General features: G+C 41.8%; 4 protein-coding genes and 1 non-coding gene across 47 annotated transcripts; 4 read left to right on the forward strand and 1 right to left on the reverse strand.

The window, feature by feature from the left end:
- The first annotated feature begins 13,331 nt into the window (after nucleotides 1-13,331).
- On the forward strand, nucleotides 13,332-159,819 carry HUWE1 (HECT, UBA and WWE domain containing E3 ubiquitin protein ligase 1). Of its 32 annotated transcripts, none has more exons than XM_070257014.1 (85): nucleotides 13,402-13,558; nucleotides 13,758-13,826; nucleotides 19,630-19,766; nucleotides 44,185-44,253; nucleotides 50,056-50,154; nucleotides 50,748-50,954; nucleotides 52,323-52,475; nucleotides 68,315-68,377; nucleotides 70,438-70,515; nucleotides 71,403-71,450; nucleotides 71,532-71,600; nucleotides 72,205-72,304; nucleotides 73,633-73,733; nucleotides 74,042-74,192; nucleotides 74,327-74,454; nucleotides 75,062-75,202; nucleotides 75,413-75,518; nucleotides 77,473-77,598; nucleotides 78,116-78,217; nucleotides 78,697-78,777; nucleotides 86,268-86,374; nucleotides 86,629-86,806; nucleotides 87,670-87,761; nucleotides 88,572-88,783; nucleotides 94,445-94,502; nucleotides 95,454-95,630; nucleotides 98,687-98,932; nucleotides 100,394-100,527; nucleotides 101,302-101,396; nucleotides 104,300-104,491; nucleotides 107,273-107,489; nucleotides 107,897-108,019; nucleotides 108,664-108,901; nucleotides 109,298-109,528; nucleotides 110,306-110,428; nucleotides 110,929-111,024; nucleotides 111,617-111,886; nucleotides 113,323-113,475; nucleotides 114,879-115,006; nucleotides 115,227-115,308; nucleotides 115,966-116,142; nucleotides 116,611-116,770; nucleotides 117,064-117,422; nucleotides 119,798-119,993; nucleotides 121,200-121,367; nucleotides 122,494-122,639; nucleotides 123,276-123,342; nucleotides 124,588-124,802; nucleotides 127,855-128,066; nucleotides 128,501-128,683; nucleotides 131,874-132,046; nucleotides 132,394-132,542; nucleotides 133,287-133,362; nucleotides 134,183-134,281; nucleotides 134,869-135,002; nucleotides 135,190-135,358; nucleotides 136,678-136,906; nucleotides 137,524-137,702; nucleotides 137,986-138,075; nucleotides 138,237-138,391; nucleotides 139,580-139,625; nucleotides 141,112-141,399; nucleotides 142,582-142,837; nucleotides 143,036-143,166; nucleotides 143,697-143,911; nucleotides 143,988-144,276; nucleotides 144,414-144,516; nucleotides 145,354-145,900; nucleotides 146,606-147,209; nucleotides 147,952-148,073; nucleotides 148,186-148,342; nucleotides 149,945-150,077; nucleotides 150,365-150,567; nucleotides 151,160-151,287; nucleotides 152,580-152,676; nucleotides 153,578-153,733; nucleotides 154,176-154,421; nucleotides 154,645-154,762; nucleotides 155,239-155,379; nucleotides 156,355-156,642; nucleotides 156,751-156,856; nucleotides 157,508-157,625; nucleotides 157,940-158,121; nucleotides 158,407-158,597; nucleotides 159,184-159,819. In XM_070257014.1, the coding sequence occupies exons 4-85, from the start codon at nucleotides 44,209-44,211 to the stop codon at nucleotides 159,284-159,286; spliced, it is 13,254 nt and encodes a 4,417-aa protein (XP_070113115.1). In that variant the 5' UTR covers nucleotides 13,402-13,558; nucleotides 13,758-13,826; nucleotides 19,630-19,766; nucleotides 44,185-44,208; the 3' UTR covers nucleotides 159,287-159,819. The 32 variants fall into 32 exon arrangements, with proteins under 32 accessions (XP_023490270.1, XP_070113127.1, XP_070113115.1 ...); XM_023634501.2 differs by having other exon boundaries at nucleotides 13,429-13,558; nucleotides 13,758-13,857; nucleotides 142,546-142,837; XM_070257018.1 differs by having other exon boundaries at nucleotides 13,429-13,558; nucleotides 13,758-13,857; nucleotides 151,160-151,242.
- MIR98 (microRNA mir-98) lies at nucleotides 140,584-140,702 on the forward strand. The gene has a single exon (NR_033116.1). It is a non-coding gene; the product is annotated as a microRNA mir-98 (primary transcript).
- A 45,774-nt stretch (nucleotides 159,820-205,593) lies between the features above and the next one.
- Nucleotides 205,594-208,117, forward strand: HSD17B10 (hydroxysteroid 17-beta dehydrogenase 10). 2 transcript variants are annotated; one of them, XM_001495307.6, is made up of 6 exons: nucleotides 205,594-205,821; nucleotides 206,171-206,335; nucleotides 206,974-207,138; nucleotides 207,267-207,395; nucleotides 207,477-207,585; nucleotides 207,784-208,117. In XM_001495307.6, the coding sequence occupies exons 1-6, from the start codon at nucleotides 205,795-205,797 to the stop codon at nucleotides 207,972-207,974; spliced, it is 786 nt and encodes a 261-aa protein (XP_001495357.1). In that variant the 5' UTR covers nucleotides 205,594-205,794; the 3' UTR covers nucleotides 207,975-208,117. The 2 variants fall into 2 exon arrangements, with proteins under 2 accessions (XP_001495357.1, XP_014584403.1); XM_014728917.3 differs by having other exon boundaries at nucleotides 205,778-206,034.
- A 151-nt stretch (nucleotides 208,118-208,268) lies between these two features.
- Nucleotides 208,269-222,747, reverse strand: RIBC1 (RIB43A domain with coiled-coils 1). 10 transcript variants are annotated; one of them, XM_070257753.1, is made up of 9 exons: nucleotides 222,564-222,747; nucleotides 221,777-221,939; nucleotides 221,338-221,452; nucleotides 216,530-216,646; nucleotides 215,206-215,287; nucleotides 214,668-215,012; nucleotides 209,447-209,565; nucleotides 208,622-209,016; nucleotides 208,269-208,513 (listed from the first exon to the last, which is right to left on the reverse strand). In XM_070257753.1, the coding sequence occupies exons 4-9, from the start codon at nucleotides 216,599-216,601 to the stop codon at nucleotides 208,432-208,434; spliced, it is 1,095 nt and encodes a 364-aa protein (XP_070113854.1). In that variant the 5' UTR covers nucleotides 216,602-216,646; nucleotides 221,338-221,452; nucleotides 221,777-221,939; nucleotides 222,564-222,747; the 3' UTR covers nucleotides 208,269-208,431. The 10 variants fall into 10 exon arrangements, with proteins under 10 accessions (XP_070113854.1, XP_070113853.1, XP_014584402.1 ...); XM_070257752.1 differs by lacking the exon at nucleotides 222,564-222,747 and adding an exon at nucleotides 222,379-222,518; XM_014728916.3 differs by lacking the exon at nucleotides 222,564-222,747 and adding an exon at nucleotides 219,582-219,690 and having other exon boundaries at nucleotides 221,777-222,207.
- On the forward strand, nucleotides 222,037-258,679 carry SMC1A (structural maintenance of chromosomes 1A). Of its 2 annotated transcripts, none has more exons than XM_023633795.2 (25): nucleotides 222,037-222,301; nucleotides 226,626-226,814; nucleotides 226,925-227,037; nucleotides 228,026-228,229; nucleotides 228,323-228,561; nucleotides 229,216-229,474; nucleotides 229,569-229,709; nucleotides 230,524-230,606; nucleotides 230,760-230,967; nucleotides 232,192-232,377; nucleotides 232,466-232,645; nucleotides 232,742-232,888; nucleotides 232,977-233,114; nucleotides 233,954-234,070; nucleotides 234,177-234,283; nucleotides 237,472-237,613; nucleotides 239,573-239,718; nucleotides 239,810-239,963; nucleotides 240,991-241,101; nucleotides 253,086-253,242; nucleotides 253,713-253,867; nucleotides 253,991-254,142; nucleotides 255,271-255,340; nucleotides 255,626-255,736; nucleotides 256,174-258,679. In XM_023633795.2, the coding sequence occupies exons 1-25, from the start codon at nucleotides 222,193-222,195 to the stop codon at nucleotides 256,255-256,257; spliced, it is 3,702 nt and encodes a 1,233-aa protein (XP_023489563.1). In that variant the 5' UTR covers nucleotides 222,037-222,192; the 3' UTR covers nucleotides 256,258-258,679. The 2 variants fall into 2 exon arrangements, with proteins under 2 accessions (XP_023489563.1, XP_023489564.1); XM_023633796.2 differs by lacking the exon at nucleotides 222,037-222,301 and adding an exon at nucleotides 222,735-222,908.
- Nucleotides 258,680-288,358: the final 29,679 nt, after the last annotated feature.

The raw sequence follows: 288,358 nt of genomic DNA on the forward strand, positions 1-288,358 counted from the left end.
ATCTGTCCAATCTTTTTTACCCACTTAATATTATGGTATATAGTAGTTTTCTATTGCTGTTGTAACAAATGATCACAAACTTCAGGGCTTAACAATACAAATTTGTTATCTCACTGTTCTGTAGGTCAGCAGTCACATTAGCTCAACTGGTTTCTCTGCTCCAAGTTTCACAAGGCCATAATCAAGGTATCAACCAGCTGGTCTCTTATCAGGAAGCTCTGGAAAGAATTTGCTACCAAGCTCATTCAAGTCTTTGTCAAAATCTAGTTCTTTTAAAAAAAAATTATTTCATTGAGGTCATATTGGTTTACAACATTCTGTAAATTTCAGGTGTACATTATTATACTTCAGCTTCTGGAAAGACTGCATCGTTTTCACCAGCAATAGTCTAGTTTCCGTCCATCACCATACATATGTGCCTTGTTACCCTTTCGTCCTGCCCCCACCCCCTTTCCCTCTGGTAACCACCCATCTGTTCTCCTTATCTATGTTTTTGTTTATTTTTTTATCTTCCACATATGAGTGAAATCATATGGTATCTGTCTGACTTATTTCTCTTTACGCAGATAGACCTGAGGACCGTGTTTCCTTGTTGGCTGTCAGCTGGGGGTGGCCCTTAGCTCCTAAAGACCTCTTTGCAGTCCTTGCATGTGGGTCCTTACATCTTACTGCTTGGATTCCCTCTAACTTCTCCTTCTGCCAAATCTCTCTTGCTGCCAGCTGGGGTGGGGTCTCTGCTTTTAAGGGCTCATGCTATTAGACTGGGCCCACCTGGAAAATCCAGGATAGTCTCCCTATCTTAAAGTCTGTACCCTTAAATACATCTGCAAGGTTTCTTTTGTCATGTAATATATCACATACACAGGTTCTAGGGATTAGAGTGTAAACACCTTTCGGGGGGAGCACTTTGTCTACCATGTGGGTTTTTTTCCAGTTGCTCTAAATATAGACTCCCTAAGGTCAGCTTTTGGTGAACACCTTTATATGTGAATACCTGCTCATAGCATTGTAGATCTAGGCTCTTACTGCCTGTATTTCCTTTGTTTCTTTGGGACCCAGACTATCCCTCTGATCTAGTAACAAGTAAAATATCTCCCTGTTTTCCAGTTACATCTTTAAGAACCTCTAGATCTGAGTGTATCTTCTTTTTCCCTTTCATCTCTATTTAGCTTTTTCTCCAAGATCACATTCTCCTAAGAACATCTCTCTCTTTCTCCCTCTTAAATAGCATATCTTCTTGAATCTTTTTCTTTCACTCTTTCACTGCTCTTGTTCTGACAGTAAGACCAAAGCTTATTTTTATCTTTCTAATATTTTATCACGGGAAATTTCAAACACATACAAAATTAAAAAAATAACAAACCCCTATGAATAGTAAAAGGAATCACTCAGATTCAATAATTATCAACATCTTGCCAATTTTAATTCATCTATTCATACATTTTTTTCTGGAATATTTTTAAGCAAATCCCAGACATCATGTCACTCACAAGTAAATTAGTATGAAGCGTTATTTTGAAAGAAATCCAGTACGTCCTTGATTTTGTGAGCAATCCATATTCCTAGAGAAGGTAGTCTTTAAAGATTTTTTGTTTAGCCTTTGGAATTTTCATAATTTTAAGACTTGTTGCTCCACCTCAGTACAAGAAGATGCTATATCCTGTATACGGCAAGGGCTCCCATTTCTCTATCTGTACCTTGATAAAAATCACCTGCCTTCCTAGGTAAAACCCATAGTCTGAGTTTCTAAAATCCAAAGTCATGGTCATGGCTTATGTAATTAATAAATCCAGAGCCAACCTGAGACCATGTGGAGGTGGTGGGAGTTGGAAGAGAGTAAGTCTAGGAGTCTGTGGACGTGTCACAAAAACTGAAGAAGGCAGCTCCTCCATAGTTTTTTCCTTGCCTCTGGAACAGGATGCAATTCAAATCAAGATAGAGGAACAGCACTGATAGAATGTCACCTACCAAAGTAAGATATAATCTCACTCTTCAGTACTTTTTGGTTCACATGGAATTTAGATACTTTGGCAATTAAAAGCCCCAGCCTATAGTCTTGGCTGAGAGATAGGAAAAAAGGAGCAAAACTTTTTCATCCCTTTGATTCTGAAAAATCTGACTATTGAAGCTGTTTTGAAGTGAACCCTAACCAGGACCAAAATATTCTTTTCCTCATACTCTAGTCCCTGTCCCAGCCACAAAAGCATGCACAGTCTGTACTTAAGAGAGTCCACTTGGGTCCACCTGCTTTTGGACACCAGCCACAGTTGTAAGGTCAAAAATCTATGAGGCCTGTGTTCTCTAAAACTGCTGTCTATTAAAAGCAGTTATGTGCCTGCAGACACCAATCATAACACAAACTGCTGCAAGCTCCCAAAGTCAATGATGTGCATGGCCAGTACTTTCTAAGGCCTGCCCTTATAAAACAAAACAGCTGCAACACCTGTGCATACCAGCCACCACACTCCCACAAAGAGACCTGCCTCCCTCAAATGTTATTCTAGATCTCAAATGCCAGTCATTGTATCCATTTCTCTAGGTTTCTCTATCCATACACCATGGGGGGTCTCTCTAAAGGTTCTATAATCACACCACTCTCTCCTCTGAATTCTGGACTAATTGAGAAATAGGCACAGGAGTCAAAGAGGGATCAGAATATTGAGACTTATTGTTGACTAGACTTGTTTGGAGAATGGGTCTGTGGCCTTCAGCCTGAATCAGGTTTTCAACTTTCTCATCCCAAGCCTAAATTTTGCACCTTCCTGAGGGAATAGATGGGTCTGTACAGCAGACCCTCACCCCACTGAGCTTGCCCTAGTGGGGCTGACCACATGGAGGGGCAGAGAGGCGGACACAAGCATGCTATAGGCAAGTGAGCTCTGAAAAACGGAAAGCAGGGAGCTCAGCAAGGGATGAGCAATAAACCTTCAATTACATTTTGGAATCTCCCCAGTCACTGTGGGGAGGAGGCAGTGAGTGAAAGGCGAGGGGGGTCACAGCGGGTGCTGGGAAGCTCTCTTCCCAAAACTTCTGAAAGGGCAGAAGTTTCTAGTTCATGTACAGACGGGAATAATAGAAAGGAAAACATCACATAACTAATAAATATGGTAAGGGGAAGAACCAAGAAAAGGGCTCCCTCCTCAAGATGCCAGGGCTTTCTCCAGTGGCTGACTTTACATTCTCACTGCATGACAGGAACAAACTGGAACACGGTAATATGTAGAAATGGGTGCTTCAGTGCCCAGTAGAACAGTGGAACCTACTGGCTTCACCCCGTGAACATCTGTTAAGAGTCTTGCCTGATTACTGTGGCCATCTGGGAGGGACAGATCTTTAGAGCTAATTTAAGCCCAGATATTGGCGGGTCGTTTTTTTTGGGGGGGGGGGTGGGGCCGGATGACAGAAGATATCAAGTCCAAATGCAAGACAGGATAAAAGAGAGCTCAAAACAGAGCTTGAAAACTGGAAGCCTGCTGAACAGATCCAGTCCACAGATGTGTTTGATTTGGACCATGAGAATTTTAAAAAATATTTAAAAAATTACTTGTCAGCATATAAAAATCATATAAAAATCCAGATTTTGTGGCTTCTCTAGATAAGCTGGAAGATTCTGGCCATGTGGATGTGCATTTCTGTATGGCAAAATCAGTTGGATGGAGCAGCCACTGCTTCTTTTAGGAAGGAGCACAGTCCCCACCTAGGATTTTGTGCAACCTGCCTACATTTGGGTTTGTGATCTCTGATTTAAATCGACTAAAATTAGAGATTGTTTGCGATCTGAAAGAAATGCAAATCATCCATCTCTGTGAGTGTTTAATCATGTCAGAGCAAGTATTTGGTAATGTAGAGAGTTCCAGGGAGGTATGTGCCAAGAATCTGACCATCCATCAGGAGGGGGAGGGATGAGAAGACATCTGTCTATGTAATGAGGATAGAGAAATTGTTATGAAAGGCAGGAGAAAAGGGAGCCACAGCCCACAGTGTGGAGAAGCAGACTAAGCTGGAGCAGGTGACAGCGGGAGTCAATTACAGCCAAGTGTTGCTAGGGCAACTCAGGCTCCCTGAACAGCCTAGAGGGCCTCTGGCCCTCTCACTGCTAAAGCAGCTGATTTAGGAGGCCAGAGCTCTAAGGCCAGGGAAGCTTATGACGAAAAACATAAGGTTGTAGAAGCACTGTCCTGGGTTAGGGCTCGAGTTCTTGGTGAGAGACACAGAAGGAGCCACAACATCCCACACGGAGCTACTGGTAGCTACTCTAAAGGTCTCTGGAATTGAAAAGCATTACATCTCCCCACTTAAGGGCACTCCTTTTCAAATTGCAGGTCATAACTCACTGGTGGGCTGTGAAATTAATTTAGTGGGATGAGATAAGCATCCAATTTCTTTTTTGCTGAGGAAGATTCACCCTGAGTTAACATCCATGCCAATCTTCCACTATGTAGGCTGCCAGCATAGCATGGCCCCTAACAGAGCTGTGTAGGTCCGCACCTGGGAACTGAACCTGGGTCACTGAAGCTGAGTGCACTGAACTTAACCACTAGGCCACCGGGGCTGGCCCAGCATTTATTACAATGACAAAAATGAATACATTTTTTTAAAAAACAGAGTGCACTACACACAGTTAATACTGTTTTGTGAAACACTGGTTTCAGACGTGTGCGGGCATGTGTGTGCAGGCGCACATGTACTGATTTGTGATGTCAAATATGTTTCTTACTCTGTGAATTGAGCTCAGAAAAGTTTGGAAGCCCCTGTCACAGCTACAGAGTCAGTCACCGTGGCCAGCTGACTGGATATGCCTAATTTGGCATGTCTAGTGGATTTTTTTTTTTGCTCTTTTATTTTTGTTGTTGCTGTTGTGAGCAAGAATGGCAGATGTAAGCCAATTACAGCCTTCTAAGGAAAACCCTCTGATATCAGAAAAAAACACAGGTAATGTTAGGCCAGCTGGGAAACAGGTTTTGGGGTGTGGCTTTTCAGGAGAGGCACAACTTCACCTGACAGCTTGAGACTCTACCTGCTGGGAGTGGTAGCACTGCAGGTGGGTGTGCAAGTGAAGCCAAAAGGAGAGCCTGCTCCACCGTGCTGGACCCAAATTCTGTTCTTGTTGGGGATTTTCCAGGGTTTCTAGAAGCCACATCATTCCCGTTTTTCGCATGGCTCACACTGTTAAGTACCCTACCCGATGGCCATCCTTCACTTTCTTCCTCCCTAATAGAGCCCCCATTTTTGTTGATATTTAGGATGATCTTGTGTATCACAGGACCAGGGATTCTCAAATAAAGATATACAAAATACCAGCCCCCAATTTTTATTATATTCAAAAGACATAAAAATTACTCAGACAACTTGTTATAAAAGTTCCTAAATGCGTAATCTCAAATTCTGCATTAATTTGTCATGGACTGGTAACCAACAGTTTGTAGGCTAGCACCAGTCCAGGGACCACACGGAGTGGTTATTTGATTTCCCTTGCCAAATGACTGGTTTAGGCATGGGCATGAGACATGATTTCTGGCCATTAAGATAAGAGGGTACGTCTACTGGGGGTGCCTGGGAAAAGTTTCTCTTGGTCTTAACAAGAGACACATGACAGTTATGTTCTTTCTGCCAGCCTCTTGATGTTAGTGTATGACCATGTGGTGCCTGAGTAGCTACGGCCATCTTGGGATCATAAGGTGAAGGACCAACAGGCTGAGGATAGTCGAACGGAGGGAAACTGGGTTCTTAATGGTGTTGCTGAGCTGCTGAATTACCTACTCTTGAATCCCTCTATGTCTGAGAAACAATAAAATGGCCTTATTGGTTGATCTACTTTGTGTTTGGCTTTGCTGTTACTATTTGCAACTGAAAGAATTGTAATTGATGAACCGTGCAGAACATGACAGGGTTAACTAGTTTGGATACAGGGGCCTATCTGTACTCAGGATATTTTATAGTGAGCTTAGAATTCACAGAAGAAATTGTAAGGGTAAAAAATAGTTAAACAAAACTGCAGTTGTGTACTGACCCAGCAGACATAGCAGCTGTCATTCTAATTCTAGCATCATTTCTTGTATTTTATTTTTTAATTAACATACAGTAAATCTGATTTTTCGTGTGTATAGTTCCATGAATTTTAACCACGCATAGATTCGTGTAACCATCACCACAATCAGGATACAGAACAGTTCCATCATCCCCATAAAACTCCACCATGTTATTGCCTTGAAGTCACACTCTCCCCCTACTCCTAACCACTGATCTTTTCTCCATCACTATATTTTTGTCTTTTCAAAAATGTCATATAAATGGAAGCACACAGTATGCAATGTTTTGAGATCATCTTCTTTCACTCAGCATAACGCCTTTGAGATTCATCCAGGTTGTTGCATGTTCATTCCTTTCTACTGTTGAGAGTATTCCATTGGATGGATGTACCATAGTTTATTTATCCACTCATCCCTTAAAGGATATTTGGGCTGTCTCCAATGGTGATTATGGTGATTATGAATAGAATACTTTAAGCTTTTATGTACAGGTTTTGTGTGAACATGAGTTTTTATTTTTCTATGGTAAATACATAGGATTGGGGTTGCCGGGTCATATGATAAGTGTATATTTAACTTTATAAGAAGCTGCCTTGTTTTTCAGTGTGGCTCTACCATTTTGCATTCTCACCAACAATGTAAGAGAGTTCCAGATGTTTCCCTATATTTTCTCCTATAAATCTTATAGTTTTAAGACTTACGCTCAGATCTATGATCCATTTTAAGTTAATTTTTGTATAAGCTGTGAGGTTTTGGTCAAGGTTAATTTCTTGTATATGGATGCCCAATTGTTCCAGTATCATTTGTTGAAAAGACTGTCATTTCTCCAGTGAATTCTTTGCATTTTTGTCAAAAATCAATTTTTGTGTGGTTCTATTTCTGCATTCTCTATTCTGTTTCATTGATCTATATGTCTATCCTTTTGCCAATATCATATTGTCTTGATTACTGTAGCTATATAATAAGTTTTAAAATCAGGTGGTGTGCTTCCTCCAACTTAATTAATCTTTTCAAAATCATTTTGGCTATTCTACTTCCTTTGCCTTTCCATATAAATTTTATGGTCAACACATCTGTATCTACAAAAAATCTTGCTGGGATTTTGACAGGAACTGCATTAACTCTATAGACCAATTTAGGGAGAACTAATGTCTAACATGTTGAGTGTTCCAGTCCATAAACATGGTATGTTTCTCCAGTTATTTAGGCCTTTGGAGATTTCTTTCATCTTGTAGTTTTCTGCATATAAATCCTATACATATATATATAGGAGCGGCAGCATGAACATTAGAAATATTAGTATTCAAGGCAAAAAGTTTTAAAGAGATTTTATTTTTTTCCTTTTTCTCCCCAAAGCCCCCTGGTACATAGTTGCATATTCTTAGTTGTGGGTCCTTCCAGCTATGCCATGTGGGACACTGCCTCAGCATGGCCCAACGAGCGGCGCCACGCCCGAGGCCAGGATCCCAACCAGCAAAACCCCAGGCCCTGGCAGCGGATTGCGCGAACTCAACCACTCAGCCACCGGGCCGCCCCACAAGGCAAAAAGTTTTAAATAGGGTAAAGAGAGATACTGATAAAAGATACTATCTACCAAGAATATTGTCTGTCATAAACATACATACCAAACAATATTCCATTAAAATATATAAAGAAAACAGAAAAGCAGGTAAGTTGTACCTTATAAAATAAGTTTTTAAAATATGCCTATGCAACCCTTGCAAAAATTGATCATGCACTGAGTCAGAAAAGAAAGTACGATACATTTCCAATAAGAAGAAACCATAAAAGTCACATTATTGGACTACAGTGAAATACAACTAACTTCTAACCACAAAAACAGCCAAAAAAAAAAAGTTGAATCACTTCAAAAATCAAATAACCCTTTTAAATAACTTACGGTCAAAGAAGAAATCAAAACCAAAATTACAGACTAGAAATTAATGAGATTGAAAGTACTACATATTAAGCTGAAACACAGAAAAAAATTTGTAACCTTAAATGCTTTTAGAAATAAACAAGAAAGATTGAAAATGAATAAACCACACATTTAACGTAAACCATTACAAAGAAAACAGCAAAACAAACTTAGAGAGAACTATAGGAAGACATGAATAAATATAAAAGCTGAAAATAATTTATTAAGTAGAGAATAGGGGAAAAATGGTAGACTAGGAAAATAAATCTGAGAAATAATTCTTTGAAAATATCAACAAAACAGAGAAAACCTCTATAGTCTAGTTAAAAGAGAAAGAGAGAAATGCATCAATAAAACAAGATGGTTTGATTGATGGATAGACAGATGATAGCTATGTGATAAAGCAAGCATAGCAAAACATTAATGGTAAAATCTATGTTGTGGGTATGCAGGTGTTCACTGTAAAATTCCTTCAACTTTGCTGTATCTTTGAAAATGTTCATAATAATGTGGATAAAAATCTATTATCATCCAGAGCATCAGTTTGGGAAACATTGCACTAGAAGTTTCATTAAAACCAGGAGAAAGACAAAGATGCCCACTGTTGTCTCTACTATTTAACATTTTTCTAGAAATTCAAAAAAACATAATACGTCAAGTAAATGCATATAGGAATTATAAATATGATAAGGAGGGGAAATTATTATTTGCACATGACATCATTATCCACCTGGAAAACCAAAGAGAATGAACAGAAAAACTATTAGAACTGATAAGGTAAGTAGGGCGGCCAGTTACAAAAAGAGGTCCCATCATGCACAAAAAATATAAAGGGCTACTTCTAAATAGGGGTGGTAGTGAGGGGAAGGGTGGTAAAAGGTGTCTTTCATGTTTTGCTCCATATACAGCACTTCTGTGATGTTTGAATCTTTTACAACCAGAATGATTCATGTAGCTGTTTGAAAAAGGGAAAATAAATCAGAGGTAGGCAGAACCCTAAAATGCTCTCTTCCCCAGATTTCCCACCCTAATTTCCAGACTGTGAATGTGATGAGATATTGTGCCTGCGATTACGTTACATTATCTGGCAAAAGGGATTTTTCAGATGAAATTAAGGTTCCCCTTAAAATAGGGAGATTATTCTGGCTTATCCCAATGGCCTTAATGTAATCACATAAGCCTTTCAAAACCAGAGAGTTTTCTCAGGCTAGTGGCAGAAGGAGAAGTCAGAGATATTCCAAGCAAAAGAAGGATACAGCACGTCACAATGGCTTGAAGATGGAAGGGGACAAGTGAGGAAAAATGTGGGTGGCCTCTAAAAGCTGATAGCATGGGGCTCTCTGTCCTACAACAGCAAGGAACTAAATTCTGATAATAACCTGAATGAACTTGGAAGCGGATTCTTCCCCAGAGCCTCCAGATAAAAGCCAAGTCCAGGACACCTTGATTTTTGCATGGTATGATTCTAAGAAGAGAACTCGGCCAAGCCCACCAGGACTTCTGACATACAGAACTGTGAGACAATAAGGCGTTATTTTAAACTGCTAAATTTGTGGTAATTTGTTACGCAACAATAGAAAACAAATATGAAATACACTACATTACATCAGCAAAACAATGAGATACATAGCCTATCAAATTTTCAAAGGTTCAAAACCTCTTAACGACCCAGTCACGCAGTAGGACAGGGAAATGACACATCCATACACCCCATGGGAATGTAAACTGGTAAAATCTTTGTCAAAGTATATTGGGGAATACCTATCAACCTCCCCCAAAATGCTTTGCCTTATTGAAATTTTTTGTAGTTAAATAATCACAGTGGTGAGCAAAGATATTTCTAAAGGTCCTTTACAAAACTGTATATAACAATGGACAGTTAGAAACAACATGAATGTATGCCAATAGAAGATTGGTATGTCAAATATAATATCCTACACCCATTTGATGAAATAAATTTACACAATCAAAAGCCCGACAGAAATTCTTACAGAACTTTACAAGCTAATTTTACAATTCATCAGGAAAAGAAAATGCACTAGAATAATCAAGAAATTTGTGGGGGAAAAAAGACAGAGGAGCCCCAGTAGATTTGAAATAATAATTTAAAGCTCAAATGCTTAAAAAAAGTGTGGTCTTGGTGCTGGTATGAATTTTAGGACTACTGAACCAATTGTTTACATTCAAACTTATGTATATACTTAGGAATTTGGTTTTTGATAAAGGGAATGATCTGTTCAACAAATGTTTAGGGTCTTATGAAAAATAATAATAAGTAATTAGTAATACAATGGAATAATATTCATCTATTAAAGATAATATTGTTAGAATATTTAATGACTTAGAAAATTGTTTACCAAAAAATAATTCCAGAAAATTAAAGGGCTAAACATAAAAAATTCTAAAATATTGCAAGGAAATACAGAACAATGTTTCTAATCTTGGAATAGAAAGGCCTTCTTATGCAAGATTCAAAATGCGAAAGCCATAAAATAAATGATTGATAAACTTGAATACATCAACATTTAAAATATCTATACCCCAGAAGACCCCATAAGCAAAAGTTTAAAAATAAGCAAAAGTCTGCAAAAAAATTTCCTACACATGTAACAAAGATTTATATCTAGACTACATAATTCAATAACAAGAAGCCAAAAGGGGCCGGCCCCATGGCCGAGTGGTTAAGTTCACGCCCTCTGCTTCAGTGGCCCAGGGTTTCGCCAGTTTGGATCCTGAGTGTGGACCTAGCACCGATCATCAAGTCATGCTGAGGCAGAGTCCCACATAGCACAACTAAAAGGGCCCACAACTAGATATACAACTATGTACTGGGGGGCTTTGGGGAGAAGAAGAGAAAAAAAATAATAAGATTGGCAACAGATGTTAGCTCAGGTGCCAATCTTACCAAAAAAAAAAGAAGCCAAACAATCCAATTGGAAAACGGATACAAGATATGCACGGGCAAGTCATGAAACAACACAAGCAAATGGCCAAGAAACATACGAAAATATTCCTTAACCTCGCTAATAATCAGGGAAATGCAAATAATGAGACAACATTTTTCACCCATCACACTGGCAAAATATTCAAATGATTGGTTAACACTCAATGTGGATAAAAATTTAGGGAAATGGTTATTCTTATTCACTGCTGGTGGAGGTGTAAACTGAGTCTTTCTACATGGTAATTTGGCATTACGTATTAAAATTTCAAAATGTGCTGTCTTTGAGCCACCTATGTTACTTCTCCATATTTATCTTACAGAAATATTTTAGTGTATGCACAAAAAAGCATGTACAAGGAATTTCATTGCAGCACTGTTAATAATAAAAACAATAGCACTGTAATAGTAAAGGATTGGAAACAATATATATTTATTAACCGGTGACTATACTAACTATAGTACACTCATTCAACGGAATACTATGCAGTACATAAAATGAATGAAGTGGATTTGTATCTACTACCGACATGGAAAGATCTTCAAGCCATAGTAAGTGAATAAAGCAATTAACAGGACAATCCATAAAATAGGATGCCATTTATATTTTTAAAAAGTAAAAAACACAAAACAAAGCATTTCTATATGTGTGTATGAATGTAAAAGGAACTTTAAATTTATCTGTGTTCAGTGTTTTGCAATAATGTATTCATTCATGTGTAATTAGGAAAAGTTTTAAAATGAAAAAAGAACAAAACCAAAGCTAATTACACATTAAAGAAAGGAATGCTTCATGTTGCCATTAAAATGATGTTATAGAAAATTTTAATGACACAACAAATATTCACTAGGCTGTTAAATAACATGCTATGATAATATTTTTGTTTAGAACTATAAATACATATACAATGCATAGAAAAGGGCTGGGAGGATATAAATCCAAAACATTAACAGTGGTCTTCTCTAGGTGGTGGGATTAGAAGTTTTTTATCTTTTTCTCTAGCTATTTTCTTTACGCTTTGATACATTTTCAGAATATTCTACAATAAGAAAGATAGAAACAATAGGGGCGTGTGTGTGAGTAGGGGGATGTTGGTTGGAATTAGGACTGTAGAAGAAGTGGAGTTGGCAAGAGAACAAAAGGCTGCTGCAGATTGAAATTAAAACTACGGTTGTGGGTTATGCCGGGTTTTAGAATTAGGAGTTGGGGAACTAGACTTTATGGAGCCTAGGAATTAATAGTAGAAATGTAGGGGTTAGAATTAGGAGTAGAGACCATGAATCATTAGAATTAATGCAGGTGCTGTGAGAGATTAGAAGCAGAATCAAAGGCCTTATTAAATTAAAAGGTTTTTCCAAAACAATAATAGCAACAAGGGTGAGAGTATGGGAATATCTGAATAAATTGGAATTCTCATATATTTCTGGTGGGACTGTATATTGTTAGAACTGTTCCAAGAGGCTGTTTTGTATTTTTGGGATGAGTGACCTTTTGAGCCTAGCTACTCCATTTCTACAAATTTCTCCTTGAGAAAAATCTTAGAAATATACACATATTTGGTTACATCAAAGTTCATGTCTGTATTTCTTGTAATAAAAAAAAGACCTAAATATAGAGTCTTGTTTAAATAAGTAATTAGCATTACAATGGAATAACATCCACCCATTAAAAACATTGTAAGAATATTTAATGGGTCAATCTGTCTGAAAGGAGTCTCCGTAAAGCTGAGATTGTACACAAAATTTTACGTGTAAATAGATATTTGGCAGGCAGTAGATCCATTCATCAGATTCTCAACTTGGGGCTTGAACCACTGCTCTGGAGGGTGGGAATTAGAACTGGAGGATATAATTACAGTTTTTGTTTCCTCTGTGTCTCAAGAGTACTTTGGATAGTATTTCTGTCTTTATATTTTAAAATACTGTGTAAAAAACATGCTTTTTGTTAAAAATTCAAACCTTACCGAAGTATCTAGAGTTACAAGTCAAAGCTCCCCTCTCCTATCACCCTCCAATCTCATTCTTCACCCCAGACGAAGCACGGTTAATAGTTAGGGATATCTCTTACCAGATCCTTCTTATCCCTATGCATTCACAGATGCAGATCCTCTCTAAGTTCTTTGCCAATCGCACTGCCACCCCAGATAATACCAAAGAGAAAAAGAAAACGTTTATTGAGGGTTTACTATGTGCCTGAAGCAAGTCTAAGGGTTTGCCCGTCTAAACTCACTGTGGTCGCGCCCTGGTCGTCTGCTGCCCTCCACACCGTGTCCCCGCTTGCCCTCTTGACCCTCATTCTTTGCAAGGTAGCTAAAGAGATTGTTAATTTTAAACGTAAAACAAATCAAATCACGTCACCCTTCAGCGGCTTCCAAAATGCCTCGAATCAAATCCCAATTCCTTAGCGACCCTACTATCTTCTGTGCTTAGGTTTGCTGGGCCAGGAGTAGCTCAAGCGCAGTCCCCTAAAGGGGACCCCGCTTCACCGCTGAGGGAGCGTCCTCCCAAGGGGCAGGGGCGGGGCTTCTCGAGCGGAGGGTGGAGCCTCAGATCGAGTGTGAGAGCCAGAGGGGGAGGTTTTCGGCGGAGGGCGAGCGAGGGGAGCAGGGCTGAAGCAGGCCCGCGGACCCGGCACGCTCCTGCGGGTCCCGCGGAGCTATTGCCCCCGAGGTGAGCATTTTCTCCTAGGCTGGGGGGCGAGCTCTGCTCGCGCGGCCGTCCTCAGCTCCTCGCAGGGGGTTGTTCCCACGGGACCCTGCGCGGAGGCGCGGAGGTGGTGGCCTTGGGGAGCCTGCTGGAGAGGCTGTTGAAGGGGCCCGGCGGCCTGCTCCAGCCCTCCCTCAATCCCGCCTTCTCTCCCCTCCCCCAGGCCTCGGCCGGCGCCCGCGGAGAGCTAGCCGCATCTTTCGGGGGCAACGGGGCAGTGGCCAGCAGCGCGGTGAGAGAGCGGCCGACAGTGGGGATGCGAGGTACCGGCATTAGCCGTGGCCAAGTGGCCCTAGAAAGGGAGTAGAGGCCAGGCCTTAGGCGTTTCTCTCACCGATCCGGGAAGGCGGCCTCAGAGGAGGGGGAAGGTGAGGGGCGGGCAGGCAGGCTTCGCAGGTAACTACTAGACGTTGTATATGTATGTTTTGGTGTCTAAATGATACTACACACACACACACACACACACACATATTCATTTCGGCTAATTGCTTTTTAAAAACTTAACAGTTTGTCTTGTAGATCTCCCTATACAGGGGATCTAAATTTATCTCGTTTATAAACAGCTGCATTGTATGATTGTACTACAGTTTATTTAACCCAATTCCCGATTGATGTACATTAGCTTGTTTCCCTTTGCGGGGGCGAGGGGGCTATTACAAGCAATGCTATAATGAATGGGTTTGCATATGTATGTTTCATGCCCATGTATATTTCTGTAGGAGAAATTCTTAGAAGAGTAGTCGCTGGGTCAAAGTGCATATGCATTTTGAATTTTGATGGATTTGTCCAAATTGCCTTCCCAAAAAGCTATACTAATTTACACTCTGCAATGTTGTATGAGTGCCCTTTTTTCCACAGTTGTGCCAACGCGAATTAATATCAATCTGTAATTTTGGCCAATTTAAAGGGCAAAAATGGTATGTCGTTTTCATTTGCATTTCCCTGATTACTAGAGAAATTGAACATATTTTTTATTTGTCCGATTACAAAAGTAAATAGGCAAATGTCAATAGTCTTCTTATCTATAAGGAATAAGCATTCGAAAATTTATTACTAAAAAAAACCCATTCGCAACAGCAAGAAAAACGAATCAAAATACCTAGAAGTAAACTACAAAACTTTATTTGAGGAATATAATAAAAGAACATTTGCGTACATGGAGAAGAGATACCATGCTTCTGCATAAGAAGGCTCAATTTTGTAATGATGTCCATTTTTCCTATGTTGATTTATACAATTGATGCAATTTCAATAAATTTACCAAGTTTTTGGAACTTAATATGATTCTAAAGTTCATCCGGAAAAAAGATGGTTAAGAATAACCAAGAAAATATTTTAAAAGATAAGATGGGAGTATTTGTACCACCGGCTATTATAATGTACTTTAAAGAAACAATATTTAAATTAGAACAGACAGAACAATGTATTAGAATACAGAAGTCCACAAATCCCGAGCCAGATTGGATCCGAGGATTTACTGGGGAAACATTGTTGGCTAGACGTGGAAAAACTGCCATATTAAAAGCTTCAAGCACGCACAACAACCCCCTCTTGGAAGCTTGAATTTTCCTTTGAGGGCAGACTCCTTTGTTTGGAGAAAACCACTTTATTGGATCTTTTGGTTATGCCAAGGTAAAGCCTCAGGAGTTAAAATTAGTGGCTTTGGAGCTAGAACTAACGATATGAGCCTGTAGTTAGATAAGATGGATTCAGTTAGCCTGCAGTGCGGCGAGGGAAGGAGTCTGGATATCATCGGTCTTTTAAATTTCTTTACCTATCTAATGGGCAAAAAATGTTATGTCATTGTTTTTATTTGCATTTGCGTGCTTATTGTGAAATTGAGCTTCTTTTATGTGTTAGTCCGGGATAATATGTGATTCCTGGAGGCAGGTAACAATGGGGGACCCATTGCTCCTCTTCCAGAAAGGAGTTTGGCTAATTGGTACAGCCCTGCCCGGAAGCGTGAGAATAAACAGGTTGACTTTTTAAATTTTCTTCAAGCGCTAGGCTCTAGACACCTTAGATCGGGGGCGGAGGCAGTTTTCAGGACATGGCCGAGATTTGGCGCTGAGCTGTGTCATCGCGAGGTTTGGCAGTCAGCTCCGCAGTGGGTAGGAAACCTCGTGGTAGGCGAGATCCCTGCAGGACGAGAGGTTCCTCCCTTCCCCCTAAAAACTCCCAGTCATTTTCATGAGGCCCCGCCTCTCTCCTTTTTAGGAGCGTGCACCAGCTCTCGCGAGATCTCGTGTTTCCTAAAGGCGAGGTGCGGGTGGCATCCTGCGGCGAATTCGAAGGTCTCACAGAGACTAAAACGTATTATCGCGATAGTTCTCACGGCGCATGCGGGACCCGGCGGCGGCAGATTGGCTCCGCCCCTCGCTGCTTCGTGAGGTTGTGCGTCATTTGCTTTTCGCTTCGCGTAGGGTGAGAGCCGAGCCCTAGCGACTTCGGCTTTGGTGGGAGGAGGGGTCTGGGAAGGGCTGGGCTCAGACTTTTCCCGTCCGGTAGAGGTTCTCGCGGGATCGCGCGGAGGCCCCCGCGGTTCGGTTACGGACTGCAGCTGCCGCGGAGGTGGCGGCAGCGGCAACGTTTTCGGCTCGTTGTGTTCTTACCCGGTGAGTTCTCGCGGGAGCAGGGTCACGTCCTCGTGGGATCCGTTGGCAGTGGCGGAGGTAGCTCGAGGGTGGGGGGGGCAGTGACTAGGGTCGGTCCGCTTGATGTTAAGATGGCGGCGGAAGCTGATGTCTGTCTGGCCAGCACCCGGGACTGAGGTGTTGGCTGTTCGCGTTTGTGACGCCTCTCAGGTACCCGACGTTAAGGAGGTGACGATTGGCGAAATGCTGAGGTGCTGATAAACCGAACCTGAGGCGAAAACCACTCCGTCTCTAGTCGGTTGAGGCGACACCATTTCCCGGGCCTCAGCCGCGTGTGGGCCCGCCTTTGCCCCGCCAATCCGTCAACGCCTTCGTTGTCGCCGCCGCAGTGGGCACGTTGGGACGGGTAGGAGCGGGGACTCTGGACTTCGTTGGGGAGTGGGGTTGGGGGTTAGATTGGGCGGTGGGGGAGAGGACTAATCTAAGACGGCTGGTTCTCTCCCTCCTGTCTTTTTGCGGGCCCGCCTCTGTTGTCCATCCCTGCGGCGACCCGAATGAATCCCCTATTTTTTCTTGAGTTGAGGTGGACTCTACTTCCCCAACTCCCATGGTCTTTGAACTACGGTTTGGGGGGGGGGTCAAGCTTTTCTGTCTCTGACGTACTCCTCCGCTTTCTCTCGTAATTTTATCGTCCCATTGAGTCTTCCTTATTTACATGGACATTTGAGGTTCATGTTTAAGAGGACGAGTCAAAGCTTTTTCCCGTCACCCCCTCCCCAGTCCTACTGAGGAACAGCTTAGCTCGGGTCCCCTAGCCCGTCTGGTCTCCCTCTTCTATTGGTCCCCTTTGACGCAGGCGTTGAATAGAGCCTTTCCCGTTCCCTGCATTTACTCCATCTTTGTGGATGGAGCCATAGTAGCCTTCCGTTTCCTTGGATCTTCACGCTTGTATGACCCTGATCCGAGCACAGGGTACTGATTTCTCCAACTCTGCCTACTACTCGACTACTCTTAGGCGGAACAATGAATGGGTTGGTGGTTGGATGATTGCGGTCTGCGTGACCTCTTCATTCTGGGTCCTTTAGCCTTCGCTTCCTCATAACACCCTGCCCTCCCCCCCCCCCCCAAAAAAAAACCCCTGAAAAAGGCTGTGGAGGATAACCCTTGGGTAAACCAACTTTTTGTCTTCAGTCCCCCCATCATCCCCGGTGCAAGCTCGGGAACCGCCCCTTTTCTCTGCCTTGCTCCGAGTTCTTGTGGCCTCTTGGTCTATGGACATCTGTCTTTGCTGCTAACCACCTCTTACATGCTTCTCACTTCTTAATCCTTCTATTCTCCCCTCCCCATGCTGTTTTTCCAGGAGCTGAATCCCCTAGAGAGAAGATACCCTCCTGTTAAGCTCCACTACATCCCCCTGCAATGTGCTAGAAAATAAAGTAGCTTTGATAGATTATCTTCTGTCCCTCAATTATTGCCGTTTTCTGCTTTTTTCTCCCTCTGCCATTCCGCCATTGTTATAGACAGTTAATTCCCTATCATCTGTTTCTTTTTTAGATTAGATGTTCAGCATTGTTTTATCTTAGGCCCAATGTTTTGTAGATTGAGCAGGCACCAACATTCTCCAATCAAGGGAGGCAGCCTGGTATGGTGGAAATTCTGTGTGGTTTGGGTTCACATTGAAGTTGCTGACCTTGGGCAAATTACTTTTCGGATTCTCATTTTTTTCATCTATAATGGGGATAGTAGCGCTTAGAGTTGTTACAGTTAGATAATTTGTAGAGTGCCTCGCTTATGGTAGACACACAATAAGTTGTGGTTACTTTTTCTTGGTGTTAGAATAAGTTGGCAGATACATCTGTGTCATATGGTAGTTTAAATGCTCTGGGAAAGAATAAGATTTTTGTTCCTTTAACTGTAAATTTTTAGTATATTTCTAGGTCAGTTCTATCATTTTTGTATTTTTTTCCTCCTCATCTGCCAAACTCTTTTATCTCCAATGGTTCGTGATGTTTGAATGTAATTCTCACTTGTATTAACCTTCTACCAGTGTAGGTATTTTAGTGCAAAAATCATTATCCTGGAATGACCACCAGCCATAATGTTCCTGTCAAGAACCACTCCCAGGTGTTCGCCTTTTGGAAGGGGTGCCTCATCCCTTGCCTACTCCCTCCTTCCACTCCTTCAAAGGCAGTCTGTCCTGTCATTCACCCTAGGAAAGTAATGATATTTGGTGTCATGCTTTTCACAGTAATAAAGGGAACTTCTGCTAGCTAGTTTTCAAGTGTTCATACTGATTTTCCCCTATCTTCTTTTTTTGATCTCTCAGATCACTGTGGGGATCTGCTATTTGGCCTCACCTGAGCAGGATAATTCCTATCTGAGAAAGTTTAGAAAAGGTGTTTGGGATACCAAGCTTCTCTTCCAAAGGAAATTACTACCAATTCTTTAATACACTATTTCATATTGTGTTTTTATCATTTTATATTTTCCAACATTCTTTAAGTAAAAATGACTATTCAATTTGGAGGTAGTTTTCTTTATTGTTAGTATTTCCATTTAGACCAATATTAAAGTGAATGTTTTTTTCTGATTACCTTGGCTGGATGATGGGGTTTGAAGTAGGAATATGATGCTGAAACGTTTACATAGGATTAAAAATTTACCATGGGTAACCATCTGGTAATTAACTTATGTGGATACTAGTTTGAGCTTTAGGGTTTGCTTTATTTAGTTTGAAGTGCTTTGAAGGTAATAGAATTTTCCTCCTTTTTCATTGGAGGACAGGCCATCACTTTCTGTTTTGAGATTCTGCCTTGGTTCTCTTTACAATAGGTAAGGCAGTGATCAGAAATTAACTAAACCTCAATTTGACTCTTCTCATTCAGAACTAGAATAAATCTGGAAATGATAATCTAGGTATGACCTAAAAGGTTTGGTTTATTTTAGGTAGATCTCTGACAGTAAGGAGTGGCAACACCAGTTGAAAACTTTGAGGTTCAGTGGCAAAGTTCAACCTGAGTTTCCAGGGTGTTTGTTTATCTCCCGGTATGGCCAAAAAGCATGTATGAAGGTGAAAAATAATTTTTTATGTGTGCAGTTTTTTTCACAAAAAATAATGAATTTAACATTGCCTTAGTATCAATTTACAGCGAAGATATAAAATTGTCTGTAAAATAATCACTATCCTCTGTAATTTGAGTTTAGAACTGAGTTGAATTTTCATTGTTGGTGTCTTAAATGTATGATTAGAAGAATTGTTTTAGCTGTTGGTTCTGAATTCTTGTTACTGCTCAAAACAGGTCCTAGAAAATTCAAATTGACATGTGAGGGCTATTGCTTAAGAAATAATAACTATGATTATGTTTGAACATCAATGTAATGGTTAACTTCCCTATACCCTAATAAATGTGTATCTCTCCCCCCCACACTTTTTTTTTGTAGGTCCTCCAGTAGTCTGACCTGAGTGTGTTAGTGCTCCAGAAGAACCAGCAGACCAACTTGGTCAGGAAGGTTCAGGAAGCTATTGGAGCAGTGTTGGGATTTCCCACCAGGATGAGTATGATTGGCTGTGATTTTAGGTTAGTTTTTGTAGATCTTTGTGAGTAACTGTATTTTACTTCTTGGAATGGAGATGGTTGGGAGTGTATGTGTTTCCATTCTGTAAGTGAGGTACTTTGGTTTCTTCCATTGTCTGGATCTGATGTGGCACTGGCTGCTGCTTGTGTTTAAGTGGAGCTCATTACTAAAGTAAACAGTTTAAATGAATTCTGTCTGTACATGATTTTTTAAATCACCTTAAGCATCCTTCAAACAATAAAATTGTAAGATATTATGTCTAACTGATTCTTTTTTAAAGAAATTTAAAAGAAGAATTTCAGGCACACAAAAATTGGATAGTATAATCATCCCCGTGTGCCCACCACCAGCTTTAACAGTTACCAACTTGAGGCCATTCAGTTTCATCTGTATTTCTACCCACTGCCCCCACCCCAGATTATTTTGAAGTAAACCCCTGCTGTCATATTATTTTTATTTGCAAAAAAATTTGCACTCTAGAAGATAAGGGCGCCTTTTTTTTTTAAGATTTTCTTTTTCTTTTTTCTCCCCAAAGCCCCCCAGTACGTAGTTGTGGGTCCTTCTAGTTGTGGCATGTGGGATGCCGCCTCAGCATGGCTTGATGAGAGCGGTGCCCTGTCCGCACCCAGGATTCGATCTGGCGAAATCCTGGGCCGCCCAAGCGGAGCGCACCAACTTAACCACTTGGCCATGTGGCCTGCCTCAAGATAAGGGCTCTTTAAACATAAAACCTCATGGGTCGGCCTGGTGGCGCAGCGGTTAAGTGTGCACATTCCACTTTGGCGGCCCAGGGTTCACTGGCTCGGATCCCGGGTGCGGACATGGCACCGCTTGGCAAGCCATGCTGTGGCAGGCGTCCCACATACAAAGTAGAGGAAGATGGGCACGGATGTTAGCTCAGGGCCAGGCTTCCTCAGCAAAAAGAGGAGGATTGGCGGCAGATGTTAGCTCAGAGCTGGTCTTCCTCAAAAAAATAAATAAATAAAACCTCAGAACCATTATCACAACTCAAAAGAATTAACAGTGATATTTTTAAAATATCAAATATGAAGCTAGTGTTCAAATTTTACTCTTTGTTTGAATCAAGATCCAAAGAAAGTCCATTTATCACAAAGGAGGATTGATGCAGCTCTTAAATCTATCTTAATCTGCAGGTTCCCTCCCTTTTGCTTTTTTCTTCCAATTTATTTGTTGAAGAAATTCTTCTGTAGTTTTCCCCACGTTTGGTGATTAGATCCCAGTAGTGGTATCTAACCCATTCTTGCTAAGTTAAAGACCCTGGAGGACCCCATTGTAATGGAACAATGGCGGTAATCTCCTGTATCCCAGTTGGAGTTGATACTGCTGGCCTAGGCACTATCCCAAAATAACTAGTCCTGGCTTCCTTTTTCTGTGGCAGAGTCTGATTTAATTGATACCTGACTTCACTTCCATGTCTTGGCCCTACTTACTGCTCCACGTGAAGAAATAGGCCTCTTTATCGAGGAAGCTAATGTTTCCTAGATAATAATCTGATTGTGCCTTTGGGGTTTCTCATCATGGTTTCAATTTCCTCAGGTGATTTAGTTATTTTTGTGCTATTTTATAATGTTGCTTTTTATTCTTTTGTTATATCTCAGCTGCTCTGACCCATAACTTCTAAGCTGTTAAGACTTAGTGACGAGTTCCTCTGGCTATAATACAGTTTTTGAAATGACAGTACTAAACAATTTTTTTTTTTTTAGTACTAAACAATTTTTGAGAGCTTCCACTTACATCTTTTCAGCTATTATACACAACTGTAGTTTTCCTGTTGGTTTTTTTAAAAATTTCTTCTGGAAGTGATGTTTCCTCAGCATAAAGTCCTTCAAACTGTTTATTTCTTTCCTTGTGCAACACTGGCTATCCTGGGATCTGCTATATGTCCCTTCCACAGTCAAAACCTGAGAATGGAAGTTGGATACATAGGCTCCAGCCAGGCTGTGACTTCACAAATGGAGGCAGAACACAGCCACTTGTGCCTGCCTTTAAAATGACAGTGATTTCAAGTTGGAGGATCAGAGAGGGTAGCAGTCATAAATGACGTTTTGAGATATTTAGATGAAATATGATAGTGAATCTCCAGAGCTATGGATCATGAGTTCAAGCTTTTCAGTTCTTTGTTCATTAATGGAGAAATCAGATTGCCAGTTGAAAATGGACTAAGTATTAAAGAAGTGATTTCTTGAGAATTACAGTGAAGTCCATTTGTTAAAAAAAAAAAAATTGAGCATATTGCTTATAGTGATTAGACATTTGCCCCTGTCCTGAGTTTTCTGTAGTTTGGAAGTTTGAACAAGGTGGCTTAAACCTTCTAATCCTGAGTTTGTGAAACTAGGGTAACTGTAGATTTTTGGGACAGAGCTTTGCACATAGTAGGCATTTCAATATTTGAATTGTTTTCAGAGTTGTTTTTTCTTTTTTTAAAACACGTTTATTTTATTATTTTTTTTTTAAGATTTTATTTTTTCCTTTTTCTCCCCAAAGCCCCCCGGTACATAGTTGTATATTCTTTGTTGTGGGTCCTTCTAGTTGTGGCACATGGGATGCTGCCTCAGTGTGGTTTGATGAGCAGTGCCATGTCCATGCCCAGGATTTGAACCAACGAAACACTGGGCCGCCTGCAGCAGAGCGCGCGAACTTAACCACTCGGCCATGGGGCCAGCCCTGTCCAGAGTTCTTAACAGCTACAAGTTTACATTGGAAATGCTCTTGGGTTTTTTTTTTTTTCTTTCTTTCTTTTGTTGTATGTTTTCAACCATGGGTTCAAAGTATTATTAAAATGCCAAACTTGGTTTCTTTGAAAATATTTGCCCTTTGCATTCTATGTGACCTCTCCTGCAGTTAGATTAAGTTGTAAACTCTGATGTGTGGCAGTAACCGTATTAGGCTGCTTTACAGTGATCTCACTATCCATAAGATGGATAGTCATAAGCACTTGGGCTCTGGGTGTTTTGCTGTATTGTTCTCTGACTCGTTTCCTCAATGACTGGTTACCAGATGTTTATATGTTAATGTCAGGGATAATTCAGCTCAGAAGATTCTTTGGAAGCCCTTTCATTTGATGTGTCATACGGGTTGAGTTGCTAAAACTTGATGTACTTGTTGACCAGCTTGGTCTTCTGATTATAGAAATGCTTTCAAATAGTGAGGGAGTGGCTCTCTATGAGTAAAACAACTGTAAGTTTTGTTTGGGCTGTTAACCTGTGCATTTTCAACTTTTAGTTCCCTTAAAAAAGTTTTTAATCATTCAGCTTTGAAAATTACAAGGATGACATGGATTGATTCTAGGATGTGATTTTACGGAAGGTTGGAGTTTGTTTTAACTTCTTATGAATGTGTCATTAAATGGCGATTGGTATTGCAGATTGATTCAGTCTGGATTGCTGATTGGGGTAGATGAACGTGAAAATTCTTTTTCAACCCTGAGATTCTGATTGTATAATCTTAGATGTTGAAAGAAAACAGTTTTTCCTTTTTAGTAATCTTTAAGTAGTAACTACAAGAGATTAGGAGTAGGGAGATGGAAATTATTCTGGAATGACCTTTTAGTATAGTCATTTAGATTTTAAAGATTGGTAAGGGTGAACATATTGCCTTGAACTTAGGTACCATCTTTTGCATAACTCAGGTTTTATTTAAGTCCTTATAATTAGATACCAGAGATAATTGCCCTGGGAATACTTGGGTATATTGTATTTGGTGACTGCTTATGTCTTGGAACACGTTTGGAAGATTGCTTTAATGATTATATTATTTGCTGTAATTATTTTCTTATTTGCTTGTCTTTGTAGTGAGGCATATTTCTCCTGGTCTTTGCTTTTTCTTTTTTTTTTTTAACTTCCACTGCTAATTCTTTATTATTGCATTCTGCCATTTGAGTTCTTATAGGTGGAAAGACCTTTCAGCACAGTGATTAAGAACACAGACTCGAGCCAGACTCTGGGTTCAAGTTCTCACTGTTTCTTACAAGCTTTGTCATCTTGTGCGAATTATTTAACTGCTGTGCCACAGTTCTTAATCTGTAAAATGGTAGTAATAGTGTTACGTACCTCATAGTGTTTGGGAGAAGTTTAATTTAGCTGAGTTAGTGCTTATGAAGTGCTTAGAACAGTGGTTCTGAAACTTCAGCTTACATCAGAATTACCTAGAGGGCTTGCTAAAACACTGAGTGCTGGGCTCCACCCCCAGAGTTTCTGATTCTGTAGGTCTGGGAGGGGCCCGATAATTTGCATTTCCGAGGACTTCCCAGGAGATGCTGATGGTGATGGTCAGGGAACCACTGGAATAGAACAGTGCTTGGCACAGAATGTTAATTGGTTTTTTCTGGACCAATTTCTCAGTCCCTGAGTAAAGCACTTCATTCTTCAGTGCTGTTTAGTATTGCCTTCAGCTAGAAGCAGTTTTGAAATCCTTTGTTGCAGTGGTTTTCAAAATGTGGTCCCCAGATCAGCATCAACAGCATCACCTGGGAACGTGTCAGAAATGCAGATTCTCAGGCTCCACCCTAGTCTTTGTTTTAAGTGTGTCTTGATTTGACTGGGGTGTCTTAGACTTTTTTTAACAGCTTTATTGAAATATAATTCACATGCCATACAATTCACCCATTTAAAGTGTAAAATGGTTTTTAGTATGTTCACAGTTGTACAAACGTTCTCACATCAGTTTTAGAACATTTTCATCACCCTTAAAGGAAACCCAGTACCCGTAAGTAGTCATTCCCCTTCTTCTCTCTCCCAACCACTCCAGTACTTGGCAACGACTCCAGTGCTTGGCAACCACTAATGTACTTTATGTCTCTATAGATTTGCCTATTCTGGCTGGGCATTTCATATGAATGGAATCATGCTATATGTAAGCAGCTTTAATGGGATTAAAATGTTTTCCTTTTATTATAAAAAATAGAATATAGATAAAGAAAACCACCCAAAACCAAATTTATAGTTTAATAAATTATTTTAAGGCAAACACTTTTGTAACCACCACCCAAGTCAAGGAATAGAACTTTGCCTGTCACCCTAGAAGTCCTTCTACGTGCCCATCCCAAGCACAGTATCCTCCCTCCCTCCAGAAAGTACCTACTATTCTGACTTTATAATCATCACTTCTTTTCATTCTGTTAAGGTTTTATCATCCAGGTGTGCGTCTCTGGACAGTATAATTTACTTTGTCCTTTTTTAAAACTTGAGTTGTTGTTTCAATATCTATAGCATCCCTTCCTTTTCTTTTCCTTATACTGTATCTCTCGAAGAGCTCAGGACGTTTGACCTGTAGAGTTTCCCACGGACTGAATTTTGCTGATTGCGTACTCAGTACACTTCAACATGTTCTTCTATCCTCTGTATTTCCTGTAAATTGACAGCTGAATCCAGAGGCTTTATAAATTCAGGTTAATTTCCTTTGGCAAGAACATTGGTGGTGGTGTGTTCATTTACAACATTCGTTAGGTAGTAATGATGTCTTAGATTTTTTTTTTAATATTAACAGCCATTGCTGCCCAAAGCTTAGGTCCATTAATTCATTGGGAGTTGCAAAATGGTAATGTTCTAACTCATTTGTTTCATATATTAGCTGGAATAATTTTATAAGGTTATTCTGTGATATAGTTTATATAAGAAGGGCAGGATAAATGCTCAATTTTTAGATTTTTTTCTGGTCATTTAATAGTTCTGTCACTTTGGGCAAGTTAACCTATCGGTTGCCTCATCTGAGAATACCTTACTTGTGGAGTTACTGGGATTAAATGAGAAAATGTAAGGTGTAGAATGCTGTGGGTGGTCAGTAGATGGTGATTTCTTTTAACATACTATTTCATTTAACCCTTCCAACAGCTCGGAGATGGGCACTCAGAGTGGTGAAGTGGTGGCCAGTTAGCAAAACCTGTCTGGAACTCTTTATGTTGAAGTCATCAGTGCTGGAGAGGAACAGAGTTTGTTCTTTGGCCATTTTAGGGCTAAGACTCTGGCTGGTGATAACTGAAGGTTCCACCAGAGTAGTTTTTCACTTTACCAAGCCTTAGGAGTCACACGCATACCCTCTGAAGGGTCTGACCCAGTTCTGTGGTGATGTGCAGTACATTGGTTGCCTTGATCTCCCTTCACCTACACAGCCCCCTGCTGTTCAGGGTTCTGCTGTAACCTTAGTAACCCATAATGAGTCTTCCTAATAGTCATCAGTATCACCACTATTAACATAGTTGAGTAGCACCATATATAGCAGGTTAGAAAAGAGGTAAGTCATTATCCTTGTTACTGTTTTGTATATTATCTAAAGTACAGTGCATGGAACATAGTAAGTGCTCAATAAATCGGAAGCTATTTTTTAAAATCTTTTTCCCTCTCACTTCTTACCTGCCTTCATTCAGTTCAACAGGCATTTACTGAGTGTTTCTAAGTACAAGGAGCTAGGGACATAAAATGAGAGTTGATCTCTGCCTTTGAGAAATTCACAGTCCAGTTAAGGACTGTAACTGAGATCATGTTTAAAGTTCCTTAGCCTTTTCTTTTGTGTTATCATTTCTTCCCCTCCTTTGTCCATGCATGATATAACCTGCCTGTTGTTTCTCAAAGCTCTCTTTAGTTCTATATCCCTCCCCAGTCTTTGAGACTGCTGATGTGTAAGAAAGCCTGCAGTTGTCTTCTATGAATATAGGGTAATATCAAGAAAAACCTTTGGGCCAAGATTGAATTTCAAAGTGGCACATGCAGTTGACACAATATCAGTTTATGGTCTTAAGATGCACCTACACCTGGTCTCCAGCCTCCACCCTGTTGCTTTAACTGTCTACCTGCTGCCTTCTCCCTTCCTTCTCCCTCCCCTCCACCATCCCCCAAGATGTTTGCCACATAAAGTTAGTGATCTATTAAGTAAGTAGAGACACCTGTACTTCCTATAAACTAGGATTTGAGTGGGCTTAGGGTTTTATCACTAAATTTTCATTCTAATCTATAAAATGGTCATCAAAAAGCCTATTTCATAGGTTGCTCTGAGCATTAAAGTGAGATAATGTATTTTTAAATGTTTAAATTACAGAGTACCCTGCAAAGATAAGGCCATTATAATTTGTGTAAAATAAATACTTAATAGCTTTGTTACTTGGGCCAGATTACTTCATCACTGAACCAGTTTCCTCATCCTTTAAATGGAGGTGGTAATATCTCATTCACTCAACAAATATTTGAGGACATATTGAATACTGCCAGATACCATGAATACAAAGATGACAATCACCTGGAGAATGGAGGGCAGCATGGTCTATTGGGGGAAGGAGACTTGTAAATCACACTCAAAGGGGTCAGTATAATAACATGAGGAGTGAACAAAATGTGCTGTAGCAGTTTACAGGAGGAATCAGAGAATTGTCACACAGAATTTTGTTAGGGTGAAACAAGAGACATGAAAAGTACCTCATGTACTCAAAAATACCATACAAATGAAGTTAGTTAAATGTATCCTAAATGAATCAGTAGCTTCAACCATTATTTCATTTTCTCACACTACTTGTACTTTAGATGTGCTTATTTCTTTGAGCTAGATTTTATGAGCTGCTTAAGGGTATTATATGCTCCTATAGTGGAGTATCCTGAAAGTAATACTTTAATCTAAAAGAATTTTTTTCACCCACTTTGTCATCATTTTCTAGTCTGTTACTGAATTAATTTAGGAAAAACTAGAATATGTATTCTTATTTTGGGAAAAGATTCCTACTCCCACAACAATGTTCAGTCATCATTAACATTTTCATTGGTGTGTTCCCATCTTAATGATGAGTTACATTTTAAAAATAAAATTAAAGACAGGCTTTTCCTAGAATAGGAACTAAAAATGTCCGGTAACAAGAGAAGACACTAAACTAAACATCAGAAATGCAAATTAAAATGAGGTCTTTTTTAACTTATCAGATTGGCAAAAAATAATTTGGTAATATCAAGTCGTGGCAAAAATATAGAAAAGAGTCTGGTATTATAATACTGCCCACAAGTGATATAAATTAATACACGCGGTTTGGAGATAATTTTGCAAAGTTGCAAGATAGTATGTACGGTATGGTGCTATTTATATTTTTTTTGAAAACTAGGGTAAACCGATAAGTTTATTTGGGAGGAGTGGTTGAGAGGAACTTTAGCTTCTTCTGTAATGTTCGCATTTCTATTTCTGAGAAAACTTAAAATATACTGAAGAGGACAGAGAATAATACAACAAAAACTCTTTCCCTACTGCCTCCCTCCCAAATTGATCTTTTTAAATTTATTTTGCCTCAAGTCTTTTAGGGTAATATAGGTAAATGGGAAATACTTTTTAGTAACACTTTAACCCAGCATTCCTTTCCCTTCTATGATCATTACCGTGAATTGCTTGAATTTTTATACTGTGAGAATGGTATAAATTACATAAGTAGAAATTCAAAAACTGATGTCCACACAACAATCTGTTCTTACCTGTATAGTATTAAATTTGCATACTACTTTAGAGTTTATACAATCATTTAATAAGAATGCTTTGGGAATGGAGCTAGTCATTTGCTCATTTTATTGTAACTCTTGTTTGAAAATGCTTTCCTGACTTTATTTTTAAGTAATATTCTTCATGATTATAGAAGTATGCATGGCTTATTGTTATTATTATTGTAAGCACAGAAATATCTTGAAATACTATCATTCAGAGATAAATACTATTAACATATTGGTTCACAGTATATTCTTCTAAGGCTTTTCTTTTTTTTTTTTCTTTTTTTTGTTTTTTTTGCTGAGGAAGATTTGCCCTGAGCTAACATCCGTGCCAATCTTCCTCTAGTTTTTCAGTATGTGGGCTGCCAGCACAGCATGGCTGCTAACAGAGCGATGTAGGTCCATGCACAGGAACCAAATGTGGGCCACCAAAGCAGAGCATGCTGAACTTAACCAGTAGGTCACCAGGGCTGGCCCCCAAGGTTTTTCCTTATGCCTGTGTAGTGTAAACATATTTTTTTCAAAAATACTCTTTTTTAAAATGGAATTCATTACCTTCCTTCCAACTTTTTATTATGAAAATTTTCAAACAAAATGCTGAAAGAATAGCACGATGAGCATCTATATATCACTAGCTATATCTAACAATTAAGAATTTCCATATTTGATTTATATGTACATATGTCTGTTTAATTTTTCTGAAGCATATGAAATAAGGATGACACTTCATCCTTAAATCCTTCAGCATGCATGTCTTGAGAATAACGACCTACAAAACCACAATACCATTACCACACCTAGAGAATTTATTCTTTTTTCTTAATATTATCCAGTATTCAGTCCATTTTCAAATTTCCTCAGTTGTTCCAAAATTGTCTTGTCTTAGCTGTTTCTCCAAACCAATACAGAAGTGGTATTTTTAAATTTGCTGTTCCCGCTTAATATATTGACCCCTGTTCTCTGTCATAGTGTATACTTCTATAATGTTTTTAATGGCTGTGTTATATTCTGTTCTGTGCATGATTAATAATTTGTTAACCAATTCCCTTATGTTCAAACCTTTAAGTCCTAGTTTTTCATGATCTTAAACAATGTTTCCTAGCACACAGTAGGCATTCGGTAAATTTAAGTGTTGAGTGAAGGAAAAAAGCATAGGGTCGTCCTAAGAGAGAAATCTTTGTGACATCCATGTTTATTTCCTTAAGAAATTTCTAGAACTGGAATGCAAAAATGTGAGGCCTTTGATACTTTTTGCCAAATTGTCCTTTAGAAAGACTATCCTGTATTATTCATTGTGGTATGTTTTGTATATAATCCATGTTGATTTATGTGTATGACAGGGTAAGCCTTGATACATTAGTATTAGAGAAGAGCATAAACCTAGATAGATCCAGTGTCATTGCTATATATGGCTCTCTCCTTAGACCTATTATCTGCTGCCATGTTTTACAGGGGCTAACTTGACTCCTCCAGCCTAGGGTGCCTTGCAGTCTGTTGACCTAATCTCGGACTCCAGTTCCCATCTCCTCATATTTCCTTAACTGTATTGGGGAGGCCAGCCTTTAAAGGAAGTATAGTCTGGAGAGATGCAGATATCACTTGACGACAACCTTTTACATAAAGCGTTTTAGAATTTTGCTTTTTAAAAGTAAAGGCAGACTGCCTTCATGGGTGAATTCAAATCTCTTAACTCCATCAAAACAAATGACCAGTGGCTTTAAAATGGTAGTCTTCTCCATGTCCAACAGAAGAGCTGGATGAGACCCTATATTTGATATTATCCATATCCATATATTTGATATTATCCATTCCCCAAATTAGGAAAAATGACTTGTCCAAGGTAACATGGCTGGTTAGTGGTGGACTTGGGCATTGAGCCCAGGTCATGTAGTCCACTGTGCTATATCTTCTTAAATGAACTTCTGTCTCTTTCTAAATGTGCCAGCAGGTGTCATCCATAGAAGTGCAGGATAAGTGGCCCTCTTCCTCTAAGAAAGTTACCTCAAAAATGGGGAAATTTTAAGGGAGTAGAAAGGTAAATGAGAAAGTCAAAAGTCCAAAGAAAGCTCAGTTTCTTTGCACTTTTGGCTATGGCTATTACTTTTCAACATGAGGTTAATTTGGAGCTCTTTCATGGGGCAGTTTGATTTGGCTCTGTTTTTTCATGCATTTTTATGGGTACCATAAAGCTGTAGATGGGACTGAATTTCCTGCTTGTAAAACCTTCAAATTGAAGTGATGTTTTCTAAGCCCATCTTTGTTTTTCTTCCTTTTCAACTGTTTTAAATTATAAAAGTAACATATTTGCTGTAACCAAAAAAAAAAAGATTCAGACAAGATAGAACATTTCAGTTAAAAATTAGTGTCGCCTCCCAAATAACAAGCTCCTTTTATTCAGACACCACTTCAGAAATCTGTTAACAATTTGTAGATATTCTTTTACACCTTTTAGCATTTACATGCTATGCTTATCCATTTGTGTACTATGCATATTTCTTTGTTAGACTATATGGCTCGACTCCATTCTTTTTAATGGTTGCATTGCGTCCCAAAGCATGGATTTACTATAATTCAATCATTCCTTGTTGTTGAGCCTTAGATGTAAAATTCGTTCTGAGTCAAAGGGTAGTACCCATTTAAATTTTTGATAGGTACTGCCAAATGATCTCCAGAAAGGCTGTATTGAATTGCCATTCCCACCAGCAGTGTCGGTGAGTGTCCTTTCCTCCACCTGTATCTGCCAAAAACAAGATATTGTTGATCTTTTTAATTTTAACCAGTCTGATGAGTGAGAAATAACACCTCCTTGCTTTGATTAGCATTTCTGTAATTACTAGTGAGGATGAACAAATGTGTGTATATCGTCTGAAAATTGCAAATTCATGCCCTTTTACTTGATTTTCAAACAGATCATTTGTCTTAGTTTTGGGAGTTCTTTATATACTAGAAATACTAATCCTTTCTTTATCCTATTGGAGATATTTTCTGTGTTTATGGTTTGGAATTTTTATGTAGTCACATCTGCCCTTTTTTGTCTTTTATGGTTTCTAGGTTGCATATCTTGGAAGATCTTTTGTTTGCCAAGATTACAAGAGTATTTTCCTGCATTATCTTCTAATACGTTTATAATTTACCTTTTAATGTTTAAGTAATGGTGTGAAGTTAGGTGTGTGCTTTTTTTTCATCCAAATGGTTAACCAAAAGCTCCTATATTCCATCTTGAGAAAGACTGTTTGATCTTAAAAAATATACTCAGCTTAAAAGTGAATTATTTGGAAAAGTGTAGTTTATTTTTTTCAACGGTTGGAATTTGTGCTGTGTAGAATACTGGCTTGGTTATTTTTGCTCTTTAGTTTTTGAGAATAATTCAGATTGTTCATGTTTAATGCTTAACATTTATCTTGAACTGAAGGCAAAGTGATATAGACAGTGCTTCAAGAGATCTTAGTTACTGTATTTCCATTTTACATATGTTTGAGGCCCAGATCGTCCTCAGGGCTCAAAAGTCAGTTGGTGGCAAGGAACTAGAATACCTTTGCATACTATTCTTTCATTTTCAGCAAATACCTTTCATGTTATGAATGTTTTTTGGGTTTTTTTGTTTGTTTTTGGTGAGGAAGATTGGCCATGAACTAACATCTGGTGCCAGTCTTCCTCTATTTTGTATGTGGGATGGAGCCACAGCATGGCTTGATGAGTGGTGTGTAGGTCTGCGCCCAGGATCCAAACCTATGAACCCCAGGCCACTGAATCGGAGCACGTGAACTTAACCACTATGCCACCGGTCCAGCCCCTAGATATAAATGTTTTAAAATAGCAGATTGTTTACATTGTTTGGTTTATTTAAAGAACATTGGAAATGACTTGTGTGCCAAGCTGTGTGTGGTGGTTAAATTTACTCCAACAGAGCCAATATTGTCTATATGATGGGACATAATCTTTATTCTAAGGGCTTTGTTTTAAAGCTTTCTCATCAGTGAACTAATTTGATCCTCATAACAAACCTATGAAGTTGGAATTATTTTCATCATACTGAAAGGAGTTTGCTGCCACGTTGGTAATTGCTGTAAATAGCTTGTTCTTTTAAACCATATAAAAGAGTTGTAAGTGGCATGGCCTAAACGTTATTTGATAGACTGTTTAACCTTTGGAGAACTGTAACTAATTTGAGAATGAGACCCAGAGCTTCTCAATCTCACTTTTCAGTTCATGTCAGTACTTGAGACTAACAGTCTGGAAATTAATACATACTTTATGTTCTCCTTCAAACGCAGATAACATGTAGAAAGGTTGAAAAGACCAGCTCTTTTTGCTCTCAATCATGTGCATGTGTCTGTGTTTGTAAAAGTGTAATATCCAGCAAAAGATTGCTGCCCTTAGATTAATCTGGAGCTAAAAGAAATAGAACAAATAGTAATATGGCCTGCTCTTTGCTGGGCATATTCCTATGTGATAGACTGTGTTGTTTGTTTATTTTGCAGAGGTTATTGGCTCAGAGAGATACAGTAACTTCTCAGAGATCATACAGCTGGTAAATGGAATTTAAGCCCAGTTGTGTCTGACTCCCAGGCCTTTCCATTATGCTGTTGTCCTCTACTTCATTTTGACTTTCTTCCAATAGTATTCTTTAGTCTCTAACTTTAAATTTTAAAAAGTCCACCTCTATGGTAGCAAATACATACATTACTGAGGTCTCTCCTTCCCCTCCCCCCCCATATAGATACAGCTTTTGTCAGAATATTTTAAGGCATTAAAACCTAGCTTTTATTTAGATATATACTTAATATAGCCTTTTTATAGAAGGTTAGTGCCTTTTCTATCTTTCTTCAGGATACAGGACTAGAGGATTTTGTCTAGGAATACAGAATTCCCCATTAAATAGAGGAGGTTTAATCTTTGGAGATGCTACATATATCTTTGTAAACCCAGGGATATGAGAGAATTGGAGCTGAATAATGCAGAAAGGTTGGAATTGTGTTTCTTTGGTTTCCTGTACTGTCTTTATTGTATTTGGCAATAGCCTATCATGTGGCTTTAGGGGAAATACCATATGCCTGTGTTTCATAAATGAAAATGAAAACATTGTAGTGGCTAAGCAGACAATGTCTTAGAGATCTTTCTGTGAGGTGATGGTTCCTAATGTTTTTCAGGTCACGGATCTCTTTAAGTAGCCAATGAAAGCTATTGACTATCTTCCCAGAAAAATACCCACATAATGCAGAAAGTTTCCATAGAATTTCAGGATTTTTTGTGGTGATCTCTCAATATAGGACAAGAAGAAATCTAAAGATTTCTCTACGTGTCGTTAAGAGGATGTCCAAATTGCTGTATTGTTTGTTCTTATATTTCCTAGTATGTGTTTTTTTTAGACTAAAGCACTTTACCCAAAGGTGAAAGCTGGGCTAATTGTTTCACTTTTGCTGAAGGTTTACTTTGCTTCATGCAACTTTAAATTCTAAAAATCCAAATTTTTTATTTTTATTTTTTTTTAAGATTTTATTTTTTTCCTTTTTCTCCCCAAAACCCCCCGGTACATAGTTGTATATTCTTCGTTGTGGGTCCTTCTAGTTGTGGCATGTGGGGCCCTGCCTCAGTGTGGTTTGATGAGCAGTGCCATGTCCGCGGCCAGGATTCAAACCGACGAAACACTGGGCCGCCTGCAGTGGACTGCGCGAACTCAACCGCTCGGCCACGGGGCCAGCCCTTAAAAATCCACATTTTTAGCAAAGCAAGAGGATTATGGTTGGTGTTATATAAGGATTTATCTTATGTACTGTGTTGATCTTGTAACCAGTTGTGTTTCCAGCTTTGCTTTGGCCACTAGGAAGTTGTAATTTAATTGTGCATTTTTGTGTACTGACTTTTGTTCCCCTTTTTTTTTTCATTGCTTCTAATCTTCCTTTTTCTCTGATTTTTTACCTTTCTGTACACCTGGCTATCTCATAGCTCACCTGTCACAATGCCCTGCATATAGTATATTCATAACTATTTGTTGAATGGAAAGATGCAGATTGAATGAATCATATAAATTGGTTTTCTAAGTTGAAAATTTCACCAGAAGAGTTTAATGTGACTTGGATTTTTTTAGCTTTGTTAAACATTCACTGGATAGTCATTCATTCATTTATTAATCTACTAAGTGACAGTTCCTATGCTGGTGACAGGAATGCAAAGAAAAATAGATGCAGTCCCACTCATGCAGAACTCACTCCAGTGGGGAAACTGACATGTAAATAAAGAGAGCTGTGTGGATTGAGGGTATATGCAGGATACGGTGGGGGTACAAAGGAGGCTGTGACCACTTTTTACTCTGGGGGAGAGGGTATCTAAAAAGGCTTCACAGAGGAGGTGACATTTAAGCTGAGCTCTAGGCGATATGCAGGGAGCAGCCATTTTAGCAGAGAAAGCAGTCTGAGTTAAGATACCAAAAGGCTTGAATGTTAGGGAAACTGTGAAAAGCTTGACATGGTTAAAGCATGTGAGGAGTGGAGGGAAATATTATGTAATGTCATGGCCCTAGTAAGAGAGGTAAGTGGGTACTAGGTCCTAGGTGTCTTGGATGCTGGGTTAGGTAAGGAGTTTGCATTTGATGTAGGTAGATTTTGAGTTTGAGGGAGATTGCTTTGGCAGTAATGTGGAAGATGGAATGGAGGGAGCTGGCAGGATAAAGTCTTAATTTAAAATATTTTTAATTTATGAGATTTTCAAACACACGAAAGTTAGAAAATAATATAATGAACCCTCTTGTACATGTTACCCAGCTTCAACAGTTACCAACACGTGGCTATTTTTGTTTTATTTATGCCCCATCCTTGCCCCATTATTTTAAAGTAAATTCCTAAGTGAGTCACAAATTGGCAAAGCAAAGTTAATAACATCTAAAGTGGCTCTGAAGTCTGGCTCTGCAGCTGAATCACCTATACAGCTTGAAAAAGAGAAAGTTCCTACCTCGTATCCACTGAGTCAGTTATTTGTATGACCAGACGTTTTTAGTTTTCACCGTAAGTCTCAGGTGATACTGCACAGCCCGGGGGTTGAGAACTCCAGATTTAATTTTTAAGTAAATTATTTTTAAGGTAATTTTTAAGTAGCTTGACTTCTGATGGATGTGTTTTCCTGAATTCACTGAATGCTGCCTGTGGCCCTTCTGGGTGAAGTTCACCTATTAGATAGTGGCAGGCTTTTCCATAGTTCAGTTCTTGACATTTGAATAAAGAGTATCAGTTTAAAGGCTGATGTCTTAATTTTCTGTTAAAAATGAGCAAGACTGAAAAAGCGCTTGCATCTTTGAAACTGCATGTGTTGAGAGAGGAAATAACCAGTCATTGTTATAATTGAGCTTTTGTGCCACATCCAGCCACAAGTAAGGAAGGGGATGGGAGACAGATCATTCTTAAAGGGTAGACTAGGATTATTCCAGAGCACCAATTTAGAATGTATAGACAAGGAGTCTCCTCTTCCTTAATTTGCATAACTTTCACACAGGCATTGCTGTTTTTATTTTTTGTTGGGAATGCTAAGAAGGGCTCATTGGCATGTTGCCATTTCCTCACTACTGGCAAGACTGATACACAACTTTCATGAGCCCTGTTTTATTGCCTAGTTCTTTTGATGCCAGTTATCTCTCTAAGTAGTTGGGAGTAATGACCAGAGGATAACTCAATGATCTGCAGCTTCCCAGGACTGTTGGATATAGGATGTGTAGGGGATGTGTTCTCAGACACCATTCTCACCTCCAACATCAGTGTTGGAGGTGTCAGATTTCTCTTTCTTGGTATCCCTGCCCTTATTTTCTTTTATTATACTGTAATGTAGAAAAGTACCATGAGCAAGTCTGTATACTTACCTGAGGTATAGTGTTTTCAGATTTTCAAGGAGAGACTGTCAAGGTACTACTGCAGATAATTTCCATATTTGTCTTGGGTGAGTAAAGGCTATTCCTCAGTTGCTTTATTGTTAGATCTTACTGTCAGTGTCCAATAAAATCTAGGTCAGCAATCTTCAGGGTTATGTTATGTGGCCCAAGATAGGGATATTGGTGTCTGTAGGAGGGGGATAGCAGGGTAGACTGTGCATATAGACATTTTGTGTACTGTAGAGTTGTGGAGCAAATTTAGTTTGAATCCACGTTCTACCACTTACTGGGTATGTGGCTACTCTTGGCCTCAGTAAACTGGTAACAGTCTTCACGTCCGAGTTGTTATAAGGATTAGAGATAATGCATAATAAGTGATCAGTAAATGTTAGCTGTTGTTATGATGATGATAAATGGGTTCTTAGAATATTTGTTGGGTGGATATTAATGTAAATAAGCAGAAATTAAACTAGATGGAAAGGCCTGACAGTCAGGTGGTGTCCCTTTTAACAAATCAGTTAATGTGGGTGATGCCTGTGTCTTATTGGATTTGAATAGCAGGCTGGGTTTGAAGATTCAGCTTGTTTCCTGACATGACGCATGGTCTGGGCAGTTCTCACCTGAGTGTCCTTTCAGATACTGCAGAGAGGCAAAGGGGGAATCACTGCAAGGCAAAAAAAAATTGAGTATTTTGCTTTGTGGCACACTGGAGTTTAGTATTCTCTAAGCATTTTTGTTTCAACACTGCCCATAATGGTTTTCCGTGATTTCAGTGGGAATTTTAGGCTGACTTTGATTCATCTACACTTCCATACATGTTTGCAGCATTTCTTAACCTACCAATAATAAACCAAATCAGTAAATATTGAGTGCTTGCTGTATGTCAAACTCCAAGATTAAATAGTGTATATAGGAAAGAAGCTCCAAGAGCAGCCAGCAGCTAGTCTGGAGTATTTGTTCAGATGATATTGTTCTTAATTTGATGCATGCCCTTTGGCTCAAGGGCCACTGTTTTCTACCTTAAGAATAATTTTACAAAAGAAAAATTCTCATAAATGGATGCATGATTATAGAAAATTTGGAAGGATCTGAAAAGCATGAAGCAGTGTGTTAACCTGCCACCTAGAGGCAACCACTGATAATGTATATTTCTTCTTTCCTTCCCAGATAGTTGGGTTTTTTTGTACTTCCCCACTCTGTGGCAGACATGTTCTCATTAATAGTCAAGGAAGTGATAGCTACAGGGTGCAATGTAAGCACATAGAAAGGGATGCTCAGTCAAGTTTTAAGATTAGGGAGAGGATTGCCCTAATTCTGGTTAGTATTTGTGCTGTTCATTATCTTAAAGTGAAACAATGAGAGGCTAAACGCTCCCCTACCCTCAACCTTTTTAGGGATTTTCTTTCTGTTACCTCCTCCTCCTCTCCCTTCCCCTCTACCTTTCAATGACTCCATATTCTGCTTGCATTTACAGCCAGCCTTTTCAAAGTTATCTGCACATGCCAACTATATTGCCTCACTTCCCATTGATTCCATGACTCACTCCAGTCTGGCTTCCTTTCCCATCACCCTTCTGAAATATTGCTCGTCGAGTTATCTTTATTCCCAATTTCCATGGACATTTTTCTGGACATATCTCATTTTGACATTTGACACAGTTTACCTGTTTTGCCATCTTTTTGTCTTTCATGAGACCGTGCTTCTACCTCACCAGCCTCTCCTTTGCTGAGTTCTCCTCCTTTGCCTTACCTTTAAATGTTAGATCAAATAAGAACTCAGTTCTGGGCCTTCTTCCTTCCTCCTCTGTAAGTGATCATCTCCAGACCCACGGCTTCAAGTACTGTCTATGTGCTGACAATCACAGATTTTATTCTCAATGCATACTTCTTTCCTGAACTCCATTCTACAGATATTTGCATACCTATCATGTAGAAGATGCTGTGTTAGATGCTGAGAGCTTAACACTATGGAAAATCAAACCAGTTATACTAATTGATAATTGCTGTAAGAGAAACAGGCAGGGTACTGTAATAGAAAAATAACAATTAGACCAGCTTTAGGTGGGTTGCCATGGGAAGCCACTTTGGGTCTTAGTTTAAAGTCACTTCCTCAAATGGGCCCAGCTGTGGGAAGAATGGGACTGTGGGGCAGAAGCATTCCAGAGGGAATAGCACTTGTAAAGCTCTAGAGGCCAGAAAGAACTTAGAGTGTTCCAGAAACTAAACGGAAAGACTAAGGTGGTTGTGCAGGGAGGAGATTGGAGAGAGTTCCAGGAGCCAAATCATGCCAGGGTTAGAGCTTGGATGTAATTCTAGGGAAGCTGTTGAAAGGTTTTAAGCAAAGAAGTAACATGAGCTGATTTATGTTTTAAGAAGATTACTTTTGCTGCTCTCTGGAGAGTAGATTGGATGAAAGTGAGTGTGGCAGTGGGGAGATCAGTTATCCCTATTTCACAGTTGAGGAAACAGAAGCATACAGAGGCTGATTTGTCCATGCTCATACAATGAGAGAGAGAGCAGGGATTCTAACCTGGGTTTCCCGATTCTGAGCCTGTATTCTGATCTGGTGCTTCTTAAACTTTAGTATATGAATCACCTGAAGATCTTATTAAACTACAGATTGATTCCTCAGGTCTGGGTGGGGCCTGAGATTCTGCATTTTTAGTAACTCCCAGGTGATATCAGCACTGCTGATCCTTTGACCATACTTTGAGTAGTAAGGCTAGTCTACCACTACACTGAACTGCTCTTGAGCCAGCTTTGGGAACTACAGGTGTCCTCTGCCCTTAAACTGATTCAATATTGAAAGTTATTCTAAATTTGATCAACTGGGGGCGATTGCTACAGAGTGAGTCATCCTTTAAAGAGTGATTTCCTTCAGTATATTTTAATTGTACACACTTGTCTTGATGTAAACGCTACAAAACCAAGATTGAAAGCTCAAAGGTAAATGAAATTTGAGGAAATGAGGAAATGAAAAAAGAAATCGTTAATTAAATAGATGTATTTAAGTAGTGGTAATAGCTACAGATGGTGGTTCATAATAATTCATTTCCTTAAAGTTGATCTTCTTAAAAAGACTAAAAACCTAAGTTTAAGAAGAAATATTTGTTACATGTAGAGCTTGCTTGGTGCTCAGTTCTGTTCTGACCCAACAAAGGCAGTAGGCCATTTCCAGGGATTTTTTTCGTACTAACTTCTTTTTGTTAGAGACTTTTTTTATGTAATAGGATTTTCACCTATTTAACTTGAAAACGTTAGGTAGAACTCATTCCCTAGTTACGTTCCCGTCACTAGTGAGATTGTCAGTATTTTCAGCTTCTTACCTCGTGCCCCAACTTTCTCTCTTGCAGTAATTTTTTTGAATAATAAGGTCCAACAGTGTAGAAGAATCTGTCACAAATTTATATTTTCATCTACAAGCATTTATTGCAGTAACAAAACTAGTAAATAAAGTGAACAGCATGTAATTAAAGCATGGACTTGGGAGTTACAAAGGCCTGGATTTAGATCTTGGTGCCAACATTTGCTAGCCAGGCAAGGTACTTGATTTCTCTGAACTTCAGTTTTCTGTCTGTAAATGGGGGCAAAACTTGGCTTGAATGGTGAGGATTGTATGAAAGATTATTATATGAAGCTCCTGGGCAGCATGTCTCAAACTGTATTCTTTGGGATACTCGGATTGGTGGACTTTCAGTAGATGCCACTTGAAAAAATGGTTCTATGCCCTAATAAGTTACCTTTAGCCAAGATTTCTTGGAGCCGATAGTAATGTCAGTCAGCCATGTGACTGTCCTAAAGGAAGTGAAATTCCATTTGTAACATTTCCCAGATTACTGGAATTTTGTCTTCCTTCGTGGAGCAAGATGCTGTAAAATGTTTTGGGAAACACCAGCCTAAGTATAGTCTGGCTTGTAGTGGGCACTCAAAAGATGTTCTCCCTTCCTGCTGTGAAACCAGCTTAGAAATAGAATAACTAGGAGCAAAAAAAACTTTTGAATTTTCTTAATTGATACCTCATGGACAGTGTTATCTTTCTTTTTCAAGCTATAGATGTTTCTTGGCAAAAAAATTATAGAAACCAGGTTAACATTGCACCATTGCACTTGTTATTGAGACGTGTGTGTGTGCATTCATTTGTTTTGGCTTGGTTTTTTAATTGGGTGCTGTCATCTGAATCTGTTATGAAAAGTTTGGAACCCGACCACTGGAAGCTGAAAAAGCCAAATGTATTTGCTCCCAGAACTTTCACAGCTAGGACATGGGCATGGGCCCTAAGCTTGACCAATCAGATGCTCAGACTTGGGACTTTGCATCTTAGAGCCACTGATGCAAATAACCTGAGACCAGTTAGAAATCATTCTGCCACCAGCAGTAGCTTCTAGGCATCCAGATTCTGGTGTTGGCAGCAGAGGCACCTCCAACTAAGTTGTATCTGTGGGAGGTCCTTGGCTGTAGTTCAGGCTGCCTAGCTTCCTTGGTTCCTCCTGTTTTTTGAATGTAGATCTCTAAGCTTTCCTGTTGATTCTGTGAACTATCAGTTATGGTTCCAGTAAATCACTTTTCTCCTTTAGTTAGCCAGAGTCTATTCTCAACCCAGACGCTTGACTAGTACAGAATCCTAAGTCAGAACAGCTTTAAAGTGAGATACTTACTTGTATGAAGATTTGTCAGTGACCTCATCTACATTTTTTTAAAGTAGTAAAATAGTCATGAGTTGTTTATTTGTGCAAATTACTCAGTGCTTTTGTTTGGTAGGATTGTTTGGTTTTTTATTAATGTGCTTTGAGAGTTCTTTATATATGGTTTGCCAATATTTTCTTCCAGTAAGTTTTATAGTTTTACATTTAAGTCCATGATCTTTTTTTTTTTAACAGAGAATTGACACATACCAGTATGTTAGTTTCAGGTGTACAACTTATGATTTGATACTTATATATATTGTAAAGGATCACACTAAGTCTGGTTAACATCCATCACCACGCATAGTTACAAATTTTTTTTCTTGTGATGAGAACTTTTAGGATCTTTCTTAGCAACTTTCAAATATACAATACAGTATTAACTTTAGTCACCATGCTGCACATTACATCCCCATGACCTATTTTATAACTAGAAGTTTGTACCTTTTGACCACCTTCACCCATTTCACCCACCCCCACCTCTGGGAATCACCAGTCTGTTCTCTGTTATCTATGAGTTTGTTTTTTTGTTTGTGTTTTGTTTTTGAGAGTCCACCTATAAGTGAGATCATACGGTATTTGTCTTTCTCTGACTTATTTCACTTAGCATAATGCCCTCAAGGTCCATCCATGTTGTCACAAATGGCAAGATGGCCTTCCTTTTTTTGGCTGACTAGGTTGTTTATATACACCATGTTTTCTTTATCGATTCATCTATTAGTAGACACTTAGGCTGCTTCCATGTCTTGGCTATTGTACATAATGCTGCAGTAAACATGGGGGTGTGCATATCTTTTCGAGTTAGTGTTTTTGTTTCCTTTGGATAAATACCCACAGGTGGAATTTCTGGATCATATTTTTAATGTTTTGAGGAACCTCCATGCTGTTTTCCATAGTGGCTTCACTAATTTACATTCCCACTAAGAGTGAACAAGTGTTCCCTTTTCTCCACATCCTCACCATGTGATCCATTTTGAGTTAATTTCTATATAAAGTATGAGACTTAGGCCAAAGTTTATCTTTTTGCCTATAGATGTCTATTTGCTCTGGCACCATTTGTTGATAAAACTATCCTTTGATTGAATTGCTTTTTCGCCTTTGTCAAAAATCAGTTGGGCATATTTGTATGGGTCTGTTTCTTGGTTCTGTATTCACATACATGGTCTTGATTATTGTAGACATATATATGTCTTAAAATTGGATAGGGTGATTCCTCTTTTCCAAAATTATTTTAGCTATTGCAGCTCCATTGCCTTTCTATATACATTTTTAAATAATCTCAGTTTATTTATGGAATATCTTGTTGGGATTTGGATAGGAACTACATTGAACCAGTATATCAATTTGAGGAGAATCGACATCTTTACTATGTTGAGTCTTCTTAATCCATGAACATGATCTATCTCTTCATATATTTAGATCTTGTTTGATTTTTTAAATCAGCATTTTGTAGTTTTCAGCATACAAGTCCTGTACATGCTTTGTTAGATTTACACATAAGTGTTTCAGGTTTTTTTGAACAGTTGTGAGTGGTGGTGTACTCTTAAGTTTGCAGTCCACCTGTCCATTGCCAGTATATAGAAATATGATTGATTTGTATGTTTATCTTATATCCTGCAACTTTGCTGATATCACTTGCTAGTTCTGGGAGGTTTTTTGGTAGATTCCTTGGGATTTTCTGCTTAGATAATCCTTTGTCATCTGCAAATAGGGACAATTTTATTTCTTGCTTTCTGATTTATATACCTGTTATTTCCTTTTCTTACTTTATTGCAGTAGCTAGAACTTCCAGCACTGTGTTGAATAAAAGTCGTGAGAACAGACATCCTTACCTTGTTCCTCATTTTGGAGGGAAAGCGTTTAGTGATTTGGGTTGTATGGTATTGGGGCTAATTGCTACTTCTGCAGCAGAGGCAGTCTAACAGCCTTCGAGCAAATGACCGGAGCCATGATAGTGTGGCAGCCATTTGCACTAAGTAATGAGTATGAGAAGTTTATTGAGAAAAAGGAAGCCTGAAAGTAAGTGTACAAATAGCTCGCTTATAGTTTCCACTACATGGGTTGGATTGTTGACAGCAGGCATTTTGTCATTTTCTATTAGATACTAAGGTAATTTTTTAAAAAAGTAATCTGGAATCACATACCCTAAATGTGAAGCGTAGAGGGGAAATGGCTTTTTTTCTTCAGAAATGATGTCTACAAAAATATTTTAGAACATATTCTGGATTTTTCACCAACTCTTTCTGAATGCCCATTGGTTGAATGGATTCTGGCCATATAGGCAAATACATGTTATTTCCACAGTACTGAGTATGTTAGACTAAATCTAGGCCAAATGCTGCCTAAAATTTATACTTGTCAGCTTTTTTATATACTTCATTCAGCTTTATATTGTGACAGCCTTTTTGGGGGAGGGACCTTGACCTCCAGTGACTACCATGTAACAAATACATTATTAGAAGCAGAATCTTTGGTCTGTAAAGAGCCTGCAGGTCACCTCTACCTCTGTGCATGTGCCCTAGTTGCTAATGGGAAAAACCTTTTTTTCTTCCTGTGCCTTGGCCAGGGCATCTTGAAGAACCTGTCTGCTATCAGAGATCACCTAGGTTTTATACTATGGGTCTAATCAGACTGTTGCCTGCTCTTGAGCCTTCCAAGTTACATGCCCTTAGTACAGTGATTGGTATTCTGTGCTCAAGACATTTCTAGTGGGAGTCTAATAACTCATTTTCTAATTAAATAAAAGTATTGTGCTGCCTTTGTTCTTATGACAAAACTAATATATTTTCATTGGTTAGAACCATTAAAAGATACAGAAAGGCACAGATAAAACAATCATATGTAATCCTTTTGATTAGCAATGAGTTAACATTTTGGTACATACCCCTTATAAACTGTTTTCTTTAGACATAGGTTTATACTATTCATTCTGTTTTGTAACCTTTTTATTTCACCATGAACATCTTTGGGTGCTGTTATATAATTGTGTGTGATATTTTTAACAGTTGTGTAATATTCTGTTTTAAAGTAGTCCTGTTTTGGACGTTTGATCCTTTCCAATTTTTCACTATTATACACAGTCATGCAGTATGGATTCTTGTGGTTAAATATTTGTGTGTATGTTCTTATAATTTTCTTTGAATAAGTTCTCAGAAGTGGAATTGCTAAGTTTTCTGGAAAACTGCAGGGATATGGTGAATTTTTCCATCCTGAGGTGTGTTAAGAAACATTGTACTCTTGTGTTTTCAATTATGAGTTTGAGAAATTTGTAAAAGAAAAAGAAAAAGCATTTTAATTTTGGCTTAAATTGGTTACAGGCTTAAGCATTTTGCACGCTCTTCATTCTATATTGTCTATGTGCAAGCATGTAGAGCTCAAGATTGCAACTTTAAGTTCTTCTTTGGGGATTTTCTTTTCAGATCATAAAACAGAAAATCGAAAACATGAAAGTAGACAGGACTAAACTGAAAAAGACACCTACTGAAGCTGTAAGTATCCAAAAGTTTGCCCTGCCTGTTTTTTCATTTAAAAAAAAATCCTTGCTATCAGTTCATCCGTACTGATCTTTCAAATGTATCACTACTTATATATGCAAAGTGCAGTAAAACAGCAACTTGTCTTGAAACAAATTTCCTTTTGAACTTCCCTTGATTAAAAAAGTGGATAAGCTAGTGACCAATGGAAAGTAAACACTAAATTGTAGCTGTATGCACTTCAAGTAGGCTGCCTGGCTGCTGTTCCTATGCATTGAAAAGCAGTACAGTGTAAAGGAAAGAGCAGATGTGGATTCAGTTTCCGTCTGTATTTATGGGATCTTTCTGAATTTTGTTTTCTGAAAAATAAAGTGGTAACACCTTTCTTACTAGATTTCTTGTGAGGGCAGTGTTTAGCTTTCTTTCTTTTCTTTTCCTTTTTTTTTTTTTTTTGTGAGGAAGATTGGCCCTGAGCTAACATCTGTTGCCAGTCTTCCTATTTTTTTTTCTTATCAGAGCCCCAGTATAATAGTTGTATATCCTAGTTTTAGGTCACTCTAATTCCTCTATGTGGGATGCCACCACAGCATGGCTTGGTGAGCAGTACAGAGGTCCGCGCCCAGGAGCCGAACCAGCAAACTCCCGGGCCGCCAAAGCAGAGTGCGCAAACTTAACCACTTGGCCACAGGGCTGGCCCCCTGTTTAGCTTTCTTTATTACTCATTCTTAACCATACAATTCAGCTTAACCTGTATTAACCTGTGTATTGAGTAGCCATGTCAGTTGATCCTATGTCAGCAGTAGAAATCCCTGCTTCAGTCCAATATTGTATCAGCTAGCTTAAACTGCTTTTCAGGTTAAGAAAGTATTACATTGTTATGGTGCTCCTATAGACACCATGTGCTGTAGTTCAAGGAGCACAAGCTTTGGAATTAGATATGAGTTTGAATCTTACTAGGTTTTTGTGGCTGAGAGTTTATTAACTTGCCTGGTTTCTACAGCTATAAAACAGGGTGGATAATTCCTCCCTCCTTGATGTAAGGCAGTTGCTTAGCAAAGTATCTGGCATGTAATCAATTCATTTTATAAATACAGCCGCTTGGTTTTTTAAAAACTGTAACTACCTGGCAAGTATCACCTATGGATATCTCTATTAACATTTTGCTATATTTCTTCCAGTTTTTAAAAGATTATTTGCATGAGTGGCTCTCTTGCTTTTTTCACTCAGCCTTACACTAATGAGTATGAGAAGTGCTGTTTCCTATACCCTCTCTAGCATTGCTGATTACCTTTTAAATTTTGTTAATAGGTGGGGAAAAAAATCTTTCACTGTTCTAGTTTGCATGGTTTAATACATACATCTTCAAATTTATTGGCCTTATGTCAGTTGTCTCCTCATGCTGTTCCTTTTGTATTTGACATTGGAATGTCAGTTTGTTTCTTATTGAATGCCATACTGATTGAGTATATGCATTTTTCATATCTGTTGCAGATACTTTCATTTCCTTTTGATTCTGTTTTTGGTGTGCTTTGGCATCTAGAATTTTTGACAGTTATGTCCTCAAATTTTTTTGGAAACCAAAGAACAAAAAAAAAAACTTGCCTTATGAAAATATATAAATTAAAATAGTGTCATCAGGGTAAGAGAATAAAGGACCTAGAAAAGGATCCTAGTATACATATGCATAAGAACTTAACATAATGATGATTATAGGGATTATAAATTGATAGAAAGGACAACATTAATCCAGAAACCGTGCCAGGTCAGTTGTTTGACTTTTGAGGGGCGAGGGACTGTTAGATATTGAAATAAATTCTAGATAAATTAAAAGTCAAATATTTTTAAAAGAAATAAATTTTAGAAATAAAACACATAGGTGAATATTTACATGGTGTTAAGTCGGGATGGATCTTCCAAGCATTAAAGCGCAAAGGAAAAAAATAATGGAAATGTGAAGTACTATATCCAAAATAAAAAGGAACATGACAAGCTGGGGAAAATATTTGTAACCTGATGGCAGTTAATATCTTTAGTGCTAAGTTAGTAGGAGAGATGAATATCCTAATGACAGAATGGACATGGCCATTTCAGAAAAGAAGAAAGTCTTACAGAACAACTCAACATTGTAGATAATCAGAGAAATGCAAATTAAAAATTTTTTTTCTTTCACCTAATGATTGTTAGGGATTTGTTCTTAGAGTCACCTTTACACAGATTCCTGGCTCACAGCATTTGCCAGCTATTAGCAAATTACTTAGGATAAACTCCTAGCAGAGGAATTTTTAGATCACTGACTATGTACATTTTTAAGGCTTACAAATGCCTATTTTCCTCAGCAGCATACCCAATTTCCCATACTGTGGTCAATACTAGGTATTATTTTTAAGAAAGACGTTAATTTTTTATGTATTTTCTTTTTACCTTTTGATCCCCACCCATTTCACTCACACTCACACACACACACACGCACACACACACACACACACACCACCCCCACCTCTGGCAACCACCAATCTGTTCTCTGTTTCTATGATCTTGGTGTTTTGTTTTGTTTTTTTAAATTCTGTGTATAAGTGAGATCATACGGTATTTGTTTTTCTCTATCTGACTTATTTCACTTAGCCTAATGCCCTCAGGGGCCATCCATGTTGTCACAAATGGCAAGAGTTCAATTTTTTTCATGGCCGAATAGTATTCCATTGTATATGTATACCACTCTTCCTTATTCATTCATCCATCAATGGACACTTAGGTTGTTTCCATATCTTGGCTATTGTGAATAATGCTGCTGTGAACATGAGGGTGAGGATATCCTTTTGAATTAGTGTTTTCATTTTCTTCAGATAAAGGCTCAGAAGTGGAATTGCTGGATCATATGGTAGTTCTATTTTTAATTTTTTGAAGAACTTCCATATTGTTTTCTATAGTGGCTGCACAAGAAAGACGTTTATTGATCATTTTGTGTATCAGTAGCTGTGCAAAGGATTTTCCCCTAGATTTGATATCTTTATTGGATCAAATCAGTATAAACCATGGCAGTTGATATGCAGCCATTGAACTGGCAAGTGCTTTCTTTTGCTTTATCATGAGTAAGGAAAATCACACTCGGTTTGCACTTATGTAGCAGAGACAAGACTATAAAGATATACTTTTGTCCCTGGTGCATTCTGCAAACTGCAGGGTCCAGGGGCACCTTGATATTCCTGATAAAAAGAGTATCATGCTGGTAGGTTAAATTGATGTCATTATGCCAGCTGGATTCTCTGAGCAGAAAACACAAGTACCTCGGATGCCTTAGACATAATGTGTGCCAGAGAGTCAGAGGTAAACCCTTTGCAGTTTGAGGGCCTGCCACATCAGGAAAAGTTTCTAGGGGTCCAGAGGTCAGGGAAATAGTGAGATTTCTCTTCTAAAGTGAGAGACAAGTTGCTACGCCTTGTTGCCACATACCGTGAAGAAAGAGGAACAGTGTATTGGGTGCCTCTTTGGATTTGGGAGCCAACATATATCACATTTGGACATGCTGCTTTGATCCATTTACTAGATAACCTCTAAAAAGTGATAGTGAAGTCTAGGTCTAGACAATACTGTGCGAAAGTTCATGCTATGATGCAAGCTGTCCTACCACGTGAACATTATGACCTAGTAGATCCAGGTGTCTGACTTAGGTGTAAGCCCAAGATGCCATGTATTGCCTCTGGCAAGACCCAATAGGAGAATCGCAGCTAAGACGCTTGGAGTTTTGGTTATGCTGTCCTCTGCCAACAGCTATTCTAACATTCAGAAAAGCAGCTTCTGGCTTGCTACTGGACCTTGATAAAGACTGAATGCCCAATTATGAGATACCAAGTGATTACAGGACCCAAATGTCCTTCGTGAACTGGGTGTTAGCTAACCCACAGAATCATAAAATTGGATCTTCATAGCTGCGTTCCATTGCAAATTGAAGTAGTATATTTGATACTGGGCCCAAGTAGGTCCAGAATGCACAAGTGAACTGCATGAGCAGGTCATTCAGACTCCCATGTTATCTGTTCCTACTGCTTTACTACCTCTCCCTCAACCTATATAACTTCAAGGAGAGGAGGAAAAAGCACAGACTTGGTTTACAGAAGGACTTTATGCCAAGGATTTTACATGCGTTTAATTACCACAAAAATTTGAGATAGCTCTTAATATTTACTTTAGGGCCGGACCTGTGGCGCAGCGGTTAAGTGCGCACGTTCCACTTCGGCGACCCGGGATTCCCCGGTTCGGATCCCGGGTGCGGACACGGCACCGCTTGGCACGCCATGCTGTGGTAGGCGTCCCACATATTAAAGTGGAGGAAGATGGGCATGGATGTTAGTTCAGGTCCTGTCTTCCTCAGCGAAGAGGAAGATTAGCAGCAGTTAGCTCAGGGTTAATCTTTCTCAAAAAAAAAAATTTTACTTTAGGGGCCGGCCCCGTGGCCGAGTGGTTAAGTTCGCGCACTCCGCTGTGGTGGCCCAGGGTTTTGCCGTTTTGGATCCTGGGCACGGACATGGGAACTGCTTGTCAGGCCACACTGAGGCGGCGTCCCACATGCCACAACTAGGACCTGCAGCTAAGATATACAACTGTGTACGGGGGGGTTGGGGAGATAAAGCAGAAAAAAAAATTACTTTAGAGGGAGAGAAGGTTTGGGACTTAGCTTAAGAAGAACCATTTACCTTTAAGCCCTTATTGTTCCATGTTCTGTTTTGGGTGCTAAAAATACTCCTAGTTTAAATGTCACAACAACATTGCTGGATAAATAGGTGGCATTAGGTCGTTTTGCAGAAGAGAATACTGAGATTCAAAGAGGTAGCTTACCAACTACCTAATTCCAGAGCCCATGCTCTTTGTAATAGTGTACTGTCTCTCAATATGTAAGCTCCTGTTATGTGAGATAAGTGCTTTATGTATGTCACAAACATTTGAGCCTTACATTTCCAAGGTAGTTATTAGGTCTCTTTTCCTGGGAAGAAAACTTGTGACTGAGAGGTTGGACTTGGTCATGATCAAACAGCTTAGTAAACATTAAGCCGTAACTTAAACCCAGATTTGTTTGTTTCGAAATCTAGGCCCATTCCCAGGATACCATACTGCTTTACAGAGTTAAAGAGCAAGTGTAGTTCACATCTAGATGCCATGTGTTAGAGGCAGGCTTCTCTGTCCCTATCCCTTCCCCCCCCCCCCCCCACTTTGAGAAACTTTACTATAAACTCTCAGTCCACACCTTGTTACCTGACAGATAGGCCCTCACATCAGTAAACGAGAGCAGGAATGTATGGAAATGGGAATCACAAGTAAGAATGGAGCCCTGGTTTCACAAACTTTTAGTCCTCTTTGCCATCCTACAAGTGGAGAGTTTAACGTTGCAGAAAAATATAGCCAATGCTAATCTTCGCCTTTAACTGAATTTACTAGGGCTTTTCAGTGTTCGTCTGATTTAACATTCCGTATCAGGCATTCTAGTTAACTTTTAGACCATGGTACACATTGCTTCATTTTGTTTTTATTGATGTTTAGTTTGTTTGCTTCATTTCTATTGTCTGTACCCTTCCAAGTGGTTTGGCTACATCTGCAAGTTTATCTGCATTAAAAGAAAAAGCACAGATGGATTGTTTCATGTAAGATTTCTGTTTTAATCCCAAGTGATCATCTGGCAAATTTCCATTTTTCTTAAGTAGTATATTCTATCAAAAGTTAAATTGATGAGTGTATTGGCTTAAGGACTCCTTTTCCCATTCTTCCTCTTTTGTCTCCCCTCATATTCCAAAACACCCTTTGTGAATACTTGTTTGTTTTTCTCAGCCTGCGGACTGCAGAGCCTTAATAGACAAACTCAAAGTTTGTAATGATGAGCAACTCCTCTTGGAACTGCAGCAGATCAAAACATGGAACATTGGAAAGGTATGTGAACCCAGCTACAGCTCTAGACCAGTAGCTTTTAGCCTGTGGCTGGTTGCCAAGGAAATTTTGAAAGAAAATAAATGTGAAAGGAAAATTTTGCTACCTGAGGATGAGAAACATTTACACGGGTGATGATAAAGAATCTCAACCATAAAATTCCTTTGGTTTGACAGTACGAGGTTGAGACAGTCTCAGGATTTTTACTTTTAATTTAAAAGCATCTTCTTTAGATAACTCTAAAAATGAACACTTCTGATAAAATAGGTTCTCTCAGGGAAAGTCCTTGTGTTTGTAGACCTCAGAATGTTAGCCAGATTTCTTCCTCTGGAGACCTAGCTAGGGATTTTGTGGTGGCTACTGGTGTTAGTACATATGAACCTTGATGGATGTAACAGTGGACTCAGGTCCATGTGGCTCAGAGTAAGAGTACAATCTTTCTCATGTAGGTTTTTGTACGGGTGGGGGATTGAAGAGAAGCAAATGTGAAAAGTGAACTTGTCCAGGTATCATGCTCAGCAATTCATTGTAGCAAAGCACCCACATAGTACTTTTGCCTCATTCGTATATCTTTCTCTGTCTCTTCCACTCTCCAGTGTGAGTTATATCACTGGGTGGATCTGTTGGACCGCTTCGATGGAATTCTGGCAGACGCTGGACAAACAGTGGAGAATATGTCATGGATGCTCGTGTGTGATAGGCCGGAAAGAGAACAACTGAAAATGCTTCTCTTGGCAGTGTTGAACTTCACAGCCTTGCTCATCGAGTACAGCTTTTCCCGGCATCTGTACAGTTCCATAGAGGTAGGAGAGGTTCAAACCTATGTGATGTGTTCTTAGCTAGAATTGTTCATGTCCAGAAATAAGGAAATTGCTGTTTCTCTCTGATGATTGCTTTCTTTACTTTTCATTATGGAGCTCTGGGGTTTTCAGTGTTAAAGACAATGGTAGGATGTTTCTTGGTTATAGATACCCTTCTCAGGGTTGATGGGAAGGTTCTTTACTATCACCCTCCCCCTGCCTGTCATGATTCAAGAAGTTAATGAGAATGTAATACATGTATTGAGGTGTTCTTGGGAATTTGCAGGAATTGGTCTTTGTCCCAGCTTATTAGAGCAGCCTCAGATTGCTTTTTGTTTGTTTGTTTTTTTACTGCTCTTCAGTCTCTTCTCCCCCTCCCCAAAATATATATTAATAGCATGTTACATATTCTTAGAGAGTAAAGTGGGAACAGGAATCAGTGAGCTTTTGGATTGGTCAAGAATCACTATAAGCAATAAACTGTTTTCTTTTAGCCCAACTTTAGCCTTTTTATCACAGTTGGTTAAGTGCCCTCTTGTTATGGGTTAATTTTCCTAAGTCTTTAGTAAAGAAACAAAATCAGAATCAGAACAAACAAGTAGAAAGAAAGTGACTTGGGAAAGAAGTGGAATAACTGAAGTAAAGACGTAGCACTCAGAGTTTTAAGTGGGGGGTGCATAAGTAGTCTGCTGAAGATGAAATTGATTAGCTGCAAAAGGAATTCCATGGCCTCTGGGATAATCAGCAACTGGAAATACCTGGGTTTATTTCCAGCTACGTTACATACTGATTTTATGCTTTACTAATCAAATGCTTCAATATATTAATGAATTTTGATTGTATTAAAAAAACAAAATAGTCATTCTTGGGTTACTGTTACAGACACTGTACCATAAGAGTCATAAATGCCACCAACTGTTGTTCATATCTTTCGCTTCTATATGAAGAACCTTGTTTTAATTCCAGTTTTATTTTGTTATGAAGGATACAGAAGGAGTGTGAACTTATCTTTCTTTCACAATACTTTTAGTCTAGTTGGAGACTTAATGTTCTTGAGTTCCACTATGTATTGTAATACAGATTTGTCTCTTTTGTAGTCTGTTTCTTCCTTCACAGGGGACCCCTGGGCAATTTTGAACTGCTCTTCACATTTCTTTTACTTTTATTGTACTGTTGGCTTGCTGCCAGATTGTAAGCTTCTTAGGGACAAGGTTGCATGTTGTAGGTGTTCAAATATTTATAAATTTTTTTATTGTTAAACTTCTTGATAGCTTTGTAAATATTGACAAATCTATCACTACATTGGCATTTTAAGTTTTCAAGGCCTAGTGTGCCTGATACCATGAACTTGCCCTTTTTTGTCTCCTATAGCATTTGACAACTTTATTGGCTTCCTCTGATATGCAAGTGGTGCTGGCAGTCCTTAACCTTCTGTATGTATTTAGCAAAAGATCGAACTACATCACGCGCCTTGGATCTGACAAGAGAACCCCACTGCTAACTCGTCTGCAACATTTGGCAGAGGTGAGTCACCGGTGAAGAGCTAGAAGGGCACAAAAATTGGACTGTATAGTTTGTTTTCACTATTGTGTCTTGCAGTGTCAAAATGGATAGGAATCCCTAAGTTAACTTTACTGGCCTAATTGAGTAGAACTATTGGGGCCCACATAGCTAAGTTACAAAAAAAAAAAAAGTAAGAAATATTCCCAATTATTATGAGGTAGTTTTGAAGGATTTCATGAATCTCTGCTCACAAAGCAGAATCTCTTTGTTCAGAAATGGCAACTCTCTTTTGGAAAGAAAGTTCAGAATCAGATTCTACTTGAGAGGGAAGCATGGTACGGTAGAAGACGTGGATTTGAGTCCTGACTCTGCTTATTAGCTCTGATACCAGTTTTATCATCCGGGAATTTAGTATATCTACCTTAAGAGTAGTTTCATAATAAAATAAAATCTAGGGTACTTAGTGCTGTGTTCAGTAATTGGTTTGTGATGGTAGTAATTGTAATTGAAGGCAAAAACTCCCATATAAAATTTCAACTCAACCAAACTATAGTCCAGTGTTCCTAGAGGCAAATTGATAATACATACTCAGGTTTGAGAGAGGTAGTCATTGCTAGAAAGCTTTCTTGAAGAAAAATGGTAAGGCTTACTTTTTAAAAGTTGGTTAATGGTTACCTCACAAATAATACAAGCTTCAGGCCATTTTTAGGTGCATGATTACATAAAAAGTTTTTCTGTGATTATAAATGTAACATGTATTATGAAAATTCTAGGACATATAGGAAACTATAGAGAGAATATTAATCACCTAAGATTCATCCAGATGGGGCCTCCTTTAAAATTTGAGCTTATTTTCTTCTTGCGTTTGCGAGTATGTATGTACAGGCATTCAACCTGTTTTCTTAACATATTGTAAACATTTTCTCATGTTACTAAAATAATGCAAGACAGTTCAACATTGGAACCCCAAGTAACGGAAGGAAAAAGAAGCCATGTCTCAATAGATGCTTCAAAAGCATTTGATAAAATTCAGCACATTAATAAAAACTAATATAAACTCTTAGGAAGCTAGGAAAAGAAACTTTATAAATTACCTACCAGAAGTCATAATGGGGAAACTGAAGCATTGCCATTGAATTCAAAAGTCACACAAAATGCCACCTATTACTTTTGCCACTTAAATTTGTAGTAGAGGTCCTAACCAATACAACAAGAGAGAAGAAAGAAATGAAGGATCCATAGTAAAAGAGAAAACTTACTATTTGTAGGTGATAGGATTGAGTCTCTTGGCTTTCTTGGGAGACAATATGAAATTGTTATAAGTAAGAAAAGTACAGTGAAGTAGCCAGGTAAATGATCAATATACAGAAACAGCTCCTCCATACATTAGTAATAACCAATTGGAAAAAAGACCCCATTCACAGTATCAACAAGTATAGTGTCTTTAAGCCATATTGGGTAAAACTATAAATTTAGGAGAAGATCATGTAGGTTATATTGTGATCTACTGGTGGAGAAGGAATTCTTGAAAACCCCAAAGCAGAAACCATATGGTAAAAATTTGAATTTTAAAATACAAAATTAAGACTTCCTTTTCAATGAAAAACGTTATAGCTCATTACTACTCCTAAGGCGCTTATACTGGAATGTAAAGCAGTACACTGCTGCCTTAAAAGAAAATGCCAGTTGAGGGGCCGGCCCCATGGCCGAGTGGTTAAGTTCACGTGCTCCGCTTTGGCAGCCCGGGATTTCGCCAGTTCGGATCCTGGGCACGGACATGGCACCACCACTCATCAGGCAATGCTGAGGCGGTGTCCTGTATAGCACAACCAGTAGGACCACAACTACAGTATACAACTATGTGCTGAGGGGCTTTGGGGAGAAAAAGAAGGAAAAAAAAGATTGGCAACAGGTGTTAGCTCAGGTGCCAGTCTTTAAAAAAAAAAAAGAAAGCAAGCCAGTTGAACTGAACAGTGTGCTTACTGATGTGGTTGAATAACATTCTGGTGCAAACTCATTTTGTCATGGACCAATAACACATTCACAAAATATCCACAAATGGGCCGGCCCCGTGGCCAAGTGATTAAGTTTGTGCTCTCTGCTTCGGAGGCCCAGGGTTTTGCCAGTTCGAATCCTGGGCGTGGACATGGCACTGCTCATCAAGCCATGCTGAGGCAGCATCCCACATGCGACAACTAGAAGGACCCACAACTAAAAATACACAACTATGTACCGGGGGCTTTGGGAAGAAAAAGGAAAAAATAAAATCTTTAAAAAAAAAAAAAAAATCCACAAACAGTTGGTGGAATAGCAGTTGATCTGTAGACGTGAAGCAGCTCTGCCAAAGACAAGTTAACAAACCAGTGATAGATTGAGAGGTGTTTAGCAATATTTTAAAACTGACGAACTCTTAGTGTAGAATATCCAAGAAACTCCTCTAAATCAACAAGGATAAAGAGCAAAGGATATGGATAGATAATTCCCAGACTCGGGGAATTCAGCATATGAATAGATGCTTAAAATCATTAGTAATTAGAGAAATAGCAAATAAAATGAGAGAACAGCTTTATAAAGCTGTATCAGATTAGCAGAAATTAGAAAACTGTGTGATGGTAAGTGCTAGCAGGCCTGTGAAGCTATAGGAACGCCTAAGCATTGCTGATAGGAGTGTAGACTGGTACTCCTGGGTATATAGTTATTCCTCAGTATCCACAGGGGATTGGTTCCAGGACTCCTTGTGGATACCAAAATCCTTGGATGCTCGAGGGCCAACTGTATATCCCAAAGATGATGTCACATTATTCCATAAGGTGACATCTGTGAGAATATTGCATCATTGTGATAAAGAAGTTAGAGGCAACCCAGATGTCCATTATTAGTAGATTGGATGAATAAAATGTGGTGCATGCATACTATGGAATATATAGCAGTTAGAAGCAGTGGACCAGATAATACACAACATTAATAGCTTTTAAAAACAGTGTTGAGTGGGGGAGGAGTTAAAAAATATTTATTGCTCAGTACTATTTCTGAAACTTAAAAATGTGCACACAAAGCAACATATAGTTTTGAGAAAACAAAAAGGATAGATAATCAGAAGTCAAAACTATTGCCTTTGGCAAGGAGAAAGGAATGTGAAATGGGCAACAAAGGGACAGATGGTTTATATAAATATGTAAAAGAAAATAAACCTAACCAACAATATTTAAGATCTGTTCTAACAGAAGTAAATCTTTACTTATATATTTAAAAGATGGTCTAAATTTGTTAACAGAGACAGATAGGAGTTTTTGCTTGAGAAGGCTCTGTATAGTAGAAGCCTTCTTTGAAATTAGGGCCAATAGTCGGTAGGTTAGTTATTTTTAAAAATCTTGTTAAAGCAGAAACTTTTTTTACAAGTGATTAATACATACCATTTTCTAAAACTAAAACATAAATGTCAGTTCCTTAGCCGTCTTTATAATGTAGGGCCAAATACTTTACTTTGAGTAAGAAACAGAGTGTTATCTTACTTACATACACTAGAAATGTAATTTGATTTCTTTGAAGTGGAGCAACAGTGTGAAGATTTTAGTTGGTAACGGAACCTGAACGCAGAATTATAAATTTTTATAATTTAACTCTGAATCTCTTTTTCTCTAATTTGAAACATTTTATTTTAGCATCTTTTTAGTCTTTGCAAAATATTCAACTTAGTTTTTATAAAATAATTCCCTTTTCTGCTTAAATCATTGTTTGATATAGTATTTAAAATAACATGATTATTATACATACAGCTGACATAAATGAGTTTGGGGACAAACACACCTGACTTGGTACACATACAGATAACTGGTGGAAGCAAAACAGTGCCTACAGCATCAGTCAATATGTTTTACAGAAGGCTTGGAGAATGCACTTAATCTGTCAAATTGATTAAGTGGAGATCTCTTAATAGCATCAACTGGAAAACGAAAATGCACGAAAATATCTAAGAAAACACTGATAAAGAATCAGAGTCATTTGCTGTACCAGATAACAAATATCATAAAAGCCATAGTAATTTCAAGCTTTTAAATTGGCACAGGAATAGACAAATATGTCTGCCGAACGAAATAGTAAGGCTCATGTTGCTTATGATCCAAACAGTAGGACACTTGGCTCTTTGAGGGAAAAATGTGTATAGATCATTTCTTCACGGTAGTCACACAAATCCTAGAAACATTTAGAGTTAAGTACAGGCAACCTAGAAGCCATTTAAAAAATTGACAAATTTCGTTATGTGAAAATATGAAAACTTCTCTATGATAATATAGTTATAAATAAAAGATGACATCTTAAACAGGGAAAAAATATTTGCAGTGTATACAACAAAGGAGTGACACTCAATATGTTAAAGAACTCCTACAAATAAATAAAAATCTGAGAATCCCAGTAGAAAAATGTACAAAAGCATATGAACAGAGAGTTCACAGAGGAATATGAAATATTTCTTTAAAATTGGCCAATAAACATGGAAAGATTACACTAGAATAATCAGGGGAAATGTACATTAAAGTGAGATCATTTTTAACCATTAGATTGGCAATAATATCTAGTATTGGCTAAGTTGTGGGGAAACAGTTGCTTACAGACTCTTGGTTTATGAATGCCCTTTTGTAGGGTCATTTGGCAGCACCTGTTATTTAAAAATGTGTACATATTATTTCACCCAGTAGTTCTGTTTTAAGTAAATCATGTTATATTCAAATGTGCACAAAAATGTATGCATACATATTCTCATTGCACCATTGTTTGGAAAAAGTCCAAAAGTAAAACTTTCTTAGTAAAGTCCAGAAAGTTATGTATCTAATAGTAACTTAGAGAAAGGAAATTGAATTTGGGGAGATGATGGTGGGTGAGTTTCATTTTTTTATTCTCTACTTTGAATATTTTATGGCTACAATGTATTATATATTACTTTTATGATTAAATGTGAGAATTGGTAATGACTCTTTACACATTTTTTTTAGTGACTATAATATTGTATGTTTGTAGGAACTATAGTTTAGTTGTTACCTGGTTCAATACCTGTTATATGTAGTCCTCTTAATACTCTGAGGGTAGGAACTCTTATCCCCATTTTACAGATGAAGAGTATGAGGTTAAGCAAGGTGATGTGATTTGCTCATAATTCCCACAATTAGGAAATGATGGAACTGGGGTCGAAACCTCACTTATTTGCTTAGACGTGCCATCCCCTTTCCGATGGTTATACCATATTGGGTGGTTTTGAGATTTCCGAACAAGCTTTACATTTAGGAATGGAAGAGGAGCACTCTAGAGTTAATTTGGTACTTTGTATAGAGCCACAACAGCACCTATCAGAATTAATATCTTGTCAAATCATGGCATCCTACTTTTAGGCTGATTATCACATACTGATATTTTATAGTTTTATTAAATTAAATGTTATGACCATTTAGAAAGAAGTTAAGATGCAGACTGTACTTTTACATGGCACATATATGCAAAGTGTGGATTCTTTTTGCTGCTGTTGTTTTTGCGTGGTTCAGTATTACTGCGTTCTTTTCTTCCCTTGGATCATTCTCGGACCAGGAAGGATTGCTTAAATGATTGCTGTTATGTTCCTTTGTGTTTTGGGTTCCTTTTAACTTTGACAGGTATGTTTCTTTTTGTTCTAAGTTGGGCTAACATCGAGACTGTAGATTAAAGGTTGATTTCTAGTCCTGGACAATTTGGGATCTTGACAGCTGCAGTACATTGATGCCTTTGCTAATATGAATGTGCTTGATGCTTTGCTATAACAAATAAGAGAATTTTACAGGTTTTTGAAGTTTAGGCATATGCTACGTGTTTACTAATAGTAGATACCATTACTAGTACCCCTTATTAAATTTTAAAACTTCGCTTTTCTCTGAAATGTAACATTTCTCTAAAAATGTGACTTGTTGATACTTTCCCGTACATCTTCCTTTTGATATGTAACTTCAGTTCTTATAACAATGGTCTTCATAGACATTTTGGTTCATGTCTCTTCATTTTTTAGGCAGCTTCCTGAATCTGAATTCCTTTTGTCATCCCTGCCCTGTGCAACAAACACATACGTTCACTTGTATGTGTTTAAGAATTTGGGTTTAGAAATGGGACCTAGTTCTGTCAACAGATCAAATTAATTGCAGTTTATATATCTATGACTTGGGGATCATGATATCTACCTCATCGTTTCTAGGATTAAACTAAAGTCATAAATAAAATTCCTAGATTTAATGTTGATCATGTTTAAAGTACAAGTTCTCAATGAATGTTAGACCTTGTACTTTACACATCCTTGTGTCATTTAATCGGAAAAGATGGTATAAGCATCATTTTCTCAATTTTATACATAGGCTCAATTTTGAGGGTAAAATCAAGTAACTTGTTGCACGGCTATCATTGAAGATGAACGTAATAGATAGGTCTCTTAAATCTTTCCCTTTTCACTGGTTTCTCCTATCTATATGTATATTTAAAAAGAGCAGAGAAAGCGAGAACTTTTTTTCTTGGTCAGTCTAGCTAAAGGTTTGTCTATTTTTGTAGATCTTTTCAAAGAACCAAATTTGGTTTAGTTGATTCTCTCTGTTTTTCTATTTTCTGTTCCATTTCTCTCCTCTCTAGTTTTTTTACTATTTCCTTCTTTCTATTTGCTTTGGGTTTAGTTTGCTATTCTTTTTCTAGTTCCCTAAGGTAGAAGGTTAGGTTACTGATTTGAGAGCTTTCTTTTTAAATATAGGCAGTTACAGCTGTAAATTTTCCTCTAAGCACTGCTTCCAATGTATCCCATAAATTTTGGTTGTCATATTTTCATTTTCCTTCATCTCAAAAGAATTTTCTAGTTTCCCTTGTGATTTCTTTCACCCGTTGGTTGTTAGGAGTGTGTTATTTAATTTCCGCATATTTGTGAATTTTCCAGATTTCCTTCTGTTAACAGATTTCCAGTTTCTTTCCATTGTTGTTGAAGATACTTCGTATGATTTTATTCTTTTTAAATTTCTTGAAGTTTGTTTCGTGGCCTAACATATGATCTATTCAGGAGAATGTTTTATATATGCTTAAGAAGAATGTGTATTCTGCTGTTGTTGTGTGGATTGTTTTGTATATACTTGTTAGGTCTGGTTAATGTTCAAGTCTTCTTGTCTTTTGTCTGCCCTGTGGATTACAACTAACATCTTAATTAATGAAAAGTTAGTTCAAATTAATATCAACTTAGTTTTAACAGTAGACCATAACTTTGCTCATATTTGTTGCCACAAGTTACATCTTTGTACATTGTGTGCCCGTCAGCATAGATGTATAATTACTGTTTTATGTACTTGTCTTTTAAAACACAGAACAAAAGAGGAGTTCCAAACCCAAAATAAATTAATACTGACTTTTATATTTATCTATGTAGTTACCTTACTGGTGTTCTTTATTTCTTCATATGGAGTCAAGTTACTGTCTCATGCCCTTCCATTTCAGCCTGAAGGACTCCCTTTAGCTTTTCTTGTAAGCCCGGTCTACTAGCAGCAAGCTCCCTCAGCTTTTATCTGGGAATGTCTTAATTTCTCCTACATTTCTGAAGGATAATTGTGCCAGATGTAGAATTGTTGATTGGCAGTTCTTTTCTTTTAACACTTTGAATATGTCTTCCCACTGCAGTCTCGCCTCCGTGGTTTCTGATGAGAAATCTGCTGTTGATCTCCTTGAAGATCTCTTGTATATGACAAGTCACTTTTCTCTTGCTGCTTTCAAGATTCTCTCTTTGTCTTGGCCTTTGACAATTTGATTATACTGTGTCTTTCTGTGGATCTCTGTTGTTTTGGCCTATTGGAGTTCATTGAGCTTTTTGGATTTGTAGATTCATATCCTTTGTCAAATTTGAGATGGTTTTGGCCATTATTTCTTTTTTTAAAAAAAAGATTGGCATCTGAGCTAGCAACTGTTGCCAGTCTTCTTTTTTTTTTCCCCTGCTTTTTCTCCCCAAATCCCCCCAGTACATAGTTGTCTATTCTAGTTGTGAGTGCTACTGGCTGTGCTATGTGGAATGCCACCGCTGCATGGCCCGATAAGTGGTGCCATGTCTGCGCCCAGGATCCAAACCAGTGAAACCCTGGGCCGCCGAAGCAAAACGCGCAAACCTAACCACTGGGCCACACGGCCAGCCCCTTGGCCATTATTTCTTTAAATAATCTCTCTGCTCCTTTTTCTCCTCTCCTTCTGGGACTTCCATTGTGCATATGTTGGTACACTTGATGGAGTCCCACAGATCTTTTAGACTCTGTTTACTTTTCATTTTTTTTCTTCTGCTCTTTAGACTGGGTAATCCCAGTTGAGCTATCTTCAGGTTCATTGATGCTTTTTTTTTTCTCTTCACCTTCCAATATTTATTTTCAAATATGCTTGTCTCAGAAGTTTTGCAAAAGTAATACATATTCAGTGTTGAAAATTAAGAAAATACAGAAAATTGTAAAGAAAATAATAATAATCCTCAACCACCATCATGTAGAAAAAATAACTGTTAATGTTATGTTTGATATTATGTTTTTTCTGCCACATGACCTATAGTTGGTATTTTCTCACAGCATCAAATATTCTTTGAAAATGATGTTTTTAAAGACTAGACAGTAGTCTTGGCTTCCAAACCACCCTCCTGGTCCACCTGGAACTCTATGACTGGCCTTCTGTGTCTCTTTGGTGCCTTCTCTGCTCAGCCTCTGAGGGTTAGAGTGGCTCAGGGCTCCACTCCAGGCTCCTTCTCTCATCCACCTACATTCTGCCTAGGTAATCTCATGCAGTTTCGTGGTTTTAAGGACCACTGACTCCCAAAATTGTACCTGTTTTCCTTGAACCTCAAACTCATAAATTTACTGCCTTCTCAAAATGTCTACTGGATATGTAATTAACACCTCAATTGTAATGTATACAAAATCAAACTTCTAACCTCACCTCCCGTTTCTCGCCCCCTTCCCCCCCAGTTCAGTCTATTCCAGGTACCTGGCTCCCTTGCTTAACTGGACAGTGCCAGACATTCTTGCTGCAGGGCCTCTGCACAGCTACATCCCCAGTTATCTCTATGGCTTGCTCCCTCATCTCAGTGAGGTCTTCCCTACCATCCTCTTTTAAAATTAGAACACCCTCCATACTCTCTATCACCCCTTTATACTTTATTTTTCTCTGTAGCAAATAGTACCCTCTGATGGTCTATGTATTTAATTAGGTTCATTGATTCATTCTTCTCCCTGCTTAAATCTGCTATTTGGACCACTCTAGTGAATTTTTCATTTCTGTTATTGTGCTTTTCAGCTCCAGAATTTCTGTTTGCTCCTTTTTTTTTATGATCTCTAACTCTTTAGTGATACTCTTTATTTGATGAGACATCATTCTCATGGTTTCCTTTAGTTCTTTGTATATGATTTCCTTTAGCTCTTTGAGCATATTTAAAATAGTTGATTTAAAATCTGCCTAATACGCTCAATGTTGACTTTCTCAGGAGCACTTTCTATTAATCTATTTTTTCTGGCTTTATTGAGATAGAATTAACATATAATATTTTGTAAGTTTAAGGTGTACAACATGATGATTTGGTACACTTATATATTGCAAAATGATTACTACAGTAGGATTAATTAATACCTCCATCACCTCACATAATTACCATTTCCTTTTTGTGGTGAAAACAGTTAAGATTTATTCTCAGCAACTTTGAAGTATATAATACAGTATTGTTAACTATAGTTACCATGCTGTAGTTAGATCTCCAGGTTTGATTTCATCATATAACTGGAAGTTTGTACCCTTTGACCAGCATCTCCCCATTTCCTCCAACCCTCCGCCCCTAGCAACTACCATTCTACCCTCTGTTTCTATGAGTTCAGCTTTTTTAGATTCCACATATCAGTGATACCATACAGTAATTATCTTTCTCTGTCTGTCTGACTTCACATACTAGAATGCCCTCAAGGTCCATCCATGTCACAGAAAGCAGGATTTTCTTCTTTCTCATGGCTGACTAATATTCCATTGTTTATATATATACCACATCTTCTTTATCCACTCATCCATAGATGGACAGTTAGGTTGTTTCCATAGCTTGAGTAGTATGAATAATGTTGCAATGAATATGGGAGTGCAGCTATATCTCTTTGATATCCTGATTTCATTTCCTTTAGATATCTACTCAGAACTAGGATTGCTGGATCTCATGGTAGTTCCATTTTTTAATTTTTTCTGGAACCTCCATACTGTTTTCCATAGTGGCTGTACCAGTTTACATCCCCACCAACAATGCACAAGGGTCCCCTTTTTCTCTTTCTGACGATAGCTATTCTACCATGTGTGAGGTAATAGCTCATTGTGGTTATGATTTGCATTTCCCTGATGATTAGTAATATTGAGCACCGTTTCATGCACCTATTGTCCGTTTGTATGTCTTCTTTGGAAAAATGTCTATTCAGTTCCTCTGCCCATTTTTAAATCAGATTGTTTGTTCTTTTTGTTCCTGAGTTGTATGAGTTCTTTATATATTTTGGATGGTAATTCCCTATCAGATGTATGGTTTGCAAATATTTTCTTCTATTCCATAGTAGGTTGCCTTTTCATTTTATTTCTCTTGCTATGCAGAAGCTTTTTAGTTTTATATAGTCCCATTTATTTTTGCCTTTGTTGCTTGGGCTTTTGATGTCATATCCAAAAAATCATTACCAAGACCAGTGTGAAGATTTTTATCGTATGTTTTCTTTTAGGAATTTTATGGTTTCAGGTCTTATGTTGAAATCTTTAATCCATTTCAAGTTCATTTTTTTGAGTGGTGTAAGATAAGGGTTTAATTTCATTTTTTTGCATGTGATTATCCAGTTTTCCCAGCACCATTTTTCGAAAAGCCTGTGGTTTCCCCACTGATTATTCTTGGCTCCCTTTCAAATGTTAGTTCACCATACAAATGAGGGTTTATTTCTGGGCTTCTTAATTCTGTTCCATTGATCTCTGTGTATGTTTTTGTGCCAATATCATACTGATTTGATTGCTATAGCTTTGTAATAGTGTTTGAAATCAGGAAATGTGATACCTCTAGCTTTGTTCTTCTGAAGGATTGCTTTACCTATTCAGAGTCTTTTGTGTTTCCATACAAATTTGAGGATTGTTTTTTCTATTCCTATGAAAAATGTCACTGAAATTTTGATACTGATTACATTGAACCTGTAGATGGCTGTGGGTAGTATGAACATTTTAACAATGTTTCTGATCCTTGAGCACAGGATATCTTTTCATTTGTGTCTTTAATTTCCTTCATCAGCATTTTATCATTTTCAGAGTACAAATCTTTCACTTCCTTGGTTAAATTTATTTCTAAGTATTTTATTGGTTTTGTTTGTTTGTTTCATCGGTGAGGAAGATTGGCCCTGAGCTAACATCTGTTGCCAGTCCGCCTCTTTTTGCTTGAGGAAGATTGTTGCTGAGCTAACACCTGTGCCAGTCTTCCTCTATTTTGTATGTGGGACACCGCCATAGCATGGCTTGATGAGCAGTGTGTAGGTCTGTGCCTGGGATCTGAACCTGCAAACCCCAGACCACCAAAGCGGGGCATGCGAACTTAACCACTTAACCATGACCGGGCTGGCCCCACTGTTTTATTCTTTTTGATGGTATTGGAAATGAAATTGTTTTCTTTTTCAGATAGTTTGTTGTTAGTGTATAGAAGTGTGACTGATTTCTGTATGTTGATTTTGTATCCTATGATTTTACTGAATTTATTAGTTCTAACTAATAGAATCTTTTGGGTTTTCAACACAGAAGATTGTGTCACCTGCAAACAGAGACACTTCTTCGTTTCCAAATTGGATGCTTTTTATTTCTTTTTCTTGCCTAATTACTCTATCTAGGAACTACAGTACTATATTGAATAGGAGTGGTAAGAGTGGCCCACCCTTGTCTTGTTCTTGATCTTAGAGGTAAAGCTTTCAACATTTTACCAATGAGTAGGGTGTTAACTGTGGTCTTGTCATATATGGCCTTTATTATGTTGAGGTATTTTCCTTGTGTACCCAATTTGAGTTTTTATTATGAAAGGATGTTGAATTTTGTCAGATGCTTTTTCTGCATCTGTTGAGATGATCATATGGATTTTTACCTTTCATTCTGTTAATGTGATGTATCACATTTATTCATTTGCGTACTTTTAACCATCTTTGTATCCCAGGGATAAATCCCACTTGATAATGGTGTATGATCCTTTTCATGTGATGTTCAATTCAGTTTGCTGGTATTTTGATGACGGTTTTTGCATCTCTGTTCATTGTGGATGTTGGTCTGTGGTTTTCTTTTCTTGTAGTGTCCTTATTTGGGTTTATCAGGGTAATTCTGGCCTCAAAATGAGTTTGGAAGTGTCCCCTTCTCTTCAATTTTTTGGAAAGAATTTGAGAAGGGTTGATGTTAGTTTTTCTTTAAATATTTGGTGGAATTCATCAGGGAAACCATCTGGTCCTCGGCTTTTTTTTGTTGAGTGCTGGTGAGGAAGATTGTCCCTGAGCTGACATCTGTGCCAATCCTCTATTTTTAGTATGTGGGATGCTGCCACAGCATGGCTTGATGAGCAGCGTATAGGTCTGTGACTGGGATCTGAGTTTGCAAACCCCAGGCTGCCGAAGCAGAGCATGCAAACTTAACCACTACACCACCAGGCCAGCTCCTGTTGAGTGCTTTTGATCATTGATTCAATCTCCTTATTCATTATTGATCTGTTCATATTTCTCTTTCTTCATGATTCAGTCTTAGGAGGTTATATGTTTATAGGAGTTTATCCAATTCTTGGCAAGTTACTCACTTTGTTGGCATTTTATCATCTAATCTGTTGACTATTTGTTCATAGTAGTCTGTTATAATCCTTTGTATCTCTATGGTATCAGTTTTAATGTCTCCTCTTTCATTTCTAATTTTATTTGAGTCTTCACTCTTTGTCTAGCTAAAGTTTTGTCTGTTTTGTTTTATCTTTTCAAAGAAACCAGCTTATTTTCGTTGATCTTTTCTCTTTTTCTGGTCTCTGTTTAATTTATTTCTGCTCTGATCTTTGTTATTTCCTTCCTTCTTCTAACTTTGGGCTTAGTTTTTTATTTTTCTAGTTCCTTGAGGTAGAAAGTTAGGTTGTTTATTTGAGATCTTTCTTGTTTTTAATGTAGGCATTTACTCCTATAAACTTCCCTCTTAGAACTGCTTTTGGTGCATCCCATAACTTTTGATATGTTGTGTTTCCATTTTCATTTGTCTCAAAATGTTTTTTAATTTCCCTTTTATTCTTTTGACTCATTGGTTGTTCAGGAGTGTATTGTTTAATTTCCACCTATTTATGAATTTTCCAATTTTCTTCCTGTTACTGATTTCTAGTTTTATATCATTGTGGTCAGGAAACGTACTTGGTGTAATTTCTTAATTCTTCTTAATTTTCTTCTTAATTTGCTAAGACTTGTTTTGTGACTTATATAATCTCTCTGGGAGAATGTTCCATGTGCATTTGAGAAGAGTATGTATTCTGCTGCTATTGGAGGAAATGTTCTGTATATGCCTGGTAGATCCATTGGTCTGAAGTATAGTTTGAGTTCAGCATTTCCTTATTGATTTTCTGTTAGGGCAATCTATCCGTTATTTAAAATGAGATATTAACATCCCCTACTATTGTTATAATGTTGTCTTTTTCTCCCTTCAGATTTGTTAGTGTTTGCTTAATATATTGAGGTGCTCTGATGATGTGTGCATATAATTTACAATTGTCATATCCTCTTTAAATTGACCCCTTTATCATTAAATATAACAACCTTCTTTGTCTCTTGTTATAGATTTTGAATTAAAGTCTATTTTGTTTGATATAAGTATAGCTACCCCTGCTCTCATTTGGTTTTCACTTGCATGGAATGTCTTTTTCCATCCCTTCACTTTAAGCCTGTGTGTGTCCTTAAAGCTAAAATGAGTCTCTTGGAGGCAGCATATACTTGGGTCTCTTTTTTAAATCCATTCAGTTACTCTATGCCTTTTGTTTGGAAAATCAGTCCATCTACATTTAGGGTAATTATTGATAGGCAAGGTCTTAGAAATGTCTTCTTATTTTCTGACTATTTTGTATTTCCCTTGTCTTTTCTTCTGCTCTTCTTGCCTTTGTGAATTGATGGTTTTTCATAGTAGTATGCTTTGATTCCCTTCTGTTCATCTTTTGTGTATCTATTTTAGGTTTTTGCTATGTGGCTACCTCGGGCCTTACATAAAACATTTTATAGATACAGCAATCTATTTTAAACTGATAACTTTGTTTGCATACAAAAACTCTACCCTTTCACTTCCCCCACCTCCCTTTTATGTTTTGAGGTCACACTTTACCTCTTTTTATATTGTGTATTCATTAACAAATTACTTTAGCTCTTATTATTTTTAAGATTTTTGTCCTTTAACCTTTATCATCCATCGGTAATTAAGACAACACCAAATTGTTGTTGGGGTTGGAGGGTAGTGAGAGATGTCTTATTCGGCCATCTTGCTGACATCACTCCTCATGTTGCTGTAATTTATTTTTTTCCTGTGTGTGTTTTAATAGTGTCTCGTTTCTTTGCATGCCTCAGTTTTTTGTTGAATAATGGACATTTTGAATATTACAATGTGGCAACTCTGGAAATCAGATTCTCACCACTCCCCAGGGTTTGTGGTTTGTTTAGACTTTTTTAAACTGATTTTGTAATGCTTTGTTTTGTGTGGTCATTGATGGCTCTGTTCTGTTAGCTTAGTGGTCAGCTAGTGTTTTGCCTTAAACTCCTAGAACCAACAACAAAAACAAAAATCTCCTAGTCTTTGCAAGTGGATTCTGTGTGTGTGTTGGTATCTTGAATATCAATGCTCAGTATCTTAACCAGGAAGTTTACAACTCTGCCTTAGACTTCACTTCTAGCTTCTACAGAGCCTGATGATCAGCCCAGAGGCATGGAGCTTAGGGCCTTCTCAGGTCTTTTCTGAGAATGTGCCCAGCCTTGGGCATAGATGTGGTTTTCTAGACTTGCAGGGATATGTGGAGCTTTTCAAAGCCCTTATTCCCCAAAGCATCTTGTTTACCAGCCTTTCTTCCCAAGCTTTTCACTTTGTCTGTTGTTTACCCCAACTGTATGCCTTGTCCCAGGAAGCAGGGAATAATGCCTTTACTCTTGAATGTCTTCAACAAATGCCTACCCCACCCCTGAGAGAGTTCCCAGTTAGGCAAAAATGATTGATACTGTAAATGCTGTTGAAAATACAGGGTAGTTATTAAGCAAGATTATATGGCTGGAGTTTTGGATTTGGGGCCAATAGTATCGTACAAGTTGAGCCATTCTCCCCCATTACCTTAGAGGCAAGTACTTGTTGAAAAGTTTTTAGACTTTGGTCTGGCACAATAGAGTAAGAGTAAGCAATGTAGAATCTTCTGCTTTGCAACTTGGCTCATGTCAAAAAGTGAGGAACTAGAGAGCATGTGATTCCACCTAGTGAGGCAAGTGGGCAGGCTAAGCATGGAAAGCATAGTACAGTACTGAAGGCCTGATGGGACAAGACGGACCTGTCAGCAAGCATGACTGCAGGCATATAGAATGCAATTGCTTGCAATAGCTGCTTATGTTCTTCCCGGTAACATCCTCATAGAACAGTGAAATTGATCTCATTGGAGGAATCACCTGTAGGCAGACTTTCTTGCCTTGAGTCTTAGGTCCTTGCTTCTGTTTTCTCCCTCTTTTTGTTTGACTTTGACATTGGGTGTCTTCTCAACACTTTGTTCCAAGCAACCACATACTCTTAAATATTTTATAAACATGGCTACCTTAAGCACAGTTTTAACACTGTCTTTTTCCTTTTCCAAGAGCTGGGGTGGAAAGGAGAATGGCTTTGGACTGGCAGAATGTTGCAGAGACTTGCATATGATGGTAAGTAACTCTTGATATGGATGTCTTTTGGCAGGGCTGTGTGTGATCTCTTTATGAGCCCAAGTTTACAATGAATACATGGTATATAAAGTCCCACTTCACATCAGGACCTCTGAGGAACCTGAGATCAATTGAGACATAGCACACCTTGTCTAGAAATACATGGGCTTTCAGTTTGCTGGCAGTAGAGGAAGAATCTCAGAAACTGTGTATGTTCATATTTTGCTCTTGAGTAGGAAACTGCATTTGGTGAATCAGTTTGAAAGTCATGAATAATTCCCGAAAGTGCATTTGCTTGCATTCTCTCACTGTAACTATTGGAACTCTGGACAGTCTGGCATGATTTAAGAATGGCTGCCTGGAGAGTGGTTCTGCCATTAGGATTATTGAGAACTTATAATTTTTTGTGTTTGTGCTTTTCATGTTTGCCCCTCATGCCCTGTCCTGTTCCTACCTTTCATCCATGCTTAGGTAGGAGTTCAGGCTGTCCTTCCCTCTGCTTTGATATGTTGCTGTGGAACCACAAGGCACAATTGGATTTGTTATGACAATTCTGTGCCAAGATGCAACTGTATTTTCCAGCAGATGTACTCTTTCATCAGTTTGTCATGTATAGGACAAATGGCTGCGATGAAGTTTAGTGACTTTTATCTTAGCAGGCCTTTTTCCCCTGGAGAATGGCTCTTTTTCACAAAAAAGTACAAATTAGAACAAATTACTTTCTCATCTTAGCTGGTATACTTTCTTTAGTGTACTGTATATGAATGGATATTGGATAATATGGGAGGTGAGTGTTTGTTTAATAAAGCTACATAAATCTTCAAGGGTGTTCAGTTTAGAATTCTAGTTCTGAGAAAATAATTTTTCATCTTAAAGTTCGGTTGGGGGTCTGGCCCCATGGCCGAGTGGTTAAGTTTGCACCCTCTGCTTCGGCGGCCCAGGGTTTTGCCAGTTCGGGTTTTGGGTGCAGACCTAGGACCACTCATCAAGCCATGCTGAGGCAGCGTCCCATACAACAGAGCCAGAAAGACCTACAACTACAATATACAACTATGTACTGAGGGGCTTTGGGGAGAAGAAGGAAAAAAAAAAGATTGGCAACAGATGTTAGCTCAGGTGCTCACCTTTAAAATAAATAAAGTTTAGTTGGTTAATTCTGAGCCTCCTTATGTATATCAAGCTTGTTCTTTACCCCTTGGACAAAACAGTATGATACACTCTACTAGGCTTGCATGATACCTGTTACCTGTTTTGGTTGCAGCCTGTGTTAAGAAATCACACATCCTTTTATTTATTGATACTTGGCATGTCATCAGACTTGAAGAATATGACGTGTACTGTAAAAGGAAGTAATACATATACATGTTAAAAAATTCTCAGAGTATCAAGGAGTATACAATAATTCTCCATCTCCATACGCAACCACTGCTACTGGTTTCTTTCAAGGATACATTTTAATAGGCATGCTGTTGTGGTCTTACTCTGTTTTTCATGTTGCTTTTCTTGAGTTAAAGAGGATTTGTTGTCAGGGTCTGGTTTATAATGACTTGATATCTACCTGTGCAGAAACGCAATTGGATATCATGAGAAGTGCTGTAGGGAGCATTTGAAGAATTATGAAGGTATGCCCATGAGGCATATTTTGAATAAAATGTTCCAAAGGGTGATGATATACACTAAGGTTTCCATCAGAATGTTCTTTTCCATTCTCGAGCTGGTACCTAATCCTTGTATTTCTCCTTCATTGTTTCTTGGATTCTTACTTGCAGCCTTGCCCCTCTTTTCCCTCTGGAGAATAGCTACAGTCAAAATTGACCTCTTGAAAGAAAGGGCAACTGGTAACTCATGAGTAGAAATATGAAAGCTTTCTGGTGCTCTGGGCTCCATCCTCCTGATTCTGTCTTGTTAGAAGACATCTGAGCTTTGCTCAAGACAAGGAGTGAAGGCACTGTAGCTGCTGACTACACTACTCATTCTACTTCACAATGAGTTGGACAAGGAGTTTGTAGGAAAATTTGAGAGAAGATGGTATCTGATTCTTTCATGTGCTTTATACACAGAAATACCCACCCAGTGCAACTACACTACACTTTGAATTCTATGCAGACCCTGGGGCCGAGGTCAAAATCGAGAAAAGGGTGAGTCTCATTCAGACTTGTTCTGATAGTCTACAATCTGCTATAACTGGGGTTGACTCTTGTAGGACTCCTCAGGTAAGTGAGGGAATGGTTTTGAGCTACGTTGCTGCCCTCCCAAGGTAAATATACCTAGCAGCTTCTCAGGAATAAGTGTTCATTGTATGCCCAGCTCTGATAGGTTTGGATCTTACTTGTGTTGGAGCTGCCAAAAGACAGGACTCCCTTTATGAGGCACTGCTGTGACTTGTATGTTTTTCTTAGTCTCAGTTGAGAATTCCAACATGCAGTATAATTGTCTGGATAGTGATGGCTCAACTTTCTCTACTTAAGCCAGCCTTTAAGAAGTCTATATATTGCTTACACAGTCCTACTTCAATTATCTGGTCATTCCATATTCTATGAGGAGATATTAAAATTCAGTTTCATTTAGAAGTGGCCTAGTGAATAAGGTCTTTTTTTCCTTCTGCCTACAATACATAATAAATACATAAATACATACATAATCTTTCTAGATTAATGGTGCCTTGAAAACAGCTCCAATGCATATTTAGAGAGATGACATTTTCATGGATTCAGTCTTCACTATGAATACAGAGGCTCTTGAGTTAAGTCGGTGAAGGTTAAAAAGGGACAAGGAAGAATATGAAATGTGTCTCACTCTGTGCATTATATTTTGATACTACTGGCTTCAAAGAAGCTTTCCTGAGAATATTCTGTGTATAAAATCGGTGTTTTGAGGGACTCTAAAGTTACCTTGATTTTAAGAGCATTCAATTAGGTTTCAGCCTAGGGTGACATCTTGGCTTTCTCAGACAATTCTTGCAGTCCTGTGGCAGGAGAAGCTAAGGTATACAGTGACTCCTAACAACTCTCCTTTTTAATTTCAGACAACTAGTAACACACTACATTATATTCACATAGAGCAACTTGACAAGGTAAGAAGAATCTTTGACTGTTGGCTAGTTTCTTAACATTTGGTTCTCATTTTGTTCCTAACTGGTTTTTTTCTAATGTAGATTTCAGAAAGCCCATCTGAAATCATGGAATCTCTTACCAAAATGTACAGCATTCCTAAGGATAAGCAGGTATATGTCCTAAAAATATTAAAGGATGTAGTTGTTATCCATATAGGTTAATGTGCTGGGCTGGGAGACTGTACCAGAAAGAATCGAGTCAGGCCATGGGCAAATTAATTATCCTCTATGAGCCTTAGTTTCCTCATCTTTTATGAGCCCAATACTTAACTAACTTCCTAGGTCTTTATGAGAGCTTGAGGAAAGCACTGCCTTACTCACCATGAGTATCTAATAAGTGGTGGTAGCTCAACACTTTGGATACCAAAGGAGAAACCGTTTACTTGTGTTGTTTTTTTCCTGCTCATTGTGATAGTGATAAAATATTTAATTTAGTTAATAACAGTCAGAACTCTTGCCAAATCTCTCCAGTTTGTTGCCTGTCAGTATAGTGAGAGTTCTTAGCTTATAGTTGGGATATTGGGGTTCTGTGAGCCTCTGATCTTTTGCTTCCATTTTGTCAGCTAACCTCAGAGTAGAACTGTTCTGTTTGATACCTTAACAAATAGCAAAAATAAACCGTTTTCCTAGGTAGCCCAATAGATAAGATTTAGCCCTCAGAAAATATAGTCACCTTTTCTATTGATTTCCTAATTTAGGTCTTATGTCCCTACAGATGCTGTTATTTACACACATACGCCTGGCCCATGGCTTTTCTAATCACAGGAAGCGATTGCAAGCTGTTCAGGCGAGGCTGCATGCAATATCTATATTAGGTAAGAAAACAACAAGCTATAACTAACAGGCCCTGATTAGGCAGTTTAGACTTGATTTCCTTTGAACTTAATCTGTCTTGGTTGCTATGAGGCTTATTGTAGTTACCTAGGTGATAAGTTAAATTGTTAAATCAGCATTCCTGGTGTTCACTGTATTCATCGTTCTTAAGCTCCTTTAATGTTGGATCAGAAAGAGGGTATGATCCTTATTGACATAACACATGTATTTAGTTTTGATTTTGGTCTCATTTTTTCCTTTTTATGGGTGTTCAGGTAGTCATCTCCCACTGGCCCCCGTTCTTCATCTTGCCATTTCATCTTCCTCTTCTGTCCCTTTAGGAGTATAATTTTGAAATAAGTCAGAAAGTTTTTGTTAAGTAGTCAATACTGTGCATTTGACTTTTACTGTAGGGTGGTAGGGTAGAAAGCACACTGATTTTGGAATCAGTCCTGGGCTCTTACCCTTACTCTGCAGATTATTAGCCACATGTTTATCCTTTTGGCTTCAGTTTCCTCACTTAATGTTGGGACAATACTTTTATAGACTGATCTGAGAATTAAATGAAAACCTGTAAAGCACCTAGCACAGGCCAGGCACACAGAAGGTATAAAATGGTAGCTGCTTTTAATATTACTAGCCTTCATTATGTTATTACTTATTTGTCTATTCTTTTAAACTATGAGTTCCTTGAAGGGAAATTCCTATTCTCCTATTTGCACTCATACCTGGTATAGCTTCTGGCATGTTAGTGGGTGCTCAGGAAATGTTTGTTGAAAACTAAATGAATGTTCTCAAATCCCATTAGTTTGCACTTCAGAAGACTGTGTTCAGTATTACCTCCATGTGGGATTCATTGAAAGTGGATTACATGCATTCTTAACTTTTACTCCAGTGTCATACAGGTTTCTGACTTAGTCTGCAATAGTCCATAAATTGTGTTCTTTACAGCTTGTGTAAGTATTTCCAGTGAAAACCAGAAGCATATCAAGAAACTAAAGTGGAAGTCTATGTCCAAGGCATAATAGAGTTATCATATCAAGTAGTAATGTTATAAAAAGTTAACTCTTCATTCTCTTTTCATACTTCCATTCCCCAAAATCCTTGCTTACGAAAACCAATACCTTTAATAGGAGAATCTGTTAGTTTGGTGGGTATTTAGAGCTTATCACCATATATCATCTGATCCTCTACAATTCAAAGATTCTGCCCTCCAGTGCTGCCTAGAAGGAAATTCTTCCCCAGAACCAGTAGGTGCCAAAAGGTTTGTCTTTGAGCAGTGGCTTGACCACTGCCTTCTTGCCTAAAGTGTTTATTTCTCCTTTTGCAGTGTATTCCAATGCCTTGCAGGAGTCAGCAAACAGTATCTTGTATAATGGGTTGATAGAGGAGTTGGTAGATGTCCTTCAGATAACAGATAAGCAGCTTATGGTAAGTATTTATTAATATTGTCCTGCGAATATCATGCTCATATGTATTTATTTGCCTTTTGGTATTTCCCAGGGGTTTACAGTGAACCCCAAGAGGGAAGCTTGGCCCTTTTGCTTCTCCCTTTGGCTATTTAGCTGAAAAATTAACAAATACTGGATTTTCAATGTTATTATCAACAGACCTCCATGATCTCCCCCAAGCAATTACCAGTAGAAGGACTTAAATTTTAGAGTTTGGGGTATTAGCAACTTGATTCAGTCATCCATTTCTTATTTAACACATCCCATGTTTACCTTCTGTTTTCATAGGAGATTAAAGCTGCTTCTTTACGAACATTAACATCAATTGTCCACTTGGAAAGAACTCCGAAACTCAGCAGTATTATTGACTGTACTGGAACTGCCTCCTACCATGGATTTTTGCCTGTACTTGTGCGAAACTGTATCCAGGCCATGATTGGTAAGTTTTGATGGTTCTTATCCTAGGCAACAAGAACCCCACCCTTTCCTTATCTGCCTTTGTTTAACATCCTGCCAGCTTAACACCAAATTCTGAGCTTGCTCTTTCTCTCCCTCTCCCAACCTTCCTTGTAGATCCTTCCATGGACCCATACCCTCACCAGTTTGCCACTGCCCTCTTCTCTTTTTTGTACCATCTGGCCAGCTATGATGCTGGTGGCGAAGCCCTGGTCTCTTGTGGAATGATGGAAGCCTTATTGAAGGTGCTCTACTTTTTTTTCTTTTAATACATTTGTGGGGAAATCAACTAAGACAAGGTTAGAGTTGCAAGTTTGGAATGGTTCATAGAGCAGGTAGCATAAGAAAGCTTGCCCAGAAGGGGTTATACATAATTTTTCTAGTTTAACCTTCTGGTTATCTCATTAACAACTTTTAAGAGCAGCTGTCTCCATTATTAAGAGTTGATCATAGTCCAGCATGGTGTGATAGGAGGCCTCAGGTACTAGTCAAGACATTGCCATGTCTTAGGTGTGACTCTGAAGAAAATATGTGTTAAAGTTACTTTGTAAATTACACTGTTATGGTAATAGGCTTTACTATGTGCTAGTCACTGGGCACCAGCTTTTTTCTCCCTGAATTTTTTATTTAATCCTAAAAAGTAATTTATGTTCCCCTTACCTCAAGAGGTTGAATCCCAGAAGTGATAGAGCACTATCATTTGACAAGTATTAAAAGTCAAACACATGTTCTTTTCTCCTATATTGTGCTACCTCCCTGAGACCCTAGACTGCATGTTTCTAAAAGAGTACATTATTTACAGCTTTGTGTCTTTTCATTTGATTGGTTTTACCTCTTTTCTCTACTTGATAGGTCATAAAGTTTCTTGGCGATGAACAGGACCAGATAACATTTGTCACCAGAGCCGTCAGAGTGGTTGACCTCATCACCAACCTGGACATGGCAGCTTTTCAATCCCATAGTGGACTTTCTATTTTCATTTATAGACTTGAGGTATTATTATACAAGGAGCACTTTGTATAGACTTATACCCAGTGAGAGCTTAGCCTAGGAACTATCCTAATAACCCTAAAGAGCCGTCTTATCCCTCTTCTGTTTTTAGAAACCAATTCTGTAATCTGCCTGTGACATTCTTTCATTATGATTATTTTTAATCCCTGGTATATATGTAGGCTTTTCTTACTACTTTTCCCTTGATCGTAGCATGAAGTAGATTTGTGCCGAAAAGAATGTCCATTTGTGATCAAGCCAAAGATCCAGAGACCCAGTACTACACAAGAAGGAGAAGAAATGGAAACTGATATGGATGGTAATTAACAGTTACTAAGTGAATATTTTTGTGCTTGGTGTTTTCCTGTCATCAAACTCCAATTTTCATTCTTCTTCATAAATTCTAACTTGCACAACTGACTTTAGTATATATTTTCAGCAACACAACAGGTATTTTATGCATGAATGATTTGTGCATTGTTTTTCATGAGGATAATTAGAAAAGGGGGCTCACAAGTTGTTGGGAATAGAGATGGAAGGTGAAGCAGATGGTAGAGCTACAGTAGAGTCCTCTATGATGTTAATTTGTTTTATGTGAAGACTTAATAGTTATTTTCTTAAGTGTTGTGTTCATTTCTTATTCCCACTAAAATTAAAGCTCCACGAGATCAGGATACTTTTTTGTTGATTGCTGTTATTTCCAGCAGTGCCTGATAAATCGTAGGTGTTTAAATATGTGTTTGGGTAAGGTAAAGAGAATGTGGACTCTAAAATGGGACCTTCTGAAACTGTCTGGCTGTTTTGAAAAGGGAGAGGAGAGATGAAAAAGTTGGATAGGGAGCAACTTTTAAATTATAAAATCAGAGAGACAGAAGACCAGATAATCTTTGGGTGCATCATGTGTGTCCTTTTTTTAAACCTCCCTGATCCCCACCCATGCGCAGTTCATAGTACTAGTACCAAAAGTAAAAAAAATGTTCCCAAAACAGCTTTCTTAGAATTTCAGTTACTCTCGATGACCCAGGATGTCTGTTACCATGCTTATAATAAAGGTATTAGACTTTATAATGCTTTCATTCTTGACATTAAATATCCATAGGTTGCCGTTCCTTTTGTTCTCTTTTTTTCCGAACACAATTATCTATGTACATTGCTGTACTTAAAAGCTTCTTTACCCAATTTCTAGCTCTAGTCTGTTGTGGGCGAGCTGGAATTTGAGTTAATGGGTGAGATCCCAGAGTGTTGATTAAAATGTGACATATACTAAGTGGTCTGATGTAGAAGACTATTTAATGACTCACTGTTCATTATAAATCAATGGATGTCAAACTTCAGTAAGCATAAGCATAAAATAAAGTGCTTGCAAAAAATTTAGACCCTGTCTGCAATGCTTGATTCAGAAAGTTTGCAAGGAAAGACCAATAAATCTGCATTTTTAACAACCAATCCAGGTGATCCTGATGTATTCAGAGGAAATTTTATATTCACTGAAAAGCAAGGTTACAAAACCATGAGTTTGTGCTTCACATATATAAGTAGGCACATGTATGTATGTTTGTACATGTATAAAAAAGATTGGTAGAAAGTATTTCAAAATGGAAACTGATTTATCACTAATGGAGCTTTATTTTATAAATTATAAGAAGTAATTGTGTATCTTGTACTCAGTTAATTAAAATTATTCAAGTGTATAAAGTAAAAATGAATGCTCACTCCCCACCCACCATAGCTACTATTTTGGTGTAGTTCTTTCCAGTCTTTTTTATGCATGTTCAAAGACATGTTGACTTAAGTGTATAGTTTTTTAAAACAGGAAGATGAGATCATTAACATATTGATCAACTTAACATTGTTCTTTAGCTGTATCATAGACATCCTTCCGTACAATATATTGAGTATTAATGCTTTTTTTTATTTATTGTTACCCTCCCAAAAAGCTCTATCTACTATTTGCTACCCATCAGTAATATATGAAATTGCATGTCTTAGTTACTATCTTTTTTTCCTCCCAAATTTGGTGGGTGAGAAATAGTGAAGGACTCCTTTTGTAGGATTGTTTTTAATTTGCATGTTTTGACTAACTAGTGATGTTAAATACCTTTCTGTTTGTTTGTGGAAAGCTTACATTTTCATTTTGGATTTCAATATCGTACCCCTTCTCCATTTCGGTATCATTCATCTCATCTAAATGGAAAATTTTTTCTTAAACAGTCTTTCTTTTGGTGGTACCTTTTACTCTAACTAGTTTCTTTATTGTAACTTTTTTACTTTAGTTGCAGATGTGACTATGGAAAGTAGTTCGGGCTTATCCATCTCTATGGAACACCGGCTGGATGTTGAATTAAGAGCAGGTCCCAGCAGCAGCACTAGCATCTCCTCTGGCCCTGGCCCCCGTCCTGGTGCGTAGAATCATATATACACAGTCTTTCACACTGATTGACTTAATAAACTAATGAAGGAGTGTGCTTTGGGGGAGCTTAAGTGGTACATTTGGAGGTTTTCTTCTTATGACTGTGCATGTTACTTTGCCATTCCAGTGTCTGTTTTCTTATATTAACATTTATTTCATAGCATTTTATAGTTTTCTAACTACTCTCACATTAATTATTTTATAAAAACGGCTATATTGGAAGGCAGGTAATATCTAAAACAGGAACTGAGGATCAGAGTTGATCTTTTTCACTTTGTAATTTTACCTTAGGCTTTTTAGTATTAGTTTTGTGCAGCCCTTAGTGATTTTATTTTTCCAATTTCAAAGCTTAGGTAAGTATTCTTTCCAACATCTGGAGAGCTCACTTCGAATGTCTGCTGGTGGTGTTATAGTGTATATGAATCTCTTAAAAATTTGTTTCATGTGCCCGTTCATTGTGGTCTCATGATGAACCCAGTATAATCCCCTGTCTTTCTCCCTTGCAGGAGTCCAGTGTATTCCACAACGAGCAGCACTTCTCAAATCCATGTTGAATTTCCTCAAAAAGGCCATTCAAGATCCTGCTTTCTCAGATGGCATACGGCATGGTACTTGATTCCAGATACTTTCTTGAAGGATGTTTGACTCTCTCAAAAATTAGTCCTTTTCATGCTTTCTGACACTACTCCATTTTTACAAGGCAGACTTAGGAAAAGGCCATGCCATTTTGAATAGCTTTTAGTCATTTAATGTCACTTTTCATAGACCTAAGGATCATTTAGCTATTTTCATAATGATTCACCTGTCTTTTTCCTTTTCCTCCTTTTGACTCTGCTCACTTGCATTCTGCTACCCTATTCTGTCTCCCTCTGTCTGTATTCTTTTATCCTTTGACCCACTGTTAAAAGGTTATTGCATGGACAAGGGATAAATGATAGAATATGAGGAGGAGACAAGTAGAGGCCATTAGATTGGAATCAACACAGAGTTTGTTTACCACAGTGTGGTATATGTAATATATTGTTCTGTTGGCTCCACCCATCTCCCAGACTGATCATATTCTCCTTAATGTTCACTTTTCTCTTAGTGATGGATGGTTCTCTGCCTACCTCCCTGAAACACATCATCAGCAATGCAGAATACTATGGCCCATCACTCTTCCTCCTAGGTAAGTGGAGTTGATATTTGGTTATAGCAAGTGGAAATAACTTTGCAGAGTTCTCTGTGTGTTTTATATCCTTGCAGGATTTTACTATCCACATTTGTCCACTGTGTGGTTAATATCTTTCTAGTTGGTGATGAAGTAGAGAATGGTCAGAATTCAGTTTCAAATAAGTATCCATTTCTTGAATGCCAAATAACTTTCTATAAGCAGTGTTTTGTAAATCATTTGTAATAAGTATTCTACATTTGGCTTTTTGTGCTATACTTAGGCTGCAAGTGTGATAAGAAACATGTCCTTATTCAATGGGTGATTCCTAATCTTAGTCTGGAAAATCCAGTCAGTATGGTTTCCATTCTCAGAATTAAATGTCAGATTCACGAGCTGTAGTACAGAAAATTATTTCTCACTGTGGAAAATGCAGTTTTGGAAGATATGAGTACTTAGTTATTTGTAGAGAATGTCTTTGCACTTTGACATTGGCACTATTTTGGGTATTGCTGTTGTTATAACCTGTTATTAACTGGCATTTATTGAGTGCCATACATATTCAGGACAGTACAAGCAATACATAGACTTCTAGAATTCTCCTTAAAACTATAAAGAAATTTAGTGGGAGATGTGTAAATAGAGAAAACGTCCTTGTACCAGAAGCAGGCTTTTTTAATACTTTGGGGTGTCTAGAGGGAGTTGTTTTGGCTACTACAACTTAGATAGTTCCTTGCTGAAGCAATTTAGGATTTCTGTATAACAACTTTGTATCCTGTGACCTTGCTAATTTCGCTTAGTACTTCATAATTGTTTTGTTGATTTCTTAAGCTATTCTACATAGTCTTGTCATCTGCAAATAGACAGTTTTGCTTCTTTCTTTGTAATAACCCTTATGCTTTTTATTTCTTTTTTTGTCCTACTGCATTGGTAAAGATTTCCAATGCATTGGTAAATAGAAGTGGTGAGAATGGGCTTCTTTGCTTTGTTTCTGAACTCAGAGGGAAGAGCATTAAGTATTTCACCATTAAGTTTGAGGTTGGCAGAAGGTTTTGTGTTAAAGGTTTTATTCCTCTTTATCAGGTTGAGGAAGTGTTCCCTTGTGTTATAGCAACTCCATCTTGACATGGAGAGACTCCCTCCTGAGGTTAGGTTTAGATGGCAAAACTCATGACAGTAGTCCTTCAGTATGATCAAAGAAAGATTTGTTATACAGGTGGAGAAGTCCCAAGTCAAGGGATAGGAAAGGTTGGCTCTCTCTGAGAGAAAGCTCCATTATCAGAGAGAGAAAAGCAAGTGCAGAGGCCTTTTTTTTGTAAAGGGGAAATTTAAAAGGGGCAGCAAGAGGACACACGTGCTTGTGGGTAGGGGTGGGGAGCAGGTGAGCCTTCTCAGGATGATGCAGGGAACAGGAGATGAGACTTAGTAGTGAAGCAAACATCGGTGGAGGTCAAAATTCCTTTTCTAGAATCTTAATTCATCCCTGATGTTTGAATTAGCATAGCAACCTCCCAGGTTTCCTGTAAATAAACTTGTACTTGAGAGAGACCAAATTTGCCAAGCCAACCCAAAATAATTGGACCAGCAATTATTATTTTAGCTTTATAAATGATAGTGTAGAGCCTTTCACCCCAGGCAGAAGGAGACAGCCAGGAAAAGAAATTAACAGGGGTCTGAGACTCTCTTGGAGTATTTTAGTAATATAATATGCTGTTTTGGTTTGTTGTTTTATTTGTTGAACTATTCTGGATACCTTTCCTGTATTATTGACCCACATGCAGCAGGAGGTCCCCTTTAAGGCATACGCTTTACCTTGAAATAGGAGTAGGTAATTTAACACCAATCTATTATCAGCTATCATAGCAATTAGACTGCGTTGTTCCTCATTAAAGGCTTCTAAGGCCTTAACTGTTTGGTTTATGTGGTTGGCCAGGAGTTGTACCATTGTCTGGGTAGCCTCTGTGAGATGAGTCTGTTACAGAATTGAAAATACCTAAACTTGTGCCTATTATTACACCAAAGATGGTGCTGAGGCCCAATATAATAGGTGAAAGGATGGCCCAGTGCTCCCTTTTGTGGCAAGACTTGATGAAAGAGCTAGACTGTCTAGCTGGATCTAGGGTGTCCTGGGTACTAAATATCCATAGGACACAGGTCAAGATGTATGGGTTAGAAGGGAGTGGTTGGAGGAGTAGAATATATGATCTTGCTGAGCAGGACTTGTGTCACAAGAGAACCAGTAGCCCAAGGGGGTTGGAGGGTAGAGTTTCTGGTGGCCAAATTCTATCAGGGCAGAAATGCTAGGGAAAATTGTCTCAATGGGGTCGGGGCGGGGAGGGGCCATCATTGTATAGACTCAATTGGTGAGTGAGGCTAGGAAGAGCATGAAGGGGAAGTCACTGAGGAAGAGCCTCGTGAGATTGTGATGTCCTACTGCAACAATTCCATGCTGAAACCTGCCAAATAAAGATTCTGACTCTTCCCAAATCCTACCTCTGGCTCTTCTACCCCACTTTTCTACCCAGCTGTATCTCTTTTAACTTCCCCAATTGCCTTTTCTTCTCTCTCACCTCCTCTCTTAGCCCTGCCACATTTTTATCTGTTCAAGTCTGCTTGTGCTCTGTTCCAGACCCAGGCCAGGAGCCAAACAAGGCATTGCCAGGCCAACCAGAGCCGCAGTGTTCCAGAGTAGTTTCAGACCTGTGGCCAATAGGCCTTGGCATGCTAGAGGTACCTGTTTATTATGGGAGTCACAGGCATTGTTATCACAGATCTTGTAGTGGTTTCCCATTCAATATGTCTCTAATAGGATGGGTCCAGAGCTAGTATCCTATTTAAGAATGTTAGTATTGGGAACTAATTTCAGATCTTCCTTTTCCTCTTTGGAAGGACCAGGCAGGTACCAAGACCTCCATTTCCTATAAAGAGGTACCTCCATTAGTGAACCTTTCAAGCTGTCATATTGGAAAAGGATTTTGGCAGAGACCTTTCTTGTGGCATACAGAATAGTCTGTTTGAGAGGGCAAGGGCCCTAGGTTTTCAGTGGATCCCATTCTATTACCCACTCTCAATACAGGTGCCAATCTAGCATAGATTGCACCAGGATCAAAAAGGGGAGGTATCGAGGCCGGCCTGGTGGCGTAGCGGTTAAGTTCACACACTCTGCTTCGGCAGCCTGGGGTTTGCCAGTTCGGATCCTAGGCATGGACCTACACACAGCTCATCAAGCTATGCTGTGGCAGGCGTCCCACATATGAAGTAGGGGAAGATGGGCACGGATCTTAGCCCCGGGCCAGTCTTCCTCAGCAAAAAGAGAAGAATTGGTGGCAGATGTTAGCTCAGGGCTAATCTTCCTCAGAAAGAGAGGGAGTGTCTTTAAGTGAACAGGGATTTTATTTGGGTATCATCAGTTCATATATGGGAAATGTCCCCTTTTGTGGCTAGAAAAGGGAATAGAGAGATCCTAGTTGCATTTTGTTAGGCTATTTAAAGTGAGCAAAAGAGAGACCCATTTAGGAGACCATTGTCCATTTTGTAAGTTTAAGAGAATGCCCTTGAGTAGGTCATTATATCTCTTAGGCCTGCTGTCTGGAGACAGTAAGACAAATTGGAAGCTCCAAATGATACCTGTTTTTGCAGCCCATGCCCAGACTGAATGAGCAATAAAATGTGTACCCTGATAGAGTTAGTGTTATCTGGAAGCCCAAAGGGAACTGACATTTAGTGAGGCCTATAGTAATGGTGTTGACAATAGCATGGCAAGAAGGATAAACCAAGAGCAGGCCTGTGTAACAATCAGCCTTTGTGAGGGCATAGCAGTTTGCACCAGCAGATTAGGGTAGTGGCTCAATAAAATGAATTTGCCAGTCAGAGAAGGGGTGTTTATCTTACCTCTTTGTATGGATTCCCATTGGCCATAATGCCAATGGCAGGACAAGGCGGAAAGATTGCATTGGGAGGCCAGAGTTTTGGCTAGGACCAGTGGCCTGAGGATGCCAGGGAATTTAGCCCAAATTTTAAGGGTCTGGGAACTGCGACAGCTGGAGGTCTCATGGTCCCATTCAGCCAGGGGCAGGAGGTAATATCTGAGCTTATTTGAAAAGTGTAAGTGAGCCATCATGGCATGAAAATGAACTTCCTCTGTGGCAGCCTTAACATGAATTGAGACATGAGACTTTAATTGTAATATGTAAAGTCTGAGCAGCAATATATTCCCAATGTGGAATGCCCCATAAAGCACAGTCCTGAATGTGATGACTATTTTGAGCCCATCAACCAGAAAAAAACAATGAGGCCATTAGCTACCACCCAGGAGTCTATAAAAATATGAACAATGGATATACCTCTATTGAGGTGTTGCCAAGGGCCAAAATGACTGCAATCAGATGTCCGGTTGGGCTGACTCTTAAGTCCAGTCCTTTATCGGGAGTGACCTGTTCATGGAGTGGAAAGCAGCAACTCTCCAACAGGCTCCATCACATGTAATAGGTGGTACTGCTATCTGTAATATAAACAGACTTCCTTTTTACTGGATTTCCTACTCAATAAAGGTATATCCCTGTGCTTTTATGTCCTATTCCTGATACCTTAAACAGTCTTGAAAGCCAGGGTCACTTTTTTAGGTAAATTACTCAAGGCAACAGCCTGAGGCTCTGAAATCCCACTTTGGCTTAGTTTGGACCTTTAACTATAGTTTACTTTGCTCTTTATGTTTTAAAAGGTGTATCAAGTATTTAATCCAACTTTTAGTTGTTTTCAGCAGAATGATTTATTAAAGTAGTATGCATTATTATCTTAAAGGAGGAATTTTATAGTGTTGACATCTTTTGTGATCTCCAGTATGTTTGTTTTTCTTTTTCCTAAAGTCTTGGATTTTATGTTAATTTTTTTTCATATTCTGAATCTTACATTAATTTTCTTACTCCTTTTTTTGTAATGGTTATCCTTATATTCTTTTATTGACATCTAAACTTGCTAAATTTCTTTTTCTGTCTCTTGCCAAACTGGACAAAATAAGACCTTCTGCCTGCCTTTACTTCATTCCTTTCTCACTATTTTCTTTCTTTCTTTCTTTTTTAGTAACCCTTGACGTTCCCTCTCTTTGATTAATTTTTAAATTTTGTTAGAGTACATCTTTGAGTAATTTTTAAGGTGTTACACTTCCTTTTCTTTCAGAATTTTGTGGATATTTTTCCATTGTCTTCTGATGTTACATATTGTAGGTAACCATGATGTTAAACCGGTTCTTCTTCCTTTGTAGGTAACTTCAATTTTTCCTTACCCTTGGAGTTCACAGGTTTCACCATGATGTGTATTTAGTTCTATTTCTCTTCAGTGTTTCCTCCTGGCACTTGGTTAGGCCTTTTTTAAAATCTGAATGGTTTTTTCTGCTTCAGGAAAATTTCTTTGGTTCCTTTTGACTTATATGTTCTCTCCCAGAACCCTATTTTATAGCTAATAAGCCTCATATAACTTACTTTCTGAAAGAATATCTCTGTATAATCTTTCAAGGTACCTCTTGCATTATGGAATTCTTTACTTTTTACAAACATTTTTAATTTCCAACTATTTCCTTATTCTTAAGAGACCCTTTGTTTTAACAGATTCTTGCTATATGGGCTTTGTCGATTCTAGAATTTGATTTCAATCATAAATTTTTTAAGAGTTATCTTTCATTACTTAACTCTTTCAGGAGTCAGTTCCTTGGTTCCATCTGGAGCTAATTAGTTTGTGTGTGTCCTTTTTAATATTAAAATTCTTGGTTATCTGTTAATTTTAAAAGAGGATTTAAACTCTCCTGTTGCACAGTAGCATTATGACATAGCATTATAGTTAGACCTCTGTAAAATAACAGATTTGATGTCTAAGTAACCTCTAGTAGAAAGTAATTTTAGTTTATCAATTTTAGTATAGCCCCTTAGAATTCAGACATTTGTACAAATGAGAGTCTATGAAGGGATCTGTCATATACCAGTAGGAACCCAAAAAAGGACTTGAATTTTCCATAAGTTTATAGCCCATGAGAAATCCCAAATGCCATTGACAACTGTTGGTCCCCAGTAATTGCCGTTTATCTACCATTTCCGTGGCATTTGGAATAGATGAGAGATGCTCTATTCACCATCTTGAACTGAAAATCCTTTGGTTTCTCTTAGATCTCAGGCATCAGCATTATTAGTTTGTTTTATACATGGTTTATGGATATTGTATGTGTGTGCACCCTATTTTGTCAGATTTTAAAACCAGAGTTTTAAAAATCTCAAAAATGAGTTGGGAAGCTTGTCTTAATTGCTCCTAGAAGGTTTAATAATACATATGAAACTGTTGGTTTGACACCTTGCTGTTACTTGACATTTTTTACTTTTAAAAGTTCTCATGGTTGTGGGTGTGGTCTGCTTTGCTCTCATTTCTTGAGAGTTGATTTTTTTTTATGACTTTTTTACAAAAGCATTGCATTTCGCCTGTTAGCATACAGTTTGTAAAAAGATCTTATTTGTTCTGAATCCAGTTTTATTTTCTTTTTTCACTGATAATACATATTGCTCTCTTTTTTCTTCGTTAGATTTCCCATAAGTTTGTCAGATTTTTCTGTCTTTTCAGAGGACTAGTTTTTAATTATTCGTGCCTTTTGCTTTCAGTTTCACCTAATTCTACTTTTTTCTTTTCTTTCTAGCTTCTCTTTTACTTTTTAATGAATGAGTTATGCTGTACTATTTGCTCTTGAGTAGAGTTTTTGTCACATTCTAGAAGCAAAGTCTTTACAGCACATTTCTAAATATTACTTTGTCAAAAATTATCGTCAAAAACATGGTCAGATTAATACCCAAGGACTCTTAACACTACTTAGGGTATTTTTAAGTTACTGAAAAGGTGTTTTAGGGTCTGGCCCAGTGGCCGAGTGGTTAAGTTCGCGCGCTCCGCTTCGGCGGCTCAGGGTTTCTCTGGTTTGGATCCTGGGCACAGGCATGGCACCACTCGTCAGGCCACACTGAGGCAGCATCTCACATGCCACAACTAGAAGGACCCACAACCAAAATATGTAACTATGTACTGGGGGGATTTGGGGAAAAAAAGCAGAAAGAAAGAAGAAAAAAGATTGGCAACAGTTGTTAGCTCAGGTGCCAATCTTTTTTTAAAAAAATTGTTTTAGAAGGCATTTTGTCTATGTATTTCATCAGTTAAGTTTACATTCACTTTAACCCAGCAAACCTGCCCTCCATCTTAGATTTTTTTTCTGCTTAAGCAGACAAAAAGGGATGTATTTTTAGGTTCATCTATTATTAACTATAGTTGTCATACCTGTACATTGTCCATAAAAATCTTGAAAGGTAGTCACTAAATTCTTAATAGTGATTAATCTCTGATGAGCAATATTAGGAACTTTCATTTCATAGTAAGCACAAACATTTAAATTGTACGTTTTGAGTATTTTTTTTAAGCCATTGGAGTTTTGCTTTTAATACCTGGGAAGAATCTCTCAGTTTCTCATATTTCTCATCTTTTTTTAGCTACTGAAGTGGTGACTGTGTTTGTATTTCAAGAACCATCACTGCTCTCCTCACTCCAGGACAATGGATTGACAGATGTCATGCTGCATGCGCTGCTTATTAAAGATGTGAGTTCTTTCTGATGCTCTGTAAAGAATACTTCATGCATACCCCTCCCTGCAAAAACATACAGACACATATCCTTAAAGCAGTCTTATAGCATGAAATTCCTATCTTGTCTTTTGTATGTAGTATTGAAACTAATTGGGACCTGGTCATTAAGATCCCTTTTATCTCTCTGTGCAGTACCCCTGGCCAGAGTTTCCTAGCATCTACACTTGGACTCTTAGATGTCTTTAAGCTCACTTTATCTTTTCTCTAGGTTCCTGCTACCCGTGAAGTACTTGGCTCCCTCCCAAATGTATTCAGTGCACTCTGCTTGAATGCCAGAGGTCTTCAGTCATTTGTACAGTGTCAGCCTTTTGAACGTCTCTTCAAAGTTCTTCTATCTCCAGATTACCTCCCAGCCATGCGGAGGAGGAGGAGTTCTGATCCCCTTGGTAAGTCACCAGGATTTATCTTACAATAAATAATTGGTTTGCTGTGTTATACCAAGATTTTAGATGATTTTCAAGCCACCAATTGGCAAGGAAACCCTTCCTTGACCTCACATCATTTTTCTGGCTAGGTGTGCTAAGCTTAATGGGAATTATCACCATACGTTGTATTGCAGGTAGAAAAGAATACTTCATACTTAGCCTCTGCTCATAATATTTCCATGCTTCTCAACAGTTCACTGTTAAATGTACTGTCATGGTGCTGGTGAGAAACGGGTATTAGAGAGCAGCAGTAGATTTCCAGGTCCACCATCTAGTCTGCAGCAACAGGAGATGTGACGTCCCGAGGTGTTGATCCTGGTAATCTTCTGTTCTAATATCCACGTCCCTAAGATAGTCACAAATGAGTAGATTTCCTTCTCAGTATATTAGAGAAACAGATCATTGAGGAATAGCAATAAGGTAGTGCTCCGGAAAGAATCCAATTTTCAAAAATGTGCTTTCGGCCACCACTGTAGCATTCTAGCCACTATCATTCTTTACTGGGGCAGCCAGAGGGTTAATGATTTATGCTTCTTTCTTTTCTCTCTCTCCACTCCACAATACTAGTTCAGACCTTGACAGTAGAGATTGCTAGGATAGAATGTAGCACATATAGTCACTTTAAAATATGTTTAGTAGAGATAAAGTTTCCTTATTCCTCCCCAGTGATTTGGTTGCGGAGGTTGGTGTGAATTCATTCAAGAAAGCATGGCATTAGAAAATCACAACCATCTCAATTTCTTCTTTCCTCCTTATATTGGCACAGAAAATAGCTTAAGCTCTATTTTCTTTAGTCTTTCTAACAGTTCATTTTTTGCTTTAAGGGGATACTGCATCTAACCTGGGGAGTGCTGTTGATGAGCTCATGAGACATCAGCCCACTCTCAAAACGGATGCAACAACTGCAATCATCAAGGTGGGAATTGATAAGGCTGTGATCATAGGTATGGGAGGGCTGTGAAGGCGGAGTTTTTAGAAGAAGGCTTGGCCTGTTAGAGGTCATTTGGATTCTTGGACTATGCCTATAAGAGGATTATGTCTGCCTCATTTTCTCTGTGTCCTTAGGTTGATCATTTGCCCAAAAAAAAGTCACTTAAGTATTGCTTTCCTATATAGGATATTAACAAGTTGCCAAGGCTTAGCTTCTGTTTGTAAAAGCATATTACCCTTTCTAATCTTTGTTTCTTGAATTTTTCTTTTCACATTTACTAGCCCTGCCAGTTGCCTGTTAGGATTATTGAAACTAGTATATGAGTTCCTGGTGCTTGGTAAATTAGGACATGGAGTCAGATCAATCAGTGAGTCAGTCACTTAATAGCCATGTGATCCTGAACAAGTTATTTAACTTAACAGAACTTCAGTTCCCCTGTTTGTAAAATGGGGTTGATGACTACAATCCAGGTATGGTGTATATAACATGTATATAAAGTGTTTTGGCACTTCTGTGTATAGCACATAGAAAACGCTCCAAAAACGCTAGTCATCTCCCCATTCCTTAATTACAGTTCTGTGCCGCATAATGACGTTTTGGTCAGTGTCAAACCACATGTAAGACAGATGTCCCATAAGATTAGTACCATATACCCTAGATGTGTAGTATGCTTTACCATTTAGGTTTGTGTAAGTACACTTTGTAATACAATAATGAAATCACCTAACAGTGCATTATTCAGAATGTATCCCTGTCGTTAAACTAATAAATATTCTTATTTCCTATGCCTTTCAGTTACTTGAAGAAATCTGTAATCTTGGAAGAGACCCTAAATACATCTGTCAGAAGCCATCAATCCAGAAGGCAGATGGCACTGCCACTGCTCCTCCCCCAAGATCTAATCATGCTGCAGAAGAGGCCTCTAGTGAGGATGAGGAGGAAGAGGAAGTACAGGCCATGCAGAGCTTTAATTCTGCCCAGCAGAATGAAACAGAGCCTAATCAACAGTAAGTTTTCGCATGACAGGTTCTCTAGCCTTGTGATCTTGAGCATTCCATTTTCATCTGTAAAAGTGAGGGAGGAAGTTGAATTAGATCATTATGAAGTTCTTCCGGCCCTAAGAGTCCATAGTTCTCTTTCTTGACCCTTGTGTATCATTTGTGCTTGTATTGGTTGCCCTAGCAAGCTATTTTTTGTAAAAGCTGTTCATGAAATTGAATCACAATTCAGTATATCAAGTTGATGGGCTTTCCTCTGAGGGCTTATTTTCCCTTTGTTGATTTGGTATTCCACATCATTGACTGCTTAATTGTTTCCGTAAGTGAGCACATATGAAACACATTGTACTTCTGAAGCCTGTCTCCTAAGAAGTCCTTAGGAGTTATGGAGATTCATTACTGGCTTGTCTTTCTTTGTGTTCATTTGATTATTATCTCTTCATTCTAGATAAATCAGAAGGCTTTAGAATGTACTGTATGATTATAACCAGGCACAGTAGATTTTCCTTCTTATTTCTATTTATTTGAGGTTTGTTCTACATAAAAATTGAGTACTGGATGGTGAGATGGGGGTGGGTTTTATTAAAGACTACTGGCTGGTAGTGGGTAGTCCACTAGGCTCTTTGAGCTTAGAGTGTTCGCATGCAAGGAGTGAAATGTAACTGTTGTAGCTGTAACTCTTAATCACCTTCAGTTAGAAGTGGGTGTGATCCCTCTGGGCAGTCATGCGTTCACTCATTTAATAAGTGCTCTTTTGATATATAGATAAGTAGTTCTGACAAAAGCATGAGCATTGTAGGCGTGGATATGAATGGGTTTGAGCTGGTCTTGGAGAGTGGCTTGGGACTTCAAGAGAAGATTTTGGTAGAGTAGACAGTAGGAGCAAAGGCCTAAACTCCAAAATTGGTATGCCCTCTTGAAACTCTAGAAAGTTATGAACCTGTTGATATGGGTGTTTTTGGAAGAGAATCATTAACTACTAAGTCCATTACTTTGTTGAGCAGATATCTTACCCTCGTCTGAGAAGGCAGTCCTACCTTCATTCTAGCAGCATCTTCTGTTTTGATTAAAATGTTCTCTTTCTGGAAGAGGAGGACACCCTGAAAGAAGGCAAGACTTTATTGTAAAGGAGTCAGAATCTTAGTGCTTCCTTGCCACACCCTGCGATTGTCTGCCACCCTGCTGGGATAGGGTTTCCTTTCCTGGCTACAAACAAGAGAAGGATTTCATAAACATGAGTGGTGGTTGTAGTGGTGGTTTTGAGTCAAACTGTGTACATTTCATCGGCATATAACTTCTTTTATACCTGGACATCTTACAGACACCTTAGACCTAACATGCCCAGATTTCAAGCTATCATAGTAAATTGACATTTTCTCAAGCCCTCATATCTCTTCATTCTACATGCTTTTCTTGGAATATCACATGTCACTGTGTTTTATCCATATTTATGCCCCATCCCCAAATTATCTTCTTTTCCATCTACCAGTTCCTGCCAGGCCAGCTCAAATGTCTCATTTTTAAAGGCGCTTTTCCTTTTACCTCCAAATGGGAAGTTGATCTTTTGTGTTCTCCTAACAGTTTTGTTAAAATTATTTGTATATTCTAATGGTTTCCCCCACTAACCTATATGTTCCTCCAGGGCAGAGACAATGTCTCATTTAACAGTGTATCCCAGTCACTTTGTACGTAGTGGGTAATCAGTCAATAAATGTTTATTTAGTGAGTTGATGGAATGAATCAAGAGCATTAGATTAAGGACTTCCTGAGTCTTAAATGCCAAGAGAACTGGGCCTGATGAAACATGAATGAGAATGAAGAAATAGTAAAAATCTAGGCCCAAAGTATTAATATTCTACCATAGTGTTAGTCATATATGGCTTCTGAGCTGCAAAGGACTCTTAGCAGTTGCTGTTCAATGGTATCAATATTTTTCTATACTCTGCATGGTCTGGGTGTTCGTCACTACCTCATTCATATACTATATGTAAGAGTCTCACAAATGTTGACACGTATATATACTTTCCCACTTCTGCCACTTTTAGAAGCCTCGATTGGGTCACTATGTGGATTATTAGGGCTGGAAGGAAAAGCAAGAGACTATAAACTTGGCCTCCTTTTTTTTTGAGGAAGATTAGCCCTGAGCTAACATCTGTCCCCATCTTTCTCTACTTTATATGTGGGATACCTGCCACAGCATGGCTTGACAAGCCGTGCCATGTCCGCACCTGGGATCCAAACCGGCGAACTCCGGGCCGCCAAAGCAGAATGTGCGAACTTTAACCGCTGCACTGCTGGGCTGGCCCCTTGGCCTCCATTTTGAAAGCCACAATATATTAAAGGGAAAGTTCTTTGATGTCTTTATCCCAGGCAGTTGCTATGGTGGGAATTGCTATGTACTTTCCGCCAGTATGGCAAGAGGCTTAGAAAAATTTGCAGTGTGTGCCACCCCTCTCCCCAAACGTCTTATTCGTACCTCACCCACAAATGCAAAATTCTTCAGTGGGACTCCCAAACAGATTCCTGTCTCCCATGCCTTCGTCTGTTTTCCAGTGCCATAAAAACACACATGAGTAAATCTTTTCCAATATTTTTGTTGAGGTATAATTTCTATACAGTAAAAACAGATTTTGTTTCCTGTTTCCCCACCCGAAAATGAGGCAGCTACTTACCTTATTTCTGTCATCATAGAGTAAGTTTGCCTATTTTAGAGCATCATATAAATAGGATAAATGGAGTCTTATATGTGTATCATATCTGATGTATGTACTTTCTTGTATCTGGCTTCTGTTAACTCAACATGTTTTTGAGATTCATGTTGTTGCATCTGTCAGTAGGTTGAGTCCTTTCCATTGCTGAGTAGTATTCCATTTAATGAATATACTACAGTGTTTATCCATTCTCCTGTTGATGAATTTTTGAGTTTCCAGGTTTCTTCCAGGCTGAGACAATGTTCTTTTCCCTTAGATTTTCTCCAAAATCAGCAGCTAGTATTTGAAAATGGTGTTTGTATTTGGTCTTGAGACACATGGTTTTGTGCTAGAGATCTGGAATAAGGAAACTTCGCCACTACATTTCTACCACAAATACATGGGAGTTCTGTTTTACATTCAGAGGTGTTTAGTACAGGTTGTTCAAAATACTTGTCTTTTGGCCTCTTTCTTCTGCCTTCTAAATTGTTTGATCTGAACAAAACTGATATTGCTGGGGATGAATATACTTGCCAGTAAGTAACCAGGGTTTTTAGTTGGTGAACCATGGTTTATTTTGTGGTTGATTCCATTTACTTTGCCTAACTTAACTGCCTATGCTGAACAACTTGAAAGAAATGGATTATATAGGTAGTGTTTGAAATTTGAATAACAACTTTCTGGGCTTTAAAGGCAGCAAATACAGAGAAGCAGTTGTTCCCTGAATCATGGCGCAGTGGGAGGGGTCCTTTGCCAAAGTCAGCTGTGTTTCCCCAAGAGCTGGAAGAAAGATCTGATTCCTCCCATCCACCCACTCGCCCCAAAACACCCATGAGATCTGTTGTGCTATACACTGTACTATAACACTCAATTGGAATTGTTCTCCTTTACTTCTGATTAAGGGCTCCAGCACCATAAATACACATGTAAAATTGGCCAGAGTGAAATTGAATTTGGTAATGTGTGTATGTTTTGAAGAAGGGAGAGAGACAGGAAGTTTTTAATTTGACAGTTAAGGTAAATTAGTTCATTTGTCATGGGAGTGCAGTCTTTTATTGTTTCAAAGATGCTATGGGTCAAAGTTTCATGTGAGGTTAAGATTAGAATGACTTTTCTTAAAACCAATTGGTAGGGGGATTTCTACTGGAGAGAGTTGATCATTTTTACTATTAGTGTATGACGTCCTGAGCCTGGAAGCCAAAAGATGAGGGTAGGGAGAAAAGTAGTTACTGAATAATTTTGTTCCTGGAGTTGGATTAAGAACCGCTGTTGGTTTATTTTCTCTCTTGTTCTCCCCTACAACTTCCATCTAGCAAATGAAGGACGTACCTGGGTTCCATTTCATGATACTGCTTTGACTCTTTGCTATTATACTTGGCTTCTGCAAAAGGGCAGATGTCTCATTGGGCTAGAGCCACACCTGCACTCCTTAGCTGTAGAGATAGATCTCTGGGTTCTTTCCAAGGAGGTGCAACCAAGCAAGGATGGATAATTGTTGTAAGTAAGTAGCAAGGAATGCTGCAGTGGTTCTGAGGAGAAACTTTACCATCAAGGAAAGGTTTGTGATATTCCTGTGGAGTCATTTCATTCCTGGCTTATAGGTCCTCCCTTTGTACATAGTTCTTTCCCAAATTCTTCATTGAGCATGTTCACAACATCCTACTCAAACCCTAGCTTTGGATATTTTGTCTCTGAAGCCATTCGTGCTGCCTCTCCACTCTGCCTAGTCTACATTTTGCTGCCAAATGTCCTCCTGCCTGCTAAATCTTTATTCACATTTTATCTTGCTCAGAGGTGAGAAGAAGTGTTAGCTTCCTGCCAACTTCCTTCCCCTCTCTCTTTCCCTAGCTCTCCCTTCTTCCAACTCTGCCCTTTCTCCCCAAGTCTGCTCCAAAGGTCTATATCCAAAGTGCTCCTTATTCAACTCAAATTTTGTCCCTTCCTGGGGTTTATCTTTGGGGTAGATTTTGTGTCACTTCAATATACTTTGGGTTTTTTCCCTCTATTTATTTCTTGCAAAAGCCAAGATGTAGCCATTGGGCTAAAGGCTGCATTTTCTGCAGCTGTGGCATCATTGCAGCCTTCTGCTCTGCAGTGTAGCATTGAAACATCTGAAGCAAAAGACCTCATCACGGTTTTTGAGAATAGTTCAGGAACTGTTGTGACACAAGCACAGATTGTTAGGGAAGGAGGCCTTGGGTGTTAGCTTCATTTTTGACCAACTTTGTTCTGAATAGTTTGTCAATCTAAGCATGGAATTTTGAAGAAAATTAAATTCCGTTTCCTGCTCTCTATAACTTTAAACTTGATGCAAGAACATGGTAAGATGTTTATGTATTTGTTTCTTTGTCCTGGCACATTTCTTCAAACAAATGTTTAACTAGTCTCTTAATTGAACTTGCTTGGTTTTTTTGTTTGTTTTTGAGGAAGATTAGCCCTCAACGAACATCTGCTGCCAATCCTCCTCTTTTTGCTGAGGAAGACTGGCCCTGAGCTAACATCCCTGCCCATTTTACTCTACTTTATATGTGAGACGCCTTCCACAGCATGGTTTGACAAGTGGTGCATAGGTCTGCACCCGGGATCCAAACCAGCAAACCCCGGGCTGCCAAAGCGAAACGTGTGATCTTAACTGCTGCGCCACTGGGCCAGCCCCTGAACTTGCTTATTTTTAATATTTTCCTATTGATGAATTCCTCTTACAGTAGTTTGCCCAAGATAGGATAATGTCTTTTGAGATGTGTACGAATGCTGGGTTTGTAAAGGCTTGGTTTTTCCCTGTGTGCTCTCAACCTAGTCAGACTAGGAAAGCTAGCTTCAGAACTGATTTCAACTTTTTTTTTCTGTGCTTATATATTAAAGGCTATAAGTCTGACTTAGAGAAAGGCCTAGCATTTCATGCTGTTTCCCTTTCCTGACTTTGTTCTCTTGCACTAGTATTGTGAATTTCTGTGTAACTCACTCTTTTCTCCCTTAACAGGGTTGTTGGTACAGAGGAACGTATTCCTATTCCCCTCATGGATTACATCCTTAATGTGGTAAGATTCATGGTAGGGCAAACTGAGTAAAGGTGTGTGCTTTTCTGGAAAATGTGTGGGGATACCAAATAGTCAGTGATTTCCATGTTTATTTTTACTGGGACCCTTAAAGTGCAGAGCAATGGGGGAAAATGTGCAAACCTTTTCTATGAGACTGGTTTGCCAAAAATTAGCCAACATTCCCTTTTTTGGATATGCTCAATTTTCTGTCGTTTTACTATTCCCCTTTGGAAGCCAAGCAGGATTAGAGTGGGCTTTGTTAGGCCAATCTAGTAGTATGTTGTTTGAATGTGTCCAATATATATACTTTTTCTCCTTACTTCTCATTTAACTTCCCGTGTGTTTCACAGGAAAAAGTGAAGAGTTTGAATTTTCCCAGAATTGTTTACCTATAAGGGGAAGCCCATTTAGCATTTGTTCTAGCCCATTAAGCACTTCTAAGACTGCCAGAGATGGTTTCTCTTGTAGCCTGTGTGTTTGTTGCCCCGCATTTTACTTTCTTACCCTTACAAAAATGCTTTGTTTGGTCCAATCACTCTTCCAGAGTCCTAGACTTCATTTGCATTATGAGCTCATTCGTGGGAAAGTATCCATGATGTTTGCTTCCAGGGGAGAGAGAATTCTTGATCATGCATGGAGCACTAAATGAGCAAATTATGAGATTAGACCTGATTCTGCCACTAATTCATGTGTGGCCCTGAGCAAGTCATTTAACCTCTGCGCTTTGAAATTATATGACTTTAGGTGTGGCTGAAAAGGTAGATTGGGAAGAAGTTGTAATTGTTCCTTATTTTCTGGATGTTTAAGGTCCTATCCCTGTTTATCTGAGGTTTTGGTAGTCTAGAAAATAATGATTACATGACTGTAAGGCTACCCCTGTTCTTACTCCAAGCTGGCCTTTTAGTTCCAAGTGTCAGGTTCTAACTATTTCTTAAAATTTTCATTACCTAGATGAAATTTGTGGAATCTATTCTGAGCAACAATACAACAGATGACCACTGCCAGGAATTTGTGAATCAGAAAGGACTCTTGCCTTTGGTTACCATTTTGGGTCTTCCCAATCTGCCCATTGACTTTCCCACATCTGCGGCCTGTCAGGCTGTTGCAGGTGTCTGCAAATCCATATTGGTAAGAAGCATCTGGCCAAATATTTTTGTTTCCTTTTAGAAATCAATTTCGCAGTACTTCTGTATACATGTTTTTACTGTGGTCTCCCCTTCAGCTAAAAAATAATGAAGAAATTTGTGGTTGTATACTACAAGTGAATTTTGTGACTAATAAATAGTGTGCTAACATTTGAGTTTATTGGAAGGGAAACTATATCTCCAAGAATGCTTCGGTACTGGGTTTTATTAGTGTGTCATCCTTTGTCGTGGATGCTTTCTAACACAATCTGATATTGTTTAGCCATGTTTTGTTTTTTTTCCTTTTTCAAGCTTGGTAGTCATGTATTTTTAAGCATAATTGACATATAGTTTATTGCTCAAATTTTGCCAAAATATGAACTTCCTTTATTTATTTTAAATAGTGGTAAAACACACATAACATGATATTTACCACTTTACCCATTTTTAAGTGTACAGTTCAGTAGTGTTAAGTATATTCACATTGTTGTGCAACCCACCTCCAGAACTCTCTTCATCTTGCAGAACTGAAATTCTATACCCATTAAGCAACAGTTCCTCATTCCCCTCTCCTCCCAGCCCCTGATAAGCACCATCCTACTTTCTGTTTCTGTGAATTTGACTGTTATAAGTACCTCATGTAAGTGCAACTCGTAAGGTATTTATCTTTCTGTGACTGGCTTATTTTACTTAGCATAATGTCCTCAAGATTCATCCCTGTTGTAGCATATGTCAAAATTTCCTTCCTTTCTAAAGGCTGAATGATACTACAGTGTATGTGTAAACTGCATTTTGTTTATCCATTCATTCATCGATGGACATTTAGGTTGCTTCCACCTCTTGGCTGTTACGAACGTGGGTGTGCACATATTTCTTCAAGACTCTGCTTTGCGTGTGTATGTATGTGTGTGTGTGTGGTAAGAACACTTAAGATCTACTCTCATAGCAATTTCAAGTATATAATGTGGTATTATTAACTACAGTTACCATGCTTTACATTAGATCCCCAGAACTTATTCATCTTATAACTGAAACTTTTGTACCCTTTGATCAACGTCTCCACATCCCATTCTCCCTCGCTGCCCCCGCACCCCCCAAGCCCTTGGCAACCATCATTCTACTCTAGTTCTATGAATTTGACTTCTTTAGATTCCACATGTAAGTGAGATCATACTCAAGATCCTGCTTTCAGTTCTTTTGGTTATATACCCAGAAGTAGGATTGCTGGATCATATGGTAGGTCTGATTTTAATTTTTTGAGGAACCACCATACTGTTTTCCATAGCAGCTCCACCATTTCACATTCCGACCAGCAATACACGAGGGTTCCAGTTTTTCCAAATCCTCACCAACACTCGTTAGTTTTTGGTTTTTTGATAGTAGCCAATCTAATGGGTATGAAGTGAGATCTTGTGGTTGTGATTTGTAACTCCCTCATGATTGGTGGTGATGCACATCTTTTCATGTGCTTATAGTCTACTTGTATATCTTCTTTGGAGAAATGTTTTTTCAAGTCCTTTGCTCATTTTTTAATGATATTTGTTTTTTCTTGCATTCTTTATATATTCTGGATATTAATTTCTTATCAGATAAATAAATTGCAAATATTTTCTCCCATTCCATGAGTTGCCTTTTCCCTCTGTTGATAGTGTCCTTTGATATACAAAAGGTTTTAATTTTTATGAAGTCCATTTTATCTTTTCTTTTACTTTTGTTGCCTGTGCTTTTGGTATCATATCTAAGAAATCGTTACCAAATCCACTGTCATTCAGCTTTTACCCTATGGCTTCTTCTAGGTGTTTTGTTATAGTTTTACCTCTTAAATTTAGGTCTTTGATCTCTTTTGAGTTAATTTTTTTATATGGTGTAAGGTATGGTCCAACTTCATTCTTTTGCATCTGGATATCCAGCTTTCCCAACGTTGTTGAAAAGACTGACCTTTCCCTATTGCAGCCTTGGCACCCTTGTCAAAAATCTCTGGACCATATATGTGACGGTTTATTTTGGGGCTCTATTCTATCTCATTGGTCTTGATGTCTGTCTTTATGCCAGTACCACACTTTTGATTACTGTAGCATTGTGGTAAGTTTAGAAATCAGGAAGTGTGAGACCTCCAACTTTGTTCTTTTTCAAAATAGTTGTATCTACTCAGGGTCCCTTGAGATACTTCTATATGAATTTTTAAGAGTTTTTTCTATTTCTGCAAAAAAAATGCCATTGGGATTTTTATAGGAATTACATTACGTCCATGAAGCTCCTTTATTAACCAGGTTGTGCAGTGATAAGTAATTTCTGCTCAATCAGAAATTCACTTGCTTATGGACTTGGAAAGATCCATAATTGTGACATATCTGCATTTAATGTTTTATTTTGCTTTACTCTCTGAATGTTTAATTAAGTCCTGTTCATAAGAGAGGGGGAAGGGGACTGTTCCATCTTTATCCTACCTCTAAGATACTGTGTGAGGATGGATAGATTTATTTAAAGCCATAGGAAAAACACGTAAGTTCTCCTATCTTTGAATGGCAAGTGATTGTGTTTTACTGTCAGATTTTTCTGCAGACTAAAAAGAAATTACAAAAGCCATATAATCATTGAGTTGTCTCATTAAAAAAATTCCCAAGCTGATGCCTATTCTAGAATCGTCTCTCTTATTGTGGGAAGAAAAGAACATTTGTAACAGTGGTTTGCTTCCATGCTTTGGAACATTGCCTCTGTTAACATTGCTCCCTGTTGAGCAAAATGTGGAATTAATCTTATAACATGGAGTCCTTTCTATAACTGTATTCCAGTTTGGCCATCACAAGCTTTTAAATATGATTGGCTCACATGTTTGAAAGCCTCTCATTTGAGAAAAGTAATGTGTCACTCTAGAAGGAGGTGTTGAGGTATGTCGTACCTCTGTTCATATCTTGGCTCTACCAGTTACCAGGTGAGAGACCTTGGCCAGGTCTGAAATTTGTGAGACTTGTCTTCTACTTCTTCCATTGTGACTATTAAAGACATGATGCATATGAACTTCCCTCTACATTAATGCTTTAATTATTGCTCTTGTTTCAGACACTGTCACATGAACCCAAGGTCCTTCAGGAGGGTCTCCTTCAGTTGGACTCCATCCTCTCCTCCTTGGAGCCCTTACACCGCCCAATTGAATCCCCTGGGGGCTCAGTGTTGTTGCGAGAACTGGCTTGTGCCGGCAATGTTGCTGATGCTACCCTCTCAGCTCAGGCCACACCTCTACTGCATGCACTTACTGCTGCGCATGCCTACATCATGATGTTTGTTCATACTTGTAGAGTCGGACAGGTAAGAAGTATCTTAGGGGTGAACGTGTTGGTTTAAAGCCAGTGAAATACCTGGGGCGTATGTATCTGCATCTTACTGTGCTTAGAAGCAGCTCTACCTGGGCTTGCTGCTGAAAGAACAGTTTTAGGGTGAGATTTTTTTTTTCCCCCAATAGGCGACTTAGGTTTATTCGTTAAGTTGCTATCTAGTTTCACTTTCCCTTAGTATTTTTTTTCGTTAGAAGTTGGATGACCATATAATTTGTTTTGTGAACTGGACCTTCTTGCGAGTGAAAGAGGTGATATAAATAAGAGCCATTAATAGATCTGTAGCATCCATATAGGCCAACTGGGATGTATAGTCACTCTTTTTAGTGGACAATTCTCATTTGGGGGCTCCTCTGGCCTTACTACTTCCTAATCTTTCTACATATGCATGTAGGCCTGATAGTGGGATGGCAAGAAGGAAATTTGACCACAGAACATTTAAGTCGATGGTAATTAGCATAGATTACTAAAGATTTCCTAAATGTCAAACCCTATGCCTACAATCCATGTGAGCTTTCTCTTGTGGTCCCAGAAAGGCAGGTTTTTTGTGTGCTCACAGTTTTACCACCTTTAGTTCTCAAGTAGTCAATTCTAAAGATTAATGTGGGGGCCGGACCCGTGGCTGAGTGGTTAAATTCGTGCACTCTGCTTCCGCAGCCCAGGGTTTCGCTGGTTCGGATCCTGGGCGTGGACATAGCACCACTCATCAGGTCATGTTGAGGTGGCGTCCCATATAGTACAACCAGAGGCACTCACAACTACAGTATACAACTATAGTACCGGGGGGGTTTGGGGAGAAGAAAAAAAGAGATTGGCAACAGATGTTAGCGCAGGTGCCAATCTTTAAAGATATTAATCTTTAACATTTTAGCATTGACATTTTAGCAGCCTGTTTTATGTTGTTGAGCAGGAGTGTATTCTTTGGATCAAATCAAATGAAAAGCACAGTTATAAACTATTTAGGAAGTAATTAAATTACATAACAAAGCTCAGATTTATGACTTTTTCTTTGTTAAATGAAATAAAATTAATGGTAAATGTTCAATTCAGAGAATTAAATCTTACATATTTATTCAAGTAAAGAAATAAGAGGGAAATAACAAGCCCCCCAACCACTTAAAAAAATAAGAAAGCTGTCATTGAATCTACAAAACTTTCTTTGATTTAGAAAACAAAGTTGCCTGTCACTCCTGTCTTTCACTTTACAAAAAACAATGAGAAGGGGAGTTTGGAGATGAATTGTAAATATTGTAAGAGAATACCTTGCGGAACTGTGATGTTAAATATAGAAATTTGAATAAAGTAGGCAACTCTGTGAGAATAACAAGGAAAGAAAAATAGTATCCTTTATCCTTCTTAAACATAGTTGAAAATTGATTTTGAGTATGATTCCAAGGGCATCCTAAAGAGCAACTTCATTTTACTTTGGTTGCAGAGTGAAATTCGTTCCATCTCTGTAAACCAGTGGGGCTCTCAGTTGGGTCTAAGTGTTCTGAGCAAGCTGAGCCAGTTATACTGTTCGCTGGTGTGGGAAAGCACTGTCCTCCTCTCCCTGTGTACCCCAAACAGGTAAGGGAATGGTCATCTCTTTTATTATCGCTGTTTTTCGTAACAGAAATTAAGCTCCTTGAGCCAGGAGGATTGCTTTGGTCAAGGATAGAAGGGTCTGTTAAAGAGTTCAGAGGCTTCCTTGTCTGTCTGTTCAAGCTGCTATAACAAAATATCACAGACTGGATCCTTATAAACAGCAGAAATTTATTGGTCACGGTTCTAGAGGCTGGAGGTCTGCGATCATGGTGCCACCATGCTTGGTTGAGGGCCCTCTTCTGGGTTGTTATTGTATCTTCATGTGATGGAAGGGACTAGGAATCTCTCTGGAGCCTGTTTTATAAGGCACTACTCCTGTCCCATTCATGAGGGTTCCACCCTTATGACGTAAGCACCTCCCAGAGGCCTTACCTACTAATACTACAGCTTTGGGCATTAGGATTTCAACATGTGAATTTTGAGGGGACACAAACATTCAGTCTATAGCATTGTCCCTCCCACTTACCAGCCTAGGGACTTGGTTACAAATGTGTCATCTTGTGCATCTTTGATCTAATATCCTGATTATGCTGTGTCGGTATGGTAGGTACTTAAATTTTGATCCTGTTGTTAGGCAGATCTAGAAGTGAGTTGGAAACCTTGTTGGATGCTACCTCAGGACTTCAATCATTGACGATGTTTTATTAGGTTAACCTGCTTTAGGAGGGATAATGTCAGCCAAGCAGGTTAGAGAACAAGCACAACATAAGAGGTGAGCTATCTGGGTTTTTTTGCTTACTGTTTCTCTTGTTGCAGCCTACCATCTGGGTGTGAATTTGGCCAGGCGGACATGCAGAAATTGGTTCCAAAGGATGAGAAGGCAGGTACGACCCAGGGCGGAAAAAGATCAGGTAACTCCAAGAAAGTAAAATCTTAGTCATTAAATCTTTTATGTTCTGTTTCTGTGTCTTTATAGGTCTACAGTGAAAGTTTAGTTAGCTCTATCATCTGTAGTCCTCAATTATTTTCCTTTCATTGATTTTTAATTAATAATTTTAAAAATTAAACTTTTTTAGTCATTTTCTCTATAAAAACGTATACACAATGGTAAAAATTACATGTTGTAGAAAGAAGAATCACCTATATTTGTACCACAAAATCTGTTTTGTGTCTGCATAATAATCTTTTTCCCTAGGTGTATATTTTATTAACGTTGTTGTGATTATCTTAGATATAATATTTCATAGATCTATTTTCATTTAACATTAAATACCATGTAAAAGTACTATGAATTAACCATTTCCTGTTAAGTTTCTAATGTATTATTTTGAAAAATGAACATCTTTGTACATAGTTTTATGCAAATAGAAGGTTGGTTTCCTAGAAATTATTGTATCAAAGGGTATGGTGAGACTTTAACTTTTTTTATGCTTATTTTTCAGAAGCTTAATTTTATAGGTTAAAAATGGTGAATGATTCTTTTAAGTGGCTGTGGAACACTTTGGAACTACACTGTCCAATATGGTAGCCACTAGCCATGTGTGACTGTTGAACACTTACCATGTGGCTGTTACAACTAAAAAACTGAATTTGTTTTTCTTCCTCCCTTACTCTCCCTCCCTCCTTCCCCTTCTATCTGTCTGTCTCTCTTTTCTCTTGTTAAAGGGAGGGTGTTATGGGTTGAATTGTGTCCCCGCAAAAAATTAGATGTTGAAGTACTAATTTCCCAGCACCTCAGAATGTGATTTTTTTATTTGGAAATAGAGTTGTTGCAGATGTAGTTAAGATGAGGTTATAGGTTGGATGGAGAAAACTGAATTTTTAATTTTTATTTAAATACAACTATTACTCTATTCAGTTGTTAGAAGACTTTTAAGTATGTTTGGAACAACTTGAGTCTGTGAGTCTATATTTTCAACTAAATTGTATGAAATATAAATATAGATCAATTATTTTAATGAAAATTTAATGTCTGAATTGAGATGTCCTGTAAGTATAAATTAGATACTTGGATTTTTTTTTTTTTTTAAAGATTTTTTTTTTTTTTCCTTTTTCTCCCCAAAGCCCCCGGTACATAGTTGTGTATTCTTCGTTGTGGGTTCCTCTAGTTGTGGCATGTGGGACGCTGCCTCAGCGTGGTCTGACGAGCAGTGCCATGTCCGCGCCCAGGATTCGAACCGACGAAACACTGGGCCGCCTGCAGCGGAGCACGCGAACTTAACCACTCGGCCACGGGGCCAGCCCCTAGATACTTGGATTTTTAAAAAATATTTAGTAGAAAAATGTAAAATCTCAATAATTTTCATATTTGATTACATGTTGAAGTAATACTTTTGATTATATTGGGTTAAACAGTATATCAAAAATTATATTTGTTTTGAATGTGGCTACTAGAAAATTAAAGTATATATGTGGCTCACATTTTATTTCTATTGGACAGTGCTATTTTGGAGAATAGCTTTTATGTTATATCAAAATAAAAATTTCGAATTGCAATCAGAAATTATACACAATTTTCTGACTCTAATGCAACAAACCTAAAATTGATAAAAGCAGCTTTTCTAGAAAGTTTTTTTCCTCCTAGATTCCACATCAGGGAGGAAATAAATTTGATAAACTGTTAAGAAAACAGTGAAGACAGTTTTATGTATGAAAACCTATTAGATATGCTTAAAAATTATACTGAGGGGCCAGCCCAGTGGTGCAGTGGTTAAGTTCACATGTTCCGCTTCAGTGGCCTGGGGGTTCCTGGTTCGGATCCCAGGTGTGGACCTACGCACCACTTGTCAAGCCATGCTGTGGCAGGCGTCACACATATAAAGTAGAGGAAGATGGGGATGGGTGTTAGCTCAGAGCTAATCTTCCTCAAAAGATATACATATATATTATACTGAGATTGCTAAAGATAGGGAAAATGCTAAGAAACTAATAAAGAAAGCAGACCATAACTTATGAAACAACAAATAAGGACTTAAATGACAGCCAGTTATTATAGGAGAGGGAACGATAATTAATAAAATATACACAGACCTCTGGCAAAGTTAATTTTGGAGAAAAATGGATCAAATGAAAAATCAAAATCTCAAATTTAGTCAAAATATGCCAAATTTAATTCAAGGAAAGAATGAAATAATTTACTAAGAACTAAGAACAAAATTAGACTCACTGTCAAAGAATTGCCTCGCCTAACAATCTGGATATTTTCTTTTCCAGCAGTTTCACATGTTTAACAAGGATAACTCCATGTCCACATAGTTTTTCCAGAAAATTACAAAGCAAAGTTGGTTGTATTTTATAAAGTTTACCTAAAGCTGATTCTTAGATATAAGAGCGCACACACCCAAAAAAGACACATTTCACGTTCATATACAAAAATCTTAAATGTTAGGAAATATATTTCTTCAGTGGTAATCTGTGATGTCCAATTTGAGTTTATTAATAAGCTATAAAATTCTAGGGGGACATGTGCCTTGACAGCATGGGGGCACCATGCACATTGTAGCCTATATGAATGGTATCCCCTGGGTGATACAGTGTCTGCAGTCTTCCAAGGTAGCTCTAGATTAAGACTGTTCACATGCTCTCACTGAAAGATAGCAGTATTGGCTACTTAGAAGGACTCCAAGGAGAGGAGCATATCAGTACAGTTTTGAGGAGTTTTTGGTTTTTGTTTTTTCTTTTCAGATATAGGAAGTCTTGGACATTTAAAGAGTAACAGACACCATAGATAGCTCTTTCTTGGAACTCTTCAGAACAAGGAACCAAGTAAGTGCTGGCCCAACATGGTCTTATTGCTCCCCTGTTATGTCTGCAGATGGAGAACAGGATGGAACGGCTGGAAGTATGGATGCTTCTACCCAGGGCTTGTTGGAAGGCATTGGGCTTGATGGTGACACATTGGCTCCCATGGAGACAGACGAACCTACTACTTCAGACTCTAAGGGCAAATCTAAAATCACGCCTGCCATGGCCGCCAGAATCAAGCAAATCAAGCCTTTATTGTCAGGTGAGTGATTCTTTTTCTCCTCCCTTTTCTGGCTTTCACAGCTTCAACTGGTTATCAGACAAATTGAGTTGGTAAGACTGTGTTGCTTCCTTTAAGGAAATTTTAAACTTTGGTGGCTCGTTTTCAGGTGTATTTTACTGAATGTTTGCTTTGTGACAGGCTCTGTACTAACTGCCAGGGGTATAGAGATAAGACAGTCACTTTCTGAAAGCCATGTCTACCCCTCCCTGTCTTTAATTCCTTCCCTCCTACTCACTCTTCAACTACTGCAAATGGCTTCTGCTCCTACCATTCCACTAAAATATCTCACCAAGGTACCTACAACCTCTTTATTGCTAAGTTCATTGGATACTTTTCAGACCCCTTCTCACTTGTCTAAAGCATGATAGTTGACCCACCACCTTCTCGAAATAGTCTTTTCCTGGCTTTTGTGGTATTAAGCTCTCTTACTTTCCTGTTACCTGTCTGGCTACTCCACCCAGTCGCCTCTTCCTTTCTCCTTTAAACATAGATGGCAAGTGACATGGTTGATTTATGTTTTAATAAAGTCACTTTGGCAGTTCTCTGGAGACTACATTAAAAAGATATAAGATCACATTAAAGATGTGTGCTGATCTGTCTTTGTCATCTTGCGCCCCTTAATATAATGTCAGTGTTGTGGAAAACTTTTTTTATGTTCCTCAGGATTTGCCACTTTCTGACACCTTAATGTAAAAGAAAGTGAAGGCATAACTCCTGTGAATCTGGAGTTCTGCCTAAAAGCAAGCAGAAAATAGCCTTTGGTGTTTCCATTTGTTACCTTAAACCTCCTGGAATTTTATATTCTGTTCTAATTTAATTCTATTCCTTTTGTTTTCTAATTTGTTTAATTCTACTCCTTTTAACTGAAAGTCTATCACCGCTAACCCCAAATTGAATGAAAATTAACCATCCAAGAAGATGCTCATATTTACCTCCTCTTTCTTTGTTAGACCTCTTGGACTACTATGACCATGGACCATTCTGGGGTTTCCGTGTGGACCCATCCTGTGCTTTTGATGTATACTTCTCTGTGGTTACTGGCTTTTTGTTTTCCTCTCTTATCCTTGCCAACTACCTTTTAGCCACTTTGTTGTCTGTTCACCTGAAAGTTAGGGCGAAAAGGTGCAAACTTAACGTTTGGATGCATTAGGTTTTTAGAGTCTGGGCATATCCAACCTCCAGCCAGGCAGTACAAGTGTCGATAGTCTATTCCCTAATCAAGATTAGGAAATCCTGGGGCCAGCTCGACGGCATAGTGGTTAAATTTGCACGCTCTGCTTTGGTGGCCTGGGGTTCACAGGTTCGGATCCTGGGCACAGATGTAGCACCACTCATCAAGCCACACTTTGGCAGCATCCCACATAAAATAGAGGAAGATTGGCACAGATGTTAGGTCAGTGACAATCTTCCTCAAAAAAAGAAAAAAATTAGGAAATCCTAATTCGGATGGATTAGAAAGAAGAAAGGCCTGTTCCTTTCTTCTTGTGCTCTATACATCAGAACTTACTAAGTTTAGGGTATGATATATGATGCCAGCTCAAGTAGAGCCTGTTTTTCACAGTAGGTTCATATGTGCATGTACATAATTGAGGTGTACTTTGATTCAGACCTAGCTTTTCTTATCTCTGGATCGTAATGAAATAATGTTTATTTCAGAAATGCTGTGGCAGTATTTTCATTTATGCTTTTTAAGAGTAATAATTATTCATTGGAGAAATAGGAGAGTACAAAGAAATGTTTTAAGGAAAGCGAGGAAACACCCAAATACGATGTGTTTAGACGTATTTTCTTTCCCTTTTTCTATACATTTCCTTTTACTCATTTATATTTGGATTCTGCTTTTTTGGATTTTGGGTTCTGGTTCAATAATATGTACCAAAAAGTATCCTACAAAGATGAAAATTTGAAATACTTAAAATCTACCTAACACCTTAAGAAAGGCACTTATAAAATTTTATGCTTTTCCTAGCAATCTTTTTCCTTTGGGGACCATATAATTTAATGTTGTAATGAGACAATGTATAGTGTATATGATGTTCTTTTCTGGTCTAAGTTGTTAACATTTTTGCCCTTTTTTAAATTAATTAATTAATTTATTTATTTATTTATTTATTTATTTATTTTGGTGAGGAAGAGTGCCCCTGAGCTAATATCTGTTGCCAGTCTTCCTCTTTTTTTCTACTTGAGGAAGATTGTCACTGAGCTAACATCTGTGCCAAACTTGCTCTGTTTTATGTGTGGGACGCCACCACAGCATGGCTTGATGAATGCTGTGTGGGTCCACACCTGGGATCTGAACCTGCAAACCCCAGGCCAGCAAAGTGGAGTGCATGAACTCAACCACTATGCCACCAGGCCGGCCCCCATTTTTGCTATTTTTAAAGTTCTCTGTAAGCATTTTAAGTGACTCCATAATCCAATAGATGTGTCATTTACTTAACTAGTTCGTGTTGCCATATTGCTTTCTACAGAGGTAGTTTCAATTTATACCTCCTCTAACAATGTGAGTGCTTATCTTGTTTTTCACATTTGTTATATATTGAATGCCAATGTACTTCTCTGTCTCCCTTCAAAAGAAGCATTTATTCCCTGTGGAACTTCCTTTTTGGATTATCATATGTAGAGACATGTTTAAGTGTTTCCTAGGTGTCGTGTGGGAGGAATTGGTCAGTCACAAAAATGTATTAACAGTAATGTGTCTGTTATAATGAAACCATTCTGAGAATACTTTACAGCCTTATTCTGACTTGTGGGTTCCAGCTTCCTCCAGATTAGGCCGAGCACTTGCTGAGCTATTTGGACTCCTTGTTAAACTTTGTGTGGGGTCTCCTGTCCGCCAAAGGAGGAGCCATCATGCTGCCAGCACCACCACAGCACCAACACCTGCTGCTCGATCAACAGCCTCAGCCCTCACTAAGCTTCTCACAAAGGGCTTATCTTGGCAGCCTCCACCGTATACACCTACTCCCCGCTTCAGGTGAGGTTCTGCTTGAGATGCAGAATGAAATTGATCCCTTCTCTACTTGAATGGAGAGTGAGCCGCTGAATTAGAGGACTTGGAGGTCCCTTGTTTACTCTAGATTTGTACCTCAAATACAGTTTAAAGTACTTATTTTGGTTCTACCTAGTCTAGAATATAGAGATTTTAAAAGCATTTATAATCAAACTGCATTTCAATAACCTTGTAATTCTTAGTAGATGGGAATTGTCACCGTTTTTTGCCTTAGAAATTTTAATAACCAGACTAGTCACCCCACCTGCATTACAGTCAGTCAGTCAGTCATTTCAGTGCAATGTTAAATTTTACTCTTGCCTTTTACTTGAATTTTCCATTGCTTCTGTATCTGTCTTAAGAAGGTTAAATTTTTTCCTTTTCCCTTTCAGGCTGACATTCTTCATCTGTTCAGTTGGTTTTACATCCCCAATGCTGTTTGATGAGAGGAAGTATCCCTACCACCTCATGCTACAGAAATTTCTCTGCTCTGGAGGCCACAATGCTCTTTTTGAGTAAGGATCAAGTTGCTTCCCAGAGAAGCATTTCTTGGAGTTTAGTCTTTTCTGTGTGCCTTAGCAGCTCACAACTTTCTAAGTCACCTATCCTGTGACAGTGGGATACATAGAGACAGCCACTGGTTGTGCTCTTTCATGTTTTGGAAACTAGTTCTATTTGTCTCCATCTTCCTTGGAGGGTGGGATTCAGCCTAGAGGTGTTTGTAAGGGTTTCTGCTTTTCCTTATTTGGTTTCCAGCACTTCGTACATATTTTTCTAATAGACTTGTCCTTTTCTGTTGTTTCTCTGAATATGATAATTTTTTCTACTTCTCTTGGTCAGAAGATTCTAAGCTGAGTTTCATTTTGGTTGTTTTGTTTGTTTTGGCTTTAAAAGGTAAAGCTAGAAACTATGGTAATCATTTTGCAATATATTTGTGTATCACATCATCATGTTGTATACCTTAAACTTATATGTAGGTCAGTAATATCTCAATAAAGCTGGAATGAAAACTCAAAAAAAGGTAAAGCTAATAACTGTTGGACAGATTGGAAGCCAGTAGCTCCAAGAGGAAGAACATGTAGTCCCAGAGTAGAGACTGGAAACCCCCCATCTAAAATACTAATATTCTGTCTCTGTACTTTCTCTTATTTGAATTTAGAACTTTCAATTGGGCTCTGTCCATGGGAGGCAAAGTTCCTGTTGCTGAGGGATTAGAACATTCAGAATTACCTGATGGTACAGGAGAATTCCTAGATGCCTGGCTAATGCTGGTAGAAAAGATGGTGAATCCCACTACAGTGCTTGAATCTCCACATTCACTGCCTGCCAAATTGCCTGGAGGTGTCCAGAACTTTCCACAATTCAGTGCCCTCCGCTTCCTTGTGGTGACTCAGAAAGTGAGTATTAAGCATTCTAAAACCAAGAGGAATTTCTTATGCTGACTAGGTAGCTCCCACTCTGTTTTGTCCTCCTTGATAAAATAACTTGATTGTTGGAGAACCTTGGATCCTGCTGCCTGATAGGGCTGCCTTACAGAAGGGGATAAGAAGCCATTTGAGAATTTTCTGTGGTATAAACATTTGAACTGTAAACTTCAGATTGGTACTTCCGGGTTGGGTTAAATGTCCCTTCTCTGTGCTTCCTTAGGCCCCCTCAATCCTGACCTAGAGTTTTGTTGTTCGCACTGATTAATTGTGGAAAGACCATCCCCATAGGTCTTTGACTTATTCTTTCTGGGGCTTTGAATTGAGACAAAAAGATCTTCACACAGTGGCTTTTCAAATGACTTATAGGCAGCCTTTACTTGCATCAAGAACCTCTGGAACCGGAAACCGTTGAAGGTGTATGGTGGCCGGATGGCTGAGTCCATGCTGGCCATCCTGTGCCACATTCTTCGAGGAGAACCTGTGATTCGAGAGAGGCTGAGCAAAGAGAAGGAGGGGTCTCGAGGAGAAGAGGATACAGGGCAAGAGGAAGGTGGCTCCCGCCGGGAACCTCAAGTCAACCAGCAACAACTGCAACAGGTAGGGTACTGGCCTCACACTCCAGGGCCCAGACTTTGCACCTGTGGCAGTGCAGTGCTTGTAGGTTTTCTAAGTTTACATGCCATTAGGTGCCTGGTCCTGTTAACCAGGAGATAGGTTTAAATTTGCTCACTCTTTTAGCTTTTATTTTTTTTCTCCTGAGAAAGCTGGAGTGTAGTCCCACTGCTCCTAACAGTTTATAGAAGATTTGTGTCCTCCCAAGCATGCTGTTTAGTATTGGAACTTTTAAATAATATTCTCAGTAGGCTATGGCTGCCATATTCTTGGAAGGCAAACCATCTTCGGCCACTTTCTGATTAATCTGCAAAGAGAAGAGCTATCATAACCCAAATTTGTTCTCCCACAAGAGCTTTCTGAAACCTTAACTCACCTACAAAACTTTCTTTTCAGGCTTGGTTCTGTTGCCAGTTTGTTTTCCAGAAAAGTGGGACCGATTTTTGCTTCTGTATTTGAATCTCAATCTTTTAATTAGAATAATCCTATTAATGATAATAACCATCTAGCTCCATTTTTTAGAGGATGGGATTGGGAATCACCTTGGCTCCCTGCCCCAATGTGTAGTTCTGATGTTTGAATGTTATGGAAGCACCAAACAGAAAGGATCATTCCTGTTACGTAACTGCCTTAGCTTATAAATGTTCTCAGTTCATATAAAGCTAGAAAAACTTGTTTCCATCTTGAAATGTTTCTTTCTTTTTAAAATGCATTTAGATTTCTCTTTTACTGTGGTTTTGAGATCCTGCTTTCTTTTTGAAGCTCATGGACATGGGCTTCACAAGGGAACATGCCATGGAGGCCCTGTTGAACACCAGCACCATGGAGCAGGCCACAGAGTACCTTCTAACCCACCCTCCCCCGATCATGGGAGGAGTTGTTCGGGTGAGTTGGCTCAGGGGCTCTAATCTTCCAGGGCATTGGTTTGGCTGCTGATGTGCTTTTCTTCTCATGTTTCCATCACTGGTCTTCCCTTCTATAAATTGCTTCTCATTTTCAGACTTCTCCATGCCAATATTTTCTTCTCATGATAACTCTCATAGCTCTAGAATATAATGAGTCAAAAGGTTCCTACCTCCCGCCATGCAAATTACTAGACTTTGTTTGCAGAAGAACTCTTAAATTATACACGAGCGGAAAGCAATAGAAGAGGCTCTCTTTTCTGAGATGCAAACTAGGTGATCACATTGACACCCCCTTCCTATACTTAATTTTGTTATGATTTTTCCCTCTTTGTTCTTGTAGTGACCGGGCAATCCTAATTGGGTTTGACTCTAGCGAACAGCATTCGGAGCCCCTTCTCTTTTTTAAAGCTTGAACACAGGATGTCTGATTTCTTATGAGTTTGGGATGTAGTTGCTGGATTTTCTCTTGTTGTTCTGTAGGATCTGAGTATGTCTGAAGAGGACCAGATGATGAGAGCAATTGCCATGTCTCTGGGACAGGACATCCCAATGGATCAAAGGGCAGAATCGCCTGAGGTAACTAGGAAATGGGACATCCAGAAGGGTCTGGCACATTAATTTTAGTATTTCTATGAACATTCTGCTACTACTGCAAAGTAATTGGTGGAATTAAAGTCTAAAGGAAGATGTGGGAGGACTGATTCATCCCAACCTTGCCATCACTGAACTACATTGTATTGACTTGAAGCTTCAAAGTGAAGCAGATGAAGCGTTCATCTTCATTGTCAAATAAGAGACTCAGAACATACCTGGCAGTGCCCATTCGGCCAAACTTGGCTGTCTATTCCTAGGTAACAATTGCTTCAGTTTACTGGCAGAGAATGCAGGACACTGTCTCCAAATGATTTTGTGGGAGGTGGTGTAGGAGGCTGCAGATAAATTGGCAGTAACGCCTTGGGGGTTGGAGGTGTCCTCCTCTGCTTTCCCTATCTTGCTTAGCCTGTGTGGCTGCCCTCATACTCATCACCACACTCTAATGAATGTGTTGCCTGCTTGAGGAGAAGGTAAAGGTTATCCATATGGTAGGGTAAATACGTTCTTAGATTCTTCCTCATCTTTCCTCCTTCAGCTATCCCATATGCTATCACTCTTCCTTCCCTGCCTCCAGGAAGTTGCTTGTCGGAAGGAGGAGGAGGAACGGAAAGCTCGGGAAAAGCAGGAAGAGGAAGAGGCTAAATGTCTAGAGAAATTCCAGGATGCTGATCCACTGGAGCAGGATGAGCTCCACACTTTCACAGATACCATGTTGCCGGGTTGCTTCCACCTTCTTGATGAGCTGCCGGACACAGTCTACCGGGTGTGTGATCTGATCATGACAGCAATCAAACGTAATGGAGCAGACTATCGAGACATGATCCTGAAGCAAGTAGTCAATCAGGTAAGCTTTCCAGGGGCCAGAAGAGGGGTGTATGTAAAGTGTTTTTTCTGCCGTCTATCAAAACCTGATTTCTTAAAAAAAAAAAAGGATTATTGTTGCATTTTACTAGATATGGTTGTATTCTGTCTTTGAGTTCTTCAGATCTGGTCATCTACCTCTTTCTTGAGTGTTCCTTGCAAAAAGTGAATTAACTGCTTCACAAAAAATATCTTTGAAAGGAGAAACCAGGCTTTCGTTTTCCAGCCATCTCTTCTTAGATTCATTTAAAATGTCCAAAGTGTGTCTTACTCTTGAGCCAAGTTAGGCCCCCTGGACTAACAGTGAATAAATGTTTTTCCCTCTACTATGTAACAATCACTTTGACAAATGAGTCCCCATCTTGATGAATAGTTGTAATCTGGTGTTTGTCTCTTTTTAAGTATGCTAATTATAGAAGTAGGATGAGAAATAAATTACCCTGAATCCTCACACAAAGAGATTGTATTTCCTTTACTGTTTTTTTTTTTTTTACTATTTATGTATTTAAATTATTGCAATCTTTTTTTTTTCTTGAGGAAGATTAGCCCTGAGCTAACTATCGCCAGTCCTCCTCTTTTTGCTGAGTTAGCCTGACCCTGAGCTAACATCCATGCCCATCTTCCTCTACTTTATATGTGGGACGCCTACCACAGCATGGCCTGCCAAGCAGTGCCGTGTCCACACCCGGGATCCGAACCAATGAACCCCAGGCCACCAAGAAGCAGAACATGCACACTTAACTGCTGCGCCACCGGGCCAGCCCCTGCAGTCTTGTTTTATATGTTTTTCAAAGTTGAGAAGAAGCAGAGGAAGAAATCAAAAAGCAATGTATATATACATAACTTTAGTGTATGGAAACATCACAAAAGTAGAAGGCAAACTGGATAAACCATATTTTCACAAGATATGACCAAGGTTTAGTTACCTTTAATCTATATTTAATTTATAAAAATGATTTTAAGGAAACTAAAACCTTACTAGATAAGACCAATTATATCAAATTCATTATTAGAAATTTAACAGGCAAACTAAAGCAAGACCCGTGTTTTTAACATTCTAGATCTTTGTTTTTGTTTTTAATGATAGTTCTAGGGCAGATGTAGTGAAAGATTGGTAGAACTTTTGTAGAGCTGACTATATGCACCAGAAATTTCTTTGAATATTCATTTCCTTTAATTTACAATCTAGGCTTCTTGTAATTTAGCCTAAGAAAATGATCTGGAGATGCTCCTTTAGTATCATACCTATTTTGATAAAGACACTAAATTGCTATAATAAATATGTTGCAATGTACCCACCCTCCTTCAGAAATGTGTTGAGGGGTAAAGGGAGTATTTTACAAGGTTGAGAATGTTTTGACAAACCTCATCATACTCCATCTATAGTTACCTGACTTGGCCACTTCCTTGATCTTCTAGGTGTGGGAAGCTGCTGATGTATTGATCAAAGCCGCTCTTCCCCTCACAACAAGTGACACAAAAACTGTGTCAGAGTGGATCAGTCAAATGGCTACCCTGCCCCAGGCCTCCAATTTGGCCACTAGAATCTTGCTTTTAACTCTGCTTTTTGAGGTAAGATTTAGATTTCTTTTGGTCCCTGTGATTCATTCATCAAAGAAGTATCGAACACCTACCATTTGAGATGTTGAAGAAGGTAGAAATGTAAGGCATGATCTCTGCATTTCATGAGCCCACAGTTTCTGATAGGCTATATGCACATAATTAAGTACAAAATACGGTGTTCTTCGCCACATGAATGGTATAAACAAATTTATCTCAGTTTAGGGAGAGCATATGCATCACTTCTGGATAATGAGAGAAGGGTTTCTCAGAGCAAATGTTAATTGAATTGAGTTTTAGAGGATTAGGTGGTAGTTAAAAGAAGGTATTTAGAATGACTGTCATAGTTCAGTTGTGGAATACGTTTGATCTCTGAGGAAACCTAACTGACAGCCAAAGAGTAGGGTAGGGTGTGAAAATTGGGTAATTAGGCATCAGATCGAATCTGACTTCTTTCATACCTGGTCAGTCAGCAGGTTATTTGAGGCAAAGAGTGGTTTGACCTGAACTTAATGGAGTAAACCATTTATAGCAACTTGGGAGATAAGTCCAATATACATCTCAAACTGTATGTCTATAGTCTTGGGGCATTCCTTCATGATTGAAGTGGTGATTCTTATTATAGCACTTGTAAATAATTACTTGTGGGAAAGGCTACAAAGTGCCAAGTGCTGGGGGTCCCCAATAATATTAAAAAGAGAGAAAAATCACAAGTAACAGTCGTGTATTTTCTTCTAGCCCTTTTACTATGTGTTTAAAATAGTTGAAAAAGTTTAGTAACTTTTGTATTCTTTTCTCTCAGTATTATGTTATGGATATTTTTCCACGTCATGTATATATTACTCTATCTTTTGGATATCCCCTAGTTTATTTAAGTAATTGCCTATTGTTTGACATTTAAATTACTTCCATTGATTTTTTGTTGTAAGTAAAACTTTAGTGTAGCCCCTGTAAGGAAAACCATTAACTGTGTTGCTGTGTTTCGTTATTCCATCTTCCTTGAACAATTATAGGTTCTCTGTAAATCAGAAGCTTTTCAACTTCAACATAGTTATGAGTGTATAGCCTAAATGACAGTCCTTAATGCTATTAATGATACTAAGAACAATTTTCATATTAAGCACATACAAATGTGCCAGGCACTGTGGTGATCAGTTTATATATATAGCTTCATTTAATCATCACAATTGCCCTGGAGGTAGAAATTGCTGTTCCCTTTGACCCATGAAGAAACCAAGGCCTAGAGAATTTAAGTAACTCATGTCAGATCACACAGCTGGTAAGTGGTGGAGGTGAAACTTGAATTCAACCAGTTCTGTTAGCTTTCACCCAGATGTTCTGTATACTATGCTAATCCTTGACACTGAGTAGAAGTTGGTATTTGTTTTATTTTTTTCCTTTGATTAATCAATTAGGAGTTGAAGCTTCCTTGTGCTTGGGTGGTTGAATCTAGTGGCATCCTTAATGTCCTAATCAAACTCTTGGAAGTGGTTCAGCCCTGCCTACAGGCCGCCAAGGAGCAAAAGGAGGTCCAGACCCCAAAGTGAGTGGCCCTGTATCTTTCCTGGTTTCACTTCTGTCCCCTGGGACTTGAGCCCTCAAGCTTAGGGCCTAAATCAGGTACTTTTCTGGGGCATGTATGGGGCAAATCTTGGGTATTTTTGTGGTTTGAAAATTGTGATGTGCCTGATGAAATCAAGATAAGTTTTCCCATGTTGTGCAGGTTTCTGGCTTGCCCAGAGTCATCATTTCTCCTTTTTTAGGTGGATCACCCCAGTGTTGCTCCTGATTGATTTCTATGAGAAGACAGCCATCTCCTCAAAAAGGAGAGCCCAGATGACTAAGGTACATAATGTAGTGTATATGGTTGGCAGACTGCTTTGCTTCTTGAGGCAGGAATCGACCAGAATAAAAGAGGGGAGAGTGATAGAGAATGTAAAGGTCTCTGATCAAGGCAAAAAATCTCTTGAGGGATCTTGGTAGCTGGATTTCTTTTCTGGATGGAGAGTTCGAATTATTTTTTTATGGAGTTGCTTGCTAAGGGGCCCAAGAACTTACCCTGGAAGTAAATGTTATAGGAGTGTGCTATTTCCAGAGAAGGAGTGGCTCTTCTGTTATGTGAAGGACTTAGTGTGCAGCAATTCCTCCAAAAGCAAGTGCTTCTTATATGAAAATTATATATGCCACATCATCTCAGTACCTTCTCAGAAACAAGTTTTGTTCCAGTACATCTACCTTTTATTCCAGTACCCCTTTTGTGGAAAATGCTTGGAAACAAAAAGAAAGCAGAGGATTGCAGAACAAGGGTGTAGAAGGTTTTGTATCTATGGAGAGGCTGAGGAATGTGAGGGTTAGTGTATACGAAAACTTCTCGAAATATATTAAATGTCCAGTATATTTCTTTTTCCTGGATTAGCTTTAGCAATGAACACTGATGAAGTTACTGTTTCTTATAACAACCATCCTTGGAAATACAAAGAAACTTTGTGCTTTTATATTTAGTACCTACAGTCCAACAACAACAACTGGCGCTGGTTTGATGACCGCTCTGGGCGTTGGTGTAGTTACAGTGCCAGCAACAATAGCACTATTGATTCTGCCTGGAAATCTGGAGAGACAAGTGTGCGTTTTACTGCAGGCCGAAGAAGATACACTGTCCAGTTCACTACAATGGTGCAGGTACATGCTCACTCAATGCTGTAAACTTTATTGAAATGAGAGGAAGGCGCTGGGGTTGCCTCTTGGTTTGCTTCTTTCTGAACCAGCAGTCCTGACATGTGTTATAAGGAGTGGTATTACCACTACTTAACTGGGTATAGTTTTCAGAGAACTGAGTCTTTCTAAAGTCGTTAGTTAGACCGTGAGTCTGTGGCAGTTTGATACTATCTCACCCAAATTTTAAGTGTTCAGTCAGGGATTAGAGTGTTTAGGGATGGTGTCAGTTCTGCTGGAAAGTTTACAGTTTGTTAGAGGGCCTTGTGTGTGCCACTTTCTTTCTGGGGACCTGTAGGCTTTCTCTTTGATAAATGGTAAGAAGGATGGATAAATTGCCAGGGTTCCTTCCTGTTGCAGCATTTTGCGTGGGAGTTCCACACCCCTTATAGTTTCTTTTTTGGTAGAGATGTTTTTGTCTACTTGAATTCTTAGGTTAATGAGGAAACAGGGAACCGGCGCCCTGTGATGCTGACTCTCCTGAGGGTACCACGGCTGAATAAAAACTCTAAAAACAGCAATGGACAAGAACTAGAGAAAACGCTGGAAGAAAGCAAAGAAATGGATATCAAACGTAAAGAAAATAAAGCCAACGGTATGGACTTTTAGTTTTGAATCTTTCTAGGAGTGTTTTACATAAAGCTAATGTGCCTTTGTGGCTTAAGTTGTGGCCAGTTTCATTGAGTGATTTTTTTATCCATCAGATTGCTTGGTGACTTAAAAGATACACAGTCCCCCTTTTTATATGGCTTTTCATCTGGTCTTAGAATTGGTGATTGGTCTATTTCTCTTAATAGGACCCAAGTGCTTGACTAGTTATTTGGGAGGGAGAGGTGTGGGAGGAAATGTCAAGTTAAACTGTCTGAACTCTTACTTTTCTATTTGTAGATACCCCCTTGGCCCTAGAGAGTACAAATATTGAAAAGGAAACGAGCCTGGAAGAAACAAAGATTGGGGAGATCTTGATCCAGGGCCTGACAGAGGATATGGTGACTGTTTTAATCCGGGCCTGCGTGAGCATGCTAGGAGTCCCTGTGGACCCAGACACTTTGCATGCCACCCTTCGCCTCTGCCTGAGGCTCACCCGAGACCACAAATATGCCATGATGTTTGCCGAGCTGAAGAGTACCCGCATGATCTTGAATTTGACCCAAAGTTCAGGCTTCAATGGGTTTACTCCCCTGGTCACCCTTCTCTTAAGACACATCATTGAGGACCCCTGCACCCTCCGTCATACCATGGAAAAGGTGAGTCTTTTTGGTGTCAGATGCTGTGTAGTTTTACGTCATACCTTTGTTATCCTTGGTCTCAGAGCAGATAGGCTTCTGGTTCTTCATAGGGTATATAGCTAGGCATATAGACTGTATGCTCTGCCCAGCAAAATTTCCCAACTGTCTGCTCAGGTGCTTGCTTAGGTATGATAGATAGATTAACCCATTGAATGACATTAAAAAAGAACTAGAAAAATACATTTTCTGCCCTTAAATTTACTATAGTGATAGCTCTTATCTAGAAACTCCTCTCTGGCAATACAGGTTTCTTGAACCAAAAATTGTTAATAAAGAAGTGGGATACTTTCCGCCAAGTTCATGTCTTAAAGATTATTCCCTTGTAGGAGTGCTTCTCGTGTTCACCCAAGAGTTTGTTTTCTAAACATTGTGTTTTGGGGTTGTAAAAGTAGTAAAGTTTTTGGAATGTTTATGATATGCCAGACACTGTGATAAGCTCTTAACGAAAAAACCATTGTGCAGATCCGAAAACTGAGGCTTACATGTTTATTTTAGGAAACATAAAGCAGTGGAAGAAATGACAGAGTAATTAGAAAAAGTAAAAACATTTATGACATCAATGAGGGGTGAGGGGCAAATATCTTACCTAGTAAGGCTTTTTTCTCCTCAGTATTTTTACGCATTTTCATTCTTCCTGCTAATTCCTTGTCAACAGTCATCATTTGAATGTTACTGGACTTCACTTTCATTTTCCTTTCTTGAGACAGTTTCCCACATTTATAAGTGTTATTAGAATATACTTTTTTGTGCATAGCTTTGTCATGTTTAATATTGTTTTTCTTAGCGATTCCTAGAAATTGGATCAAAAGGTATAAATATATTTTTTAACTTGCTTGCCAGAAAGGTGGTACCGCTTTATACTTCTGTGCATGTATGAGTATATATCTCACATTGTTCAGGCAGTTGTCCTTCACCCAGCCTGTTTGATTTCACCTGACATGAGCAAAATCAAAAGGAGGAGAGCTGTTAAAAGGCAGCATGTACATTGATCCAAAGTCAGGACACAGCCCAACAGGGAAAAAAACAACTCTATACAGACAGGATTCTGACTTTAAAAACAAAATACTTAAAACTTACACAACTTAAAAAGTGCTAGGGAAAAATATAGGTTCTTATTGGATGAGAGAAAACTTTCTAAGCTTAAAGGAAATTGCATTTGGGGGTGTGGGGAGCAAAAGGAAGATCAGTGGCAGTTTTAACGTATCAAGTTGGCAAAATGTAAATGCTTGATAATATCCATTGCAGGTACGGGTGTGGAGAACCGGGCATACTCTTACTTTTGGTAGAAGTGGAAATTGGTGCAGCCACATTGGAGGGCAATTTGGTACTGTCAGTTTGAGATATCCTTTGACCTAGAAATTCTATGGCTAAGAATTTATCTCATAACTAAAGTCAAGTATGCCAAGGTACATATACAAGAATGTTCACTGTAGAATTGCTTGTCATATCAGGAAACCAGAGATCTAATGTCCGGCAGAGGACTGGATAAATAAAATTATGGCACATTCTTTTTAGTGAAATTACATTTTTATGTATTTAAAAAATGAGAGCTATTTTGCGATTCCAGCCTGGCAGGCAAGATATAGGGGTTAATAGGCTAAACTAAAGAGCATGACTGATTTGGTAAGAAAAGCATTAAGATTACAAAAGATAGTTACCTTTGTGAAGATCATTCATGAAGGAATGGATAATAAATAGATAATGCAATGGAGTTATTTTCTTTATACTTTCCTGTATTTTCTATGATCAGCGAGTCATTTTATGGGAAGAGCAAAATCATAACAATGTCTAAGCCCTGTGGTATCAAAACAAACAATCCATAAATAGTTTGATGTCTCCTATGGCTATCATTATCTGAGACTGATAATTAACTTTGAGGCATAAAAAAACATTTAATTTTGTTCTTATACACTAAGTGGATATAAATATTACATATTTTTAGAGTTTGAACCATTCTGGTTTAAAATTGGGACAGCATTTGGGAAGCTAGGAGCTTGGCAATTAAATGTGGGAGCCATGATCTGGATAAATGAGCAATGATCTAGATACATCTCCCAATTTCTGTAAAGATCACATGCCATCTGGTCTAATAATTGATAGTTTTGGGATATGCTGAATGCTGTAACTTTTTTATAAGCCAAATTTTTTGAGTCAAGAAGAGATGGGGCTTGAAAGACCAAGTGTATCTTTCTCCCAAAAATCTAAAGTTGTCACCAACTGTCTTGAGGCAGAGCTTGGTTAGTATTTTAATCCTTGGTAACTCTTCCTTGAATGCAATTGTATTTTTAGAAAGTGATGTTTAATCAGCAATGTTTCTTCCTCTCTTTTACTAGGTTGTTCGCTCAGCAGCTACAAGTGGAGCAGGTAGTACTACCTCTGGTGTTGTGTCTGGCAGCCTCGGCTCTCGGGAGATCAACTACATCCTTCGTGTCCTTGGGCCAGCCGCATGCCGCAATCCAGACATTTTCACAGAAGTGGCCAACTGCTGTATCCGCATTGCCCTTCCAGCCCCTCGAGGCTCAGGAACTGGTGAGTTTCCCCTCCTGGCCTGTGAGACATTGAGGTTTGTGGCCGCATGTAACTCCAGAGGTTTTCTGTGAGGAGATCTGTAAGTTGGAAAGCCTCCTTAGGTAAGTGTTGGGACATTGGCTGGTTGATCATGTAGGTCAGTTCAGAGGTACTTCAGTAGCTTCTCTGATCCTTACCTTGTGGTAATCCCTGCCAGAGATACCAAGGACCCATTCAGTCTGGTCCTTGCCTTCAAAGAACTCATCTTGGTGTGGCAACAGGGCTTACATACAGTGAATGGTTTACAGATAGAGTGATAATTGAGGGACAAATGGACATGTGACTCATGTGATACAGTAGGAAGTACACAGTATCATTGGTGTGTTCTTGCCAAAAATGTTTGGCCTATATTTAATTATGAGGAAACAATTAGATACATACAAATTGTGAGGCATTCTGTAAGACAACTGGCCTAAACGCTTCAAAGATATTAATGTCATGAAAGGGGAAAAAATGCAAGGATCTCCTAGATAAAAGGAGAGAGAGAACCTTGATGGGATTCTGGATCCAGATCAAGGAGATTTGGAGAAATTTGAATGCTGACTTTGTATTAGATAATACAGTTGTATCCGTGTTTAATTTCTTGAGTGTTAAAATGATATTGTGGTTATGTAGAAAAATATCCTTGATCTTAGGAGGTGCAGGTAGATGTATTTAGGGGTAAACAAATGGTGATTCTAGATGACAAGTATATGGATGTTTCTTATACTAACCTTTCAACGCTTCTGTAGGGTTGTGGGATGTCTTTTTAAATAAATAGTTGGGAGGGAGACTAATTATTTTGAGAGCCCCAGCTATGTGCCTGGCCCTGTGCTGGGCATTTCTCATGTATGGTCTCATTTAGTCCTCAAATTTCAAGAAAGAAAATTGAGGGTTTTTTGAAGTAATTTGGCCGTGATCCTGTAACAGAACTGAATTTCAAAACCAAGTCTCCCCAACTCCGAAACCTGTACTCTTTACTGTTTGTTACCCTGCTATATTAGATCCTTTGGGATTTAGGGAATGTAAAAGCCAGATTTTCTAGTAGGCTACTTGAACATTGTTTGGAAATGACCTCCTCTTGCAAGCTTGTACGTTATACAAGCCCCCTTCTGAGTCTTAATCAGTAACCAAGTGTAGGTGCCAGTTTACTATTGACTGATTTTTCTCTGTCTCACTTTGGCTTAGCTTCAGATGATGAATTTGAGAATCTTAGAATTAAAGGCCCTAATGCTGTACAGCTGGTGAAGACAACCCCTTTGAAGCCCTCACCTCTGCCTGTCATTCCTGATACTATCAAGGAAGTGATCTATGATATGCTGAATGCCCTGGCTGCATACCATGCTCCAGAGGAAGGTATGTAGTTAGCCCACCTCAGGAGGCTGGGTGCTTTACCTGAGTCATTTCAACCAGCTCATGGCTTAGTGAACACTTGGTATGTGCCTACACCTTGGAAATCGAGATAAGACACACAGTACACTTCTCTGAATAAGCCAGTAGTCATACACTGTGATGCCAAGGTAATGGTGAGTCCTAGAGCAAGGCACCTGACCTGGTGGTGGTGGGACCTGTAGGAAAATTTCTTAGAATAAGTTATTTCTAAGGGAAAAAAGAGAATAAGTTATTTCTGAAATAAGTCTTGAATGATAAGAGTAGGGAAATTGCTGAAGCTCTGTCATATGAAAGTACATCCCATCAGCGAAAAGAATGAACAAAGACTTAAAAAGAGATAACATCTTGGACACCAGGAAGTCTCTAACGTTTTCACTCTCAGAAACAAGACATTGTTGTTGCCCAAAGAGCTGCGAACAATATTAGAAGGTGTGGCTAGGCTTCCTGACCTTTAAGACAACCATCCCAATCCACTTTTATTCCTAGTTAAGGTGCTGCTTTTAAGTACTAGGGAAGTCACGAATGAATTGCTTGGAACCAAAGGTTCCATTCCAGTTAGATCCTTCTGGATTTTATTCAGGACATACTTAATTGATGGATACCATAGAATTGCCAAAATTTGATGGATACTGCTTTTAATAAATCAAGAAAATCTGAGTCTTTATTTTGGTGCTTTTCATCCATCTAGCTCTCTGATCTATATAGAGCTCTTTGCTTCTCCTACAACCACAGAACCTTTACCCCACCCATTAACCCCCACTAAAAAAAAATAATTCAGCTCTATAGTTATAGCAACCATTTATTGGCCTCTCTAGGCATAATACAAGGTATGTCCATTTTAAGTTTAGCAACAGCTGAGGAAAATGAGAAGAATAAGTAAATTGCCTGTGGTCACAAAATTAGTGATGGAATGAGGCTTTCAGCCATGCTCTCTTGGTTGTACTATGTTTCTCCTGGTTCCTAAGTGAAAGCCTAGCAATATCACTATGTAAACAGTCATAGCAACTTGGAGTGAAATTAACCAAACTACCAAGTAGTCATTAACATTGCGCAGTTACAAAAGAATTTTGTTTTGTTTTTGTTTTTCTAGCTGACAAATCTGATCCGAAGCCTGGAGGTATGACCCAAGAGGTTGGCCAGCTCCTGCAAGACATGGGCGATGATGTATATCAGCAGTACCGGTCACTTACTCGTCAGAGCAGTGACTTTGATACACAGTCAGGTTTTTCCCTTAATGTAAGAAGTCATTTCCAACCTCCTATCTTCCTTCTCTTTTTCCAATACCTGTGTGTTCTCAGTATTTAGGGTTATGCCAGGGAAGTTTCAAAGGTGTTAATTTTGATGTATCTAAAATTCTGTTGCCTAAAATTGGAGTATCCCTGGGATTTTCTTTTCTCTTCTTGGATTAGAAATGTTACCGTAATTCATTTTTCATTCTCATCTTCCCCTGTCCGTTTCCCCTAGTCTCCCAGTCACTATTTATAGCGATGGCTTCCCACAAATAGAGGGGGGGGAAGGTGACTAAAAGATGGGCCAGGGGCTGGCTCCATGGCCGAGTGGTTAAGTTCATGTGCTCAGCTTGGGCAGCCCAGGGTTTTACCGGTTCAGATCCTGGATGCGGACATGGCACTGCTCATGAGGCCACGCTGAGGTGGCGTCCCACATGCCACAACTAGAAGGACCCACAGCTAAAAATACACAACTATGTATTGGGAGGCTTTGGGGAGAAAAAGGAAAAATAAAATCTTTAAAAAAAAGGGGGCCAAAGAGAATCTGTAACATTCATAACCAGTACCCTAGGAAGGAGTCCTGCCATTTGTAGACAACTGTCTTTGAAGTTAATAATGGCTCAGGAGTTTTCTTCTTCTATAGAGTCAGGTCTTTGCTGCAGATGGTACCTCCACTGAGACTTCCACATCTGGGGCAACCCAAGGAGAAGGTAATGGTTCGCTTTTCTCCCTCTTTTGTTCTTATTTCTTGAGAGGACAACTTGAAGAAACTGTGGGTGTCCTGGGCAGGAGGTAGGGGAATACAGGCATAATTGTCACATTTACTTGTCTAAGTGAATTTTCTCAGGAGTGAGCTCAGTGTTCTATAAATAAAGGGTTTCTATATGCTAGAGATAATGAAACTGTGACTTAACTAACCCAGTAATGGTTTCTATGGTAACATCCTTTAGTTCTGCTTTTTAAACCATGCCATATATTTCTTTTGATGGCTTCCATGCTGGCTTATAGAGCTTTGGTGCCGGTGACACTATTCTAGCTATAAAGTTTGCATGGTAGATTCTTGCCTTCTAGCAGTGTCAACAGAGCTTTTTGGCTACTTGCCAAAAATTAGAGAAATGCCATGTGGAAGCAATTCTAATGAGACCTTTCAAGAGCTACTTCTCTGTAGATAAATCTCCTTTGAGATCTAAGTTAGGAGACATCGAATTTAATATCAGACTAGTCCCTGGAGATAAATTTAAAAGACTAATAATTAGTAAAATATTGGTTAACTCATTTTGGTGGACTTAGTGTTCACATGTAGTGTGTAGTATGGCTGATGACGATGACAATAGCATTTGAAGGAAGCGTCAGTGCCCGCTATGTGGCAGACAATAATAGACACCAAAATGAATTAGATTCATTCCTTGCACTTAAAGAATTTTGTTTAGTGAGGGAGACCTGCAATAGTTATAATATAATATATAACTGCTGGAATGGAGGCATGCTTGGATAAGGTATAGTTGGCACATGATATAATAGTTAATAGCACCTCAGTATGCCTGAATGAGACAGGAAAGCTTTTATAGAGGAGATCAGCATTTGAAATGAGCTGGGTAAGTAAATGTGTGCCAGGCAGACATGCAGGAAGAAGAGGTAAAAGAGTACACAAGGCATGTTTGGAGAACTACTGTTAGTACAGTATTTCTGGAGCATAAAATTATGTATAAAGACGAGGGAAGTGGCAAAAGATGTATGAACAGTTGGGCAAAGCCTCCCTGCTGTGCTCTATGTCCACAGACCATGTCTGAGACCTGAATTGTCCTGGCTATCTGTCCTTCCACTACAGTATGAGGAAGGCATTCAATTTGTACTAGTGACCTAAAGAAGGAGAAGTGGTATTCTGTCCACGTAAGCCTTGATTTTGCCAACATTCCGGTGTGAAATTGAACCAGTGTTTGGCTCTTTCTCAACAGCCTCCACTCCAGAGGAGTCTCGGGATGGGAAGAAAGATAAAGAAGGGGACCGGGCCTCTGAAGAAGGCAAGCAGAAAGGCAAGGGCAGCAAACCTTTAATGCCCACTTCCACTATTCTTCGTCTTCTGGCAGAGTTGGTGAGGTCCTATGTTGGTATTGCTACCCTGATTGCCAACTACAGCTACACTGTGGGCCAGTCTGAGCTGATCAAAGAGGTAATATTTCCAGTGTCTGCTAAAGGCTTTATACTGTCATCCTTTGGATACCTGTTACGTGTTGGGTGCTTTACTAGGAACCCATGCCTGCTAGCCCAATAATGAGAGAGACAGAAGCCTCTTAGGACACATTAAAGAGCTTGGCGTTTTTCCCATGATATGTGGAGCCAACAGGCTCATTGCAGGGATTGAGTTGATGCGGTTAATTTGTTTTGTAGAAAATCACTTGATCTGCAGTGTGAAGCCTGCAAAAGGCAAGATTGGAGTCAGAAAGACCAGTTAGGAATCTGATACAGTAATCTAGATAATATAGGATCTTGGTGAAGTTGAGGGGAATGGATGAGTCAAAGAGATGTTTTAAAGGTAGAAAAGGACAGGAATTGGATTTGGAGGATGAAGGCGAAATCAAGGACTCAGCTGGGTTTTTTTTAATTATTCCTTTTATGTTAGAAGAGGAAATGATTTGAAGAGAAAATATGGGTCATCTAAGTAAAGGTGTCTAGGGGACGGTAGAATAAACCACATACACAAGAATATCAGTGTACTTCCAGATGTACTCAGACCTGTGCAAAGACACCAGGCATGGTAACAGTATTGGTAATACAGACTATTAAAAAAGCCTTAAATGTCCATCAGTAGAGCTGTGAGAAAGAATGAAGTCGTACTTTGTGTGTCCTGATACGGAATTATGTTCAGGTTAGATTTTTCAAGTCAGAGGGTGCTTGAAGAAGAAACTATATCATGTTCCCTTATATGTAAAAGGGGTGCCCAAGGACGTTTTTTTATAAAGAGGACCTTGTTTTGGGGGTCACATAGTAATTTTATGGGTAGTAAGCAGTGAAGGGTCTGAGAGTGGAGTAGGGGCAATAAATGTTGCAGACAACCTCTGAAAGCAGCTCCCGGTTTTTTAAACTATTTTTTTTTTAATATATACAGAAATACAGAACTCCCAAGAGATTCATCAGTTAGTTTTTGGGGGAATGACTGGCACCCAGATTAAATAAAACATGACAAACTCCACAAAAGCTACCCCTCTCATGCCTTCCTGCATCTCCCCCTCCCCTTTGAGCTTCCATAAGGTTGCCATTAAATTGAGTTCTATTGCCATAGGTTGGTTTTACACTTTATATAAATGGAATCTTACAGTGTGTACTCCTTTGTGTCTAGGTTGTTTTGCTTAACATGTTTGCAAGGTTCATTTTTGTATGTAGTGTAGTTTATTTTCATTGCTGTGTAGAATTTCATTATGTGAATGTATTAAAAGTAGTGCTGCTACAATCATTCTTATACATGTCTTGGTGAATACATATAAGCATTTCTTTTCAGTGGTATATGCCTAAGAGTAGAATTGCTGGCCTGTTTAGCTTTAGCAAATGGTTGCCCAAAGTTTTCCAGAGTGGTTGTGTCAATTTATATTATCACCAGCATGTGGGGTTCGAATTGTTTCACCTCCTTGTCAACACTTGGTATCTTTTCTGTTTTTCATTTTAGCAGTTCTCTGGGTTGATAGTTGTATTGCATTATGGTTAAAATTTCCTTATCTTTATTGGCCATTTGGATATTCTCTTTTGTGAAGTTGTCCAAGTCTTTTGTTCTTATTTTCTGTTGACTTCTGTATTCTGGGTATAAGTCCTTTGTGGAGTATATATTAAATATACATTAGGCATTTATTTCAAAGGTTTTACTCATTTGTGCCAGTTGTAGTTATAATTTATAGTAGCATCACTTGTGCAATAAGACATTTAATTGCAAATTTACCTAAGTATCTGCTTAATATGTGTCAAATAACCTACTGGTACTGAGTACTCATGGGTGCTTTACAAATACTACTGATAATCCTCACCTCAGCACTGCAAGGTTGTTGGTATTACTCCCCTTAACAGAGAAGAAAGAAAGCTCAGAGAGGTCAGTAACTTGCTTAAGGCCACATTGCAGAGTAGCAGGACTAGAATTGGAATCCAGGTTCTGGTTCCAAATTCAAATCTTTCTCTCAGTCATACTGCTTCCCGAAATTGCGAAGCTTTCTTCCAATTTTTAATAATAATATCACATAGCATTATTTATACTTTTATTCAGAAAGCTATTTTAACTTTGTGTTTTATTCACTACTGGCAAATTTTTATTTCTAATAGTTTTGTCTTAGCAAGGTCATGTTATCTAATTTCCCAGACTCTAGAATTCTGCAGTGCATTTTTTATTGAGCTAAAAGTCACATAAAATTAAGCATTTTTAAAAGTGTACAGTTGAATGGTATTTAGTACATGCAGTGTTGTGAAACCATCATCTCTATCTAGTTCCCAAATCATCAGTGCATTTTGATCCAAAATCTGCTTGAATGACAGCAGACTAAGTTTCTTTCTAAGATAAATTATCATGGTAGAAATCGTTGTTAGGGAAAAAGAAAAGTCTGACTTAGTTTTCCTTCCCAGCTGTTGTTGGGCATTTTTGGCTATTTTAAGTAACCCTGCATTAAATATTTTTACATATCCATATCTGTGACTGTGCTGTTTCTCATTCAGTCCCTGACCATTTCTAGCCCAGGGTCCTGGGCACATTGTAGGTATCAGTAAATATTACGATTTAATTGAATACTGAAGGTATTATGGCACTCAATTAGGAATCAGGATTTGAATCCTTGCCATTGACTTAAGTTCTTTGTACAAGCCATGTTTCTTTGGCCTCAGGTTACCCATCTGTCAGATTGGGAAAATACTGAACTTGTCTTAACCGTTTTATAAGTTTGCTCTGAACAGTTCTATTAAATATCACACACAAAAATGTTTTAAGAAATGCCAAGTAGCATCTAAATGAAGATGTGTAAACTGTGTAGTAGGAAATGAAGGGAATTTGGAAGCATAAAATCTGGATTTGCTACTCCCTTAGCTTGTACCTTTAAGCCTTGGTTTTCTCATCTATAAAGTGAACCTGATGATCACTGACTGGGTGACTTCAAGGATCAACTCTCTGTGTGGGTGTACCTTGTTGATGTGCAAATGATATGGCATGATTGTGCTTGTAAATCTTTAAAATGTCATGATTAATGACTTTTCAGGACTGCAGTGTGCTAGCTTTTGTTCTGGACCACCTCCTCCCACATACCCAGAATGCAGAAGACAAGGACACACCTGCCCTGGCCCGCCTATTCCTCGCAAGCCTGGCTGCTGCAGGGAGTGGCACAGATGCCCAGGTGGCCCTTGTGAATGAAGTAAAAGCAGCCCTGGGACGGGCACTGGCTATGGCTGAGAGTACAGAGAAACATGCCAGGTAAAATCCATGCCTGACCTAGTGCTGATAACCAGTAGCATCCCCTTACTCTATTCTTGGTCCATGGGATTCATTGCACTAGAACAAGAGTTTTAGTCATACTGGTACATTCTCTGGTCCTCTCAAATAGTTACAGTGCTTTATAGTACCCCAAGGACTGATTACATCTGGAGGAGGTTGGTAAACAGCTTCAAAAAAACAAAGAGATGTTTTCATTACGTTTCTAGGGTCTTAAAGCAAGAAGTTGAGCAGGTTATTCTGTCTCATTTTTTAGATTGTATTTAAAGAAAATGAAAAATGCTACCACCCAGGGAGTGAGTTCCCTCCTGTTTAGATGTTACTTCCAGGAGGAAACACAAAGGGCACAGGAGGATTGTCTGATGCATAAGAATGGGCTGTGTTCATATCATAGAGGTGTCAAACTTTTCTCCCAGGCTTCAGGCAGTGATGTGTATCATCAGTACTATCATGGAGTCCTGCCCCTCCACCTCCAGCTTCTACAGCAGTGCCACAGCCAAGACCCAACACAATGGCATGAACAACATCATTCGACTCTTCCTGAAGAAGGGACTGGTTAATGACCTGGCCAGAGTGCCTCACAGCCTGGACCTGTCCAGGTAAAATCATTCCTGACCTCCAGCCCCAGGCTTTTGCCCTCTCTGTAATCATACTGCTTACTTCTTCATTTGCCTGGTATTTCATGTATCCTCACCAGATGAATAGTGAGCAGCCAATGTGATAGGAAAAGTTGGGGTGTTTGTAGGAACCTGAATTCTTAGTATTGCGGCTTTTAATAAGCAAGGCACCTTCCTTTCTTTAGGCCTTGGTTTTCTCATTTGCTACAAACTCAAGAGTTGGACTATATCAGTAATTTTTTTCCCTTCCCCTTTAATTAAAAATACTTTTTATTATTAAAAAACTATATGTTTGTCATAAGAAATGACAGATGAGCAAAAATAAAGTAGACACCATATTCTTACCACCCAGATACTACTGTTACCTTACTCTATGTCTTTCAATGATTTTCTTCACATACATAAATAAGATTTTTTACTAAACTATTTTATGTGCTATCGTGTAACCTGGGTTGGTGTTTTTGTTGTTGTTTTTTCAGTTAATAGTCTCTACCTTTCTGTATAAATAAATCTTCATGCTATCTAATGCCTAAATCCATATTAAAAAATTTTTGTCCAAACCAGAATCCAGTTAGAGACCTTGCATTACGTCTGGTTATGTCCTTGGAGCCTCTGCTAGTCTAACACAGATCCTTAATTAATTTTTTTAATCTTCATTTTATCGCTGTTGTTCATGACCCTAACTTGTTAAAGTCACTGGGCTTGCTGTCCTGCAATATGTTTCACTTTCTAGATTCATCCATTTAGTTCCTTGCAGTGTAGTTGAACTTGTTCCTTTACTCCCCGTTTCCTGTAAACTCCTGATTAGGGCTAGAGGCTTAATAGAGCAATTTAAACGTTATTGGCTAGGATGTATCATAGATAATGTACATCTCATATTGTATCCTGAGGAGACACATCTCTTTGAACTACCATTAATAATCATGATAAGAGGGGACCGGCCCAGTGGCACAGCAGTTAAGTTCACACATTCCGCTTCAGCAGCCCGGAGTTCGCTGGTTCGGATCCTGGGTGTGGGCATGGCACAGCTTGGTACGCCACGCTGTGGTAGGCGTCCCACATATAAAGTAGAGGAAGATGGGCACGGATGTTAGCTCAGGACCAGTCTTCCTCAGCAAAAAGAGGAGGATTGGCAGCAGTTAGCTCAGGGCTAATCTTCTCAAATAAATAAATAAATATTTTTTAAATCATAAGATTGACACTAGGGTAGACTGATAATCATCATTGTACTGTTACATTTTCCACCTTCTTACTAGAAAGTAATCTGTGTTACTGCTTTGGCACTGTATAAAGGTCTAATTCTCTGTCTGAACTATATACTCGGTTAATGGTCTTAACTCCCATTGGTAATCCTTGCCTGCTTCACTAATTTCTTTGGGTGTTATCACTGACAACTTTCTAATTTCTGTCATTCCTTCTACATTATTAGCTGGGATTTTCCTCTGATATAGCTCTAGTTCAAAAGGGAAAGCCTGGTTACCCTGAAATACAGTTCCTACTGTAGAGGCAGGATAAAAACTTATTTTTTTCCCCTTATGGCACCAATTTTCAGAGTAAAGTCAAAAATAGGTTTGAATGGGGGCCTTCCCCATGGTCTGGTGGTTAAATTCAGCATGCTCTGTTTCAGCAGCCTGAGTTCGTGGGTTCGGATCCCAGGTGCAGAACTACACCACTCATCAGCCATGCTGTGGTGGCATCCCACATATAAAATAGAGGAAGATTGGCACAGATGTTAGCTCCGTGCTAATCTTCCTCAAGCAAAAAAAGAGGAAGATTGGCAACAGATGTTAGCCTAGGGCTAATCTTCCTCAGCAAAAAAAATAGGTTTAATCACCACCTCAAATGCAAGTTTCCTCTGGCTTTATATTTTCTAAGTAGTGGTATGGACTCAAAAATTTTCATTGATTTTTAAAATCAGTGATTGAATTATTTGGATCGCTACAGTCATCATTCTTTTTCATGCTCTTTTTCATTACTCCTTTGGCCCGTGGGGCTTCTTCCAGCTAACTTCTTTGCCTTTTTGATATAACCTCATCAATTTTTTTAAAACATTTAAAAATTTCAAATTCACAGTAGTGTAATGAGCACCATATATCTCACCTAGATTACCTAGTAGTTAGCATTCTGTCCTTTTGCTTCAGTTCCCCTCTCCCCTTTTTGGGAGCTGAATCATTTGAATTCGTTGCAAACAATGTGATGCTTAATCTCTGACTACTTCAGCGTGTTTCCTAAGAACAAACATCCCCTTACATGGCTAGAATACTATCAGCACATCTAAGAAATTTACCATTAATATAATAGTACCCAATATACATTTCATATTCACATGTCCCCAGTTATTTCCAGTATATCTTTATAGCCTGGGGGAAAGTGTTTTGATCCAGGATCCAGTGAGCACTACTCATTGCATTTGATTGTCACATGTCTCTTGTTTTTTATGACATTTGACTGTTTTGAAGAATCCAGAAGGCCAGATATCTTATAGAATATCCCATAATCTGGATTCGTCTAATTGCTTCCTTATGGGTAGGTTCAGGTTAAACTTTTTTTTGGCAAGAATGCTACATAGATGGAGTCTGCCCTTCTCAGTACATCACATCAGGAGACACGTAATGCCACTTTGTCTCATTATTGATGATGCTAAGTTGGATCACATAGTTAAAGGTTAGATTTTCCATTTATATTTAATAAGTTATCTGTGAAGTGATACTTTGAGCTCATATGAAGATCATGTGAATATCCTATGCCCTGAAGATTTTTAACTCAGTAGTTTTAGCATTCATTGGTGATGCTTGCCTGGATCACTTACATTGCTGGTTGCAGAATGGTGATTTTCTGATTCTCTCATTCCTACTTATTAGCTGGCATTCTTTTGTAATAAGGACCTCCTTCTGCCTGCTTTTGTATCCTGGTGGCTGTAGATTCTTTTTATATTTAATGTGTTGTAATCCATTATTATCATTATTCTTTCTGATGCTCAAATTATCTAAAATTCGGCCTGTAGTAATGACCCCATTAATTTTTTAAAGTCTTGCTTTTGAAAGCCTTCTGGCAAAACAAGATGTCCCAGGCTCACCTTATATCTTCCATGCCCCATTCCTGGGATCAGCCTTGGTTCCTTTTAGTGTGGATATCTGTGCTCAGTCCATCTCTGTGTCTTCCTTTATCTCAGTCCCAACATGGCCAACACAGTCAATGCTGCTCTGAAGCCTTTGGAAACACTTTCCCGGATTGTGAACCAGCCCAGTAGCCTTTTTGGAAGCAAGAGTGCTTCCAGCAAGAGCAAGTCTGAGCAGGATGCCCAAGGAGCCTCTCAGGACTCCAATAGCAACCAGCAGGACCCAGGTAGGGAATCAGAGCCAATGGACTGGAGAGCTGCCGGGTGGGCATAGTTATTTTATGGACATGGCATCACAACTGTTCTGGCTTGGTATTGTTTCCCTGGGAACTTGCTGGCCTTCCAGAGATCTGTCATAGTGGCGTGGGAATCTGCCCCACAAAGAATTCCTTAAAATTGCAGCCTTATTTGGCTATCCTCACACGTAGCCTTGTCTTTTCCTTTGTCACCCATTCATTTATTCTCTGAGAACTTGTAAACTTGCCCAGGGAAGGGACCTGTCTTCACGCTTGCTTCATGGTGCCCTGCACATAGGCATCCCTTGATTATTTTGCTGGTTGGTTGATTGTTTCAGGCGAGCCTGGGGAAGCAGAAGTGCAGGAGGAGGATCATGATGTCACTCAGACAGAGGTGGCAGATGGGGATATCATGGATGGGGAGGCTGAAACCGACTCAGTGGTGATTGCTGGGCAGCCTGAGGTGCTCAGTTCACAAGAGATGCAGGTAGGGAGGCAGATCACCCAGCATACCCCTGTTGCGGCACTCAACCAAACCCCCAAGTGGTGTGGGTGGGTGAATACTTTAGATCCTTGCCTCAATGCTGTCTGCTTTGCAGAGGAGCACAGATGATACGCTTAGTAGATGCTCAGTAAATGTGTTTGAATTGTATTAAATGAGGGGTGGGGGCAGGACCAGGATGCCATGTACTATGAAATGGAATAGATCTCAACAAGAAAACTTAGGCTCAGGTGAAATGTTGATGTAGAAAGCTAGCCTGAGCCCTTTGGGCCCAGGGTCTATGATTTACTTGGCTCTGGTCATTAATGGAAGCTCCTTAACATCACTGTTGTGCCTGTAGTGCCAGCTCTCACTGGGGCATTCAAACAGCAGTCTTCTAAAGACTAAAGAGGGCACTGTAATTTCTGGAGCTGATAGCAATGGTAAGAAATGGGGCCTACAGTCCTGAGCCACTAGCTCTGAGATCTGCATGTATTCCTGTGGATAGTATAAAGACTAACCTGGTCTCAGATAACTGGGATGGACCTATTTGAAGGACAGTCTGAGTGTGGATTGGCAGCACATGTTAGTTTCTGTGCTCTTAGCACCAAGTGTGTGGTGTTTATATAATATCCTCTGTCACACATATCCTAGAAATATATGCTCCTTTGCTGGCTTTTTTTTAGAGTTTCAGTGCTAGCATAATGATAGACTTGTTTGCATCCATGTATATGTTCTATTTCTCTCCAGGTTGAGAATGAGCTGGAGGACCTGATAGATGAGTTGCTTGAGAGGGATGGCGGATCTGGGAACAGTACAATTATAGGTGAGAGCCCCAGAACTGAGTATAGCCTCTTCCTTTGCCTCAGTCTCTCTTGGGAGGACCCTTTTTCTCATCATCTGCTTGCTCAGCTCTGCCTAAGGGCTCGTAGCCAGCCTAGATTGCTGCTTGTCTTGATGTTGACAGTTACAAATGAGATATTCACAAGCCGTCTACAGACCCTGTGGCGGGTCGGAAGCATTGCCTATGTGGGGGAGGTGGAGGGGGTGGCCATCAGTATAGATGATACGTTAGGCACATCAAGAGCGTTTATTCATGGAGGCCTAGAGGAGGCTGTAGAGGCTGTAGGGTGAGAAAGTGCTTTCCTTTCAGTTCTTAGTGAAATCCAGGGGCTTTCTGCCTCTGAGTCTCAGTAGTGCAAAAAGTGATCATTCCCTAAGGGTGGCCCTTGTTACAACTCAGAGGGAAAACGGCAAAGGTACCCTACTGTCACCTGACTCCAAGGGTGTATGTGTTACTTGTTTTTATTTTATCAGTGAAGGAAATCAAAGGATAAACGGAAATAGACATTTATTCTTAAATCGGACAGGCTTTTTCACACCCATTATCCTCTGTGGTTTCACAATTAGTGGGATTGGCAGGGCAGATGTGATCATCCCATTTTACAGATGAGGAAACTGAGACTCAGACAGGTAAAGTGACTGGCCAAGCTCACCTAGCTAGTCAACAGCAGAGAACCCAGGTCTTCTCCCTCATCCAAAAAAAAGTGGATTTCTGCTGGGTGTACATAGCTACTTTAGGCGCACCCAATCTGGAAAGGGAAGTCCTCTGTTGTTCAGTGAAGGCTCTGCTCTGTAACCTTCAGTGAGCAGAAGTGGAGAGGATGAATCACAAGAGGACGTGCTGATGGATGAAGCTCCTTCCAACCTCAGCCAAGCTTCCACCTTGCAGGCCAACCGAGAAGGTGAGAGTGCCGAGGCCAGAAAGGCCTCCCTTCTTGCCCTGCACGTCTGACAGACACTACACTAGGTTTTTCCTGGAGGCAGCTGCCCACATGTGCAGAATAAGGAAGCATCTGTCTGCATGTGCTGACATACACCATCCACTTTATTCTCAGCCAGTTTTTCAAATAACATGTTACTACTGCTTGCCCAAAAGTTTGTCACTTCTTACTTGGTTCGCTTTCTTCTCACCCACCTGCTATCATCGCTCCAGATTCCCTCTTAACAACAGGATGCAGTCAATAGCAAAGTAGGGCTGGAAAGGCAAGGGGGCACCAGCAGACTTGGCCAAGTCCTAGACCCTGGCTCCTCAAGCACCACCCTATAGCCAGCCTCCACATTCAGCCACCCTGCTCAGCGTGTTGATGCATTGATTGGCACTCTCAGGAAATCAGGGCTGGCTCACTAAATCGGTACATCACCCCAGATCTGGTTCTTCCTCTCCTAGAGTCAGATACCCCATCGCCTTCCCACTGAGTCTGCCGGCCTGCACGGTAGCCTGTTTTCTAGCTACTCAGTATAGTCCTCCAATGTGCTCCCTTTGTTTTAGATTCCATGAATATCCTGGACCCTGAGGATGAGGAGGAGCACACTCAGGAAGAGGACAGCAGTGGCAGTAACGAGGATGAGGATGATAGTCAGGATGAAGAGGAGGAGGAGGAGGAAGATGAGGAAGATGATCAGGTGAGGGGGGACTGTGTTTGGGTTGGTTCAGACAATCTCTTCCATGGGAACACAGAGCTGGAGAAAACCAACAGTCTGGGTTGCTAGCCTCAGCGCCTCCCTCCCTCATGTGCAAATGTGGCCATGACACCAGACTTCAGAAAACCCTTACCTCCAGCAATTCTCCATCTCCTATTTTCCCCTTAAGGAGGATGATGAAGGTGAAGAGGGAGATGAAGACGATGACGACGATGGCTCTGAAATGGAATTGGATGAGGATTACCCTGATATGAACGCTTCTCCCTTGGTCCGATTTGAGCGCTTTGACCGGGAGGATGATCTCATCATTGAGTTTGACAACATGTTCTCCAGTGCTAGTAAGATACAGGGGCTCAGCTGGGTTTTATCTCTTGATTCTTATACCCTTCTCTAGGGTAAGCCAAGCAGTGAACCAGAGCAGCTATCAGTCTGATAGAGAAAGCACTTCTTTTCCTATGCTGACTTCCTGGGGCAAGGGATATCTGAATCCATCTCTCTCAATAAGTGTATACTTAGAAGAAGGAATTTTGAGAGGCTGCTTTTGTTCTCTCCACCTCGGTAAATAGGCAGCCATTTTAGAGCCTGGACAACTTGATGATTTGCTTGAATTTTTTTTAAAAAATGTGATACCAAGGTTGGCTACATCAGGCACCCCATGTGCACGCTACAGTGAAAGGGCAATCAATAATCCTTGTGTCTGTAATACTGGATCTTAAGAGTTTGGATGGACGCCTTTGAGCTTGGCATTGGGGAATAGATTTGAGCACATTCACTCTGTTCATCAAGGATGCATCTTTTCAGAGGAGAGAGTGAATCTCTTCCCTTCTCCTTCATCAACGTCAGAGTTCCCTTTTAACATCGAATTCTTAAAATCAAGCTGTCTTGAGAAGGCGGGTCTTGTCCCCAAATCATAGGTATATAGCAGAAAACACTGAACTGTTCTGGTCTGTTGTCTTGGCCAAGTAGTCTCTTACCTCTTTGAGCCTCAGTTTGTCACCTGTAAATGAACAGTTTGAAAAGAAAAAAAAAAAAACGGGTTGGATTACATAATCTTCAAGATACCGTCTGTTCTGTGATTTTCTTTGCATTTTTGTGATTTCCATCAGTCTTCTTTATGTTGAGCCTCTGTCCATTTAGCAAATTGAACAAATATTTGAGGAGTGCCTACTGTGTTACAGTAGTGAAAAAGAATCCTTTTCCCTCATAGGAGCTTTAGGATCTGTTAGGAATTATGCAGGCATTACATTGTAGTATGGTAAGAAAGCACAGAGTAAAAGGTTACTAAGCCAATCTAAAATCAGAGCAAATGACATCAAGGCCAAGAACAAAAGAACAGGTAAAGAAGAGGGAGAGGAGTCTTCAAGGTGGAGGGAGCAGCATGTTTCTGAGGGGCCTAGAAGCAGCCACTGTGGCTATAGTGTGGAGAATGGATTGGGAGAAGGTACTATTTAGGAGGCCGTTGCCGTATCTAGGTGAAAGATGGTGGCATAAGCTATGGCAATATCAGTGATTGTAGATGAGGTGTGGGAATGAGGGAGAAAGGACAAAGCTCAGGTTTCCGTGTGAGGAAGTAAGGCCCAGGAGACATGGTTCTGCTTGAACAACCATGAAAGAAATTTCTTTTTGGCCCTGACCCCTTTGCATATTGTCCTTGCAGCAGACATCCCTCCATCCCCAGGAAATATCCCTACCACCCACCCACTGATGGTACGCCATGCAGACCACAGTTCCCTGACGCTGGGCAGTGGCTCCTCTACAACACGTCTCACACAGGGCATCGGGCGCAGTCAGAGGACCCTAAGGCAGCTGACAGCCAATACAGGCCATACCATTCACGTTCACTACCCTGGGAATCGCCAGCCCAACCCTCCTCTTATACTCCAGAGGTGAGTTACGAAGAAGATTGTTGGGCTCACTGGGCTTCGGCATTGTCTTGACCTGGGAGGAACAGTCCATCACTTAACACTCTTAGCACACACACAAATAATGTATTTGCCCATTTCTTTGTGTATTGTATGTGTAGCGTTTTGGGGGAATACAAATTGTACAACATGTCCTTTTGCTTAAATGTCTTATGCATACATTTAGCGGTCATTAAGCATCTCGTGCCAAACACTTAAAGCTTTAGGTCCCTGTCCTCAGGCTTAGAGTTTAGTGGGAGAAACAATTTTAGAAGTGAGAGAGAGACATGCAGGTGTCATAATGGTCAATGTGCAAACTGTAGTGAGCGTACAAGAGAGGCATTATACCCTAAAACAGTGCCTAGCATTATCAGTGACACTCACTCTGCTAGGAACTATGGAATAATATGCATCCTCAGCCCAAATAAAGTTTGCAAACTTACAGAGTAAGTTAGAAAAGTAACTTAGACTTATATATAGTATGATCAAGTCCATAATAGTGTTAGGCATTTCCTAGAGGATACAGAAAAGATTTCACAATAACAGGTTGTGGGGCCCCTATGGATGTACAGTGACCATGGCATCCCACCATCACCCTACAGGTTGCTTGGTCCCTCTGCTGCTGCTGACATCCTTCAGCTGAGCAGCAGTCTTCCCCTACAAAGCCGGGGTCGGGCCCGCCTCCTGGTGGGCAACGATGACGTTCACATCATCGCACGGTCTGATGATGAACTGCTGGATGACTTTTTCCATGACCAGAGCACAGCTACCAGCCAAGCAGGCAAGTTTGTGTGGTGAAAGGGAGGGTACAGTTTGTCAGATTCTACTCTTCCCTGCTGAGGGCAAGCAGAACAGCATCTCCCCAGCCTGGAGAAACCCCATTTTATAGGAGCCAGAACACCCAATGACTTAGCCAAGAGCAACAAAAACTTTATCATCTCTGGATACCTTGTGATGTGCCAAACCTTGTGATAGACATTGGGTCCTGTTAGGAAAATAGTGCAATTTTTGGATCAGTTGACATGACGAGGCCAAGAGTCTTACTCTTCTTTGTTCCCCTACAGGGACCCTGTCCAGCATCCCCACAGCCCTGACCCGCTGGACAGAGGAATGCAAAGTTCTTGATGCTGAGAGCATGCATGACTGTGTTTCAGGTGTGTGGCAGATTGGTTATCAGGACAGTAGTGAGCCTTCCAGGGCTGGGACAAGTGCATGGAAAGTTGTTTTCCTAGTTCTCTGTGACCACAAGCTCTGCCTCTTGGCTTCTTCCCTCACCTCCCCTGAGTAGCCTCTGATCTTGGCTTCTTTGATCCAGTTGTTAAAGTGCCCATTGTCAATCACCTGGAATTCCTGAGGGATGAGGAGCTGGAAGAAAGGCGAGAGAAACGCAGGAAACAACTGGCTGAGGAAGAAACAAAGATAACTGACAAAGGCAAAGAAGATAAGGAGAACAGGGATCAGAGTGCACAGGTAATTCCCAAGGGCTGGGAGGATTCATTTTTGGCTATGTCTGCCTTAACTTTCATACATTTTTAGTGTATATGTGGCACCAGGAGTCATCAAAAAATCCTAGGAGGTTCACATTGAACCTGAGAAATGATCCATTCCAAGTTTACCATACACTCACATGGTTTTATGGGGAAAGAATTCAAATACAGAGGGAAGATTATTTCTCCGGTGTCTCGCTGGGAAAAACTGGAGCCAGAACCAGAGTAACTCCTGACTCACCAGTCACACTGTGTAGTCTCTACCTTTAGCGACTGCAACTAGACAGGAAGAATGATTTTGACTGAGCCCAATGTTCTTGGGGGTTCAATTCCATTTCTCTCAGTGGATTGCCTTACCAAGTGTAGGTGAACCTTACCAAGATGACCCCATTCCATCATTTGAATAAGTTAGGATTAGGCTTCAGATCAGAGAGAATATTTCTACCCTGAACCCCATCACCATGTCATTTTCTAGGGCTCAATTTTTAAAATCTCAAGCGTGATTTTGGAGGAAGCTACCTACCTTTTTTTGAAACTTCTGGGACCTTGAACAGTATTGATTTAAGATATATTAATAAGTAAAAGCTGATAGAAATATGAAGACATTAAAAGACTTGAGTGAAAGACTTTATTATACCCCACTCAGCAGTTAGAGGATATTGAAATGTTCAGTTACGATAATAAGCTTGATCTAACAAATACCTTTGTATAGAACTTTTACCTAACAAACAGTAACATAGTTTCAAACACGTGAAAAGAGAGAGAAAATAAGCAAGCCTGGCATGTGACTGAAAAAACTGGAATGAGCCCAAGAAAAGGAAATATATAGAGAGATGAATACATAGAGATGAAACTTTTCAGAAATGTTGCTGGTCTCAATAGTTGTGTTTAGGTCATGTCCTGTGCCCAGCTCAGCTCTAAAGTGGTCTTTATTATGCTTTCCTCTCATTGTTCACTCAGTCCCCTGGCAGTTTTCCTCTTGTCCCCAAGCTATTCTTGAACATGAGTGTGTGTTAGAGAAACTGGAGATTATAATTGCACACTAAATTGCTCATCTTCCATCTAGGTCATTGAACTCCTAGATGGCATATGAGGGGGATGGTGACTATTACAGTTGACCTCTATCTTAGTGCTTGCACGTTCCAGATTGGTCTCTCCCTTCTCTTTGCAGTGTACTGCATCTAAGACAAATGACTCCACTGAACAAAACCTCTCAGGTAACTCTCCCTCCCTTTTCCCCATCTTGCTAATTGGCTAGCTCTTTCTCCCGACCCTTCCAAGTAGCTGGCCCAAGTGGGCTGAAGATGAACACTGGTGCTCTGTGGGATGAGGTAGTAGATTGTATAGTTTTAGGGTCATACCCCATCTTGGAGATAACTATACAGTCTACTGTCTTTCCCACGGTGGTACACTTCCCCTCCGACATGCTCTGTTCAGGTTCTTGTTCTAATTATCCTGTGCTGCATTCTGACCATGTGTCCTGTCCCCTTTGGTGACCACCATGGTGTGGTACTTAATGAGAATACCTGATGACAGTGGTTCCCAAGTGCCAGTCCTTAGTGGAAATGAACAAAATAAGGAAAGTTTAATGAGTTTTTCAGAAAGCTGAATTTATCCAATTTGAAGGACTGTTTTTATAGCGATTGTATCCTTCCTAGTTCTTTGGTATCAGAATATTTTTATTAAATGATATCGATGGGATTTTTTTATTACTTGGTTAAACTAAAAGTTGGTAACCTTTTGTTAGTCTCCTTTTATTTTTTCTTTTTTATATATAAATTTTTTGGGTCTGTGGAATCTAAAAGTCTAGGAATGTTGTCTTGAGCAATCTGCTTTTGGGAAGGTAGCTCTGTGTGCTAAATGGTATTACTACTATATGCTTTCTATTTCTCTTTCTATTCTACTTAATGTCGGTAGCCATTTTGTGATTCTAATAACTGGTCCATGTGGTATTATTTGTCTCCCCCACCCCTATTTCCTCAGAACTTTCTTCTGCTTCCCTATACCCTCTGTCTCCTTTGGCACTTGAGTTGGGAAATGATTGTACCAAAGTCTACATGATATTTTTTATAGCAGTGGAAGAGGGTAGATGTCCTGGTGCCCTTAATCTAGCAAAAGGTCTTTGAAAGGATCTGTCATCAGGTAAAATGGCCTTTTGCCTGCTGCCCTTGCTGGAGGATTCTGCTCATGCCAGGGTGAGGTAGTAAGTTGTATTGTTGTGGGGTAGGGATTTTAGGCCCCAATTAGAAGATAACTATACAACTTACTACTTTCCCTGGTGTGTGGCATATTCATATTTAGTCTTGGCACTGTTGCTTCCGTCAGACAGAGTTTTGGATGTTGTTTGGATAATCAAGACTAGAAGAAAAAAAGGGAGGTGGAAGGGGACAGGTGATATTTAGGGTGAGGCATACATCATTATGAAGTGATTTGAACTCTTCCTCTTCCACCTGGGGCACAGAAAGGATTTAATTCTTAGGATCTACAAGGAGTTAGATCTCCCATTCTTGGAACTAAGATAGCACTGGGCCTTAGCCCTCATCCTGGGTATACCAGACCAGTGACAAGCTATTTCTGGAGCAACTGGTGGTCGGAGGGAGTCCTGCATCACTGGCTGGGTGGGATACTTGTCAAGCCACATGTGCTGTTTGAGTCCTTGGCTGATTGCCCTTTAACAACCCATTGTCATTCTTTCCGAGAAAGATGGAACGCCTATGCCTGACAGCTACCCAACAACCCCATCTTCAACTGATGCAGCTACATCTGAGCCCAAGGAGACCCTTGTTACTCTGCAGCCCTCACAACAACCACCAACACTCCCACCCCCACCAGCGTTGGGAGAGATTCCTCAAGAGCTGCAGTCCCCAGCTGGAGAAAGGGGAAGCTCTACCCAGCTACTGATGCCTGTAGAACCAGAGGAATTGGGTCCCACAAGGCCAAGCGGAGAAGCAGAAACAACTCAGATGGAGTTATCCCCAGCTCCCACTATAAGTGAGTAGAATTTCAAGGTTTTGGGGGAGATAGGAGGAAAGAATGGACATCTTCGTAGTTTCTCTTTACTCTCTTACTTTAGAGAAATACTAGAAGTTTAAGTCCTCACATAGTAGGATCTCAGCTTGCTCATTAGCTTTCTTAGCTAAAGTGGAGGTTTCTTCTCCATATCCTCAAGTGATTATACATCTGAATATCTAATGATACTAGTAATGATGCCAACAGTTAATTGGGATAAGCACTCTGTTTCTGGGCTATCATGCCAGGGTTATTACTTAATTTCTTTAAAAACAGCCCTCCAAAGTTGGGTCAGCCTGGTGGCACAGCAGTTGAAGTTCGCACAATCTGCTCCAGTGGCCCGGGGTTTGTGGGTTTGGGTTCCAGGTGCGGACCTACACACTGTTTGTCGGGCCATGCTGTGGCAGGCGTCCCATGTATAAAAAAAATAGAGGAAGATAGGCACGGATCTTAGCTCAAGGCTAATCTTCCTCAAAAGAAAAACATACAAAGTAGATGGTGTTATATCCGTGAGTAAACTGAAACTCAGAAGTGAAATAATTAGCCTCAGATCACTAAATAAGTGGTTGAACTGAGATTAAAATCTAGATCTGTGTGACTCTAAAGCTTGCTCTCCTTTAACAGTTCCAGGGATGGCAAGCACATGACCCCACACATAAGCTCTCCCATCCTGGCAGACACCATTTATCTCATGGCACTATTTCCCACTGGTTTGAAATGGGGCCTCAAAATTCTTCTCAGCAGTGTTCCATCAGGGTAAATTGAAACCTGTTTGCCATCCCTGCTCTATACCATGCTACTTGTGATGTGCTCTGGAGAAACCTTAAGGTGTAGGAGTTTTCTCCTTCAAGGGACCTTGTTTGTTTAGATAAATAGAACCAACATGCATGTACAAATGGTGTTTGCAGGGAATCTGAAAGTGACAAGATCCCTTACCCAGGGTGCCTAGGGAAGATGTTTCATAGGCATGCCTGGAACACTGTAAATATTCAACAGATGATAGAAAGGGTTTGAGCTGAGCCTTTTAAAGCAGATAGGATTAAGGGGGAACATCAGGCCAGCGTAGAGTGAAGGTGGAAAAGTGAGAAATCTGATCTGGCTGCTTCTTAATTCGGCCCCCTCTTCCAGGCAGAGATCTAACCTCTCCATGTGACTTCCTCCTAGCCTCTCTTTCCCCAGAGAGAGCTGAAGATTCTGATGCACTGACAGCTGTCAGCAGTCAACTGGAAGGCTCTCCCATGGACACCAGCAGCCTAGCTTCCTGTACCCTGGAGGAGGCTGTAGGTGATACCTCAGCAGCTGGCAGTTCTGAGCAACCCACAGCAGGCAGCTCCACTCCTGGGGATGCCCCACCGGTTGTGACAGAATTGCAAGGCGGGGGTGATGAGTCAGGGGAACCTGCCCAGCCCCCCGAGGACAGGTAAGCACTGTACGAGCAAGAGGAGGACAGGAGATACTGGCAGGTATTTCAGGCCACGTCTATACTTGTTAAATAATGCACATGCTTGGTACACTGGGGAAGTCAACCTAGCTTCTATGAGAAAGGGGTATTATAGAGGAGTATTTTATAAATGGGGAAACACAATGCAGAGAACAATCTGAAAATTATTTCCTTCAGCTCTCCTCCCGCATCCTCTGAGAGTTCTTCCACCAGAGATTCCGCTGTAGCCATTTCTGGAGCAGATTCCCGGGGAATCCTAGAAGAGCCACTGCCTTCAACAAGCAGTGAAGAAGAAGATCCCCTTGCAGGTGAGCTCCATGTGTGCTCAGGCCATCCTGGGGCTGTTTAGGTTTCTAGTAGCCCTTGGCATGAAAATGCCCACCAGTCAAACAGTTCCATCCAAATGGAGGACAGCATTATATGTGAGAGGAAGACCAGCAGTTAGGAGATACTGACACTGCATAATGGAATGAGCCCAGGCTTTGGAGTCAAACTGATCTTAGCTCAAATCCCCCATCTACTGCCACCTACCTGTAGGACCTGGGGTCATTAACTTTCTGATCTTCATTGATACTGAGGGGGAGTGGTGATAATTACATTATGGGGTCTTGATGAAGGTTAATTGACAGTGTACTCATAGAACCTGGCACATAACAAGAGCTGTTCTGAGCCTAGGGAAGGTGGCTGGACCTCCTTTGTGTGTCCTGTGTCCTTTGCATGCAGTGAGGACAAACCAAGCTGGTTTCCCTCAAGCAAGGCTGTGTAGTTTCTTTCCTCCAGGGGTATCTTAGGCGTCGGTAGAGGTGTGAGTCCCTTCACATCTTGCATTTTCCCTCAGGTATCAGTCTCCCTGAAGGTGTGGACCCCTCTTTTCTGGCTGCTCTACCTGATGATATCCGCCGAGAAGTCCTCCAGAACCAGCTGGGCATCCGTCCACCAACCCGGACTGCCCCCTCAACAAATAGCTCAGCTCCTGCAGTGGTGGGGAATCCTGGTGTGACCGAAGTGAGCCCTGAGTTCCTGGCTGCCCTGCCTCCAGCCATCCAGGAGGAAGTATGTGAGCGGGGAGCTGGTGGGGCCAGGCTGCCTGGCTGTGAGTGTGCCCCCATTGACTTCGTCTGCTCTGTAGGTGCTGGCACAGCAGAGAGCTGAGCAACAGCGACGGGAACTGGCACAGAATGCCAGCTCAGATACCCCCATGGACCCTGTGACCTTCATCCAGACTCTGCCCTCAGACCTGCGTCGTAGTGTCCTGGAAGACATGGAGGACAGTGTGTTGGCCGTGATGCCACCTGACATTGCAGCTGAGGCACAAGCCCTGAGGCGAGAGCAGGAAGCCCGGCAGCGGCAGCTCATGCACGAGCGGCTCTTTGGGCACAGCAGCACCTCTGCACTGTCTGCCATCCTCCGTAGCCCGGGTACAGAGGGAGGCAAGTGGGAGGGCTCTGGAATATCTAGCTTTGACCACATGAAGCTCTGTTGTTCCCTTTTGTATTGCCTGAACCCAGCTCACCACCCCTTCCCCATTTCAGTTTCTGTTTTTCTTTCCTTCCAGCTTTCACCAGTCGCCTAAGTGGCAACCGTGGGGTCCAGTATACTCGCCTTGCTGTGCAGAGAGGTGGCACCTTCCAGATGGGGGGTAGCAGCAGCCATAACAGGTACCTTTGTCTGTGTTTTCACCTTGCCATCCCACCTCATGTCTGCTACTAGTCCACCTCCCTTAATTTATAGGTGGAGAGGCTGGATGACCTCTCTAGGATGTTTCCTTGAATGAGTCGAGGAGCCAGATCTTTGGAAGCTCCCTTCAGAAAGCCACACTTTGGGGTTAGTATAGCTACTGTAGACCATAATCACAAAGTAAGGCAGGCTAGCAGCAGGCACTAGCTATGGAAAGCTACCACAAGGAAAACCACCTGCCTCCCATGCAAATAGGAAAACAATGGAGCCACTTGCCTTGAGATTGTAGTGTCTAGGCTGCAGAAGTAGAGAGGAGTTCATTATTAAACAGGCTGAAGCAGAGTGGACCCAACATGCCAAAATGTGAAGGGAGTGATCAGTCCCTATACAGCACTCAACCCCTTGGTTGTCTATAGAAGGCAAAAATAAGCATCATCTCCTAAGACTTTAGGTGCAGTCCGATTTTACTAATTGGTGATACAGATCTGGACTGGAATCTCTACTCTCTTCTCAGTCATTGTGTGATGTAGGGCAAGTCACTTAACCTGTTTGAGCCTCTTGTTTGTCGTCTCAGAAATGGGCAATTCTCTAGTCTTTACAGCATCGTTGTGAGGAAGCTGTTGTAGACATTGTAGAGTGCCTGGTACATAGTAGGCACTCAAGAGGGCAGCTCTTCTTACTATTAAGAGCCCTTGGACTGGGCACCCTCCTTTCTGAAGCCTACTTGGAAGTGTCCAGTTCATCCCCTTCCCCTAGGCCTATGCGTGATCCCAGAGCTCTAGCTGAAGTGTTACCCAGAAGTCATGCTTCTCTTCCAGGCCTTCTGGCAGTAACGTGGACACTCTCCTCCGCCTCCGAGGACGGCTCCTCCTGGACCACGAAGCTCTATCTTGTCTCCTGGTCCTACTTTTTGTGGATGAACCAAAACTCAATACTAGCCGTCTACACCGAGTACTGAGAAATCTCTGCTACCATGCCCAGACCCGCCACTGGGTCATCCGCAGCCTGCTGTCCATCTTGCAGCGCAGCAGTGAGAGTGAGCTGTGCATTGAAACACCCAAACTCTCCTCAAGTGAAGAAAAGGGCAAAAAGTCAAGCAAGAGTTGTGGGTCAAGCAGCCATGAGAACCGGCCTCTGGACCTGCTGCACAAGATGGAGTCTAAGAGCTCCAACCAGCTTTCCTGGCTCTCAGTATCCATGGATGCAGCCCTAGGCTGCAGGACTAATATATTCCAGATCCAGCGTTCAGGGGGGCGCAAACATACCGAGAAACATGCAAGCAGCGGCTCCACTGTCCACATTCACCCCCAGGCTGCTCCAGTTGTCTGCAGACATGTTCTGGACACACTCATTCAATTGGCCAAGGTGAGGAGCTTGAAGGAACCCAGCTCCTGGGGACGGAAGAGGGGTGGCAGCCACAGCCTAGGTGAAATCTGAACTCTGAAGGAGGTAGCAGGTCTTTCTTAGCTGTTAGTGCTGAGGTCTGTATTATTTCTGGGAAATTGTCTGGTAAATAACTCGGTGGGTTTTTTATCTTCACTCTTTACAATTTTTAAGCATTGTCTCGTTCAGTCATCAAAACAACCCTCAGTGGTCTATATAATTCCCATATTACAGATGAAGAAGCTGGGATACAGAAATTTTTACTGGCTTTGTCATGTGGCTGTAAGTGATAGAGCTGTCTGGACCTAGAACTTAATTCAGGCTTCTTTTTAATAAGCATTGCTGCTATTTGTTGAAGGACTGCCTTGTGACAGGCAGTATGCAAAATACAGTATCTATTTTAATCTCAACAATTTTGCAAGGCAGGGTAGTTGGCCTCCCCATTTTATAACTACAGAGACTGACACTCAGGAAAGTTTGCCAATTGTCTGTCTCCCTACAAAGCCCCTGCTTTTTGCTCTCGGCTGTTTCACCATCAGTTGGATAAAACTCACATGTGACATCTCCCATGTTAGCAAAGTTGTCTAAAGGAGTGGAGAGTCTAGGAACCAGTTGTCTTTCTGTGTCAGGAAGCTGTATTTTCTACGTAGACCCCCTAGACCAAGCCTGTCCTTCTTTTCCCCACAGGTGTTTCCCAGCCACTTCACACAGCAGCGGACCAAAGAAACAAACTGTGAGAGTGATAGGGAGAGGGGCAGTAAGCAGACCTGCAGCCCATGCTCTTCACAACCCAACAGTAGTGGCATTTGCACAGACTTCTGGGACTTATTGGTAAAACTGGACAACATGAATGTCAGCCGGAAAGGCAAGAACTCTGTGAAGTCAGTACCAGTGAGTGCTAGTGGTGAGGGGGAAACCTCCCCATACAGCCTTGAGGCCTCTCCACTGGGACAGCTCATGAACATGTTGTCACACCCAGTAATCCGCCGGAGCTCTCTCTTAACTGAGAAACTCCTCAGACTCCTTTCTCTCATCTCAATCGCTCTCCCAGAAAACAAAGTATCGGAAGCACAGACTAATTCTGGCAGCAGTGCTTCCTCCACCACTGTTACCACCTCAACCACATCTACTACCACTACCACTGCCGCCTCCAGCACGCCCACTCCTGCTACTGCAACCACCCCTGTCACTTCTGCTCCAGCCTTGGTTGCTGCCACGGCTATATCCACCATTGCCGTAGCTGCTTCGACGACAGTGACTACCCCCACGACTGCTACCACTACTGTTTCAAGTAAGTGTGGATATAGGCTGGGAGCTGTGGGTTGTATACACCCACCTCACCCCCGTTCCCTCATCCAGGTATTCCTCCCTAAATGATAGCGATCAGCTTGGTTTGTGTTTGTGAGAGCCAAATGTGTTCATTCTCACCCTTGTCACTCCCAGTTATCTTTCCATGTTCCCCTTGCTCCCTCTCCCCCTCCACCTCTCCGTCTCTGTCTCTCTCTCACACACACACACTCCTGTGAAGACCAGCAGACATTCACTGAATGTGACTTCCCCTAGTCTAAGCACCAAAAGGAGGAGAGAGAGAAAGTCTCTGTCTTCAAAGAATTTCCAGCTTGGTTGAGAGAGCCAGTTCTCAGAGGAAAGAGTTCAAGAGCAGGAAGGATACAATGTGAATCGGTAGAATAGAGTAGCCATGCCATCACAGAAAGTGAAGCAAATGAGCCCTGCAGTAGACTAGTAAGAATTATTTGAAGTAGCTTTTGAAGAAGGGGCTTTCAGAGGGGCTCTGTGATAGTAGGGGAACAGTTGAGAGAAATGTCTGGGATTCTTTGTCACTTTAGAAGGTACAGTCATAAAAGTTTTTGGCATCCCAAGTCATTTGGATTTGGCTTTGGTGGGTGGATCTTCATTTTCACTACCTTCCCATTTTGAAGCCCTGGACAGTTCAGCGACTCCTTGGTTCTGTCACTTACATCTCTGGCATGTGAGTTTCAGAGGCTTATGGTGTTCCGTCTCTTTTCTCAAAGCTTGTACTACTACTAAAGCCAGCAAATCTCCAGCGAAGGTGGGTGATGGGGGCAGCAGCAGTGCAGACTTTAAGATGGTATCGTCTGGCCTCACTGAAAACCAGCTACAACTCTCTGTGGAGGTGAGTCCAAGCTCTTCTGAGCTCCCAAGGTTGGGGGAGACAAGGTAGATGGGGGCTGATAATATTTTAGTTCTCAAGTTGAGGCTTACTCCTTCTCCCTTTCTTTTCCCAGGTGTTGACATCCCACTCTTGTTCTGAAGAAGGCCTAGAGGATGCAGCTAATGTGTTACTGCAGCTCTCTCGGGGGGACTCTGGGACCCGGGACACTGTTCTCAAGCTGCTACTGAATGGAGCCCGCCATCTGGGTTATACCCTCTGTAAACAGATAGGTAATAATAAGAGTAAAGCATCTGTCTTTTTGGAACCTTCCGCTTAGGTGTCAACTTTTTCTGGAAGCCTTCCCTGAACTCCCAGGTTAAGTCAAACTCTAATAGGCTTCTGTAACACAGCTCTCTTCTGTCAGAGCACTGATAATACTGAGTCTGTCTTCCTCTGCTCAGTTGTTCTTCGAGAGCAAGGCAGGGCATCTCTCTCCATCCCCAATACCTGGCATACAGCAGGTAATCAGTGCTTAGTGAAAGAAAATGAGCATGTGTAGGATCAGCGGTGCCCTCGTCTCCATTCGGGGCATTCATAAGAGCCCTATGATGAGCCTACTGAGGCATCTTCGCCACTTCAGAGATGCACCTACACTACATTCAGGCTCAGGAATTGAGAATCAGAATAATATCCTCTGCCTTTGTGCAGTTTTTGTTTTTTGGGTTTTTTTGGGTTTTTTTTTTTTTGGAGGAAGATTAGCCCTGAGCTAACATCTGCTGCCAATCCTCCTCTTTTCACTGAGGAAGACTGGCCCTGAGCTAACATCCGTGCCCATCCTCCTCTCCTTTATACATGGGATGCCTACCACAGCATGGCGTGCCAAGCGGTGCCATGTCCGCACCCAGGATCCAAACCAGTGAACCCCGGGCCACTGAAGCGGAATGTGCGCACTTAACCACTGCCGCCACCGGGCAGCCCCTGTGCAATTTTGAGGGTACAAAAATTCTAACCACACTTGCAAATTATCTAGTTTCAGTCTTCTTCCTTCCTGTTTTATCAAGAAGAAAACTAAAACCTAGGGTGATAAAATGATTGAATCAAGGAGTAGAGCCAAATTTTCTTTGAGCATAGAGAGTATCTTTGCTCTCTTCCCACCCCCATCCCAATCATGAGTCTCCCCAGATCTCGGCTACCTGCTTGGTTATCTCCTTTTCACCTGAGATAATGTGAGAGTCAATTGGACTGTATGACCCAGAGTATTCTTTGCTGCATGAAAATTGTAAGGTTCTTCCAGAAGAGGTGTCTGACCTTTCTTGACTGCTAGCACTTATTCAACACCCATAGGCCAGGCAGCCTAGGCACTCTACTGCACAGTTATCTCCTAATTGTCAAAGCAGCCTTGTGAGGTTCAGCAGTATTAGTCTTATTATTAAGATGGGTAAGCAGAGTTTGCCTGAGATCACCACAAAAACCTCAGAAGTTCAAGGCTCCAAAACATAGTTTTTCTCCTCTGCATTGAGTTGCAATTTATGTAGATTCCACAGATTCTTTTTTTTTTCTTTTTTTAAAGATTGGCACCTGAGCTAACAACTGTTGCCAATCTCTTTTTTTTTTTCCTGCTTTACCTCCCCAAATCCCCCAGTACATAGTTGTATATCTTAGTTGCAGGTCCTTCTAGTTGTGTCCACAGATTCTTGAGGCTGAGTAAATTGGCAGTCCCTGGGTGGCTGATGCATGAGCACACATATGAACAGAGCAAAATTCCTGCTCACTCCAGATTCTCTGCAGCTGAGCAAAGAGGATGGCCTAGGCAGGTTTCTTGGAAAGATTTGGCTTTCAGCCACTTCGCCAGGAAAGTCTCTGAACACTTGCTTGCTCCTCTGCCTGCCCAGGTACCCTTCTGGCTGAGCTACGAGAATACAACTTGGAACAGCAGCGGCGAGCCCAATGTGAGACCCTCTCTCCTGATGGCCTGCCTGAGGAGCAGCCACAGACCACCAAGCTGAAAGGCAAAATGCAAAGCAGGTAGGTAGTAGCTGCCCATTTGGCTGTGGGTCTGGAATCTAGGACATTCTGAAAGGTGGCTCTTAATGGTTTCCTGGTTGTTGTGTTCCCCGCCCCCCCCCCCCCCCCCCCGCCTTTGGTCAGATTTTCTTATCTGTCCTGTACACACTCAACCCTGTTTGTTCCAACTTGTGAGATTTCCTTCTGCAACCCCTGACCCCTCTGGTTGACACCAGAAGGCCCTGCTTGCTCTGGGTGTTTATGCTCTGATGCTGTCAATATACGCAAGCCACCTCTACACTATCCAGGTTTGACATGGCTGAGAATGTGGTAATTGTGGCATCTCAGAAGCGACCTCTGGGTGGCCGGGAGCTTCAACTGCCTTCTATGTCCATGTTGACATCCAAGACATCTACCCAGAAGTTCTTCTTGAGGGTACTGCAGGTCATCATCCAGCTCCGGGACGACACACGCCGAGCTAACAAGAAAGCCAAGCAGACAGGCAGGCTAGGTATGGAACTGGAGTGTCCAGTTGAGGGGCAGGGTTGGTGGTGGAGAACCCAGAGTCCCTGGAGGGTAGGACTTAATGTCATGTCTCCTTCCTGTTCGACCTTTCCAAGAGGAAGTGATGATCTTTTCTTAAAGTTTTGATGGCTGTATTCTGTATCTCGAGCTGTCTGCATAGGAAATTCATTAGAGCAAGTGAGAATTAAGGGGGAATGGGAATCTGGCAAGGAAATTGGGGGTGGATCTTTTGCTGAACGAGATTCAATTCACTGAGTGTGCTTCCTTTCTACTTCCTTGATCACTCCTGACTAAAACATTGAAGCCATGTTGCCTCAGCCGTGGCCTGCCAAATCCTACCTCTTTCCTCCTATCCTGCAGAACTCTCAGCTGCCACCATCCGTCTGCCTAGCACCTTGTCCCCTGCCCTTATCTGTAACGGTAGCTCTTAGTGCCTGATGATGAGCACTCTGAAGCTGCCTGAGCTAAAGCTCAAAGATCTCAGCAAGATGCCCTGTGGCAGCCCAGAAGACAGGAGAGAGAATATTGGGCATTCCCTCTTTCTACATTTTATATCTTGCCTTTTTTCTTTCTCCCAGGTTCCTCCGGTTTAGGCTCAGCTAGCAGCATCCAGGCAGCTGTTCGGCAGCTGGAGGCTGAGGCTGATGCCATTATACAAATGGTACGTGAGGGTCAAAGGGCGCGGAGACAGCAACAAGCAGCAACGGTTAGCATGATGCCTGTGGCCCCTCATTCATTTGTCTCCCCGCCTTTTCCCCACCACATCATCAGTGGGGTTTCACTGCCCTTACTTTGTATGCTTTTGCATTAAGTTTGCTATATGAATGCTTCTGGACAACAGGGTTACTTTCTGTTGGTGTTTTCTTTACTGTTTGTTCATTGGTTTGTTCATTTGGTTCGATTTGATTTAAAGCTTGGCCATCATACCCCACTCCCAGCTATCCAGTCAACAGTGGCGCTTTTGCAAACTGCATAATGCTTAAGTGTCTGGGTTCTGAGGGGATGTGGGATGAAGATTTTTCAGGCTCATGGAACAATGCAGGTACATTAGAGACATCTCAGGAATCCTGCCCTTGAAAGTCCCCCAAACTTGGTACACATCCCATGCAGCCTCTTCTGGCGATGGCTGGTCCCTCCATCCTGGCCTCTGCCTCTATTCTCCATACTCGCTTGTCACCTAGGCACTCAGGCACTTTTAGGAGCAAACTTTCAGGTTCCTAGGTAGCCAGCTCATTGTTGGGATCCCAGCACAGATTGCCTGCAGGAAAAGCCTGGCATCACGTATGTATGCTGTGGCAGTCTCTCATTGTTTTCCTGTCCTTGCAACATGCAAGTTACCTTCCCGAGATTCAGGAAATAAAGGTATCCTGAGGCCTGGTTTTTCTTTGTATATAATTACTGTTAGACATACAGTATGATTTCATCGAGCATGCTGGGAACAGCGTAGAATTTGAGGGCCATGACTCCAGCAGGGTAGAAAGGGAAAATAGCTATTATTCTGGAGTATTTTTTCTGGTCAGTCTCTTTCCTACACCTGATAGGATAGATGTTGGCTTTTTGAATAATCCCACCCATCAAAGGAAGCACTGATTCACCTATTATTTCCCCTTTTGTGAGCAAACAGAAACAAAGAGCAAACCTACTTTCTGCCCATCTGAGTTTATATGTATGTATATATGTATGTATATATATGTAAACTATACCCAGAAGAATTCTTGAAGTTATCCAGGAGGCTCATGTCTGACTGAACATAGGTCTGGAGTAGAGTGGAGGCAATACAGGCATCCAGGGACCTCTTTGGAAAAGCTCGCTAGCTCAGGGTTGATGACAGCAAAGGAGGTGGGAAGGCCATTCTTTTTTCCTGGAGAGCTACAGAGCTTCCTGATCAAATATTGGAAGCTTCTTTCTAAGCTTATGATGTATGAGAAGTGGTAGAGCCAGCCTCTCGCCTATCCTTGAGTTGTACCCTTTATGTGACTCTGTCTCCCTTTTATCCAGTCGGAGTCAAGCCAGTCGGAGGCATCTGTCCGAAGGGAAGAGTCACCCATGGATGTGGACCAGCCATCTCCCAGTGCTCAGGATACTCAGTCCATTGGTCAGTACTACTTCCTGTTTCCAGCCCAGCAAAAGGGAGAGCCAGTCTTCATGGAATGTCTGCTGGATACCCTACTCTCAACATACATCAACTCAGTGTTTTCTGATTTGTTCTAGTGGACACTGGTTTCTATAAATCTTAATAGGCATTTACCAACCAACTAAGATCACTAACCATCACCACCTCACCCTCGTTGTAGATTTATAGCACACGTTGCAATCCCTGTAATAAAGAAACTGTGATATGATATTACATGTGGAGACAGCATGTGTTTGAGTCTTGGCTCCTCCATTTACTAGCTGTGGGGCGTGAGGCAAATCTCTCTTTGCTTTAGTTTTCTCCTTTAAAAGAGAGATGATCATAGTTAGGATTGAACAAGTTAACACATGTATACAGCACTTACAGCAGTACCTCACACACACACAGGTTGCTGTTCTTAGCAACATTTCTCAAAGTTAATTGCACATAGAATACTTTTTGGCACCGTTTTAACCAATTCCTATGGGATAGTGTTGTCATAGGACGTCCATTTTTGAAATATATTAAAGCATTTAATAATCCACAGGTTCTCTGGGAGTTAATGAGGCAATGAGTACACCAGCACTATCTGGTAGAACTTCCCTGCGGTAACCACTAGCCACATGTGGCTGTTGGGCGCTTGAAATGTGGCTAGTGTAACTGAGGAACCATGTTTTGTGTTGTATTAATTTTATTAATTTAAATTTAAATGCCATCCAGTATAGGACTGGAGTTTGCTTTCAGGTGTCACTCAGTATTACTCAGTGACTAGTGGGCCAGTCTACTTGATCTGTCTGATGGCTTGCACATTTGATCTGGGCAAAATATAAAGGAAGGAAAAACCTCAAAGGCTTTCTGACTCTCTTCTCTATGTGCCTTGCAGGCTCAGATGGAGCCCTACAGGGGGAGAAGGAGAAGGAGGAGAGGCCTCCTGAGTTACCCCTGCTCAGTGAGCAGCTGAGCTTGGATGAGCTGTGGGACATGCTAGGAGAGTGTCTAAAGGAACTGGAGGAATCCCATGACCAGCATGCGGTGCTAGGTGAGTTGTGGTCTGAGGGCCCAGGTCCCAACCCACTGATCTTCTCTGGGACCCTTTCTACCAGCTTAATTTTCTTCCTTCCAGGTCACCCCTCTATATCAGTGTCTCTGTAATAAGAATTCAAAGGAGAGGTTTCTTCCTCTGACTTCAGTGTCAGGAAAAAAGATTTGCCTTCTCTTTTAGTAGCTCATATCTTTCTTTTTTTTTAGACCAGGAGAATCTTTATAACTGGTTAACTATCCGATTTTTTTTTTTTTTTTTGGCTTCAAGGAAGCTGTGACTTCCTCTGTGGCTTCATTTTTTCTATGCTACCATTATATCTCTCCTGCAAGTTTTTATTATTTCTTCTTCTGTATACTTTTATAATTTGATCATGACAGTGAAGAGGTTCGTATGTAGAAATTTGTAAAGTAAAATGTCACTTCTTTATTCCTACCCCCAGTGCTACAGCCTGCCGTCGAGGCATTTTTTCTGGTCCATGCCACAGAGCGGGAGAGCAAGCCTCCTGTCCGAGACACTCGTGAGAGCCAGCTGGCGCACATCAAGGACGAGCCTCCTCCACTCTCCCCTGCCCCCTTAACCCCAGCCACTCCTTCCTCCCTTGATCCATTCTTCTCCCGAGAGCCTTCATCTATGCACATCTCCTCAAGCCTGCCCCCTGACACGCAGAAGTTCCTTCGCTTTGCAGGTACAGGGAACTCTTACATCTCCAAATATAGAAGGTTTCATTTTTTTTACAGGGTCATTTTGTGCATTTTATTCTTGGCTGATTTGTGGAGGGAGAGAGTGTGTGTGTGTGTGTGTCACTCTTTTTTCCTGAAATGAGGAAAAGAGGGTTGCTGGCTGGTTGGCTGTCATCAGTCCTCGGGGACGCACGATGTGCTGATTCCTGCTGTCCTTTCTCCCCTCAGAGACTCACCGCACTGTGTTAAATCAGATCCTACGGCAGTCCACCACCCACCTTGCTGATGGGCCTTTTGCTGTCCTGGTAGACTACATTCGTGTCCTCGACTTTGATGTCAAGCGCAAGTATGTGCCTTGGATGTTGGGGGTGGGTTAGGAACTCTCTCTAAATGGTATCTCCCCTCCCAGAAAGGAATCAAAGTTCCTCCTGGGGCACTGTTTCCAAGGAAAGAATGTTCCCTTGGTGGCAGCCCTTGGGATGGTGCTGGGCAGAAGGGAAGAGATTCATCTGTGCCACTGACAGTCATTGTACCTATACTCCCTGGCCTTCTCCACCCCAGCCTTCTTTCTTCATCAGAGAAATTTGAGCCTTCTGTTTAACCACATGATGTCTAAAGTCCCATTCCATCCTTTGGGGTAGTACAGGACATGCAGGTAGCCATAGTAACTTGCAGCAGGGCACAGGGGGTCCTCCACAAAACTCCTGTCATCCCTACCCTTCTCTTCCTTTCTGTATGCCTACCTGCTTATTGCAGAAAATCTGTGCCACAATCTCTGTGGGCTCACCCAATCTTACTTTCCTTCCTTTCCTGCCTCCCAAGATATTTTCGCCAAGAGCTGGAGCGTTTGGACGAGGGGCTCCGGAAAGAAGACATGGCTGTGCACGTCCGCCGTGACCATGTGTTTGAAGATTCCTATCGTGAACTGCACCGGAAATCCCCTGAAGAAATGAAGAATCGATTGTAAGAGCCCAGAGCAGAGAAGAGACAGGATGAGAGAGTGGGGACCCTTTCTACGTGGTAGTGAAGGCTTACTCAGGCCCCAGAGGTGCAAGGAAATTCAGGGAGGTGCTGCCCTCCCCGTTAGGAATTTCCAATAGGAATCTGGCTTAGATAATCTCCTTGAGCTGTTGCCCATCTTTTTGGGCAACAGTCTCGTGAGACTGGTCTTCTGCTGGCTGGCCTTTGAGCTGAGCTACCCAACAATTCCCAGACAGAGGAGTCTTGGGCATTTACAAAGATACCCCTGATGGCTTCGCAGAGAGAGCTTTCTCCATTGTTACGATAGGAATGGGAAGCTTGCTAAGCAAATGGTACCTGGGTTGGGGGAGACCACACTTGCATGAGCGGCCCCCCACCAAATTGATAATCACTCGCTGGTGATTCTGAAACCACCTGGAGCAGATGAGTCATTTGCAGTACCAAATATTGTGGGAGCTGATGAGACGATAGACCTATTGGAGTAGTTTGATGCTCCTGAACACAGAAACTTGATTCCTCTCCTCCCCTCGTGGCATGGGTTCATCATCCATGTAACCACACAGGAAGTCAGAGGCTTCTGAATCAGACTGGGCCCTGCTCCTCCACCACCAAATCCTTATAGACATTGGACTCTGGGCTCAGCTCTCTCTGACACCACTTGACTCCTTCTCCTTGCTTTCCCTAAGTGAGGCCTCATTTAAGGCCTCTATACTTTTCCTGTTGATGTTTTCTGGAATATCAGTGAGTCTTTACTGATACTTCAGGACATCTCTTCTATCAGTGATGCCCTTTTTTGTCTGAGATCCCCACCCCTCCTCTGCATTCACCTCTGTCCTCTGGCCCTGAACTCTGTAGCCACTGCTTCACTCACTCACTCACTCAGTCGGGTCATACTGCATAAAGGAAAGGATTTGTCCTAGGCCTTCTGCACATCTCTGTTTCTGCTCTCTTATCTAGGTATATAGTGTTTGAAGGAGAAGAAGGGCAGGATGCTGGAGGCCTCCTGCGGGAGTGGTATATGATCATCTCTCGGGAGATGTTTAACCCTATGTATGCCTTGTTCCGTACCTCACCCGGCGATCGGGTCACCTACACCATCAATCCATCTTCCCACTGCAACCCCAACCACCTCAGCTACTTCAAGTTTGTAGGACGCATTGTGGCCAAAGCTGTATATGACAACCGCCTCCTGGAGTGCTACTTTACTCGGTCCTTCTACAAACACATCTTGGGCAAGTCTGTGAGGTGAGGATGTGACACGGTCCTGGGAGTCAGATCCTTTTCTTGTGTCCCACCCCTGTGCTGCCTCTCCTCCACCCCAATCCATGACCCTGTCTAATTGTGTTTTTCTAGATATACAGATATGGAGAGCGAAGATTACCACTTTTACCAGGGCCTGGTTTATCTGCTGGAAAATGATGTCTCCACACTAGGCTATGACCTCACCTTCAGCACTGAGGTAAGTCAGGAAATCCTGACTGTAGCACATCCCAGCTAGTCTAGGAAACCCATTCTGGTATCACCCTTGAACTGGCATTGGAGAACCTCTCCTGGTTCTAAGGAAGCATCTCTACTACTTAAAGTCCCATGCCTCATCTCCCATCCAGCAGAGAGCAGTATGTATTTGTATGAGACATCACAAACAGAAAAACCAAAATTTGTAAACAATCCAGGCAGTTTTCCCTAGGAAAACATTTATTTAAAAAATGTTCCAGTATATTATTTTTTATTCCCAAAGTTAGTTCATTGTAGAAAAATTGTACAAATAGAGATAAATGGAAAACAAAAATTTAAGGTTATTCTTCCCCCAAATTGTTTTCCATAAAGATTATGTTGTGTTACATTATGTCTGTTAGCCATGCCCTTTTCCCTTTTATTGTTGATAATTTCTTTACTTTTTGTAAGTCTGTATGTGTTTTAGGGCCAAACCCTTGGCCTTTCTCTATTAGGAAGTTATGAGCTTATGAAAAAAGTCACTTTTTTTTTTATGACCTGCTTTATCTCTCTGCCCAGGACACAGCAAAGAATTTAGAGTATGTTCCCAGGTATCTATGTAAGTCCCATCCTAGACCAAGCCTGATACGCATGATTGGTGTTTTGGGTGTTCTAGGTCCAAGAGTTTGGAGTCTGTGAAGTTCGTGACCTCAAACCCAATGGGGCAAACATCTTGGTAACAGAAGAGAATAAGAAGGAGTATGTACACTTGGTGTGCCAGATGAGAATGACAGGTAGGGGAAATGTCCTTTAGACCCCTTGTTGCTTAATATGAGAAGAGATCAGACAGACCTCACACATTGAACAGTTGTTGTTTCTTCTCTTCCCCTATGTCAGCCACAAATGCCTTGCACAAAGAGAGTCCAAAAACCTGACCAATAATAACCTCCCTTTATCCACCCTCATACAGGGGCCTAGAAACAGAGTGGTAGGTGAAGCAGGCAGACTAATCAGCATCCTAGTAGCAGCAGGAGCCAGATTGGGCATCTCTGACCTCTAACAGTTGTACAAGTTCAGATGCCACATGGCTTCTTGGTTCTCTTCCCAGGAGCCATCCGCAAACAGCTGGCAGCTTTCTTAGAAGGTTTCTATGAGATCATTCCAAAGCGCCTCATTTCCATCTTCACTGAGCAAGAGTTAGAGCTGCTTATATCAGGACTGCCCACAATCGACATTGATGATTTGAAATCTAACACTGAATACCACAAGTACCAGTCCAACTCTATTCAGGTGAGCTGCTGCTGGCATCCCTCCCCATATCCCTAAGCAGTGCTAGTTTGTATGACACCAAATAAACCAGTACTCTTAGGGGAAAGGGGTTGTGGATGACAGCTTACCTATACCTAACTCTTCATTCTTCTGGAGCCTGTTTTCAGGTGATGTTCTTGCTCATCTTATGGATGAAAGAACTGAAGCTCATCTCAAAGAAGGGATTTGCCTAAGATTCCAAATCCCATCCTCCATCCTTCCAGGAGCTTTCTATCTGATGCTGGCTTCTTCTGTCTCTTCCTGCAGATCCAGTGGTTCTGGAGAGCGTTGCGTTCTTTCGACCAAGCTGACCGTGCCAAGTTCCTTCAGTTTGTTACGGGTACTTCCAAGGTGCCCCTGCAAGGTTTTGCTGCCCTTGAAGGCATGAATGGCATTCAGAAGTTTCAGATCCATCGAGATGACAGGTCCACAGATCGCCTGCCTTCAGCTCACACATGGTAAGAGGAAGGGTTTGTTTTCCTTTTCAGCATCTGGATTGAGTTTGCATATTTGCCACTTCTAGGCCCCTGCCCAAGGTCAGGGACCTAGATCTGACCCCAGCTACCCTGGACCTGGGGTACCTCACAGTTTGGTGGTTTTGTGGAGAAGATGATGTTTGAGATGAGAAGCTGGCCCAGACTCACAGTGGGGTCGGGGAGACATTTTAGGTGAACACCACCACATGAGAGCATGGTGTATTCCAGGGCTTGTTGTGGCTGGAGCAAGGACTTTCAAGGAGCAGAAGGCTAAAGAACTCAGCAGACGTCAGGTCACCAGTGACCCTGAACGCCTCCTTGGAGCTTGCACCTTAGCCCGTAGGCAAGGCCTTGGTGTTTGAGGAGTGACAGGATTAGATTTATGTTGTAGATGTCTGGTGGCCAGTAATGGGGACAAATGAGGAGAGCAAACCGAGCTAGGACAAGATTGGGAGTCCACAAGCACAGATTAGGTTCCCTCAGGGAGGAGAGGTCAAGTGGGCACCATGGGAACACAGGGATTTGGTTATCATCTTTTGTCAAGAACTGATCTTTCTTCTTTCCATAGTTTTAATCAGCTGGACCTGCCTGCCTATGAGAGCTTTGAGAAGCTCCGCCACATGCTACTATTGGCCATCCAGGAGTGCTCTGAAGGCTTTGGGCTGGCCTAATAAGGCCCCGCCCATCACTGTGGGGTTTTTCTATCATTGTTGGACCTGGGAAGGGGGGAAATGGAAAACAAAAAAGAACTAGAAAGAAAATGTCAAAAAACAATAAATGAAATCCACCAACTCACCATGTGTGTGTCCCAGCTGCCCCATCTTCCCCAGCGCATACCCATTCCCCTTGTCCTGCTCATTCTCTCTCCCTCTTGCCCTTTTCCTCACCTCCCCTCCCCGTTCCATGCCGTCCATGATCCCCACCCCATGTGTTTAAAAGGCAGTAGCCTTTGCAGGGACCTGTTTGTCCCAACTGTTTGAACAGTGTGCTCCTCAGATTCTGTGTTCAGAAGGATTTGCTGCATTGAGACTTGAAACCTTTGGATAGGGGAAAAAAATTATATATATATATATTTTTTTGTTCTGTTTGCATTTCTTAATTTGTGCTTGGAATGTGTTGATGTGCACAGCTAATGATTCAATGCGAGACAAGATTGGCGTCTGTGTTGTGGAGGTTTCAAATAAAGAGCACTCTTCATAACTCACTTTTCACCACGGAGTTTTTTTCAAACTTAAAGAAAAATAACTCTCGAGTACATGCTAGACGTCTAGAGGAAAGATCCAAATGGACTCTACAGAAAACCATCTCTGCCACCACCACTGGTGCATCCTCCTTCAAAGTTGGTTTCCCCATAGTCAGGAGAGATCAGCAGCCACCAAGAATTGGGGGGGAGTCTGTTTCTTAGAGTGGAATCTGCACTTGGGGTGGTGATAGAGATTGTAGCCAAGGACAAAGCATCACCTTGCTCAAGGGGAACAAACCAGCAGGTTGTAACAAACGTTCAAGAACTCACTCAACCCAACCGACAGTCCTATTTGGTGAGCCTTTATAATGATCTCAAGCAAGTCTGAGGCTCGGTTTAAAATTTTGATTTTTATTTATTAATGTTTTAGTTTTTTTTAACAAATTTTGATAAGGAATTGACTTTGTCTCCGGAAGAACAGTCTTCCCATCTTTTTTGTTTGTTTTTGTTTTGTCTGCCTGCCAGTCTATTCACAGAACCCCCAATAGTCTCATGTGGTTTTCACTCCATCCAGCACTTAAAGCTGATCTAAGGACATTGATGGCTCCAGCCTTCAAAGAAAAAAAAGTTTGGTTAGAAAAGTAACCCCAAGTGGTGCTTGCTTCGTGTGTTTTTTTCTTCTTCTCTGAGACTCTACTTTTTCCCCTTGACTGTGTCCCAAAGTGTGGATCTAGGAAAGCTGTGGCATGTCCTTAACCTGATCTCTTTGTCCTGATGCAAATGGCTGCTAGACATTTTCTCCTTTTTTTCAGTATTCACACTTGTCTGGGCCTGGCCCTGCTGATCACTGAGGAGACAGATGAATCAACCTTGTCCATGCTGTTGAGCTTCTAGTCAAGGGAAGGAGACTGGTCAGTTCTGTGACAGATGTAGAAAGGGGGTCTCTGGGTGCCCAGAGCAGAAATACCTAACGTGAAAGATGAGGGAAGGCCTTCCGTTGTCAGTGGCATTTGTGAGTTGAATAGTAAAGCTGTATGGGAGTTAATGTTAAGGAGGGGAGGTTAATCTAGATCAAGGCAGCAGGAGTCCAGTTGATATGGCATGGCTTCAGCAAAGAATGGTGGCCTGAGATGAGGCTGGGAGTCCAGCAGGGCTTTAAAATGAAAGGAATGAATGGGGCTGGCCCCGTGGCCAAGTGGTTAAGTTCGCGCGCCCCGCTGCAGGCGTCCCAGTGTTTTGTTGGTTTGAATCCTGGGCGCGGACATGGCACTGCTCATCAAACCACGCTGAGGCAGCGTCCCACATACCACAACTAGAAGAACCCACAACGAGAAATATACAACTATGTACCGGGGGGCTTTGGGGAGAAAAAGGAAAAAATAAAATCTTTTAAAAAAAAATGAAAGGAATGAATAAGAAATATGGTAAAATATTGATCAGTAAGCTTAAGAACTGGTTCTTTGAAAAATCAACGGAGAATAAAGCTCTGACAGGTCATTTAATTTTGAAAGGGGTACAGGAGTTGACAGTTGGGTGTGGAAGCTGGGAGTGTAGGTGGAATAGTCCTGAAGGAAATGAAAGTAAATCTAATTCACTGACGTGCTACAAAAACCTAACGACCAAGTGTGATTTGCCTTTGGGATATGCTACAAAAACCTAACGACCAAGTGTGACTTGCCTTTGGAATATGCTATGGCGTGATATCATTCACCACCTCAATGTCAAATGAGAAAAATAGATGCAAGGCATTTGCTAACATTCAATAACTAATCCTGATAACTTTTAAAGGTAAAGACACTCCCTTGCTAAGGTAGCCTCAGACCAAGAAACAAGATCACGCTGAAAGCATAAGGTGGCCAATTATCACCATTAACAGTTCTCCCAGTTCTAACCATTTCAATAAAGCAGGAAATAAGGTATATTTTGCTAAACCAAGAGAATAAAAAGTTATTAGAACTTAAAACAGTCCAGAAATAGGCCTGGTTGTAGTGAGCAAAATATATAACCTTATTGTCCAGCAAATATAAACTAATAAATTTATGCAATGGAATCCTAAACAGTAGTAAAAATGTATCCAAACTCATGCATAAGTGTGACAAAGTATTGCACAATGCTCAGGATACGCTATGGAGGACAGAAGGAGATGCAGTTGGGAAAAGGTAATTAGACAAAGGACTTCAACTACATTGATGTTTTATTTCTTCAGCTGGATGGTGCTGGGTACATGGGTGTTCCTTATTCTATATACTATAATAGTTTAGAACTTGCACACCTGAAATATAAATTTTTTGAGATAATTTGTTAAATTTCACGATGCATTTGAGGTGGGTAGCATGGGAGTCAATAACAGGCCTAATTCTGCATGAAAGCTGATTAATAGCTGTTTGCATTATGTGATTAAACATGTCTCTTTGCCACCTAAATAATTCCCTCCACCCATATGTCTGGTATGATTATCACTGGTTATCTCCTTATTAAAATAGTCCCCTTCTCCTATAATTAGGATGACCATATAATTTATTATCCAAAGTTGGACAAATTTAAGAATAAAAAGGGGGGGCCGGCCCCGTGGCCAAGTGGTTAAGTTCATGCACTCAGCTTCGGTGGCCCAGGGTTTCACCGGTTCAGATCCTGGGCAGGGACGTGGCACTGCTCATCAGGCCATGCTGAGGTGGTGTCCCACATGCCACAACTAGAGGGACCCACAACAAAAATACACAACTATGTACCGGGGGGATTTGGGGAGAAAAAGCAGGAAAAAAAAGGATTGGCAACAGTTGTTAGCTCAGGTGCCAATCTTAAAAAAAATAATAAAAAGGGTGCTATTAATTATGCTGGGCTACAGGTGCAAACAAACCAGATAAACTGAAGTGTATGGCTCTATGCTTAGGATGGGGAAACATATACTGGCTGGGGAAACAATTATTACCCAGCATAAACAAAAAATTTTATTGAGCACTTACCATGTACTGACAACACTGAGAAGTACTCTGCTTTCCAGAAACTTACTGAAGGGAAGGAGGCAGGTGTTAGGAAAGTACAAGGGGCAATGGGTACACAAAGAGACAAGTAGAGGTAGCAAGATTAAACATTTTCTCAAAAACAAGGCATAACCAGCTAGAAAACAACAGGAAATAGATTCCCTTCACAACAGTAACAATAAAATACCTGAGAATAACCTTAAAAAAGGGTTTGAGACCCATGTGAAGAAGGAAACTGCAAAACTTGTGAGAAGCATAAAAAAAGGCAAATGAAGAGACTTACTGTGTTCATTTGCATAAAAATGCAAATATAGCTGACCTTGAGACTTTGGGGAACAAACTGACATGCTAAGCAAGGTGGGAGGTGAAATGAGCAGACCTGACAGAAAATTACCTCAGCCATGAATATTCGGCATGCTGTGGTCTACTGTAAAGAGAAAATGAAGTGCCAAGAGCCAGTTGGGGAAGGAATAGCTTTGTCAGTGTTAAGGTTGGGAAACTTGCCTAAGTATTGGGAGGGGAAAAAACAAAGTTTGCTCTGCACTTCACTCTAAATAAATTCCAGGGGCCGGCCCGGTGGCGCAGCAGTTAAGTTCGTGTGCTCTGCTTCGGTGGCCCAGGGTTTCGCCGGTTCAAATCCTGAGTGCGGACATGGCACCGCTCATCAAGCCGTGCTGAGGCGGCGTCCCACATGCCACAACTACAAGGACCCACAACTAAAAATACACAACTGTGTACTGGGGGGCTTTGGGGAGAAAAAGGATAAATAAAAATCTTTAAAAAAATAAATTCCAGGGGCTGGCCCCGTGGCCGAGTGGTTAAGTTCGCGCGCTCCGCTGCAGGTGGCCCAGTGTTTCGTTAGTTCGAATCCTGGGCGCGGACATGGCACTGCTCATCAGACCACGCTGAGGCAGCGTCCCACATGCCACAACTAGAAGAACCCACAACGAAGAATACACAACTATGTACCGGGGGGCTTTGGGGAGAAAAAAGGAAAAAATAAAATCTTAAAAAAAAAATAAAATAATAAAATAAAATAAATAAATTCCAAATGTAAGATTCAAGCATGAAAAACGTGAACTGATTTTTTTTAAGCATGAAATGAAAATGGGGGCAGATAATAACTGATCCAGGATATGGAAAATCTAAGGCAAAAAACTACGAAAGACATAATAATGGAAAAGACTGACGTACTTGACTAAAATGTTGGTAACACCACAAACAGAATTAAAAAGCTATGATGACAATCCAGGAAAAAATACATCTCTAACAAGCAATACATCTGGATAGTATTAAATTAATCCTGTATATATATATATCTTTAAACTTACAAATCACTGAGACAAATCTCCAACAGAAAAACTGCAAGGACATGAAAAGGGAATTCACAAAAGAAGAAATATAAATGAGCAATAAGCATATAAAATGCTTACCTCTGTGATAATAATTACCTCTGTAATAATCAAAGATCCATTGAAAGCTCGATGAAAACCACTTACCAAATTGAAATATATCCTTGTGTGTGTGTGTGTGTGTGTGTGCTAACATGGGTGGGAGAGAATATGAAGAAACAGGCACTGTTATACACTGCTGAGAAACCTTTCTGATGTGTAATTTTGTAATATCTACTGAGAAAGAGAAAAGCAGCCCCTAACTTCCGGGAGCTGGCCTGGCATTCACAGGTTAGGCCTTAGTGTTCTGTTGAACATAAACAATTTCACAGAACATCAACATCAGACAAGGCCACTCTGTGACCGTGATGGATTAAGACAAATCTGAGACCACTCCAAAATTATGTCTGAACACAGACAAAATATACACATTGTCAAACCACTAAAATTAACCAAACATCCCCTATCCTAATTAATATGAGTGGCTGCTTTTTTTTTAACCAATTACAGCTTAAGCCTCTCTCTAGTCTGTCCTCTCTATACAGAAGATGTATTAGCATACCCATTCATAAAATTATCCCCACTTCTGGATGGTATTCAATCTAGAGCAAAACCTCGCTTCCTTAAACAGCCTCACATCACCTACTACAAGCCCAAAGCATCTGATACATCGTCCCTCTTACTGAGATACTCCACAGTTCCGTCTGCTGTGCATTCCCCCTCACTGGCAAATTTCTCAACTCAGGGCAGGTTCAGCTCCTGGTTTTTGGCTGCAGTGGCACTGACACTTTGAAGAACCTTAAAACACATATAGTAAGGTGCTGCTATGTATTCTATACTTCTGTTAATGCTTTTTAATATTCACAAATTCAGACAGAAACTGGCAGCCCAAACTTTTTTGGCTTGCAGACACAACACGGGGTGTGTGTGTGTATGTGTGTTAATGTGATTGGTTTGGGGTGGACATGTCTTCTGCAGGTCCTACGCTCATTATCACTTGTATCCTCCTGCTTTGTTCGCTCATTCATTCAACAAACATTTATTGACCACCTACTGTGTACCAGGATGGGGATGCGGCAGTGAACACAGATATAAATTCCTGCCATCATGAAGCTGACATTCTAACAAGGAAGGCAGACAATAACCAAATATGTCAGGGAGTGAGTGACATATTTTCTTCTCTGAAGAAAGATAAAGCAAAGTAAAAGGATAGAGAGTTGAGGGGGGAGGCTATTTTAGTTGGAGTGGTCAGAGGAAGGCCTCTCTGAGAAGGTGACATTTGAGCTTGGAAGACCTGCTCGGAAGAAGCCAGGGCATAAGCCATTGGGGGATCTCAAGGAAGAGGGTTCCAGACAGAGGGAATAGCCAGTGTAAAGGCTCCGATACGCGTGGCATCTAGAAGGAAGACCAGTGTGGCTCTAGGGAAGTGAGTGATGGGAAGCATCGTAGGAGTTGAGGTCAGAGAGTCGGACGTGGTCCAGATCGGAGGCTTTTATTCTGAGTAAGATAGGAACTACCAAAGGGTATTACACAGAGGAGATGTGAGCCTAGGCCTCTCTAGCTGCTTGTGGAGAGTGGGTAGGAAGGGCTATCCTGGAGGCCAGGAAAGTCTGAGGAGGCTGCTGCTGCCTTCTTCCAGGCAGGACACAAGTTACCTGCCAGGACTCTGGAAAGAGTCCTTAATAGATTTAGGTACGCATGGGGTGGGGATACAAGGCATTGTTAAAGGGATAAAGAACTAGGGGCCTGAGGTGAGTTAGAGCCTCACCCTTGATGCTTGAAGTTTTTGTCTGTACTATTATTGTTGTTGTTGTGTTTTCATTGTCTGTTTTTCAACCATCGGCATGTATTTCTACAATTAAAAATAAGCAGCCTAGTTTCAGTGGGCACGCTCCCCCTTCGCAACCTTAGCAACTAGGGGCACCTGGCCAAGCCCTGCACGCCAATCGCAGTGAGGCCTCGCCCAACTAGTCCTGGTATGCCTGGGGCTTCCCGGGTTTTAGCACTGAAAGGCCCACGTCCCGGACGAACCGGGACAGTTGGTCCCCCTCCGTGAGCAAACTTGCTCCTCCGCCCGGAGGGGAGAAGGCGGGGCCGATGGGCCCCACCCCAGCGCGCAGGGCCTTCAGCCATTGACCGAGAGCGGGACAGAGCACCCGGGCGAGCTCTGCCGGGCAACCCGAGCCCGATTCTCAGCCGCTGCCCAGAGCCTCTCAGCCTCAGGCCCCTCCCTGGCACTGCCTTTCCCAGACCCGCTTCTTCCTGGAAAATCAAGGTGTGTGACTCTGTGTAAACGGATAACTTAGGGGAGGGAGCATTATTACTGAGTCCTGGAGATTGTGTGCAGGTCTAACTGCAAGTGATTATATGACTGGGTATGACTGTACATGGCTGATTGTGCGTGACCGAATGGGCTTGTGGGGACTGTCACTTCTTGTCTGTGGTTGCAGGAGAGGGTGTGTGTCTGTGTGATGTGTGACCACGTGTAGCTGGGATCTAGTGCCGCAAGTTATGGTGATTCTGTGAATGTCAGTCGAGACTTAACGTGAAAGAGTGGCCATTAGTGAGTGTGTCTGTTTCTGGGACAACGGGGGTGTGTGTGTGTATGAGACTGTGTGAGAACATGCCTGCATAGGATTGCTTCTGTCTTTGGAATTGGCTTTCTTGTGGCCAAAAAGTGTTTCTGCGTGTCCCTGGATCTTTCTGGGCTTGTGTGTGACTCTTGAGTAGTAACGAGGCCCATAGGTTCTGGAGTCAGACAGACTGGCCTGAGTACAAATCCTGGCTCTGGTTACTTACTGGCCAGGTAACCTTGGACAAAGTATTGAACCTCTGTGTTCCTCCTCAGTTTCCTTGTCTGCAAAATACAAATCTATCTGGTGCTCAGCACAGTGCCCCGCCTTCAAGAAGCACTGGGTAAACATCGGCTCATATTAACATGTGTCTATATCTGCAGGAGTGTGCACCTGTGATTCTGTCTGCATTTCAGAGATCATGCATCTATGTGTGGCTCTCATGGGTTTCATCAGTTCAAGAAATATTAATTTGGCACCTACTAGATACCAGGCACAGCAGTAGACACTGGATATGCAGTTATGAAAAAAACAAACCAGCCACAGCCCCTGCCTTCATTCAACTGCCACCTTCAGGATCTGACCACATGGACCACCTTTAACACTAGAGATATATTTGCTGACATGCAAAATTGCATGGGCACAAATGTATTGCAGGAAAGGGTCAGAGATGATTTAAATCAATGGGTGACTAACTACACCCGTTATAGTCCATCCTCATTATGCCCTTTAGACCTCTTGGAGCCAGTAATTTCTCACCTTTACTGTATTTTTTGACTCTCTATTCTGTTCCATTGATGTATTTTTTTGATCTTGATTCCAGTACCATGCTGTTTTGATTACTGAAACTTTATAACAAGCCTTGAAATCAGGTAGTGTTAGGCCCTCCAACTTAGTTCTTCTCTTACAACATTGTTTTGGCAAGTCTAGGTCCTTTGCATTCCATATGAATTTTATAATCAGCTCGTCAACTTTCACCCAAAAAAGCCTCCTGATATTTTGATTGGGATTTTATTGCATCTATAGATTAATTTGAGGAGAACTGACATCACAACAACATTGAGTATTCCAACCCATGAACATGGTATATCTCTCCATTTATGTAGATCTTTAATTTCTCTCAGCAATATTTTGCTTTTCAGTGTAAAGGACTTGCAAATCTTTTGCTAAATTTTTCCCTAAGTATTTCATCTTTTTTATGGCATTATATTTTTAATTTCAATTTGACTATTCATTGATAGTGTATAGAAATACAATTGATTTTTTCTATTAAACGTGTATCCCATAATTTAGCTAAACTCACTTATTAGTTCTAGTAGCTTTTTTTTTAGATTCCATAGGATTTTCTACATAGATAATCATGTTGTGTGCAAGTAAATACAGTTTTACTTCTTCCTTCCCAATCAGTCTAACTTTTATTTATTTTTCTTGCCTTATTGCCCTGGCTAGACCCCCAAGTGCAATGTTAAACAGAAATGGTGGGAGTAGGCATCCTTGCCTTTTTCCTGATCTTAGGGTGAACACACTCTGTCTTTTACCTTTAAGAATGAAATTAGCTGTAGTTTTATGTAGCTGCCCTTTGTCAGGTTGAAGAAGCCCCCAAATTCCTAATTTTCTTTTCTTTTCTTTTCTTTTTTTTGAAGAAGATTAGCCCTGAGCTAACATCTGCCACCAATCCTCCTCTTTTTGCTGAGGAAGACTGGCCCTGAGCTAACATCCATGCCCATCTTCCTCTACTTTATATGTGCGACGCCTACCACAGCGTGGCTTGCCACGCAGTGCCATGTCCGCACCTGGGGTCCAAACCAGCAAACCCTGGGCCGCCGAAGCAGAACATGCGAACTTAACCACTGCACTGCCAGGCCAACCCCCCTAATTTTCTAAGAGATTATTTTTTTGCTTCCTTTTTTTTAATCAGAAATGGATGTTGGATTTTATCAAATGCTTTACTGGCATCAATTAAGATGATCACATGATTTTTCTTTATTAGTATGTTAATATGGTGAATTACATTGATTGGTTCTCAAGTGTTAAACCAACCTTGCATTCCTAAGATTAAACGCCACTTGGGGGCTGGCCCCGTGGCCGAGCGGTTAAGTTCACGCACCCCGCTGTAGGCAGCCCAGTGTTTCGTCGGTTCAAATCCTGGGTGCGGACATGGCACTGCTCATCAAACCACGCTGAGGCAGCATCCCACATGCCACAACTAGAACGACCCACAACGAAGAATATACAACTATGTACCAGGGGGCTTTGGGGAGAAAAAGGAAAAAATTAAATCTTTAAAAAAAAAAAAACACCACTTGATCATGATGTATTATCCTTTTTATATATTGTGTTGGATTGGATTTGCTCGAGTTTTGTTAAAAACTCGTATATCTATGAGCAATATTTGATCTGTAATTTTCTTTTCTTGTAATATCTTTGATTTTTTAAAATAGACTTTATTTTTTGGAGCAATTTTAGATTCATAGCAAAATTGAGCAGAAGGTACAGAGATTTCCTGTATACCCCCTTCCCCCACACATGCATAGCCTCCCCCATTATCAACATCCTGCGCCAGAGTGGTACATTTGTTACAGTTGATCAGCCTACATTAATACATCATAATGACCCAAAGTCCATAGTTTACATTAGGGTTCACTCTTGGTGTTGTACATTCTGTGGGTTTGGACAAACGTATAATGACATGTATCCACTACAGTGTCATACAGAGTATTTTCACTGCCCTAAAAATCCGCTGTGCTCTGCCTAGTCAACCCTCCCTTCCTTCCCCTAATCCCTGGCAACCACTGTTCTTTTTACTGTCTCCATAGTTTTGCCTTTTCCAGAATGTCATATAGTTGGAACGATACAGTATGTAGCCTGTTCAGATCAGCTTCTTTCACTTTGTAACACGCATTTAAGGTTCCTCTATGTCTTTCCATGGCTTGATAGCTCATTTCTATTTAGCACTGAATAGTATTCCATTGTCTGGATGTACCACAGTTTATTTATCCATTCACCTACTGAAGGACATCTTGGTTGCTTCCATGTTTTGGCAATTGTGAATAAAGCTGCTCTGAATATCCATGTGCAGATTTTTGTGTGGACATAGTTTTCAAATTCCTTTGGGTAAATACCAAGGAGTGTGATTGCTGGATGGTATGGTAAGAGTATGTTTAGTTTTGTAAGAAACTACCAAACTGTCTTCCAAAGTGGCTGTACCATTTTGCATTCCACCAGCAATAAATGAGAGTTCCTGTTGCTCCACACCCTAGTCAGCATTTGGTGTTGTCAGTGTTCTGAATTTTGGCCATTGTGATAGGTATGTAGTGGTATCTCACTGTTTTCATTTGCATTTCCCTAATGACATAGGATCTGGAGCATCTTTTCATATGCTTATTTGCCATCCATATATCTCCTTTGGTGAGATGTCTGTTAAGGTTTTTGGCCCATTTTTTAATTGGGTTGTTCATTTTCTTACTATTGAGTTTTAAGACTTCTTTGTATATTTTGGATAACAGTCCTTTATCAGATATGTCTTTTTCAAATATTTCCTCCCAGTTTGTGACTGGTCTTTTCATTCTCCTGACAGGGTCTTTCACAGAGCAGAAATTTTTAATTTCAATGAAGTCCAGCTTATCAATTCTTTTTTTCATGGATCATGCCTTTGGTGTTGTATCTAAAAAGTCATTGCCAGACCCAAGCTCGTCTAGATTTTCTCCTATAGTATCTTCTAGGAGTTGTATAGTTTCACATTTTACATTTGAGTCTGTGATCCACTCTGAGTTAATTTTTCTGAAGAGTAAGGTCTGTGTCTAGATTCCTTTTTTGGCATGTGGATGTCCAGCTATTCCAGCACCATTTATTTTATTGTGATAAGAATACTTAACATAAGATCTACCCCGTTAACAAATTTTTAAGCGTACAATTCATTGTTGTTGATGACACAGGTGCACTGTTGCACAGCAGCTCCCTAGAGCTTATTCATCTGTTTGACTGAAACTTTGTGCATATCGATTAGTAACTCCTCATTTCCCCCTCACTTCAGCCCCTGGCAACCATGATTCCATTCTTTTAATTCTAAGAATTTGGCTATTTTAGATACCTTATATGAGTGGACTCATGCAATATTTGTCTTTCTGTGACTGGCTTATTTCACTTGGCATGATGTCCTTAAGGTTCATCCATGTTGTCGAATATTGCAGAATTTCCTTCTTTTTTAAAGGCTTGATAGTATTCCATCTTATGTGTATACCACATTTTCTTTATCCATTCATCTGTTCATGGACATTTAGATTGTTTCCACATCTTGGCTATTGTGAATAGTGCTGCAATGAACATGAATGCTAATATCTCTCTGAGATCCTGATTTCAATTCTTTTGGATAAATAACCAGTCGTGAGATTGTTGGATCATATCATAGTTCTATTTTTACTTTTTTGAGGCACCTCCATACTGTTTTCCATAGGGGCCGCACCATTTTACATTCCCACCAACAGTGTGCAAGGGTTCTAATTACTCCATATCCTTGCCAACACTTGTTGTCTCTTTTTTTTTTTTTTTTTTTGATAATAGCCATCCTGACAGGTGTCAGCATCTGTTGAAAAGATTATCTTTGCTCCATTATATTACCCTTGCTCCTTTGTCAAAGATCAGTTGCTTATGTTTATGTGGGTCTATTTCTGGGCTCTCCTTTCTGTTCCATTGATATATTTGTTTATTCTTCTGACAATACCACACTGTCTTAATTACTGTAGCTTTATAGTAGGTCTTGAAGTCAGGGAGTGTCATTTTTCCAATTCTGTTCTTCTCCTTCAATATTGTGTTGACTATTCTGGATCTTTTGCCTCTCCATTATACATTTTAGAATGTTTGTTTATATCCACAAAATGTCTTGCTGGGATTTCTTTGGGTTTGATATCAGGATCAGGATGATGTTGAACTCATAGAATATGTTAGGAAGTGTTCCCTCCTTGTGGTAGGCAGAATTCTAAGATGGCTCCCAAGATTCCAAGCCCCTGGTATACACATACCTTCTCCTAGTTATTTAATTAAACATGATTCTAGTTACTGCCATGAAGGGGATTTTGCAGATGTAATTAAAGTCCAAAATCAGAAGGACAAGAAGTATTTGTCACACATTGCTGGCTTGAAGACAGAGGGGGACCATATGGCAAAGAATGCAGGTGACCTCTAGGCAATGAGAGCAGCCCCCAGCTGATAGCCAGCAAGGAAGCGGGATCCTTGGTCCTACAGCTGCAAGAAAGTGAATTTTTTCAACAGCAAGAGTGAGCTTAGAACAATATTTTTACCCAGAACCTCCAGACAAGAATTTAACCTGGCCATCACGTTGATTTCAGCCTTGTTATGTCCTCAGCAGAGAACTCAGTCATGTCATGCTAGACTTCTGACCTACAGAAACTGAGATAATAAATGGATATTGATTTAAGCCACTAAGTTCGTAGTAGTTTATTATGCAGCAATAGAAAATTAATACATTCCTCCTCTATATCCTGAAAGAGTTTGTGTACAACTGCTATTATTTCTCTTAACTGTTTGGTCAAATTCACCAGTGAAGCCATCTGGGCATGGGGTTTTCTTTATGGGAAGGTTTTTAACTGTGAAATAAATTTCTTTAAAGACATATGGCTGTTCAGGTTGTCTTTGAATAAAGCAGATCATCCTCCATAACATGGGTGGGCCTCCTCCAATCAGTTGAAGGACTTAATGGAACAGCCTGACCTCCCCTGAGCAAGAAGGAATTCTGCCATCCCACAGCCTTCAAACTTGAACTTCAACATCAGCTCTTCCCTGGATCTCCAGCCTGCCAGCGCCCCCTGCAGATTTTAGACTTGCTAGCCTCCATAATCATGTAAGTCAATTCCTTAAAATAAATCTCTCTCTAATATATACACATCCTATTCATTCTGTTTCTTTGGAGAACCCTGATGAATACAGTTGGACATAAACCCCACCAAAATTCAGGAGCCTGTCACCTCAATGAAGTTTCTAGGAGTTAAATGCTTTGGAGCATATTGAAAAATTCCCTCCAAGATGAAAGACAAGTTGCTACACTTCACACCTCCCACATACAAAGAGGTATAACCCCTGTTCTGCTATGGTCTGAATGTTTGTGTACCCCACCCTAAATTCACGTGTTGAAATCCTAATGCCCAAGGTGAAGGTAATAGGAGGTGCTTTGGAATGCACTTAGGTCATAAGGGTGGAGCCCTCGTGAATGGGATTACTGCTCTTACGAAAGAGACCCCTCATGCCTTCTGCTATGTGGGATTACGGTAAGAAGACAGCTGTCAACGAGGAAGCAAGCCCTCATCAGACACCGAATCTGCCGGCGCCATGATCTTGGGCTTCCAGCCTCCAGAATTGTGAGAGATAAGTGTCTGTTGTTTAGAAGCCACCCAGTCTCTGATATTTTGTTGTAGCGGCCCAGACGGGCTGAGACACCTTGGTAGGCTTCTTTGGATTTTGGAGGCAGCATTTGAGTGTGCTACTTTGAACCAATCAAAGGTTTCCAGTTTTGAGTGGAACTAGAACCAACCAAAGCTCTGCAGTTCAGACCGCAGTACAAGGCGCTCTTCAACCAGGACCTTGTGACCCGGCAGACCCGATGATACTTGAAGAGTCTGTGACAAATTAGAGTGCTGTATGAAGTTGCTAGCAAGCATCAATGAGAGAATCACAGCGTAAGCCTCTAGGATTTTAGAGCACGTGTGCACCCTCTTTTGCAGATAACTATTCCCCTTTTGAGAAACAGCTTCTGGCTGACTACTGGGCCTTAGTAGAGACCGAACACCTAACCATGAGACATCAGGTGACCATAAAGCCTGAGATTCCCAATGTGGGTATCTTGTTTGACGCACATAGCCATAAGATTGGGCATGCATAGCAGCAATCTATTATCAAATGAAAATGGAATAGAAGAGACCAAGTTGTGCAGGTCTAGACGGTCCAAGTAAGTTTCATGAACAACTTCCTCAGGCTCTTTTGATACCAACTCCTGCTGTATTGCCTCCTCTCCTTCAATCCATGTCTATGGTGTCATGTGGCATTTCTTATGACCAGTTGACTGAGGAAGAAAAGACTCAAGCCTGACTTATACGTGGGTCTGCCTGATATCCTGGTACCATTCGAAAGTGGACAGATGCGCATTACAGCTCTACTCAGGGGGGACCTTGAATGACAGTGGTGAAGGAAAGTCCTCTCCAGTGAGCAGAACACAGAGCAGTATATTTCACTGAGAGATGTCCAAAGTATGGATCTAGTCTAATGTGTGGTCAGGGCCTTGGAAGGAGCAAGACTGGAATGTTAGTGACAAGGAAGCCTAGGGAAGAGAGAGGTGGATATACCTCTGAATGGACACAGACAGCGAAGATATTTGTATCCCATGTGAATACCCACCCAGAGGCATACACTGCAGAAGAGACTCTTAATAATCAAGTGGACAAAATGATGCTCTCTGTGCGTGCCAGTCAGCCTCTTTCACCAGCCACCCCGGTGTTTGATAAAAGAAACCATGGGTCCATATCTTAGTCTGCTCAGGCTGCCATAACAAAATACCGTAGACCGGGTGGCTTCAACAACAGAAAGTTATTTTTCACATCTCTAGGAAGTTCCACAGTCTGTGTACAGGCTGATCTGATTCCTGGTGAGATCCCTGTTTTTGGCTTGCACACAGCCATCTTCCTGCTGTGTCCTCACATGGTGGAGAGAGAGGCACCTCTCATGTCTCTTCTTATAAAGGCACTAATCCCATCATGAGGGCTCCGCCCTCATGACCTAATCACTTTCCAAAAGCCCCATCTCCAAATACCATCACATTGAGGATTAGGGTTTCAACATATGAATTTTGAGGGACACAATTCAGTCCATAGAAATTTACCTGGGTTCAACAACATGGACTTCTCCTTACTGAGCATGGCATGGTTAATGCTACTGCTGAGTGTCTAATCTGCCACAGGCAGAGACCAAAACTGAGTCCCCAGTATGGCACTATTCCCTGTGGCGACCAACCTGATGCCAGGTTGATTATATTGAACCTCTTCCATCATGGAGGGGGACAGAGATTCATCCTCACAGGAATAGACACATTTTCCGGATATGGTTTTCCCGTCTCGACCCATAAGGCTTGTGCCAGCATCACTACCTGTGGACTCTTCTGCACAGCATTGCATCTGATCCAGAAAATCATTTCACAGCAAAGGAAGTGTAGCAATGGGTCCATGCCTATGAAATTGACTGGTCTTACCACATACCACATCGTCTGGAAGCAGCTGGCCTAATTGAAAGGTGGAATGGCTTTGAAGGTTCAGTTTTGATGCTCACTGGGAAACAATACTTGAAAGGATGGGATTCTGTTTTATAGAATGGAGTATATACTTTGAATCAGAGACCATTATATGGTGCTGTCTCCTCCAAGGTCAGAGTAAATGGGCCCTGAAATCAAGGAGTGACTCTTCTCACTATTACACCCAGTAACCCACTCAAAGAATTTTTGCTTCCCATCATGGCAACTTTGAGCTCTGTTAGTTTGGAAATCTAAGTCGCTGTGATGGTTAATTTTACATTTCAACTTGACTGGGCCATGGGGTGCCCAGAAATTTGGTTAAATATTATTCTGAGTGTGTCTGTGAGAGTATTTCTAGATGAGATTAACATTTGAATTTGTAGACTGAGTAGATTACGTCCCCAGTGTGAGTGGGCCTCATCCAATCTGTTGAAGGCCTGAATAGAACAAAAAGACTGAGTAACAGAATTCACTCTGTCTCTGTCTGACTGACTGTCTTTGAGCTGGAATATCAGTCTTCTCTTGCCTTTGGACTCAGACTCAGACTTGGACTGGAACTACAGCATCAGCTCTGTATACTATATACTATGTACTATATACTATACCATCTCTGCTGACTGTAGATCTTGAGACTTCTTATGCTCCATAATCACATGAACCAATTCCTTGTAATAGATCTCTTTATATATAAATATGTCCTATTGGTTCTATTTCTCTGGAGAACACTGACTAATATAGATTTGGGTACTGGAAGTGGGGTTAGAGGAACAGAATGTTAAGGATGAGTTTTCTGAATTGGTTCTGGAGTTTCTGGACTTAGCTCTCTAATCTGATTAAATTTAAAGATGCTAATGACTATTTCCAGTAGTAAAGAGAATACTGATAGAACATGGCATGATCTAGAAATAGAGATACACAAAATATTTCCATTGTAAGTTGAAATGGGAACATGTGGGAAGACCCTAATGAAGCTGGGGACATTGTTCCCTAAATTCCGATGAGTCTTCTTTGCCAATGGGAGAGGCTTCTACCAGGGGTCACTACAATGGTTCCATTGAATTGGAAGGTAAGATGTTCCAGACATTTTGGGCTCCTATGCCAATGAAACTACAAGCAAAAAGTGGAGGGCAGGAGAGTTAATTTACTGGCTGGAGTGATTGATCTTCATTACCAAGGGGAAATTGGGCTGCCGCTGCACAATGGAGGCAAGGAGGACTATGTCTACAACTCAGAGGATTGTCTTCCATGCCCAAGAGAAAATGTAAATGGAAAGCTACAGCAACCAAAAACAGGCAGATGATTGAGGACTCAGGCCTTTTAGGAAGGAAAGTTTGGGTCACTCCATCAGGTAAAAGAGAGCATCTGATGTTCTGGAAGAAGGCAGGGGGAGTGTGGAATGGATGGTGGAAGAAGGAAGCCATAGATGGCAATTACAGCCTCATGATCAATTACAGAAATGAGTACTATTGCAGCTCTGCCTAATTTTCTTGGCTTGTTATATTTATATATTTATTTGGATATGCTAGCCATTTTCTTTTTCTCTTTCCTTTCCATTTTTATTTTATATACAAATAGTTATTGGAAGTTAATTTCACAATTTAGTCTTTAGACAATAGAATATCAGTAGGACTGTGGCTAAATTTGAGGAATAATGAATATAGACAGCAATGGATACAATGACTCTTGTGACTGTGTCTCCTCATTTGGGGGAAAGGGTGATAACTTCCTCTCTTATGAGAAAGATAGCTATATCTTGTTAGGCAGAAATAAAGTTGTTTTGTTGTACAGGAATTTAAATGTGTGTAGAAGGGCACACATGGAAGCTGAGTAGTCAAAGGAGTGAACTGTGCCATTTATTGATTTTTGCTTCTTGGCTTCAAATTCTCTCTGAAAACACATCTGGTCTATTTAAATATTTTTCCTTTGCCAGCTGTCACTGAAGCTTTGCCAGCAGAGGGCACTGGAGACACATGGCAAGAAGGAAAATGGTTTTGCTTCCTGGTTCTGGTGTGCCCACTCAGCAGGTTCCTGCAGCATACACAGCTCTCTCCAATACCAGGGTCCTGAGGCACTCAGAGATTCTTCAGTGCTAGTTCCCACAGTGCATGGTGACCACCTGTACCCAGTGGCCTGCAGCTTCTCCCTGGAATCCGCTATCAGATGGTTTAGTAGCGTTTTGCCTCTGGCTTCTGAAATCCTCCCAACTTTTCCATTCTCCAGTTTTTGCAGTGCATGGCAGCCAGCAGCACCCAGTAGCCAGCAACTTCCCCTGGCACCTTCCCTCAGGTAGTTTTGTAGCAGAGTGCTTGTAATGACACACCTCCCCATGAACAGCTCTATTTGGCACCCTAGAGGGTAGGTTTCTGGCAAGTTCCAGAAAGCAGATTTCCAGCAAGTTTCACCATTCAATGAGCCACCACTATATTCTCTCCCACAAGGACTGAATCCCAGCTCTGAGTTCAGTTCAGGGGAGCAAGATAGGGTCTTCCTTAGGTGCTGTAGTTTAGCCATGCTCATGCTTTCCTCTACCTTCTTGAATGTATAGATTGTATTTATAATAGCTGTTTTAATGTCCTTTGTCTATTGGTTCTATCACCTGGGTCACTTTCTACGGATTATTTTTCTCCTCATTGTGGGTTGTATTTTCCTGCTTCTTTACATGTCTGATAACTTTTTATTGGATGCCAGACATCGTAAATTTTACCTTGTTGAGTGCTGAATTTTTTCTTTTTTGGTACTTAAAAAATTTAGGGGCTGGCCCCATGGCTGAGTGGTTAAGTTCGCACGCTCCGCTGCAGGCGGCCCAGCGTTTCGTCAGTTCGAATCCTGGGCGCGGACATGGCACTGCTCATCAAACCACGCTGAGGCAGCATCCCACATGCCACAACTAGAAGGACCCACAACTAAGAATATACAACTATGTACTGGGGGGCTTTGGGGAGGAAAAGGAAAAAAATAATAAAATCTTTAAAAAAAAATTTAGGGGGGAGCTTTGTTCTGGGACACAGTTAATCAATCTGATCCTTCTGAGGCTTGCTTTTAAGTTCTTTTAGGCAGAACCTGACAACTTTTAGTCCAGGGCTAATTTGACTGATAGGCTAGAGCTCATTTGGTACTAAAGCAATACCCTTCTGAGTTCTCTACTCAATGCCTCATGTGTTAGGAGATTTTTCCACTCAGGCTGGTGTGGAGATGAACTATTCCTGCCTCTGAGGATTTTCCTCCTGATCCTTTTCAGTGGCCTTTCCCTGGCCTCAGGCAGTTTCCTCACATGTGTGTGCTGATCAGTACTCTATTGAAGACTTGAAGGGAATCTTCTGTAGATCTCCAGAGCTTTCTCTTTGTGCAGTTCCCTCTTCCATAGTACACTGCCGTGTCTGCTGAATTCTAGCTGCTGTGACCTCCACAAACACTCATCTATGTCTTCTAAACTTAGGGAGACAACCAGGCTCCTTTTGAGCCCTCCCCTTCCCCCAACAGCACCTGGAAATTCTCTCCAGGCAATCATACAGTTCACTCATTTGGTTCTCTTCTCTCAGGGATCATGGTCCCATAGTTCCTGTTGTCTAATATCTAGAAACCATTGTTCCATATGTTTTATCTGGTTTTTCAGTTGTTTAAGGCAGGAGAGTATATCTAGTCCTTGTTACTCCATCATGGCTGGAAACAGAAGTCCCCAAACTCTCTTTCTGACCCATCTCTTGGGATGGTGCCTTCTGGAACTCACCCTCAGTCATCAGCAGAATCCCTACATCCTCAACCTCTTCTCTGAGGTTGAGTTCACCTTCTTGCTCCAATGGGCATGTGACTCTTCCTGGACAATACTGAAGCTCTTTCAAGCAGTGAATTCTCTCCCACAACCCTCATACCAGTGATCCAGGACGCATAGGTGTCCTCTTTATACTTCATGCACATCCCCCCCAGACCATGCTCCCTCCCTCCTCAGGAAGTCCCCCAGCTCCTCTGAGGCACAATCTTCAGGCTATATGGGCTTCTATGCATGTTTGTTACAGTCGCCTACCAAGCCCTTCATCACTGCCTTTTGGGTTTTGAGGATATTTTTACTGGCTCACTGTCATTCTCTCCAATACCTCTCTTGTCCAGAATTGTGGTGATTTCAAATTCTACATTGATGGTGGATACACCATCCAACCCTCTGGCCTCTCTGTTCCCTGAGCTCTTCTTCTCCATTGATGTTGTGCCCATCCTCCTTCAGCCACTCACTCTCATCATTATACCCTAACCTTGTGGATAACATTAACTGCATCCTTTCTATAATCTCAATTTCAAGGTTTTCACTCTTTGGCCACCACCACTTCTTCCAGTTCACTCCTGCTTTGTATTAGTCAGGGTTCTCCAGAGAAACAGAACCAATAAAAAAGGGTGTGTGTGTACACACACACACACACACACATATATATATATATATATATATATATATATATATATATATATATATTCATATATATGAAGAGATTTATGATAAGGAATTGGCTCACACAATTATGGAGACCAAAAAGTCCCAAGATGTGCAGGGTGACTCGGCAAGCTGGAAAGCTATGGGAGCTGATAGTGTATTTCCAATCTGAACCTGAAGGCCCAAGAACCAGGGGAATTGATGGTATAGTTCCAGTCCGAAGGCTAGCAGGCTCAAGACCCTGGAAAAGTCGATGTTTCAGTTCACATCCAAAGGCAGGAAAAGGCGAATGTCCCAGTTAGAAGACACTGAGGCAGGATGAGTTCTTTCTTACCTGGGGAGAGGGTCAGCCTTTTTGTTCTATTCAGGCCTTCAAAAGATTGGATGAGGCCCGCTCACATTAGGGAGGGCAATCTGCTTTACTCAGTCTATTAGTTCAAATGTTAATCTCATCCAGAAACACTCTCATAGACACACCCAGAATAATGTTTAACCAAATATCTGGGCACCCAAGGCCCAATTAAATTGACACATAAAATTAACCATCATAGGGGCCCGGCCCCGTGGTCAAGTGGTTAAGTTCACGTGCTCCGCTTCAGTGGCCCAGGGTTTCGCCCGTTCGGATCCTGGGCGACATGGCACTGCTCATCAATGCTGAGGTGGCAGCCCACATGCCACAACTAGACGGAACTACAACTAGAATATACAACTGTGTACTGGGGGGCTTTGGGGAGAAGAAAAAACATTCACCATCATAAGTCTACCCCTTGTCAACTTGGCACCCATACACATCTCCTCAAACCATACTTAATCTCCAAATGAAGTCAATAACAAAGTCATAATTCCATCTAACATGATACAACTATCCTACTTACAACTAAAAATGCACGAACCCCTTCCCCAGAAGAGGAGGTAAAGTCTTTGAGTGATGTTTACTCTTCTTCTCAACATCCTGTCACTTAAATACTATGACGTAAAGTTAACAATATTTAAATACTATGATATAAAGTCAGTACATCTTATGTTACATGATAAGGAGATAAGAGAGGGAAGAAAACAAAAATATTTGATACGCACACAAAGATATTCATAACAAAATGTCTTAGTCCATTTGTGCTGCTGTAACAAAAATACTATAGACTGGGTGGTTTGTAAACAATAGATATTCATTTCTCACAGCTCTGGAGGCTAGGAATTCTAAAATCAAGGTGCAGCTACCTGCACCTTGGTGTCTGATGAGAGCTTACTTCCTGGTTTACAGACGTCTGTCTTCTCACTGTGTCCTCGCATGGTGGAAGGTACAAGGGAGCTCTCTGGAGTTTCTTTTATAAGGACACTAATCCCATTCATGAGGGCTCCACCCTCATGACTTAATCACATCTCCAAAGTCCCACCTCCAAATACCAACATATTGGGGATTAGGATTTCAACATAGGGATTTTGAGGGCACACAAAAATGTAGTCTACAGCACAAAATAAGGAGGAAATACAATTACAGTCCTTGTTTCTGTAACTGGTCACGTGGTTGTAGTTGGCATTTATAACCATTTTCTTCTACTACCTTTTTTTTTTTTAAGATTTTATTTTTTTCCTTTTTCTCCCCAAAGCCCCCCGGTACATAGTTGTATATTCTTAGTTGTGGGTCCTTCTAGTTGTGGCATGTGGGACGCCACCTCAGCGTGGTTTGATGAGCAGTGCCATGTCCGCGCCCAGGATTTGAACCGACGAAACACTGGGCCGCCTGCAGTGGAGTGCGCGAACTTCACCACTCGGCCACGGGGCCAGCCTCATACCTATTTTTTTTTAATTGAGATTCATACTAGTTTACATCATTGTGAAATTTCAGTTGTAAATCATCTTGACTCTCACCACATAAGTGCTCCCCTTCTCCCCCTGTGCCCACTCCCCACCCCCCTTCCCCTGGTAACCACTGAACTGCTTTCTTTGTCCATGTGTTTGTTTATGTTCCACATATGGGTCAAAGCATACGGTGTTTGTCTTTCTCAGTCTGGCTTATTTCACTTAGCATAATACCCTCCAGGTCCATCCATCTTATTGCAAATAGGAGGATGTTGTCTTTTTTATGCCTGAGTAGTATTCTGTTGTTTCTACTATCCATTTTTTATTCCCTTTGCCCTCAGCAAGCACCTCAGCTAGTCATGGTTCTTTACCTGGTGGGGTGACCCAAACCTATGTTCCTGAGGGGTCTGGGCCATTAGTAGCGCTGCCTGGGTTGAGTTGTCGCAGTTTTCCATTGACCTTAATCACAGGGCATGGTAACACTAAGAGACACCTAAGGGATCTCCTGTATTCCAGACATGCTCTTCCTCACCGCCATTGTGGAGTAGCGGCCCAATTTCCCCTTGGTAGTCAGGATGAGTCACCCCAGCCAGCACAGTAACTCCCTTTTTGCCTGTTGATTCAGAAACATGAGGAGCCCAAAGTGGCTGGGTGGCAGTCTTAACTTCCAGTTCAGTGGAATCACTGTTGTGTCTCCTGTGGAAGCATTCCTCCCTTTGGAACTAAGATCTCTAGGCCAGCAGAGTACAAAGTCATGAGAACAGGAAGCACCCTATGGCCCAGTCAAGTTGACACATAAAATTAGCCATAACACCCTTCAACCCCTTTAGGACTTAGAATTTATTGACCCTACTACCTCTTCACTGTTTCATACCTCTCTCATGTCCTCACTTCCCTCCTTATTCAGCTTAAATTCTATGGTCCATAATTGTGATTCCTCTGTTTGATTGTCCCTCTCTTACTTTATTTAATTCACTCCACTCCAGCTCCTAATGAAATCATGAATCCAGGCATTGATCACCAATGGTTGCTGCATGCCCAAAAGAGACCCACTGCGTATCACTGGATGTGCATGGCCATATCCTCTCTATGTGTCTGTGTCTGACCATGTGTTTTAGCAGAATTTCTATGGCTGGTTCTGAGTGTTTGTGACCCCAGTCTGCATGCTCCTTTTTTTCTCAGTACTTTTGCTTTTGTGTGTGTACCTGTGTGGCTGTGTCTGCATAGGTCTGGCTTAGTATCACAGTATGTTAGCCTATGTGGGCTCTGCCCATGTCTGTGCTCATGGGCTGTGTCTCTGCATGGCATGTGGGTCTCCATGTGACTTGTGTCTCTGTGAGTGACTGAAGTTCACTATACTGGGTGTCCCTGGGTGACTGTGTCTGCATGTGTCTGTTTGCTGTTGCCATATGTCAGAGTGTGTGTGCCTGAGTCTATGCTTGTGTGCTGTGTGTCTGTGTATATGTGAGTAATGCATGGTCACTGTACATGGGCGTCTCTGGGTAACTCAGGGACTATGCCTGTGCTGGTCTCTTTATATGTGTCTGTGCCTCTGACTGAAAAGAAAGAGAGAGAGATAGCAAGGCTCTGATCTAGTCTTCTCCCCACCTACTCCCAAAGGCCAAGGCTGCCATCTTGAGTCAGAGGATCCACTGGGTGGGAAGCACCTGCCACCTGCACCCAGGGCTTCTCTCCGGATGCAGGGCTTCCCCCAGGGAGGAAAAAAAGGAAAGAAAGAAGGAGGGAAGGAGGTGAGGTGGCCCCTTGGTACCCTCCCTCCACCTCCCTGTTTACCTCCCCTGCTTCTAACCCTGACTTACTCAGCCCTCAAGTCTTAACTTTATGCTGGCCCCATCCCCAGCAGAGTCACTCAAATGCCTTACCTACCTCCTGTACCCACAGCCCTTCCCACCACCACCTGCACCTGCCCTGCTCCAGGAGAGTCACTCCCCTCCCTCTTTTTCCCTTCTTCCTTCTCCCTCTGTGCTACCAGATTGAGCTGAGCTGGAGAGTGTGCCTGGCAAAACCTGAGCCCCAAGCATTTCTGCCCTGATTGGATCCTTGTCACTAACCAAGCTTATTCCAAGCTTGGGACCTTTACACCGTCCTCTGCCTGGAATCCCCAAGATGGATGCACAGCTGGCTCCTTCCAATCATCGTTCCAGTCTCACTTCATGCGTCACCTCAGGGAGGTGACCTGATCACCATCAGTAAGTGCCCACCCGTCTCAGTCCTCTCGACCTCACTCCCTGCTTCATTTTCTTCACGGCATTAATCACCACCTGACATAATGTGCTGATCCATTTGTTCATTGTTTGCTATCCCTGCCAGAATGGCAGCTTCTCTGGGGGCAGGGGTTTATGTCTGTTTTGTTCACCATGATGTCCACAGGACCTCGGACAGTGTAGGTGCTCAATAAGGAATTGGTTAGATGAATTAAAATATCTCCACACTACACCTGGCGGTTCCCACGCTGAGCATACTCCCTGCACCCACCCGGGGCTCCTAGGGACGTCACACCCTGGGGAGGTGGGTAGGAATTTTGCCCAAACCGTGCCTGCGCAAATCATCAACATGGAGGTGCTGTCGAGCTGAGAGGAGCCTCTGGTGACCTGGGGTGGGGGGCAGGCCCATAGTCCCTCCAGAGAGGGTTGCCCTGCCTCCCCACCTCCTGGGGCCCTAAAAGTGGCAGAAATGGAGGGGCTCTCTGAATTCCCAGATGCCCACCCTGGCCCTGCGGTGAACAATTGCATTCGTTTATGGTTTATCCTTCCTGTGTTTCTTTTTTGCAACGAACAGATATATATCTATATTCTTATTTCTTCTTTATTATCAAAAGATAGCACTTTATTTCTTTTTTTTTTTAAATATTGGCACCTGAGCTAACATCTGTTGCCAATCTTCTTTTTTTTCTTCTTCTCCCCAAAGCCCCCCAGTACATACTTGTGTATTCTAGTTGTAGGTCCTTCTGGTTGTGCTATGCAGGACGCTGCCCCAGCATGGCTTGATGAGCGGTGCCATGTCCCCGCCCAGGATCTGAACAGGCAAAACCCTGGGCCGCTGAAGCAGAGTGCGTGAACTTAACCACTCGGCCACGGGGCCGGCCCTCAGCACTTTCTTTTTAAAACTCCTAGAATCCAACTAATGAAAACTAATTTGCTGAAAAATCAATGTGCTGAATTCTTAACGATTTGGGGAAAATTTGAGTTTCACTCTAGTCCTGGGTGGTACCAGACAAACACCTTCAACCAAGTCTAGGTCAATTCACTGCAGCTGTCCTGCAGCCAGAGGCAGCAGCATGGATGATAGCAAAGCAAAATCTTGGGGGGGAAATCCCTAGGCATGGGTTGACTTGGTCACTTAGCAATTGGGTATACAGGGGAGGATCCCAGGCAGTGGGGTGGCCTCTTTCCATGGGGCCCAGGGCCAAGCTGGGGGTGGGATTAGAAGCGAAGATGAGGGGTAGCAAGGTCCATCTCAAAGTGGAGCTTTTCCAACATACTGAGAGCCATGAGCTGAGCCACACCCCAAGAAGATGCTCTGGTAAATCTGCATGATCTTGGCTTGACACTGGAATCTTAGGTATGACACCTAAAGTACAGACAACAAAAGAAAAAATAGATCAATTGGATTTCATCAAAATTAAAACTTTTTTGTATCAAAGGACGTTATCAAGAAAGTGAAAAGACAAACTACAGAATAGGAGAAAGTATTTGTAAATCATATATCTGATATACATCCAGAATATATAAAGAACTCTTATGAAAGACAAACATCATATGATTTCACTCATATGTGGAAGATAAACAAACACACAGATAAGGAGAACAGATTAGTGGTTACCAGAGGTGAAGGGGGTTACTGGAGAGGAAGGGAGGGTGAAAGGGGTAAAGAGGCATGTGTGTGTGGTGACAGATAAAAACTAGACTATTGGTGGTGAGCACGATACAGTCTATACAGAAACTGAAATATAATAATGTACACCTGAAATTTACACAATGTTATAAGGCAATATGACCTCAATAAAATAAATTTAAAAATATTGTTTGTCAATATACTTCAATAAAAAAAAGAACTCTTACAACCCAACAACAAAAATAAAAACAATCTGAATTTTAAAATGGGCAAAGAGCTTGAGTAGACATTTCTCCAAAGAAGATATACAAATGACCAGGAAGCACATGGAAAAAATACTCAACATCATTCATTATAAGGGAGATGCAAATCAAATCTACAATGAGGTACCATCCCCACTAGCATGGCTATAATAAAAACAAATGTAAACAACCAAACAGAAAATAAGTGTTGGTAAGGATGTAGAGAAATTGGAAATCTTGTGCACTGCTGGTGGGAATGTAAAATGGTTCAGCCACTGTGGAAACAGTTTGGCAGTTCCTCAAAAAGCTAAACAAAGAATTACCACCTGATCCAGCAATTCCAATTCTAGGTAGACACCCAAAAGAACTGAAAACTGGTACTCAGCAAATACATGTACACACACGTTCATAGCATCACTATTCACAATAGCCAAAAGATGGAAACACCCTATATGTCCATCAACAGATGAATGGATAAACAAAATGTGATGTATACATATAATGGAATATTATTCAGTCTTAAAAAGGTATGAAGTACATGGACCATGATACATGCTATAATGTGGACGAATCTTGAAAACATTATGCTATGTGAAAGAAGCCAGACACAAAAGGTCACATATTGTATGATTCTAGAATAAGAAAATCCATAGAGATAGATAGATAGAACACAGATGGCGGTTGCCAGGGGCTGGGTGGGGCAGGGGGGTGGAATTGAGAACAACTTCTTAATGGGTAAAAAGTTTCCTTTCAGGGGTGCTGAACACATTTTGGAACTCAATAGAGGTGGTGGCTGCACAACATAGGAATATACTAACTGCCGTTGAATTGCTGACTTTATAATCGTCAATTTTATGTTATGTGAATTTCACCTCAATAGAAAAAAAAACAAGAAGGAGGAGAAGGAGGGAAAGGAGGAGGGGATCTAACTCTCTGGTGGGGCCTGGGTGAGTGGGTTTTCCTTTAGACATTTTTTTTCCAGCAGTATTGAGATATAATTGACATACAACACCGTGTAAGTGTAAGGTGTACAATATGATGATTTGATACACGTATATATTATGAAATGCTTACCACAATAAGGTTAGTTAACGCACCCTTGACTTCACGTAATTACCGTTTGGTTGTTGTTGTTATGATGAGAACATTAAAGCTCTACTCTCATAGCGACTTGCAAGTATACAACACAGTATTGTTAACTAGAGTCCACGTGATGTACATCAGATTCCTGGAGCTTGCTCATCTTATAACTGAAAGTTTGTACCCTTTGGCCACCAGACATTTTTATCACAGTAATTCATGAGTATGGAAATAAGTCCCACAGTCCTGAGGGGCTTTTGGTGAAAAGCAAAAGTTTTGCCTGCCCCTCCCCACCCCAAATTGCAGCCCCAGAGATAATCATTTTTACCTCTTCAACCTCTTTCTGATTTTAGTTCTCCCAATGCATTCTGCCATAACTCTAGACCAGTGCTGTCCAATAAAATATTCTGAATGATGGAAGTGTTCTATACTTACTCTGTCCAACATAGCAGCCACTAGCCACATATGGCTATTGAGCGCTTAAAATGCAGCCAGTGTAACTGAGGAACTTAATTTTTACTTTACTTAATTTTTTTTGTTGTGGTAAAATACACAAAATAACATGATAACAAAATAACATAAAATTTACCATCTTAACCATTTTTAAGTATAGTTCAGTAGTATTAAATACATTCACATTGTTGTGCAACCATCACCACTATCCACCTCCAGAAGTCTTTTCATCTTGCAAAACTAAAACTCTGTACTCTTTAGACAATCACTTCCCATTCCCCAGCTCCCCCCCAGCCCCTAAAAACCACCATTCTATTTTCTGTCTCTATGAATTTGACTACTCTAGGTACCTTATATAAATGGAATCATGCAGTATTTGTCCTTCTGTGATTGGTTTATTTCACTTAGCATAATGTCCTCTAGGTTCATTCATCTTGTAGTGTGTGTCAGATACTTTAATTTTGATTAACTTAAATGTAAATAGGCACATGTAGCTAGTGGCTACCATATTGGACAGTGCAACTCTAGATAATATGCTTCCATACTTTGTCTCAATTGATCACCTTGATATAAAATGTTCCGGAGTAGAGAAAAAGAAAATTCCCCAACTGGCTTATTGTTGGCTCAAGTAACTCTATGTACTGGGAATTTGCCTAGAGAAGGTTGATAGGATTTTATTCCCCACTTCCCCCTACTATGGGAAAATAGAAGCAAAAGTATATTTATTGTATTTAGGATTGAGGGAGTATGTTTTATGATAAAATGTGCAATAGCCTTCAAAGGTGAGCTATGAGCCCCACTTCTACCTTAACGTCCTGGGTTGGGGGAGGGCTTGGAAATAAGGTGCCTACCTGCTTCTGATGGACAGAAAGCAGGAGAGAGCTGGGCTGGGACTACTGCTCTGATGCTCTGCCAGATCCATTCATTCATGCATGCATTTACTCCACAGATGTTTATGTATTGCTTAACTCTGTACCAGGCCATGTTCTAGCTGCTGGGGACACAGCAACACAACAACCAGACAAAGCCCCTGCCTTCAAGAATGTCACTGTCTCACAGGACAGAGACAAATAATAAAAAGTAGTATAAGAAACTCAGATGATGATACTGAGTGCAAAGCAGAGCAAAGGGAGAGGGAGCACCGGGTGATTGGGGATAGGGAGATTGCAATTTTATATGAGGTGGTCAAGACAGACCTCACTGAGGAGGTGGCAGTTTAGCAGACCTGAAGGAAGCCTGGGTTATTAGGCTGATTACTTTCCATGATCTTGTTCAACATGTTCCTCTGTCGCCTGGATTTCTATAAACTGGTAGTTGGATCTAGAGGTTGATCTATTACAGGTTCAATTTTGGGGCAAGAGTTCTTCACAGGTGGTGCCGTGAGTTCTTCCATCAGGAGGCATGTATGTCTAGCTCTCTCTTTTGTGATTTTGTGGCCCTAGATAGCCATTGCCTGGATCCATTATTTCATTAGGGGTTTGCAAAGTGATGAGAGTCAATCATTTCTTCTTCAATAAAAGAGTTCTTTTTAAAATCCTTGGTGTACAGAGAATACTTTCAAACAATTCTCCCTCCCTTCTTCCTAAAATCCCTCAGTTTTAATGCTCATGAGAGTCTCAATTTATCGAGATCATCTACCAGCCCTCATTTCTCTAGAATTTTAGCTCCTACATTACTATCACTCTCTTCAATTCCACCCCTCCCTTGAATCTTGGTGATTTCATTTCCACTTAAATTACCCTTCCACTTCCACACAGAGACCTGGCCTCTTACTTCCTTGACCTCCTCTTCTCTAGTGATCTTCTCAGCCACTCACTCCCACAGAAATAACTTTGACATCACCACCCAGACTGGAACAAGCACAATATTAAGTTCACGCATCCTACTCTCAGACAACTTCTTCCTATTGTTTCAGCTCATTCCCTCTAGTACCTCCAACTATAATAATCATCATACCCTAAAAAACAGACACTAAAACATCTAGGGATTTTGCACTCATGGATACAGATACCCAGGCATATCAGAGACAACTCATCATGGAAACATCCCCCCCAAATTGTTCTGACTTCAAATCCCAAGACAGATAAATGAAAACCTCACGAACCTCCCACCATGGACAGAACCCCCCAAGCTCAGGTATCTAACATACTGGACACAAATCCCCCAAAAGATTAGAGACCTCACGCCCTGGAACAGAGACCCTCCCCAAAATACAAGGGTTTCACAACCTAGGACATGGACCCCCAATAGCACAGATCTCATCCTCTGGAACACACCTGCAAACAACTTAGATACCTCACACTTTACACACATACCCACCAATAGTTCTGAGACCTTAAACTCTGACACAAACCTGCCCAAACCTCAGAGATCTCAAAACCTAGAAAGAGACTCCCCAATCACCTCAGACACCTTACACACCAGAAACAAATCTTCAAAGAGCTCAGAGGTATCACACACCAGATCCCAAACACCTTAGAAAGTATATACCCTGTGGGGCCGGCCCGGTGGCGCAACGGTTAAGTGCACACATTCCCCTTCTCGGTGGCCTGGGGTTCACCAGTTCGGATCCCGGGTGCAGACATGGCACCACTTGGCACTCCATGCTGTGGTAGGCATCCCACGAATAAAGTAGAGGAAGATGGGCATGGATCTTAGCTCAAGGCCAGGCTTCCTCAGCAATAAGAGGAGGATTGGCAGTAGTTAGCTCAGAGCTAATCTTCCTCAAAAAAAGAAAAAGGAAAAGAAAGTATACGACCTGAAACACAGACCCACAAAAAGCTCATAGACCACATATGGTGGGCACAGACCCCTGACAAGCCTACACATCTCATACCATGGACACAGAATCCCAAACAGATTTGAGACCTTACACTTTGGGACACAAAAACCCTGAAAGAACACAAACATCAGATCCTGGGACAGAAAGCTAAAATCAGTTCAAAGATCTCCATGAAAGCATCATAGACACATCAGAGACACAGGCCAGAAAGAGTCCCGAGACCGCACATCCTGGAAACAGATCCCGAAACAGAGGAGAGACATCTCATTCTACGATAAAATCCCCCAAACAACCTTAGATACCGTATGTCTAGGGATCCAGCCCCACAAACTGCTTGGGCACTACCGTCTTGGACAGAGACCTAGACAGCTGAGTGACCTCATATTCTGGACATGGAAGCTAAGTCAACTCAGAGGCCTGAAACATACCTCCAAACAGTAACCAGGAATGAAAACCTTAAAATGCTAGAGCCTCCTCACTGAGGGACACAGACCCTCAGAACATCAAAACCTCACCATCAGGCAGAGGCCCACAAAGGTTGAGAGTCCCTCCACCCTGGATAGCAGAAGCACAAAGAGCTCGAGCCCTCAGACCCAGGAAAAAAAAAATAAACAAATCAGTTTAGAGACTCACAAGCTAGAAAACAGGGCACCAAACGGCTTAGAGACTTCATACCTTGGACACAGATCCCCAAAAAGCTCAGAGACCTCACACCATGGGACACAGGCCACAGAAGAGCTTAGAGATTTTACTCTGTGGAACAAAGACCCAGGAAACTCAGATACCAAACACCGTGGTATATAGACTCCACAGGTTGAACTACAGACTAAAGATATCAGGACCCGGACAAGGGACCTCCAGTAGCTCAGACACCCCACATCCTGGGACACAGAGCCCCCAAACAGCTATTAGCACCATATGATAAAATGCCCCATCAGCCTTTGAGATTTCACAACTTAGAAGGCAGACTCCCAAAATGACTCGTACATTTAACATCCTGCAAAGAGACACTAAGAAGCTCATTGACCTCACATTTTAGACATAGTTGCTACATCAGCTCAGAAACCTGGCACGTGCCTAGACACATCCTAGAACAGCAATGTGGCATCAAATTCAAGGAGAGAATCTCAAAAATTCAGAGATGTTTACAGTCAGGGACACCAACTCCAATATATCACCAATATATCAAACACCTCACAACCGTGGAAATGGATCCACAAAGACTTCAGAGAACTTATGCCAGAGTAAAAAATAAACTAGCTCAGAGATCGCACATGCTAGGAAGTGTGAGATGTCACACACTGAGTAGAACCCCAAAGGGTTTGGAAGCCCCACAGCCTGAGATACAGCCTAGAGACCTCACATCCTGAAACTCAGACCCCCAAACATCCCAAGGAATTCACAGCCTGGGACAGAGAAACACAAACACCTCAGTGACCTCACATCCTATGACTCAGACTCCCAAACACCTCAGGACCTCTTCCTGTGGATCAGCAACTGCCAAATATCTCCGAGGGCTCACACCCTGGAAACACAGACCCAAAGGACTCAATCTTCACATACTGGGAAGCAGAGTCCCAAACAACTCATAGACCCACACCTTAGGACACAGATCTCCAAAGAACTAAGAGATCTCACATCTGGGACGTTGCCTCTCACACAGCCCAGAAACCTTACACTACCCCCTGCAGATAAGGGAGACGGTCTAGGCGGTCTGGCATTGTGACTGCTGTCTCCCTCCCCCCGCTGCGGGGGCAGGGAGGGAGCTTTCTCCAGATTCACCCTTAACCTTCCTGTGAGAGCCTGGTGGGATTCCTGCACTGCGGCCCCCCAAAACTTCACGCTCTCTCGCTAGCCTGCACTCGGCCTCTAGCAATTTGTTAAAATTTCTAGTTTAATTTAGTTTTAATCTAGTTTAAGTTAGTTTCTTCTCAGCTCGTATAGCATCCACTGGCTTCTGCTCCAGGTGAGCAAATGCTACGGTCCTGTGTCTTCCTGCAGGCACTTGTTTCTCTCTGGATTTCAGGATGGCCACCTGTCCCATGATCTCAGTCCTCTGATGAGTCCGTACAGTCGTTAATTTGCTCCCTGTCCAGCTTCTGTCTTGTTGTAAGGACGGGAGTTCCTTTTCTGCAGTTCTTTACAAGTCCAAGTTGAAACCAAAAGTCTTTTCACTTATTTTTTATCTTAAAAACTTTCATCCTTTTCATCTATTTCTCAAGCCATTATCTGTTGTGTTTATTTGCTCTTATGTTCCTTCTAGTTTTGTCTTCATTTCTGAAACGATTTTTCGTTTTGTTTCTTATTCTTCCTTTAATTCTCTTACCTCATTCCTGAATTTTTCTCTTTCTGCTATTCTTTCATATCTTGTATCATTTCTTAATCTCTTAGCTCATTTGGAAATACTAGCCTGGAGTTTTCGTTTGTTTTGTAGGCATGTCTTTCTGGCAAGTTCTCATCATCCATAGGGATGTGACTCTGCTCCTTATCCTCTTTTTTCTTACAATAAATTTATATGGAATTTGCCCTGCATTCTTTCATATGAAATGAATTGCCTTGACTGTCTAGAAGGGAGGTGAGGTTCAGGATTACTTTGCTAACTTCGTGGCTCGACAGCTTCCTCTTCTGTTTTTGGGAAGAGCCAAAACTGTGGGAGCTTGCTCTTGGAGACAGTGGGGATTCTGTTCTCTCTTGCTTTTATCTGGACCTTCTTTTTCCTTTAATTCAATATTTCTCCTACTCACATTGGATTCTATTCCCAGTGTTTCCAGTGTGACTGTTTTAACAGTTCATAGGACTCAGACTATTCCGGCCCTTTCAGAGTTATTCTTTATTTTGGGTATGTTTGAAAAGTTCCATTAATAAGTTTTTAAAAATCTCTATGAGAGAGAGAGACAAAGAGAAAGAGTGAAACACTAGAAGATTATATAATAAATGAATAATAATGGGTAATGGGGGAGGGCGGACACCGGGTAGACAGGCAGTGATTGCAGGGAGTTCTCCACTGAGTGCCTTTTCACTTTCGTTTTTGAAGTATGTGCATATCACCCATTCAAAAATTAAGTAATTTTTAAAATGTGCCTACAAGAGGAAAAAAAGACATCAACCCATAAGGACAAAAAGAACCAGAAAGGAAAATTCTGGAATGTTTTTTGGAACGTGGAAAACATATGGATGAGTGGTAACAGATATAGCAGACAATAGTAAGCTAAATCATATACTAGCAGTTGGGAGGATAAAAATCAGCATAATATTGAAAGTGGAATCCACAAAAGACTCTGAAATTAACAGCACCAGATGCCTATGGAAGTAAGAGTCCAGAAACAAAGACGGATTGGTTAAAAGTTTATTTAAGAAGAACTTTGACCCAAACATCCCCTGTTCCACTCCATGAATCTGGAAAAATAGAAAAGATCTGAACAACTATTAATAATTAACATACAAGGACAGCGCAGCCAACAATAACAGAATAAGCTTTTTTGAGATGCATATAAAACATTTACCCAAATTAACTATATCCAGAGCTATAGAGTAAGCTTAATAAATTTCAAAGGACTGAAATAATTCAGAGCATATCCTCTGATCATAATGGAAATAAGTGATATCATAAATAACAATATGATAACTAGAAAATCCAGAACTGCTGGGAAAGTAAATGGTACATCACTAAATAACAGAAGGGTCAACGTAGAAATCAAATGAGAAATTAGAAAATATTTTGAATTGAATGACAAGGAACATAAAATATATCAAAACTAGGGGGTACAGCCAAAGCAGGACTTAAAGAAACTTTTATAATCTTGAGTGTATATTGGGGGAAGAAAAGTCTGAAATTCAATAATCTCAGATTTCCTCTTAAGGAACTAGAAAAAGAAGAACAAATAAAACCAGGGTAGTATATAAAAGGGGAAAAAGGAAGCACAGAAAGCAAGCACATATAAAACAAATGTACAAAAAATATCAGTAACCAAGAGTTGGTTCATTAGAAAAATTATTTTAAAAATTGATAAACACCTAGAAAAACTAATCAAGAATAAAAAGAGAAGATACTAATAACAAATGTCAGGAGTAAAAAGGACATCACTACAATCTTATGGACATTATAAATATTAAAACGGTTATGAACAACCTTATGACAATAAATTTCACAATTTAGATTAAAATGGGCCAATTCCTTGAAAAACGCAACTCTCCAAATGAACACAAGAAGGTATAGACCATCGAGTTTTGGTCACAGTAAGCTGACATAAAATGAGATGAGAACTAACCCTCAGCCTCTATTTTCTGTGAATGATCATGTAGGATTGATATTATTGCTTTCTTAAGTGTTAGATAACATTCACAGGTGAAGCCACCTGGGCCTGGAGTTTTTTGTGGGGAAATGTTGTTGAATACAATTTCTTCGATAGTTATGGAGCAATTCAGAGTTTCTATTTCTTCTAATATCAATCTCAATAATTTTATTTTCAGGGAACTTGCTCATTTTATGTAAGATATCAAATTGTTCAAGTTGTTTATTTATTTATCAGCCTTCATATGTCTGTATAATACGTAGTAATGTCCTAATTTTTATTCCTAATGTTAGTAATTTGAATTCTCACTTTTTCCCCCCTTGATCAGTCCTGCTAGGAGTTTTTCAATTTCATTGAGCTTTGAAAGGGTTAGTAAAACTTGTTTCATAAAAAAAAAAAGTGCCTACATACTGTTATACACTGCAGGTAGGAATGCAAAATAGTTCAAGACCTACGGAGGACAATTTGGCAATATCTATTGAAATTACAAACGCACATATACCCCTTGACACAGCAATTCCACTTCTGGGAATATGCAAAATGATGCATATACAAGATTATTTATTATAGCATTTTGATAGTCAGAAACTGGAAATAACCAAGGTTAAATAAATTAGGGTACGTGCATACCAATGAATGCTATTGAGCTGTAAAAAAAAGAATGAAGAAGCTCTCTATATGCTAATTTGTAAAGATTTCCAGGATATTTTGTTAATAAAGCAAGATGCAGAACAGTGTATCCTGTATACTATCTTTTTTGTAAGAAAGGGGGAATATGTATTCGTATTTGCTTGCATATGCATAAAGAAATTCTGGACGGATACATACTGAACCAATAAAGATGGTTCCAGAAGAAAACTCAAGCCCTTTGGCCTGGAATACAAGTCTTTCTAGGCTATGCTCTGAAGCCAGACTTCCTGCAATTTACTTTGGTATACAACTTTGATCAAATTACTGTTTTCTTATCTGCAACACAAGGGTAATAGTACCTATCCTCCAAGATTGTGAGGATTAAATGGATTAAGACACAAAGTATCTGGCACACAGATACATTCACTAAACATTAGCTAATTTATCATCACTATTATCTGGCTCTAGCCTACCTTTCCACTCATGTCCTCAACAGCGCCCCTACAGCTGTGGCTATCAAGCCCAGTTGCATATTAGGATCACCTGGGAGAATTTTAGACCATACTGAAAAAAAAATACCAATGCCTGAGCCCCACCCCCAGATCATATAAATCAGAATCTCTGGGGAAGGGGAACAGTAGAGCTCAGGCATTGATATTTGTAAAAAGTGCTCCAGATGGTTTTAATCATTCCTCCCAAATTGTTGGTTCCCTCATTGCACCTGACACATGTCAGGCTCATTCCTGCCTCCACATCTTTGCCCACACTATTCCCCCTCCTCCCCGCTCCGCAGCTTGGGAAGTCTTCCCCACCATCTCACATCCCTGCCTGTTGAATTTCCACTCATTTTCCAAGACCTAATTTAGATGCCCTCTCCTCCATAAAGACCTCGCTGTTCACACTCTCCTCCCTTTGATGATTCCCTGCTGTCTACAGGGTAAAGCCTGGACGCCTGGGCATGGCGCACAAGGCTCACCTTTCCAGTCTCGTGACCCACTTCTCCCCTACTACATATTTATTTGCTGTGCTTCCACCACACCAAACTATTTGCCTTTCTGCAGCCAAACTCATGCCTGAGACTTTGCACATGCTTTTCCTAATCTCCAGCCTCAACGATGCCCTTAACCAACTCCTACTCATCCTTCAAGACTCAGTTCATGCAGCACTCCTGTGAAACCCCCTCTGAGCCCCAGTGCCAGTCTCCCCAAGGAAGAGTTCGGCATTCTCTGCCCTCTGTTCCATAACACTTTGGACTTGTCTCTAGCACACAGTACATTGTGTTAATCATTGTATATTTGTCTGGGTTGCCCGTTAGTCTGAGCTTCTTAAGGGAAGGATTGTGATTTTTCCATCTCTCTTACTCAGAGAATGTTTGTTGAATTCCATCACTCTATTGGCGGGGGCGGGGGGGGGGGGCGTTTACTGGCTTTCATTGTGAAAATTGCTGATCTCCCCTTCAAGTTAAAGCCCCGACAACTGAACAAAATACTCTAAGACTAGTATGAACAGCACTGAGGAAACTGGATTATCACTACTTTCATTTTAGCCCATTTCTGTCCATAGAATCTAGGGCTAAGATCTCCATACCTTATTTACATTGTATTATCAAGCCAGGCCTTGAGGGCTAAGATCTTATTAATGTTAACAAGCTAGTCTTTGAGTACTGCCCCCTCAACCAATTCACTGCCTGACAAATTGCCTTGCTTAGTCAGTAGTTCGCAGCCTTGGCTATACACTCAGAATCAGCTGGAGAGCTTTTCAACATCCTGCTGCTCAGGAAGGAAGCCCAGCAGGCCAATTACATTAGACTCTCTGGGGGTGGGTCCCAGGCATCAATGTTTTTTGAAGCTCCCTGGGCATTCCTAAAGAGCCGCCAAGGTTGAGAGTCACTGGTAGATTTAAAGCCATACCGCTCCCTCCGCTGGCTCTCCCCTTTTATTTTTGTTCCTCCCGTATCTACCCTTCCTTCCTTTCTACCCTCATCTCCATGCTTCTCTCCTCTCCTCTCCCTCCCACTTGGTCTGTTCTCAGTCGCTTACACTTATCTTGACGATATGACTCACAGAATCACCCAGCCGGCAACTGAGTAGTGGAAGATGCACTGAGCTGGGAGTCAGTAAGCCGGGACCTCTGAGCCTTTGTGGTCTTAGGGCAAGTCCCTCCACTCTTTGGATCTTCGTTTCTTCTTGAGTCGAATGGGAATTGTAACACCTGTTCTACCTACTTAAGAGGCATGTGTGAAGATCACAGGAAATAACGGACCCTAGAGTCCTCTGGGAGCTGGAGAGCTCCGTGCAAATATAGGGAGTATCTAGAGCTGCACTAGCCACATGGGGCCCTCCAATGTTAATACTGCTCACGCGAAACAAGACTCTATAATGTTGACGTAATACTATGAAACATTCATGGATTCATTCACAGAAAGTTGAAGTACAAAACATGCATCGCCATGAAAAACTCCAAATTTAGGACGATGGTAACTGGGAGAGGAAAGGGGATGCACCTAAGAAAGGGCGCCGAGGGGCATTCAACTGTATCATTAAGGCTTCCTTTTTAAAAAATCAAATCTGAAGTAAACATGACAAAACATGAAGATTTGATAAAACTGGGGGTGTTTTATATTATCCTCTACTTTTCTACACACTTGAAGATAATAAAATAACTATATACAACATAAATATATACTTAAACACTTTTAAAGCAAAATAAATAAAAGTGATTCTTATCGTCATCTTGCCCTAGCTTAGTTCTATTGTCCATGCTGGTAGTGGCAGGAAATGATAAATCTTGGGATTGAGAGCTGCTTCAAATCCTTTTTGTAAGATACAGATGTATAAATCAATAACTCAATAAATTTTTTTTAAAAACTTGTCTGTTTCCTCTACCTGATTTTGGAGACATTACTAAGGAGATTTTTGCATGTACTGCACTGAGTAATGAATGCTCAACAAGTGTTTCATTGAAGGAAACAAAAGGAATTGGAGAGAGAGACCCAGGAAGAGCCTGAAGCAGGAGTGAAAAGGGGATGCAGGAGGAGGGGGAAAGAAGGGTTCATTCACTTGAAGTACCCGGAAGTATCATACTGTCCCTTGTTCAGTTGTTTGCTGCAGTTTCTCCGCGGCGGGGTTAACCATGCCCAGGCATGGCCGCTATGGGCCCTGTAATTAGGTAACATAAACTCATTGTTCATGGCGCCCTTTTTTAAGACAGCTGCTCAGCTTTTTCAATAACCTCATAACTGATCTGCTGCCCTGGCAATTACTAGCTCAGTACCTGGCACACAAGCCACAGCTTGCCCGTCTAGCACTTTCATTCTCATTAGACCAAGGTGCTCGTCTGGGCAGGGGCAGCCCCTCTGTCTCACAGTGTAGCTAGCTTGTGGTTGTTAGAAAAAGGCAGCCCTCTCTCCTGGTTGACACAGCCTTGCACAAGGATGCACTGCACAGTTGGGTGGACGTTGGAAAGGTTGACTTTGACAAATAAAAATGGCAAGCAATAGGATATATTGGAGTATATGAGGAAGCCATTTGATATAAACCTAATTCAGCCTGACTTTGTTTTTTCCAAAAGGGCCTGACTGTGGCTATTGAGCACGCATTGTATATCTGCTTAGACATTTCCTATGGCCAGAACAAAGGCCCTTGAGATGAAGGTGCAACTTCCCCCCACATTGGCATTTCCTTAAGGATAAGCAACTTTCCTTAGGCTAGGAACTGATTGCTGCACTCACCTTTGACCACCCAGCTCACCTGTGACCACTCAGCTGGAGACAACAGACTGCCACCCTGCTGTGTTCACTGAGAGAGAAGACCTACCTGCTATTTCCATCAATCGCTGTGCCGACAGAGCAGTCTCGCATCTATTGTAAAAGGGACATTTCAATCCTATGTGAAACACCCTGTTTGGGGGCATATAACCACTCTGTGCACCCCACTTCTTTGATGCCCTTTCTTCCTTCGGGAAGAAAGGCCCTGGGTTATAATCCTCAGATTTCAGCTCAGAATAAACTCACCCAAATTTTCATTTATGGATTGGTCATGGATTATTTTCGTCGACAACTTTTAGGTCCCCATCCTCACCCCCTCAGCAAAAGATGTCCTGTACAGTGAAAACTTGCATGACCTTGCCGGGTGACTCTGCTGGCACATAAGTCCTTGTGATTTGGCCCCGACTGTCCCCAAGACCTCAGACTTCAGTTGTCCCACCCTCCCCTGCCCTAACCTTGCTCTCATTCACTGCCTTCACTGTGTGTTACCTGCACCCCAGGAACACTGGCCTTCACTCCTGCCCTGGTGAAAGACAAGCCTGGTCCTGCCTCAGGTCTTTTCACTTGCTCTTCGCTCTGAACTGCTTTCCTTCCCAGACCTTTGCATATCTGGGTTCTCAGTTCACCAATATAGTCAATCCCTCCGCCAGGTCTCCCAGGTCTTCAATACCCTCACTACCTCAAAGTCTTATGTACACGTTTATTGTTGGTTCCACTTCTCTTGAGCAAAAATTCCCCGCAGGAACCACTCCATTTAAACACCCACCCCCTACGCCTGCACTAAGGGGACTTGACCAAACTTTAGCATAGCTTCTAGCAGCCTAAACCTTTGTGGCTGGGACGACCCAGCTCCCTTTAGAGTCCTGTCTGAAAAAGCTCAGGGCTGTCAAAAGAATTTACCATTTGTTCTAGCCAACACCTGAGGGCAGGCCCCTGACCTCCCTTTCTTAGAGCATTTACTAAAAAGGTCTTACAATTGTGAATTTTTCCTGTTCCTTTGAGGTGTATATGAATCTTCTACAATGCAGAAATGTCTTTCGCAAGGATCTGAGAGCCATTCCTTTGAAATGTAATCATCAGGAAGGATGGGACCTCAGTCTTCCAGTCTCTGTGGGAGGCTAGACTCCTAACTTCAGTAATTGCCACAAGCTAGCAGACACAGTGGGCCTAATCGCTTTTACTCTGACCGACCCTCATACATGCTTTTTGTAATTTTTCATTTCCCTGACTCTACTTGAGCCCCTACTCACTCCTCCTCCCTCATTCTCACTTTAAAATGCCCAGTCACCTCTGCACAGATCAGAATGAGGCTCAGCTCTTCCCCTACTGACAGTAGTTACTGAATAAAAATCTGTTTTCACTGTTTTAACTAATGTCTGACTTTGTTGTTTTTGACACCTTCAACCTTCCTCCCTCAGAGACTCGAGGACAGAGATTATGTCTGTTTTGTTCACTGCTGAATCCTCAGCTCCTCCAAGGATGCCTGGGCACAACGACATTTGCTGAATGAAGAAATAAATGCTTGTTAAAATGCATATAGTAAAAATGCCCCAAGTCTGGCAGATAGGAGACCTAGATTTTAATCTCATCATTTGTCTTGGTTAACTTGTCACCTGAGTCAAGTTGCTTCATCAACTTGGTCCAACTTCTATCTGTATGACCTAGAGCAAGATATGGAACCTCTCTTTGTCTCAGTTGTCTCAGCTAGCAATTCCTTGCTCACAGGGTTGTTAGGAAGATTGAAATAGTGTGAGAGAAACACAATGGTGTGACAGTAGGTGCTCAAGAAATGAGTTCCAATCTTCACCTTTTACTGGGTCTCTCTTATCTGGTGTCTTACCCAGAGCGGTATAGCTTGTGCTCATAACAGTGTAGACTCTGGAGCCAGACTGCCTGAGTTTGAAGTCCCGCTTTGCTCCTTACTAGTTAAGTGACTTTGGAAAGTGGCTTAACTTTGCAGTACTCACTTTCTTCATTTCTAAACTGGGGATGTTGTAATGCCTAACTCATAGGGTTGTCATGAGGATTAACAGAGTAAATACACTCACAACAGAGCCTGACATGTATATAAATGTGAAATAATAGTATGATTGGGCCTCGGGATCCTCATTCATAAGAAGCATTAGGCTTTAGTTTCCCTGAAGCCTCTGTGACTTGCATCTGCAACTGGAGCAGCCAATGGCTACGTTCCCTTTTTTCACAGGGGTCTGGGGTCAAAGTCATTAACCCATTCTCACCCTGGGCTGCTTCACACCTCGTTCAGGCTTCACTTCTTTATCCTTGGTCTGAAGTCACTCTTCTGGGTGCTTGCAAGGCCCGTCTCAGCACACTCTCAGGTGCTCACCACAGTCATCCTCACGTTCCACACATTCCTTCAGAATTTAAACCACTCATGTGAATTGTGCCCCAACTCACTCGGAAATTACAGGCACACATTCGGATGCTTTCCATACTCATCATTTGGGGTCCTTTACATTTGCCAATGTCACTTCAGAGTCAGCTGGAAGCAGTGCAAATTCTGTCTTTACAGGGGTAAATGCAGGCACCCACAAGGTTTAAATGGTTTGTCTTGTTGTTTTTACCTCCTAGGAGTGAAGATCACCTTCATTTTTCTCTCATCTCCTGGTAGGGCTAATACACTCTGGGGATTGTGAGATGTCCTGGTGCCCTTGACGTCCCCCTTTGCCCACCTCTGGCCCTCATGCACCCAAACTGATGAGTATGTGTTGTGTGCAAAAGTTGAGTTTGCTCTGTTCCCTATTTTCTAATGATCTTGAGACAGAGGTGTGAACAATAAGGAGAGGGCATGCTCAATGGCACAAATCCCCAAGGAAGTGGGAGGGGTTGGGACCCAGATTCCAGTGGGAAGGGCGAGCCCCAAATAAGACTTCTCTTCTCTGAGACTCAAGGAAAGAATAGTGTGGGTAGAGACAATGTTGGAGGTGACAAGAAAGGAAGTGTTCACCTAACAGCTTCCGTTTGCTCTAAACGCAAGAGTTCTTAACCCAGGGTCCAAAGCCCCTTAGGAGTCTGTAGAGAAAATTCAAGGAGCCCATGGACTTAGATGGGGGGGAAATTGTATCTTTATTTTCAAATGTAGCACGTCCTTCTAGGGTATGTGGGTAACACACTACAATTGTATTAGCAGTACCTGTGGCTTTGTCACCAACAGAAATCAGATTTTCATAGCATATCATGGTTGTTGCTGATCTCTCAAAATAACATAATTATTTTGAAATCATGGAAGTCACTAGACCTGTTGATAGAGCTTGGTATTTAATGTATTAGTAAAGAAGCACACATTACAGATGTGTTTCTTATTATTTTGGTAATTGTTTTTCTTTTGTAATCCTATTTATCTGATGCATGCATTACTCTGTGAAGGGGTTCCTTAGACTTCACCTGACTACCAGAGGTGTCCACAGCATAAAAAAGGCTAAGAGACACTGCTCTGAAGAGTAACAGTAGCTAACATTTACATAGCTCTTGCTAAAGGCCAGATACTGTTCTAAGTACCTGTCTTTTTTCTTATATAGTTGTTAACTCATGTATTCCTAACGACCCTACAAGGTAAGTGCTTTGGTTATACCCATTTTACAGAAGAGGAAACTGAGGCACAACAGTTAAGTAACTTTCCCAAGGTCATTAAGCTAGAAAATGATGGAGCTGAGATTCAAACCCAGGCCTTCTAGCTTCAGAGTCTGTGCCGAAAAGTCAAGGAGTTGATTTGGTAGAATGCCAAGGGGCAAATGGGTTGAGGGTGCTGGTGAGAATGGGTAAGGAGAGAGGGGGAATGAGAGAGGGTCTACACTGGCCAGAAGAAAAGTAGAAAGAGGCTGCTAGGCTCGAAGAAAATGGAAAGGCCCACAGAACAACAGAGTTCAAGGAGATAAAAGAAGTGGTGGAGGGGAGGAGACGGGAGATAACTGGGAGAACGTGGTCAGAGTGAGAGAGGGTGGCGTATAGATGCTGGGGAGGTAGGGGAGTCATTCCAGGGCATGACAAGGTTAACAATGTGGCTTAGACAGAGGTGGTTAAAATAGAGAGGAGGTAAAGGTCAGTGGAGTCAAGCAGATGAAGGAATCATGAAGCTGGACCCACAAATTCTCCCAAGATTGATTGATTGACTCATTCATTCATTTGCATTGAGTGTCTAGTACATGCCAGGCAGTGTTCTTGGCATTGGGTAGTGTAGGGGAGGAAGACATTTCCTCTTCCCAAATCTGGGTTCGTCTGGCCGGAGAACGAATTAAATTCACATGAGACAGAATAGCAAGAGAAAATTAAACAAAGCTTTATGAGGAACCATGGCCCGGGGCCTTTCTTCCCAAAGGAAGAAAGGGCACCGAAGAAGTGGGGTGCACAGAGTGGTTATATACCCCCAAACAGGGTGTTTCACATGTGATTGAAATGTCCCTCCCACAATAGTCACAAGATTGCCCTGTCGGCACAGTGCTTGATGGACACTGCAGGTAATGGTCTGCTATCTCGGTGGGCGTAGCCGGAGGCAAGTCTATTGTCTGGAGCTGGGCGGTCACAGGTGAGTGCAGCAATCAGTTCCTTCCCTAAGGAAAGATGCTTAATCCTTAAAGAAATGCCAACGTTGGGAGGGGGAGGGAAGTCAGTTACAGGAGGTTACCAGAGAAGCACAATAAAATGCAGATTTTAAGTCCTTGCCTTTGGTATTGATTAAGAGTTTCTAGAGAGAAGATCATCTCTTTTCTTCTTCCTGGTAGAGAAAGGGAGGCACCTTTACAGATAGAGATTTACCTTACAAATGTAAATATGTCCTAACAAAGGGCAAGTTCCATTCCTCAGAGCCTCCTTCCCTGTCCCAGTTTATCAAAAGCAATGAGCCTCAAATAATCCTGATGCCAAAGAGACATATCTTGGGGTGGCCAATTTCAGGTCCCCACAGTAGCCAAGAGGTAGACCAGCAAGACAAGACTCTGCTGTCATGGGGCTTACCTTCCAGCAGAAGGAGAACTACATGAACATGCACACAAACAAGGCCAGGTTAGACAAGGCTCCGAAGTCTTCAGGCACAATTCCACAATGCCAAAAGTCCCGGAAAGCATAAGGTTGTTTTTTCATGCTTTGGAGCCCAAACTCATTAGGTGACAAAGCCTAACCTGAAGTAGCATGAGGCTATTTATTACCCTGATTCACACTTAGTGTGAATTTTCATACTTTTCACTCTAGAAATATTAATGTTTAATTATAAGTGATACACCAGGCCTTTCTCTGTAGTTATGTAATATAGAGTGATGCAGGGTTGGTGAGCCGAGGAGTAGAAAGAAAGATTTCTTAGACTCTCAAGATCTGGCAGGAGTGCTCTTTTATTTAGAGAATAGTGTGGAATAGCATGGGGACAGGACCCATGGGCAGGCAGAGCTGGTGCGTGGGGACAAGACCCACGGGCAGTCAGAGCTCCTGCTGCTGCCCTGAGTTGAGGGTTAGGGCTAATTTTATAAGGCATGGGTATGTGAGTCATTTCTTTACAAGATAAAGGAAAGAACATGAAAAAAAAGTTAAAATGGTACCAGTGCAGGTGGGGTCTGGTCATTGGGTGATCCCATGACTTTTAGACAAGAATCAAATCGGATTAAGTAAAGGTTAGAAAGGTTAGAAGCCACCACCCTAAATCAGTTACATGAGATTGCCAGACAGCAACCAACTTAAGTTCTTGCCTCTGGCATTAAGAGTTTCTAGAGATAAGGCCATCCCCCTTCTTCCTGGCACAGAGAGGGAGGCATCTTTACAGATAGAGGTTTCCCTTAGAAACGTAAATCTTTCCCAATAAAGGGACAAGCAAGCAAATTCCACTCCTTGGAGCCTGCTTCTCATCTGTAGTTTTAAAAGTAACCAGCCTAAAAGTCCTTATCACAAACCGTTTTAAAATTAAGCAGCCTAAAAATCCTCATCATAGAGTATATGCAGTATATAGAGTTATATAATATAGGGTATATGTCTTCCTCTCTAAAATTGAAGAAATTCTGAATTCCAAAACATATCTGGCCCTAAGGTTGGAAAAAAGATTATGGACCTGTAAGTGCTACGCAGAGAATTTAAATATTCAATGGAATAGGTGGCTACACCTTGAGGGGTTAGGGAAGGTAAGTGACATTTAAGCTCAGTTCTGAATGACCAAAAAAAGGCATTCTTACAAAGATCAGGGGGAGAGCATTCCAAGCAGAGGCAACAGCTAATGCAAAGATGAACACAAAGAGAACACTGTGGCTGAAACATATTGGGCCGGAAAAAGAATGCTCTAAATTGTTGGGAGACTTCATGCAGTCAGGAAGATAATGAATCTGCTGCTACATCCTTTGATGAATATGGCGTAGTGACCATGTGTGTGATGGCTGTCAACAACTAGGAGACCCAGAGGGAAGTCTTCCCGGGTGGGAAAGCGTGTGGAGGGATACTGTAGATAAAGAAAACATAAAGCTGTATGGGGCTGAAAACGTAGACTAAGATGTATGAGCTGAAGAATTGGTTTGGGGAAAAGTACAGAAAGGGTTCGGACTAGGTGGATTAGATGGATTCAAGATTCTAACTGGGACTGGGTTGAAAGATAGTCTAGGGTGACCAAAGATATGGGTCTTGAATGACAATCTCTGGTTAAAGACCAGTCTGCAATGTGTGATCTGGGCTTTTGGGTCTAAAATAGGTTAGACACAGACAAAGGATAGTAGTAAAGGCTGAAATGATGAAAGATGTTTTTGCTTCTCTGTTTATGTCTCTCTGGGCTTGTGCTTCTCAGCAGCTCTGTCTCGGAATGTCTGTCTCCTAACATTTCTGTCTCCTAGTGACTTTCCACATCCATATCTCTGTGATCCTGCCTGACGTCTCTGTTCCTCTCTATCTCTGCCTCAACATATTTCTCTCTATGTGGCTCTCAGAATCTCCATCTTTGGATAGCCATGTCTGTGTCCCAGAAGCTGCAGCTGTCTCTTCCTTTGTGTCCGTACTGAAATTCTCTCTTCCCAAGTGAACAATGCCCTCCTGGAAGGCAATGAACCTATTATTCCTCTGGGTATCCCCAGTGCCCCCTACAGAGCCTGGCATATAGGAGTCTCTAGGATATGTTTATACTTGAATGAAGGCTTTTTCTGAGGAGTAAGGAACCCACTCAATCTCCTATCCCCCTTTCCCCGCTCCCCGGAGTTGGCCACCTGGCCAAAGGCCAGCTAAAGAGTGGAGCGGAGGGCGGGGCGGTATTGTGCTGCCGCTATTGGGTTCTTCCCCAGGTGAAATAACAAACAACACTCTTGGGGCACTTTGCTAGGGCCTTGGCCTCTGGGCAGGGGACCAGAGCCACCGACACTTGCCAGAACAACCCGAGCTGCGGATCACCCGCCTCGCCGGCCCCGCCCCGCGGCTCCGCCCGGGCCAATCAGCGAGCGCCCCAAGGCCCCGCTTGTGGAGAGCCCCGCGCAAGATGGCTGCCGCGAGTCGGAGTGTGAAGGTAGCCGGGTTTTCTCCCCTGCTGCTCGCTCGGCTGCACTGGCTAGGACCGCGCGGCGGTGGGACTAGGGGGAAGGATTGGTGCTGGGAGAAAGCGTCACTCTTATCTAGGCCTGGTATTGCGGCGGTTGGGCTCTGGAGGTGAAGGGCAGCTCTCCGCGGCATGTGTATGTGGAGTGACTGGGTGGGCCGCCTGGAGATGAGACACCCATCGGTAAGGAGAGGAGACGCACCTGGGTCACTCTGCAGGGGTGACCAGAAACCTCCCTCACAGAGGCCTGGAGAACCGGCAGATGAAAGGGTGGGAGTGGTCTGCACAGTGTAACCCTTGACTGTGCCCCTCTTCACAGGGCCTGGTTGCCGTCATAACCGGAGGAGCCTCGGGCTTAGGCCTGGCCACGGCGGAGCGACTGGTGGGGCAGGGGGCCACTGCTGTGCTTCTAGACCTGCCCAACTCGGATGGGGAGACCCAGGCCAAGAAGTTAGGGAAGAGCTGCGCCTTCGCCCCAGCCGACGTAAGTGGAGTCACTTCGTGTGCATAGGTCACGGACACCGGCCTGGGAACCCGTGGGGTGCTCTCTCATAAGAGTGTGGGCAATGGACCCATTTCCCTGTCCGTTTTGTCTTGAACCGTCCGTCAAGCACTGTGGGGGCACCTGCGATAAGGAATCTCTAAAGCTGGGATTCACAACCGTGGGGATGGGACATATCAGAATCTCCTGGAGAGGGTGTGTATAGTTTGGAAATGCATATTATGCCCTGTAATTTTATGTTTACAAAGTCAAAACACTTTTCATGAAATAAACTACAGAAAGTAAAGCTTTATGAAATCATCTTAGCAGGTAGGGTTAGGAAAAGCTAGTTTATCTTTATATCTAATTCTCAAAACTGCTTTGATCGACAGCAATTGAGACTCTCCAGGGGTATGTGAGTTTATCAAAACAGGGGATAGATTTGAAAAATGTTTTGAAACACTGCTCTATAGTACCTAACATTTTCACCTTTGCCCCACTCTGGAGTTTTCTCTCTTGGCCTCTCCTTTGCTTACATAATTCTGTTGTCACTCAAACACTGGACCACCCCTCCCCTCCCCCCGGGTTTAGTGGTGAGTGTATGTGCTGCGAGGTGAAAACCTCCACTTTTCCCTTTGAAGGTGACCTCAGAGAAGGACGTGCAAGCAGCCCTGACTCTAGCAAAAGAAAAGTTTGGCCGTGTGGATGTGGCAGTCAACTGTGCAGGCATTGCAGTGGCCATCAAGACATACAACTTAAAGAAGAGCCGGGCCCATACCTTGGATGACTTCCAGCGAGTTCTCAATGTAAGGCCTTGGACGTTCTCCAGGGTAGGAGTAAGAGGTATCAGGCTGTGGGTGCCCCCAAGGGCTTTTAGGGGACAAAAGTCTGCCTTTGCTTTAGGTCTTACGCTATGGCTCTACTTGTCCTCCAGGTGAATCTCGTAGGCACCTTCAATGTGATCCGCCTGGTGGCTGGTGAGATGGGCCAGAATGAACCAGATCAGGGAGGCCAGCGTGGAGTTATCATCAACACTGCCAGCGTGGCTGCCTTTGAGGGCCAGGTATGTGGGCAGGGTCAAGGCTAGTGCCTTCTTGATGACTTGTTGGGGCCTTCCTACCTATGACTTCTCCTCCTTCTCCAGGTTGGACAAGCTGCATACTCTGCTTCCAAGGGGGGCATAGTGGGCATGACACTGCCCATTGCTCGGGATCTGGCGCCCATGGGCATCCGGGTGATGACCATTGCTCCAGGTAGACATATCCCTTCCCTGCCACACCTGGGATTGGGTGAGATTCATGGGCAATAGAGAGGGGAAAGTATTCACCACCTGAGCAGCAGTAGCCTTCCATCTCTGGACATATGGAAGCACCCAAGTAGGGCTAAGGTGAGGAGGGACTGGGTAAATGTGGAAGCAATGATGGTCCTCTGACTCTGGCTGTCTTGTCTAGGCCTATTTGGCACCCCACTGCTGACCAGCCTCCCAGAGAAAGTGCGCAACTTCCTGGCCAGCCAGGTGCCCTTCCCGAGCCGACTGGGCGACCCTGCTGAGTATGCTCATCTGGTACAGGCCATCATTGAGAACCCATTCATCAATGGAGAGGTCATCCGGCTGGATGGGGCCATCCGCATGCAGCCTTAAAGAGGGCAGAGAAAACACATGGTCCTCTGCTCCTCCTTCCACTGGAGTATTATACTCCAGCTTGGGAGGAAGCCCAGTAGCCATTTTGTGACTGCCCACCAGTCACCCTCTGTGCCTAATAAAGTGTCTATTTCTCATAGGGAGTGGGCAGTGCTGTGTGCTGAAGGAACTGGCATGGGGAAGAAAGGTGATTGGGTGAAGACTCTGACAGGGTTGGATGCTCAGAGCCCAGGGGTAGGGTGGGAAAGGCAGTACCTCACACCTTTTGTGTCCTTTTATAACACATGGCCTTGATTCTAGTGAATAACTTTATTACCTAGGGTCGAAGGTGGGGATATTGGCTCAGCTCTCTCCTTCTGGGGAATGGATTGGGGAAGGGGGTCTGCAGCATTTTCCTCTCTTACTCCTGGCCTCTGTGAGCTTGATGAGGGAGAAGGGAGAGATGACCATCCTGAGCTCAGCGGCTGCTGGTGTTGAACTGTAGGTGATATTGGGCTGTAGGTTGATTGGTGTAGATTATTGAATTCAGATAATTCTGCCTGTGAAAGAAGTCCAGAGGCCTCAGCTGATGGGCTTTCCCTCTTTCCCTGTCCCTTGCCATCCCCCCTCCCTTTGGCATTTATTCCTGCTGCCACCCCAGAACTCACTGGGCATTTTGCTCCTTAGCCAGCTGCTGGTTGAAGGAACCCAGCCCCCTCCGAAATTCAGCACACAGTTCCCTCTCCTGCTCTTCTAGCTCCATTGCTGCCTGGGCTGAGCGCATGGCCTGGCTTTCCCATTCAGCATCCAGTGCTTGTTCAGCCTGGCGCTGTGCCTCCTTTTCAGAGTGTTGTGCCTCTTGGACTCTCCTGATGGCAGGTTGCTGCTCTGGAATCATACCTTTCCAGCAATAGGGCAGGACCCAGTGGGGAGCCATAGGGTGTTGGGCGACCTGGGGATTCTCAGTCAGCAGGTCTCTTGTGATCTGGTTCTGGATCTCCATGAGGTTGGCCTCCTGTTCGCACTGATGCTCACAGTGCTGCCGCTCAGCCAGCTCAGCTGCCTGGTGGGCCCCCGAATGTGAGCATTTGGGTGCCCAATCTCAGGGAAGTCTCAGTCACAGGGGAGGGGGGACATGGCCCTACTCTCCTCCATCTCAAGGAGAGAAGGAACAGATATTGCATGGCCTGTGAATGACCTAAGGTGGAGGAAGGGGTGGAATGGGCAGGGAACTTCCCTGCCTTCTGGAAGCCCTTAGACTGAGAGGCTGGGGAAGGGAGGGCAGTGTTCTCAAGTCATCCTGAGTCTGGAGGTGGGGAAGGGCATCTTCTGCCCTTAGAGGACCCTTAGGTGAAGGGGGAGGTCCTCAGGTAGACAAGAAGGCTGGTGTTGATTCGAGAAGTGTTGTGAGGGGAAAGATGTGGCCACGGTTCCCCAGGACTTTGTTCAGGGGGTTTGGGAGAGCCCAGTGTACTAGATCCATCAGGCCCTACCTGGGCTTTGTTGGCGTTGGCCATGGCGGACATCATGGCCACGCGACAGGACTCCTCCAGCTTGGCCAGCTGGGTGGCCCGCATGTCCATGGCTAGGCGAAGCTGGTCACTGAGCATATCTACACAGAAAAATATGGCCAGGGCACTGTATTGGCCTGCTTCATTCCTGGTTCACTCATTCAGCCATTTGTTCAACAAACTTTGGGGATGTGTGTATATGTACGTTGGTGGTGGGTAATGTCCTAATTGTAGGGATGTGGAAGGAGCTACTCTTTGGGGCTAGGGATAGCCAAAGTGGCAACAACAAGGACTTCTGAAGTGCCTAACTGAAAGATGCCTCCAATGGCCTGGGTCCCAGTGCCAGCTCTGTTGCTTCTGAGCTGTGTGACCTTGGGGAAATCATTTCATCTCTCTGAGGCTCAGTCTAAGGGCTATGTGTTGGGCTCTGAGGACACCACAGACTTAGATCCTGTCCTCGGAGAGCTCCCTGTCTAGTGGAGGAGACGGATCAAACACAGATCATCATATCACAGTGCGGTAAGGGCAGTGACAGAGATTTGTACAGGGCATTATGAGAGCTTTGGGTGGTGGGTGAGAGCAAGGCTTCCAGGAGGAGGTGACCCTTGCAATATGTGTTGCATATAGGCAGAAAAAGCAAAGGGCACTCCAGGCTGCTGGCACAGTATGAACAAAGGTATTGACACTTTGTTTCAATCCAGCCACAGTGGTCTCCTTGCTGTTTCTAGAACATGTCAGACCCTCCTGCCTCAGGGATTTGCAAGAGATGTTAGTCTTGGCTCATGCTGTCTTGCTTCACTCAAGTCTTTGCCCAAATGTTACCACGTCAGTGAGGCCTTCCCTGTCTCTCCTACCTAAAGTTGCAACCTGCCTGCCCCTAACATTTATCCCCCCTTCCTTGATTTATTTTCTCCCTAGCGTTTGTCACCATCCAATATACTCTACATTTTACTTAATTATTTTGTCTCCTGCTTGTCCCTTTCCTCGTAGAAGGTAACCTTTGTGAGGGCAGGGATTTTTGTCTGTTTTATTCACTACCATGCCCCAGCACCTAGATCAGAACCTGGCACATAGTTAGGTGCTCAATAAATATTTGTCATATGAATGAAGGAAAGCAAGATACAGCATGCTCTGTATCTTAAACTACAAATAGTCTGCTCTTGCTGGAGCATAAAATGCAAGTGGCTAGAGAGCTTTGCAGGGGCCAGACTAAGGGCCAGAAACTTGACTTGAAGGTGGTGGGGAACACGGAAGGATTGAAAGCAAGGGGGTGACATGGGTAGATTTGCATTTTAGAAGGCTCCTTCTGGTGGCAAGTATAGAGGTCAGGCTGGTGGGAGACAATGGAGGTAGGGAAGCCATGTTGGAGGCTATTGTAGTAGGCCAATTGGGAGAGCTCAAACCAGGCTGGTGATGGAAAGGATGGAGGGGAAATATATAGGAGGTTACATCAGCCTGCTTCATTGATGGATTGGATGAGGGAGTAAGGGAGAGAAGATGCAGTGATGCTTCCCAGGGTCCTGGCTTGGAGGGCTGGGTGCATGGTGTGACCACCACCAGAAGTAGAAGATACAGAATGAAGAGCAGGTTAGGGGCACTGATGAATTCTGTTAAGGAAGCTGAGTTGGAGGTGCTCAGCAGGCATATGGATATCTGATTCTGTAGGTAGAGAGTCCTTAACACAGAGGTGGTGACATGGTAGCTGAAACCAGAATGAGGGCCAAGGGCACCTGAGGTAAGTATGCAGGGTAGGGAAAGCAGTGTGCCAGGGACAAAGTCTCAAGAAGGAAGGAGTAGGAAGAAGAGAAACCCACAAAGGGCAGACAGAGAAGGAATGGTCAGAGAGCTATGAGCAGAATGTGCTGTCATAGAAGCCAAGGAGGAGAAAGGTTCAGGAAGGAAGATGTGGTCAGAGTCAAGTGTAGCAAGAAAGGTCTGGTCAAGGAGAAAAGACTAAACAGAACCTTTTGTACCTGATGACACAAAGGGCATTGTTGATTTTAGCAAGAGTAGTGTCAGTGAAGTTGTGTGGGGAGAAATGAGATCTCAGAGAGTTGAGGTGTGACTGGAAAGTTAGGAAGAAAAGACAGCAAGTAGAAACAGAGTTTTCAAAAAGTAGGCTATAAAGGAAACCAGAGGAATCACAGGGTGGAGGGAGGCTTTTGTTTTTTCAAGATGGGTTAGATGTAAGCATCTTTGCAGCCTGCACGGAAGGGGCCAGTGGAAGGGGAAATGTTGAGAACACAGAGGGAGGATACCCCAGGGAGTACAGCCGGGGGTGGGGAGGGAGAATGGGGTCCAGAGCATAGGCTGAAGGCTTGGCTTTGAAGAGGAACAGGGACACGGACTTCAGAGACTGGAGAGCAGGGGGGAAGGGAGGATAGGGGTGCACTGTTTCATTTCACCCTTCACAGCAACCCAGAGAGGAAAAGATCAGCCCCATTTTTCAGATGGGGACACCAAGAAGTCCAGAGGTGAAGTAAAATGCCCAAGGTTACACAGCTGGCAAGTAGTAGGTTGGGATTTGACTCCGGGTATCTCAAGGAATCAGCATATGCTTCTTCCTTCCATTACACACAGACTCTCCCTCAGCATTCTGTTGTCCCTGTTGCCTTGTTCTACCTTCTTGTACACCTGCCTACTGCTATTGGGCCACTGGCCCCACAATGCCACTGCAACTGCTCTGACAGAAAGCACCAAACACTCCTAATTTCCAAATTCAATAGACAGGTTTCTCTTCCTATATGAACTTCTCCAGAGCATTTGACATTATTCACGACTCCCTCTCTGAAACTCCTCCCTTGGCCTCTGAGTCCCCACTTTCTCATGGACTGAGAGAAGGCAAGTACGGTGTAGTGATCAAGAGCATGGTCTCTGGAGCCAGCCTGCCTGAGTTCACTTCCCACCTCCATCACTCACTAGCTATATGACTTTGGGCAAGTTATTTAACATCTCTGTTCTTCAGTTTCCTCCAGTGAAAATGGAGATAATACTGGTAATTGCCTCATAGGGTTGTTGCCAGGATTAAGTTAGTTAATACATGGCAGAAAGCTTAGCACATGCCTGGTACACAGCAAGTGCTTAATAAAGGTTAGCTGGTATTATTATTATTATTTTATGCATCTTTTTCCTACCTCCCTGATCCCTTCTTAGTCTTTGTTATGGACTCCTTTTCCTCTACTCATTTGTTCACTCAGGATACATTTACTGGGCATCTTCCATGTCCCAGGCACTGTGTAAGTCACCAGGTTGTAGTGGTTAATAAGACAGCTCTGGCCTTTGCCCTCACCGAGTGCACCATTTGCTCACCCTTTCCCCAGGCTCCAGGCTTAGCATTCTGTTAATTTGCACATCCCCCCCAGGGCTCTCAGATCTCTCCCTGCAGCCCCAGAACTTCAGGATCATATAGCTACGCGGCTGCCTGGCGGCCACCTTCCTCTTGGCCGCAATAGTCTACCTGATCTCCTTGCTTCCTACCACTCTTCCCCTCACTCTACTTCAGCTATTCTGGCTCCACTGTTATGCCTCAGACATGCCAGATGCCCTCTCTCCTGCCTCAGGGTCTTTACACTAGCTGTTTCCTCTAACTGGACAGCTCTTCCCTCAGATCTTTGCACTGCTCACTCCCTTATTTTCAGATCTGTATTCAAATGCTACCTCAGTCAGGTTTCCCTTATGTAAAATTGCAGCTGTGCACCCCCTTCCAAAAGTCCCCATATCTTCTTTTGGTGCTTTGTTTTTCTCCCTAACAATTATCTTAAGGCACCTTATATATTTCACTATTTTATCTTGTTTACTGTCTGTCTGTCCCCATTAGAGAGTGTGAACCCCACGACAGTAAGGATTTTCTGTTTTGTTCACTGTTCCAGGCACAAAGTAGGTAGCTTAATATTTGCTGAATGTTGAAATGGTCTTGTCACTCCTCTGCTTAAAATCCTTAAGCAGCTACCCACTGCCTACACGATAAAGTCACAATTCCTTAGTTTGGTGTAGAAGGTCCTTGCTCATTTTCTCTTCCTCCAAGCCCTCAACACTAGGCTGCACAGCTACTGAACTGTTGACGCATCCTAAACATCCAGACCATTCACAGCTCCGGTGCTCTTCCTTTTGCTGCTCCCTCTGCCTAGAATGGCCTTTTCTTGTTCCCTCTCCTCACCCTAGCAAAATTGTATCCAGGTTTCCAAAATTGGTTCCTGACAGCTGACCTGTGCCACCTCCTGCCCTATCCCCCTTTCCTTGTGAGAATTGACCACTCCCATATTGATATTGCCTCCATGTCCTATATATATATACTTCTATCACAGTACCTGTCATAGTACCTAACACAGTGTTAAAGCATACATATTTGCTGATCAGTGACTTGTGCATGTATGTTTTCCTCTTACTCTAAACTGAGTTTTTGGAAGGCATGGTTCTGTGGGCTCCTGGAGGGCAGGGTGCCTGCCTTGTTTACTTTGGTCTTCACTTGTTCACTCAACAGTGGTTTATTGCACTCCTGACACTGTGGCAGGCACTGTACTAGGCAACTGGGATACAGGGGTGGAAACGAGAGATGTGGTTCATCTTCAGTGAGCTGACGTTTTAGACGGACATTCCACAGATACTTTCAGAATAAATTACTTCTATGATAAGTGGTACAACAGAACAGGGCACTATAATAGGGACGATTTGAAAGGTGAGCAGTGTGAGTAGATAAGAGATGATTCTTGCCCTTGAAGGGCTTACTCTAATGGAAGAGGAGGACATGGCCACAGATAATGTCATAGTAATAATAGCTACTGGTTATTGAGCACTGACAGTTTTGCTTTACGTACGGTATCTCATTTCATTCTCATATGGGAAATATATTTCCCATACTCTATATAGTGTTGATTATTATCCCTATTTTAAAGATGAGGAAACTGGAGCACAGAGAGGAAAATTCATTTGCCAAAACCAGCTTAGTAAGTGGCAGAGCTGTTAGGCTTGTCTTTACTGTCCTGCCACCAGGTAATGGAGTGCCAGGCTGATCGGGATAATGGTTATACTGTCAGTTACTAAAGGAAGTCAGGGAGGTTGGGGTCTGCTCAGTCTAACCTTTCAGCAGCAGCCCTTCGGGTAATTGGACCTCCCCACACAATTCTGGTGTCCTGGGTGCTGTACCTGGCTCAGGACAACTCCCTGCCAGGCCTTAGGTCTCAACCTGGAGGGCCCGGCTGCTCACCTGCACACTTCTCGTCAGCCTTGGCTTGCTGTTGCTCCTGCAGCTGCCTCTCCAGGCTGTACCTGAACTGTTCCTGCTGCATTCTCAGGCACGTGGCCCTGTACAGGTCCTCCCCAGAGAACCATTGCAGGCTGGCTGGGCCACAGTGGGGACCAATGTCACTGAGATGGGCTGGAAATTCATTCTGGAGTTGGTGTGGATCCCAAAGCTCAAATTCACACCTGTTCTTGAGCTGCTGCTTCTGCTCCCGATACTCCTGGACTTTCTTGGCCAGCCGACGTGTTCGTTCTGCCTGTTCCTTGTCTAGCAGCTGGGCTACCAGATCATACTGCACCTGGTTGGTACCTGGGGGTGGTGGGCAGGGACATGAAGAAGGCACCATGGGAAGGACAGAGTCCACTTGGCATGGCCTCTGCTCCCAAGGCCCATCTGGTTTGTCCTGCCACACCCCAGGACAGGCCCCACTCCGATGCCCTACCTCAGCCCACTCAGGCCCTTGCTTTTCCCCCTTGGCTGGCCCCTGGCCTTGGGTTTTTACCATAAGCCGCCTCCTTCCTCCGCTCTGTTGCTTCTCGAAGCTTTTGCTTTTCTACCTGGCTGTTCAGGGCTTCAACATCCATCTGATCCCAAAGAAATTAACTAAATCAGGGTAGGGGCTCAGCAGCAGGTCTTGAATGCTCTAACACAAACTGCTCAGAATTTACCTTCTTCAGAATCCTCCTATAGATCCCCAATACCTACTGGATAATGTTCCACCATCTGAGCATGATTTGTAAGCCCCTCAATTCAGTTCCCTGGGGGAACACTTGCCAACTAGATCTCAATCACACCACTGATCCCTGAGCAAGCTACTTGCTTGTGTCAGGCACTATGCTCTGGTTTCCAGAGCCATCACCATCAGTTAATACTCACTTCAACCCTTCCTTTATTTAGCCTCATTTTACAGAGTAGGAGCCTGGAGCACAGAGAAGACAGGTGACTCATCCAAAATCACACGTCCAGTAAACAGCAGACCTGGCCCTTGAGCATAGGTGTGGGGTCTTTTCCAGAATACCATGCTGCATCCCCCCTTTATCCACCCACCCAGCAATCTATTTTCTCTTAAACTATCAATATTTTCTCATTGTTTTGATTATAACTCATTTAAGACATTTCAAAATAGTGTAAAAGGGAATACAGTTTAGTGAAGAGTAAGTGTCCTTCCCATCTCAACCCCTCAGCCCAGTTAACAGTTTCTTAGGTAGCCTTCCAGAAAGAGTTTAGGCATGTGCAATACCAAATATTCTTTAAAAAAATTTTTTCTTTTAAAGATTGGCACCTGAGCTGACATCTGTTGCCAATCTTGTCTTTTTTTCTTCTTCTCCTCCCCAAAGCCCCCCAGTACATAGTTGTATATTCTAGTTGTCAGTCCTTCTGGCTCTGCTGTGTGGGACGCCACCTCAGCATGGCCTGATGAGCGGTGCCATGTCCACGCCCAGGATCCAAACCAGCAAAACCCTGGCTGACGAAGCAGAGTGCACAAACTTAACCACTTGGCTACGGGGCTGGCCCCCTAAATATTCTTTGGACTTCTTTTGGCTCCATGTTGCCAGTCTCTCGAGAACCAGGCCACTTGGCCCAGAGCTGACTGGAGAAGAGTCAGCTGTCACCAGCTCCTCTTCCCCTAGTCTTTTCCCCTGAACCCCCAGGCCCCTTCCCAGGCCCTTCCTACCCCTAGGGCTGGGTGTCTTCTACCCTCCTCCATCCTCTCCAGCCCTAGGGCTGCTCAGATCAGGGAAGGGATGTAACAGGCACTGCCACATTCTCTAGGTGCAAGAGTGAGGTGGCCCCTGGCCCTGAGAATGTCCGTGCTGCCCACTCACCCCCATGAGTCTGGTCCGCACATTGAAGATTTGGCTCTGTCGCTCCTTTTCTTGATTTCTTCTAGCCTCCATGGCTGCTACCTCCTTGGGATCTGGTGACAGGTCTACCTTATACACCTGGAGCAAGAGTGAGGTGGAATGGCCAATCAGTGCTGACCATCATCCTTGACTACACTGCCACCCCCTTTCCTTTCTCCCCACAGTATCTCACCAGTTATTGATTCCTACTGATTTTACTTCCTAATATATTTCATATCTGTGGTCCTCCATCTCTACTGTCACCACTCTAATTCAGGCCTCACAATCTGGTGCCAGACAGTATTCTCAGGAGCCTCACTGGCCTCCCTTGCTCCAGTGTTACCCTGTCTACTTCTTTCACTGCACTTGCTACCAGAGTGAGCTTTCGGAAAGCAAATCTGACCGTGGCACACCTCAGTTTAAAACCTTTAAAAGCGGCTTTAAAGCAAATGGCTCCCCAGCATTTACAAGATAAAGTCCACCACCCCCTGCCAGATTTAAAAGAGTCTTCATAATCTGACCCCTGCTCACCTTTCCACGTCTCAAACTCATTTACAACTCTCCCCCTTTCACATTATGCTCTATTCAGTTTTCCCCATTTCAGTAAACAGCACTACCATTCCCCCTTTATTTTTATTACTTACTCTCTAGTCAAATGAAAGGTTAAAGGGCTTAAATTTGCCTGTGTTCCTTCATATTTTGGAAAGCCCACTTTTGGCAGGTCAGCCAGCCAAAGCCACAGCCAAAAACACTTTTGCAGACATAAATCTGATCATGTCTCTCACCTGCTTAAAATCCTGGCTTCCCAGTGCACTTCGAATAAGATCCAAACTCCTTGCCATTTGGGCATTCAAGATCCGGTTCCTGCATCTCTCTCCTATTCATCTCATGCCCTGTCTCCCTTGCTTACAGTGCTCCAGGCACGCTGGCCTCCTATCGAGTCCTCCAACACAACAACTGTCCCCACCTCAGGGCCTTTGTACAAGGTGTTCCTTTGTTCAGAACACCATTCCTCAATTCCTCCTATAGCTAGTTTAGTCTTTTTTTTTTTTTAAACATTTTGTAACTGTGAAATATTTGATACAGACTGCAGAATATATATTACCCATGTGTAAGTTAGGAAGCATGATAAGATGGAGACCTGTGAACCAGCTCCTCAACTTAAGAAATAGAACATGATCAATACTATTGAAGTGCCTTCTCTCTCATCCTTACCCTAAGAGATAACCATTATCCAAAATGTTACCATCCCCTTACTAATGCGAATTAAAATACTGTGTGTGTGTACAATTCCCTGGACATTATTTTTAAACATTTTCTTGTTTTGGAACTTTATAAAGTATCATGCAGTACGTATTCTTCTGCATCTTGCTTTTTTCACTCATGTTCATCCTATCACTTAACAAGTATTTGTGGAATGCCTACTGTCAGACACTCCTTTAAGCATTTGAGAGACACCAAGGAGCAAAAGTGACAAAAATTTGAGTCCTTATGGAGGTTACTTTCTAGTGGGGGCAGACAGACAATAAAGAGTACACTAAATAATTTGTAAAAAGATAATAAGTGCTATGGGAAAGAAATATAGAGCAGGATAAGGGGAACTGGAAGTGCCAAGGAAATGGGGGGAGCGTTGCAATTTTAAATATGGAAGTCGGGGAGGCATAACTGAGAAGGTAATATTTGAGCAAATACTTGAAGAAGGTGGGAATCAGCTATGCAGATATCTAGGAGGAGAGCACTCCAGACGTCAAGTGCAAAAGGCCTTAAGGTGGACATGAGAGGCACACGTTCAAGGGAACAGCAGGGAGGCAAGTGTGTGAGTGAAGGAGAGGTAGGTAGGAAATGACATTAGAGAGATAAAGGGGGACAGGCAGAGCATGTAGGACTTTGCAGACCATTGTAAAGGCTGTGGCTTTTACTTGGAGAGAAATAGGCAGCCACTGAAGGGTTTTGAGCAGTGGGAGCAATGAGTTCTGCCTTTGATTTTTAAAGGCTCACTCCGGCTGCTGTGTTAAGAATAGATTGGGAGTAGGGGAGGCAAGGCTAGAAGCAGGGAGACCAGACAGGAGGCTATTGCAGACATCCAGGCAAGAGATGGTGGTGACTCACACCAGATTAGTAGCAGCAGAAGTGGTCAGATTCTGGATATATTTTGAAGTCAGAGCTGACAGGACTTCCTGGTGGATTGAATGTGTAGTGTGAGAGCAGTATCAAGAATGACTTCAAGGATTTGGGCTGGGGCAATCAGAGGGATGGAGTTGCTATCAACTGAATAGTCTGTATAGGGAGGACAGTATGGGATGGGACGAGGATCAGGAGATCAGTTTTGGAAGTGTTGAGTTTGAGAGGTCTATTAGATATTCACTGATAGCATACAGATGGTATGGTAAATTTTCTTATTATTCAGAAAGATTTGCTGCTCTTCCCTACAGAAGGATTATACATCCTTATCTCGTTGCCCTCAAGATTAGCCACGTGATTTGCTTTGCCCACTGCAATGTGAGAAATGATATGTGCCATTCCCAAGCAGAACTAAGAGCCATTGTGTGATAGCCACTTTTTCTCTTCATTCTTGCTATGAGACTGGCAATGTCCCAGGTAAGGGCTGCTCCTTCAGCCTTGGTCCTGGAATGATGACACAGAGCAGAGATGCAGCCAACCCACAATGGAAAAGAAGAATGAGTGAGAAATCTTTGTTTTTATAAGCTGCTGAGATTTTTGGGTTGTTTGTAACTTTAGTATAATTTAGCCTATCCTGGCTGATACAAAGGAATTTAAAGCTCTGAGGCTGTAAGAGATCTCTGAGGGAATGGGTGCAGATGGATAAGAATGCCCTAGGGGAGACAGGATGAGGAGGAGCCAGCACTGGAGGCTAAGGAGGAGTGGCTGGTAGGGTGGGAGAAAAACCAGGAGTGTGGTGTCTGAGAAGCCAAGTGAAGAAAGTGCTTTTGGGAGGAGAGAGTGAGCAACTGATGGTTATGTAAGATGAAGACTGAGAACTGACTGATTTAGTAACATGAGGGTTGCTGATGACCTTGACAAGAACAGTTTTGGTGGAGCTGTGGGGATGAAATCCTGATTGAGGTGGGTTCAAGAGAGACTAGAACTCTGCAGCACAAACAACCCAGTTTATTTTCTTTTACCTGCAAGAGAAAAAAGAGGGAGGAGGAACTTGTAGATTAAAAGAGACATATATACAGGTGGGAAAGTTTCTCTAGCATACATCTAGGAGTAGAAGGGCTGGCTCATAGGGCATAAGCATATTTAACTATACGAGATAATGCTAAGTTGTTTTTCAAGGAGATTGTACCAATTCACGCTTTCACCATTATGTATAAAAACTCCAGTCACTCTACATCTTCACCAACGCTTGGTATTGCAGACGTTTTTGCCAGCTTTTGGGTATGAAATTATAATTATCGATTTTAATTGGAATTTTCCTTATTGCTAATGAGGTTGCACATCTTTTCACGTGTGGTTTGGCCATTTTTGTTTGCTTTTTTGTGAAGTGCCCATTCATATCTTTTGTTCATTAAAAAAATCAGGTTGTTGTTTGTCCTTTATTAATTTTAGGAGTTCCTTATGTATTCTATACATTAATCATTTCTTAGTTTAAATGTGGCAAACATCTCCAATTTGTGGCTTGTCTTTTCACTTTATTATTATTTGATAATAATTTTATGGTAACAATTGATACATACAAAGGAATATGGTTAAGGCACATGTAAGTTATGAAGCACAACAACCAAATGAACACCTGTGAACCCTTCACAGAATCCAGAAAATAGAACATTATCAATACTTTAGAAGCTTTCTGTGTGCACTTGCCCATCTTTTCCCTTTCTTTATGTTGTAATTTGGATGAATTTGAATGCAGTCAAATTTACCAATGTTTCCCTTTAGGCTTGGAAGTTATTATTATTTAGGAAATCCCTTGAGGTCATAAAGATATTCTCCTAAAATTTCTAAAGATTTGCCTTTCTCATTTAAGTTTTTAATCCTTTTGGAATTGCATTTGGTATATGTTGTGAGGGGTAGGGATCCAATTAGATTTTCCCCCCAAGCTCCATCTCATCTTTTAAAATGGAACAGTAGTTCCTGTCAGTTATATGAGATTGTTGTCCTTTGGTTATTTTATCTCCTCAGCCCGATTGTGACTGTTTCTCCCAGTTGAACTTCATTTGTGGCCCCTCTACTAGATCCCATAAACCAATCTTTCTCACTTTCCTGGACTTGTTCTAAGACTTTAAGACTCTTCCCAGCCTCCAGACATCATTTTAAAAATAGTTACAGGAATGGCTATGGCAACCACCAGACCCTTTCTATGTCTAAGTGTAAGCACCAACTCCAGCCTACTCATTCCATCTGTTACCACAATGTAAGGTCACTGAAGGGGAAGATTTGGCAGACATTTTAAACTTCTTGGACTGCTAAGACTTGGCCTTAGTAATGAGCAGGTATAAGGTGATGGGGGATGAGGGGATGGAGGAGAGGGACAGAATAGATGGGGAACAGAGAGGGGAAAGTGACAGAGGGTAGAGTTGAGGGGCAGAGGAGGAAAGAGGAAGGAGGGCAACAGGGCAGTTGATGGGGGTGGAGGACAGGGAGCAGAGAGAGAAGAGGAAAGTGCGAAACAAGCGATGGGGCAGAGGGGGATGGAGAGGAGGTCATGGGATGGGGGTGAGACATAGAGAAAAAGATGAAGCGGGGAGAAGGGAAGGAACATAGAAGCACAGAGGTGGAGAGCACTGGCTTAGGGACCCTGACTGCCAGGGATTCACACAAAATACCTTTCTCAGCAAGGAGTACCAATTTTGAAGCTCCCAGGTTGGGTCCAGATTCAAGTAGCCAACAAGTGGCTCAGGTCCAAGACTATTTTGGAGCTACAGTGGCAGTCTCGGAACTCTGCTTGAAGGAACAGAAGGGAGGCAGGGTATAGGGGCAGTACCTCTGGCCATAGCTTTCCCCACCCCGTATCCCTGTCGCTCCAGAGTACCCTCATCTCCATTCACACTCCATCCTCCTTTACACCCATCCCACCTCTACCTCCACCCGACTCCACCTCCAACCCTACTCCACAGCAAGGTCTGAGCTCGCCTAATACCGAATCCTCCCTTTGGCCCTTCTTTCCCGTACAGCCCTCCGCTCCCCGGGGTCCTTCCAATTCCTGACCCTGTTCTTGTCTGAGCCTTCCGGCCTGCTAGGCTAAAGCCACAGCCGAGCTCCCACCTTCCTCTTGTCCTGGAGGGCATATCCCTGCTGTGACTTCTGATTTGTCTCGGCAAGCGTGGGCTCCGGTGCCGCCTGCTTCCTCGGATCCCAAAAGTTATTGTGTCTTCCCGTTACCGCCTCGTCTACGACTTCGTAGGCTCTGGCCCGGGCTTGCGTTGCCCTGCACATGAAAGGGGGCGGGGCCCAAACGTCTGTCGTTAGCTCGCTCCCTGGCAACGGATCAACAAAAGCTCTCGAAGGCCCCGCCCCTAGTTTCTGCCTGCGCCGGAAGCTGGGAATCCCGTTCGGCCTGGAGTCAGTCTCGCGAGGCTTGCCATCCGCCCGGCCTGCACTGCGGTGTTTCCCGCGCGGGCTACCCCAGTTCCCGGGCGTACGGCGCGGCCTTTGGTACCGTCGCCGGGGCCGCGGCAGTCATGGGTTTCCTGAAACTGATTGAGATCGAGAACTTTAAGTCGTACAAGGGTCGACAGATTATCGGACCATTTCAGAGGTTCACCGCCATCATTGGACCCAATGGCTCTGGTGAGATAAACCTGGCTGCGGCCCTGCTCACGTCCCGGCCTGGACCCCCTATCTGGCAGCAGAGTAGTACAACCCACCCGTGCAACCTGAAATGTCGCGAACCCAAACAGGTTCCTTTCCTCCTGAAGGGGTTCAGTCCGGACCCGATTTCCCCGCTCGGGTGATCTGACTCGAACCTCTTCCCCAGGTGTCAGTTGCCCACTCCCGCTCTTTGCGCGGCCCCCGTTCCGGCCGGAGTGGTACGAGCCGAACTGTGCGTTACCTCGCCCACTGCCCCCTCCCGCCAAAACTGGCGCGTCCCGACCCAGCTGCCTGCCGCTGGCCGCGCAGTTCTCTGCCGGACCAGCTGAATCCGGCTTCCCCGCCTTGTTTGAATCCTCCGAAAGATGTGGGACTGCTGGTAACCCTCCGGTGGCCTCCGTTCCCAAGCGGTACACTTCTCCCTCAGCCCCGCGCCCCCTCCCGCCTCGGGTTGGTACGCTCCATTTCCTCCTTTTTTTTTTTTTTTTCTTTTACTTTCCTCCGGAGGCGGCACTTTTGAATTGCGGACCCAGCGCTAGCGTCTCTAGAATGCTTGAGGTCTCGACCCTCCACCCCCATCTCAGAGGTGGGAATGCCTTGAACTCACCCGTTTGCTACCACTGAAACCGTTAATAGAACTCATTCGCTTGCCAAATTTATCGAATGCTTATTGTTTTTTATGAGGAATTATTTAAGGTACTGTGGAAACAGCAGAGAATAGAATAGGCCGTGCTTTCAGGGAACTTACATTCCAGAGGGGAAAGATGATAATAAACAAGGAGAAAATAAGATAATTTTCGTTTATGATAAGTGCCGTGCGGGAAATTAGGTTGATGTGATAGAGTGACTTGGGTGGGCATCTTTACAAAGAGTGGTCAGTAGTTAACAATATTGTATATTTGAAAGTTGCTGAGAGAAAAGATCTTAAAAGGTCTCATCACCACAAAAAAAATTGTAACCATGTAAGGTGATAGATGTTAACTAAACTTATTGTGGTGATCGTTTCACGATATGTATAAATATGGAATCGTTAGGTTGTACACCTGAAACTAGTACAATGTCAGTTATATCTCAGTAAAACTGGGGGGAAAATGTAAAAAATAAATAAATGAAAGGTAGTCAGGTAAGGCCTCTATTTCATATCTTAACTTCCCATCTCTAAATGATGCACCATGGATTCCTTCCATCCACCCCAACAAGCAGTCCCTGTGGAATCCTACTGGGTTCCTCCACCTCAGGGATGTTCTAGCTAAATAATTTCCTAGCCTGAGGGGCTGCCCTCACTGAAATAACTCAAACTGATGACCTTCCCTTGAGTCTTGCCTGGGTTTGGCTCTCTATGTGGAGCAGGGTTTCTCAGCAGCAGCACTACTGACATTTCCAGCAAAATAATTCTTTACTGTGGGGTTGGTCCTGTGCATTATGGGATGTTTAGTGGCATCCGTGGCTTCTACCCACTAAATGACAGTGGCGCCCCCACCTCCCAGGTGTGACAACCAAAAATGTCTCCAGACATTGCCAGATGTCCCCTGAGTGGGGTAAAATTATTCCCCCTCTCCACCTCCTTTGACAACCACTAGCCTAAAGGTCTGATGCTTGGAGTGCCACTTCAGTTTCTTAGGATTTTGGTGTGGTGGCCCCTGTGGAAAGAGCCGGAATACACCTCTTGGCACTCAGTCCCCTCGTCGCGGATAGATTTGTATATGCAATTGTTCAGAAAAGGCCTTTGATCTGACTGCCCCCACTTCTCCCATTCTTCAGTGCCGACCTCCACAAGGCATTCCTTGATTCCCCTGAGTGAATTCCTCTCTGGCACACAGTAGACTCCTGGTACACATTTATTTTCTTCTGTTTTGTGTTCATGGTATATGTTTTTGTATCTTCATCTCTGGGCTATGAGTACCCCAAAGAAGACATTTCTTAAAATGTTTTATCAGTGTTTAACTCATAATACATGTTATAAAAATGTTTACAATATTGAATGATAGCGAATAGGAAGGTCTTTGGTTGTGAGATGTTCTTACTGTCCCTGGAAAGCATGGGAGAAGCGCAAAGGTTGGAAATGGGTGCCTAAAAGGCTGACTCCTGGTCTGTGTGATGTGCTAGTCCTGCTGTGGATGAGAGAGCTGGGTCTAGACCTGTTGTTAGGATAGAACTGCCATTTATTGAGTACCTACTATGTGTCAAGTCCTTTATTTATTGAGACCTTTTACATTTAAATTCTCACAGTGACCCTAGGAAGGAGACACCATTATCTCCTTTTATAGATGAGGAGACTAAGGCACAGAGAGTTGTGATCACTTGCATACTAACTGATTCTCAGAGCTAGGATCAGAACCCATGCCTGCCGTACTTCATAGTCTGTGCTCCTGCCACTCCAACAGAGAACTATGTGCCAAGCATTGTTTCAGATGCTTTATTTATGAGTCATGGTTTTTCACATTTTCCAGATGAGGGAATGGAAGGTCAGCTGAGAAGTAGTGAAATTAAGATTAGAACCTGGTCTATTGGACTAGAACCCAAGCCCTTAATGCTGTCTTATAATCCCTCCATGGAAGGACCTGGGCTGCCATTTTTATAGCTGGGTACAAAGGTATTGGAAATCAGGTCCTCGGTTCAAGGTCATATAACATATTTGGGGAGAATCTTAAGATGGAATTGATAGAGATTGTCCCTCCGCCCCATCCCAGTCTAAATTAAAAAAAAATTTTTTTTTCTGAGTCTAAAATGAAGAAACTGAAGACTGTGATTCCACTACTGAAAAGATAACCACTGTTAATGTTAAAAATCTTATTTATTTGAATAGATAATACATGCACATGGTTTACAATTTTTAAAAAAATCCCAGGGGCCGGCCGGGTGGCACAGCAGTTTAGTGCGCATGTTCTGCTTTGGCGGCCTGGGGTTCGCTGGTTCGGATCCTGGGTGGGGACATGGCACCACGTGGCAAGCCATGCTGAGATAGGCATCCCACATATAAAGTGGAGGGACATGGGCACGGATGTTAGCTCAGGGCCAGTCTTCCTCAGAAAAAAAGAGTAGGATTGGCAGCGGATGTTAGCTCAGGGCTAATCTTCCTTGAGAAAAAAAAAAAAATCCCAAAGGATATACAGTGAAAGAAGACTCCGTCCCTTCCCTGACCTGCTTTCCTTCCTGGAAGCAACCACCGTTATACTGTTTACATTTTCATGTATTTTTTCCTATGACTTTTCTTCTCCCCAGGTTTTTATTATGAAAATTTTCAAACGTACGCATGTGCTTTGCTTAATCATTTGAAAGTAAATTGCAGACTTAATGACATTTTACCCCTGTATTACCAAAATACTGTTATCACACCTAAGAAAATTAATTTCCTCGTGTCATCAGTTATCCAGTTTATAGTCAGGCTTCCCTCATTGCAACCCAAAATGTCTTTTGGAACCAGAAACTAATCAAAGTTCGTGCATTGCCTTTGCTTATGTCTCAGTAATCTGTTCTGGAGTGGTTCTCCCAACCTTTCTTTTTAGACGTTGACTTTTTGAAAAGACCAGGCTAATTGTCTTGTAGAACATCCCACATTCTGTGTATGTCTTAAGGTTTCCTCATGGTGTCATTTACTGTGTTCCTCTAACTGCTGTATTTCCTGTAAACTGGAAAGTAGGTATAAAGGCTTGTTTAGATTCAGGTTAAATATTTTTGGCAAGATACTTCATAGATGATGCTGTGTGCTTCATATTGTATCACAATAGGAATGTGTCTTAAAAAATTATGGTACAATATATATAACATGAAATTTACCATGTTAACCATTTTTAAGCATACAGTTCAGTAGTGTTAAGTATATTCACATTGTTTTGCAACTGATCTCCTGAGCTTTTTCATTTTGCAAAACTGAAACTCCATACCCATTTAAACAACAGCTCCCTGTTTCCCCCTCCCCTCAGTCTGTTTTTTTTTTTTTAACTTGGTTAAGATCAAATTATTGAGTTTTGTGTCTTGCTTGTTTCTCCTGTTGTGGGCATTTTCCTGTGTCATTAAAGGTAGAACAATCCATTCTCTGAATATACTGTTTCCTTATGGGATTCTAGTTTTTGGCTGCTATAAGTAATATGTGCAAAGGGACTGTTTTCCCTTTGCAAGCCTTTGACCTGGGGCTTTGGTTGGGCCCTGTCTTTATGGGGGCAAAGCAGTATTTTTTCCTCCTATTAGTCTGAGCACTGAGTGCTTAGGGAACATTCCTGTTCCTCTCAATGTTTCCTTAATTCCTTTTCCTCTCCCCTTCTTCCTCACTTCCCCTCCTCTGGTTTGTCCCTTCCTCCCTTAGGTAAGTCAAATCTTATGGATGCCATCAGCTTTGTGTTGGGTGAGAAAACCAGCAACCTGCGGGTAAAGACTCTGAGGGACCTGATCCATGGAGCTCCTGTGGGCAAGCCAGCTGCCAACCGGGCCTTTGTCAGCATGGTCTACTCTGAGGAGGGTGCTGAGGACCGCACCTTTGCCCGTGTCATTGTTGGTGAGTGAAGCTGGCCAGAAGGATCTCCTGGGTCCTGGGACGTGGCTAGACTAGTTGGCTGGGGTAGGAAGGAGGCCTGACCCTCAGCTGACTCATGCCTTGTCTTTTAGGGGGTTCCTCTGAGTACAAGATCAACAACAAAGTGGTCCAGCTACATGAGTACAGTGAAGAATTGGAGAAGTTGGGCATTCTTATCAAAGCTCGTAACTTCCTCGTCTTCCAGGTGGGCATTTTTAGTAATTATTGGCTGTCTGCTTCTTGCCAGTCCTTGTCCCATCCTCACTGGGCCTGTTCCATCTACATCCGGCTTTATCATCTTTCCCCTGAACTAATGTAGCAGCTTCCTCACTGGGCTTTCTGGCTCTAATCTGGCCCCTTCCACTTCATCCCCTAAGCCAATTCATCTTATGAGGACAGACGTCTGTTTCTTTCCCTTTTCTCAAAACATTTCAGTGATTTCTCATTGCCTTACGATGGTAGTTCTCAAAGTGTTGTCTTTGGACCAGCATCACCTGGGGACATGTTAGAAATGCACATTCTCAGTCCCATCCTAGACTTATAGGCTCAGAGACTATGTGGGGCCCAGCAATTTGTGTTATACCAAGCTCTCCAGGTTGTTATGATGCATGCTAAAGTTTGAGAACTGTTGCCTTAGCATGAAATCCAAACTCCTACATTTAGGAAACACCATCCTTTGGTTCTTGCCCACCTCACTATCCTCATTTGCCAGTCTCTGCCGCTGGCAGCCCTGAAACTCCAGCCTAATTAAACCATTTACAGTTCCCCAAATTCGCCTACTTTCTTTGGCCTGCAGGCCTTTGCATATTAATTTTCCTCTACATAGAATAACCTCTTCTCTCTTACTCTTTTGGTTAGTTCTTCCTCATCTTCCAAACTCAGCTTAGATGTCACCTTTGGGAAGCCTTTCCAGATAGACACCCCTGCCAGTCTCCTACCTCCAAGCTTCATTTAGTCCTTTTTTTGTGCTACTTCTGTCACTGCACATAACACAGTTTGTTGTCTTTGGTTTGGTCTCTTCTGTTCCCCATATGCCTCAAAAGGCAATGTGTCTTCAAGGCGCACTGTGAGCTGTGGCAACCAGTGTATGTGGGGGTGGTTAGTGAACTTTTTCTGAATGATTGAGTGGGAGTGGAGTGGGGAGACTAGGCTGGCTAGGGTCTAAGTGGGGAGAGTGTTATCACATTTACTAGGGTGCTGTGGAGTCTATTGCCATGAAGAACCCCAAAGAAAGGACAGCACTATTTGAAGAGATCAGTCGCTCCGGGGAGCTGGCCCAGGAGTATGACAAGCGAAAGAAGGAGATGGTGAAGGCTGAGGAGGACACGCAGTTTAATTACCATCGCAAAAAAAACATTGCAGCTGAACGCAAGGAGGCCAAACAGGAGAAAGAAGAGGTAGGTAGCCAGTCTACCTCTGGGCTCTGAAGGGCCAGGATGCAGCCAGTGCCTTACTAATGCACCCCTGCCTCCATGCCCCTATATGCACAGGCTGACCGCTACCAGCGCCTGAAGGATGAAGTGGTGCGAGCTCAGGTACAGCTGCAGCTCTTTAAGCTTTATCATAATGAAGTGGAAATCGAGAAGCTCAATAAGGAACTGGCCTCTAAGAACAAGGAGATTGAGAAGGACAAGAAGCGTATGGACAAGGTAGAGGATGAGCTGAAGGAGAAGAAGAAGGAGCTGGGCAAAATGATGCGGGAGCAGCAGCAGATTGAGAAGGAGATCAAGTAAGAGCAGGCCTGGGCCTGCAACTTATGGGAAACCAAGAGGCTGTGCTGTTGCCTAAGGCTCCGCTGAGCTTGGAGTCCAGTGCCCATCTTAGTTTCTCTATCTTCCCTTTGACTTGGTTTGGCCAGTCCCAGGCATATTTCTTGTTTTCCGTTTTAGACAAATAGAGTATTTAAGTACTCAGATCTGGGTAGATAGGTACTCAGAAGAGGGAGAACTTAAAAGGGGCGGTGGCCTTACCAAGTGAGAGGAAGCCACTGGAGTGGCCGGGAATGTCATCCTAGAAGAGGAAAACTGGAGCTCGATGTTTAAAGGACAGGAATTTCAAAAGGTTGGTTCAGATGGGGGATGACTAAGTGAACTACACAGTGTTCTTGGGAGTTGTTACTGAGGGGCCTTGCCTGGCTAGGGTTGAGGCAGGGGTGGTAGCTTTGCCTTATGGAGTGGCTGGAATGCCAGGCTGAAGGCATCCATTCCAGAGAGTAGTAAGACTGCCCTCTTTTGAGGATCTGTGGAGCATCAGGCCCTGTTCTTTTAGGCAATTCTCTGAGGCTGACTGGGGGGCTCAGGCCCCACTTTCTTTGGGTAAAAAGCCTGGGAACCCTCCCTTCTCCCACAGGCTAACTGGTTTTCCCCCTCCCCTCTGGCAAAAGGGAGAAGGACTCAGAGCTGAATCAGAAGCGGCCTCAGTACATCAAAGCCAAGGAGAATACCTCCCACAAAATCAAGAAGCTAGAAGCAGCCAAGAAGTCCCTACAGAATGCTCAGAAGCATTATAAGAAACGTAAAGGAGACATGGATGAGCTGGAAAAGGAGATGCTGTCAGTGGAGAAAGCCCGGCAGGAGTTTGAGGAACGAATGGAAGAAGAGAGTCAAAGTCAGGGCAGAGACTTGACCCTGGAGGAGAATCAGGTAAGCTCTGGAGGGCTGGGAGGGTGTGGGATATCGCTGGGCTGGCATGGACCAACTTGGTCATCCCTGTCCTCCTTCCCTGTCCCTAACACAGGTGAAGAAATACCACCGGTTAAAAGAAGAAGCCAGCAAGAGAGCAGCAACCCTGGCCCAGGAGCTCGAGAAGTTCAATCGAGACCAGAAAGCCGACCAGGACCGGCTGGATCTAGAAGAGCGGAAGAAAGTAGAGACAGAGGTGGGCATGTGTTACAAGATTAGGGATGATGGTCCAGAGAAAAGGAAGTAATGATAGTCTTAACAGCAATGACAATAGCTAACATCTAGCCACCACTTACCATGTGCTAGGTGCTGTACTTTATGTGTATTCACTCATTCAATTCTTCATTTTCCAAATCAGGTAACTACAGCACAGAGGTGAAGTAATTTGCTTAAGGTCACATCATTATTAAATGGCAGAACCAGGATATGAACCTGGGCAGTCTGGCGCTAAAGCCCACGCTTTATCAAGTATACTTCACTTACTGACTTCCTAATAACAATAATAGTAAAGTAGTAACAATAATAGAACATTGTTATAGTGCTCCAAGAGCCTGCAATGTTCCAGGCATTTGCTAAGCACTTTTTAAAAATATTTAAAAGAAGACAGTAAGCATTAATATTAATAGCTACCCTGTATTAAGCACTTAATGTGTATTCTGTGAAGTGGAAGTTACCTACGTTTTACAGATGAGAAAACGGAGGTGCAGAAAGGTCCAGAAAGCTTTACTTTGCCTTGGTTTGAGCCCCCCTGATTGGTAAGCAAGATAGCCTGGGTAGAACACTATGAGAGGGTCTCATAGGGTCCTGGGAGGCCCCATCAGTTAGCAGAGCCGCACTGAACACCATTTCTTTGTCTGCTTTTTAGTAGGTCACTTGCATTAGTGACAGATTGTCCCGAACTGTTGGGCTCTTGGGTGAATGGGCATATAGGGGGTATAAGCCAGGGCTCCATGGTCTTGGAGTTAACTTGCTCAGACCCTGGTAATGGAGTATATTTGTCTCTCTTACAGGCCAAGATCAAGCAAAAGCTGAGGGAGATTGAAGAGAATCAAAAGCGGATTGAGAAACTGGAGGAGTACATTACGACTAGCAAGTATGTGGCTCTGCAACCTCCCCTTTTACCTACAGGCCTGTTCTTGTGAATCTTCCCTGTCCTGCCCCTCCCCGGGTAGGACCCCCAGAGTCCTCTCAGCCAAGAATATTTTCTCACCAGCCAGGATAACCCCTGTGTTCCCTCATTTTGTAGGCAGTCCCTAGAGGAACAGAAGAAGCTAGAGGGGGAGCTGACAGAAGAGGTGGAGATGGCCAAGCGGCGTATTGATGAGATCAATAAGGAGCTGAACCAGGTGATGGAGCAGCTGGGGGATGCCCGCATTGACCGCCAGGAAAGCAGTCGCCAACAGCGAAAGGCAGAGATTATGGAGAGCATCAAGCGCCTGTACCCTGGCTCTGTGGTAAGAGGGAGAGAGAACTCATTTCCTGAGCACTTAGTGTCATGCTCACTGTCAGATAATTTTCCCAGCAGCCCTAGGACAGGATTGCTAATCTCTCTCTTTTTTTTTTAAGATTTTATTTTTCCTTTTTCTCCCAAAGACCCTCGGTACATAGTTGTGTATTTTCAGTTGTGGGTCCTTCTAGTTGTGGCATGTGGGATGCCGCCTTAGCATGGCCTAATGAGCAGTGCCATGTCCGTGCCCAGGATTCAAACCGGCGAAACCCTGGGCTGCCAAAGCAGGGCGTGCGAATTTAAGCACTCAGCCACGGGGCGACTCCTAATCTCATTTTTATGGCTAGGGAAACTGAGGCTCAGAGAGGTTAAATGACTTGCCCAGAACAGCAAAGCTTCTAAGTGGAAGAACAACAGTTTAAACCCAACTTGTTCTGACTCGTAACCTCATCTTTTTTTCATCACACCAATTGCATCTTGCTGAAGGTTTTGTCCTGCTGTGTCCATTCCTCTGTGGGAGGCGGGGAAACTGGAGAGACCTTTGGAAGGGGGAGGGGCCATGGAGCAGGAATTAGTCTCCCAAGAAGTACCTCTGTTCAGGCTTCCATTTGAGCTCCCTTGGTATGTACCAACCAGCCCATTTGCTTGTAGGGACATCCTAGGCTTTATCAGATCTCTTGGCCTCTTGAACAAAATCCTGAGTTCCCAGATTCCCTGAATATTATCCCTCTATTGCTATAATTCCATCCCTGGGTTCAGCTTAATTTGGTTCCACAAATATTTCCTGTTCGCTCCTCTAGACACTGCTGGGGAGTTTATAAGGATGAATTAGGCTCAGTCCCTGCCCTTAAAGATCTTACCTTTTATCTGATAGTTCTTAGGGAATCATGGTTGGTTTGGGGGACATGGGGGAAGTGAACTGGAAAAATTCATTTTGCTAGGTGCTTGTGAGAATTTGAGATAATGTATATAAGGTATCTGGCGTGGTGCCTGGGGTGACAGTGATCTGTGAAATGGTAAAAGTGAGGTTTAGAAAGATGATTTTGGATTCAGACATGACCGCCTGAAGTCGTTGTTGCTTTGGGGCCAGAGTAGGCTCCTACTCCACAGTGTGGGTGCTATGTCCCTCATACAGATTCTGGTCTGTGCCCCTTTCCAAGCTGGGAATTGGGGTTCCTGAGCCAACTCCCAAAAGCCTCATGCTTCAATTTTCTCTTCTGACTTTCCTCAGTATGGCCGCCTCATTGACCTCTGCCAGCCCACACAAAAGAAGTATCAGATTGCTGTAACCAAGGTTTTGGGCAAGAATATGGATGCCATTATTGTGGACTCAGAGAAAACGGGCCGGGACTGTATTCAGTATATCAAGGAGCAGCGTGGGGAGCCTGAGACCTTCTTGCCTCTTGATTACCTGGAGGTGAGCTGATGGGGATGGGGTCAGGGCAGTGTGAGAGGGCCCCGCCTCCTAGCCCTCCATGTTCTGCCACTTACTGAGCTTCCCACAGGTGAAACCTACAGATGAGAAACTCCGGGAGCTGAAGGGGGCCAAGCTGGTGATTGATGTGATTCGCTATGAGCCACCTCACATCAAAAAGGCCCTGCAGTATGCTTGTGGCAATGCTCTTGTCTGTGACAATGTGGAGGATGCCCGCCGCATTGCCTTTGGAGGCCACCAGCGCCACAAGGTATGGATTCCATTGCTGAGATTGGAGCTGGACAGGCTTAGTAGTGGAGATCCTCTATTCAGCTTCTGTCCCTCTTCTTCTCCCTATTGTATGTAGACAGTGGCACTGGATGGGACCCTGTTCCAGAAGTCAGGAGTTATCTCTGGTGGGGCCAGTGACCTGAAGGCCAAGGCCCGGCGCTGGGATGAGAAAGCAGTAGACAAGTTGAAAGAGAAGAAGGAGCGGTTGACAGAGGAGCTGAAAGTAAGCCACAGGCAGTGCTGTCCCTAGGTCCTGAGCCCAGGCTGACTGATCCCCTTACCACCTAGCCCTTCTCTCATGTCCGCTTCAGGAACAGATGAAGGCAAAAAGGAAAGAAGCAGAGCTTCGTCAGGTGCAGTCTCAGGCCCATGGACTACAGATGCGGCTCAAGTACTCACAGAGTGACCTGGAGCAGACCAAGACACGACATCTAGCCCTGAATTTGCAGGTGGGGCCTGGCCTTCAGCCCTCTCCTCCAAAGGCCACCTTCACATTCCTGGCCAAGTTTTCTCTGGGGGTGGGGAATTTGTCCCACAGCCCTCTCTCTTCCCAGCCTGCTCTGGGGAACCAAGGATAGCAGAGTCAGACAGCCAGAGGTTCAGGTCTTGGCTCCATGTGACATTAGGGAAGTTAACCTCTCAGTGTCAGTTTTTCATCTTTATCTGTAAAGTGGCAGTTAGAACAATACTTACTTTATAGGGTCGTTGCAAAGATTGAGTGAGTTAATACATGTAAAGTATTTAGACTGATTTCTCCACACCTAGTAAGTGCTCAGTAAATATTAGGTACTATTATTAGCGTAATTCATTCATTCAACAAATATTTGAGCTTTTTCTGAAAGTGAATTGAAAGTGAGCTCCAGGCACTTCACTACCTGTGGGTGGGGGTACTCTTGTAGGTATATTAACATATTTGATTATGGGGTGCCTCCTCAGACCACCCTGGAGGTATTATGTAATCTGTAGGATATATATCATTTTACTTTTTTCTAAAATCAAAAAGTCTGAATTCCAAGGGCTATAGATAAGGGAGTGTGGACCTGTGAGTAATGATGTTTACCGCGTGCCTAGCCCTGTGGGTTGAAGCTGGCTGAGGGGAGGCCAGGGAGGAAGCTGTGTCATAGTTCAAATGAGAAATGATCGAAGCTTGACTGGGGCAGTGCTAAGTTAGGTTCTCTCAGCATGTGGAGAGCTATCCCTTCCTATCCATGGGGCCAGTGTGCTTGAGGTGGCTCTTTCCCTCCAAGGAGCCTGGTCTCTTTTGCCCTCTCAACACTGTTTCCTGCAGGAAAAGTCCAAGCTGGAGAGTGAGCTAGCCAACTTTGGGCCTCGCATCAATGATATCAAGAGGATCATCCAGAGCCGAGAGAGGGAAATGAAAGACTTGAAGGAGAAGATGAACCAGGTTGGTAGGGGATGAGCCATGCCAGCATGTGCATCAGGGCAGGACTGGGGCTGGAAGCATCACTCTGACCCAAAGGGCCTTTAAACTTCCTTGCTTTTCCTCTCAGGTAGAGGATGAAGTGTTTGAAGAGTTTTGTCGAGAGATTGGTGTGCGCAACATCCGGGAGTTTGAGGAAGAGAAGGTGAAGCGGCAGAATGAAATAGCCAAGAAGCGGTAGGTGGAAGAGTAGAAGTGTGGGTAGAAGAGGAGGCTGGGGTACCCTTGAGCCCCGAGCCTGACATCATGAGAAGTCGAATGCCATCATAAGGCAGGGAGCAGCTCTTAGAACGGTGGACATTTATTGTAAGTCAGGCTTAGAGAACAGGGACATCGGGGAGTCAATGTGGCATAGTCTAGTGGTTAAGAGTGCCTGCTTTAATCGTGGTTTACCTGGGTTAAAATCCTAGCTCCACAACTCATTATCTTGGGCAGTGACCTGACCTCTCTGAGCCCCAGTTTCCTTATCTGTAAAATGGTACCATATATCTGTCTCATGGCATGCTTGGGTGGATCAGATGAGATAATCCTTATAAAGTATTTAGCATAATACTTAGCACCTACTAAGAGCAATAAATGTTGGCTTTTATTATTGTCATTATCCTGATGGGCGATGCAGGAGAGGAGGAACAAAGTTCTAGGTTGGAAGGATAGTAAGAACAAAACAGCAGTTTCTCCTCTCTTCCCCACTTTAGTTTATTCTTCAACAAACCTTTCTTGGCACAACCTACATTTTGCCAAGTTGTCCTGTGTTAGGTATTGGAGGAGGCAGGGAGATAGGGGTAAGACAGGTGAAATGACACAGTCTCTCTGAAGGAAGTCACTTCCTGGACCCTGGGCCTCAGTTGGCAGTTCATCTAGCCTATCATCCATACAGTAAATATTCATTGCTCTCCTACCCCCAGTCCAGGCTCAAGGGATACAGAATTGAATCAGAGACTGTCCTTGTCCTCAAGGAGTTAGGAGTAGTGGGGGAGACAAATAGATCAATAATTTTAGAACAGTGTGATCGATGCTGTACTTGGGGGAGATAGAAAATAGAGAGGAAATGTTCAATAAACTGCAAATCAACAAGAGGAAAAATAAAAACAATAAGAGACTCAATAGAAAAATGGACAGAGGATGTAGTTAGCGTTTCATGGAACGAGAAACTCGAATGGATAATGACTCTGTGAATTGATGTTCAGTCTCATTCCTAAGCAGAGAAATGCAAATTAAAACAATCTAGCAGTATTGGATGAAAATAAATCTACATAAACCCTACGACTTAGCAAAGTCACTCCTGGGTATATATTCCAGAGACAAGGTCACAAAGAGACACATTTGGGGTGGTTCATCTTGGCATAATTTGTGGTAGTGGGACGTTGGTGGCAATGTAGACGACTGTCACTGGAAGAAAGTATGAGTTAAATGTGATGAACATACGGACTATGGAATACTGTTTAGCAGTTCAACGCAAGAACTAGATTTACAGGCAGTAGCATGGATAAATTTATGACACCGTGCATTTGTGTAAATTTAAAAACAAAACAACATTTTACGAGGATATGCATTTTAAGGCTATATTCATATGTATGTATGTATAGATATGTATGTCACTTTGGAGTACCTGCTCACCGTAGGGAAGATAATGGGAGAAATCAGGGATTAAACCAAAGGCAAGAAGGGAAGGGTCTTTCACACACGGCAATCATAAGTGTGTTACGAAGTGTGGGATGATTAACCCAGTTGCACCGAAAACGGAGCAACTCAACAAGGTATAATAGAAACTAAGAACCTGCTCACAACCATTGGGAAAGGTTTTATAGAACAAGGAGTGATGGTCTGGAGACCTGTAGAGTGAGTAGGAGTTAGCAGCCAGGCAGCAGACAGAAGAAGGGAGTTCCAGGCAGTGAGAACAGCATGCTCAGAGGTGTGAGACAGCATCCCTTATTCTGGGAACTAAGTAGTTCTGAATGTCTGGAGCATAAAAACAGGGTCAGGAGGAAGGCAGGGGTGGTAGAGAGGTCAGCAGGGGCCAGATCATAGAGGGCCTTATGAGTCATGCTTAGGTGATTGGACTTAAAATTGCATAGCTCAAAATTATAGAGTTAATTACATTCCATTTGGATTATAGTGACTAATAAGCTTAAGCTGCTAGCATGACATCTGGCAGCATCTGTCACACCATATTGGTTGGGGGGGGCAGTTGGAAGTTAGCCCTGCCTGGCCTGCTAGTGTCTGTATGCTGGTTTCATATTCTGTGAGTTTCTGAAGAGATGAGGAGGAGAGTAATAGCAGGAATCTAGGATTTTTCTCTGTGTTTTTTACTACCCAAGCTCTGCCCCTTAGAGGTTCTGGAATCTTGGGGTGGGGGTACATGTGTGGGGGCAGTAGTTGGAAAGAGTTAAAGCCCATGGGCAACTGTGAGCTGAATACAGGCAGTATAACTGGCAATAATGATGGTAACTAAAATTTACTGAGTACTTACTGTGTCAGGCATGGCCAAAATACTGGCACACAGGTTGATGTTTATTACAAGCATTTATAGTTCCATTGGAAACTCTCCACTGCCCCCTGGGAATTAGGAATTTAGCCAATTATGTTACATTCATGTAAGTATTTGTGTAGTTTAATTGTCTTCAAATTTTGGTAATATGCAGACCCCCTTTAAAGATCTAAGATCCCCAGTGTTGGCTTAATACATATTAACTTTATACAAATTAACTTATTAAAAAATCCCCCAGTAACTCTGAGGTAATTACTATTATTATTTCCATTTTACAGATGAGGAAACAGAGACATGGAGAGTATAATTAACTTGTCTGAGATTACACTACTAGTAAATGGTGGAGTTGGAATACCAATCCTCTTATCCCACCACATTATATTGCAATGATGCCGTAGGAGACGGAGCCCAGCATTTGGTGATAGACCTGGGTTCCAGTCTCACATGTGCCATTTACTAGCTCGGTGGCCTTGGACCAGGTCTTTTACCTCTTGGCCCAAATTTCCTCATTTGTAAAATTAGAATAATTCGTGCTTGTGGAGTTATTGATTAAGAGGATTGGAGGTAATGTATGTAAACTCCACAGAAGCTTAATAAATAGGAATTATTGTAGCTGGTGGGTTCAGGTGGACCTTTTTGTGCCTCCTAGGAACTTGAGGGGGCTGTGGAGTTCTCTGGTGTTTAAAGGGGGATTAATGGAGTTTGGCCCAATCTCCCCTGCCTTTTGCCATATCCACAAGGCTAGGCTGAGGAACTTAGTTCTCCCACTTCAGGGGACAGTTTTATGTGGCTACAGGTGGATGAGCTGCGTGGTGAGTGAAATTCAGCAGTAACCAAGGCCCTGTGCCCTGGGCCTGGTTCTCCTTTCTCCCCACAGTTTGGAGTTTGAAAATCAGAAGACTCGCTTGGGTATCCAGTTGGATTTTGAAAAGAACCAACTGAAGGAAGACCAGGATAAAGTACACATGTGGGAGCAGACAGTGAAAAAGGATGAAAATGAGATAGAAAAGCTCAAGAAGGTAAGGAAGGAGAGCATGAAAAGACAGACTAAAAACTGTGAGGAAAAACTGGAAGAGATATGATAGACATAAGGGTAATATCCATAATTTACAAAGCCCTCTTCTAAGAAAAACACTAAAACCTAAATGGGGGAAAAAATAAGTGGCACGAACAGTTCAAGAAGAGATTCAAATAGCCCATAAACACATACACATAATGTAGCCTTATTTGAAATCAAAGAAATGCCAATTAAAGCAACAATCAAGTGTAGTTTATTTCCTATCACATTACCCAAGTTTTAAAAAACAAAAAAAAGGATAATACTTAATACTGGCCATGGCGCACGAGACCAGCATTCTTATGCCATGTGGCACCATCTATTGAGAGCCTTCAGAATACATTTATCCCCTCTAACTCAGTAATACCTGAGGAAATCCAAAATACTGGCACACAGGTTGATGTTTATTATAAGCATTTCTAGTTCCATTGAAAATTCTCCAGTGCCCCCTGGGAATTAGGAATTTAGCTAATTATGTTACATTCATGTAAGTGTATGTGTAGTTTAGTGATCTTCAAATTTTGGTAATATGCAGACCCCCTTTAAAGATCTAAGATCTCTAGTGTTGGCTTAAGAAATTCTTAATATTTTTAAATATATACAAACATACATACTTAGAACACTTAACCAAAAGCTGGGGCACACTTACAAATTGAATTTTCTAATTAACTATGTTAATTTAGCACAACAGATGATGGCGTGTTGCTGAAACTGAGTCCCTTTTCACAGTGTGCCTGTGCTGCTGACTGTCAGGGCTCATCCTTTGAGTCGAGCATGACTGTGCCACCGGGTATTGTCTGACGACTCACATTTCCCACACCTTCTCTTTAACTTCCTCTGAAACCTTTGTTCCTCACAGAATCTCCTCCTGAGGTGATTTGATCCTCTCTCGGTTTGAATGTATCATTTGACTTTTATGTCTGCTTATGTCTGTTGTTAGTTTTTTTCATTAAGCCCTGATGTTTAAAGTAGTCCTCTTTGGTGTCCCCAGAATCTTAAATGCAAATACAGATCTGGCAGTAAAATCCTGGAACAGGACTAGGTGGACATCTAGATGATCCAGAATCATATATTTCTATAACTTTGACTTTTTATTTTGAAGTCTTTTTATAAGAATAGTACAAAGAACTCCCATCTACCCATCACCAAGATTCATCAGTCATTAACATGTTGCCATATTTGCTTTTACATTGTCTATGTATGCACATTATTTTTTATGAGCCATTTGAGAGTAAGTTGCAGATAGGTCCCCTTCATGTGACTTTAAGATCAAAATGAAAACAAAACATTCTCCTTTAAAAAATCAGAACATTATAAGTAAGACTATAATCCCCTTTGACCACTCTTAGTCCCAGTCTCTTTACTCTTCCTGGGCTAATCCCATGTAGTGTATATTCTTCCAGACCTTGGAGGCATTTATGTAAATACTTTTACATTCATATATATGTACTCATGGAAAATACACAGTATTGTTTTTGTGGGTTTTTTAAAAAACATTGATGTCATATTGGTCATGACAGTTTTGATGTGGAAAAGATGCTCAAATATAGTATTAAGTCAGAATATAGAGTTTTAATTACAATCTGGTCTCAACTATGTGGAGCTGTCTGTAAGTAATGGTGGGAGGAAATATGCTACAACGTTAATTGGTTATCTCTGGCTGGTGGGATTACTAGTGATTCCCACCTCCCCCACTTTATACCTTTTCTATACTTTCAACTTTTCTACAGCAGGCAACTTGTATAATGCTGTATGAGGGAGGTCAACCAAATAATTTGGAAAAAGATAAAAGAAGCCTGAGGGATGATGGGGGTATGTGATATTGAGAGAGGCTCCAAGAAACCACCTGGTGGAAAGGGTGGGGGCTAGAGGAGATGGGGAAAGCCTTCACTTCTTGTCCTGTTCCCCCTGCTGGGACCAGGAGGAGCAAAGACACATGAAGATCATAGATGAGACCATGGCCCAGCTACAAGACCTGAAGAATCAGCACCTGGCCAAGAAGTCAGAAGTGAATGACAAGAATCACGAGATGGAGGAGATTCGTAAGAAACTGGGGGGCGCCAACAAGTGAGTGGGTTTTTGCCTGGGGTTGAGGGAAGTAGGTGGAGCAGGCAGCCTGCCGGATTTGGGTCTTACCTGTCTTCCTGGATCTTCTTAGGGAAATGACCCATTTACAGAAGGAGGTGACAGCCATTGAGACCAAGCTTGAACAGAAGCGCAGTGACCGCCACAACCTGCTACAGGCCTGCAAGATGCAGGACATCAAGTTGCCACTGTCTAAGGGCACCATGGACGATATTAGTCAGGAAGAGGTGAGTATTACAGCTAGTGGTGGGAGTGGGCTATGAACAACATTAACCAGGGATGGGGGATGAAAGTGGCCAGTGAGGGCAGGCGAGAGAAAGAGAGAGAAGATGGTGGCAGTGGGGGACATAAGCAGGGATGCAGGCGGGATGAGGCAGGGTGAAGCTGTGAAAGCAGGTGAGGTGAAAGGTAATAGCTTTGGTGTGAGAGGGAGGTTGAATTGGAGGCAGAGCCAAATGTCAGTAGGTAGTGAGGGAGGTAAGCCAGGAGAAGATGAAATCATTCATTAACCTTAGGGACTTGAGCTGTGTTGGCTCCAGTGGGTGATGTATATTGGTAGGCGTGGGAATTGAGGGACATTAGCCAAGAGCAAAGGAAGACAGAAGCTGGGGGACCTGAGAGATGATAGCCTAGCCGCAGTGAGGGAGGTTGGCCAGGAGAGAGTTGGGTAAGGGACATCAGCAATGCAGAGGTGACAAAGCTTAGTTATAGGAAAGGGAGGGACACTAGCCAATAGAGGAGCCAACGCATTTTCTCCACTAGAAGTGAAGCTTGTAGCAAGAGGTGGGGAATGTTAGCTGAGGAGGTTTGCTTTCTATCTTGTCTTAAAGACCTAGACATGTCTCTCAGTCCCACACGTCTTTTTCCCTCCCCTCTTCCCAAGTAGCATTTCTGTTTAATTCAGCAAAATATTTTGAAACCAGAAATGCGCTAGACATCATGGTAGCAGGTGACATGGTTACTTTGAATCCTAAGCACAGCCCTGCCAGCAGGCAGGCATTGTCCCGTGTTACAGATGAGGGAACTTGGGATCCGACAGCATGGTTTGTCCAGGATCACACTGCTAGGCAGTGGTAAAGCCCAATTCTGAACTCAGGTCTTTCTGCCTTCCAAGCTGCTGTCCTTCTCCTGCCAGTGCTTTCTAGTGAGGTGCTTCTCAAAGATGTTGAAGGCTGCAGAGGAGCCCCCAGCCCGCCTCTGGCGGGACACTCTCATGGCCAGTCTGCTCCATCTGACTCCCTCTCACTGATACAGGGTAGCTCCCAAGGGGAGGATTCAGTGAGTGGCTCCCAGCGAACTTCCAATATCTATGCACGAGAGGCCCTCATCGAGATTGACTACGGTGACCTTTGTGAGGATCTGAAGGTGAGGATCGGCCTCGGGGGGTGGGGACATCTTCCCAGCTGTCCAGAGAGAGGGTCAGCCCCTCTGGGGGCCCTGTGGAGACCACCGCTGGAAAGAAGGGAGAGCTGGCAAGGGAGGGAAGTCGAGTTATGACCCAGGGTCTCCCCCCGTATACAGACATGGGCACACATTTTGCCCTCACCCCTGCCTGCCGCCAGTCTTCCCCTTCCACACATGTACAGGTCTCAGGCCGGATCACACACAGAGAATGGGCTCCTGTACAGTGAACACATAGGCCTCAGGTGTTTCTCAGGGCGCTGTCCCAGGCACCCTTTCCTTCTCACTTTGTGTTCTCTCATCCTGATTGTCTTTTTTGATCTCTTTTACTCCCCTGGCTTCCGTTGCCATTGCTATGCTAGGTCCCACAGGTAGCTTCCTCCCCAAATCTGTCCCTTGTCCTCAATGCCAGCCACAGGTTCAAATCAGAAATCTGAGCCTTGTCCTTGACTCCCTCTCTCACTTTGCATATTCAATGAATTACCAAGCCCAATGCATTTTACCTCCTGAATATCTACTGTTTCCTGTTTCCACTCTCTCTCTGGTGCAGGCCACTTTCACCTCTCACATGGACTGCTGCAGGAGCCTCCTAAGTAGTTTCTGATGCTTTTCAATCCATCATTATAGCTAGGGGCACTTGATTTTTAAAAAACTTTTTATTTTGGAAATTTTCAAACATATACCGAAGTAGAGAGAATGATATAATGAAGCCCAGGTACCCGTCATCCAGCTTCAGCAATTAGCAACACATGGTCAATCTCATTTTTTGTTCCCTTCCCCTTCCCCATTGGACTGTTTTAAATCAAATTCCAGATATTATTCCATTCATAATTACCTTAGCATATATCTCTAGAAGGCCCCTTTTAAAAGAATGTAACCACAATATTGTACCAAAAAAATTTTAAAACTAACTCTCTAATATCATCTAAGATTTAGATTTCCATGAATGTCCCATAAATTTTTTTACACAGTTTGTGTGTTTAAATCAGGATTCAAGTGAGGTCCATATGTTAAAATTGATCTCTTCTAGTCTATAAAATTTTCTTAACCCTTTTTTATTTTTTTCTTTCTATTTATGGAAGAAACTGGCTCATTGGTCCTGTACAATTTTCTATGTTCTGAATTTGGCTGATTACATCCCATGTTGTTATTTAACTTTCCATCCCTGTATTTCCTGTAAACTGGTCGTTAAATCTAGGGTTTGATTGGGTTCAGGTTCGTTTTTTTATTTTTTTTATTATTTTTTTAATTTAATTTTTATTGACTTGATAGGTTACAATCTTGTGAAATTTCAGTTGTACATTATTGTTTGTCACTCGTGTTGTAGGTGCACCCCTTCACCCTTTGTGCCCACCCTACCCTCCCACCCTTCCCCCGGTAGCCACTAATCTGTTCTCTTTGTCTGCATTTTTAAATTCCTCATATGAGTGGAGTCATACAGAGATTGTCCTTCTCTATCTGGGTTATTTCACTTAACATAATTCCCTCAAGGTCCATCCACGTTGTTGTGAATGGGATGATTTTATCCTTTTTTATGGCTGAGTAGTATTCCATTGTGTATATATATATATATATATATATATATATATATATATATATACACACCATATCTTTTTTATCCAGTCATCAGTTGATGGGCACTTAGGTTGCTTCCACATCTTGGCTATTGTAAATAATGCTGCAATGAACATTGGGATGCATGGGACTTTTGGAATTGCTGATTTCAAGCTCTTTGGATAGATACCCAGTAGTGGGATAGCTGGGTCGCATGGTAGTTCTATTTTTGATTTTTTGAGGAATCTCCATACTGTTTTCCATAGTGACTGCACCAGTTTGCATTCCCACCAGCAGTGTATGAGGGTTCCTTTTTCTCCACAACCTCTCCAACATTTGTTACTATTTGTTTTGGGTTTTTTTGTCATTCTAACGGGTGTAAGGTGCTATCTTAGTGTAGTTTTGATTTGCATCCTGATGATCAGTGATGATGAACGTCTTTTCATGTGCCTATCGGCCATCCGTATATTTTCTTTGGAGAAATGTCTGTTGATGTCTCCTGCCCATTGTTTGGTCGGGTTGTTTGATGTTTTGTTGTTGAGTTGTGTGAGTTCTTTATATATTATGGAGATTAACCCTTTGTTGGATGTATGACTTGCAAATATTTTTTCCCAGTTAGTGGGTTGTTTTTTTGTTTCAATCCTATTTTCCTTTGCCTTGAAGAAGGTCTTTAGTCTGATGAAGTCCCATTTGTTTATTCTTTCTATTGTTTCCCTTGTCTGAGAAGACATGGTGTCCGAAAAGATCCTTTTAATACTGATGTCAAAGAGTGTACTGCCTACATTTTCTTCTAGAAGCCTTATGGTTTCGGGTCTTACCTTTAGGTCTTTGATCCATTTTGAGTTTATTTTGGTCAGTGGTGAAAAAGAATGGACAATTTTCATTCTTTTACATGTGGCTTTCCAGTTTTCCCAGCACCATTTGTTGAAAAGACTTTCTTTTCTCCATTGTATGCCCTCAGCTCCTTTGTTGAAGATTAGCTGTCCATAGATGTGTGACTTTATTTCTGGGCTTTCACTTCTGTTCCATTGATCTGTGCACCTGTTTTTGTACCAGTACCATGCTGTTTTGATTACTGTAGCTTTGTAGTATATTTTGAAGCCAGGGATTGTGATGCCTCCAGTTTTGTTCTTTTTTCTCAGGATTACTTTAGCAATTCGGGGTTTTTTGTTGCCCCATGTGAACTTTAGGATTCTTTGTTCTATTTCTGTCAAGAATGTCATTGGGATTCTGATTGGAATAGCATTGAATCTGTAGATTGCTTTAGGTAGAACGGACATTTTAACTATGTTTATTCTTCCAATCCATGTGCATGGAATGTCTTTCCATCTCTTTATGTCGTCATCCATTTCTTTCAGAAAAGCCTTATAGTTTTTGTTGGGTAGGTCTTTCACTTCCTTAGTTAAATTCACCCCAAGGTATTTTATTCTTTTTGTTGCGATTATGAATGGTATTGTGTTCTTGAGTTCTTTTTCTGTTAGTTCGTTATTAGGGTATAGAAATGCTACTGATTTGTGTAAATTGATCCTATACCCTGCAACTTTGCTGTAGTTGTTGATTATTTCTAAAAGTTTTCCAATGGATTCTTTGGGGTTTTCTATATATAAGATCATGTCATCTGCAAACAGCGAGAGTTTCACTTCTTCCCTCCCTATTTGGATTCCTTTTATTCCTTTTTCTCGCCTAATTGCTCTGGCCAAAACCTCCAGTACTATGTTAAATAGGAGTAGTGATAGAGGGCATCCTTGTCTCATTCCAGTTTTCAGGGGGATGGCACTCAGTTTTTGCCCATTGAGTATGATGTTGGCTGTGGGTTTGTCATATATGGCCTTCATTATGTTGAGGTAGTTTCCTTCCATCCCCATTTTGTTCAGAGTTTTTATCATAAATGGCTGTTGGATCTTGTCAAATGCTTTCTCTGCATCTATTGAGCTGATCATGTGGTTTTAATCCTCAGTTTGTTGATGTGGTGTATCACGTTGATTGCTTTGCGGATGTTGAACCATCCCTGTGTCCCTGGTATGAATCCCACCTGATCCTGATGTATGATTCTTTTGATGAATTGCTGAATTCGGCTTGCCAAAATTTTGTTGAGAATTTTTGCATCTATGTTCGTCAGCGATATTGGCCTCTAGTTCTCCTTTTTCGTGCTGTCCTTCTCAGGCTTTGGTATCAGCGTGATGTTGGCCTCGTAGAATGTGTTAGGAAGTGTTCCATCCTCCCTAATTTTTTGGAATAGCTAGGAAAGGATAGGTATTAAATCCTCTGAAAGTTTGATAGAATTCCCCAGGAAAGCCATCTGGTCCTGGGGTTTTATTCTTTGGGATGCTTTTGATTGCTGTTTCAATCTCTTTCCTTGTGATTGGTCTGTTCAGATGGTCTGCTTCTTCTTGACTAAGCTTTGGGAGAGTGTAGGAGTCCAGGAATTTATCCATTTCCTCTAGGTTATCCATTTTGTCGGTATATAGTTTTTCATAATATTCTCTTATAATCCGTTGTATTTCTGCGGAGTCTGTTGTTATTTCTCCTCTTTCATTTCTGATTTTGTTTATTTGAGCTTGCTTTCTTTTTTTTTTTTTTGTAAGTCTGGCTAGGGGTTTGTCAATTTTATTTATCTTTTCAAAGAACCAGCTTTTTGTTTCATTGATCCTTTCTACTGCGTTTTTTGTTTCAAAAGCATTTCTTTCTGCTCTGATTTTTATTATTTCTCTCCTGCTGACTTTGGGCTTTATTTGTTCTTTTTTCTCTAGTTCAGTTAGGTGTAGTTTAAGATTGCTTATTTGGGATTTTTCTTGTTTGTTAAGATGTGCCTGTATTGTGATGAATTTTCCTCTTAATACAGCTTTTGCTGTATCCCATATGAGTTGGTATGGCATCTTATCATTTTCATTTGTCTCCAGGTATTTTTTGATTTCTTCTTTAATTTCTTCAATGATCCGTTGCTTTTTCAATAGCATATTGTTTAGTCTCCACATCTTTGTGCCTTTCTCAGCTTTTTTCTTGTAATTAATTTCTAGTTTTATAGCATTATGATCAGAGAAGATGCTTGTTATTATTTCAATTTTTTTAAATTTGTAGAGGCTTGCCTTGTTTCCCAACATATGGTCTATCCTTGAGAATGTTCCATGCGCGCTTGAGATTGGTATTCTGCTGTTTTTGGGTGAAGTGTTCTATATAGGTCTATTAAGTCCAACTGTTTTAGCTTTTCGTTGAGCTCCACTGTTCCCTTGTTGATTTTCTGTCTGGATGATCTGTCCATTGATGTGAGTGAGGTCATTTTTTATTTTTGGCAAGAAGATATCATAGGTGGTGCTGTGTGCTTGTGAACTTCCTTTTGCATCACATCAGTAGGCACTGAGAGTCAGTTGTCTCTTTCTCTGTAATGTTAAAATCGATGAGTGTTCAACATTACCTATGAAGTATTCTCGCCAAAAACTCAAACTTGGATCTGATCAAGTTTCTAGGTCAATCAGTTATAAGAAACATCGGTGCCGGAGGAGCATGTTAAATAAAGGCACAGGGATGCGGTTAGCTAAATCCAGACTGTCTAAAGGACAAAAAACCTGGTCTCTTCCACAAATAAATAGAAAGGGAAAAAATAAGCAAAGAGGGGGAACTTTTATAGACTATTACAGACTATGAGAGACAAGTCAACCAATTGGAATGTGTGGTCTTCCCTTGAATCTATTGCAAAGAAAAGAGAGGAAGAGGAACTTACAGATTAAATGAGACTTGAGAGACGTATCAGCCAATTGCATTGTATGCACCTTATTTGGAACCTGCTTTGAAAAACCTGTAAAAAAATTTTTATGAAACAGTCAGGATGATTTGAATACTGACCATATTATTTATGATGTTCAGGAATTACTGTTAATATTTTTATGTGAGATAATGGTATTGTGGTTTTATTTTTAAAATGTCCTTATCTTTTATAACAGTGGTTCTCAATGGGGGGGGGGGGTGTGGATTTTGCCTCCCCTGGGGATATTTGATAATGTCTGGAGACACACTTGTCACATGCGCTTGTCACAACTGAGGCAGAGGTTACTACTGGCATCTAGTGGGCATCATGCTGCTAAACATCCTACGTGCACAAAGGACAACCCCCACACCAGTGAGTCATCTGGCCCAAAATGTCAGTAGTACCAAGATTCAAAAATCCTGATTTAGAGATAGATACTGAAGTATTTATGGATGAATTGATGTGTCTGAGATTTACTTTAAAATAATTGAATATAGAAAGAAATTGGGTATAGATGGCAGAGTATTAGCTATGAGTTGATAATTATTGAAGCTAGGTAATAGGTACATGGGAGTTTATTGTATTATTCCCTGCATTTTGGTATACGTTTGAAAATTTACATAATAAAAAGTTTAAGAAGGAAAAACAATCACAATCACTAGGTTCAGGTGTTCTTAGCTCCATTAATTTTTATAAAGTTCCCTATCAGCCTTTCACGAGTTGGTTTTAGCAGCTGTTAATGATTATTGCCTAGCTCCATTAAGGGTGGCAAAATGGTGATTTTCTAATTCTTTCATTCCTCCTCAATTTCTTAATTGGATTTCTTAAAAACTCTCTCACATCAGCTATTTAGTTCCTTTGAAATATAGTTCATACAGAAAAGGTAGGATAAATACTTAATTCTTCTCTGTTATTTACCAGCTTTCAGAATGAGTTGGTTGCCCTTGTAACCTTTAAAGTTGACTATGAGGTTTTTAATTTGTATTTATTTATTTTTTATTTTATTTTATTTTTTTAAAGATTGGCACTTGGGCTAACAACTGTTGCCAATCTTTTTTTTTTTTTCTGCTTTATCTCCCCAAATGCCCCCTGTACACAGTTGTATATCTTAGTTGCAGGTCCTTCTAATTGTGGGTAATTTGTATTTATTATAAACTTGTGTTTAAATGTATTTTGATGTGTTTCGGTCTATTTGAGTAATTTTTCTTTTTGATGTTCAAATTTTCCCATCCTTGGCTGGTGGGAGCCACTTCAAGTTGATTTTTGTTGTTGTTCTTATTTTTAAATTTTTATTATGGAAAATTTCATGTGCAAAAGTAAAATAATACAGTGCTATCTCGTGTAGCCATCATCAGTTTCAACAGTTATCAACTCATGGCCAAACTTGTTTCACATGCACCCCCACATACTCTATTGTCCCTCCCTCCCCCAGGTTATTTAAAAAATAAATTGTTGGGGCCGGCCACATGGCCGAGTGGTTAAGTTCGCATGCTGTGCCGAGGTGGCCCAGGGTTTCGCTGGTTGGGATTCTGGGTGTAGACATGGCGCCATTTGTCGGGCCATGTGGAGCTGGCGTCCCACATGCCACAACTAGAAGGACCCACAACTAAAAATATACAGCTATGTACCAGGGGGCTTTGGGGAGAAAAAGGAAATATAAAATCTTTAAAGTAAAAAAAAAAATAAATTGTAGACATTAATGTCATTTCATTTGTAAATATTTCAGAATGTATCTCTAAAAGAGATAATTCCTAAAAATATGTAGGACCATTTTCATACTGAAAAACAATAATTCCTTAATATTCAGATTGTATATTATACTATATAATAATTTCTTAATATTATAATTAGTATTCACATTTTCCTGATTATCATACACTTTTACAGTTTGCTTGTTTAAATTGGGAGTCATTCAAATAAGATGATAGATAGATAGTAGATACATGAATGCTTGATATCGTGATTGGTTGGTTATGTCTCTTAAGTCCCATTTAATCTATAAGATCCCCTTCCATCTGTTTTTATTTCTCTTTGCAATGATTTTTTGTTGTTGAAGAAACTGCCTCATTTCTCTTGAAGCATTTTCTACATTCTGTAGTTGTTGATTATATCCTGTGATTTTTAAAATGTTCCCCCAGAACAAAGCAAAAAAAGAAAAGTTCTGCTGTCCCCGTAGTTAGATGTAAGTCGGTAGTTAGATGTAGATCAGTGCTGTTCAATAGAGATGTAATATGACCCACATGTGTAATTTTAAAAAGGTGAAATTAATTTTAATACTATATTTTGTTTAACCCAGTATATCCAAAATAGCTGTTCGATGTGTGAACAATATAAAAATTATTGATGAGATATTTGACAATCTCTTTTTGTACTAAGTCTTCAAAATCCAGTATCTATTTTATGCTTAAAGCACATCTCAATTTGGATGCTAAATTCCTCAGAAATACTCCATCTGTATTTAGATACCTAAAATTTACAATTGCAAAAGGAGAGCCACATCCCCAAGTTGTTCCAAATATACTTAAAAGTTTTCCAGTAACTGAATTATTAGTTTTTAAAGTTAAATTAATCAAAGTTTAATAAAATTAAAACTAGTTCCTCAGTCACACTAGCTGCATTTTTTATGCTTGATAGTCATTTGTGGCTAGTGGCTACCTTATTGGGCAGCTCTTATCTAGAGGTTTGATTAGATTCAAGTTTCGGGTTTTGTTTTGGCCAAGACTGCCTCATAAGTGGCACTGTTACTTCCATGAAGAGGTTTGTAATGTCTGGTTGTGGCTCCTTTTGTGCAGTTTGCAGCCATGATCATTGCCTAGATCCGTTAATTTATGGGGGTTGCAAAATGGTGATCTTCTTATTCCATCATTTCTTCTTTGTATAGCTAGGATACTGTGAAGAGAAATTTCCTCTCATCAGTTATTTGGTTACCCTGAGGTACGGTTTGTATCGGAAAGGCAGATATATTTCCTTGATTCTTTCCCTTTATTTACCAGTTGATAGAATAATGAGTTAGTTCTTTGGCATTCTCAAGATTTGTCCACTGAGTTGTTTTCATTATGAACTTTCAAGTTTAAACACATTTGTTGTGTTGTACTCTGTTGTGGTTATTATCCTTCTTATTGATCAAGTTTTCTCATCTTTGGCCTATGGAGACTCATTCAAGTTGGCTTCTGAGTCATTTTGATATCTTCCTTGCTTTCCGGTATGTCCAGGCTCATCCTGTACATTTCCCACCCCAGACCTGAAATTAGCCATTTCTCTGAGAAGCTCTGACTTCTTTTAGTGGGAAATGCTATTATTTAGTGAGTACCACCTGGACACTGGAGTGCTCATGACTGCTGGGTTGCTGACTGCTTCTAGAACTTTTCAATAGTCTGGGCTATGAAATGCCTTTTTTTTTTCTTTTTTTTTTGGTGAGGAAGATGGGCCCTGAGCTAACATCTGTGCCAGTCTTCCTCTATTTTGTATGTGGGATGCCGCCACAGCATGAGTTGATGAGCGGTGTCTAGGTCTGCACCCGGATCCAAACCAGTGAACTCTGGGCCACTGAAGCGGAGCGTGTGAACCTAACCACTACACCACCGGGCTGGCCTCAGATGCATATTTTATTTTGAAGGAAAAATGTGTCATGAGTTCGTATTGATACTTCCAATTGAAACTGTAATTTTCACAGTTTAACATCATTAATTTCATGTTTTGAGTCTCCAATTATTCATGCTACAGATCTTGGTTCCTGGCAACACTAACATAATAACATTTACTTTATCTTATTCTGTACATAATACTTTGAAAGTCACAATAAGTTATTATTAGTAGCAATTTGATTATTGAATGCTGTTTATGATTTCCTTGAGATTCTTTTTGTAGTTAAGCTAATGGCTCATTGGGCATGTACAGTCATTTTCCTATGTTTTAAAGTAATTTGAAAGAATTCTCTGGGTGTTTAACCAGTTTAATATATAGTCAGGTTTCGTTGTTGTTGTTGTTGTTGTTGTTTTTTAATATATATTACCTTACTACATCTACAAGTAAGAGAACCTCTGTTTCTTTTTTTTTTCTTAAAGATTTTATTTTTCCTTTTTCTCCCCAAAGCCCCCTGGTACATAGCTGTATATTTTTAGTTGTGGGTCCTTCTAGTTGTGGCATGTGGGACACCGTCTCAGCATGGCCTGATGAGCAGTGCCATGTCCGCGCCCAGGATCCGGACTGGTGAAACTCTGGGCCACTGAAGCACGTGAGCTCAACCACTTGGCCACAAGCCCAGCCCCAGGTTTCTTTGTTTAATTTCAGTTTTTAAGAGATTGCTCTTTTTGGCATTTTGATTTATTGTTTCCAACTTCCGTTTTGAAAATTTTCAAACCTACAGAAAAATTGAAAGAATAGTGCAGTGAACTCTCATCTGCCTTTCACCTTAGATTCATTGATGAATGTTTTTCCAAGGTGCTTTCTCGCTCATCTCTCTTGATTCCTTCCCTCTGCACTATACACTTTTTTTGTTTTTTTCTGAGCCATTTGAAAAAAGTTGCAAACTTCAACTTTAAATACTTCAGCATGCTAAGAACAAGAGATTCTCCTCCATAACCTCAATTCCATATTACACCTAAGAAAATTAATAATAATTTCATATCCAATATCCTGCCCATATTCAGATTTCCCTAGTTGTTCCTAAAGTGTCTTTATAGTTGTTTGTTTATTTTTAACTATGATCCAGTCAAGATTATTGTATTGCTTTTGGTTCTGTCTCTAGTTTCTTTTAATGTGGAGCAGTCCCCTCACCTTTTTTTCATGACATTGATCTTTTGAAGAGTTTACATGTTGTCTTGAAGAATGGATATATTATGGATATGTTAGGTTCCTTTCATTATTACTTAACTTATTCTTCCTACCCTTGTATTTCCTATAAATTGGAAGTTTGCTCTAGTCTGGAGTTTGGATCTAGTTTGATGGATTTGGGTTAATTTTTTGGTAAGAACATTCCATTCGTGATGCTTTGTACTCTATATTGCATCACGCCAGGAGGCACGTAATGTCAGGATGCCCCACTGTTCATGATGCTAAGTTTGATCCTCAGTTAAGGTATCAATTGCCAGATCTCTCAACACTAAACATATACCTTTACCTTTCTAAGTAGTAAGTAATCTTTAGGGTGATTCTTTGGCATCTTGTGAATATCTTGTTCCCTAATAATTTTTTACCCAGTAGTTTTCACATTTTGATTTAATTTTGTTTTATAATTATGTAAAATCTTCATACAGTTCTAAAACCAAAAGTATAATGCGAGGTACATGAAGAGGAATTTAGCTTCCTTTCCTGTCCCTTTTACCTCCCTTCCTCCATATGTAACCAGAATGCATAACCTGCCTTCTGCATGGGAGCAGGCTCCCAGACCCCCACTCAGTAATTAGTTTTTGGATTATCCTCTTTGTGCTGTTGTGCTTTTAAAACACAAATATGTTCATATTCCCTATGTTAGATAAAAGATAGCATCCTATTGTGTACCTTTCATATTTTACCTATAACATATCCTAGAGACCACTCCATAGCAGTGTATAGAGATCTTCAGAAATGCTTTTCTAAAATGTATATATATTCATGTTCTTCCTGTGCTTGAAGTCGTTCAGTGGTACCTCACCTCCCTTGGGATAAAGTCCAAACCTCTTACAAGGCCTAAAAGACCCTTCATCATCGGGCTTCCAGCTGTGCCTCCAGCCTTGTCTCTTACTCCAGCACACATGCGCGTGGGCCTGTACACACAATTGCCACTATTGACATGTTGAATTGCCTTTTTTTTTTTTTTGCTTTTGAAGTTTATTAAGTTGATTAATCTTTTGAATTGCTTTGAATTTCTTGAATGAACCATGAGCAAACCTCTGGTTTTGCATGTGATGCTCTTGTCTGCATAGAAGACTGTTCCGTCTCTCTGTCCTTACTATTCATCCTATAGGCCTGAGCTTAAGCATGTTCCTGGAATCCTTCCCTGTCCCCAGAGTCTGAGTTAGTTGCACTTCTTATGTGCTCACCCAACACTGTTTATCATTGTTTTGGTATTTACCATACAGTGTTCTGATTGTTTACTTACATGCATTCCTCTGTTAGTTCCTGAGCTCTGTGAGCACAGGAACCATGGCTCACAGGATATGAGGGCCCCAGTACCTGGCACTTGGAAGGCATTCAATAAATATTTATTGACGAAAAGTGACAGAAAGGCACAAGCTCAGACATGCATTGCAATATCCATAAGACCTAAAACTAAACTCAAGTGGAATTTGCTCAGATGTAGTGATCTGAGCAGAAAATGTGGGTTTCCTTATTCATTGTGGAGTCCAAACCAGCCTGTGTGGGAGCCTCTAGGTCACCCTGGGATGGTGCTGGCTCATGGCCTGGGCTTAGAGCCAGAGAGGGGCACCACCAGCTGCTCCTCTTGAGAGATGGAGAGATTGACAGGGCTTGTGGGAAAGGCTAGAGCTGTAGTTTCCAAGGATGGACAGAATAGTTGCTGTAGGTAGGACCTGGTGAGAGAAGCTGAGCTGGAGAAGAACCTGCCTTCTGCATGGGAGCGGGAACCAAGGACCCCACTTGGTCAAGCATCTCTAGGGGGGCCTGGGCTCAGGGGCCTGGCCATTCTTGATGTTGCTGGGCCTGGAGTTTACAGGATGCCCAGGCCGAGGAGGAGATCAAGCAGGAGATGAACACACTGCAGCAGAAGCTAAATGAGCAGCAGAGTGTGCTCCAGCGTATTGCTGCCCCCAATATGAAGGCCATGGAAAAGCTAGAAAGTGTCCGAGACAAGTTCCAGGAGACCTCAGATGGTAAGATTTCCTCCTTTCACTTGGGCCTAAGATGAAGGCAGGAGGCTGGAGGCGTGACAAGGGCCTGTTACATATCACAACAGCTCCCGTTTATATATGCTTTCTTACTTAAAACTTTCAAGAACCCTAAACAGTAGGGGTTATCACACCTGTTTTATAGAGTGGAAAACTGCTGAGGTTCAGAGAGGGTGAATGACCTGCCCAAGGTCACACAGCTGGTTGCTGGTAGAACCCAGGGAAGAATCCATGTTTGTGTGGCTCCAAGCCCATGTTTCTTCCTCTGTGTTACATGGCCGGCCCACTGGATTCAGGTGGAACCATCTTCCTGGGACCCTCCCCAGGCATTCCTCTCCCTCTGTGGGATGTCGCTGCTCTGTGGATTGTCATTTGCAGGTCATTTTTGCCAGGGCGTGGTCCTCAGCCTCGGCAGAACCTGGGCTCTGAGAGATCACCTGTCTCCCTTGTGACAGAGTTTGAAGCAGCTCGGAAGCGAGCCAAGAAGGCCAAGCAGGCATTCGAACAGATCAAGAAAGAGCGCTTTGACCGTTTCAATGCTTGTTTTGAATCTGTGGCCACCAACATTGATGAGATCTACAAGGCCCTGTCCCGCAACAGCAGTGCCCAGGTAGGCTGGAGCACCTTACCCAACCAGCCCCTACCATCTTTACTTACCCTTCCCTCCGGGCTTCCTGTCCCTGTCCCCACCCAGACCCAAATCCTGACCCTGACCCATCTGCCTTCCCCCTAGGCATTCCTGGGCCCTGAGAACCCTGAGGAACCCTACTTGGATGGCATCAACTACAACTGCGTGGCTCCTGGCAAACGCTTCCGGCCTATGGACAACTTGTCAGGGGGGGAGAAAACAGTGGCAGCCCTGGCTCTGCTCTTTGCCATCCACAGGTAAGGCTGTGTCCCCCAGTGCTGTTGGCGGAGAGACTGAACTGAGGCCACTGGAGGCTCTAGGGCCCAAGGATATGCAGAGATCTGCGGAGTTGAAGATGTTCTGGTGGAATCTGGATTGCGTCCTTGTTTCCCTACCTACTACAGCATATCTGGCCTTGGTTTCCTGGACCTGTCTTCCCCATCCACCCTCATCCACTCAGCATGCCCTCACTGACGCCTGCATGTATTCAGTCCCACCGCCAGGCATTTGTTCACATGGTTGCTGGCTAATAAGCCCTTCTCGTGCAAATCTAGCTTGACTGTCACCTACCACTCCTTCACATCTCATTCTCCTTCTCCTGTTCCTCTAGGAAGCCTGCTTTGACCACTGTGGCATACCTTGACTTCCCCATCCTGAACGCCAATAGTACTTGAATCTGACCCCCACAACTTAGTGCTTGATTGTACAGCATCGTTCAGCAAGCATTTTTTGAGGGCTGCTGTGTACGAGACCCTGTTGGGAGATTAGGGATACGGATGAGTCAGACATGGTGTCTGTCCCTGAGGAGCTCATGGTCTAGTGGAGGCCAGATGTATAAACAGATAGGGAGCTAAGTGTTGTAACTGGTTGAGTGTGTGCTGTGGATACACAGAGGAGGGACATTGACCCAATCTGGGGGAGGGTGCGGGTGGCCAGGGAAGGCTTTCAAGAGCAGGTAACACTTGAGCAAGAAATACAAAAGATGAGTAGAAGTTAGTCAGGGAGACCAGTAGGTATTCCAGGTGGAGGGTGTGGCATGTGTGGAGGCAGGGAGACATAATAGCATGGTGCAGGTGAGTGCGGTGGGCCTCTAGGTGGCTTGGTCAGTACGGCCAGAGCCTAGGACAGCTTTATGTCAGCCAGCCTGGAAGCTCTGGAGAGGACTGTCTTCTCCTGGTTCTATAGGATTCTGGAGCACAGGGCTGGATGCAGAGGAGTGCTCAGTTGATGTATTAGCTTTTAAGGGCTTGGGCAACATTAAGACACCTGGGTTTTTTAGTCTCTGAAATGGAGGGGGAAGCTGGCCTGTGTGATAGGCCCTGGGGGCCTGTCCCGCTCTACCTCTGCCCCCATCAGTATCAGCTCACCTACTGGTTCCCTCCCAGCTACAAGCCAGCCCCCTTCTTCGTCTTGGATGAGATCGATGCTGCCTTGGATAACACCAACATTGGCAAGGTGGGTGCAAGGAAAGTGGGGCTCGGGAGGGAGGCCCCCAGGTCGGGGCTGGGTTTCAGGGAGCAACTCTTGAGTGTGCCCTAGCCGTTCCTGCTGCCTGCTCTCTGTGCCCGGGAGGCTGGGCCGAGAGTCATCCACACTGTACGAGTCAGTGCCTCCTTTCAACCTCTCTTCTGCCCACCTTCCACCCCTCACCCCACCCCCTCTGCCTCTGGTTCAGACTGAAAAACACAAGGGAGTGTTAGGGCTTCAGCCCTGCTAAGTGCCCGGCGGCCCCTTCCACAGGTGGCAAATTACATCAAGGAGCAGTCAACTTGCAACTTCCAGGCCATCGTCATCTCTCTCAAGGAGGAGTTCTACACGAAGGCTGAGAGCCTCATTGGAGTCTACCCCGAGGTAGGGCGGGCCTGGCTCAGGAGCCAGCCCCACTCCCTACCTGACTCCCCAGGGCAGGAAGGGATGGCTGCAGTGGAGGGGCACTGGGGCGGGGGAGCATAGGGACTCAGGTCCTGAACAGACATCTGGGCTTGTTGGAGCCCTGTCCTGGAGGCTTAGCCAGCCCAGCTGGACAGGACCCTTGCATTTGGGGACAGGTGGAAAGGCCAGGCAGAGGCAGCCAGACAGTAGAGTGCAAAAGCAAGAAAGTGCAGAGGTAGGCAGGGAGAGAAGGCACAGGGGGCCGGGCACATCCTCTCCCACCCAGAGAGAACTGTTGCCTGGGCTTTGGGCAGGTATGTAGGGAGGAGGGTTTGAGGCCCCCAGTCCCAGGGTGCTATACCCCTCTTAATTCTCTCCTTACAATTTCATTTTTCTTTTTCTCCCTCCTCCTTCAGCAAGGGGACTGTGTGATCAGCAAAGTCCTGACCTTCGACCTCACCAAGTACCCAGATGCCAACCCCAACCCCAATGAGCAGTAGCAGTGGTTCTGCCCTCCCGCCCTGTCTGCGTCCCTAAGCTGCCCCTCTCTCAGTCTCTGGATATTTGGCTCCCAACCTTCTCCTACCTCCTGTCCCTGTTTGGTATAGCCATGAGATTTAGGCACTGCTATCAAGCATGAAGAGGAACAGAGGTGATGTTAGATCTGGGACAAAAATTCCTGAGTTACAGGGAGCATCCTGGCCTCTGGAAGGAGGTGCTGTGCTGAGCTGAACAGGGCTATCTGTCCATCCCCCACTTCCCCTCCCGGACCTCCCCTCCATCACCCATAATCATGGGTCCCTTGGGCCCCCTTGCATTTTGCTTGTGTGTGTGTGTGTGTGTGTGTGTGTGTGTGTGTGTGTGTATGTGTCTGCATGTGAGCATGTGGGTATGTTTGCAAAATAATAAAGATATTGGAGACTCATTTTAGAAGGAGCCCAGACTGAATTTGATTCCAAGAGAGCTTAGTATGACAGCACCCCAGAGCTGGGCAAAGGCATTCAGGACCTCATAGGAGTCAGGCGGTCACATGAAATCACCCTCATTAACTCATTTGTGTTTTCATTCATTCGTATATTCATCAAACACATACTGAACACCCTGTATTTGTCAGGCTCTATGCTAGGAATACAGAGCTGAGTCACACATGATCTCTATCCTCCTGCTAAGGAGATGCAGTGGGTTCATGAGTTCCCATGGTTAGCTGAATCGTATGTATAGGTACTTTGGATTTGAGAAGAGGATCATTACCTCCAGGCTTTCTGGAGGTCACATTTGAGCTGGACTTTGACAAATTGGTAGGATTTGGTCAGGCACTAGGAGCAGAGCCTGGGCTCTGGGGACATAGAGTTGTGGGTTCTAGTCCCATTTTTTTGTCACTGTTTTGACGTTGATCGAGTCATTTGACCTTTCTGTGCCTGTTTCCTCATCTGTAAAATGGGGTTAACAATATTTACCTACCTCATAGGATTTAATGATGTCAAGCTCCTCACTGGAGGCCTTATCCCTTCTTGGAGCCCACTAGGTGCTGACCCCTCAGAATGCAAGCTTTCTCATGCCTGGACCCCTGAGGGCTTCTGATCTCAGTTGTTAGGGACAGATAGAGCCTCCAGATCTGGGAGATGCCAAATGCCCTGGTTCTTGGGAAAGTTCCAGGGCATGATGGGGGTTTAGGGCCTAAGGAAGGCTGTAGCTTCAACCATGTATGATAACCAGGTGCCTGGGCCCCAGCCTGGGTTATGAGGAAGTAGGGGAGAGGTAGCCTGGGCCACATCCTGACCAAATGCATGTGACGTTCCTTTTGGGAACTAACCACATTAGTTGCAGGAGCTGTGCAGAGACAGCACAACCTGCTGCCACAAGGTCAGCCTTTGCCCATTCACGTACACCATCAGCCCATCACCTTGTCCTGCTCTGTATACTGCAATTTTATTTTTTAAAAGTTAAATCAGTTCTAATTACCGAAGTAACGCATGAATCCATTCTCTTTTTAAGAAATTAGATTGTTAACAAATAAAGCTAGCCTCATTTGACTACCACTCCGTCTCCCCTCCCCCTCTTAACTGCTGTTATGTTTATTGTATATCCATCTAGACTTTAAGACTTTTACATATATGAGTTCATTGAAAATATTGTGTTTAATGCAAATGGTATATTGAATTCTTCTGCAACTTGCTTTCTTTGCTTAACACAGTTGTTGAGATCTATGTTGCTAAATGTAGATGCAGTTCATCCTTTGTAATTGCTGTATAGATTGCTGTCATGACTCGACCACATTTTACTTACCCATTTCTTTTGTGATAGTAAGACTGTTTTCTGCTCTTGCTATTACAAAATGCTACATAGGAGCATCGTGTGTGTGTGTGTATGTGTGTGAGTGTGAATGTGAGAGTGAGAGAGAAAGTTTACCTCGGGTTGATTCCTGGAAGTTGAATTGCAGAGTGATAGGCTATATATATATTTCCCCCCCCCCCCCTTTGGTGAGGAAGATTGGCCCTGAGCTAACGTGTTGCCAATCCTCCTCTTTTTTGCCTGAGGAAGACTGTCACTGAGCTAACATCTGTGCCTATCTTCCTCTATTTTGTATGTGGGACACTGCCACAGCATGACTTGATGAGCTGTGTGTACGTTTGTGCCCAGGATCCAAACACGTGAACCCTGGGCCACCAAAGTGGAGTGTGCGAACCTAGCCACTATGCCACCAGGCCAGCCCCCTTATATTTTTGTTTTTAATGGATGCTTGCAAATTGCCCTCCTGTACTATTTACTCAGTATTTTTCTTGAGGTTGTCTTGGGTCTAACATTGTTATCTACTTCAGTTTTATCCTAGATAGTGATATCCATGAACCCACAGGTTTGATGTGCTTATTATGTATTTTTTCTAATATGTATTAAAAGGCATAACTACTAAAACAAAATAAATTTGTCTGTGTTCAACCAAAGAAGTCACATACCACCAGTGGTACATGTACTGTAGTTTTGGAAATGCTGGCATGTGTGGAAGAGCACAATTTAGGAGTCACCCTGGTTCAAATCCTAGCTGTACAAACTTGAGCCCATTACTTCACCTCCCTGAGCCTCGGTTTCCTCACGTAGAAAGGGAAAGAAGATACGCCTACCTTGCAGCAGTGTAGGGAAGATGAAATATATTTGAAGCAATTTGGCTGGCACCTAGATCATCACAGGCCTTTAGAGGTGGCGATTGCCGTTCTCCCTGCTTTACTGAGGAAACTGAGGCCCAGGAAGGTTAAGTGACGCAGCTACCAGGTAACAGTGAGGTTTGAACCCAGGCCCTCCAATTCAATCTAGTGCTTTCTCCACTGTGAGGATGATTATCTACCTTGGCTGTGCACTGGAATCACTTGTAAAGCTTTTTCTTTTTCCTTTTTGAAAATTAAAGCAATCTGTTGACCGGTTAGAAAATAAAATAATACAGAAGGGCTTACAATGAAAAGCACCAGTTCCCTGTTGCACCCCCATGTTCAAAGGACGTGGAGCTCCTTGCTGTGGTCCTGCCTCTGGAAATCTAGTTCAATAGGTGTGGAAAATAATCTGGATAACTAATCCCTGCCTCACAGTGTGGAAAGGATTACACGCGATGCCTTGAGCTAAGGCCCTGGCACACAGGAACACAAGTGCTACAAAGGAGCTTCGAGGACCTAGGTCCTGAGGATCAAGGAGGTGAGATGACTTGTCTGAGGTCCCAGTGGTTCAGTGGCAGAGTCTAGACTTCAACTTGAATTTCCTCTATGCTTGCCCAGTGCTTTCCCACTGTGTCACACTGCCTTGTATCATCTCAGGGCAACATGTGCTCAGTGAAGGCTGTGCTCAGAGGACAGCAGACACCACAATGTGTTTCCAAGAGCAAGCTAGATCCGAGTAGGATCCCCAGGGCTTGTTGAAGGATGCTAGGTTGACTTCCTTGTACTTTGGACCCGGTAGCCTTGATCTAGGGAGTGGAACGGTATTCTACAACAGTGTCTACCTTAATTGGGCACTTTACTCTGAAAATCATGGTGTTTCTCACCAGGGACACAAACAGGAGGCAAATCTTTATCCTGCCTTTGGGGAGCTCACTGTCTAGTTGGGGAGGCAATTTATTAGACAGCCATTATTATACAGTGTGCTCAGTGCTCTGACAGGAACACAAAAAAAGGAGGGGCATCCAGCTTAGGGAGAGGTTCAGGGAAAGAATCCTCTAGTCTAGGAGGTGACATCTGAACCGAGTCTTGAGGCACTGGTAGTAATCAGCCAGCTGAGGAGGAAGTGGAAGGAATTTCCAGGTAGTGGGAACAGTATGCACAAAGACCTGAAGGCAAGAGACAGCAAAGCAATTCAGAAATACTGAAGCATAAAGTTTCCTGGGGTGGGAGAAGAGCAGCAAGAAGTGAAGCTGGAGAGGTGTTCAGGAACCAGATTTGAAGAGGGTCGTAAGAGCCTGGCTGCAGAGTTCACATTTATCCCATGGGACAGTGGGATAAATCTGGGCCCCAACCTCTAAAACTTCAGTTTCAGTAACCCTGGGGTGGGGCCTTGGAATTTTGAGTGCTTATAAAGGTCACCACATGACTAGGGTACAGCCAGGTTGGGAACTGTAGCATGAAGGCAGTGGGGGAGCCACAGGATGGTTTTAAGCAGGGGAGACTCTGGATCACATGTGAATTTAACAAGCCTCTTTCCGGCCAGACTGTGGAAATGGATTAGGTCAGGTGTTCATGCTGTATGCTCTTATGCTTGTAGTTTTCCTGTTGTTCAGTTCTTGCAGTGTATTCTATTTGCTTATTTTGTCTCTGAATAAGCTGTAAGCCCCACAAGAGTGGGCCTGGGTTGTCCTGCAACTGGTATATCCCCAGCAAAAGGCACAGTGCCTGACACAGAACAGGCACCCAATAAATAGTTTTTGGATGAATGAATGCATGCCTTTGTGAGGGAGAGAATGGAGACAGGGAGATTAGTTAGGAAACTGTGGAAAAGACCAGGAGGCCTGCTCTAGGGCAAGGGCAGTAGAAATGGGTTGGAGGTGATAAGATGTGAGCTGTTAAGGGAAGATGAACTGGATTTGGCGACTGATTATTGGATGTGAAGGGTGACTGAGAGCACAGAATGAGTCCCCATTAATAGCCAAGATTCCTGCCCTATCCCAGGCATTCTCCTTCCTCACCCATCTGAATCAGAATCTCCTTCCAGCCTCCTCAGCAACTGGAATTCCTCCCTCAAGTTAGTTAAACATTCTCTGTGTGCCGTGTGGTTTCCTCCTCCCTCCAGCCATTGATTCATTCATCCAGTTCAATAAATTTTGGCTAAGCACCTCTTGTGTGCAGTGAGGCTCTTCCAAGCCAGGACTCTTGACTCCCTGTTTCCTACCTCAACAGATGTTTTTGAGGACTTCCCCAGGTAAGACTCACGTCCCTTATATAGTAACCTAAAGTGAGATGCCCAAATGTCAGGCCTGTAATGGAACTTACAGGCTTTGTCCAGCCGTCTCCCGAGGCCCTTAGAGGGGAAGAAAGGTGCCCAGGGTCCCACTACTAGGAAGTGTTGGAGCCAGAACTGGAACCTAAGTCCCCTTTCCACATCACCCCTAGAGCTAGATTGCTCCCATTGCAGATCAGGACAGGCAGAAGTAGCCAGGGAGAAGGTGGGGCTTAGGTTGAGCCTTGAGGGTTGACGTGCTGGGCAGGCCAAACAAGAAGCTTGCCAATTACACTGCCCGCTTCTGGAAACCCTCAGCAAACCTGCCATGCCCACAGTCCCTTCTGAGGAGTTTCTTAAGCATGAGTTGCCATACTCTATACCATGTGACCTCACAATCCTGACCACAAATGGTTAGGTTGGGATAGTATCTGACTAAAGGGTAGCCAATCTCTAGGCTGGCCAGCAGCCTTTTAGGTGGACTGATGTAAGAACTCCGTCTCATAGGGATGGCCTGTATCAAATGGCTAATGTATGAAACAATCAGACCCTTTTTCAGGGAGGCTGAATATAAGGCATTCAGAAGAAGTGAACAATTAGAATTTAGCAAGGCAGAAATGGTGGTGGATGAGGGGTGCCAGAAACTAAACAGCAAAAGCAAGGAGAAAGCTGCAGAAACCATGAGGCATTTGTATCATAAGAACATGGGACCACAAGGTAGCAGAAGCCACGAAGCAGCAAGACAACAATGGGCCAAAAGGACACAGAAGCCACGAAGCAATAGGAGCCACGATGTAGCAGGAGCCACAAGGAACAGAAACCATGAGACCAAAGCCTGAATCTGCGAGATCCATGAAGCAGCAGAAGGCTTGAACAGACCAGATTCATGAGGCAGCAGAAGTGATGAGACTGAAAGAGCACAAGATAGCTGAAACCATGTGGCAGCAAGGCAGCAGGAATTACAAGGCCAGCAGAAGCTACAACACAGAGAAGCCCTGGATTAATTGGAACCAAAGCCTCAGAAGCCAGGAAGCTACAGGAGCCAGAAGGCCCAGAAGCTGTGAGGCCGCGAAGGCCACGGGCTAGCAAGGAGGGGAGCAGAAAGAAGGTAGTCGGCAGCAGTAGGAGGAGTATAAATACAGGCAGAAAGAATTTGAGTCACCATTTTGGGAAGCACTAGAGAAGGAAGCAACAGATGCCTGCAGCTGAGGGAGTGACAAGATAAGCCAGGCTCCAGAGCTGCTTTGGATCATGAAACATTTTCAAGTTTCTGTCTTTCTGTGAGGCTTCCTGTGTAGCTGTTTTTGTCTTCCTTGTTTCCCTGAATGCTCCAATAAATCTCCATCACTAACCTGAGTGTGTCTGTTCCTTGTAATCTAAAAGAGATTAACACTGTGGTGTGCACTTTAGATGAGTAAAGAGCAGGTCTTCCAGGTGAGTTTGCACCAAGACACAGAGGTAGGAATTCACTCATTCTTTCTCTCATACCCTCACTGGCACAGGCACTTTTCATTTACTTATTGGCTGCTTTTTCTCATTCGTTCAGTCAGTCATCATTGATTTATTCACTTATTCCTGCATAACTCATTCATTCACTTTTTCACTTAATCATTCCTGCATTAATATAAGCGTATACTCGTTCATTTGCTCATTTGTTCTTTTCTGTATTCACTCAATCATCACTTTTTCATCCATTCACTCGGCAGGCATGCACTGAGTTCCTGCTGGGTGACAGGTCCCGTGCTAGGTTCTGGAGATAAGATATACTCCCTGAACTCCAGGAACTCAACAGTTTAATTGGGGGGTCAGATAAGTAAGCAGATAAGTGTACCACGTATGACAGATGATATAACAGAAGTCTAGATGGGGCAGAGTGAGAGAATATAGAACCATTGGATGGTTCTTCCTGGAGTAGGGCGGGATGGAGGGAGTACTCAGGAAAGTCTTTATAGAAAAAGGGGTACTTGAACTGAGTCTTGAAGGAAGAGTTGGTGTTTACCATGTGGAAAGGGGGAAAGAACGTTCCATATGGAGGAGCTGCCTCAGCAAAGTTGTATGAAGAGTGTGAAAGTGCATGGATTTTGGGGGGAGCAGGCATTAGTCCATGCTGTGGAAGAAGTGGCAGAAGCCAGGCAATCAAGCTTAGCTTTGACCCTATGGGCAATTGGAAGCCAGAGAAGGATTTGAAGCAGGGGAGTGACAGTCAGATTGGTATTTTAGGAAGATCACTCGGGTACCTGGCGTGAAAGATGGTTGGGGGCATGAAACACTGACCTAAATAATTTACTTGAAGAAAGAACCTGTAAGCGTCGTAAGTAGAGGCCTGAATAAAGACCCAGGAGTCCTTGAGGAGGGAGGAAGTTCTACCAGGGGACAAAGAAAGACTTTGGAGGAGGTGGAATTTGAGCTGAGCATTGAAGAACAGGGAGGGTTCCAACTGGTGGAGATAAGGAGTAAGGGCTTTCCAGGCCTGGGAGACAGGAAAACAACCGCAGAGGTGGGTGTAAAGATGGCAGGTTTGGGCTACTGAATATTCCAGTTTGCAGCAGAGCTGCATTTGAGGGAGAGACAGCAAGCTTTCCCAAAGTTTTTTATATTCTGCTGCTTCTAGGCCTGCAGAGACAAGGGAATTTGGAGGAAGGGGATAAGTGGTGGGCAGGAATGTCCTTTTACTGTGTTTTTAAACATTAATTTTAAATACGTGTTCATTTTAAAATAGAAGTAATTCATGCACATTATTTAGAAAATAAATCAGTAAACTCAAATCAGTACAAAAGGACATTATGAAAAGCAAGAGCCTACTGTCTCACACATCCCCGCCCCCACTACCATGTTTAGTTATTAGCAACTACTTCTAGTTATTTCTTCTGGTCGCTATTTCCATATCTAAGTATTAAGCTATGCGGGCATTTGTCTCATCAATTTCAGATATTACCCATTGGTGTCCTGCTCTGACAGATGAGGATTTAGATCATTTACACCAAGTTCAATTGTTGTCCTTCTTGCTTCTAATATAATTCGGTTTCTCCATTAGATACCTTTCTGAATTTAAGTAACACTTTTATTTCCTGTTCCGTGAACTAGAGAAAATGTTTTTTAACCAGAACTTTGTTAGATGAGAATATCTTTTCCTTTTGCCCCCTCCCCTACCATCAACCTCCTAACTTCTGTCATCTTGTCTGTTATGTTGTTAAAATCAATAACATTGGATTCTGTTCTGTAACCACGATTAGGTTTTTGTGTGTGTGTGTATTTTGTCTGTAGTTTGATAGTTTGATTCTAAAAGTTGAAAAGCAGTAAACAGTTATTATCTTAATGACTGTAAATATTGTTCATTGCAGAGCCAATGAATGTACTTTCATAATTTTTTCCTTGTAACAGTTTTTCAGTTTTCCTCGTTTCTATTCTTTTTTTCTCTTTCACTATTTTACTTTATCATATATTGCAATTCTTTTTTCTTTTTAAAATCTCTGTTACATTAAATACCCCATCTAGCCCATATTTTTCCCCCCGGAGACCTTCTTCCTGGAGCCCTCCATTCCCTTTCTAAAATCTGGACAAGTTGCTTTGTAGACCTGATGCATGGCTGTCATTTTGGGACTTTCCTTCACTGCTTTCCTTCGTTATATCCACTATTTAGTGATTCCCTTAGTTATATCCACTATTTACTGGTTTTGTTTTATCTTTTCCATTGTTTTGACAGTACATATCCTCAAGTAACTTTCTCAGAAAGTTTGAGTAGGAGGTAGAGTTCCTGATCTTGCATATCTGAAAGTATCTTTATTTCATCCTAACACTTGGCTATAAGATTTGAGGTTCAACATCGTTTTCCCACAGAACTTTGAAGGTATTGCTCCACTTTCTTCTAGCACCCAATTTTGATGATAAGAAGTCTGAAATGCAGTCTGAGTTTCATTACTTTATAGGTAACTTTCCCCATCTCTTTCTCTTCTCTCCTTCTGGAACCTCAATGACAGGAATGTTAGATCTTTTGTTATAGTCTCACAGGTCCCTAAGGCTCTGTTCAGTTTTTCTCCCAGTCTATTTTCTCTCTGTTTTCCAGATTGAGTAATTTCTATTGTTCCATCTTTAAGCGCATTGATTCTTTCCTCTGTTCTCTTCATCTTGCTGTTAGCCCATCCACGCAGGTTTTTGATTTGGTTATTGTATTTTTCAGTACTAAAATTTCCATTTGGTTCTTCTTTATATCTTCTGTTTCTTTGCTGACAGTTTCTGTTTTTTCTTTTGTTTTAAGCATGTTCCTTGTACATTGAGGCATTTTTATGATGGCTGCTTAAAAAACCTCGTCAGATAACTTTTAACATCTCTGTCATCTTGGTGTTGGAGTCTTTTCTCAATCAAGTTGAGATTTTCTTGGTTCTTGGTATGATGAGTGATTTTTCTATTGAAAACTGGGCATTTGGGGTATTGTGTTATGAGACTCTGGATCCTATTTAAATATTCTGTTTTAGCTTGCCTCCTCAGACACTGTTCTGGCAGTGAAAGAGGGGACACTGCCTCATTACTGTCGGGTGGACGTGGAAGTTCAGGATCTCCACTCAGTCTCTGTTGATACCCTAGGAGGAAGATTTCCTCATTACTCTTGGGTGGGGGGATGGGAGTTCCTGCTCCCCACTCAAGCTTCTCTGACAGCACTCCAATGGGAAGGGGGAAGGATGACTCTTTGCAGCCAGTGAGGGTGGAAGTCTAGGCTCCCCACTTGGCCTTTGCTGGTGGGGACCACAGATTTTTCTGTGGTGTTTGGTTGGAGTGGAGTGGTTATTATCTAATTGCCACCTTCTCCAGCGCCAAGTCTGGGGTATGTGAAGTGAAAAGCAAACCCAGGGAACTCACCGCCATGTCACTCCTCTGCCACCGAGGTCCTCAGCAGGTTTGCCTTGTTCTCTCACCCTCTCGGAGTCTTATGTTTATATATGATGTCCCAGGAGTTTAGCTGTGCTTGGGGAGAGGAATAGGGAAAAGTACTTCTACTCCATCCATCCCCCTTTTTTTTTTTTTTTAAAAGATTTTATTTTTCTCCTTTTTCTCCCCAAAGCCCCCCGGTACATAGCTGTATATTTCGTTGTGGGTCCTTCTAGTTGTGGCATGTGGGACGCTGCCTCAGCGTGGTCTGATGAGCAGTGCCATGTCCGCGCCCAGGATTCGAACCAACGAAACACTGGGCCGCCTGCAGTGGAGCGTGCAAACTTAACCACTCGGCCACGGGGCCAGCCCCATCCATCCCCCTTTTTAAATAGTTATTTTTTATTTTCCTTTGGAGGAAGATTAGCCCTGAGCTAACATCTGCCGCCAGTCCTCCTCTTTTTCGCTGAGGAAGACTGGCCCTGAGCTAACATCCGTGCCCATCTTCCTCTACTTTATATGGGACCCCCACCACAGCGTGGCTTGCCAAGCGGTGTGTAGGTTTGCACCTGGGATCCAAACCGGCCAACGCTGGGCCGCTGAAGTGGAACGTGCGAACTTAAACGCTGCGCCACCGAGCTGGCCCCTAAATAGTTATTTTTTAAAAAATTGTATTCTTGGTGTTCTGAAATTTCATAATTATGTGTTTAGGTTTGAGGATTTGTCATTCCTTGTGCTGGTCATTGTTTAAGTCCCTTCGTTTTGAAGTTCTTCAACTCTGGGAAATTCCCTTATATTATTTCTTTGATATATTCCTCTCTTCCATTTTCTTTGTTCTCTCATGAACTCCTTAAAGTTGGATGTTAGACCTTCTGAATCGGTCTTTAGTTTTTATTTGTTCTCTCCCCCAGCTCTTCCTCCCTTCCATCCTCTCCCCTCCCTTCCAGGTTCTCTCCCTCTCTTCCTTTTGTTCTTGTTTACTTTCTGGGGGAAGACTCAACTTTATCTTCCAACTCTTATATTGTATTTTCATTCTCACAATCACATTTTTAAATTTTCAAATATCCATTTATGTTCTCTTTTCCTTTTTTATGGCATCCTGTTCTTGTTTTGTGGATACACTATTATATTGAATCTCTTGGAGAATAATAGAGGTATTTTTTTATGTTTCCTTCTTTTCTTTGAAACCTCTATTTCCTGTGGAATTCATTTTTACCTGTTTGCTTATTTTGTTCTCTTTCAATTTTCAGTCTTTTCTCAAACTGCCTGGTTATCCCTGGTGGTTTACTCATATTTAAGAATGCAGCACTTAAAATCTGATTGGAAGCTCTGTGTATGGGGGACAGGGCTAGGTGACTGGTGGCGTTCCTTTAGGGTGATGCAGGAGAACTGACTGCTATGCTGCAAAGTCCCTGAATGCCAGAATGCAAAGATCTAGTCTCTGAGGTCGTTCAGCTTCCTTAGATAAGAACACTCTGGTTGTTGCCTAATGGGTGGGCAACCGGCTGCTGTGAATTGTACACAAGGGGGTGGGTTAACAGTTCGATATACAGCTTCCCATTTAATCTCCCTGTTTTCAGCCCCACATCTCACTCCCAACTGACATCATTCCCGGCATTGTTAAGACCCGAGACACTCCAGGCTTCTGCAGAGAAATATCAGCTCCTTCCTCTGTGGCATCCCCTCCATGCATCCTCCAGGCTATGGCTTCCTCCACCATGCTTCATCAGTCACTATTCCTCCATTTACTTCTTATCTGCCAGAAATTTGTTGAAATCTCTCTTTTGCTGATGGACCTGCTCGCATTCTCTTCATCATTGTGTTTTTATACTTTTTAAAATTTCTTTACTATCATTTTAGCAAGGTCTCAGAGGGGAGTGGAGATAAACACATGGTAAGTCTGCCATCTTGACCTGGAAATCTGCTAGTCAATTTATAACTGTTTTTAATTTTTCTGATAATTATGTTTATATCTCTAAATAATATACAGATTTTTCCATTTATCAACTTATTTGGCACTTTTAGACATTATCTGTTACACCACCCAACAGCCCTCCTCCCATGCTCCCAATATAGCCGTATCACTAATTCTGTATCCGCTGTTCCTTACCTTCGTACCTTTAAATAATAGACTTATACTCCCTCTTTCAATCTCTCAATTTCTGTCATCTTTTATATTAACAAGATTAACAACATTTATGTTCTGTTCTGTAACCATAATTAAGTCATCTATACTTTGCCGACAGGTCATTTTAAAAGTTTGAAGTCAATAAAGTGTTTATGTTGTTATGATTATATAAATGCTGTTTCCTAAAGCGCCAATTAGTGTACTGGGATTGCATTTCTTTTCTTATACGGTTTTTTCCCCCTGGAGTTTCTAATTGCCTTTCTTTTTTTCCTTGCATTGTCTGACTTTATCTCCTTCTTAACTTGTTGCAAATTCTCAAGGAAAGTATAAAATCATTTGAATCCCCTTTTTTCTCAGATGCCTTCCTCCTGGAGCCCTCCGTCTTTCTGCTCCAATTTGGACTGGTTGCTCTGTAGGCCTGCGGCACAACTGTCATGCTGGGACGTCCCTTCATTACTCTTCTGGGTTGGACCCAATCTTTCCTGGACCCGATATTTTCCTCTTTCTTAGTTTAAGCCTTTGTAGTGGACGTTGTGGTTGTTCTTCAACATCCATTCCTCTCCTCCCCCATCGTATAGCAACTATGCAATTTGACTGGGATTGACCCCACCGCCAGCTCTAGGTGTAGGCCCTTATTGGTATAAACCCATCTGAGTGATCTTGTCCCCTTGCCACAGTGATGATTGGCTCAGAGATGATCCAATCACACTGAAGTTTAGGACTTTTGTTCAGTTTTTGAGGGAAGAGGTGGCCTGTCTTCCCTTGGATATGGACAAAGAAGTATGTAGCCTGGTCGCTGCTGTTAGCCATCTTGTGAACATGCAGAAGGCCTGCCTGAGGATGGAGCTGACAAATGAAGGAGGCAAATCCAAGAGAATCACAGAGAAATGGAACCATATTCCCAATCGTGCTATGCCTGAAGTCTGCCCTGCCTGTGGACTTCTCAGTTAAGTGAACCAATAAATTATATTTACTATTTAAGCCAGTTTGAGTTGGGTTTTATATTTCTTGCACCTGAAAGCATAACCTGTACTTTTACTGTCTCCCCTTAGAGAGGGAATGAGTGCATTTTTGGTTATATGAGGCACTACGTTAGGTGGAAGCCTTTTTTTAGAGTAAGTATGGGAGGAAGGATATATGTGGATGTTGGACGATCAAAGGAGTGAACTCTGGTGGCTGCGTGGCATCTAAATCCCCATCCTGTTTTGGAAGATTCCCGCCTCCCGTGAGTCTTGGTGAAAGGCAGGGCCCCACTTCCTCCTATGGAAACTGAAGGTGGTCAGAGACTTCCTCTCCCTGCCCACCAGGCAGCAAGGGCTGAACCCTCTGTTATGGCTTTGAATCTGGAGCCAGCAACACGAAGGAGACAGGAATATACCAGTTTAACAGATGGATGATAGATAAGGAGAATACATTTGCAATGTGCAAAACTGACAAAAGATTAATAACTAGAAAAAGAAGATAGTAAACCCAACAGGAAAGTGGGCAAATGATATGAAGAGTAATCAACAGAAGGAGAAACTTGAATTTACACAAGGGAAAACTTGAATATATTAAGAGATTTTCCATTCTGCTAATAATTATAGAAATGAAAATTAAAATAGTGAGAAATGGCTACAAGAATGCTAACATGTTGAAAGTCAGATACTGTCAAGTGCTGATGAGGATGTGAGGAAAAGGAAAACTGTGGGTGGCAGGGTAAACTGGTACAGGTATTCCAGAGAGTAATTTGGCAGTACCTCCTGAAATTTACTATATGTATACCCTACAACCCAGCAGTTGCGCTCCTGGGTATATATTCCAGAGAAATTCTCACACAGGTCCTCAAGGAAATATAGTTCCGGTGGTTTGTTGCAGCAATATTTGTGGCAGTGAAGAATCGGAAGCAACCCAGATGTCCATCACCATGGGTCTGGATAAGCAAACTGTGATATACTCATAGGATGGAGTATATAAAAGAAGAAAAAGAAATTAGCTAAATTTACATATAGCCACATAGATAGGTCTCCAAAAGCTAGTGTTGAGTGAAAAAGTTAGCAGAATGAGATTTACAGCATATACCACTTATGTAAATGTAAAACAGCACTGTATATTTTCATGGATATGCATATACCTAAATAAGCATGTGGAAGATGGATTGGAAGTATATATACATGGAATGCACTAGAGTAGCTCACTAAGGTGGGCAGGAGAATGGGAGTGGGGATGGAGGCTGACGAAAACATATAATAACACAACGATATCAAGCAAAAGAGGGGCCTTGAATGGACTGATGAAAATAATGTGCCATGGATTGAAGAGCATGCATAACACAATCCTGAAGCTGTCCACAAATAAACGAGAATAGACAGGAGAATGGCTCGAGTTCATCTGCAGTAGCGTGTGATGGTAAGATGACGTCCAGGGGTCACAGCAGTGAGGGTAGCAATACCAGTAGCAGCATTCTAACCTGGCTCTTCCCACAGTGTGGCCTTAGCTGTGGCTCCTCTTGCCGGATTCTCCAGACTTCTCTGAGCTATATGATAACCTTGCAACAAATCCCTTTTCTGCTTAAGTTAACTATCGTCAGTTTCTGTTACTTGCATCCAAGAATCCTCACTGATACATCACGCATTTTGTTGGAGAACATCCTCAAGTAGCTTCTTAAGAAAGGTAAATTTTGGGTCTTTCGTGTCTAAAAACGTAGCATTATTTTGCATTCATATTTGAATGAGAGTTTGCTTGAGGAGTCTATGTTGAAAATATTTTTTCCTCTGAATTTTGAAGGTATTGCTTTTATCATGTAGTGTTTAAGTTGGATGCTAATATCATTCTCATTCCTTTGTTAGTGACCTCTTCTCCCCATCTCTGGGGGCTTACATTGTTTTCCTTCATCCCTGGTGTTTTGAAATGTCACAATGATAAGCCCAGAAGTGTGTGTTTTTCCCCATCTGTTTTGCTGGGCGCCTGGTGGTTGGGCCCTTTCAATCTGAAGACTCATGTCCCTCTCCTCTAAGAAACCATTGTTTGATTTCTTTGCTAAGTTTCTCTCCTTTATTTTCTATATTCTCTCTTTCTAGATCTCTTATTAGTTGGGTTTTGGATCTCCTGGATGATTGTCTTTATCTTTTTATTTTCTCTCCTATCTTCCATGTCTCTTTTAATTCTGCATTCTGGAACATTTTCTTGACTTTATCTTCTATTGAACTTTTTAATTTCAGCAGTCATTTTAAATTTCTAAGCACTCGTTCTTATTCTCCAAAGGTGCCTTTTTCGTGACGCCTTTTTTTAATGGATGCAATATCTTCTGTGTATGTGTGCTTAATAGAACTTTACTGGAGCCTTGAGGATAACAGACGTTAATTACCAGGCCAGAAAGGAAAGCTGTAAACGCATACCAGCTATTACCTCTCCAAGAGAAAGTCACCCCTGCCCCTCTGAAGGGGGCTGCCTACTGGCTGTCCCTCTCCTTAGCTCCCTAGCCTGATACCGTATGTGGGCAAGATGGTCATCTACCAACTGGATGGGTTTGGGCCATGTGCTCCCTGTCTGGAGTCCAGATCTCCAGCTCTCACTTTGACATCAGAGAGAGGAGATCATTGTTCTGTTCCCCACTCCCAGGCCAACTGTATTTCCTGCTTCAGCATAACACTCCACATCTCCATTTTCTTTCTGGGACATTCTCACACCTGCTTCCCACAGTGCTGACCTGGTCCCCACAGCCCACACGAAGCAATCACAATCGTCAGCAGCACATTTCACAGAGCGGATTGTTTTTAATGTTGAATAACAATAGACATAGTGGAAACAACAATCCAGTCTAGTTCCTTTCTATAGTCTTTCCTCCAACAGGAATCAACAGGAATCCAAGCCTGCATATCTCAATGTTTGGAACTGAGTATCTTCTGTGAGCAAAGGTCTGGGCAAAAGTAAGCGCACACATTTCTCAAGAACAAATAAGAATTTTCAGGGACAGTCCAGTCCAAACCCATCTTTAGGATGAAGAATGAACTCAGTGGAAGCACACTACTGTTAGAGTACACCAAAAATATGTCACTGCTCAGAACATTTACCATTTTAATCAGAATGGACAACATTTGCTGAGTGCTTACTCTGTACCAGGCACTTGAATTACCTTCATTTCATGAAGAAGGAAAATGAGGCTCCCAGGTATCACTCGCCCAGGATCACAGAGCTAATAAATGGCAGAAAGGAAATTGCATCAGGAGTGTCTAGCCACAGTCAACCCATGTAACTGCTGCATAGTGCTGTACTGGTGTCCAGCAGCCGCATTCAGGTTAGTGGTGACAGCACAATTTTCTCTAAGGTCAGTGGGTGGATACCTGAGATATCTTAGTCTAAGTACAGAGCCTATTCTGCTTAGTTTGCTTCCAAGGTGAATTGCTATTCTTTCCTCTGGAGATAGAAAACTGCTACCAGATTTTATTTAAAAAATTTTTTTCGTAGAAACCACAACGCTTTATTTCTTAATTTCAATTTTTCATCAAAATACTATTTGCACATAGTTAAAAAATAAAATAGTGCTAAAGAGCTCGTAATAAAACCCAGCAATATCCTGCCCCACTCTTCCCCACTGCAAGCCCTGTTCCCTAGAGGCAACTACTGTGAACGATTTTAGCAGTTTTTGGCTGTTTCTTCTGTCATTTGCCACTCCCAACTCCCTTCCCCTTGCCATCTCCCACTCAGAGGGTGAAGAACCAGATACTTTTTTAGCCTCTCTTGCACCTAGAGATGGTTATGTGTCCCAGTTGTGGCCATGAGGTGTTTGCTGGGGGCCTTCTGAACAGGCTTTTGCTTTCCTGAGACACACGTAGGTGACACTGTCCCCTTCCTTCTTCTTTCTGCCTTGGATATAGTTGCGCTGCCTGAAGCTGTGACAGTAATCTCGTGACCGTGAGGGAATGAGCATGAGGATGAAGACTCAACACATCAAGGAAGAAAAAGAAAGAGCCTGGTTCCTTGATGGCACCATTGAGCAGCTGGACCCCTGCCACACTTTCACTAATAATGAATTAACTTCCTGAGAAATAAATAAGTTAATTAATTAATTAATTAAGCCATATGTGTTTAAGCCACTATCAGTTTGGTTCTTTGTTACTCGTAGATGAAAGAATTTTTAACTGAAGGACCACTATGTTTCTATGTAGTATACAACTATTTCTTAACTTAGCAATTTGAGACATTATCTCTTGACATCTCATTCTGGTAGAAGAGGATTTTGTCCCCCTCCACACACACATTCTTATTTTCCCTCCCTTCACTCTTCCACTATGTTTATATCCCAATTCCTAGTAAATCAGTAGTTGCTACAGAGCCAAGAAATGTACTATAATTACCTGGATTTCTTTTGCCTTTTTTCTGTGTTTCTGAATTTAATAGTTGCTTGGGTTTTTTTTTTTTTTTTTCAGTAGAAATGTGCTCAGCCTTAGTTTTTCCCCTTTGCTTCATCAGTTTGTTTATAAACCTATTAGCATATTTTTCCACAAATGTTCAAACTTCTCAGCCCATTGATTCGAGAAGAAACCAATAAAAAGTTGATTGGTTGGGAGCCTGCATAAGCAGCCAGGGTTTGTCAAATCCACTACTGGGCTTCCCTTGTAGGTGACCGGGTAGGGACCCACACATTCTGCTGGAGGACTCCTAAGTCCAGAAAGTGGAGGCTTTGCTCTGGGACTGCTTGGTTTCTTTGGGGAACCCTCTCTCTGTATTTCGCTTGAGCGTACATGCTTGGCTCTTGTAATTTCTACCCACACCCTCGGAGAAGGGCAGGGGGAGGGTGGGGAGTCAACCGTTCAGACACATACTTTCAATTCTCTCCCTGTCGGGGCTTCTGCCTCTCACTCCCACCATCAGGATACCTTTTCTGCGCTAGAGCCTCCCAGGGTTTGCGGGGTAGACCAGCGCTCTCCTCATGGTTCCCATCCCACATGTGGACTGTGTCTCTGTCTTTCCTGGCCCTGCTTTCTCAGTTACTGCCCCTCCAGCCCCTTCCTGCTTACCAGAAATTGTTGAAATCTCTCCCCCATTAATGGAACCTCTTCGTTTTCCCTGGAGCTGTGGGTTTACGCACTTGATTCCTTTACTCATATTTCATGGGGTCTCAGGAGTTAGACGAGACAGATGCATTCCACCTTCTTGAATGATAGTTAGAATCTGAATTTTTAACTGCTCCAGATCATCTGGACAGGCCCCAAGTGTGTGGACCAACATTTGTAAACCACTGGCAATGGAGAAAGCCTGGGTTTGGGAATCCGATGGATGTGAGTTTGAATTCTGACCCTCCGACATCCTTACTCAAGTCACATCCGTGGGTCTCAATCTTCTCCCCTACAAAATGGGAATAATGATGTCCAGCTGATAGAGTTCTGGGAAGATTTCCTCAGCTACTGTATGTAAAGCATCCACCACAGGGCTTGGCAGACAGCTGGTGCTCAAAATGAGAGTGACCACTTTTTAATGAGAGCAAGTGGGAAATGTGATTGGGAAGATTTGAGTTAGGTTTTAGGAAGGCCTCAGACACCAGGACTTATTCTTGTGACACTGAGGAGCCCTGGCAGGCTTGTGAGTAGGGGAGTGTCTTGATCCCAAAGAATTTGTTAGCTTGTTCTGTCAGCCTGAAGTGGGGAGGGAGCAAGAAGCCCTTGGCCCAGCAGCTCTTGGGTTAAAATCTTCATCTGCATCTGAGTTATTTGTAACCGTTGTCATAGCAACAGGTTTGGCAAGAGAGCCAGTGCAGCAAGCTCCTGACAGTAGGGAGCAATGGGAGAAGAGGGAAGATTTGGAAGGGGGGGCGGTGGAAGATCTGGAAGGAGGGGTCGTCTGTGACCAGTGCCTCGCTTTCCTCTGATTTGTCTGAAACTTTCAGCTGGAGATGAGGGTGAGCGTCCTCCGGGGAGAATCACTGGACATTGGAGACACTCCTGCCTAATCTCCTGATATTCTAAATGTGAAATAGGCCCAGAGAGGTTCAGCAGCTGGCTCAAGGCCACGCAGCAAGTCAGGAACAGAGACAGGACTAGGCTTTTTGAAAAAGGACTCAGGGTCATGGAACTGAAGCATAACAAACCTGCAGAGGACCACTGGAAACATTTCATCCACTTCTCCACCAACACACATGCTCTTATTGTTGTTCATATGGGAAACCTGGGACCCAGAGTGGGTTAGAACTGACTCGGGGTCACACAGGAACTCAGGTGCTGACTTGAGATCAGAGCCCAGAGGCCTCTAGCCTCCCAGGCCTGGGTACTTCCTGAGGAAGTGGCAGTCTAGGGTTCACGGTTCAGAGAAGCCCCTCACTGCTGACTGCCAAGATAGGGCCTCCCAGGGTAAGATTGATTTGACTGCCTTGGCTTTTGAGCCCCTCAAATCCGACACACATGTGTCCAGGTCACATTTCTCCTCCCCACATACCTCCTTCTTCTGCAAGTATGTTGGGCTACTGCCAGCGGCAATGCTGTTGCACAAGTGGCAGCCCAGCACCGCCGCCCCCCGCCCCCATCCTGGTGAGTCTTAGCCTGAATCCCTCGTCCTGCAGAAAGGTGTTTCTGCCCATTCTATCCCACACTGATTTCTCAGCCCTCAGAGTTCCTGTGGCCATTATCTTTGCCTTGATCACCCCCTTGGCATGTGTGCAATTCGTTTCCTCTGTGTCCTTTGCCTTTTGTGCCCTATTCTCCTCATAGTCAATCCGTCACCAAGTCCAGCTGATTCTCCTCTCTGTCTCTCAAGTAATCCACCTTGTTTCCTCATCCTCTGCCACTACCCTGCTCCAGCCTCAACATCCCTCACATGAATGACCCTTAGTATACAACTTGGTTCCTGCTTCCAGACTGGCCATCTTTGACCTGCTATTCTGCACACCAGCAGTGAGAGGGCATTGGTGCAGAAGCCAGCACATCACTTCCTTCTGTGAAGCCCCATCCCCCCACAGGATAAAGTTCTAGTTCCTTGTTTGGCAATGACGGCCATCCACGGTTCTGGCCCTTGCCAAACCTCTTGAGCCTCATCTCCTGCCACTCTTGGCCTCACACTGCGCTCTGACCACTGAACTAACTACAAGTGGTTCCTACAATGTACCAGGCTCTCTCTTGTCTAGGTGTCTTTGCGATGTCTTCTGCAGGGACCGCCCTTCACACTGACTGCCCAAACCTGAAGAACTCACCTCGAGCCTCACATCAGCCAAGCAGCCTGTCTTGATTCCCAAGCTGGATTGGACCCTGTCCTCTGGGTTCCCACAGACCCCAGAGTTCCCCTCTGTCTCTGCCCCCTGAGGAACTGCTGTCTGGGGTTCTCTCTCCTGTCAGATCCAAGTTCCCTGGGGGCAAGGACTCTGTCTCCAGCAAAGCCCAGCTCCTGGCTGGTCCCAGAGGAAGGGTCAGCGAACAGTCATTGCATGAATTCAGGGGAGGGAAGGGTTGAACGACGAATGAAATTTGGGTTCAGCTCTGTGGTGTGCGCTCCTTCGCAAAAGGGCTTGGTGAAGTCACTGTTCCTGGCAGGTTCCTCTCCGCTCCGGGGGAGTGGTTTGGGGGGACGGGGCTTGGGTCAGCCGATGAACCGTGGTGGAAGTGAAAGGGTGCGGTGTGGCATAGAAAGTGAGGGCTCCCATTGGGGTAGGTGCTATTATTCCCCTTCCCTTTATAAGTTAGGAAACTGAGGCACAGGCAGACAGGTGACTTGCCAAAGCCACAGAGCTAACTACGGTCGTGGTGGGACTCCAACTCTGATCAGCTAACTCCAAGTCACTTTCCACTTTGTCCCAGCCTCTCTCAACATCTCCTTTGCGCAATACGTTTGTGGTAGTTAGTGGTGGAGCTGTGCCTCAAACCAGGGTCTTATATTGTATATATTCAGTGTGTGTGTGTGTGTGTGTGTGTGTGTGTGTGTGTAGAGAGAGAGAGAAAGAGAGAGAGAGAGAAAGAAAGACACAATTTTCTAATGCTAAAAGTAAAACATTAAATACATTGAAATTTTTGTCTTTGGAGGGAACAGGGGTGGGGGTGGGGGGTGGGAATTCTGGAGAATAAATAAATAAAATAAACAAACAAAGGAGTCAAGAGAGGAGCCTTGAATGAACCAATGATGATAATGTGCCTGATCGGAGGTCATAAGTAACCTCACTCTCTGTCCGGAAGTCTCAAAACAACAAAATAAACCCATGTCCCCCCAAAGTAATACATGTTCATTGATGGAACTTTTGGGGAAAAATACACCTTACACTAACACAACAAATGTTCGCATCTTGGTGTATTTTGGCTTTATTCTAGGCCTTACCAAAAAAAAAGAGAGAGAGAGAGAGAGAAAGAATGTACTTGAGATCATGCTGCATAATCAGTTATATATTGCCATTTTCACATAAATATTTTCCCATTAAAATGTTTTACGAATATAATTTAAATGGCTGCAAAATATTCCACTGAGTGGATATACTTATGGAATTCCTTTCCATATGGGTTTTGGTGGAGTTTTTTTCTTTCTGTCTTTAAACTTGTTTGGCCAGGTTTTAAGTTTGATTTTCTCTGTCTTGTTTTGGGAGTTGGCATAAAGAGAGATTGTTGTTTGAGAGAAGTTAGGAAAAGCAGGGTAGGCTTTTTGGAAGTAGTAATACTTGAGGGGAACTTTGGAGTATGTTAAACATGCACAGGGTAAAACCTTCAAATGATACCAAAAGGTATACAGTGGAAAGTCAGTCTCTTTCTCACCCCCCACCCTCAGTTCCCCAGTTCTCCACTGAGGATGTCTGCTGTTAGCACTTCCTCTGTGTGTCCTTTGTGTGAACATTCTAAGCCTATACAAGTGGATGTGCCTCTGTGTGTGTGTAACTATGTTGTTTATGAGGATTTTTTCTTATAAATTTTTATTTTGAAATTTTGAGTCTTACAAAGAAGTTCCAAGAATAGTACAAAGAACTCCCGTACGCTCTTCCCCCAGAATCCCCAAATGTTATCACATTTGCTTTATCTTACTCTATCCCTCTCTCTCATATATATATATGTGTATGCGTGTGTGTATATATTTCTTTTCTCCCCTGAACCAGTTGAGAGTCAGTTGCAAACATGATACCCCTTTACCCCTAATTACTTCAGTATTTTCTAAATCAAGAAATTATCTTACATAAACATTGAGTAATTATCAAAATCAGGAAATTTGAAAAAATACAACGCTCCTAAATATACAATCTACAGATCTTATTCAGAACTCACCGATTTCCTCAATAATGTCCATTATAGCAAAAGGCAACACCAAAACATGTGCATTCAGTTGTGTCATCTCTTTAGTCTCTGTGAGGGTTAATTTTATATGTCAACTTGATTGAGTCATGGGGTGCCCAGATATTTGGTTAAACATTATTCACTAGTCTTACCGTGTTCCCCACCATCCTGAAACAGCTGGCTTGAGAGGGCAGGGTAATGGCCTTTGAAGACTCAGTTACAGTGCCAGCTAGGTGGTAATACCTTGCAGGGCTAAGCAAGGTCCTCCAGGAGACTGTGTATGCTCAGTCTGCGACTGATATATGGTGCTATTTCTCTCATAGCAAGGATTCACAGGTCCAGGAATCAGAGGTGGACGTGGGAGTGGCACCACTCACTATTACCCCAGTGACCCACTGGCACAATTTTTGTTTTCTGTTCCTGCGACTTTGTACTCTGCTGGCCTAGAGGTCTTAGTTCCAAAGGGAGGAATGTTTCCACCAGGAGACACAACAATGATTCCACTGAACTGGAAGTTAAGACTGCCACCCAGCCACTTTGGGCTCCTCATGTTTCTGAATCAACAGGCAAATAAGGGAGTTACTGTGTTGGCTGGGGTGACTGATCCTGACTACCAAGGGGAAATTGGGCCGCAACTCCACAATGGCGGTGAGGAAGAGCATGTCTGGAATACAGGAGATCCCTTAAGGCATTTCTTAGTATTGCCATGCCCTGTGATTAAGGTCAATGGAAAACTGCAACAACCCGATCTAGGAAGGACTACTAATGGCCCAGACCCTTCAGAAATGAAGATTTGGGTCACCTCACCAGGTAAAGAAGCACAGACAGCCGAGGTGCTTTTTGAAGGCAAAGGCAATGCCAAATGGGTTGTGGAAGAGGTAGTTTATTAACACAGCCTACAAGCACGTGACCAGTTATGGAGACAAGGACTGTAATTGTCATGAGTGTTTCCTCCTTATTTTATTATGAATTTGAGAGAGAAGAGCAAGTTTTTCTTTTCTTTCCTCTCTTACTCCCTTATCATGTGTGTAACATGAGATATATTGACTTTATGTCATAGTCCCTAAGCATTGTTCATTTTACATTTTACATCATAACATTTGTGTTGGATATCAAGGAGAAGAGTAAACATCACTCAAGGACTTTACCGCCTCTTCTGGATACGGGGTTAGTGCATTTTTGGTTGTACACAGACTAGTTATATCATGTTAGGTGGAATTATGACCTTGTTATTGTCTTTAGTTGGAGAGTAAGTATGATTTAAGGAGATGTGTATGGGTACCAAGTTGACAAGGGGCGTATCTGTGAGGGTTAATTTTATGTATCCACTTGACTGCATCACAAGGTGTCCAGATATTTGGTTAAACATTATTTCTGTGTGTGTCTGTGAGGGTCTTTCTAAATGAGATTAGCGCTTGAGTTGGTAAACTGAATTAGGCAAATTGCCCTCCCCAGTTTGGATGGGCGTCATGCTACCTGTTGAGGGCCTGAATAGAACAAAAGGCAGAGAAAGGTGTAGATTGCTCCTTGCCTGACTACCTGAGCTGGGACATAGGTCTTCTACCCTCAGGTGCGGACTTATACCATCAGCACTCATGGATCTCAGGCCTTTAGACTCCGAAGGGAGCCACACCATCAGGTCTCCTGGGTCCCTAGTTTGCAGAGGCCAGATTGTGTAAATTACCCCCCATGATCATGTGAGCCAATCAATATATATGTTTATTTTTCTCTTATTGGTCTGTTTTTCTGGAGAACCCAGACTAATACACTCTCGTACAATCTGGAACAGTTCCGCTTTGTGTTTCTTGCCACCAACATTTTTTTTTTTTAAGAGTGCAGGCTAGTTATTTTTAGACTGTCTCTCAATTTGGGTTTGTCTGTTGTTTGCTCATGATTAGATTCACATTATGCATCTTGGTAGGAGTATCAGAGAAGTGATGCTGTGTCCTTTTCAGTGCATCATATCAGAAGGCACATGATGACTATTTGTCCCACTAATGGTGATGATAACTTTGATCACTTGTAGTGTCCACCAGGTTTCTCTACTGCGAAGTTACTGTTTTTCCTTTTGTAATTAGTAAGCATTTTGTGGAGAGATGCATTGCACTTATGTAAATATACTGTTAAACTTTCACCCACTAGTTCTAGCATTTACTGATGATTCTCACCGGAAACAGTTATGGCCATGGTAGTCAAATAGTGATTTTCAAAAGGCATTATTCTTTCAACTTGTACTAGTTGGCTTTCCAGCGTAAGAGAGATCTTTCCTTTCTCCTACACTTCTTTATTTATATCCTCATGGATTTACGGTTGTCTATTTTATTCAATGGGTTATAAAACATTCATGCCATTCTTTATTTTGATGCTCACGTGTCCTGGATTTGGCCAGCAAGAGGCCCTCCAAGCTGACTCCTGTATCCTTTTGGCAGGTCTTCATCTTTCTTTGAGCACTTCCTTGTTTTCTGGTACCTCAAGATGCTCCAGGTCCATCTTGTACATCATGTACATTCCTGCCCCAGCCCTGGAATCAGCCGTTCTTCCAAGCAGCACTATTTCTTTTTAGTAGAGAATGGCATTTAGAAACCAGGATTTGGGCACTAGGTGTTATAGGTATATTTTTGGAGTTTTAGGGAGTTTTTCGGGAAAAAAACAAAGCTGAAGTCACACCACTGACAACCAAATGCTGTTTGTCGGAAATGTTGGGAGATGGGCAATGTCTGCCTGTAAAAGTTGCTGGGTATTGGTGTCTTTTGAAAGCAAGTTTCAGCTTGGGATGTGGTACCACAGAGACTCATGGGAAGGAGCAGAATTGAAGATGAGTAGCAATGAGGCCGACCTGGAAGAGTTGAAAGAACAATAACGGCAAATAGCTTCCATTTAGTGAGTATTTACTATGTTCCAGGTGGTGGGCTGGGAGCTTTCCAAACATTATTTCTGATCCATGAAGTAATTCTGGAAGGTGCAGTGAGATTGACTGACTGGCTAGTAATAACTGAGCCATGGTAAGAACCCAGAGAGAGAGGAAGACGGTGCGAGAGGCCATTGAAGAGGAAAAACATCATATCTCTGTGTTTTGGAGAAGGCCCTCTGGGGCAATAGGCTAGGAATTTGAAGACTGAGGTTCTAGTCTCAGTTCTGCCACCAATTGATTGTGACATCTGAGATGGCCACGTAGCCTCTTTGTCCTTGGTTTCATTGCCTGGCTACCTCACAGAGAATCAAATTAAATAATGCCTCCAAAAGCAGATTTGTAAGTCCTGAAGTGCTACACAAATGAAAGTAGTCATTATTTACTTGGCCTAATGAGTCTGGAGACTCCTCTTCCACCAGAGGCCAGAATTCTCTTGGAAATGCAATTGATCTAGGTTACGGGAGAACCCTGAATACTCGTGTCCCTCCTTATTCCCACGTGCCAGGGGACTTCTAGAACGTTCCTTTGGCAAATTTTGAGTTAGCTAATGCTACCAAACCTACCATACCTTACATTTCTTGGTAACCCTGGCAGGTAGCCTCCAAGATGACCCCCAATGATCCTTGGCTCTTGGTATTCACACCCTTGTGTAATCCCCTCCCTTTGTTTATGGGCTGACGTGGGACTTACTTCTAGCTGACGGAATGTGGCAAAGGTGGCGAAATGTCACTCAGAGATTTGGCTACATAAGACTGTGACTTCCATCTTGCTAGCAGACTCTCTCCCTTGCTAGCCGTGACGAAACAAGCTGCCGTGTTGAGGCAATCCATGTGCCAAGGAAGCAAAGGCCAACATCCAGCCAGAAACTGAGTCTCTCAGTCCAACGGTCCTTGAGGAACTGAAAATCTACCAACAACCAGGTGATCTTGGAAGTGGATCCTTCCTCTGTCAAGCCCTCAGATGAGACCCCAGCCATGGCTGACACCTTGATTGCAGTCTTGTGAGAGACCCTGAAACAGAGGATCCAGCAGAGGACCTGGATCCAACTAAGCCCACAAAAACTATGAGATAAATAAATGTTGTTGTTTTAGGCCACTAAGTTTGTGGTTATTTGTTACTCAACCATAGATCACGAACATAGTAACCATCATTTATGTAAGCTCCTCTAATCATCTGTTCTCTCCTGTATTTCATACAACTCTGTGCTTTCTCTCCCTTGAGCCAAACTGGAATGGCCTGCCTTCCTCCAAAACCTTTCCACTGTACCCTCTGGAAACCTTGTTCTACAGTTAACAAGCTCCTATAGGATATCAAATATTTGAATAAACAGAGGGACATACCTGGTTCCTGGATGCGCAGACATAATATTTATAAAGATGTCGATACCCATCAAATTAATTTATAAATTTAATGCAACCCCAATTTTTTGTTTGTTTGGGGTTTTTTGGTGAGGAAGATTGGCTCTGAGCTAACATCTGTTGTCAATCTTCCTCTTTTTGCTTGAGGAAGATTGTCCCTGAGCTAACGTCTCTGCCAATCTTCCTCTATTTTTGTATGTGGGATGCTGCCACAGCATGGCTTGATGAATGGTGTGTAGGTACATACCTGGGACCCAAACTGGTGAACCCTGGGCCACCAAAGTAGAGTGTGTGAACTTAAGCACTATGCCACTAGGCAGCCTCCCAAATCAGTTTTAATTCACATTACAGTTCTAAATTGTATCCTTTTAGATGAATAAACATTCAGAAATAACCAGGAAAATTCTGAAAAAGAAGAGTAATGAACAGTAATGAATACCAACCAGTCTTATCACTTATTAAAACACATTGTAAGGCTACAGGAATTAAAATACTGTGGTACTGGTTCAAAACTGACAACTAGGTCAATGGGACACAGTAGAAAGTTCAGAAAAAACCATTCAGGAGAATTTATTGTATTGAAAGATGATATTTTAACTCATTGGTGAAAAGATGGATTATGCAATAAATGGTGTTGGGATAAGTGGCTTGTGGTTTGGCAAAAATAAAGTTGGATCTCTATCTCATTCCTTAGACCAAAGCAAATTCCAGATGTATTAAAAATACAAATGTTCAAAAGCTACTCATACTTTATTCATAATCACATACACAAAAATCCCTGGAAAAAACCCAGATGCCCATCAACAGTGAATGGATACACAAACTATGGTATAGCCATAGAATGGAATATTACTCAGCACAAAAAAAGGGAATGAACTAAAAAGAACCTTGACATGGAAAGATTATCTTGGGTTATTTGGGTGAGATCAATGTAATCACAAGGGAGAGAAGAGAGTCAGAGTCAGAGAAGGAGCTGTGACAGCAGATACAGAGATCAGAGAGAGATCTGAAGATGCTACAGTGCCGGCTTTGAAGATGGAGGGGGAGCCATGAGCTAAAGAATGCAGGAGGCCTCCAAAAGCTGGAAAAAGTAAGCAAATGATTCTCCCCTCGAGTTTCCACGTGGTACACAGCCTTTGATTTTAGCCCTGTAAGACTCATTTCAGACTTCTGACCTCCAGAAATGTAAGAGAGTAAATTTGTGTGATTTTACTTAAGTTTGTGGTAATTTGTTACAGCAGCAATAGGAAATATAATGCATATAGTTAAAAAATCAAAACTATATAAACAGTTGTACACTGAGACCCATTGCTCACACCCTCTCCCCCTCCACCTGTCCCCCTTAAACCCTATGGGTAACTGTTTGTTTTATTAACTTCTTGTTTGTTCACCCAATTTTTTTATGCCAACATGAGCAAATGTGAATATTTGTATTCTCTCCTTTCTTACACAAAAGGTAGCATACTATATATACTTTTCTACCTCTCACTTTTTTTTCCAAGTAACAATGTAAGAATAGATAAATTTAACTGTATAAAAATGCAAACTTTGGCTTAGTGAATGACACTATAAATAAAGTCAAAGGATAAACCTGGAAAAATATTTGCATGTCACTTGCAATAAAAATGAAAAGCTGATTGTCCACTGATAGGGAATTACTCAAGTAAATTATGTTGCATTCATATAATGGAATACTATGCAGGCATTCAAACACATGCAAAGGCAGGGAGGAAGTTAGAATTGGGTGATGGTCAAAAAGAATTTTAGCCTCCCCTTAAAGCTTTACAGATTTTTAAAGGATAACCCACTCCTATATAATTAAAAATTATTAAAAATTATTAAAAATAAAAATGGGGGAAGAACAAGAAAAGTATACATCTATATAACTTGGAACAACGTCAAATATATCGTGTTAAGTGAAGAAGGCACTTGTAAACTATTATCTATAGTACGATGTTGCTTTTGATGAAAACGTTACTATAAGAAATATATAGAGACGGGCTGGCCTGGTGGCGCAGCGGTTAAGTTCGCACGTTCTGCTTCTTGGCGGCCCGGAGTTCGCTGGTTCAGATCCTGGGTGTGGACATGGCACCACTTGGAACACCATGCTGTGGTAGGCGTCCCACATATTAAAAAGTACAGGAAGATGGGCATGGATGTCAACTCAGGGCCAGGCTTCCTCAGCAAAAAGAGGAGGACTGGTAGTAGTTAGCTCAGGGCTAATCTTCCTCAAAAAAATAAAAATTAAAAAAAAGAAATATATAGAGAGAAGACTATATAACAAACTATTAATAATAGTTATTTCAGGAGTGTGAGATTATGAGGGACTTTTCAATTTCTACGTTAAATGTTTATGTAATGTTCATTTTTTTAACATGTATGTATCAATTTTATAATCAGAAAAAAAAGATGTATGTTTTTAAATGTTCTAACCACTTATATGCTTTACTAGTCATGTTCCTGATTGCAAACAGTGCATTGCATCAGCGATGACTTTGGTTAACTGTAGCAGAAAGTGAAATTATTGGAAGGTGTGGCAGAGTCATTTACTGTTTGCTGAATATTCACATGCTCCTCCACATTTCTCAGTCCTCTTACAGTTAGATGGGGCCACGTGACAAATTCTGGCCAATAGGCTGTGCATTTAAGAACTGGCACTCAATCCTGCTCTCTCTTCTTCTACCATGGCAACCGGGGCAGCCTCAGGTGCTAGAGGAGACAGCCACAAGATGTCAGCTTGTATCCTTGAGTTACCTCTTAGAAAGGAGCCGTCTTGAAAAGCCACTGGACTTGCTGTAGATTTTGCATGAGCAAGGGATAAACTTGTGTGTGTTAAGTCATTGAGATTTGGGATTCATTTATCATCAAAGCATAACCATCTTATCCTAACAGAAAATGGTGTCAGGTAATTCGTGGGATCCATGAGAGGCATAGAGAAGCAGGCAGAGTCAGGAACCAAGAGTGACATGACATGACACAGCAAAGATTTTGCTGCAGGAATGGTCTGATAGGAAGATGCTATCACCCTCAATGGCAACTAACACTTGCCACTACAGCTGGACCATGTTGTCCCTTGTACTATTGCTACACTATCAGATTTTTGACTCTGCAGTAACTGCCTTGAAAAATCACTAATTGACCCTGCACACCTTTGTATTACTCCCTCAACTTTCAAAGTTCCAGACAAGATCATGTGATTTACCATGCTGAGGTCACATGCCCATGCACTAGCTACCAGGGGTTGGGGAGAAGAAATATGTGCCCCCCCCTCCCTGGTTTCAGTAGTGCATGGTAGGGCCCTGCCTCCAAACCTATCTTGGGATTCCTCCCGAATAGGGAGAGTATTTAAATGCTGAGCAGACAAAATACCAATGTTTATTCCAGTCTTCAGATCCTTCACTGACAAATCTTTCACCTCCTGACTTAACTGAAACCTGCCTCTCTCCCCTGAAAAGTGGAAATATGCCCAATCTGCCATTCTGTAGCCAATAATGTCCTCAATCATATGCCTTGTTGTCTTTCCATCACAGCCCCAATCCTGGATGAATACTCTCGACCTTCTCTATGTCAATCCTAGGCTCATACAGTTGCTCAGATGGGAGCCACTAAAAAGCCATGATTCCAAACCCCTACTAGGCTGTGGCAATCCTTTTTCCCTGCTCTGTTCTCCAAGTCTTCACAGTAGCTTTGGCAATCCCCGTTACCTCAGCCCTCCTACACCTTCCCCTTCCTTTCCCCCTCACTTCACCTCCTACTGCCCTTAAAGTAGAAGACCCCAGACAGCAATGTCACTTCTTGCCATAAACTACCTGCAAACTCATGAGCATCTCCACCTGATCAATCCTTGCTCTTTCCCTCTTGTCACAATGGAAGAGGCGACCTTTTTCACGATAACTAATGCTTCTGTTGGTGCTCTGTTTCCCACTCCCCACTACTTCCTCAGGAACTTTGATCTATCAGTTTCCTCTCTCCTGTATCTTCAGTCTCTCCCTTCCTACTAACTCAGCCTTCAAACATGTTTACGTCTCTTGCATCTGAAAACGAACATTGCCCTATTTACGATAGCATCAAAAAGAATAAAACAGTAAATTTAACCAAGGAGACGCAAGACTTGTACACTGCAAACTACAAAATATTACAGAAGGAAGTTAAAGAATGCCTAAATAAATGGAAAGTCATCCCATGTTCGTGGATTGGAAGATTTAACATCGCTAAGATGACAGTACTACCTGGAGCCAGCTACAGATTGAGTGAAATCCCTGTCAAAATCCCAATGGTCTTTTTGCAGAAATGGAAAAGGTAAACCTAATATTCATATGGAATTGCAAGGGACTACACATAGCTAAAACAATCTTGAAAGAGGAAAACAAAGTTGGAGGACTCACACTTCCCAGTTTCAAAACTTACTATAAAGCTACAGTAATCAAAACAGTGTGGTACTGGCATAAGAATAGACATATTGATCAAAGAAATAGAAATTAGAGTCCAAAATAAACCCAAACATCTATGGTCAATTGATTTTCAACAGGGATGCCAAGACTATTAGCAGGGAAAGAATAGCCACTTCAACAATGGTGCTGGAATAACTGGATAGCCACATGCAAAAGAATGAGATTGAAACCTTTGCTTCACACCATATACAAAAGTTAACTCAAAATGGATCAAAGACTTAAATATAAGAGCTGAAATAATAAAACTTTTAGAAGACAACATAGGAGTAAATCTTTATGATCTTGGATTTGGCAGTGGATTCTTATATATGACGCCAAAAGCACAAGCCACAAAAGAAAACGGATGCATTGGACCTAATCAAAATTTAAAACAAACCTTTGTGCATCAAGCAACACTATCAAGAAAGTTAAAAGATAAGCTACAGAATAGGAGAAAATATTTGCAAATCACATATCTGATAAGGGGCTTATAACCTAGAATATATAAAGAATTCCTACAACTCAACAACAAAAAGACAAACAACCCAATTGAAAAATGGGCAAAAGACTTGAATAGAAATTTCTCCAAAGAAGATATACAAATGACCATGAAGTACATGAAAAAATGCTCAATGTCATTAATCATCAAGGAAATGCATATGAAAACCACGATGAAATACCACTTCACACCCACTAGGATGACTATAATAAAAAAAGGAAAATAAGTGTTGGCAAGAATATAGAGTAATTGGAACCTTTGTACGTTGCTGATGGAAATGTAAAATGGTGTTGCCACTGTGGAAATCAGCTTGGTATTTTCTCAAAAAGATAAACATAGAATAGCCACATGATGCAGCAATTCCACTGTTAGGTATATACTCAAAAGAATTGAAAACTGGTATTCAAATAAATACCTGTACACAAACGTTCCTAATAGTAGTATTCAAAATAGCCAAAAGGTAGAAACAACCCAAATGTCCATCAACTGATGAATGGATAAACAAAATGGTGGTATATCTATATAATGGGATATTATTCAGCCATAAGAAGGAATGAAGTACTGATATATGCTGCAACGTGGATGAACCTTGAAAATATTATGCTAGGTGAAAGAAGCCAGACATGATAGGCTGCATATTGTATGATTCCACTTAGATGAAATGCCCAGAAAAGGTAAATTCATACTGACAGAAAGGAGATTGTTTGCTTCCAGGGGCTAGGTGCAGGGGGAGAATGAGGAGTGACTGGTTAATGGGTACAGAGTTTCCTTTTGGGGTGATGAAAATGT

Source organism: Equus caballus, chromosome X, assembly GCF_041296265.1.
Source record: "Equus caballus isolate H_3958 breed thoroughbred chromosome X, TB-T2T, whole genome shotgun sequence".
Lineage (NCBI taxonomy): Eukaryota > Metazoa > Chordata > Mammalia > Perissodactyla > Equidae > Equus > Equus caballus.

What these genes read in the sequence shown, in the direction of transcription:
- HUWE1 (XM_023634502.2), top strand. Translation starts at nt 44,209, where the DNA reads ATGAAAGTAGACAGGACTAAACTGAAAAAGACACCTACTGAAGCT. An exon ending in TTTTAACTCTGCTTTTTGAG is followed by an intron (nt 113,476 to 114,878) that starts GTAAGATTTAGA and finishes TTAATCAATTAG; the next exon opens with GAGTTGAAGCTTCCTTGTGC. An exon ending in AGTCAGGTTTTTCCCTTAAT is followed by an intron (nt 122,640 to 123,275) that starts GTAAGAAGTCAT and finishes CTTCTTCTATAG; the next exon opens with AGTCAGGTCTTTGCTGCAGA.
- HSD17B10 (XM_014728917.3), top strand. Translation starts at nt 205,984, where the DNA reads ATGTGTATGTGGAGTGACTGGGTGGGCCGCCTGGAGATGAGACACCCA. An exon ending in TGGAGATGAGACACCCATCG is followed by an intron (nt 206,035 to 206,170) that starts GTAAGGAGAGGA and finishes CCCTCTTCACAG; the next exon opens with GGCCTGGTTGCCGTCATAAC. An exon ending in GCGCCTTCGCCCCAGCCGAC is followed by an intron (nt 206,336 to 206,973) that starts GTAAGTGGAGTC and finishes TTCCCTTTGAAG; the next exon opens with GTGACCTCAGAGAAGGACGT.
- RIBC1 (XM_005614205.4), bottom strand. Translation starts at nt 221,947, where the DNA reads ATGTGCAGGGCAACGCAAGCCCGGGCCAGAGCCTACGAAGTCGTAGAC. An exon ending in CCCTCCAGGACAAGAGGAAG is followed by an intron (nt 216,647 to 221,776) that starts GTGGGAGCTCGG and finishes CTCTTGCTCCAG; the next exon opens with GTGTATAAGGTAGACCTGTC. An exon ending in GGCTGACGAGAAGTGTGCAG is followed by an intron (nt 209,566 to 214,667) that starts GTGAGCAGCCGG and finishes TTTTCTGTGTAG; the next exon opens with ATATGCTCAGTGACCAGCTT.
- SMC1A (XM_023633795.2), top strand. Translation starts at nt 222,193, where the DNA reads ATGGGTTTCCTGAAACTGATTGAGATCGAGAACTTTAAGTCGTACAAG. An exon ending in CTTTGCCCGTGTCATTGTTG is followed by an intron (nt 226,815 to 226,924) that starts GTGAGTGAAGCT and finishes CTTGTCTTTTAG; the next exon opens with GGGGTTCCTCTGAGTACAAG. An exon ending in GAGGCCACCAGCGCCACAAG is followed by an intron (nt 232,646 to 232,741) that starts GTATGGATTCCA and finishes TATTGTATGTAG; the next exon opens with ACAGTGGCACTGGATGGGAC.